The sequence below is a fragment of the Anomaloglossus baeobatrachus genome, unplaced genomic scaffold, assembly GCF_048569485.1.
Source record: "Anomaloglossus baeobatrachus isolate aAnoBae1 unplaced genomic scaffold, aAnoBae1.hap1 Scaffold_260, whole genome shotgun sequence".
NCBI lineage: Eukaryota > Metazoa > Chordata > Amphibia > Anura > Aromobatidae > Anomaloglossus > Anomaloglossus baeobatrachus.
In genome coordinates, this window is record NW_027442147.1 from 130,707 (window position 1) to 390,718 (window position 260,012).

The following is a 260,012-nucleotide window of genomic DNA, read 5'->3' on the forward strand; positions in this document are numbered from 1 at the left end:
TATTGCTGGCTTACCTGTGATATTATTAGCCTGTATCCCTCCATATTGCTGGCTTACCTGTGATATTATTAGCCTGTATTCCTCCATATTGCTGGCTTACCTGTGATATTATTAGCCTGTATTCCTCCATACCGCTGGCTGACCTGCGATATTATTAGCCTGTATCCCTCCATATTGCTGGCTGACCTGTGATATTATTAGCCTGTATCCCTCCATATTGCTGGCTGGCCTGCGATATTATTAGCCTGTATTCCTCCATATTGCTGGCTTACCTGTGATATTATTAGCCTGTATCCCTCCATATTGCTGGCTTACCTGCGATATTATTAGCCTGTATCCCTCCATACCGCTGGCTGACCTGCGATATTATTAGCCTGTATCCCTCCATATTGCTGGCTTACCTGCGATATTATTAGCCTGTATTCCTCCATATTGCTGGCTTACCTGCGATATTATTAGCCTGTATCCCTCCATATTGCTGGCTTACCTGTGATATTATTAGCCTGTATCCCTCCATATTGCTGGCTGACCTGTGATATTATTAGCCTGTATCCCTCCATATTGCTGGCTGACCTGCGATATTATTAGCCTGTATCCCTCCATATTGCTGGCTGACCTGCGATATTATTAGCCTGTATCCCTCCATATTGCTGGCTTACCTGCGATATTATTAGCCTGTATCCCTCCATATTGCTGGCTTACCTGCGATATTATTAGCCTGTATCCCTCCATATTGCTGGCTGACCTGCGATATTATTAGCCTGTATCCCTCCATATTGCTGGCTTACCTGCGATATTATTAGCCTGTATCCCTCCATATTGCTGGCTTACCTGCGATATTATTAGCCTGTATCCCTCCATATTGCTGGCTGACCTGCGATATTATTAGCCTGTATCCCTCCATATTGCTGGCTTACCTGCGATATTATTAGCCTGTATCCCTCCATATTGCTGGCTTACCTGCGATATTATTAGCCTGTATCCCTCCATATTGCTGGCTTACCTGCGATATTATTAGCCTGTATCCCTCCATATTGCTGGCTTACCTGTGATATTATTAGCCTGTATTCCTCCATATTGCTGGCTTACCTGCGATATTATTAGCCTGTATCCCTCCATATTGCTGGCTTACCTGTGATATTATTAGCCTGTATCCCTCCATATTGCTGGCTTACCTGTGATATTATTAGCCTGTATCCCTCCATATTGCTGGCTTACCTGTGATATTATTAGCCTGTATCCCTCCATATTGCTGGCTTACCTGTGATATTATTAGCCTGTATCCCTCCATATTGCTGGCTTACCTGTGATATTATTAGCCTGTATCCCTCCATATTGCTGGCTTACCTGTGATATTATTAGCCTGTATCCCTCCATATTGCTGGCTTACCTGCGATATTATTAGCCTGTATCCCTCCATATTGCTGGCTTACCTGCGATATTATTAGCCTGTATTCCTCCATATTGCAGGCTGACCTGTGATATTATTAGCCTGTATCCCTCCATATTGCTGGCTTACCTGTGATATTATTAGCCTGTATCCCTCCATATTGCTGGCTGACCTGCGATATTATTAGCCTGTATCCCTCCATATTGCTGGCTTACCTGTGATATTATTAGCCTGTATTCCTCCATATTGCTGGCTTACCTGTGATATTATTAGCCTGTATCCCTCCATATTGCTGGCTTACCTGTGATATTATTAGCCTGTATCCCTCCATATTGCTGGCTTACCTGTGATATTATTAGCCTGTATTCCTCCATATTGCTGGCTGACCTGTGATATTATTAGCCTGTATCCCTCCATATTGCTGGCTGACCTGCGATATTATTAGCCTGTATCCCTCCATATTGCTGGCTTACCTGCGATATTATTAGCCTGTATCCCTCCATATTGCTGGCTTACCTGTGATATTATTAGCCTGTATCCCTCCATATTGCTGGCTGACCTGCGATATTATTAGCCTGTATCCCTCCATATTGCTGGCTTACCTGCGATATTATTAGCCTGTATCCCTCCATATTGCTGGCTGACCTGTGATATTATTAGCCTGTATCCCTCCATATTGCTGGCTTACCTGCGATATTATTAGCCTGTATCCCTCCATATTGCTGGCTTACCTGTGATATTATTAGCCTGTATCCCTCCATATTGCTGGCTTACCTGCGATATTATTAGCCTGTATCCCTCCATATTGCTGGCTGACCTGCGATATTATTAGCCTGTATCCCTCCATATTGCTGGCTTACCTGCGATATTATTAGCCTGTATCCCTCCATACCGCTGGCTGACCTGTGATATTATTAGCCTGTATCCCTCCATATTGCAGGCTGACCTGTGATATTATTAGCCTGTATTCCTCCATATTGCTGGCTTACCTGTGATATTATTAGCCTTTATCCCTCCATATTGCTGGCTTACCTGTGATATTATTAGCCTGTATCCCTCCATATTGCTGGCTGACCTGTGATATTATTAGCCTGTATCCCTCCATATTGCTGGCTTACCTGTGATATTATTAGCCTGTATCCCTCCATATTGCTGGCTGACCTGCGATATTATTAGCCTGTATCCCTCCATATTGCTGGCTTACCTGCGATATTATTAGCCTGTATCCCTCCATACTGCTGGCTTACCTGTGATATTATTAGCCTGTATCCCTCCATATTGCTGGCTTACCTGTGATATTATTAGCCTGTATCCCTCCATATTGCTGGCTGACCTGTGATATTATTAGCCTGTATCCCTCCATATTGCTGGCTTACCTGTGATATTATTAGCCTGTATCCCTCCATATTGCTGGCTTACCTGTGATATTATTAGCCTGTATCCCTCCATATTGCTGGCTTACCTGTGATATTATTAGCCTGTATCCCTCCATATTGCTGGCTTACCTGTGATATTATTAGCCTGTATCCCTCCATATTGCTGGCTGACCTGCGATATTATTAGCCTGTATCCCTCCATATTGCTGGCTGACCTACGATATTATTAGCCTGTATCCCTCCATATTGCTGGCTGACCTGCGATATTATTAGTCTGTATCCCTCCATATTGCTGGCTTACCTGCGATATTATTAGCCTGTATTCCTCCATATTGCTGGCTTACCTGCGATATTATTAGCCTGTATCCCTCCATATTGCTGGCTTACCTGCGATATTATTAGCCTGTATCCCTCCATACCGCTGGCTGACCTGTGATATTATTAGCCTGTATCCCTCCATATTGCTGGCTTACCTGTGATATTATTAGCCTGTATCCCTCCATATTGCTGGCTGACCTGTGATATTATTAGCCTGTATCCCTCCATATTGCTGGCTTACCTGTGATATTATTAGCCTGTATCCCTCCATATTGCTGGCTTACCTGCGATATTATTAGCCTGTATTCCTCCATATTGCTGGCTTACCTGCGATATTATTAGCCTGTATCCCTCCATATTGCTGGCTGACCTGTGATTTTATTAGCCTGTATCCCTCCATATTGCTGGCTGACCTGCGATATTATTAGCCTGTATCCCTCCATATTGCTGGCTTACCTGCGATATTATTAGCCTGTATCCCTCCATATTGCTGGCTGACCTGTGATATTATTAGCCTGTATCCCTCCATATTGCTGGCTGACCTGCGATATTATTAGCCTGTATCCCTCCATATTGCTGGCTGACCTGTGATATTATTAGCCTGTATCCCTCCATATTGCTGGCTGACCTGCGATATTATTAGCCTGTATCCCTCCATATTGCTGGCTTACCTGCGATATTATTAGCCTGTATCCCTCCATATTGCTGGCTTACCTGTGATATTATTAGCCTGTATTCCTCCATATTGCTGGCTGACCTGTGATATTATTAGCCTGTATTCCTCCATATTGCTGGCTTACCTGTGATATTATTAGCCTGTATCCCTCCATATTGCTGGCTGACCTGTGATATTATTAGCCTGTATCCCTCCATATTGCTGGCTTACCTGTGATATTATTAGCCTGTATCCCTCCATATTGCTGGCTTACCTGTGATATTATTAGCCTGTGTTCCTCCATATTGCTGGCTTACCTGTGATATTATTAGCCTGTATCCCTCCATATTGCTGGCTTACCTGTGATATTATTAGCCTGTATCCCTCCATATTGCTGGCTTACCTGTGATATTATTAGCCTGTATCCCTCCATATTGCTGGCTTACCTGTGATATTATTAGCCTGTATCCCTCCATATTGCTGGCTGACCTGCGATATTATTAGCCTGTATCCCTCCATATTGCTGGCTGACCTGTGATATTATTAGCCTGTATCCCTCCATATTGCTGGCTTACCTGTGATATTATTAGCCTGTATCCCTCCATATTGCTGGCTTACCTGTGATATTATTAGCCTGTATCCCTCCATATTGCTGGCTTACCTGTGATATTATTAGCCTGTATCCCTCCATATTGCTGGCTGACCTGCGATATTATTAGCCTGTATCCCTCCATATTGCTGGCTGACCTGCGATATTATTAGCCTGTATCCCTCCATATTGCTGGCTGACCTGTGATATTATTAGCCTGTATCCCTCCATATTGCTGGCTGACCTGTGATATTATTAGCCTGTATCCCTCCATATTGCTGGCTTACCTGCGATATTATTAGCCTGTATCCCTCCATATTGCTGGCTTACCTGTGATATTATTAGCCTGTATCCCTCCATATTGCTGGCTTACCTGTGATATTATTAGCCTGTATCCCTCCATATTGCTGGCTTACCTGTGATATTATTAGCCTGTATCCCTCCATATTGCTGGCTTACCTGTGATATTATTAGCCTGTATCCCTCCATATTGCTGGCTGACCTGTGATATTATTAGCCTGTATCCCTCCATATTGCTGGCTGACCTGTGATATTATTAGCCTGTATCCCTCCATATTGCTGGCTGACCTGCGATATTATTAGCCTGTATCCCTCCATATTGCTGGCTTACCTGTGATATTATTAGCCTGTATCCCTCCATATTGCTGGCTTACCTGTGATATTATTAGCCTGTATCCCTCCATATTGCTGGCTGACCTGCGATATTATTAGCCTGTATCCCTCCATATTGCTGGCTTACCTGTGATATTATTAGCCTGTATCCCTCCATATTGCTGGCTTACCTGTGATATTATTAGCCTGTATCCCTCCATACTGCTGGCTGACCTGTGATATTATTAGCCTGTATCCCTCCATATTGCTGGCTGACCTGTGATATTATTAGCCTGTATCCCTCCATATTGCTGGCTTACCTGTGATATTATTAGCCTGTATCCCTCCATATTGCTGGCTTACCTGTGATATTATTAGCCTGTATCCCTCCATATTGCTGGCTTACCTGTGATATTATTAGCCTGTATCCCTCCATATTGCTGGCTTACCTGCGATATTATTAGCCTGTATCCCTCCATATTGCTGGCTTACCTGTGATATTATTAGCCTGTATCCCTCCATATTGCTGGCTGACCTGCGATATTATTAGCCTGTATCCCTCCATATTGCTGGCTTACCTGTGATATTATTAGCCTGTATCCCTCCATATTGCTGGCTTACCTGTGATATTATTAGCCTGTATCCCTCCATATTGCTGGCTGACCTGTGATATTATTAGCCTGTATCCCTCCATATTGCTGGCTTACCTGTGATATTATTAGCCTGTATTCCTCCATATTGCTGGCTTACCTGCGATATTATTAGCCTGTATCCCTCCATATTGCTGGCTTACCTGTGATATTATTAGCCTGTATCCCTCCATATTGCTGGCTTACCTGTGATATTATTAGCCTGTATCCATCCATATTGCTGGCTTACCTGCGATATTATTAGCCTGTATCCCTCCATATTGCTGGCTTACCTGCGATATTATTAGCCTGTATCCCTCCATATTGCTGGCTTACCTGCGATATTATTAGCCTGTATCCCTCCATATTGCTGGCTGACCTGTGATATTATTAGCCTGTGTCCCTCCATACCGCTGGCTGACCTGTGATATTATTAGCCTGTATCCCTCCATATTGCTGGCTTACCTGCGATATTATTAGCCTGTATCCCTCCATATTGCTGGCTTACCTGCGATATTATTAGCCTGTATTCCTCCATATTGCTGGCTGACCTGTGATATTATTAGCCTGTATCCCTCCATATTGCTGGCTGACCTGTGATATTATTAGCCTGTATCCCTCCATATTGCTGGCTTACCTGTGATATTATTAGCCTGTATCCCTCCATATTGCTGGCTTACCTGCGATATTATTAGCCTGTATCCCTCCATATTGCTGGCTTACCTGTGATATTATTAGCCTGTATTCCTCCATATTGCTGGCTTACCTGTGATATTATTAGCCTGTATCCCTCCATATTGCTGGCTTACCTGTGATATTATTAGCCTGTATCCCTCCATATTGCTGGCTGACCTGTGATATTATTAGCCTGTATCCCTCCATATTGCTGGCTTACCTGTGATATTATTAGCCTGTATCCCTCCATATTGCTGGCTGACCTGTGATATTATTAGCCTGTATCCCTCCATATTGCTGGCTGACCTGTGATATTATTAGCCTGTATCCCTCCATATTGCTGGCTGACCTGTGATATTATTAGCCTGTATTCCTCCATATTGCTGGCTGACCTGCGATATTATTAGCCTGTATCCCTCCATATTGCTGGCTTACCTGTGATATTATTAGCCTGTATCCCTCCATATTGCTGGCTTACCTGTGATATTATTAGCCTGTATCCCTCCATATTGCTGGCTGACCTGTGATATTATTAGCCTGTATCCCTCCATATTGCTGGCTGACCTGTGATATTATTAGCCTGTATCCCTCCATACCGCTGGCTGACCTGCGATATTATTAGCCTGTATCCCTCCATATTGCTGGCTTACCTGTGATATTATTAGCCTGTATCCCTCCATATTGCTGGCTGACCTGTGATATTATTAGCCTGTATCCCTCCATATTGCTGGCTGACCTGTGATATTATTAGCCTGTATCCCTCCATACCGCTGGCTTACCTGTGATATTATTAGCCTGTATCCCTCCATATTGCTGGCTTACCTGCGATATTATTAGCCTGTATCCCTCCATATTGCTGGCTTACCTGTGATATTATTAGCCTGTATCCCTCCATATTGCTGGCTTACCTGTGATATTATTAGCCTGTATCCCTCCATTTTGCTGGCTGACCTGTGATATTATTAGCCTGTATCCCTCCATATTGCTGGCTGACCTGTGATATTATTAGCCTGTATTCCTCCATATTGCTGGCTGACCTGCGATATTATTAGCCTGTATCCCTCCATATTGCTGGCTTACCTGTGATATTATTAGCCTGTATCCCTCCATATTGCTGGCTTACCTGTGATATTATTAGCCTGTATCCCTCCATACCGCTGGCTTACCTGTGATATTATTAGCCTGTATCCCTCCATATTGCTGGCTTACCTGTGATATTATTAGCCTGTATCCCTCCATATTGCTGGCTTACCTGTGATATTATTAGCCTGTATTCCTCCATATTGCTGGCTGACCTGCGATATTATTAGCCTGTATTCCTCCATATTGCTGGCTTACCTGCGATATTATTAGCCTGTATCCCTCCATATTGCTGGCTGACCTGTGATATTATTAGCCTGTATTCCTCCATATTGCTGGCTTACCTGCGATATTATTAGCCTGTATCCCTCCATATTGCTGGCTTACCTGTGATATTATTAGCCTGTATTCCTCCATATTGCTGGCTTACCTGCGATATTATTAGCCTGTATTCCTCCATACCGCTGGCTGACCTGCGATATTATTAGCCTGTATCCCTCCATATTGCTGGCTGACCTGTGATATTATTAGCCTGTATCCCTCCATATTGCTGGCTTACCTGTGATATTATTAGCCTGTATCCCTCCATATTGCTGGCTTACCTGTGATATTATTAGCCTGTATCCCTCCATATTGCTGGCTTACCTGCGATATTATTAGCCTGTATCCCTCCATATTGCTGGCTTACCTGTGATATTATTAGCCTGTATCCCTCCATATTGCTGGCTTACCTGCGATATTATTAGCCTGTATCCCTCCATATTGCTGGCTGACCTGTGATATTATTAGCCTGTATCCCTCCATATTGCTGGCTTACCTGCGATATTATTAGCCTGTATCCCTCCATATTGCTGGCTTACCTGCGATATTATTAGCCTGTATCCCTCCATATTGCTGGCTTACCTGTGATATTATTATCCTGTATCTCTCCATATTGCTGGCTTACCTGTGATATTATTAGCCTGTATCCCTCCATATTGCTGGCTTACCTGTGATATTATTAGCCTGTATCCCTCCATATTGCTGGCTGACCTGCGATATTATTAGCCTGTATCCCTCCATATTGCTGGCTTACCTGTGATATTATTAGCCTGTATCCCTCCATACCGCTGGCTGACCTGCGATATTATTAGCCTGTATTCCTCCATATTGCTGGCTTACCTGTGATATTATTAGCCTGTATCCCTCCATATTGCTGGCTGACCTGCGATATTATTAGCCTGTATTCCTCCATATTGCTGGCTTACCTGTGATATTATTAGCCTGTATTCCTCCATATTGCTGGCTGACCTGCGATATTATTAGCCTGTATTCCTCCATATTGCTGGCTTACCTGCGATATTATTAGCCTGTATCCCTCCATATTGCTGGCTGACCTGCGATATTATTAGCCTGTATCCCTCCATATTGCTGGCTTACCTGTGATATTATTAGCCTGTATCCCTCCATATTGCTGGCTTACCTGCGATATTATTAGCCTGTATCCCTCCATATTGCTGGCTTACCTGCGATATTATTAGCCTGTATCCCTCCATATTGCTGGCTTACCTGTGATATTATTAGCCTGTATCCCTCCATATTGCTGGCTGACCTGCGATATTATTAGCCTGTATCCCTCCATATTGCTGGCTGACCTGTGATATTATTAGCCTGTATCCCTCCATATTGCTGGCTGACCTGTGATATTATTAGCCTGTATCCCTCCATATTGCTGGCTTACCTGCGATATTATTAGCCTGTATCCCTCCATATTGCTGGCTTACCTGCGATATTATTAGCCTGTATCCCTCCATATTGCTGGCTGACCTACGATATTATTAGCCTGTATCCCTCCATATTGCTGGCTGACCTGCGATATTATTAGCCTGTATCCCTCCATATTGCTGGCTGACCTGTGATATTATTAGCCTGTATCCCTCCATATTGCTGGCTGACCTGCGATATTATTAGCCTGTATCCCTCCATATTGCTGGCTTACCTGTGATATTATTAGCCTGTATCCCTCCATATTGCTGGCTTACCTGCGATATTATTAGCCTGTATCCCTCCATATTGCTGGCTTACCTGCGATATTATTAGCCTGTATCCCTCCATATTGCTGGCTTACCTGCGATATTATTAGCCTGTATCCCTCCATATTGCTGGCTTACCTGCGATATTATTAGCCTGTATCCCTCCATATTGCTGGCTGACCTGCGATATTATTAGCCTGTATCCCTCCATATTGCTGGCTGACCTGTGATATTATTAGCCTGTATCCCTCCATATTGCTGGCTGACCTGTGATATTATTAGCCTGTATCCCTCCATATTGCTGGCTTACCTGTGATATTATTAGCCTGTATCCCTCCATATTGCTGGCTGACCTGTGATATTATTAGCCTGTATCCCTCCATATTGCTGGCTTACCTGCGATATTATTAGCCTGTATCCCTCCATATTGCTGGCTGACCTGCGATATTATTAGCCTGTATCCCTCCATATTGCTGGCTGACCTGTGATATTATTAGCCTGTATCCCTCCATATTGCTGGCTTACCTGTGATATTATTAGCCTGTATCCCTCCATATTGCTGGCTGACCTGTGATATTATTAGCCTGTATCCCTCCATATTGCTGGCTTACCTGCGATATTAGTAGCCTGTATCCCTCCATATTGCTGGCTTACCTGCGATATTATTAGCCTGTATCCCTCCATATTGCTGGCTTACCTGCGATATTATTAGCCTGTATCCCTCCATATTGCTGGCTTACCTGCGATATTATTAGCCTGTATCCCTCCATATTGCTGGCTTACCTGTGATATTATTAGCCTGTATCCCTCCATATTGCTGGCTGACCTGCGATATTATTAGCCTGTATCCCTCCATATTGCTGGCTGACCTGTGATATTATTAGCCTGTATCCCTCCATATTGCTGGCTTACCTGTGATATTATTAGCCTGTATCCCTCCATATTGCTGGCTGACCTGTGATATTATTAGCCTGTATCCCTCCATATTGCTGGCTGACCTGCGATATTATTAGCCTGTATCCCTCCATATTGCTGGCTTACCTGTGATATTATTAGCCTGTATCCCTCCATATTGCTGGCTTACCTGCGATATTATTAGCCTGTATCCCTCCATATTGCTGGCTGACCTGCGATATTATTAGCCTGTATCCCTCCATATTGCTGGCTGACCTGTGATATTATTAGCCTGTATCCCTCCATATTGCTGGCTTACCTGCGATATTATTAGCCTGTATCCCTCCATATTGCTGGCTTACCTGCGATATTATTAGCCTGTATCCCTCCATATTGCTGGCTTACCTGCGATATTATTAGCCTGTATCCCTCCATATTGCTGGCTTACCTGTGATATTATTAGCCTGTATCCCTCCATATTGCTGGCTGACCTGCGATATTATTAGCCTGTATCCCTCCATATTGCTGGCTGACCTGCGATATTATTAGCCTGTATCCCTCCATATTGCTGGCTTACCTGTGATATTATTAGCCTGTATCCCTCCATATTGCTGGCTGACCTGTGATATTATTAGCCTGTATCCCTCCATACCTCATCATGTTGCTTTGGAATCCCTAAAATATTTTTTACACAGATACAGCACCTATTCTTCGGGTTTATGCAATTTTTTGATTTCTTCCGTTCACTACTTGCTAACACACAACTATTTTTGCTTCAATAATTCATTTTACCTACAGAGAAAAGGCGTCGGTATGGGAGGTAGATTTCCCCCTCCCTAGCTAACATTGTGGTTGCAGTATTTGAAGAGAATTTTATTTTTCATTCCCAGAACATTCTTCAAGATAAAATCATTTTTTTGGGCGTTATATTGATGACTGTATCTTTATTTGGAAAGGCACTGTCTTAGAAGCAGAAGCATTTGTTAATCATCTGAATAATAATGTATCCAATCTACAGTTCACATTCACTAGTCATAATACCCAAATTAAATTTTTGGATATTAATTTTACAGCCAATAAAGGGAAAATAGAGGGAACAACATATAGAAAAAATACTGATGCTAATTCAATTTTAGAGACTACATCTTGTCATCCTGCCCATGTAGCAAGAAATATTCCAGTAGGAGAGATAATAAGGGCAAAACGAAACTGCTCTGATGCAACACATTTCATTAAAGAGACATATACAGTTAGGTCCAGAAATCTTTGGCCAGTGACACAATTTTGGCGAGTTGGGCTCTGCATGCCACCACATTGGATTTGAGATGAAACCTCTACAACAGAATTCAAGTGCAGATTGTAACGTTTAATTTGAAGGTTTGAACAAAAATATCTGATAGAAATTGTAGGAATTGTCACATTTCTTTACAAACACTGCACATTTTAGGAGGTCAAAAGTAATTGGACAAATAAACCAAACCCAAACAAAATATTTTTATTTTCAATATTTTGTTGCGAATCCTTTGGAGGCAATCACTGCCTTAAGTCTGGAACCCATGGACATCACCAAACGCTGGGTTTCCTCCTTCTTAATGCTTTGCCAGGCCTTTACAGCCGCAGCCTTCAGGTCTTGCTTGTTTGTGGGTCTTTCCGTCTTAAGTCTGGATTTGAGCAAGTGAAATGCATGCTCAATTGGGTTAAGATCTGGTGATTGACTTGGCCATTGCAGAATGTTTCACTTTTTTGCACTCATGAACTCCTGGGTAGCTTTGGCTGTATGCTTGGGGTCATTGTCCATCTGTAGTATGAAGCGGCGTCCGATCAACTTTGCGGCATTTGGCTGAATCTGGGCTGAAAGTATATCCCGGTACACTTCAGAATTCATCCGGCTACTCTTGTCTGCTGTTATGTCATCAATAAACACAAGTGACCCAGTGCCATTGAAAGCCATGCATGCCCATGCCATCACGTTGCCTCCACCATGTTTTACAGAGGATGTGGTGTGCCTTGGATCATGTGCCGGTCCCTTTCTTCTCCAAACTTTTTTCTTCCCATCATTCTGGTACAGGTTGATCTTGGTCTCATCTGTCCATAGAATACTTTTCCAGAACTGAGCTGGCTTCATGAGGTGTTTTTCAGCAAATGTAACTCTGGCCTGTCTATTTTTGGAATTGATGAATGGTTTGCATCTAGATGTGAACCCTTTGTATTTACTTTCATGGAGTCTTCTCTTTACTGTTGACTTAGAGACAGATACACCTACTTCACTGAGAGTGTTCTGGACTTCAGTTGATGTTGTGAACGGGTTCTTCTTCACCAAAGAAAGTATGCGGCGATCATCCACCACTGTTGTCATCCGTGGACGCCCAGGCCTTTTTGAGTTCCCAAGCTCACCAGTCAATTCCTTTTTTCTCAGAATGTACCCGACTGTTGATTTTGCTACTCCAAGCATGTCTGCTATCTCTCTGATGGATTTTTTCTTTTTTTTTAGCCTCAGGATGTTCTGCTTCACCTCAATTGAGAGTTCCTTAGACCGCATGTTGTCTGGTAACAGCAACAGCTTCCAAATGCAAAACCACACACCTGTAATCAACCCCAGACCTTTTAACTACTTCATTGATTACAGGTTAATGAGGGAGACACCTTCAGAGTTAATTGCAGCCCTAAAGCCCACTTTACACGTTGCAATTAGTTGTACAATCGCATTTGCGATGTGACACGCCCAGGTTGCATACGGGATCTTATGAGATTGCACGTTGGTCGTTCATTTGCTGTCACACGTGCGTTAGTAGTCTATGTTAAATTGGTCAATTTTGTGTGCGATCCTTTAGATCATGTGATCTGTGACGTATGCATTGGGCACCTTTTTTTATTTTTTATTTATTGACTTGCCAAGCGTGTGTAATGTGTAGGGATGCGTTTTTACTATGTCATCTGCCGTTCAGCTCTGCTACATGGCCGCTAACAGCAGACACAGACAGCCATGTAGCAGAGCTGAATGGCAGATGACAGCAGACACAGACAGAGCCGCACTGTCAGAATGAACTCGGGTGAACTTCACCCGACTTCACGGTCATGCTGTGTCTCTGTCTGTGTCGCGTCCTGATTAGCGGTCACCAGTGAAGGACTCACCGGTGACCGCTAAACTCCTGAGTAACTAAATTGAGCAGCCCTCTCTCATACTCACCAATCCCCGATCCCCGGCGCTGCACGGCGTTCATACTGCTCCGGCGGCTTTTACTGTTTTGAAAAAGCCGGCCGCCCATTAAACAATTTCGTATTCCCTGCTTTCCCCGCCCACCGGCGCCTATGATTGGTTACAGTGAGACACGCCCCCCATGCTGAGTGACAGGTGTCACACTGCACCCAATCACAGCAGCCGGTGGGCGTGTCTATACTGTGTAGTGAAATAAATAATTAAATAATTAAAAAAAACGGCGTGCGGTCCCCCCCAATTTTAAAACCAGCCAGATAAAGCCATACGGCTGAAGGCTGGTATTCTCAGGATGGGGAGCTCCACGTTATGGGGAGCCCCCCAGCCTAACAATATCAGCCAACAGCCGCCCAGAATTGCCGCATACATTATATGCGACAGTTCTGGGACTGTACCCGGCTCTTCCCGATTTGCCCTGGTGCGTTGGCAAATCGGGGTAATAAGGAGTTATTGGCAGCCCATAGCTGCCAATAAGTCCTAGATTAATCATGTCAGGCGTCTATGAGACACCCGCCATGATTAATCTGTAAATTACAGTAAATAAACACACACCCGAAAAAATCCTTTATTAGAAATAAAAAACACAAACATATACCCTGGTTCACCACTTTAATCAGCCCCAAAAAGCCCTCCATGTCCGGCGTAATCCAGGATGGTCCAGCGTCGCATCCAGCGCAGCTGCATGGAGGTGACCGGAGCTGCAGCAGACACAGCCGCTCCGGTCACCTCCACGCAGGTAATGAAGACAGCCGCGCGATCAGCTGAGCTGTCACTGAGGTTACCCGCTGTCACTGGATCCAGCGGTGGCCGCGGGTAACCTCAGTGACAGCTCAGCTGATCGCGCTACTCACCTCAGTTGCTGCGTGGAGGTGAGAGGAGCGGCGGTGAGTAGCGCGATCAGCTGAGCTGTCACTGAGGTTACCCGCGGCCACCGCTGCATCCACCGCTGGATCCAGTGACAGCGGGTAACCTCAGTGACAGCAGCTGATCGCGCGGCTGTCTTCATTACCTGCGTGGAGGTGACCGGAGCGGCTGTGTCTGCTGCAGCTCCGGTCACCTCCATGCAGCTGCGCTGGATGCGACGCTGGACCATCCTGGATTACGCCGGACATGGAGGGCTTTTTGGGGCTGATTAAAGTGGTGAACCAGGGTATATGTTTGTGTTTTTTATTTCTAATAAAGGATTTTTCGGGTGTGTTTATTTACTGTAATTTACAGATTAATCATGGAGGGTGTCTCATAGACGCCTGGCATGATTAATCTAGGACTTATTGGCAGCTATGGGCTGCCATTAACTCCTTATTACCCCGATTTGCCAACGCACCAGGGTAAATTGGGAAGAGCCGGGTACAGCCCCAGAACTGTCGCATCTAATGTATGCGGCAATTCTGGGCGGCTGTTGGCTGATATTGTTAGGCTGGGGGGCTCCCCATAACGTGGAGCTCCCCATCCTGAGAATAACAGCCTTCAGCCGTATGGCTTTATCTGGCTGGTTTTAAAATTGGGGGGGACCGCACGCCGGTTTTTTTAATTATTTAATTATTTATTTCACTACACAGTATAGACACGCCCACCGGCTGCTGTGATTGGGTGCAGTGTGACACCTGTCACTCAGAGTGGGGGCGTGTCTCACTGTAACCAATCATAGGCGCCTGTGGGCGGGGAAAGTAGGGAATACGAGATTGTTTAATGGGCGGCCGGCTTTTTCAAAACAGTAAAAGCCGCCGGAGCAGTGTGAACGCCGTGCAGCGCCGGGGATCGGGGATCGGTGAGTATATGAGAGAGGGGGATAGACTGACATGGACAGAGAGTGAGGGACAGAGATAGTGACGGACTGACAGAGATTAGTGAATGACAGACATTGTGAGGCGCTTCAGAACGCAGCTTTTCAGCTGCGCTCTGAAGCAGACCTTTTATAAGCTGCGGTGCAGAGCGCACACCTGCGCACATAGCCTCAGACACCAAAATCGTATGAGGGATGTCACACGTTACAATTGACTAGGTTCGTGCAACAAAACGCTCAATTCTAGAGAATGATACAATGTGTTTGCGATCAACGGTTTTGCGTTCAATCCTGATCGCACGTAGATGTCACACGCAGATACCTCACAAACGATGCCGGATGTGCGTCACTTACAACTTGACCCCAACGACGGATTGTGAGATATATTGAAGCGTGTGTAGCGGGCTTTAGAGTCCCTTGTCCAATTACTTTTGGTCCCTTGAAAAAGAGGAGGCTATGCATTACAGAGCTATGATTCCTAAACCCTTTCTCCGATTTGGATGTGAAAACTCTCATATTGCAGCTGGGAGTGTGCACTTTCAGCCCATATTATATATAGAATTGTATTTCTGAACATGTTTTTGTAAACAGCTAAAATAACAAAACTTGTGTCACTGTCCAAATATTTCTGGACCTAACTGTAACATCAAAAATAGACTCCGAAATAGAAAATATCCTGAGTGGAGTCTGAACAGGGCTATAGCAATTACTGACACAATAGATAGACCAACTCTTTTACTGGATGAATCCAAGTATACATCTACTACACATAATATTGTGTTCTCCACAATACAAATTCATAACCGGTATTATTAATAAATACATACCTTTATTACAGCAAGACAATAAACTGAATAAAATTTTACAAACTCATACAATTAAATGTGTGGCCAAAAAGGCAGTTACACTATCCAATTTACTAGCACCAAGCATGGTAAATGACATTTCTCCCAAAAGACCTACATGGCTCAATTGCATAGGTTTTTTTAATTGTGGACACGGTATATGTCTCTCTTGTAAATATGTGATCAATCTAAAACATTTCATTCCTGTGTAACACAAGAGAGTTTTTCTATGAAAAGTTACATTAATTGTAACACTGCAGGAGTCATTTACCTGATACAATGTATACAATGTAACATTCAATATGTAGGATGTACTATTTGTCCACTAAAACAGCGCATCAGAAGGCATTCATCTGATGCCTGTAATCTGCAAGCTGGTAATGTATCAGCAGTATCAAGACTTTTCATTAATGTACACAGGGGAGATATTTCTGCCTTTAAATTTCAAGGTATTGAAAGAGTTTTCAGATCAGCCAGAGGTGGAGATTATCATAGAACTATACTAAATCGTGAATCTTACTGGATTTTTAAACTAGCTACACGCCAACCCCTAGGTCTTAATGTTTGGCAGGATCTCATTTTGCAATATAACTGAATGTTATTTTTTGTATTGTATTATATATATGTTTCGTTTTTATCTGTACTAATTTTTGGTATTTTTTATTTTATATACATCCTTTTTCTTGTCTATGTGTGCACGCACCTATATGCACCTGTTCACTTTACTTGGGTGTTTCATACATGCATTTTTTCAGGTGCTTGCTATAGAGACTTTTCTACTAGCAATTACTGGAAATTGTTTCCAGGTTCCTTTCCATTCCAAGTGAAACTTTTCAGTGTATCTGTGTGCACATTAGACATGTAAGTGCAATCCTGGAATAAGGCTCTACTAGCTGAAACATGTCGGGTTTCTCTTAATGTGTCCCCCCTCACTGTTTTCATGATCGATGGATCTTTTTTAATAGAACCTCAATAAATATTTGTAACCTTCTTTGAAGTGCTGGAGATCATACTCTAGTTTCCTTTAGTGTACAGTAACACCGGCATCCCTGCATTGTCCTGCCTACTCTCCTCGGCAGCAACGTTGATATACTCACCATCACGGCTAGCCTGCTCACTCCCCTGCTCCTTCTGCATTTCTCATGCTCCAGGGCCTGCGCACATTGTGCAGTTCTCTTGGCAATGTCCTTTGGGTGGGAGCACATACTCAGAAAGTGCTCTCCAGCCTTGTGCTAAGAGGCACTGGGTATTTAAAGAAGTGGTTCACTGATATTTATTATTTGCTAGATCGATATTATGTTGAGAAGCAAATACCTTATGTTGACAATAGTGCCTGTGAGCGGCACTATTACAGTCCGCTTTTCACCATCGTTTGACCCCCGGGGGTCCGTGACCTTGGGGATCCGGTGAAGTCACGTCAACTTCCTGATCACATGACATCATCGAGGTCGGCCCCAGTTTCCGGGAGCCACTGGGCTGTGGGCGGCGTTTCACCGCTCATCACAACACAGTGTGTCTCCTGCTTGCAGCGCTCTGCTGTGGGGGAGGATGGAGCAGGGAGGTGATGGGCTGTCACGCTGGGCTGTGATGACTGGTGAAACACCACCCACAGCCAATCAATCACGGAGACTGCAACCAGCCTCGGTGATGTCAGGTTAACAGGAAGTTGACATGACATCACCGGATCTCTGAGGTCACGGAACCCAGGGGTCAGGCGATAGGGAAGAGCAGTCCACAATAGCGCCGCTCACAGGCACTATTGCCAACATAAGGTGTTTGAGAGAAACAATGTTTCTCAACATAATATCAATCTAGTAAATGATAAATATGGGTGAACCACCCCATTAAGGTACCTTCCCCTTTAGGAAGGTGCCAGAGCAATTGGGTTTCTGGTTAGTCTGATCTCGTCTGTACTCCAGTCTTTTGTCTGCCTGTTGTCTTAGTTCCTGACTCGTCCTGCCTCTCTGTGTACCCGAACTTGTCCTGCCTGTGTCCTTATTCAGAACCTGTTTTGCCAGTACATCTCCAGGGCCTGTACCTGTTATGGTTGGCTCCACTACCTGTTTGTCCAGCTTGTCTCCTGAATGTATGCCATCTGGTCAGCCTCTGTGATGGTGGGATATTGGGGGAGGTGTATCATGTTGTACAGATTCCTATTTTAAGCTTGGTTCACTGTCCATTATTTGTACTGCTTGTGTGTACATTGTATTGTCTGTAAGTAATCACCCCCTATAGTGCAAAGTTGTAGCTTCTTGAAGTACTTCTATCCCTAGGTGTTGGGGGGAGGTGGGCATGGAATCCACCTATTGTAAACTCTCTGCTTACCTAAGTGGGAAGAGGCAGTCTGTTTGAGAACTTGAAGAGAGAGGATTGATCCTCTGGGAGAAGCTAAGGGGTACTTTGCACGCTGCGACATCGCTACTGCGATATCGTCAGGGTCAAATCGAAAGTGACGTACATCCGGCGCCGGTAACGACGTCGCAACGTGTAAAGCCTAGATGCGTCGATAAACGATCGCAAAAGTGTTGAAAATCGGTGATCTGTGTAGCGTCGGTCATTTTCATAATGTCGCACCAATAGGAGATACGATGTTGTTCCTCGTTCCTGCAGCACCATACATCACTGTGTGTGAAGCCGCAGGACCGAGGAACATCTCCTTACATGCCTCCACCGGCTATGCGGAAGGAAGGAGGTGGGCGGGATGTTTACGTCCCACTCATCTCCGCCCCTCCGCTTCTATTGGCCGCCTGCCGTGTGACGTCGCTGTGACGCCGCATGACCCACCCTCTTAGGAAGGAGGCGGTTCACTGGCCAGAGTGACGTCGCAGGGCAGGTAAGTGCGTGTGAAGCTGCCGTAGCGATAATGTTTGCTACGGCAGCTATCACAAGATATCGCATGTGCGACAGTGGCGGGTACTATCGAGCTCGGCATCGCTAGCATCGGCTAGCGATGTCGCAGCGTGCAAAGTACCCCTTAGACTTCTCAGAGAGACCTGGACATTTATCGCTTACTGGACTATATTTGTATTACTGGACTAATTTTACCCTCTGTTTTGTGGATTATGTTATGGACCATTTGATTTGCATGGAATAAATACTTTTTGGATTGTTCACTCATCTCTCGCTCTGTTGATTGTGTGATATGGGAGAAGGACCCCGTCGCAACTGGTGGCAGCGGTGGGATCAACAGCTTAATGGAGATCAACCCACAGCGTGAGTACAGAAAGTGGACTGAATCCAGTCTAAAGGAGAGAGCCAGAGATCTGGGCCTGAGCTACCAGGGACTGAGTAAAGAAGCCTTAATTGATCTACTGGTGGGTGCAAGCCAGTCAACCTCCTCCCAGATGTCTGCTGGACAAACACTGGGGACGGGGATCCCTAACCCCAAAAAGCCAGTGGTTGGTGTGGTTTGAAGAAGAGATGGCGGTTCTGAGCCCAGGTGTATCTCAGGAGTATAAGGAAGAGGCTGCTCGCTGAGCACAGAGTAGACAAGAAGCAATGGAGTCCAACAGAGAGAGTAATGTGAGTTGGAGTGTAAACCCAGCGATCTGGGATGCTGTACGGATCACCCGGGCGGACTTCAAGCAATTTGATGAGGCTTCCAGAGATGTGGAAGGGTTCTTCAAGGACTTTGAGTAGCAGTGTGCGGTGATGGAGGTTCCCCACTCTGGCTGGATGCGTTTATTAGTTGCACTCCTGAACAGAAGCCTGGCAGAGGCTTATCGCACCATTGACTCACATCAGAACCAGGATTACAACATTGTAAAGCGGATTATCCTGGATTACCATGACATCATCCCAGACTCACATAGGGCACAGTTCCGAAACCCCCCAAGCACCACGGAGGGATCATTTAGGATCTATGCCCATAAGATGTCCCAGGCATGTCGGAGATGGCTGAAAGCGGAAGATGCCTTTACTGTGGAAGATGTTATACAGGTATTTCTTATAGAACAATTTCTGTACAAGTGTCCCTCAGAAATACGGGAATGGGTCAGAGAGCGCACGCCGTGCACCTTGGATGGAGCTGCAGCCCTGGCTGATGAGGTCCTTACTATCCGACTGCAATGGAGGCGGCTTATGGACAATAAGCCACATTCTGATGCTCCTGCCCCCCAGCCCTCTCCAGTTATATCTGCCCCTCCACGCAGCTGCAGGCCGATGACAACCACGGCTCACAATTCTGGGCCCAAACAATTCTGACCACACCCTGGGGAATCACAAAGTAGAGATGTTATAGGTGTGGACAACCTGGGCACCTGCCATCCAGTTGTCCCACAAGGATGATTCGGAGAGACCCCCACGCATCTTTATCTCGTCCGGTGCATTTTGTGCATTCCATCCCGCCTGAGGAAGAGGTACCACCACCTCTACCGGAGTGTACCGCTGATCCCTACCCCATAGATGCCCCTGTTGGAGTGTATGGCCTCCGACCTTTGTCACCAGGTTCTCCTACTGCCTTCTCCGGAATGCATATTGGAAGGAGTATGACGCAAAGGAGATGTTATCGATGTGGGCAGCCGGGGCATCTGCAAAACACTTGCCCTGTTGGTCTATTGAGGAATGACCTTGCAACAAATCGACCTGTTTATTCACTACAGCCGAACACAATGGGGGAAGAGTTCTCACTAGAGATGAGCCACCTCCTAGTGTTCGGGTTCGGTTCGGTTTGTCGAACACCTTCGAACTCCATTGAAAATAATGACAGGCAAATACAAACACATACAAAACACATAGAAAACACCTTCTAAGGTGTCCAAAAGGTGACAAACTCACAAGATACCACAAACACATGGAAAAGTACATATACTCAGGCTGAAAGAAAAGATATGGACGAGTAAAAGGAGGAGGAGACACAGATATAAGCATGTCATGCCCTTCTAAAATCATGTAAAACACAGCAAGGGGACTCCAAGCTGAGTCTCCCTTTTTTCCAAAAATTGGGCCACACTCACCACTTCAGTGGCATCACTTGGGCCCCAGTTGCAAACTTGACATGTTCATTTGCATCTAGCACAATCCAAATCCAAAAGCCTTTACTCTCCCCAGGATGACACAGAGGTAGAAAAGTCCTTGCGGATCCATGACTTGTTCATCTTGATGAACCTTAGTCTGTCCACATTGTCACTGGACAGACGCGTGCGCTTATCTGTCAGCACACACCCAGCAGCACTGAAGACACGTTCAGAGAGAAACCTGGCTGCGGGACACGACAAGATCTCCAAGGCGTAAGTGGCAAGCTCAGGCCATTTTTCCAGGTTGGAAGCCCAAAATGAGCAAGGCTCCAGTTGCAGAGTCATCTATATTCACTTGGAGATACTCCTGTATCATCCTCTCCAGCTGCTGACTATGTGTCAGACTTCTTGTCTCTTCTGGCCTTGCAAAGGATGGTCTAAAAAAAATTATGAAACGATTCCATAAAATTGCTGGTACCACCACATACGGCGTTGCTGGTACGGTTTGACTGATGATGACTCGACAGTCCCATGGTTGGGACTTGGGTGACAACTTAGAGGACTGGAGTTTTTTGCATGTTGAAGTTGAGGTGGAGGAGAGGCCACTTGATGGAGCACTTGAGATTCATTCAAGCATGTGCTTTTTTTGTGCATCATCTACCTTTGTTAGAGTTGGTCGGTTCCGTAAAAAAGAGATCACATCAGATTGTCCACGGAAAGTAGTAGACATCTTACTTTTGCTGGAAGCTGGCCTTTCTTCAGCAGATGTTACTGTAGCTTTACCACCTACCCCACGGACACAAACTTTTTTTTCCCTTTCCAACATGCCTGTTCCCCTTGCATCTGTCCTTTTGCCACTCATTTTATTTGTGACCAAATTGGACACTTAAAATGTCGTAGCAAAAATGGAGAGGTGGTGTAGATTGCAGAGGTGGTCTAGCTTTATTGACAGCTGAAGAACCAACACTGACTATCCCAGACAATGAAACTATGGCCCTCAAACTGGCAGCACTTTTTGCAATTAAAATTGCGTAGCAACAATGGACAGGTGCTTTTCAAATGCACAGGTGGTGTATCTTGCTTGACAGCAAAGAAACCCTAACGTAGTATCCCAGATAATGAAAGTATGCCCCTAAAACTGCCTACATTTTTTGCAATAAAAATTGCGTAGAAAAAATGGACAGGTGCTGTACAATGCAGAGGTGGTGTAGCAAAATTGTCAGCAGAGGAACCCTCACGTAATATTCCTGAAGTGCTTGAGTTGATGTAGCCAGACGCTGTGATATAAACCCCTGGACATCGCTGGCACAGACCTGCCTAGCAACGATGGCTATGAACGCCTGTAATGTAGCCCTGAAAAGGGCTGAAATTACAAGCAGTCCCTAATCCCTAAAGCGCTGTGTAGATTGCACTGTATGTCTATAGCGCACACAGCAGCAGCGGGAGCGGGAGCGGTGACTGTCACCCACCCTCAGCAGAGAGATAATGGCGACGATAGGGAAAATGGCCGGGTCTTATAGGGCAAAGACATGTGACATGCACAGCCTATGACACATGCCCTTGCTTGTCTGGCAAAAATCCACTTTGCTGTGTGTGTGTCTGTGATTGGCTGAGAGCCTGGCCCGCCCCACTGTACGCGCGGTTAGGGAAAAAAAAAATGGTAACTCGAACTGCCGAACTTGAAGCAAATCATTCAAGTTTGTCGAACGACTCGAACACCGACCAAAATCACTCGAATTTGAAACCGTTCGAATCGAACATCGCTCAACTGTAGTTCTCACCCCTTCAAGTTGACTAGCCTAATGATTCAGACACTCATGGTCGGCCACTAGGGGTTAATGGGGTGCAAGCCACAGCACCGAGCTCCTCTTATCATCAAAGTAAGCACTTACAGGAGGTTGTGCTGGATGGACAGTGTCATTGGATTTTGTGACTCTGGGGCATTTCTCACAATAACTAATCCCCGAGTGGTTCGGCAAGAGGCGATACATCATGGACCAGGGATTGTTATTGAATTGGCTGGAGGACAAAGGAAGAATCCACAGTCTGACTGCTCTAACTGTAAAGAACTCTTTTCTACTTAGCCGTCAGAATCGCTTTTCTTCGAGTGCCCCCTGGTCCTTAGTATTGTCTTTGGAAGAAATAAGTCATGTGCCAGTCCTTTACATTGACCACACATGTATTTATACATATAATGAGATCTCCTCTGAGACGTCTTTTTTCTAAGCTAAACATATCTAACTTTTTCAACCTGTTATCATATGGGCGGCCTCCATTCCTCATCATACGGGCGGCCTCCATTCCTTGTAGTAGTCTAGTTGCCCACATTTGAACTGACTCGAACTTCTGAATGTCCTTTTTAAAATGTGGAGCCCAAAACTGGATCCCATATTCTAGATATGGCCTTACAACTGATTTCTAAAGGGGTACCAATATGTTGGGATCATGGGATCTAATCTCTCTTTTTATACACCCTGAAATCTTGTTTGCTTTAGCAGCTGCTGCTTGACATTGAGTACTGTTGCTCAGCTTATTTGTAATGAGAATGCCCAAGTCCTTTTCCTGTTGGGCTATAGATTGTTTGTTCAAACGTAATAAGATTATCTGTGTTTGTAAATAATCAAAATCTAGATGTAGTTGCATAATTATCTGAGTGTCTATATTGCAATCGCACAGACGCCATAATATGATTCTAAGCTGTATAGTCAAAAAGAGTTAACCAAGGACAAGTGACCAGATGTACAAACAATGAACAAAGAAGTTATTCATGCTTATCCGTGATTTCACACAAAGAGAGAATGTATTATCCGTGGGATGAAATGTGGGTTTCTATGTCCCTACGCACCTCCCTGTACTATTTTGATGTGAGAGAAAAGACAGATTGATACTTTTGTACATCTCTGAAGGTTGAAATGTAATACTAAAATCTGAGCTATGGAATACATGAGTTCAGACGCAAGCCTGAGCTCAATCAGAGAACATGTTCTGTGTTTATTGATTATTGAGTCTCATAATATCTGCGCAGATACGTACCTAATTTGGCCCTGTGCCTCTGGTACCCTCAACGACTCCATTAGCAGTCTTACCCAAATTTCTCCCTTGACAGTTTGGCGCATCAACGTGGAGCCCCTCCAAGGACGCATTGCTGACCTGGAAATACCGATGATTTGGACGTCGCGGACTGAGACCTCTCTCTGCTCCAAGTAGGCTGATCACCTACAGTCCTCGGTAAGTGTTACATACTTTGTATTCACTACCGATGTGGTTGTTCTTGGAGAAGAGGGAGTGATGGGCTGTGTGTCCTTATCGGTGTTAAAGGTACCTGATTGTGACTCAGGGGTGGTGCCCACTGGGGCTCAGTAGCACGATCCCAGACTTGAGGTGTGGATCGAGAGTGTCACACGGGATCCAGAGGACGGTTGTTAGGGCAGGAAAGATGGTGGTAACCGGATACAGTGAGTTAGACTAACCCAACCCAGTCTGTATTTAAAGACGCGCGGGGGGGGTACACCAGTGATCTGCTGTTTTTGGAAGATCAGTGACCCAATTTTTGGGAAGATCTGTAACTACGTTTTTGGGATATTTCCTGAAGTCTTTGGAAGATCAGTGATCTTATTTTTGGGAAGATCTGTGACTAAGGTTTAGGGCTAATTTTTGACCATTCTCTGGAAGATCAGTGCTCTAATTTTTAGCGAGATCTGTGATCAATTTTTGAAAGATCAGTGGGCTAATGTTTGGGAGAGATATAGCTTAGGGTTTGCCAGCTAGTGTAAAGGTGTGGCCTTAAGTTCCGGCCGGACTATAACGCACACTGCATAGTCATAAATTAGTGTAATCTGAACACTACCAAGATAGCAAAAATGTTCAAATGGAGAAGACAGAAAGTTGAGAGATCTGTAGGTTCACAGACTGTGTTAGAGCTAGTTGCAGAGAGAGAAGGAAAGCAAGCTGTGCGTCATGCCCCGGAGATTTTTAAAATGTTAGAATTACCAAAAGGAGGTCGGTTACAACCGTCACTATGGGCAACAGCACTGAAAGCAAAAAAGGGCAAGTGAAAAGACAGAAGATTGTTGAATGATGCAGGATTGTTTGGCAGAGTATCACAGGCATTGCTATCGGAAGGATACATTGAGGTTGAAGATGAAGATGAGCAAGGGGATGTTGTGTTTTACTATACGTTACCCAAGTCTGAGGATCTGAGGGTCCTCCAGCAGATTGTTTTGTTGCTGCCCCACAACCTGATCCCCATTCTATTCCCCCTGTCCTGGAGCTGCTCATAGATGCTGCAGTCCCACCCACTGGCCAGAATTCCTTAACTCTTTCTGTACTGCTCACACCTCCCTTAGCTCCCTCTGTCCCAGCATCCACCTCACAGTTAGTAGAGTCACCCCCTCACAACCCCCACATTGACCCCGCCCACTCCTGTTTCTATTTATCCAGAAGTACCAATTGAGAAATCGCCCCCATGCGACCCAGCCAGCTGCACATGTTACCAGTGTGGCTACCAAAACACAGACTGGAGAGATGGTTGTAATAATTGTGCAGCTCACCGCCCACACCTGAGTCATGGCCATAAGCCTGTCTCAATCCTCCCTGTTTTAATTCCGGAAGGAGGTTACTATGTGCCTCCTCCACATCAGAGAACAAACGAGCAGACTCAGGAGCTGTTAGCCACACCCATACCCCTGGTCCCTCCCATACCTGCAATGCCATCTCTCCCCCCACCGGCCAGTCTGGCATCACGCTCCCCAGTTACCAATCCCCTCCCGTTGGATCCCCCTCCTTCCTCTAGGACACATGGTGAACCTAATTCCAAACGATCCCGGACCCCTCTGGAGTTGTTTAACCCACGATATGTTCAGTTGCTTGCTACGCCCGGAGGGGCTCAGGTTTTGTTCCGGATAGGGACGGGAGATTTGTTGACACAGGAGACAGGGGTGTATGTTAATCCGGCTAATTCAAATTTGCAACATGCTGGGGGTGTGGCCCGGAAAATGGTTTTGCAGGGTGGTCAGATAATCCAGGAAGAATCGGATGAATATGTCAGACAGCATGGTTGTGTTGAACCTGGTCATATTGGTGTAACTCGAGGAGGTGCCCTTCTGGCAGCCTATATTGTTCATGCTGTAGGCCCCCGGTTTGATCCCATGCATCCCCGGGATTCTGACAATGTTCTCAGCGACTGTGTAAACCGTTCAATTGTTTATGTCTCTGATCTGGATGTTACTTTGCTGACCTGAAGAAGTGTTTCACTGCCCTTGATATCTGCTGGTTTATTTGGTTTTTCTGTGGAGAGGGCTGCAGGGGTGATTGTTCGAAGCATCATGTCTACAATCAGAGGTTGTAATCTGCATCTGGAGGAGGTCAGGTTAGTGTTAGATGGAGAACTTGCTGTCTATCATGCAGTAGCAGCAGCCCAACGGGAGGACTCGGTTCCCTTGCCAACAGCACCTCATGTGTCAGTCAAGACTGACACAGAAAGCCGTTCGGAGTATTCAGCAGACTCCGAACCTGACGAGGAACAGCCCACACCCAAATGTGGCCCCTTCAACCCCACCCAGTCAGCGGCATTAATCCACTGCCTGCCAGATCCCGAAATTAACCCTATGCAATGTTATAGGGAAATGCTACAGGTCCATCAGTTGTATTCAGCTGCTCAGAAGCACCTTGTTAATCTCACCAAGGTAAAAGCAGGAGACAGTTTTTGGCCCTTAATGGAACCCCATCTCACAATGCCCCCAGGCACTGATGACACCACTTTCCAAAGTGGACAACAGTATTGTGCCACTTTGAAAAGATGGGCTCAAGATCAATTGGTGGAACAAGCCATTAATTTGAAGGACGTTGTGCAGGAGAAAGGGGAATCTGCCGAACAATATTATGCCGGGCTCCAGCGAGTCTTTTTAGATCTCGAGTTCACTACAGCCAATAAGTCACAAGCCACCCTCCTAACCACCTCCTATATTGAAGGTCTGCAAACAAATCTTAAGGACATGGTGATGTCCACTCGACCCGAGATCATAAATCTTCCTGCCAGAGATGCTATCCTGGTTGTTAAACGTTTTCAGGAAAGCCTGGTAAAACATCCAGCCCCGAAATCTAAAAAGAATACCCCAGCACTGGTGTATACTAACACACCAGCGCAGCCCTTACCACAGCCCATGCCCCAACAGGGCCCAAACCCTGTATATGTACCTCCAAACCAACAGTGGCAACAAGAATACTGCCCTATGCAGCAGCAGCCACAGTTCTTTCAGCCACAGCGTATTCAGCAGCAACCAAACCTTGTTGTGAATCCGTACCGGTCCAACAATAGATCCAATCAGTGTTTTGACAATAATCAACGTGGCCAACAAAGCCAATATCTGATCTGTTGGCTTTGTGGCCAGCCCGGTCACTTCCAGAGAAGGTGCCGGACCCTACAATCCCAGAGTGTGGCTGGGTACACTCAAAACCATAACCAAAACCTGCAGTGCATAAATCCACAATAAAGGTGTGGCCAACCAAATTCCACCATAATGGTCAGTTCAAACCAGGGGTTTTCTACATCTGTAGATGTCGCAGGGGGCCCTATTAAATTCATGATGGGCACTAGGGCGGCCAATTATATTGTTAAAATATCTGATATACCACCTGATCATACCCTGACGTCCTTACTCCGGTGGGCGTAGATGGATTACCCACTATGTATACTCTGACCATTCCTCTACTGGTAGGACCTTTCCCAGTAATTTACAACCAGTTTGTGTTGTCAAAAACCTGTCCAGTCAATTTACTAAAATTTGATTTGTTGAATAGATTAAAGGATGCCATAAATTATGATGGTGAAGGAGGTATTACTCTCACCCTGACTAAATTATATTTCCCAGAAGGGTGTGAGACTTGTCTCCTACAGGCACTCCCCACTGTGATGCTCTCTATATCCTGTGCTAATGCCACTAATGTAGACCATAATGGAGTTTTTAATAGTCCCTGATAAATTATGGTCAAAAGGGCCTAATGTGGGAGAACTTCCTGTAGATCCAGTAATGATCTACTTGAAGCCAGGTGTTCCTTTTCCCAGAGTATCACAGTATCCCTTTAAATCAGCCCTAGAAGATCTCCCAAGATACCACCCACAGTTCGGGCTGCACCCACGAGTCTTCCCCAACCTTCCCTAATGACACAGAGGGGAGCCCCGCACTGCTTGCCCCCTTGCTGCAGTGATTTCCAGTCCCAAGCCACCCATCCTAATAATGCCTTCCATTCCACCCGATCCATGTTAAAGCTTCTGTAATGAAAGTTCTGCCCATGGCCCCTCTTGTATCTGTCTCTCCCCACCAGCCGTTCTGACACCACGCACTCTGACTCTGGCTGCCCGCAGCGAGACGTGGGAGTGACAGGGAAAGGTGGGGGCTCAGTCAGCTCCTAAGAGGAAAAAAAGATATTGCCGAAGTAGAGAAAAAGAAAAAAAAATGGTTCCAGCAGAGTTACAAAGCTGTTTGTGTCTCATGTACTGATCAGTGCTTTTCTCGGCTGGTGGGGTGGGTCTTGTTTTACCCTTATGCCGGCATCACACGGTACGATATATTGGGCGATATGTCGTCGGGGTCACGTCGTTAGTGACGCACATCCGGCATCATTTGACATATCGTACAGTGTGACACCTCCGAACAACTGTGAACAAGCAAAAATACTCACCTTATTGTTGTTCGTTGACACGTCGTTCATTTTCAAAATGTCGGTCCACCTCCTGTGCTCCGGTTGTTCATCGTTCCCGAGGCAGCACACATCGCTACGTGTGACACCCCAGGAACGATGAACTGCAGCTTACCTGCGTCCCACCGGCAATGCGGAACAAACGAGGTGGGCGGGATGTTTCGTCCCGCTCATCTCCGCCCCTCCGCTTCTATTGGGCGGCCGCTGTGTGACGTCGCTGTGACGCCGAACATCATTACTCCTTCAGGAAGAGGATGTTCGCCGCCCACAGCGACGTTGTCTGTGAGGTAAGTACGTGTGACGGGCGGTTAACGACTGTGCGCCACGGGCACCTAATTGCCCGTGACGCACAAACGACAGGGGCGGGTACGATCGCACGTGCGATCGCACAGTAGTACGTCCCGTGTGACGCCGGCCTTAGAGTTCAAGATTTCACAAGAGAATATTAATAGTATCCTGCTAATATCTAAATAATTAAATTAATTTTGCAGGAAAATTAAATTTCTTAAAATATGCAAATTAGTTTATCTGGAGACCCCTCGAGCCACCGCGGTTCCGGATCCGAGGGGCTCGGCAGCTGGCACGGGGGCGGTACACCTTAGAAAAACCTGGCGTCATGAACAGGATACGAGCAGGACCCATTTACCTGGGTGATGTGCGCTTTGAAAGCCGAAAACCGCAAGTCAAGAGTCCTTTTCCCGCCAATTCCGCTATTGTCCCCATCTTTTCGCGCGAAAACGCTGTCTTCACCGAGAAAGCGCACAAAGCCTAAGCCCCGCCCTTTGTCTTGCGTGTGAGGCCAGAACCGGAAGTTCCCAGAAGGCCACAGCACATGAGAGAGTGCTGCAAAAAGACCGAGGGGGCGTGCCGGAATGTAAAGAGAGCGGAAGTGGAGCAGGGATGCCAGGACTCTGCGACAATGTTCCTGGAAGACACAGTGGCAAGATGGCGGAGCGAGACTGGTCCCCAGAACGTGCTGTCCCTGGGACCACGACATAGATAGAAGAGGAAACGGAGCGGCTGCGCAGGAGAATGCGGACGCAGTTCATGTTCATTCTGAATCACTGGAGGGAAGAGATGAGGAGCCTGGTGATGGCAGTGTGAGCCCATGAGATTGAAATCCCATGTGAAGAGAGGGCAAGCGGTTACCAAGTCCCTATTGATTGCCCAAATCCGGCCATAGCGGCTGAGGGACCCGGCCCATACCTGCTCGCGGTGAGCGCTCCACCATCAACTACCCCGTCCTCGGCGGATGCCGAGCTTCCCCCACCAACCCCGGCAGCGGAACCTTCGGTGCATCTACAAGAAGCTCCAGCTGCGGAGATCCCGACCACGACCCTCATTCCAGTCACGGCAGCTGTCACCCAGACACTGGCCAGACCAGACCCGGCCGCATCACCGGGCCCGTCCTCAGAGGCGGAGCACCCGGAAACTGCAACCCCGGCCGCGGAGCAGTCGGCTCTTCAGTTTGCACCTACGAGAGCGGAACCAATATGTCCACCTGTTCCGCTACTGCGCGGCATCACGACGGCCGTTGGGGCCGCCAGAGTTCAAGTAAAGCCAGATTCAGATAGGGAGCTGAGGCCGGACGCTGATGCCCCCTACTGAGAACGACAACAACACCAGCAACAGATGATGCCAGTGATGACCACGCAAGAGCGACAACAACAGGAGATGCTTGCCTGAACCTGGAAAGAAAAAGAGTATCTGAGGAAAGCCACATTCCGTGTCAGTGGGCCGCAGCACAAAGGGTACATCAGGCGGTTTAACCCTGAGAAAGGATGGGGTTTCCTCTGGGAAGCAGATCTCTCCAAGGAAGTGTTTGTCACATGGTGAGATATCGAGCAACATCTCCCAAGTGGCCACCCAAGCTACAACCTGGAGTCCGGAGAAGTGGTCAGTTACACCCAGTACTGGGGTGAACGGGGCTGGTATGCCCTAGATGTGAAGCGGCTGCTATAGTCGATGAGCGAGTGGTACCAGCCGCCGCCGTTGATTACCAGCCTCCCAGTGAGCGGTCCTGAGTTGAAAAATGTTATAGTACCAATAGTTTATGATGTCATAGAACTGTTAGGTATCGGTGCTTTCGTTTGTTATTTTTCATAGTTTGTTATTTTCCATATAGCAAATGTTACTAAATAAGTGCCTAATCAACCAGTTTTAATGAAAAGAGTAAAAGTTACCAGATTTGCAAGAAAATTGTTGAAATGTGTACAACTGGTACATGGACTTCGTTAAAGATTTTTATATATAAGTAAATATGGACCACGGTCACAGGACTGGCGTGACCAACACGAACTTAAGTTTTGTACCATAGTTGCACCTCCTGTGCCAACCAGAATCATCTAAAAGACAACACTCGGGACCTTAACCTGGTCACGGACCCGCGGATAGGTTTCCAGTGGGTCAGGTTGTTTGGGTGGCAGGTTATTGGGATCCGGGACGTTGGGACTGGACTGTCGCAGGAAGGGGCTGCAACGGAGTAGGTTACACCTCCGTTACCATAAAAACCGGTAGCGTCCCACCGTTGGGCGACAAACACTTAACAATTTTAGTGACGTTTAAGTAAAGTGCCTCCCTTGTGAGGGATGGAGATTGTTAATAAAAATGTGTTATCCTTTTATATTTTCTTCTGCAGTTAAAAAAACAAAAATAAACCTCTGGTGTCCTGTAGCTCGTGAACGAGCTACGTTTAACTAAGGGGGAATGTGACACCCTGGCCTATGAGGTCGTCACAGGGTATTGTGCAATCTGCCCTTCAGCACAGTATCCACTCCTCCTTGGTTACGGATCCTGGTCCTTTGGTGTTGCTAAGAGCTTAGCCAGTCAAAATCCTAGGAACACTTTATACTATACCCACCAGACACACCATTGGGGGGCCTGAAGGGAATAGGGCCGCCCAAGTGTTCCCGATTTCCTCTTACCATCAAAGCAAGCACTTACAGGAGGTTGTGCTGGATGGACAGAAAGTCATTGGATTTTGTGACTCCGGGGAATTTCTCACAATAGCTAATCCCCGAGTGGTTCGGTGAGAGGAGATACATCATGGTCCAGGGATTGTTATTGAATTTGCTGTGTTGAGATGAGACTACAATGGGTCTCTTAAGGTCTGACTGCCGTGTCCAAATTATGTAGAATGTCGTGTCTGCACGTGAGATAGATAATAATTGAATAGACCAATTATGACTCTCTCTCACGACTGGCAAGCAACTCCAACTGTTCTTTATTTTCAAACCAAAGCTTTTTATAGTATTGGTGTAAACAAAAGCATAGTCCAATCAAGTATCGCAGGCTGGACTCAGGATGTATAGGAATTTGCATAGTCTCTGCTGGATTGGTCAGTCCAAACTTTAGTAATTCCTTTGTTCCTTAACTTCTTTGGGAGTTGTCCAGGATGCAGCAGCCATCTTTAAGTTACATGTGCTGGTATACTGTATTAAGGATAATCACTAAATATGCTGTAGTATATATATATATAATATATATATATATATATATATATATATATATATATATATATATATATATATATATATATATATTATACATACATACATATATATACACACACACACCCACACGTGTTATTAAAAAACAAGAGCATTCATAAATATGTGTGTTAGATTACATTAAGTAAGCTACATACCTAAGTCTATGAAATGGCTGAATTAAGTATTTTTGGTTACTTAATTCTTATCCTCAACAGTCCCCCCTAAAGACTTATTTCTGCCATTTCTGAATTCTAAGGGTACTGTGTTCCCATAGGAAGAGAGGTAGAGATATCTGTGTGGAAGACCTGCCTGACTGAATGTTGAGGCATGGGCGGAAAGGGGAAAGGGGTTTTCTTAACCGGTTTGAGACCAAGGACTCCTAGGCGAGTCCTCACTCTTTGTAGTTGGACTTTCCCATGTCTCAAGGTTCTCTAAGTCCTCTCTTCTACCTATATTGGCAATGATGGTCTGAGACTGTACAGGTCTTTTGAAAAGGATAAATATGAGCAGGACGCTCAGTGCAGCTCTGGTTGGTCGACCCTTCTGCAATGCAAGGCGTTAATCCATTGAAGTTTCTGCGGTTGGATCGGCTCATCTAGTGTTGACTCATGGCTCTTCCTCACTTGTCCTTTAGGATCAATCAGTCCCTTGACTGAAAACCATATACTACTAGCTCTGATTTAAGATCTGGAATTGGAGAATACACCTGTTTATCACACTATTCAGTCAATCATATAAAAATTGTGCATGCCTGTGCTAAACCAAAAAATATCTCACATAAAGACCTGTTTATTACGAAAAGAAATCATAACATACATTTTGTTCACGATTTGCCAGTTTCCACTTTTCTATAAAATATACACTTTTGTTTACTTCTGTAAACCCATTTATTTTTTTTTTACATACCACCTTCATCATGTGCTTCTCAGCAATAACGTCATTTTCTGCACTGGAATGCCTCTGACCAAACCTGTAAAGAAATCTACACAACACGCACAAGTAGTGTGCATTACACATGATCCATCAAAAGTAATCTGACAGGTGCCCCGCCCCTATCAAAATGTGTCAAAGTTGTGCTGTAGTACGCCCCTTATCTATAAAAGTGTATCAAAATGTGTTTTCTTTTATTGATTCGTGATATATTTATTGGATTTTGATAAATCTTGGTGTTGTAATTCACAATCTATATTCGTGATATATTTATTGGCTTTTGATAAATCTTGGTGGTGTAATTCACACTCTATAATATTAGTTCATAGGACTGATATTATAGAGTGTGTATTACAGCTTACAATTAACACCAGCAGTTGAATAGACGGTGTAGAGAACTGCTTATAAAGCGCTTTTCTACATTTGGGCTTAAAAGTTTCAAATAGCATATTCTTTAAAAACTACAGTGCTGAGCATAGGATCGTGTGTCACTCTGATTAAGTCCCTTTATCTTGCGTGTGCCCACATCTAGCAAAAATGTGAATGACCATACATTAGTGTGTGAGTTTGATTAACTGCTTTTAGCCTGTGTGATGACCACAACTAACAAGAAATGATAAGCCTGAAATGCTGTCCATGGCTGTGTCCAGAGATTACATGTCACAATTAACAGGGTCAGAAACTGCCGTGTGTGCAAAGAGGAAAAACAGGATAGCATACACACTATTAGTTAATAGAATATTGCTATTATATCATATTAGAGTTGTATTTAACTCTACTAGTGTATTTCACAATGTATAATATGTCAGGATTTTTTGAAACAGTAATCTGTAATGCGTCATGACATGTGTTCTCTTTTATTGCCAGTGATATATTTATTGTTTTATATCAAAACTCTGCTAGCGTAATTGAGCCTGTATAATATTAGTTACTATAATAATATTATTCTGCTACTGATATATTTATTGTTTCAATATCAAAACGCTGCTAGTGTAATTGAGCTTGTATAATATTAGTTACTATAATAATATTATTCTGCTAGTGTAATATTAGCTAATATAATATTATCTACTATCATTCAAGTGTGTATTTGATTTTGATTGGGTATATTATGTACATGCTCAATCCCACTATTACCTGACCTGGGCTATTAATCATGTTTTATAAGTCACCGAGTATAAAGTTATACTGTTTGTATAAAAGACAGACACATTAAAAGTTTAAAAAGTTTATTGAGACCAAAAAGCAATTACATTTTAGATAAAAACCAAATACATTTTCAATGGCTCAGTCACAGAACAATCTGATACATTTACAGAATATCATGAGAGCATTAGAACACATCATTTATGCTTATAGGGTCAAATATCATCTTCTGTAAAGCTATATTGCTGACCATACAATACTGTGCCAGGCTGCTTAACTAGCTTAATTTTGCTTACATACAAATGACCATACAGCTGTGTTGAGAGATACCATACTACAGGCTCATCAATGGTTGCAAAGAGCTATGCAAAACTGCTTATGTAGACAAATTGAAAAGTCAGTGTGATTAGATAATTTAGCTTTTACAAAAGCAGATACTATACGGTCATTACTGTTTGAATCAGTAGTAAAGCATTGTAATATTTTATCGAATGATTTACCCCGTGCTAAATGGTACAAAATGTAAACGCAGTACTGCCCGCAAACACGTGAATATGTTGATTGTAATTTATTATTTTGATAACAATATAGTTCAGCGTTTCTGTTTAAGAAGCTTACAAACTCAGCAGGAAAAATTATGGAACAAGGCGGGTAGCCATAACTATCAAAGAATATTGCCTTCTTATCATCGCAGAGTACAATTAATATCCAATGACGGCCGCTTTGACTGGCGGTGTCTGTGTTCACGATGTAAGCAGCGGGTCTCTGATTCACTCTATATGACGGTAGCAAATCACACGGAAACACCCCAGCAAATATACGTTCTGTATAACGATCGGACTTCAGCAGATTTGTGAGTTGCAGGGTATTCATAATTAGATATAATCAAATAATACTTCTCTTCTGTTGTTGATTTCAAGTATAGTTGAGCTGAGAGCATATACGATCATATTTACAGTATGTGGTGTAGCTACCGCAAATCGCACTTCAGCGCGTAGGTTACCGGTTTTCACAAGCGAGAAATGACCACCGGGCTCTTGATCGGGGGATAAATCAAACGCAAATAATGTGAATCCATCCATAAATTCTTCACGGTCTATTGCCAAAGCAGAATCGGACCTTTGTTTCCCAGAAATCTGGGCTAACGACATAAACTCTCGAACGGCTAAATCAACATTGAAATTAGGTTGGTATGGCCGTGCTGGTATTTGTTGGCCATCGACATAAATTGCTGTCTGGCTTATGTTGAAATGAGCAAAGCACAAAGGATTTTTATTATATGAGCCACTAAATGCTTCATTATCTACAAATCCTAATATTACTGTTGAAGGAATTTGGCCTAAGAAGAGGTTCTCGTGGTTTGAAATACGTGTACCAGCCGGTATACTGTATACTTTCATGCAGGCCCTATCAATAGCGTATTTGGCGGTGGCAGCTAGTAGGGCCTGACTGTGGCCTATTCGTACAGCTGGAGAGACCTGCACTAGTTTTACATACAGAGCAGCGTGTGAGATTTGCACTTTATATTGCTCAGCATCAGCGGACATCAAACAAAAACTATCCTTATTTCTTGACAACTTGATCTTGAGGTCAAGACCGTTAAGTATGAGCTTTGGTTGATTAAATATATCTCCAAAAATTGGCCCCATGAGATCTACAGGTTTAGAGTTGGCTGATATAAAGGCTCTTTTGACAAAACCAGCATTTGCGCCATCCAAGGTCCGATCATTATGATGTCCTGCAGTGTCTTTATAGAACAATCCAGCAGTAAATTGCGATGATAATGTTTGTGAGCTGTAATTTAAAAGCGTTTCAATGTACGCTCTATAACTGTAGAGGTTATCCGACTGTGAGATAAGGCGATCGCCCAGAGTGATGTCAACCTGATTAAAGAGCGTAGCGAGGGGGTAATTTATAAAAGATACTCTGGCGTCAGCGCCGATAGCTGTATTATCTTGTTTGACGATGCGGCAATTTATGTACAGCAGCGTATTGTTTAGATCATAATAATATTCACCGCTGCCCGATATAAAAAATTCCAAGGGTGCATTGTCTGACAGAGCCGCAATAGGTTGAACTTCTACAAAAAGCGATTTCTCTATACGTGTCTGTGTTGGAGGGAGGTCAAAAATATCCAGTTCGGATTTTGCACACTCGATCGATGCTTCATGTATGAAAGCCATGATAAGCGATTAGAAGATGTCACCGAGAGAGCGTCTCACCCTTTTCTGGCGGTTTCGTCTCTTGGTAGTATTTTTAACCATGAGCATAGGGGGTTGTGAATAACGAGCCTGCCTTTTTCTTTTCTGCTGTTTTTTAGCAACATAAATAATTCCAGAGCCCTCCTGCGGGTCCGTGTTTATCCGATTCATTACGGCTGTTGAGAGGGATGTGACCGCATCTTTAGCTATGTTTCTGACAGCTGTCTTTACGTGCGGTTTTACTAATTCTATACCTTTCCTGAACAACGGTACGGCTCGCCTAAAAAGGCCTCTAAAAATACCTGCAAGACCCCCGCCATACATGTGCGCATCACCGCGAAAGCCCTCTAAACCATGGCCCGTTTGAGCCATATAATACCTTGCATAAATTGCTGGCTCGCCATACACCCTTTGAGACACCATTTTACTGTGTTAGCCCTTTCTCGGTCGAAAGTGTAATCGAATAATTACCTTGCCGTATTTGAATTTAACAGGCACACCCTGATCTGATAATATAGAGATCGTCACAGAATCAAAATGTTGCTTGCAAAGCGGTACATAATCGGGCCTTGTGTATTGGAGAGTGGTTAGTTCGCCACTCTTTCCCGTTACCTGCGCTGTTCGCAGAAGCTGAACATAACTATCCCCCACAAGTTGGTGTTGTATTATATCTGTGTACACATATAATGTATAAAACCCATCTTTTATATCTGCATACGTCTTTTTCCTTTCCAGATGTGCATTATCTACAGAGGCCTCAATATAGGGTGGTAGTCCTAAAATATGCGAGAGTTTCTGCCCTGGTGCAAAATGTATAGTCGGTGAATCCGACATGGTAACAGTTCTCTTCACATCGTCGTATCTTAGTTTAAAACCATCGGGTGCTACCTTCAATGCATCAATACGCTCATTAATGGCTCTTATGAGTTCAGCGATGTTTGAATAAAATCCCGGTTTCAAATAGAACTCCTTCAAAACTTCACCACGCTTCCCTATAAAGAAATTTCCATCATTCTGCTCAAACGTATACCATGTATGCGGGTATTGAATCTCGGTGAGCGCAACTTCAAAGGGTCCAGAAAGGTGTACAGGCTTTGCCAATTTGGTGGTATAAGATGATATTGTGTTCTCAGGATATATTCTAGAAGATGCATTGCTTGGTAATGTTATATAAAATGATTCCGCCTCCATGATTTAGATGTCTGTCAGCTGATCTTCTTTAATCCAACTGTTAAACTTTGAAGGAAAACCAAGCCACTTAACTAATACCAGTCTCTCACCGCTCTTACGCTTGCGTCTCAAAATTTTTTCGATTCTGTAGATGCGATTCTCATCCATTGCTATTTTTTGCAGCTCTTCTTTATAAAACGAACCCTGTACATCTTCACCGCTCAAATCAGCAATTTTATAGAGAGGTTTTTGAAATTTGACATTGATGGCTGTAATAACAAATATCTCATCGGTGTAGGTTTGTTCATAACCCTTAGCGAAAATGCCTTTATAGCGTGACACTCTTACATGATCGCCAATTTTTAAAGAAGGTTTAATAGGCTTAGCAGCGTTACTAGAAGCGTAAATATTTCTCCAGATTTGTAACGAGTTATGTTTGGTCACATCAATGGGTCTACAACGAATTGCAGTGTGATACGAATGATTATAGCTATACACCAAATCAGGTAAAATATCAATATATCTAAAGGTATTATTCTTCGTAAAATATCGCCAGATTTTCGACTTAAGTGTTCGATTAAATCTCTCCACCACGGCGGCCTTTACTGTATTGTTAGTAAAAAAAAGATGAGTGTTATGTATATTACACACGCGCTTCACGGCGTTATTCATAAACTCGCGCCCCTGATCCGTCTGTAATTTCCTTGGTATCCGCTGATCATTTTCAAATATTAATTCGAGTGATCTGGCAACACTTGTTCCTGTCTTGTTTGATAAGGCCACGCACCATGCATATTTCGATAGGATATCAATAACTGTTAGAATGTATCTTATATTATTATTTTCTCTTGAATAATCAGTCATACTGACAAGATCGGCTTGCCACTGGGAGTCGATGTTTGCCACGATTATTTTATTGGTCAAAATTTTTTTTCTGACTGGCTTGTGTAAAGAATATGTATCTTGATTAGCCAACCAATTAAGCACATCTTTCTTTGTAATATTGTGGTTACGAATTCCTCTATATAAACTTGCAACACCTCCAAAAGAACCAATATTTTTAGGATTGTAGTACTGTTTTTGTAATATCTTTTCACAATGCCCAGACATCATCCTTTAAGTGTGTTGTGTATCTATCAAAGTGTATCAAAATGTGTTCTCTATTATTGCTTAGTGATATATTTATTGGGTTGCATATATATATATATATATATATATATATATATATATATATATATATATATATATATATATATGTGTGTGTGTATATATCTCAAAATTCGTGTATCAATATGTGTTCTTTTTTTCTTTTCTTTTTCTTTTTTTTTTTTTTTTTTTTTTTTTTTTGCTTAGTAATATATTTATTTAATGCTGATACAGCAAACGTGCGTAACTGGTCAGTTCTTAAGGGCGTAAACGGTAGATGTGTTATCTCTGTACAGCTTTAAATACAGAGCAAGAGCACTTGTCAAAACTAAGTGTCCTGGCTACTATCAGCGACTGACCGACACTCTCTCTCTCGACGCATTCAAGAAAACTTCAAAGATTCTATAAGCTGTAAGTATTTAACTTTTAACATCTAATATGCTTTTGCTGGTATTAAATCTAAATAGTGTATTTAATAGTGACTATGTTTATTTATAACAATAATAGATATATTTGTTAAGTTATAGAATGTAGCTTATTTATTATACACGCTATTATCTGTATTTGTCCTCGATATAAATATGTATCAAATACTATAGAAAATTCACACAGACCTAATATTTTAGATGGACGCCCAAAATAGTGTGGATCAATTCGGTGATATTCTCCCAGATGCGCAACAATGGGGTAGGCATTATATTTAATAGTTATATATTTAATAGTTATTATATTTAATAATTTCCTATGTTTTGCACATTATTTTCATATTATTTCATTCCTGCTTAAGGTGAATTCATGGATTACCGTGATGACGATGCTTTTTTAGAAGCTATGAATACGGGTGTTTCTGTACCGCCTAATACCCCGGCAAATTCAGAATGTATGATGAATGAGGATAGAGAAGGTAACATCTCTTTTATTATAGAAAAGTCAGCATATAGTGATTAAGGTTTTGATTGTACATTATTTTTATATTATTTCATTCTTGTTTAAGATGACTTCATGCAGATTGAAATTGATCCGGCATTTGTAAAATTTATGAATACAGGAGAAACAAGCCAAATTAATTTTCTGCAATCTATAGCCAGTAAGTTGCATATACATTATATATATATTTAAACGTAATTTAAACATGTATTTAGACATGAAAGTAAATACTAGTTCTTATACAGATGTTGTGCAACCGGGCTACATTATTGGAGATGGTGATGTTTCTATACCGGCTATTACCCCGACATTGCCAGAATGTGTGCTAAATGAAGATAGAAAAGGTAATCTCTCTTCTATTATAGAAAAGCCAGCGTCTCTTTGAAAAATTGCTTTTGCGCATATGTATGGCTCTCTTTGAAAATTTGCTTTTGCTCATATGTATTTACACATGCAACTAAAAATGAACTCTTATACAGGTGAAGGTAAGATGCGTCAAGCGGCCTACATGACTGGAAGTCGGCAGCTTTCTAAAACACCTAAGAAACAGGGCAAGCCGCTACACCTGAAGACAGCGAATAGGAAAGGTGATGATGAGTATATGAAAAACAGCGTGCAGAAGAAATGCATTTGTACCACAGGTTAATGGTTATATTTTATTCACAGACCGTAAACTGAGTGGTAGGAAACTCATATTCTCCAAAGAGAATACACCCAAGTTGTCAACTACCCAGACACTTCCTAGCACATGTAAGTATATATTTAGATTTATTTATTTATTTATTTTTTCTATGCAGGCTTTATAAAGGCCCTGTCACACACACAGTTGTATCTGTGTGTGTGACAGGGCCTTAAAACAATGTTACACAATGATTCAGGTATATCTGACACAACTGTTACTCTTTTCTTTTAGCCACACAAAGTGTCCAGAAACAAACAACTTCTACTCTACAGCCTCTAGCTGAGCATGACGGAAACATCGCTGCAGCACAGTTCACACTACAGACAGCATATGGATCTGCGAGAACACGCCCCATATCCCTATTTTCTGTGGTACGCCAAGAAGGAAGTGCTGTGCCAGCCAAGCATCATGGAGAGAGATGGCCAAAACCGACAACACGTAAATACAAGCCACGTTCAATCAAGACAGCTACGATACCACTACCCACCATCACGCCGCAGACCATGACCATGATTGACTTGACACAGACTGGTTGTGGAGTGTCAGCAACACAGATCATTCCCACGATTGACCAGGCACAAGCTGCTCGTGAAGCACTCGATAGAGAAATTGACCAGTTAGCTGACGGTAAGAATGTGTGTCATGATTTTAATATCGTGAATCCTTTGAAGAGGAGGCGAGCACATTCAGTACCGAGTAAAAGTAAAAAGCAGAGAGTTGACTCTACACCAGCTTGCACAGTGAAACCTGTGTGGTCTGATGAACAGGAAAACATGCTTCACGCTATGTCTGGTCAGTACGTCCAAAGCAAAATCTACCAGAACAAACTAAAATATTTCTGTGAAACGTATGAAAGATTGATAAATGCATGCCCAACACCTGACATTATCGCAGAACTATATGCATTCAATAGAGAACATGCTATTGTATCATCACAATCTAATAAAAATAATTTGCTGTGACTAGGCATGGTTGGTTATGGGCTGCCGAAATTGCCCAAAATAGGACCACAGAGGTCTTATAGATTGCGAGTAATTAAAAGGGCTCTAGCGCTGATGGCTAGATCGAAACGCTCACTAGCAGATAGAAGACGACGGGTGGCAGCTCGCAGCTCTATAACTACACAAAATCCACAGATACTGATACATGCACAGAGTCCATCTCTACACACTCAAGATGTTCCTGGTGGCATTAGCCCCAATGTGTCTCCAAATGCTCAAAGCAGCACCCATCTTGAAACACAGGGTGAAAATGTAAATGATGATTCTGTTGTATTTGGTGGTGACGATAATGTGCGGACCGTTAATGCTGATGTTTTACAACATTTTTATCATCACCAAAGACAACTCTGCAATTTCAATGCCCTCATGTATACCGATCATTTCAAATTTGTAAATTTAGATCGTATACAATCATTTGAAGAGGCCCTGAATGTTGTCCATGATGGCATTCAATCATTACTGGACAGAATCAGACACATTGAGCCTGGTGACTTTATTCAGTTAAGACTTGAAGGAGGTGACACGTTAGATCCCATTTTTAATACAAAACAAAGTCGTGAGAATTTTAGCTCTGAAACGTTTTTAAACGCTGTTGCTCGCACACTGCAAAGTAATGCAGAATGCATAGCATCCAACACCCTGAAATTAGTCGTAACAATAATTAAAAACCGAAGGGGCGGCGTGAAACGCCGATTAAAATCCATAGCAAGCACCCAAATACTTAAACAAAAGAGACGCTGGCTGTACGACTTTAACAATTACAACACAAATCTGTGCTTTGCCGCTAGTGTGTGTGCACTGATTGCTGACAGTGATGTTGGTGATACAATTTTGCTGAATCGTGCTAAAGCCGTACAAGCAGCGCTAAATATCCCTGAGAATCACCTAGTAAGCTTTAGTGATATTGTGAGTTTTGAAAAACATCTGAACGTCAACATAAAAGTGCTGTACTATAGCCGGGGTGATTGGCGTTACTTTGACACAGGTAATTCATCTGGGGCCAAAACTGTTTTCATACTGCATCATGATAATCACTACTATGGTATAAAGAATATGAAGGGCTTTATTGGCGAATCTTACTTTTGTGAGAGGTGCAACTCAATGTATCACCACAAGTATAACCATTCTTGTCAGTATTTTTGTAAAGCTTGTCAAAGAGAGGGTTGTGTGGAGAGCCCTGGTGCAGAACAACCCCGGTGTCCTAGCTGTCTGCTGTATTGTCGCTCAAGCGAGTGCTTAGTCCAACACACACAACTAGCTGCAGTTAATCCAGCTTTTTGCAGACTTAAAACATTCTGTGATGAATGTCACCATTTTGTGCCCAGAAATAGTGAGACCGAGCATAAATGTAGAGGATTGCGCTGCAGTGTTTGCGGCATTCGTCTAAATAAATTTGATGCTCATCTTTGCTACATGCGGCCGTATGTACCAAAGGGCGAGACAGATCGATATATGTTTTATGACTTTGAATGCATGCAGGAGACAGGCACGCACATCCCAAATTACATTTATGCAACAACGCTGTATGGTCACCCTTCCTGGGAGTTTGAAGGTAAAACATGCACTCATGACTTTGTTCAGTTTCTAACCAGCGGTAAATTTTCAGGCTATACGTGTATAGCGCACAATGCCGGCAGATACGATGCATACTTTATTGTTAAGGAGTTGATATCTGAAAAACTACAAGTGAAGCTGATAGCCCAAGGTGGTCGTCTCTTGTGTGTGATGCTGCCTGATTTGGGAATAAGATTCATAGACTCGCTCAATTTCATTCCCATGAAGCTTAGTAAACTACCGCAGGCTATGGGGTTTTCAGGCTCAAAAGGACATTTTCCACACTTTTTTAACACCGAGGAAAATCAAAACTATGTAGGTCCCCTACCACCTGTAAAATATTACGGTGTGGAGTATATGACAGCTAGTGAGAAAACTGAATTTATAGAATGGTATGAGGGCCACACAAACACAACTTTTGACTTTAAGACGGAACTAAAATCTTATTGCAAGCAAGATGTTGAGATTCTGAGGCGCTCGTGTGAACTCTATAGGGAACGTGTTATGGACATGACGAGAAAAAATGTTAAAATATACTGTAAGCGAGAAAAGAAAAAAATTGAAGTGTCCAGATGCGTTGATCCGTTTCAGCTCATCACCTTGGCATCTGTATGCATGTCAATGTACAGGTTTAAATTTCTTCCTAAACATACCATCGCCATTTTACCCGGTGATAATTATCACAAAACAAAAAAGCGTTTCTCGTCCCCCGCTATACAGTGGCTCATGTTTGTAGCACACACAGAGAACATTACCATTCAGCATGCTTTGAGAGGTGGTGAAAAACAAGTCGGTAAATATTTTTTAGACGGGTATGCCTATGTTAACAATCAACACATAGCCTTTGAATTTCAGGGATGTTTTTACCACGGCTGCCCTGTGTGTTATAATGAAAATGATACCAACAAGGTCACAAACACATCCTACGGTCAATTATATTACGCCTTTCTAGCTAAAAAGCGTTACTTGCAGTGCTGTGGGTACACACTGAGATTGATGTGGGAACATGAGTGGAATGAAATGGTTGAAAAAGATTCTAACCTTCAAACATTTCTTCACCAAATGGATTTCCCTACACCCTTAGACCCCCGCGACGCGCTTTATGGGGGTCGGACTAATGCCATTAAACTCTATCACAGTCTGAAAGATGGGGAGACATTACATTACTATGATTTCACAAGTCTGTACCCTTTTGTAAACAAAACTAAAACCTACCCTGTAGGTCATCCGCACATAATCTACGAGAATTTTGGGTTCATTAAAAAATACTTTGGTATTGCCAAAGTCAAGGTCTACCCTCCAAGAGATTTATTTTTTCCTGTTTTGCCGGTAAAACTCAATAAAAAATTAATGTTTATTCTTTGCCACACATGCGCTGTAAATTCACAGACAGGGGTTTGTGGTCATACTGACGAGGAGCGATCGCTGACCGGTACATGGTGCACTATAGAACTTGAGATGGCCATAGAAAAAGGGTATAGGATAGCGCACATCTATGAAATCTGGCATTTTCCTGAAACCAGCGATGATTTGTTTGCCCCATACATTAAATTACATCTTAGGGATAAGCAGGAGGCTTCCGGCTATCCCAGCTGGTGCACTGATGACGCCAAGAAACAGCAATACATTGACTCCTTTCTAGAGAGAGAAGGTGTACAATTACGCCCTGAAAATATAGGGGTGAATCCGGCTAAGAGACAGATCTCTAAATTGTTCTTAAATTTTTTATGGGGCAAGTTTGCACAGAGATCTAATTTACCATGTACCAGCATTGTTAGCGACCCTGATGAGCTTTTTCAGCGTGTGTTTCTACCGTACTATGACATCTCAATGCTTCATTTTATTGATGATGAAACAGCCACCATCAATTGGAAATATGTAAAAGGACACCACACCGTCAACAAAAACACAAACATTTTTATCGCCTGTTTTACAACGGCGTATGCCCGACTAGAGCTGTATTCTCTGCTGGACAGGTTGCAGGAAAGATGTCTTTATCATGACACAGATTCAGTAATTTTTGTGCAGAAAGCTGGTGAGTGGAACCCGACTTTAGGTGATTACCTGGGGGAATTGACCAGTGAGATACCTGATGACACGTACATCACTGAATTTGTATCTGCGGGACCAAAAACCTACGGCTACAAACTCAACACTGGTAAAACTGTCTTAAAAGTGAAGGGTATAACACTAAATGTTGCTAACACGCAGTCTATTAATTTCAACAGTCTAAAAGATCTAGTTCTGGACTACCAGCGTAATTCTGACTCAGAAACACAGAGACGCATTATCATTGAACAACCGGGTATTGTGAGAAATAAAAAGTACTGGGACATTGAGACGAGGCCATTGCGCAAAACACAAAAGTGTGTTTATACAAAGCGGCGACTGTTAGACAATTTTACCACCCTACCCTTTGGCTATTAGTTGTGACTCAAGATGGACCCAAGACTGCAGCACCCATTCTCATGTATTCTAGCAGGGCCGTCTAATTCTGGAAAAAGTTATTTTGTAAAACAGTTATTACATAATATTGATACTCATTTTTCGCACAAACCAGATAATATTGTTTGGTTTTATTCGTGCTGGCAAAAATTATATGACGAAATTTCTCTCTCTTTTCCCAACATCAGATTTGTGGAGGGTCTGCCGCATACATTCGTAGATGATAATTTATTCCCGCCTGACAAGGTAAATTTGACTATTGTTGATGACCTCATGGAGAGTGCTAGTGATAACTGTGAGATAGAAAAAGCATTTACCAAGTATGTGCACCATAGAAACCTCAGCATTTTCTACCTGGTACAAAACATATTTTGTCAGGGCAAGAAAAGTCGCACGATAAATTTGAACACAAAGTACATGGTACTTTTTAATAACCCTCGAGATAAATTACAAATTGTAACTTTAGCTCGCCAAATGTACCCCGGAAAAACACGCTTCTTCTTAGAAGCTTTTGAGGACGCCACACGGGAGCCTTATGGGTATTTGCTGTTAGACTTGAGAGCCAATACCCCTGAGGATCTGCGCTTAAGGACAGGCTTGTTTCCACCAGCTTTGCCAGCTGTGTATATTCAAAAGAAAAATACTTCTAAAAAGTGAATTTTACAATAAATCAGACATTCTATGCTGTGTACGCAGTGTTGTAAAGATGTCTGAGAGAATCCGTCGTAACTGGGCTCTCTTAAAAACGCTAGTGAAGGCAACTCCTGCTGTCAGAAAATCTATTTTATGCAATGCAAAGCGTGATTTAATTATCGCCATTGGAGAGATTGCATTAAACATCTTAAAAGGCCGAATTCCTCTGAAAGAGCGTCAAAAAAATATACTAAAAAAGTGGCGTAAAGCTATAAGAACCCTGAGTGATAAATCACAGCCCATAAAGAAAAAGAAACGTCTACTAAACCAGACCGGCGGGTTTATAGGTCCTCTTTTAGGGTTTGCAATCCCGATAATAACAAGTCTACTCACGGGCAAATAATGCAGCATACGGAGAAAATGTATCTAGTCCCCAAACAAGATCTAATCAAACTAAGTCCCCCTGTTACAACCAACATACGGCAGAATGTCATTCGCCGCCTTGATGATGAAATTAGTGACATTTTACAGCGTCGTGACATACCTGACGACGTGAAAATTAAAAAATATAGCGAGGTACTACAGAGATACTTGGTTCATGCTAAACATGATGCGATGGAACTATCAACTTTAAAGATCATTAACACTCCTGTGTCTGATCATCGGCAAATGTCAAATCCAGACCCTGATGAAAACAAAACTGTTATTGAAATTGTAAGTCATGTAAACCAGCGATATAAAAAGAATGCTGAATTTTTACTAAACAGACTGCTGCAGAACAAAAATATTGCAACATGGAATGATAAAAGCGAGTTTATTTTCAAAGGCTCTGTAATACCGGGCACGAACATGTTGGATTTAGTGCGTAATACAACACAGAGTCATGCCTTGACTAACAGAAATTTACCCCAGGGCTGGAATACGTTTATGCAGGCATTGGCCGAGTTAAATATACCGTCGACCATTGTGGGTAACTCCACTACTAGAGCGGTTTTAGACGGATTGAAATTGCCTATCAATGAAGCTAGTGGTGTATCTAAACCTCAGACTCTATCCACACCCCGCCGACCAATTCAATCTCTACATTCTCCATTAGGTATCACACAAGCAAGTTTGATGCCTAAAAAAAGGACTCTCCCGATACTCCAATCAATGTGGCTCACAATGTAACAGCCAGAATGCTGAAATGTAATGTAATAAATTATTATGTAAGAGAATTAATATATATTTGTATTTTATTAAATAGTGTATTATGCCGTTGCTTGTAATACTTTTATATTGTTCTGTTTTAATACGGTATTAATTGTAATCCTCTGGCATTTTACTGAATGCAATTGACATTTTGATCAATAAAGAATTTAAACTTTTAATGTGTCTGTCTTTTATGCAAACAGTATAACTTTATACTCGGGGAGTTATAAAAAACTCATTACTAGCACAGGACGGGGGTAATAGTATATTTGGCCATATACATAATATGCCCAATCAAATGCTAATTGTATGCTGTAATACACATTCTATAATATTAGTCCTATGAACTAATATTATAGAGTGTGAATTACACCACCAAGATTTATCAAAATCCAATAAATATATCACGAATCAATAAAAGAAAACACATTTTGATACACTTTTATAGATAAGGGGCGTACTACAGCACAACTTTGACACATTTTGATAGGGGCGGGGCACCTGTCAGATTACTTTTGATGGATCATGTGTAATGCACACTACTCGCACAAACTTGCATAAAACCTGCTCATGGTAAACATCTATAATCAGTCTGCAGTCTCTGAAATGGGTAGAACAGATGCAGAGTGTGTTTCTGCAGACTCTTTACCGTTTTTTTCTCACATTGTGTTAAGCACATGTCTTTCAAGACTGGGTGAGTCTACCCACCTCGGTACTGAACCCTGGTGTGACCAAAGCACACACTGATAACGGTCTTTCACAAATGTTACCTGGGCCATCAATAAGAAAAGAGCTCTTGGCAGAGAAAGCTTACTGCCCTTTATCCACAGACCTTCCTCAGCCAGCTGGCTCCCTGCGTCTCACACTCCGTTCCTTGTTGAACCATTTGTTCCTGTAGGGATTTAAGAACACTCACTGTTGGGGTCCCTCAAGGTTCAGTCCTTGGCCCTCTTCTTTTCTCCCTCTACACTGCCCCAATTGGACAGACCATTAGTAGATTTGGCTTCCAGTACCATCTTTATGCTGATGACACACAGCTATACACCTCCTCCCCTGAGCTCACCCCCGCTGTACTACAGAACACAAGTGACTGCCTGACTGCAGTTTGCAACATCATGTCTGCTTTCTATCTGAAACTTAACCTTTACAAAACTAAAGTTCTTCTATTCCCTCCATCTTCGAACCTTCCTAAACCCAACATCTCCCTCTCTGTGTGTGGCACCACAATAACTCCTATGCAGCAGGCTCACTGTCTGGGTGTTATACTTGACACCGATTTCTCCTTCATTTCCTATATACAGTTAGGTCCAGAAATCTTTGGCCAGTGACACAATTTTGGCGAGTTGGGCTCTGCATGCCACCACATTGGATTTGAAATGAAACCTCTACAACAGAATTCAAGTGCAGATTGTAACGTTTAATTTGAAGGTTTGAACAAAAATATCTGATAGAAATTGTAGGAATTGTCACATTTCTTTACAAACACTCCACATTTTGGGAGGTCAAAAGTAATTGGACAAATAAACCAAACCCAACCAAAATATTTTTATTTTCAATATTTTGTTGCGAATCCTTTGGAGGCAATCACTGCCTTAAGTCTGGAACCCATGGACATCACCAAACGCTGGGTTTCCTCCTTCTTAATGCTTTGCCAGGCCTTTACAGCCGCAGCCTTCAGGTCTTGCTTGTTTGTGGGTCTTTCCGTCTTAAGTCTGGATTTGAGCAAGTGAAATGCATGCTGAATTGGGTTAAGATCTGGTGATTGACTTGGCCATTGCAGAAGGTTCCACTTTTTTGCACTCATGAACTCCTGGGTAGCTTTGGCTGTATGCTTGGGGTCATTGTCCATCTGTACTATGAAGTGCCGTCCGATCAACTTTGCGGCATTTGGCTGAATCTGGGCTGAAAGTATATCCCTGTACACTTCAGAATTCATCCGGCTACTCTTGTCTGCTGTTATGTCATCAATAAACACAAGTGACCCAGTGCCATTGAAAGCCATGCATGCCCATGCCATCACGTTGCCTCCACCATGTTTTACAGAGGATGTGATGTGCCTTGGATCATGTACCATTTCCTTTCTTCTCCAAACTTTTTTCTTCCCATCATTCTGGTACAGGTTGATCTTTGTCTCATCTGTCCATAGAATACTTTTCCAGAACTGAGCTGGCTTCATGAGGTGTTTTTCAGCAAATTTAACTCTGGCCTGTCTATTTTTGGAATTGATGAATGGTTTGCATCTAGATGTGAACCCTTTGTATTTACTTTCATGGAGTCTTCTCTTTACTGTTGACTTAGAGACAGATACACCTACTTCACTGAGTGTGTTCTGGACTTCAGTTGATGTTGTGAACGGGTTCTTCTTCACCAAAGAAAGTATGCGGCGATCATCCACCACTGTTGTCATCCGTGGACGCCCAGACCTTTTTGAGTTCCCAAGCTCACCAGTCAATTCCTTTTTTCTCAGAATGTACCCGACTGTTGATTTTGCTACTCCAAGCGTGTCTGCTATCTCTCTGATGGATTTTTTCTTTTTTTTTCAGCCTCAGGATGTTCTGCTTCACCTCAATTGAGAGTTCCTTAGACCGCATGTTGTCTGGTCACAGCAACAGCTTCCAAATGCAAAACCACACACCTGTAATCAACCCCAGACCTTTTAACTACTTCATTGATTACAGGTTAACGAGGGAGACGCCTTCAGAGTTAATTGCAGCCCTTAGAGTCCCTTGTCCAATTACTTTTGGTCCCTTGAAAAAGAGGAGGCTATGCATTACAGAGCTATGATTCCTAAACCCTTTCTCCGATTTGGATGTGAAAACTCTCATATTGCAGCTGGGAGTGTGCACTTTCAGCCCATATTATATATAGAATTGTATTTCTGAACATGTTTTTGTAAACAGCTAAAATAACAAAACTTGTGTCACTGTCCAAATATTTCTGGACCTAACTGTACAATCTCTTGCCCGCTCATGTCGCTTGCACCTCAAGAACATCTCTAGAATCTTCCCCTTTCTCACAATGGAAATGACAAAAACCCTCACTGTGGCCAAGATCCACTCCCGCCTCGACTAATGTAACTATTAATTGGTCTCCCCCTAACTAGACTCTCTCCTCTACAGTCCTTTCTTAATGCAGCAGCCATGGTAACCTATCTGGCTAACCGCTACTCGGATGCCTCCTCTCTGTTCCAGTCATTGCACTGGCTGCCTATATATCACAGGATCCAATTCAAACTGCTTGTTCTTACCCATAAAGCTCTCCACAGTGCAGCTCCAACTACATCACCACGATACTCTATGTTTATCACCCCACCCGTTCTCAACGCTCTGCAAATGACTTTCGACTAACATCTACACTAATCCGAACCTCCCACTCCCGGATCCAAGACTTCTCCTGAGCTGCACCAATCCTCTGGAACGCTCTACCTTAAGAAGCTAGTATGAATCACAACTTACTCAGCTTCAGACGCTCCCTAAAAACGCATCTTTTTAGGGTGGCCTATCACACTCCCTAGCCGAATTGAATTTGCATAACTCCACATCAAACTCCACTGCACCCAAATGCATCTCAAGGTTCTGGCCAACTGGTTAAGCATCCCTTATCTATCCCCCATTTGGGGATTGTCATTGTAAATAAGCACTTGCACCTAGTTTCCACCCCCCATCTCATTGTAAATTGTAAGCTCTCACGAGCATGGTTGTATTTTTTTTTTCTCTTACTCTAATCATTGTATTTTCTATAACTGTCATTTGTTTGTATAATACCTCCTGAATTGTAAAGCGCTGCGGAATATGTTGGCTCTATAGAAATAAAAGATTTATTATTATTATTATTATTATTATTAACACAAGGAGTGGCAGGTGTTACCAACGACGTGACAGGTGCCACCGAGGTATGGTCCGTATTGGTGAAAGACTCTCAACTCTAGGCCCATTCATTAATTCTTTGTCGGCTACACCTGTGCAAGCATCTCCTCTGGCTCCATCACTGTCAGCCCAGGTCTAGACTTTATCTTCAGTATACCTGGCTCATTTGACAACAGGAAAAATCTACAACCTGCATCATTTAACCATCTTACCCACTCCTGTTCTACCCATCTAGAGAGGGCAGTAATGCGTCACTGCCTCCTGTACCGATAGGAGGGGGGGGGAGTGGTTCAAATTTTGATTACCTTATGTTGTGTAAACCGTAGCATATCCAGTGTAGAATCGACCAACATCTTGTTCCATCTATGAAAACAAAAAAACAAAAATATGCATTAGATCATTCTTATAACTTTAACCCTGACCATGATACAGTTAGTGGTCCTCTATACTTTAGATAGTTGAAAATACTAAATAAATAAACATATAGGACAAGAGTTTCCTATTTCAGTTAACAGATATGCTTCAGAGTTTCTACTGCTGGAGAAATATAATAGATGACTTCTCCCCCCTTTTTTCTTTTTTGTGTACCAATCTGGCAAAGTTCATAGTTTTTATGCTGCTATTCTCTAAAAGGAAAATAAGACAGTAAGAAATAAATTAGCTACATACTAGAAACTAAAGCAAGACAAACACTGGAAATAACTTTATTTACAACAATATACATTGCTGGGGAATTTTGAAACCTTACGATAGACAACACGGTTCGTATACACTGTATCTATAAAAGAAAGGAAAACCTTTCATCGTAGGAATAACTGAGACATAGTTAGATGACAGCTATGACTGGGCGGCTAACCTGCAAGGATATGAATTGTTTAGGAGGGATCGTAAAAACAGGAAAGGGGGTGGAGTCTGTAATATATATAATATAGTAAACGTTGCCTACCGCAACCTGGGGGTTTCACTCGCTTGCAGCGGTGCTAGCTAGCTTACACAACATAGGTATCACCGTCTCTTATAAAACCCAGCAGTTTATTTATTAGACTCAACATAAACTGCTAAAACAAAATGTAACAAAGCCTCTCCCGGCTTAAAGGAAAATATAACATACACATACTGTGGGCTTCCAGTCCAATTAAATGTCCATAGTGGATTTTCCACACTCTGTCTCCAGCCAGCGAACACCACTAACTGTGGTTGCAACCTGCAGCCTCCAGCCCTTTCCAGCCAGGCTGCAGTATTTTCCCCAGTCCTCACCTGGACTGATTTCCAGGAGTCTCTCTTCAGTCTTCACACAGACTGAGACCTCCAGCACACATCCTCCATGTGCAGCTCACTCTCAGGCTTCTGTCTGTTTCTAAACCTAGTGAAAAACTTGTATATATGTACATACATAGATGAGAAACGGGTTTTAGCCGAGCTAAAAACCACTATTACAAGGGTATTAATTCAGAATCTCTTTTATTACAGTATTCCAATGCGTTTCAGAGACATAAGCCGTCTCCTTCTTCAGGGAAAAAGAGAATTTTTTTTCTCTTTTTCCCTGAAGAAGGAGACGGCTTATGTCTCTGAAACGCGTTGAAATACTGTAATAAAAGAGATTCTGAATTAATACCCTGGTAACAGTGGTTTTTAGCGCGGCTAAAACCCGTTTCTCATATATGTATGTACATATATACAAGTTTTTCACTACATCTATTACGGGGCTGCTGCTTTGAACCACGCTGACACTCGCATGCTCTATAAGGGGTTGTGACTGGCACAACCTCATCAGGTGAGTGTATTCATCTTTACTTTTTACACGGTTATTACCGGGTAAGACCCTATTGCGCCTTTGTCTCCCCTTCTCCAGCTGTTTCTAAACCTAACAGTCTCTTAAACCCAACTGGATACACCCACAGGTGGAGGTATGTGATTCTCCAGCCCTGTCCATCACACTGGTCACAGTTTAAAGGGAACCTAACCCTTAATTACAACCCAAGTTCTGTGGAACTACACATCCCACAGTCACGCCTTCACTTCAATATCGCAGGGGATCCTTCTCCACTGTGACACACAGCGACCATCCACAACATTGGTGGTCGCTACCTCACATATCCCCCCCTCTGTTCAAACTCGTAGGGTTGAACATTTGATAACCCACAGGGGCCGTGAGACAGGGCATTAGTGTTACCTTGCCCTACAAGTCGAGAGGGCCCTCTCTGATAAATTTGAGCTTTAGCTCCTGACATAAAGTCGGTCATTGTCACCAGACTCCTCTCAGTCAACCCCCTTCTCAAATACGCCCCCTGGGTTGTACACCCGCTTTGGGCGCGTTGTGCGCGCTCCAAACATTCTTTGACTATTGGCATAACTGCCGCAATTCTGTCCTGCATAAGTGTTATATGTTCAACTACACTGCGGTAAGGAGTCACCTCTTGCTCCCAAGTCTCCTTGGCAATATCCAACAGGCCTCTGGGACACCGCCCATAGACCAATTCAAAAGGTGAAAAGCCCGTGGAGCATTGGGGTACTTCTCGTATGGCGAACAAGAGATATGGCAGGAGAGCATCCCAATCCCTCCGTCCTTATCCACCACCCTTTTCAACATCCCCATTAGGGTTTAATTAAAGCGCTCGACCAGACCGTCAGTCTGCGGGTGATACACTGAGGTACGCAGGTGGGAGATTTTTAGTAATTTACTTAAGTAATTTAATTTCTTTGAGTATATGAGACATAAAGGGGGTCCCCTGATCCGTAAGTATCTCTTTCGGAATGCCTGTGCGAGAAAACATGTTAAAAAACTCCTTTGAAATTGCTTTTGCATTGGCATTCCGTAAGGGTACAGCCTCCCGATAACGGGTGGCGTAATCCAGTACCACCAAAATGTATTGATGACTACTGGCAGATTTAACTAATGGACCGACTATATCCATTGCTATCCTCTCAAAGGGCACCTCTATTATTGGTAAGGGTACCAGGGGGCTTCTAAAATGTGTCATAGGCGCAGTCAACTGGCATGTAGGACAGGATTGACAGTACCGAGTTACATCTCCCACCAGACCCGGCCAAAAGAAACGTTGCAGAATACGGTCTTTTGTCTTTTCTCCAGCCAGGTGGCCTTCCAAGGGATGCTTATGTGCCAGGTCTAAAACCACTTGACAAAAGCATTTGGGTACCACTAGCTGTTCCACCACCACTCCTTGCATCTTGTCAATGTGGTATAGCATGCCCTGTTGCACTGCCACATGTGGAAACTCATTTTGAGCCCCTGGGTACACTCGGTTTCCCTCAGAGACCTTCACATTTTCCCATGCCCTTGTTAAAGTAGGATCTTGGTGTTGAGCGGTCCCGAAATTATCACGCGCCACTTCAAGACCTGGCATCTCTATAACATCCTCTAGCGTATCCGCCTCGCCTGCAAACACAGCCAGAGGAGAGTCTACAGATTCTGGAGCTAGCCCTGTGGTGGGTCCCCTATCATCTTGCTCCAGTGGCTCAGGGGCAAGACCCAGGGTATCGTTCACCAGTTTTTCTTCAACCGGGGTGTTCACGCCATTTTTAATGTTGCAAATGTCCCAGAATAAGGGAAAGTCACTCCCCAGGATTTCACTATGCAACATAGTCTTTACGATCACCGCCTGATGTCTTTTGGCCCCCTAGGGCGTGGCAAGAGTTACCCAGGCTGTGGGGTAGTTTTTAGTATCGCCATGTATGCAAGTAAAGCCCACAGTTGAATCTGTTATTGCTCCAGGGTCCACCAAGCTAGCATGTACCAAGGTTACTTGACTGCCAGAGTCTAAGATGCCATTCACACTATAGCCATTGACCTCAATGCAACACACATGTTGTTCATTTCCCGTGAGGATCTCAGCCGCACAGACTGACTGTACATATAATGACAGATGCCTTGTAGTGTTACAGTCCATTGGCTCTATGGCTAATGGGCAGTTAGCAGCTACGTGGCCGAGCCCACGACGTCGCCAACACTGAATAGGCCCTTGCTTCTCAGTTGGGGACCTCAGTCTGGGCCTGTTGACTTGCTGAGAAATCATACCACTAACATAGTCCTTTGTGGACCTGCTACCCCTAGTTGCAACATTCTCTTCTTTTGAAAAAGGAGTAGTTTTAGCAGGATTTTCAGGCGATTTCCTAGAACCCTAGCAAGGCGAAAGCATCCCCTGGAGTAGGCTTTCAGAAGCGCTGTAACGCTCGACCATATTCACCAACTGGTCAGCGCTAGTTGGGTCACCCTGTCCGACCCACCTCTGGATCTTAGCCGGTAAGGATCGCAGGTACTTGTCTAGGACAACACGTTCCACCATCTGTGCGGGTGTCAAAGTTTCTGGTTGCAGCCATTTTTTCACCAGATGGATGAGGTCATGCATTTGTGAACAAGCTGGCTGATGTGCCAGAAAAGTCCATAGATGTACCCGCTGTGCCCGTACATATGTGTTTACTCCAGCCTTGACAGGATTTCGCCTTTTAGTTTAATATAGTCTATAGTATCAGCTCCACTTAGATCATAATATGCCTTTTGCGGATCTCCGATCAGGAATGGAGCGACCACTTCAGCCCATTTGTCCACCGGTAGGCGCTCACGTTCTGCAATACGTTCAAACACTGCCAGATATGCTTCCACATCATCATCAGCAGTCATGTTAAGTAAAGTCTTTTGTACGGCTTTCTGTGCACTGGCAGAGCTTTGTGCACGGTTCTCCGCGTCTCGCGGCTGCCGAACCAAGGCCTCCTTTATTGCATTTAACTGCTCTTGTTGCATTTGGTGCTTCTGCTCCAGCACCTTCTGGAGGTAAGTATTGGTCTGTTGTTGGTTAATGTTGGCCTGCACCAACTGTTTCAGCAGCTCCTCCATATTGCTGGTCTCTTGGCTCTTCAGCAGCACAGGAGCTTTCAGCCAGGACATTAACAAGAGACAATGTCCATAGAACGGTTTATCTGCAGTCACAGTCCAATATCCACTAATGCCCGCATTCGAGCCACCATTTGTGAGACAGGGGATATAGCTCAGCTGGGATCTTTGCTTTGGTCCAGGCGAGTGGCTATGGATTCACAGATGACAGCGGCAGACTGGCAGGTTCCACACAGATATGGCCACTGCCGTGTTTATTGTGTGCACTTATCCTTCAGTGTTACACATGCAAAAACAGGAAAATAAACGTCTAAGGCCGTCTGGCCACTAACACAACGCTGACTACAAAATAAACCTATGTAACAAACAAAACAGTATTCTCTTACTGTATCGGTTCCTCAGCACAGCAAGCGGAGGTATGGAGGCTCATGGCTGCTGGTGCTGAGACTCCATACCTCCGCGCTTGCTGTGCTGAGGAACCGATACAGTAAAGGCCCTGTCACACACAGAGATAAATCTGCGGCAGATCTGTGGTTGCAGTGAAATTGTGGACAATCAGTGCCAGGTTTGTGGCTGTGTACAAATGGAACAATATGTCCATGATTTCACTGCAACCACAGATCTGCCAAAGATTTATCTCTGTGTGTGACAGGGCCTTAAGAGAATACTGTTTTGTTTGTTACATAGGTTTATTTTGTAGTTAGCATTCTGTTAGTTAGTGGCCAGACGGCCTTAGACGTTTATTTTCCTGTTTTTGCATGTGTAACACTGAGGGATAAGTGTACACAATAAACACGGCAGTGGCCGTATCTGTGGGGAACCTGCCAGTCTGCCGCTGTCATCTGTGAATCCATAGCCACTTGCTTGGACCAAAGCAAAGATCCCAGATGAGCTATATCCCCTGTCTCACAATATTTATATATATATATATATATATATATATATATATATATATATATATATATATATACACACACATATATATAGTCCAGGGGGTGGAGTCTGTCTGTATATAAAGTCCAGTTTAAGGCCCATACTAAGAGAAGATATACAAGAGGGAGATGAAGAGCTGGAGTCTCTATGGGTGGAGATACAAGAGGGAAAACTAATAAAATCCTCATGAGGGTTTGTTATAAGCTACCAAATATTAACAGAAACTACTGTAAAATGTATTATTGAAACAAATAGACAAAGCAGCAAATCACAATGAGGTGATTATTATGGGAGACTTCAACTACCCCGATATAGACTGGGAAAATGAAACCTGCATATCTCAGAAAGGAAACCGGCTTCTGTCAGTAACCAAAGATAATTATCTGTACAAGTAAAATGAGAAAGCTTGGGTTCGGGGAAAATGTGTGTAGATGGGTAGGTAGTTGGCTTAGTGATAGAAAACAAAGAGTGGTTATTAATGGCACATACTCAGATTGGGCCAGGGTTACTAGTGGGGTGCCACAGGGATCTGTATTGGGCCCTCTACTTTTTAATATATTTATTAAGGATCAGGTGGATGGCTTACAAAGTAAAATATCAGTATTTGCAGATGATACAAAACTATGTAAGGTAGTTAACACAAAGGAGGACAGTTTGCAACTACAGATGGATTTGAGTAAATTGGAGAATTGGGCTGAAAAATGGCAGCTGAGGTGTAACACAGATAAGTGTAAGGTTCTGCACATGAGAAGGAGAAACAGATGCTATAATTACCTACTAAATGGGAAACTGCTGGGGAAATCAGACATGGAAAAAGACTTAGGGGAGACCTAATAAATATGTACAAGTATATCAGAGGGCAATACAGAGATCTCTCCCATGATCTGTTTGTACCAAAAACTGTGACAAGAACAAGGGGGTATTCTCTTCTATTGGAGGAAAGAAAATTTCTACATCAGCATAGAAGAGGGTTCTTCACGGTAAGAGCAGTGAGGCTCTGAAACTCTTTTCCTGAGGAAGTGGTGATGGCCAAATCGCTGAATGAATTTAAGAGGAATGGATGCTTATCTTGAAAACAACACTATCGAAGGTTATGAATAACATAATATTACAGGTAGATAGTTGACCCAGCTTAGGAGTCAGGAAAGAATATTTTTCCCTATGAAGTCAATTTAATCATTCGGGTATGAGCAGGAAACTAAAAATGTGAAATCCTGAACCTAAAGGGTTAATCGAACTCTTCTCTAGTTGGGAGGGGTGACATTCCATTCTCATTCCCTCTATTGTTAAACTCCAGACAGCCTTTTTAACTTCCCGCTCTGCTCTTTGGATGCATTGCTTAATGCTTTTACAAATGGATATAATACCTGCTGACATCATTGGAGTAAAGGGTACTTTACATGCTACGACATCGCTAGCGATCTCGTTAGCGCTGTTAAATTCTAGATCGCAAGTGCGATCTTTCGAGGTTGCACATAGGTCATTTTACGCATGTTCGATCTCGAAAGATCGCACTTGCGATCTAGAATTTCACATTGCTAGTGAGATCGCTAGCGATGTTGTAGCATGTAAAGTACCCTTAAGTCTTTTAAGATTTTTAGATTAGCTAACACGGTACAAAAGTATATATTTACCTACCTCTATTCTATTTTAAGATATTAAAATTATTTATTATTATAAAATTATTTTATTTTAGAATACCAATTGTTTTATGTGGGCAGTTACCTCTTTCTATTTACCAATTCTTTAAATATTTTCACTTATTTATCTCTGGCTTGCATTTATTGGATAGCTGAGTAAGCAAATATACTATTTTATACTTATTCAAATGTGTTAGTCATGTATACCAGAGAACACCTCTGCCCCCCTAAAAAAAAAATAAAAAAATAAAAAAAAATAAAGGGGAGGGGTTGAGAACTTTGGACAAAGAACCATTGAGAGGGGCCTGGCTAAGCTGGGTGTATACGGGGAGTGTCTACATTATTATGCATTTATGCGCTCTGCTATAGGCTACTATCCTATAAACGCCTACATTTATGCATGATTCCTATGCAGGACAAGGGATTCAAAATATCAAATTATGTACTTGTAAACTGTCAATATTCTCACTTGGCTAAAAGAATCCGAAAAATCTTCCAATTATCAAAAAAATGCTTTAAGATAAAAAACCTAGCACAATTACATGTACATTTTGTGACGACATGGACTCTCATGGGTTAAAGTTTCTTAAAATTCAGCCAGACAGGATGATAGATTGTTTATAGATGGGGGATAAGTCCCTCATTGTTTCTACAAGACTCTTGTTGACTCATGTAATTGTGTTGGCCACTGAAAGCCAGACGTATTGTTTTCTCCAGACTCTTCCAGTAATCATTGTATTGTAGTTGTGTATTGCTAATGTGATTACCTTAGTAGCCATTGTCTAGTCGGTGACTCCCAGACTACATGTATACCCTCAGTCTTTCTGTAGACATCATTTGGATGAACATTGTCCATGCAGCTTGAGATTCATCCAATGGGAGAGGCGATCTTGTCCAACCAATCGATGAGGACACAGTGTTTTCAAGTGGAAGGCTGTGGCTATAAAAGGGATTTCTTTAAGCCACCAGGTTGTTGATGGATGCTGATGGATCCAGTCTAAGCTCTTCGGAGCTGACTAGAGGATCAGGATATCTTATGGCTTCAATCTAGGGACTCCGGTTCTGGTTGGAGACCATATCCACAGCCTAGGGATTTCGACTCCGGCTGCCAGGATTGTATCATCATACCAGGACTACCTAAGGAGGACACTCAGGTTGGGACAGTTCAGTCACCTGTTACAGACTTTGCAGACCTCAGCCAGCTTCCTAAATCTGGCATTATTCTTTTCTCGGTGGGTGCCCGCCAAAAGCGGGGTGCTGCTGGATTTGAGTAAATAGCCCTGGAACCTCTGAGGCATGGACATTCTAATCCCTGGTGAGCCAGCGGAAGGGTGAGACTCTGTTGCCTGTTACATTTGTGTGTTTTGCTGGTTATGTGTTATGTGCCGTTAATTGTTTGAGGATCCAATAAAGTCTAATTATTGTGGTTCCCTCACCCTGTGTTGTCTGAGTAGTGTAACACCCATGGTTAAGGAGGCCGGCGTTCAGTTGGGATGAGCCCTGAGCCACGCTGTCTTTCTAAAGGCGGCGGGTTTTAGTGGACGAGAGCACCCACTGAGTCCCGTGTCTCCACAATTGGTGGCAGCAGTGGGATACTACTCAGCCTGGTTTACCCAGGGAGCTGCAGCGGACTGGTGTTCGTGGACACCATCCAGGGCTCAACAACCAGGGAGGCACATAAGCATACCCAGCAGGCCATAGGGGAGGCATTCAGGTTTCGGACGCTGCCATGTCCAACCCCACCAGCTCAGCCATGGGAAAAGGACAAGAGAGGAGTTACGACCGCTGCAGTAAATGGATGCTACAGGATCTGTGCCAGAGGCGAAAGATTATCTACTGGAACGCTGGGACTCGGTCAGACTTGATCCAGAAATTAGTCCGTTGGGATGCCCAGAATGATGCAGAGGACGATGAGGATCCCGCCGATATTGACCCAGAGGATTTAAACTATGTGCCACATCGTGGATCTAGTGACAATCCGGAATCAACTTTGTCCAAAATGGCCCAAGCCACAGCGTTGTTGGATGCATTGGGGCCTAGATCCTCAAGAGAAGAGAGGGCTTATGTTCTGGAATATGTTTATGGGATTCCAGCTGCAGTACTGCTAACACCAGCCGGTCGAGAAGGATGGTCCCACTACCCAGCAGAAGCTGCGCCAAAACAAAGGACTACAAACAGGGCCTGTGACTCGCCCAATCTATGGCGCTGTTATACATGTGGGCTCCATGGACATATAGATAAAGATTGTCTCCAAAACAGAGGCCGCATGCTTGGAGCTCATCTACCAGCTCAGCCGGTCAAGAGCCAGGGACTACGAGACACTGGTTCCTCCATTACCCTGGTAAGCCCAGTTATTGTTTCCCCAGAAGACCCTGTACCAGATTCCCAATTATCCATCTCCCTGGCTGAGGGCCAGCGCCCAGACATTCCTCTGGCATGTGTGCAGTTGGACCTAAGGACCGACCAGGGAGAGGTAGAGGTGGAGCTTATGGACAGCCTCCCCACACCTGGTATTTTGGGGACCAACCAGGAAGTGATCGATGTGGGGATTGTGAACAGCCTCCCCATACCTGTCATTGTGGAGACTGACCAGAGCAAGGCTGATGTGGAGCTTATGGACACTGTCCCCACACCAGTTATTTCGGGAAAGGACCAGGGAGAGGTTGATGTGAGACTTGTGAACAGCCTCCCCACACCTGTCATTGTGGAGACTAATCAGAGCAAGGCTGATGTGGAGCTTATGGACACCGTCCCCACACCAGTTACTTTGGGGTCTGACCAGGAAGAGGTCCATATGGAGTTTATGGACCGCCTCCCCACACCTGTTTTTTCGGGGACTAGCCAGGAGGAAGTTGAAGTGGGGTTCATAGATGGCCCCACCAAGCCTGTTGTTTCGGATACCACTCAAAGGGAAGTGAAAGTGGGGCTTGTGAATTACCTGCTCACACCAGTCATTTTGGAGAATGACCTAGGACAAGGACTTTCCAGTCAGTTTGAAGCAGCCATCACCCACCTCCAAGCCAAGCAGGACCCTGATGTGGATCTTTCTAACATCTTTTCCAGGGATGGTTTGCATTCCCAGTCTCCATCATCCACTTCTGAGCCAACAACCGTGAGTAAGCCTAACCACACTGTGGCTTTTGACTGGGGGAAGATTGATAATAAGAAATGTATGCAAGCCCAACTCATGGACCCCACCTTAGTGCTTGCCGGCAATATGGCTGCTCAACCTGGGGAAGGTAATCAGGGGGAGGTGTATAGATTCGAGCCTCTGTTGCTGACCTCACCATTAAATAGGACAATGCCATACTTCCTGTTCCTGCGCTGAGATGTGAGGAGGGAGAAGGAGCAGCTCCATACAGCCCCTGCAATATACAGCGACCTACAGAAACAAATAGCACCCTAGACCAACATAGAGAGGCTGCACTGAATTACCAGCTGTCAGTGCATGGATCGTTATCTCCTCAGAAGTGGAGGAACACCATTCAAGCCCAGAGCAGAGGGAGGAGGGGGTGAGTGCAGATAACATAGCACCCACAGTGAGGGGGAAGGAGGGGGAGGAGGGAGAGGAACCACAAGGGCAGCTGCAGCAATGTGCAGGAGGCCAAGATAACAGAAGAATTCAGAGTATGCAGAGTGGTACAGAGACATTGGGCTTGGGGGAAAGATATGAGATGGATTACAAAAGGCTGGCAAAAGAAGTGGCAGATCATCTGACAGCAGACATCAGAGAGGCAATAGCAGCCTCAGTGAAGGAGGCTTTGGCTGCGCTGCAGGAGGATGTGGAGCACCATGATATGAGACTGACAGAGGTAGAGCAAAGAGTATCTGATGCTGAAGAGAATCTGACAAGATTGGAGGGCAGATTTAAGGAGCTAAACACTAATGCTCAGCTTATGAAGGATAAAATAGAAGATCTTGAAAACAGATCTAGGAGAAATAATTTAAGGCTGGTGGGTCTGCCTGAGACAACAAAATATTTGGACTCAATCTGTGAAAAAGAATTACCCCAGGCTTTAGGCTTACCACATAGCTGCCGTGTAGAAAGAGCGCACAGAGTGGGACCCATAAGGGAGCAAAGAGATGGTCACAGTAACAATGATAATACCTCCAGGCAAGGTGAAATGTCCAGAGCAAGACAGGTTATTATAAAATACCTGGAATACAAAGATAAAGAAGAAATTCTACGGGCCTTCAGGAATAGGAAACAGGCACTATGCATTCAGGCACACAAGATTCTATTATTTGGCGACTATTCGGCAGAAGTCACATGAAAAACAAAAGCATTTAGCCAGATCTGCACTGCCCTCTATCACAAAAACATTAAATTTCAGCTTTTATACCCAGCAATACTAAGAGTAAGATGAGCAGATGGGGTCACAAAGACTTTTCGGGATCCTTCAGAGGCGGAGCGAGAGATACTACAGGACGGGAGAACACAGCGACAGGAGAGGAATGGAAAAGAAGGGACTTTCACTGATCCGAAACATGCAGATCCTGCAAACATAACATCTGCAGTTAGACCCGACAACGAGCCAGAGTGGAGTCAATCGAGATCCAGACCAGCCAGTCCGAAGGAAAAGCGACAGATGGCGACTTCAGCTGGGAAAAGAGGAGGAAGAGGAGGAACAAGCAGGCAAGACAAGGACTTAATTTGGGACTGCTGAATGGAGCCGTATGGTGACAAATGTGCCTTAACTCTCTAAAGTCTCGCCTACCTCCTTCTCTCTTTCTTCTCTATCTCTTTTTCTTTCGCTCCCTTTTTCTCTCTCTCTTTTTCATGCTTATCACTTTTTCCCTTTTATCATTTACTAATGCTTTTTTTTTTTTTTCCTTCTCTCTCTCTTTTTCTTCTCTTAATGATGGTTTTAGGAGCTTGATAAATTTATAAAGGCTGTTGAGGGGCAAGGAGTTAATAGCCAACAGAGGGGGAGAGGTGACTTAGTGGGGTGGCTTCATGGAGAGCTTGACTTGAAGCAGGGGTTTGAAAGGAGTCTCAATCATCTCAGAAAAAATGGAAGACGTTAATTGTATTTGTAAAGTTGGGGATGGGAGGGGTTATATACAGTTGGGGGGGTGGAGGGGAGGGGAAGAGAGTTGGGGAATCCATGCGACACGGCCTGAAAAAGGAACTGTTGATTTTGGGGATTATGGTTAAGCTCATTACGTGGAATGTTAAGGGACTCAGATCGCCGCACAAACGAAATATGATACTACGTCATCTCAAGAAGCTTAAGGTTGATATTGCTTTATTACAGGAGACGCACTTGCAAAAGGATGAGTTCTTCCGTATGAACAAGATGTGGGTGGGAAGGGTATATGGGTCGGCCTCAAAAGGTAGGAAAGCAGGGGTTCTTATTTTGATCAATAAAAACTTTGCACACGAGGTGGAAACAAGATTCAGATGAAGAAGGAAGATACATACATATAAAGATTTCAGGTACTCAAGGCACTTTTAGTATCCACAATATATATGCACCCAATACGGAACAAAGGTTTTTTTTGAAAATATAGCTAGTAAGATTTTGCTGGATGGGGATATATGTAAATTGGTGGGGGGAGACTTCAATACAGTGGTTTCTCAGGAAGAAGACAGGAGGAGTCAGGGGAAGCAGGGGAGGAACACGGAGGGGTCGCTGAGAGCATTGTTAAATACAACTACACTACAGGATTGCTGGAGATTATATCACCCGCAAGAGAGAGAATTTACACACTATTCCCACCCACACGACTCTTGGTCAAGGATTGACCTTTGGCTGACAAGTGAGAATTTATTGCAGAGGGTAGAAGAGATAGTTATAGAGACTATGGTAATATCGGATCATAGCCCAGTGGTAGTCAGTATAGCTGACAAAGTTCAGAGAGGACAGGATTATATATGGCGCTTCCCCTCATTCTTGACTTTGGACGAGAACTTCCATAGAATACTGAGAGAATGGTGGGTGGATTATACATTGACGAATCAGGAGCACAGTGGGGAAACACTATTGTATTGGGAGACGGCTAAGGCAGTTTTGAGAGGAAAAGTGATAGGATATACGACAAAGGTGAAACGACAGGCACAAGTAAAGTTTCAGGAGGCTAGCCGGGCAGTCAGGGAAGCATATACTGACTTCTTAGAAAAACCATCAAGGGTGACAAAAGCAAAGTGGGTGGAGGCGAAGGGCAATTTTGAGAACTGGGTAGAAAGGAAAGAAGGTATGTACAGGACACAACAAGAGGCAGAGTTGAATCGTTTCGGGAACAAGGCAGGGAAGTTATTGGCAAATCTGGCAAGGGGACGACGACCGATGACACATATTATGACACTGAGAAACGCTGTGGGGAGTAAAACGACAGATCCCAAAGAAATAAACGACATTCTTGGAGACTTCTATGCAGGTTTATATAAAGAGGTGGGGTTAGATGATAGGAGAGAAGGAAATGAGTGGTTAAAAGGAACAAAAATGCCTACGCTCACGGAGGAAAATTTACAGGCTCTGAATAAAGAGGTGACGGAGGAGGAGGTGCTACAGGTTATAGGAGAGTTAAAAACGACAAAGGCCCCGGGACCAGATGGCTTTAGCGGCAGTTTTTTCAAAATTATGAAGGATCAAATCTCACCTATACTGACAGAGTTATTCAATAAGATAATGGACGGGGAAAGAATATCGGGTACACTTAATACAGCCTATATAAAGCTCATTCCTAAAGGAGGAAAGAATTTAGAAGACCCATCTAGTTATAGCCCATCTCGCTGATTAATCAAGACCTAAAAATTTTAGCGAAGTTGATAGCAAATAGGTTAGCGGCAGTATTGCCAGAGATTATAGATCTCCCCCAGGCTGGCTTTGTTAAAGGACGTTCAGTGGTGACAAACATTAGGAAAGTAATGCTAGCAATTGATATAGTAAAGCAGACGAGAGAAGGGGGGGAGGGGAATCCAGCCTTGGTCACCTTGGACGCGGAGAAAGCCTTTGACAATGTGAGGTGGTCATGGCTGGAACAGGTGTTAGATCACCTGGGCTTACACGGAGCTTTTAGGAATTTTGTGAGTGTCCTTTATGCAAATCCTCAGGCAAGAGTGAGCACCCCGGGATTTCTGTCAAAAACATTTCCTTTGATGAAGGGAACCAGGCAAGGATGCCCAATGTCACCACTATTGTTTAACTTGGCTATTGAACCACTGGCTAGACGTTTGAATGAGGGGGGGTGGTTTGAAGGGATCAAGGTATGGAGGAAGTCATTGCACTCAGCCTTATTTGCTGACGATATAATCCTGTTCATGAGCAAACCTAAAACGCAATTGAGTAGAGTCATAGAACACATTGAGGAGTTTGGGAGGTTAGCAGGGTTTAGACTTAACAAAAACAAATGTGAAATTCTCTTCTTGGACGGAAAGAGAGTGGAGGGGGAGAGGGCTGCATTATGTGACATTCCAGTAGCTAGAAATACAATTAAATACTTGGGAGTACAGGTTGGGAGGGATACAAAAACCATATATTCATTAAATTATTCCCCTTTGATCGAGAAAATTGAACGTGAACTGCAAGGTTGGGCAAATTTGCCGTTGACTCTTCTGGGAAGAAATCATCTAATAAAAATGATGAGCTTTTCCAAGCTTCTCTGTCCAATGCAGACAATCCCATTGCTTCTTAAACACTCAGATGTGAACAGATAGACTAAAGCGTTCTCACGTTTTTTGTGGAAGGGATATAGGCCGAGGATTAGTGCCAAAAAGCTAATGTTATCAACAGAAAATGGAGGGATCAGACTACCTAACATCAGGGGGTACAATTTGGCCTGTATCTTAAGACATGTAGTCGATTGGATTAGACGAACAAGTAGGTATTCTGACTGGGATATAGAGGCAGAATTTTGTAAACCTTGGGACCTGAGTTAAATCCTACATACCTCCATTCCAAATTTGCAGCCCAACATTAAACACTCACTGATTTGTAGAGACACAGTGATGACTTGGAAGGCGGTTAGGAAAAAGTTCGGGTTAGCCTGGAACATCTCCAAATTCCTTAATATATGGGCTTGTCCTGACTTTCCACAGGGAAGGGAAAATTATCTCTTTAAAGAATGGAGGGAAAAAGGGATTGGAACTCTAAAAAACCTGATGCATGATACAGAACGGAGATGGATGACGAGTGAGGAGTTGAGAGCAAAGTATGACTTGCCCCATTCCAGACTCTCCAGTATGAGCAGGTGAAACAAGGGATAATGAAGAAACTATACAACATAACTAACGAATATGGGGCAAATCAGATGGATGCGATCATATTAGGGGACATCCATGCCACAAATATATCAAGTCTTTATGAAATATGAGATAAGTGTTAGTCCCTAACATATCAGGAAGAATGTTGGAAGGGTGGGCAAAGCAGTTGGGAGATCAAGAAGTGGCGGAGAAGATTTAGAATGGTTGGATGGTGATGAGAAAGAAGATTGTGAATGAGAACTTAAGAGATACCCAATTCAGGATCATACATAGAGCGATCTATGGATTTAATATACTGAATGCAAGACATCCAGATAAGATGATGAGTTGTCCAAATTGTGGTACGGAAAAAACAGATCTATATCATGGGATATGGCAGTGCGAAAGGATTGAAAGATTTTGGAAACAAGTCCAAGGGGTAGTGAGGAAAATCTGGAATAGAAATGTAGAGTTAGATCCAATGGTCTGGTTATTTCACTATCAGCATCGGGAGGAGGGAGAGAAAGGGGGAGACAAGTTACCGAATCTTTTCCATGATATAGCAATGATAAGTAAAAGGGCTATTCTTCAGAAGTGGCTGGTGAAGGAAATACCAACAAAAGAAGAACTTGTTAATCAATTGAAAAAAACGCTCATGTTGGAGAAGGTGATGGTGGAGAGGTGTAAAGAAAGGATGACAGCAAAATTTTTCAGTAAATGGAGAAAGTTCATAAGCGTTATATGTTCTAGAGAAGAAACAATACAAATAATGTCCACATTTGTGTCTACGGAATGGTACATGAAGGAAGACCTGTCAGGGTCCCTGTGCTGAACAAATTCTGGGTTGTGTCGCATGGAGAGGGGAGGGGGGTGGGTGGGAGGGATAGTGTTTATAAGTAATGTTTGTAACAAGTTATCAAGGAATGCTGAAGGGGGGTAGCAAAGAATGAATAACGGAAATATACATTGACGAAGAAGGGGAAGGAACAAATTTGACGACCGTGACAAATATTTGATCGATAGTCTCTACAATTTATGTTATTTGATATTTTGATTTGTTGACCCTTATTTTCTTCATTCTGTACCCTTTTTTACCATTACAAGAAAAGAAATAAAAATTTGGTTTAAAAAAAAAAAAAAAAAAAGGACAATGCCGTCAAGAGGAGAAGGATGATCGGAAGCCTATCATGTCTGGCTAATATTAAGAAGGGGGAGGAATGTGACGACATGGACTCTCATGGGTTAAAGTTTCTTAAAATTCAGCCAGACAGGATGATAGATTGTTTATAGACGGGGGATAAGTCCCTCATTGTTTCTACAAGACTCTTATTGACTCATGTAATTGTGTTGGCCACTGAAAGCCGTCTGGCTGTATTGTTTCTCCAGATTTTTCCAGTAATCATTGTATTGTAGTTGTGTATTGCTAATGTGATTACCTTAGTAGCCACTGTCTAGTCGGTGACTCCCAGACTACATGTATACCCTCAGTCTTTCTGTAGACATCATTTGGATGAACATTGTCCATGCAGCTTGAGATTCATCCAATGGGAAAGGCGATCTTGTCCAACCAATCGATGAGGACGCAGTGTTTCCAAGTGGAAGGCTGTGGCTATAAAAGGGATTTCTTTAAGCCACCAGGTTGTTGATGGATGCTGATGGATCCAGTCTAAGCTCTTCGGAGCTGACTAGAGGATCAGGATATCTTATGGCTTCAATCTAGGGACTCTGGTTCTCGTTGGAGACCATATCCACAGCCTAGGGATTTCGACTCCGGCTGCCAGGATTCTATCATTATACCAGGACTACCTAAGGAGGACACTCAGGTTGGGACAGTTCAGTCACCTGTTACAGACTTTGCAGACCTCAGCCAGCTTCCTAAATCTGGCATTATTCTTTTCTCGGTGGGTGCCCGCCAAAAGCGGGGTGCTGCTGGATTGGAGTAAATAGCCCTGAAACCTCTGAGGCATGGACATTCTAAATCCCTGGTGAGCCAGCGGAAGGGTGAGACTCTGTTGCCTGTTACATTTGTGTGTTTTGCTGGTTATGTGTTATGTGCCGTTAATTGTTTGGGGATCCAATAAAGTCTAATTATTGTGGTTCCCTCACCCTGTGTTGTCTGAGTAGTGTTACACCCACGGTTAAGGAGGCCGGCGTTCAGTTGGGATGAGCCCTGAGCCACGCTGTCTTTCTAAGGGCGGCGGGTTTTAGTGGACGAGAGCACCCACTGAGTCCCGTGTCTCCACACATTTAACACTTGGTCAATTTATTTTTCCTCTCTGCAACTCATGAGGAGCTGCCTACCCCCACCTTTCAGACGTGGGGGCTGTATCTGCAGAGGAATGTGCATTCCAGATTGCGAAGGGGGCCTGTGCTGCCAGTCTCTTCCCCATCTTTTCTTTGTTAGAATGATCCTGTTAGGAACATTTTTGAAACTGAACTAAGGAGTGATAACTCCACAATCTCATCATAGATTCTTTACACTACCTATGTCCATCATACTGGGCTGCAATTTATACAACCTCTTGCAATTCTCAGCTCCTGTAGGAAAAAAAAATCACTTCTTGAACAGAGTATACATAGTGTCCTAATTGGATTGGACAACTCCAATTTGAATCCTTTCCCACCTCGTTGTGTATCTTTCTAATATCCAATCACAACAGTGGCGCGTGTCTGAATACACAGGGGAATACGCTGATTCTAAAGGGGGCTTTACACAGTAGCGATATCGCTAGCAATTTCTAGCGATAGCGACCATGTAAGTACCCGCCCCCATCGCGCATGCGATTGTTTGTGATCGCTGCCGTAGCGAACATTATCGCTACGCAGCGTCACACATACTTACCTGGTGACTGCCGAACAATCCCTCCTTCAAGGGGGAGGGACGTTCGGCATCACAGTGACGTCACCGCAACGTCACTAAGCGGCCGGCCAATCAAAGCAGAGGGGCGGAGATGAGCAGGACGTAACATCCCGCCCACCTCCTTCCTTCCTTCCTCATTGTGGCCGGCGGCAGGTAAGGAGACGTTCCTCGCTCCTGCGGTGTCACACACAGCAATGTGTGCTGCCGCATGAGCGATGAACCACAACGCTAAACAACCCTTACCGATTTTTGACTTAGGCGACCTCAAAAATGGTGAAAATCGTTCACCATGGAGAGGTCGTCCCAAAGGTCGCTGGTAAGTATTACACGCTGCGATATCGTTAATGACGCCGGATGTGCGTCACTAACAACTTGACCCCAGCGACCAAACATTAACGATATCGTAGCGTGTAAAGCCCCCTTTACACTATCATTCACCTGAACCCTTCCCCCTCCTCGCTTGTATGAGCAGTAGATGTGTTACATAAACACAGGGGGATTATGCTAGTTCCCTTCTCTGCTCTGTTCATATTCCAAACAAATCACTGTCATTCTTACAGATCGCTGCAGCTGCGGGCAGCTGTTGCTCACTAGCCCAGTGGCCCCCCTCCTTGCTCTCTGTGTAAAGACTGCAGCTGTCTCGCTGCATCCTGGGCCCCCCTCTCTCTGCCTAACTCAAACAGCCGTGGGTAATTGACCCCCCTGATTCTACTAACAGCGGCAGGTATTTAAGCCTGTGAGGACTGGGTAAGAGCTGGGAAATTACAAGCCCCCTCGTTATCCCTGTGAAAAGGTTGGAGCTCTCAGCCCCCCTCCCTCTGCCTTACTCAAGCAGCCATATGATACGAACAATTGGCAATCAGATCCTAGTTAATGACCTACACCACCCAGAGGTGTGAGTCCTTGCTTTTTTAACACTAGAAGTCCCAGAGAGGGGTCATTTAACATTTCTACTTTTGGAACCCATGGAGCTCGAAATTTCTGGGACTTCTAGTGTTAACGGCCACCGGTGAAAAAATTGGCACACTGTAGGTCTGCACTGTATTTCTTTCCCAGATCAAAGGCCAAACCTTTCTCCGAAAACCTCCCGACCCACAGGCAAAACAACACATACAATGTATATTAAGCTCACCTGTAGTTTTTGAGAGTGATCAATTCTCATTGTCGAGGGACCCTCGGGTACTTGGAAACAGCCTCCTGGATCCGAAAGGGAAATTTAGCCAATAATTCTTTCGGTGGCTCCACGTTTGGAGCGCCAACTGTTGAGATGAGACTACAAAGTCTCTTAAGGTCTGACTGCCATGTCCAAATTATGTAGAATATCGTGTGTGCACGTGAGATAGATAATAAGTGAAAAGACCAATTATGACTCTCTCTCACAACTGGCAAGCAACTCCAGCTGTTCTTTATTTTCAAACCAAAGCTTTTTATAGTATGGGTGAAAACAAAAGCATAGTCCAATTAAGCATCGCAGGCTGGACTTCAGGATGTATAGGAATTCGCATAGTCTCTGCTGGATTGGTCAGTCCAAACTTATGGAACAGAGGAATTCCTAAACTAATTTGGGAGTTGTCCAGGATGCAGCAGCCATCATTGAGTTACATGTGCTGGTATACTGTATTGAGGATAACCACTAAATATGCAGTATATATATATTATATATATATATATATATATATATATATATATAATTGCCTTATTCTGTCTTGCTCCAAAATTGTGTCCTTACAGTGACAACCGTCGGATTGGCCGCTCGGCTCGGCCTGGCCCCGCATGGATTAACCGTTTGGCCAGGCCCGCCCCCCGCACGCAATGCCCGCTAGGCCACGCCCCCCACACGCGATGCTCGCTAGGCCACGTCCCCCGCACAACTGTCGGATTGGCCGCTGGGCTTGGCCCGCCCCCACACGGATTGGCCGCTCGGCTCGGCCTGGCCCCGCATGGATTAACCGTTTGGCCAGGCCCGCCCCCCGCACGCAATACCCGCTATGCCACGCCCCCCGCACGCGATGCTCGCTAGGCCACGTCCCCCGCACAACTGTCGGATTGGCCGCTGGGCTTGGCCCGCCCCCACACGGATTGGCCGCTCGGCTCGGCCTTGCCCCGCCCCCCGCATGGATTAACTGTTTGGCCAGGCCCGCCCCCGCACGCGATGCCCGCTAGGCCACGCCCCCACACGTGATTCCAGCTAGGCCACGTCCCCCGCACGCAATGCCCGCTAGGCCACGCCCCCACACGATGCCCACAATGCCTGCTAGGCCACGCCCCGCACGCGATGCCCGCTAGGCCACGCCCCCCGCACGTGATGCCCGCTAGGCCACTCCCCGCACGCGATGCCCGCTAGGCCACGCCCCCCGCACGTGATGCCTGCTAGGCCACGCCCCCACACGCGATGCCCGCTAGGCCACGCCCCCACAGACGATGCACATTCAGCCACGCCCCCACACACGATGCCCACTCGGCCACGCCCCCCGCACACGTTGGGCACCTCCTGTACACCACCCCCCAGGACTACTCCTCCCATTATACTCCTCCCATTATACTCCTATTATACTCCTCTCTGAGGGGTTCGCAGCATGAGGGATGTAGCACGATGGGGAGTGCAGCATGGGGGATGGAGCACGATGGGGGGTGCAGCATGGGGGGGTGGACCATGATGGGGGGTGCCCAGAATGGGGGGATGAAACACGATGGGGGGTGTCCAGAATGGGGGAATGAAACACGATGGGAGGTGCACAGCATGGGGGATGGAACACGATGGGGGTGCAGCATGGGGGATAGAGCACGATAGGGGGTGCGCAGCATGGGGGATGGAGCACGATGGGGGGTGTGTAGCATGGGGGATGGAGCACGATGGGGGGGTGCAGCGTGGGGGATGGAGCACGATGGGGGGTGCAGCGTGGGTGATTGAGCACGATGGGGGGTGCCCAGAATGGGGGGATGAAACACGATGGGGGGTGCCCAGAATGGGGGGATGAAACACGATGGGGGGTGCGCAGCATGGGGGATGGAGCACGATGGGGGGTGCGCAGCATGGGGGATGGAGCACGATGGGGGGTGCAGCATGGGGGATAGAGCACAATAGGGGGTGCGCAGCATGGGGGATGGAGCACGATGGGGGGTGCGCAGCATGGGGGATGGAGCACGATAGGGGGAGTGCAGCATGGGGGATGGAGCACGATGGGGGGGTGCAGCATGGGGGATGGAGCACGATGGGGGGGTGCAGCGTGGGTGATTAAGCACGATGGGGAGTGCACACCTCCCCCCAAAACACACACACCGCCACACACACACCGCACAACACACCACACACACTGGGAACCACAAACACCGCCCTACACAGACACCCACACACACAGACGCCGCACACACACAACACCCAACACACTAACACCGCGGCACACGCAAATATACGCACATACCGCACAACACACACATTGCACAAAACATACCTCCCCCAAAACACACACACGCACCCCACACCCACAACGCTACAGACACAAAGCGCTCCACAAACAACGCAACACACACAACGCAACACCACTCTCACCCCCCGCCACACCCAGACAACACCCAGAACATGTACAGCGCCCTACACAAACACTTGGCAACTACAGACAACAACATCTATATATATATATAACAAAAATTATACATTAACTACACAATACGTAAATTCTAGAATACCCGATGCGTAGAATCGGGCCACCTTCTAGTATAATATATATATATATATATATATACACACACACACACGTGTTAGTAAAAAACAAAAGCATTCATAAATATGTGTTAGATTACATTAACTAAGCTACATACCCAAGTCTATGAAATGGCTGAATTAAGTATTTTTGGTTACTCAATTCTTATCCTCAACAGCTGGAGGACAAAGGAGGAATATCCCAAAGGCGACTGGAGATCTGGACTCTGGCTTTGGGGTCAAGCAATGTGTGGTTGGGGTGATGAGCGGCTGCCTGCAGATATTCTCCTAGGAAATGATGTGGGAGATCTACAGTGCCGATGTTTGGGTGCAGGAAACAAAGTTTGAGTTACATAGTTACGTAGGTTGAAAAAAGACCTAGGTCCATCTAGTTCAACCTTCCTCCACCAGTTCTACATTTGGACACTAAGTCATTTATAACCAACAATGTTTTGTGTACTGAGGAAATCATCCAGCCCTTTTTTAAAAGCTGTTATAGTATCTGCCATTACTACCTCTTGTGGTAGTGTATTCCACAGTCTGACTGCTCTAACTGTAAAGAACCCTTTCCTATTTAGCTGTTGGAATCGCTTTTCTTCCACTCGCAGTGAGTGCCCCCTGGTCCTTAGTACTGTCTGTGGAAGGAATAAGTCCTGCGCTGTCCTTTATATGGACCACACATGTATTTATACATATAAATGAGATCTCCTCTGAGACGTCTTTTTTCTAAGCTAAACATATCTAACTTTTTGAACCTCTTATCATATGGGAGGCCTCCATTCCTTGTAGTAGTCTAGTTGCCCGCATTTGAACTGACTAACTTCTAAATGTTCTTTTTAAAATGTGGAGCCAAAAACTGGATCCCGTATTCCAGATGTGGCCTTACAACTGATTTATAGAGGGGTAACAATACGTTGGGATCACGGGATCTAATCTTTCTTTTTATACACCCTAAAATCTTGTTTGCTTTAGAAGCTGCTGCTTGACATTGAGTGCTGCTGCTCAGCTTATTTGTAATGAGAATACCCAAATCCTTTTCCTGTTCTGTAGTTCCGAGTTTACTTTCATTTAATGTAAATGTGACGCCCTGGCCTATCAGGTCGCCACAGGTATTGTGCAATCTGCCCTTCTGCACATTATCCACTCCTCCATGGTTACGGATCCTGGTCCTTTGGTGTTGCTAAGAGCTTAGCCAGTCAAAATCCTAGGAACACTTTACACCATACCCACCAGACAAACCACTTTGAGGTTTGTAGGGGAAAGTTAAAAAGTGAAAGGAGTTGTGCGGTGACTCTCAAGGAGAGAGGTCACGGGAGTTGTGTTGGAGGTAGGGAGCAGGGCTCCTCAGTACTAGGTGGCAGATGTTGGTCTGGGGCTGGTAGGAGCTGGAACCCCAGTTGCTGGGGATCGTGTCAAGTGGCACTAACTGCCGAGGAGGGCAGCTGGCGGCTTTGAGCCATCTCTGGGCAGGGGCCAGGGCACAATGGCGTACGTGGACCATAGGCCGGGATGTAGCTTCACGCGTCCCGGTAATTTACCCGACGTGGGTGAAGACTTCAAGATTCATCCCCAACCCATTCCAAAATCGGGGTACTAGCGCACCGATGGGATAAGACTTTCCCAAACTACAGTCCAAAGAAATCCTACGCGTGAACCCTGAGAGCAAGCTCACTCCGTTAGCCATACGGGTGAGCGGGACCCGAATAGTTCAAGACTTGAGGGTCCAATAGAGAGAAGGTGCCACGGAGAAGGCCACAGGCTAACAAGCAATACCAAGGGCACGGATCCATGCGTAATCCCTCCCTGCTACAGTGGTGCTCAGACTTCTGGTTTACAAGCTGTCGGTGTCAGTATTCTTGGACTGAGTACACTGAAAAACTCCTTTCCTCTCCCCAACAGCACTCTGTCACAGAACCCCAATGGGTCCCGGGGCACAAACCCCCTATCCATGGAGGGGTTAAATATCTTGCTACTACACAATCACTACCGGGCTCCCCAACAGCATTGGTGGTCTCCCACATTACCACGCACCGTGGGTGGAGTCACAAACTTATAACTCCCCTGTATATACACCCCCTTCTTAACTTCGAGTGTCCACGTGAACCCCCGGGTCCAGAGACCCCTCGATCCTCCACGGCTCCGGATCCGAGCAGCTCTGCCTCTGGCACGGGGGCGGTACATATACGCAGTTATAGGATTACTCCATCCTAGGTGCATTACTTTACATTTATCAACATTAAATCTCATTTGCCAAGTATCTGCCCATTCTGACATCTTATCCAGATCTTTTTGTAATATTGTACTATCAAGGTCAGTTTGTAACCCCTTCAGACCCAGAGCGGTTTCCGTTTTTGTTTTTTGCTCCCCTTATTCCGAGAGCCGTAACTTTCTTATTTTTTTGTCACTCTTGCCCTATGAGGGCTTGTTTTTTTGCGGGACGAGTGTACGTTTAAATGAAACCATAAATTTTTCCATATAGTGTACTGGAAAACAGCAAAAAAATTCAAGTGTGGAAAAACTGAAAAAAAAGTGTGATCGCACAATAGTTTTTGGGATGTTTTATTCACAGTGTTCACTATATGGTAAAACTGATGTGTTGTTGTAATGCCTGAGGTCGGTGCGGGTTTGTAGACACCAAACATGTATAGGTTTACTTGTATCTAAGGGGTTAAAAAAAATTCACAAGCTTGTCCAATAAAAGTGGCGTACGTTTTGCGCCATTTTCCGAAACCCGTAGCGGTTTCATTTTTTGGGATCTATGGCTCAGTGATGCCTTATTTTTTGCGTTTCGAGCTGACATTTTTAATGGTACCATTTTTGCGCAGATGCTACGTTTTGATCGCCTGTTATTGCATTTTGCATAAAACTTGCGGTGACCAAAAAACGTAATTTTGGTGTTTTGTAAATGGCATAGCGGCAAAAAAATTCCCATCAGATTCATTTTATATTTTGATAGATCAGGCATTTCTGAACGCGGCGATACCAAATATGTGTATATTTTTTATTTTTCTAACCCTTTAATTTTCAATGCTGTGAAAGGGGGGTGATTTGAACTTTTAGTTTTGTTTTTTTTTTATTTTACTAGTCCCCCTAGGGGGCTATATGGATCAACAATGCGATCGCTCTGCCCTATCTGCTGATCACAGCTACACAGCTGTAAACAGCAGATATGCTCACTTCCTGATTCACTCGGCTCTGGGCCTAGTGAAACTGAAAGTGACTCATGATAGCTACAGGTGTCATCACATGACCCTGTGCTACCACGGCAACCACCGAAGGTCACGTGATCATGCCCGTGACTTCCGGTGGGGGAGGTGGTAAGTGAAAATAATGGCCGCGTGCATATCCATCTCGCTGCCAGACTTTGGCAGCAAGATGTAAGAGGTTAAATGTTGCGGGTGGAATTCAATTCCACTCATAACATGCAGGCACACATGTCAGCTGTTGAAAACAGCAGGGGGCGGGGATTAACCTCACACGATCCATGACGGATATATCAGTCATGGGTCGTGAAGGAGTTAATATCCTACATAGTTCGGTGTCATCAGCAAAGACTGACATTTTACTATCAATCCCATCCACAAGGTCATTCATAAAGAGAATAAAAAGAATCGGTCCCAGCACAGATCCCTGCGGCAACCCCACTGCTGACTATAGCCGATTTAGAGAATGTACCATTTATGACTGCTCTTTGTTTTCTATCTTTTAGCCAATTCCTTACCCAGTTGCATATTGTGTCCCCTAGCCCTTGCTTCTGCAGCTTTAGTATAAGGCTATTATGTGGTACAGTATCAAATGCCTTTACAAAGTCCAAATAAATCCCCTCAGCTGCATTACTAATATCCAGGATTGCACTTACACCTCATAGAACCCAACAGGTTGGTTAGACACGACTTATCTTTCATGAATCCATGCTGTTTGTCAGTTATTATATTATTTTCTGCAATATATTTTTGCATGTCATCCCTTAAAATGCCCTCAAAAACTTTGCATACTACTGATGTCAGGCTTACTGGACGGTAGTTGCCAGGATCCAACCTTTTACCTTTCTTAAATATCGGTACCACATCAGCAATCCTCCAATCCCAAGGCCCTAACCCTGTTACAAGCGAGTCTAAAAAGATGAGATACAGCGGTCTGTTGATTACGGAGCTCAGTTCCCTCAATAATCGTGGATGAATGCCATCTGGCCCGGAGAATTTGTCAATGTTTCATTTACTCAGACGTAGGCGTACTTCTGCTTGTGTTAAATTAATTATATCGGGTGGTGAACTTTGATTTTTCTCTTGTTGAATGATCCCTGGTACAGTCAGTTCCTTGGTGAACAGATGAGAAATGCCTATTTAATATCTCAGTCTTTTGTTTATCCTCTATAACTAACTTGTCATTATATTTTAAGGGGCCAATACTATGCTTTGTTTTCTTTTTGGCATTAATGTATTCATAAAAGATTTTGGGATTTATTTTAATGTCCTTGGCAATTTTAGTTTCAGTAGCTAATTTTTGCTTGCTTGATTTCTTTTTTTACATTTCCTATTGATATTTTTATACTTATGAAATGCTATTTCTGTTTTTTCCATTATTCCCCTCCTCATGTACATTTACCCATACTGACTCTACATTGTTGCAGTTCCCCCCCAATGTCATCATTCAACACGGGTTGTAGGTTAGATTTGATAAATATACACACCCCACCACCTTTTTTGTGAAGGACACAAAGGGAAGCTTGTCCTTCCAACCCTACCGCTGTACAAGGGACTACCTACAGCTTCTCCATCCAATACAAGCGTGGAAGCCAACACCAGAATGCTGATGGACTGTCCCGGCAAGAAGAACCATAGACTATCCACAACTGAGCAACATGGACTTAAGTGTGATGGCCATAGGTCTGTGTAGACCTCATGTCATACTGACTTATTCAGGAGGGAGAGGTTGTGATGGTGGAATGTTGGGGGAGGTGTATCATGTTGTACAGATTCCTATTTTAAGCTTGATTCACTGTCCATTATTTGTACTGTTTGTGTGTACATTGTATTGTCTGTATGTAATCAACACCTATAGTACAAGGTTATAGCATCTTGAAGTGCTTTTATCCCTAGGTGTTTGGGAGAGGTGGGCATGGAATCCACCTACTGTAAACTCTCTGCTTACCGGGGGGGGGGGGGGGGGGGGGCAGGCAGTCTGTTAGAGAACTTGAAGAGAGAAGAATTGATCCTCTGGGAGAAGCTAAGACTTCTCAGAGAGCCCTAGACATTTATCGCTTACCGGACTAATTTTACCCTTTTTTGTGGATTATGTTATGAACCATTTGATTTGCATGGAATAAATGCTCTTTGGATTATTCACTCATCTCTCGCTGTTGATTGTGTGATATGGGAGAAGGACCCAGTCACAGCCTCCACTAACCACTCTGTCCTGCCTGCCCTCTGTACCTGCGTCGCTGTACTTTTGGTCAACTGCTGAAGTACCAGAAACTGACGTGGAGTGGTACCTGGTGTCTACCAGCAGCAAAGTCCATCCTCACCATCAGAAGCTTTGGTAAAAACCCAGTAGGCACTTAGTCATGCCCTCCAGAGTAAACCCGGTCTATTGTGCAGTGGGTCTGCACCCGCTAGCATAACAGTTACACTATGCAGTAAATAGTTGAGAAATACTTCAATTCGGGATACCCCTTTAGCATGTAGACATGTTTATTTTTAATCTGTTTACTAAATAAATTATATATCAGACAAAAGCCCCAGCAGGCTGTCTCTACAGATCATTGCTAAAAGGAAAACATGTACAGTTTTTATTAAACAATTGTTAAGTCATTAGACATCAGCTAGGATAGCTCTCACTAAAGACACAACATAGAATCCGGAGCGGAGGAGGAAATATTCATAGATTTGTAGTGGAAAGTTTTGTAACTGAAAATCTGAGTGGGTTTGTGTGCGTAAAGCTCATGATTTCTGGAAGTGGGAGCAGCATTCAGAGAAATGGACCATTCCAAGACATTTCTGCAACATCTGCAGCCTCTGTGTGACTTTATGATGCAGAGGAACTCGGAGGATTGTGACCTAGTTACAGATAAAATGCCGGCTTTGCTCATTACTGTTGCCTCAATTCTGATTCAAACATACAAAAATTATGACGCAAAAGATATTGGAGAACAATGACTATAAATTGCTTCAGTTGAAGACTATTTGTACTATAATGATTGAAATTATATTAAATAGCTTCTACCGCAAAAAGAGAATTTTGTTTACTTACCGTAAATTCTTTTTCTTATAGTTCTGTCTTGGGAGACCCAGACCTTGGGTGTTTAGCTTCTGCCTCCGGAGGACACACAAAGTACTACACCTAAAAGTGTAGCTCCTCCCTCTGAGCCTATACACCCCCTGGTGAGCCAGTCACAGCCAGTTTAGTGCAAAAGCTGAAGGAGAATGGCCACCCACAAGTAGAACAGAGCAAGAGCCGGAACAACCGGAGACTCTGTCCACGACAACAGCCGGTGAAAACACGCGGAACAAGGAAATTGCCAACAGGCAACAGGGAGGGTGCTGGGTCTCCCAAGACGGAACTATAAGAAAAAGAATTTACGGTAAGTAAACAAAATTCTCTTTTTCTTTATCGTTCCTTTGGGAGACCCAGACCTTGGGACGTTCCAAAGCAGTCCCTGGGTGGGAAATAAACAGAAAAACTAAGAAGTAGGCAGAACCTAACTTCACAAATGGGCGACCGCCGCCTGAAGGATGCGTCTGCCCAAGCTCGCATCTGCCGAAGCATGAGCATGCACTTGGTAGTGCTTCGAGAAGGTATGCAGGCTAGCCCAAGTGGCAGCCTGACAGACTTGTTGAGCCGTAGCCTGGTGCCTAAAAGCCCAAGAGGCACCGACAGCTCTGGTCGAATGTGCTTTGATCCCCGGCGGGGGAGGCGCCTGCATACTCTGGTAGGCGTCCAAAATGGTTGACCTAATCCAACGGGCTAAGGTCGGCTTAGAAGCAGGGAGGCCCTTGCGCCGACCTGTGATTAGCACAAAAAGAGAGGTGCACCGCCTAAGCGCAGCGGTGCGAGACACACAGATCCGGAGAGCACGCACCAGATCTAGAGTATGTAGAGCTTTTTCAAAGCGATGAACAGGGGCCGGACAGAAGGAAGGTAAGGTAATGTCCTGGTTAAGGTGGAAGGGAGAGACCTCCTTAGGAAGAAAGTCCGGAGTCGGACGGAGAACCACCTTGTCTTGATGAAAGACTAAAAAAGGTGACTCCGAGGAGAGCGCAGCCAAATCAGAGACTCTCCTGAGAGAAGTTATGGCAACCAGAAAGGCCACTTTCTGTGAAAGACGATACAAAGAAACCTCCCTAAGAGGCTCAAAGGGGGGTTTCTGCAAGACCGTGAGAACCAAGTTAAGGTCCCAGGGGTAAAAGGGCCGCCGGTAAGGCGGAATGATGTGAGACGCGCCCTGCATGAAGGTGCGGACCTGAGCCAGCCGAGCGAGAAGCCGCTGGAACAGAACTGACAGAGCCGAAACTTGTCCCTTGAGCGAGTTGAGGGACAGTCCTAGCTGCAGACCGGACTGTAGAAAAGACAGAAGGGTCGGCAAGGAGAATGGCCAAGGAGGATGGCCGGTAGAGCAACACCAGGACAGGAAGATTTTCCAAGTCCTGTGATAGATCTTAGCGGAGGAAGACTAACGGGCCCGAGTCATAGTGGAGATGACTTCAGGGGGAATACCAGAAGCCGTCAAAATCCAGGACTCAAGAGCCACGCCGTCAATTTGAGGGCCGCAGAATTCGGGCGGAAAAACGGACCTTGCGAGAGTAGGTCTGGACGGTCCGGGAGATGCCACGGCATCTCTACGGACAGTTGGAGCAGGTCCGGATACCAAGCTCGACTGGGCCAGTCCGATGCAATGAGGATGACTCGACGACCCTCCATTCTGATCTTGCGCAGGACTCTGGGCAAGAGAGCTAGAGGGGGAAACACGTAGGACAGACGAAACTGGGACCAGTTCTGAACCAGAGCGTCCGCGGCGAAGGCCTGAGGATCGTGGGAGTCAGCAACATAAACAGGAACTTTGTTGTTGTGACGGGATGCCATTAGGTCCACGTCCGGAGTGCCCCATTTGCGGCAGATCGACTGAAATACTGCCCGGTGCAGGGACCACTCGCCACCGTCCACGCTTTGACGGCTGAGATAATCTGCCTCCCAGTTGTCCACGCCTGGGATGTGGACTGCGGAAATGGTGGACCTGGAGTCCTCCGCCCATTGAAGAATGCGTTGTACCTCCATCATTGCCAGGCGGCTGCGTGTCCCTCCTTGATGGTTGATGTAGGCAACCGCTGTCGCGTTGTCTGACTGGACTCGAATGTGCCTGCCCGCAAGCAGGTGGTGAAATGCTAGGAGAGCTAGAAGCACGGCTCTGGTTTCCAGCACATTGATTGAAAGAGCTGACTCGGACGGAGTCCAAGTGCCCTGTGCTCTGTGGTGGAGACATACCGCTCCCCAGCCGGATAGACTGGCATCCGTGGTCAGAATCACCCAGGACGGGGCCAGGAAGGAGCGCCCTTGGGACAGGGAGAGGGGCCGAAGCCACCACTGAAGAGAGCTCTTGGTCCGTGGCGACAGAGCCACTAACTTGTGTAAGGAGGAAGGCCGCTTGTCCCAACAGCGGAGAATGTCCAGCTGCAGGGGGCGCAGATGGAACTGGGCAAAGGGAACAGCCTCCATGGACTCCACCATTTGACCCAGCACCTGCATCAGACGCCTGAGGGTATAACGGCGGGGCCTCAGGAGAGAGCGCACCGCCAACTGGAGTGACAGCTGTTTGTATAAGGGCAACTTCACAAGTGCCGGCAGAGTCTCGAACTGCATCCCTAGGTACGTGAGACTCTGGGTCGGAGTCAGAGTGGATTTGGGAAGATTGACAAGCCACCCGAATTGGGCTAGAGTGGCGAGAGTGAGCGAGACACTCCGCTGACAGTCTGCTCTGGATGGAGCCTTGACTAGAAGGTCGTCCAGGTAAGGGAGCACTGCCAACCCCTGGAGGTGCAGAAGCACAATCACTGCTGCCTTGGTGAATACCCAAGGGGCCGTGGCTAACCCGAAGGGGAGAGCCACGAATTGGAAATGATCTTCTCCTATTGCAAAGCGTAGCCAACGCTGGTGTGAAACTGCAATTGGCACATGTAGATAGGCATCTCTGATGTCGATGGACGCCAGGAAATCCCCTTGGGTCATTGAGGCAATGACTGATCGCAGAGACTCCATGCGAAAGTGCCGCACCCGAACATGCTTGTTGAAAAGCTTGAGATCCAGGATGGGCCGGAAGGTACCGTCCTTTTTGGGAACTAGGAAGAGGTTTGAGTAAAAACCTCTGAACCGTTCCCGGGCGGGAACTGGTACAATTACTCCGTTGGCCTGCAAGGCTGCCACGGTCTGTGAGAAGGCGGCGGCCTTGGAGCAGGGGGGAGTAGAGAGAAAAATCTGTTTGGCGGGCTGGAAGAGAATTCTATCCTGTAGCCGTGAGAGATGATATCTCTCACCCACTGATCGGAGACTTGTTGAAATCAAGCGTCGCCAAAGTGGGAGAGCCTGCCACCGACTAAGGACGTTGCTGGAGCGGGCAGAGAGTCACGAGGAGGCTGCCTTAGTGGCAGGACCTCCTGCGGTCTTCTGTGGATGTGCTCTTGAGCGCCAGTTGGATTTCTGGTCCTTAGCTGAGCGGACGAGGCGGAGGGCTTAGAAGACGACCAGTTGGAAGAACGAAAGGAGCGTAACCTCGACTGAATCCTACCCTGGGTAGGTTTCCTGGTCTTGGTTTGTGGCATGGAAGTACTCTTCCCGCCAGTAGCTTCTTTAATAATTTCATCCAGCTGTTCACCGAACAGCCGGGAACCAGCAAAAGGGAGCCCAGCAAGGTACTTCTTTGAAGAAGCATCTGCCTTCCACTCTCGAAGCCACAAGATCCTGCGGATAACGAGGGAATTAGCCGAAGCCACCGCAGTGCGGTGAGAAGCCTCTAGCATGGCAGACATGGCATAAGAAGAAAAAAGCTGAAGCTTGGGAAGTTAAAGGGGTGGTTCACCCATTTTTTTTTATTTTCTGTCGAAGTTCTACTTACATTTCTAGGTATTTTCTCCATTGGCTTGTATTTCCATTTCTGGCACTGAGCGGCGCTATGCTACACGCTCAGTGCCTGTCACATGACCCCCTGGAGCTGTGTCCGCCGGCATCCTCTGACGTCCCGGCATTTCCGGGCTCTCAAACAAGACGGGTACGTCACAGGATGCCGGCGGCACTCAGATTGAGTGACAGGGCTGTGGGCGGTGACTACCGCACGTCACAGCTCAGCATCGAGGGGAGGATCCGGAGGACGTCAGTGTGGAGCGGAGGCGTCCGGCAGATGGTGAGGCACAGGGCGCCAGTGTGCAGTTCCGGTGGGGGGGTCTTCAGCTGAATCCCCCCCTGCACGTACGTATGTGATCACACTGTCCACCCGCCCGCTCTGCTGCGATGTCAGGAGAGCGGCCGGTGTCGGACAGTGTGATCGTGTGCTCCTCCCAGCAGCAAGACACTGACAGGCATGTCACCGCTGTGCTCTGCCATCTGTCCTGCTGCATGGGACCAACTGTCTGCACTCTGTCACCTGCACCACAAGTCACAGAGTGGAGACAGTTGGTGACAGAGCACTTCTGCCCCCCCCTCTTCTTATCCCACTCTCTTCTCCCCCCCCTCTCTCTTCTCCCCCCGTCCCTCTCTCTTCTCCCCCCTCTCTCTCTCTTCTCCCCCTCTCTCTCTCTTCTCCCCCTCTCTCTCTCTTCTCCCCCTCTCTCTCTCTCTTCTCCCCCCTCTCTCTCTCTCTTCTCCCCCCCTCTCTCTCTCTTCTCCCCCCCTCTCTCTCTCTTCTCCCCCCTCTCTCTCTTCTCCCCCCCCCCTCGCTCTCTTCTCCCCCTCGCTCTCTTCTCCCCCTCGCTCTCTTCTCCCCCTTCGCTCTCTTCTCCCCCCCTCGCTCTCTTCTCCCCCCTCGCTCTCTTTCCCCCCCCCCTCGCTCTCTTTCCCCCCTCTCTTTTCCCCCCCTCCCTCTCTCTTCTCCCCCCCTCTCTCTCTCTTCTCCCCCCCCTCTCTCTCTCTTCTCCCCCCTCTCTCTCTCTTCTCCCCCCTCTCTCTCTCTTCTCCCCCCTCTCTCTCTCTTCTCCCCCCTCTCTCTCTCTTCTCCCCCCCTCTCTCTCTCTTCTCCCCCCTCTCTCTCTCTTCTCCCCCCTCTCTCTCTCTTCTCCCCCCTCTCTCTCTCTTCTCCCCCCTCTCTCTCTCTTCTCCCCCCTCTCTCTCTCTTCTCCCCCCTCTCTCTCTCTCTTCTCCCCCCTCTCTCTCTCTTCTCCCCCCTCCCTCTCTCTTCTCCTCCCTCTCTCTCTTCTCCCCCTTCGCTCTCTTCTCCCCCCCTCGCTCTTTCCCCCCCGCTCGCTCTTTCCCCCCCGCTCGCTCTTTCCCCCCGCTCGCTCTCTTTCCCCCCCGCTCGCGCTCTTTCCCCCCCGCTCGCTCTTTTCCCCCCCCGCTCGCTCTCTTTCCCCCCCCGCTCGCTCTCTTTTCCCCCCCGCTCGCTCTCTTTCCCCCCCCCGCTCGCTCTCCTCTCCCCCTCTCTCTCTTCTCCCCCTCTCTCTCTTCTCTCCCCCCTCTCTCTCTCTTCTCCCCCCCGCTCGCTCTCTTCCCCCCCCCGCTCGCTCTCTTTTCCTCGCTCTCTCCTGGCATGGTCAGTACAGAAATCTCTCCATCGTGGAGGGGTGAGAGGGAGTAATAAACATGGAGTCCCTACTGTGTCTGTGTATTTATTTCTAATAAAGTATTTTTCTCTGTGTGATGTCTTTTTTTTTTTTTTTTTAAACCCTTTGTTGGAGATTCTTAATGGCCAGGTTAAACTTGGCCTGACATTAAGAATCTCGGGCTTTATACCAGCTGGTAAAACATAGCTGGTATTAACCCCTTATTACCCAGCGTGCCACCTGCCACCAGGGCCACTGGAAGAGTTGGATACAGCGCCTGAAGATGGCGATTCTATGAAAGCGCCATTTTCTGGGGCAGCTGTGGACTGCAATTCGCAGTGGGGGGCCCAGAAAGTTTGGGCACCCTGCACTGTGGATTCCAATCCCCAGCTGCCTAGTTGTACCTGGCTGGACTCAAAAATTTGGTGAAGCCCACATAATTTTTTTTTTTTTTAATTATTTCATGAAATTCATGAAAAAAAGGGCTTCTCTATATTTTTGGTTCCCAGCCGGGTACAACTAGGCAGCTGGGGGTTGGGGGCAGCCCGTAGCTGCCTGCTGTACCTGGCTAGCATACAAAAATATGGCGAAGCCCACGTCATTTTCTTAAAAACGTTTTCAGGGAAAAACCTTTATAAAAAAAAAAATGCTTCCCTGCATTTCTATTGCCAGTGAAAGTAACACCAAGCAGCGGGGGCTAGCAGCCAGTAGCTGCTTTGGTTACCCTTAGCAATAGAAAATGCAGCGGGAGCCCACAAACAATGTGATTTTTTTGTTTTTTTATTTTTAATGAATTTTTTTTTAAAAAAATCGTCATGGGCTTCGCCCATCGAGCACCAGAGCATTTTACTGCTCAATTCATCCCAAGTAATCAGATGACTCCAGTGTCGGCCGATTACTTGTTCTGTGTCCCCCTGCATCCATCGCAGCGTGAGGTCAGCGGAGTGGAGACAGTGACATGCTCTGCTCTGACACATAGTGTGCTGCATGTCACTATCTTTCTCCACTCTGGCACTTGTTGTGCAGGTGACCGGATGCTACATGTCACTTAACTGTCTCCACTATGGGACTTGTTGTGCAGGTGAGAGTGTATACAGTTGGTACTATGCAGCAGAAATCACAGAGTGGGGCAGTTAGTGACATGTATCAGCCGGTCACCTGCACAACAAGTCCCAGAGTGGAGACAGTGACATGCAGCACACTATGTGTCAGAGCAGAGCATGTCACCAACTTGCTCTGCTCTGTCACCTGCGGTGCTGCATGTCACGTTTTTGCCGCGATTTGGTGCCTTTTTTGCTGCGTTTTTGCTCACTGCGTTTTTAATCAGTGCACAATGCCATTAAAGATTGTTGATGAAAAAAATAAAAAAGGTCTGATGTCATTTCCTTATTCAAAATGTTCATTGTATGCAGGAGAGCAGACAGCAGCTGCAGAACTACAAGGCTCAGCATCCTCCATCCAGGACTGTATGCAGTTATTCACCCAAAAAGAAAAAAAAAATTACGTGGGCTTCGCCATATTTTTGTATGCTAGCCGGGTACAGCAGGCAGGTACGGGCTGCCCCCAACCCCCAGCTGCCTATTTGTACCCGGCTGGGAACCAAAAATATAGAGAAGCCCTTTTTTTTTTAATTATTTCATGAATTTCATGAAATAATTTAAAAAAAAAATGACGTAAGCTTCGCCTAATTTTAGTGTCCAGCCGGGTATAACTAGGCAGCTGGGGATTGGAATCCACAGTGAAGGGTGCCCAAGCTTTCTGGGCACCCCCACTGCGAATTGCAGTCCGCAGCTACCCCGGAAAATGGCGCTTTCATAGAAGCGCCATCTTCTGGCGCTGTATCCAACTCTTCCAGCTGCCCTGATGCCGGGTGGCTAGCTAGGTAATAATGGAGTTAGGGCTAGCTGTATATTATCAGCTAGCCCTAAGCCCGAAATTCATGGTGTCACGCCAATATTAGACATGGCCACCATGAATTTCTAGTAATGATAAAAAAAAAACACAACACACAGAAAAATATTTTTATTAGAAATAAAACACAACACAATTAGTGACTCCATGTTTATTGAAATAAAGAACCCCCCTCCGCAGTAATCCTGGGTTAGGATCCCGCGCTGTCCAATCAGGATCCAATATCATCTGATCGGTTTGCTGGAAGGCAAAGCGATCAGATGATGTGTCAGGTTAAACTACGTGAATCACATGACACATCAGCTGATTGTATAAAAGCCGACTATACAATCAGCTGAAGCATCAGTGCAAAAAAAAAAAAAAAAATAAATAAAATACTCACGTCTGTGCTGATTACCGGCAGCTCCTGGAGCGGAGTCTGATCCTGGCCCATCACTGCAGGAGCGGCCGGTAATCAGCTGATGAAGTCCCCTGACGGCAGGATCAGCTGATAGCCGGCCGGGCGCGAAAAAGCCGGCGACACCACGAGAATCGATCAGCTGATGCGTCAGGTGACTGCATCAGGTGATCCACGGCCAGGTCCTGCAAGCTTCGTGCGTGCCCCGGGGAGACTGCACACAGCCGAAGCGGCGGGACCGAGACAGGGGCTGGAAGCAGGCATGGCACCGGGACCCTGCAGACAGGTGAGTATGACATACACACACACATACACACTGTATATACACACACACACACTGTATATATGCGCACACATACACTGTATATACACACACTGTATATACACACACACACTGTATATACGCGCACACATACACATACACTGTATATACACACACACACTTTCTTCCCCTGGCTGTGTAGAGCTGCTGCTGTCTCTGTATGATTGATCTCAGTGCATCCACTGGGAAGAGGCAGGGAGGAGGGTTTGGGTGGGAGCAGAGTGGGTGTATTAGACACAATGGGTGTGTTAGATAAGCCAGACACCGCCCTAGAGCCACAAATAATTCTGGGACTTGTAGGAACTGAATACAGGAAGTCAGAGGAGAGATTAACCCCATCAGAGCTGGAGCCAGCAATGAAGATGTGCTGCTAGTGCACAATAAAAGCTAATTTTGCTGAAAAAACATAATAGATGTGTTGAGGGGCACATATTAGCAAGATTTATCAGAAAAAAAAAAAAAACAGTTTTGGTAACTGGACAACTTCTTTAAGGCAACCATCTCGGGCAAAGATTCCCTGGTGAGGGAATGCATCTCCTCTAGAGAAGCAGAGATGGCTTTGAGGGTCCACACTGCTGCAAAGGTTGGGGAATACACGGCCCCCGCCGCTTCATACACGGATTTGGCCAGAAGGTCAATCTGACGGTCAGTGGCATCCCTAAGGGAAGTGCCATCAGCCACCGACACAACGGTCCGGGCTGAGAGCCTAGACACCGGAGGGTCTACCTTTGGGGAGTGAGCCCACTCCTTGACCACCTCAGGTGGAAAGGGAAAACGGTCATCAGAACCACGCTTTGGGAAGCGTTTGTCAGGACAGGCCCTGGGTTTGGTCACAGCGGTCTGAAAACTGGAGTGGTTAAAGAACACACTCTTTACTCTCTTAGGCGAGGTAAACTGGTGCTTTTCTGCCAGAGAGGGTTGCTCCTCTGATACTGGCGGATTGAGATCCAGTACAGAATTAATGGAAGCAATCAAGTCACTAAGTTCTGAGTCACCCTCGGAAAGATCAATGGGGCACATGGAGTTAGCCTCCGAGCCCTCTGTAAAAGCATCCTCCTCATCCTGCGAGTCAGCTCTTGAATCAGAGCCGCGAAATGAGGAGGGAGAGGAAACCCTGCGGCGCCTCTTAGGAGGACGGGGTCTGTGCCCTGATGATGAATCCTCTGTGAGCTCCAGTGGACGGAGGTCAGAGGATAGGGATCCTAAAGGACCCTTAGCAAGAGCATTAGAGCCTCCCTGTGAAGGGGGCTGATGCATATTCAAAGTCCTGGACAGAAGTCCCATGGACTCAGCAAATGACTGGGAGATAGACCTAGAGAAGGACTCTACCCAGGCCGGGGGTTCAGCCACAGGTGCAGAAGCAGCCTGAGAGACCACTGGGGGTGAGACTCCAGGCTGTGGCACCTCCAAGTTAGAGCAGACATCACAATGTGGATAGGTGCTCGATTCAGGCAGCAGGAGCTTACATGCAGCGCATGCAGTATAAAGCTTTGGAGCCTTGCTCCTCGTGTGAGACATGCTGCTGGAGTGGGGGAAAACAGCTTCTACAAAGAGAATGAACCCCAGGGAGTATATTCAGAGGTCCACAACCAGAGACCGGCCGTGGCTTACCAGACCGCTGGAAGCGGTGTTGTGTGCCCTCCAGATCCCGAATCCCGGACCCCAATGCACAGCACCTCAGCAGGGAAGCAGAATGGCCCAGCACAGAGTGAACCCTGTCCAAGAAAATGGCCGCCGGAGCGAAGAGAGGGGGCGGGACGGGGGCGTCCCTGTAGGAAAGCGGGATCTGGAGGTCCATAGAGACCTGCGGGGGGGGGGTGTGAGGCACGCACAAGCAGTGGGGAGTGTCCCTCCCCTGTGCAGGACGGCCGCCGGGAGGAGCCGTGCCTGTCCCTCTGCATGAGTGACATGCGAGGGCAGGAAACAGAAACTAGGCCTCCGGCGAAGCCGGGGCCTAAATTTGAGCAGCGAGGCCGACGCGCAGGCACCATGAAATGCCAAAACAAATACAGCAAACACACTCTCCCCACACAATAAAGGACAGGGACCCCCAACATATGAACGTCTCAGGTACTTAGCTGCTGAGACGCAGAACCAGGTCCCTGTGGATGAGTGCTCCGGTCCAGCAGAGTCCTCAAGGGGCTGTGGACGGAGACCGGTCTCCTGCCAGGCATGGAGACCGCGCTGGCTCCCACTTCAATCCAGAGCCCAGGAGGGATGGTGAAGGAGCACGGCATGTATGGCTCCAGCCTTGGAAATCAACCTTACAACACCACCGACACAGTGGGGTGAGAAGGGATATGCCGGGAGTCCAGACGTGGACCCGCACTTCTTCAATCTTTTTCCAAAAAAAAATCATATGAGAATGCATGTGTGGATGTATGCCTCCTGAACACAAAGCGATAAACTGGCTGTGACTGGCTCACCAGGGGGTGTATAGGCTCAGAGGGAGGAGCGACACTTTTAGGTGTAGTACTTTGTGTGTCCTCCGGAGGCAGAAGCTAAACACCCAAGGTCTGGGTCTCCCAAAGGAGCGATAAAGAAAATAATTTTAAATTCACTATGAATAAGGGCGTTACACCGCCAGAAACGCATCAGTTTTAACTTATGGTGGATATCACCATTTTTAAAGTAAATGACATAAATTTGGATTTTATACTTATCGGATGGCTGTGCTGCACTCCTCCTCCCTTTTTCATGCTATTAGTTGCTGCTCTGCACCAGCGTTGGATCAGCAACCTCCGGCTCCAAAAATCTCCCGGCTTCCATATCAAGTCCAAGGCATTGTGAGTTCCTAAACCCCCTCCTGTTCCCTATATATGCACTAGTTTGGTCCACAAATCTGACCAGTATAACGCCTGTCACAATTTTTTAACTTAAACCATTGGTCCATGTGGAAAATCTGCCTTGTGTACTGTACTGGCACACTGGCTGCAGTGGTTCCATGTGCTCTTCGTGGGGCATAGGAACAGCACAAATACATATAATGCGCTCATCTGAACGAGCCCTTGGGAATGTGATCATAGATAGTGATGGGCTATCCCCCCATCACTATCTATGGGGACTGTAAAATAAAGAATATAGTTAGTAATAAACATTGTCATTATACTTACAGGTCCCGCAACGCGTCCTGCAGAATCCGACTCCCCGCCGCTTCTGATCATTGCTGTGCCCCCGGGTTACAGAACCTTACGTGAGGTCATTGCCATGTGACCAGTCTGGTATGTTTATTGTATAGACATTGGCTTACAGACTGGTCACATGGCTATGACATCATCGAAGGTCCTGTTAATTGTATTTTGACTGCCACTGTGCTAGTGTCACATCAGCATCACCCGGTACAGCCGCACAATCTCCTGACAGGAGCGGTCGGCTGCATGTCTTTCCATACAGCTGATGCGCTCGTGTCCGGAAAGTGTCAGTCCTTGCGGAGTGATGCCCATGCGAGATTGCACCAGTCATACGTAAGTGGAACTCCAGCCTCAGTGTCGGCCTGCTTCTCACACTGTATAGATGCTGTCTGTGCACAGTGATGAAGCAGAGCTGACAATTCTCTCCCTGTGGATTACGTCAGACTAAGAATTGTTTTTATAATAAAGATGGAGTCTAAATATTTTTTGTATTATTTCTAATAATAAAAATTTCTCTTTTTTTTATTACTGTTTACTAGAAATTCAAGGTGACCATGTCTAATTTGGTGTGACACCATTGGCTTTACCTTGGCTGGCAATCAAAATACAGGGAAGCACTTTTTTTTTTTAATTTTGAAAAAAAATGCGTGGGCTCCCGCCGCATTTTGATCACCAGTCAGAGAAAGCCAGGCAGCTGGGATTGTCGGCAGCCCACAGCAGGCCCTGGAAATGGCGCCTTGTTTCTCAGCAACATTTCCAGGCGCTTTACCCAGCGGCCCTGGTGCCGGATGGCACGCTGGGTAAAGGGGTTAATACCAGCTTTGTATTCTCAGAAGGTACTAAGCCCGAATTTCGTTGTATCACGCCAAATTAGACATAGCCACCATGAATTTCTAGTAAACAGTAAAAGAAAAAAAAAAACAAACAAAGAAAAAATGTTTTTGTTAGAAATAAAACAAAATAAATCATTTAGAGACTACATCTTTATTATAAAAAAAATCCGTAGTCTGACGTAGTTCACAGGGACAGCAATGTTTGCTTCATCATTGTGTACAGACAGCATGAGAGCCATGTCAGCTCTGCATGCATCGCTCTCTACAGGGCAAGAAGCAGGCTGACAGCGAGGGTATTGAAACAAAAGCACAGCGAGCAGACAGTCCAGCACTACTGACTCCAACAAGAGTTAAATTAGCAACAGAAAAATCACTAGCTAAAAAGAACAGGTAGGACACAAAAATAGGAGGTGCCGAATCATAGGAACCATTAAGGAAAAATCACAAATTAGTAGAATGTGAAAAGGCACTCAACAAGATGAAATTCAAGGTCCTTTATTTCATAACAACTAGGATAGGTAGGGAGAGGTCCTCACCCTCCGCATCCTCTCCCTACCTATCCTCGTTTTTATGAAATAAAGGACATTGTATTTCATCTTGGCGAGTGCCTTTTCTCATTCTACTAATTTGTGACTGTGAGGGTATGATTGCACTTGTGTCTCGCATTGCATCACCCTGCACCTGACGCTCTCAGGACAAGAGCGCCTCAGCAGCGTGGAAACACATGAGGCTGACCAGCTCCTGTCGGGAGATTGTGCGCCGTGATGCGATGCGACACTCGCACAGAGACTGTCAGAGTTCAGGTAACAGGACCTTCAGAAGACATCATACTCATGTGACCAGTATGTAAGCTAATGTCTGTACAACATTCACACCTGACTGGTCACATGGTTATGACGTCATGGAAGGTCCTTTTAGTCAGTGCTGGCTACCGGGCGGCACAGCAATGATCGGTCGCGGAAGCAGAAGCGGCCGGGAGACTGTCTGCATGACGCATTGCGGGATCTGTAAGTATGATCATAATGTTTTTTTAATAAGGTGCTTTTTTTTTTTATTTTAACAGCCCCTGGATCCAAACCATACCGAATCTGTAACATGAGCTTCCCAGGACAGCTCGTGATCGGGATCGTGTACACAATCACCATCTGTTCGGTACGATCCCCGAACTTTACAGATCGGGATCGCCCATCACTAATGATAGAGCCTGTCAGGATCATTGTCCCCAAAGAATCCATGTCACAGTTGACACCAGGTAAATGTAATATTGGTACTTGGCAGCTTCAGTGTATGCAATAAAAAAGTTTAAATGTCTACAAATAATATTACTGACTTGTAAAAAAGATATTTTTGCTTTAATTGCTTTATAAAACATTTTTTATATGTTTCATATTAAACATCAAAACAGCTTCCCCTGTGTGTGACTTCTCTGATGAGTATGAAGCTGGTCTTTGCTTCTAAAGCATTTTCCACATTCGGAGCATGAATACGGCTTCTCTACTGTGTAACTTCTTGGATATTTAACCTGAAATGATTTGTTTACAGAAAAATTTTCCACACTCTGATCGTGAACTTTCTTATGTCTGAGAAGACTTGATTCATATATAAAAGATATCCCACATTCGCTACATGTAAATGGCTTCTCTTCAGTGTGATCTCTTTGATGATCACTTAGCAGGGCTTCAGTATTAAACTGTTTCCCACATTCTGAACATGAATATGGCTTATCTCCTATGTGAACTTTCTGATGTTGAAGAAGGCTTGATTTTTGTGTAAAATATTTCCAACATACTGAACATGAATATTGCTTCTCTCCTGTGTGCATTTTCACATGAGAAAGAAGATTTGCTTTACTCATAAATTTTTTTCCACATTTTGAACATGAATATGTCTTTTCTTCTGTATGCCCTTTCACATGATAAAGAAGATTTGCTTTACTCATTAAAACCTTTCCACATTCGGAACATGAGTATGTATTTCCTGTGTGAATTCTCTCATGTGCAGTGAGACTTCTTTTAAGTTTAAAAACTTTATGACATTCCGAACATGAATACGGCTTCTCTCCAGGGTGACTTCTCTCATGTGTAACAATATTTGAGTTTTCTTTTAAACTGTTTCCCACATAGTGAAGCTGAATTCAGCTTCTCTCCATTGTGAATTTTCTCATGTGTAAGAAGGCTTGATTTTTGTGTAAAACATTTTCCACATACTGAACACGAATACGGCTTTTCTCCCATGTGAACTTGCTGATGTTTAACAAGGGTTGATTTTTGTGTAAAACATTTCCCACATACTGAACATGAATATGGCTTCTCTCCTGTGTGAATTCTCTGATGTATAATAAGATGAAATTTTGTAGTAAAACATTTACGACATTCTGAACATGAAAACGGCTTCTCTCTTGGGTGACGTATTTTATGCTTAATAAGATTTGCTCTACTTTCAAAACATTTCCCACATTCTGAACATGAAACGGCTTTTCTCCTGTGTGAACTCTCAAATGTTCAACAAGGCTTGATTGATATGCAAAACGTTTCTGACATTTTGAACATGAATACGGCTTCTCTCCTGTGTGACTTATTTTATGCTGAATAAGATTTGATTTCGCTTTAAAACATTTCCCACATTCTGAACATGAATATGGCTTTTCTCCTGTGTGAACTTTCTCATGATTAATACTTCTTGATTATGTGTAAAACGTTTCTGACATACTGAACATGAATATGGCTTCTCTACTGTATGAATTCTCTGATGCCTAACAAGTTGTGATTTTATAATAAAACATTTCCCACATTCTGAACATGAATATGGCTTCACTTTGTGAATTTTCTCATGTTTCGAATGATATGATTTATCTATAAAACCTTTTCCACATTCTGAACATGAATACAGCCTTTCTCCTGTATGAATTCTTTGATGTCTAGTAAGATGATATTTCTTTGAAAAATGTTTCCCACATTCTGAGCATGAGTACGGCTTCTCCCCTGTGTGAATTCTTAGATGTGTAACAAGATGTGATTTTACTTTAAAACATTTCCCACATTCTGAACAGGAGTGTGATTTCTTCTCTCTTGTGTGATTTCTCTTGCATTTAACAGAATCTTCTTGATGTACATTAATGGTAATGAGGTCTTTTCCTGAGGACTGACACATGTTCTCTTCATCTTTTACATTACATTCTAGTGATAACATCACATTTCCTCCAGAATGATCACTTGCATTTTCTGTTGGAGATAAAAAGATTATTTTTTCATTTTTTAAATCACAGCTCAGACAAATTAACAAATATTTCTATTAGACTAGAATAACACGTCATTTTTGATGCAGGTTTTTGAGCCAAAGCTCCGGAGCCGATAATTTCACCGGCTATGTAACCTGCATTGCAGGGTGGGCCATTTATATGAATAGACCTAAATAAAATTGGAATTTTTGGTGAGATCAACTTCCTATTTGTGGTTTATTAGGATATGGGAGGGGGGAAACTTTTCAAGATGGGTGATGACCAGGGTGGCCATTTTGTATCCAACTTTATCTTTTTCAATGGGAAGAGGGTCATGTAACACATCAAAGTTATTGAGAATTTCACAAGAAAAACAATAGTGTGCTTAATTTTAAAGTAATTTTATTTGATCATTAGTTATTTACAATTTTATAACCACTTATAAAATGTGTTCAAAGTGCTGCCCATTGGGTTGGATTGTCAGTGCAATCCTCTTCTCCCAGTCTTGACACACTGATAGTAACACTGCAGAAGAAATGCAGCACAGGCTTCCAGTATCCGTTGTTTTAAATGCTGCACATCTTGTATCTTTACAGCACAGACAATTGCCTTCAGATGACCCAAAAGATAAAAATCTAAGGGGATCAGATTGGGAGACCTGTGTGGCCATTTAACTGGCCCACGACGACCAATCCACTTTCCAGGAAACTGCTCATGTAGCAATGCTCAGACCCGGCACCCATAATGTGGTGGTGCACGATCTTGCTGGAAAAACTCAGTGAACGTGCCATCTTCAGTGCATAAAGAGGGCAACACATCATGTAGCAATTTCAAGTAATCCTCGTTGAGATGCTGCAGCAGCTGGATTTTTTAATGGTGCCATTTATGAATAGGTAATATCTGCCGAAGGGATGTTGGACTGATTATTATTATTATTATTTATTTATAGAGCACCATTAATTCCATGGTGCTGTACATGAGAAGGGGGTTACATACAAAATACGTATACAAGTTACAGTAGACAGACTAGTACAGAGGGAAGAGGGCCCTACCCTTGCGGGCTTACATTCTATAGGATTATGGGGAGGAGACAATAGGTGGGGTGTAGGTCAGGCGGCAGCTCCGCACGGTGGTCGGGCGGCAGCTCCGCACGGTGGTCGGGCGGCAGCTCCGCACGGTGGTCGGGCGGCAGCTCCGCACGGTGGTCGGGCGGCAGCTCCGCACGGTGGTCGGGCGGCAGCTCCGCACGGTGGTCGGGCGGCAGCTCCGCACGGTGGTCGGGCGGCAGCTCCGCACGGTGGTCGGGCGGCAGCTCCGCACGGTGGTCGGGCGGCAGCGAGTTCATTGTAGATTGTAGGCATTTCGGAACAGGTGCGTTTTCAGGTTCCGTTTGAAGTTTGCAAGGGTAGGGGATAGTCTGACGTGTTGAGGCAGCGAGTTCCAGGAGACTGGGGATGCTCGGGAGAAGTCTTGGAGTCGGTTGTGTGAGGAGCGAATGAGAGAGGAGGAGAGGAGGAGATCTTGGGAGGACCGGAGGTGACGTGTTGGAGTGTAGTGGGAGAGTAGTTCGGAGATGTACGGAGGGGAAAGATTATGCACAGCTTTGTAGGTCAGTGTTAGAAGTTTGAATTGGATACGGTGGAAGATTGGAAGCCAGTGGAGGGACATGCAGAGAGGAGAAGCGGGGTGGTATTGAGGAGAGAGGTGGATAAGTCGGGCAGCAGAGTTAAGGATGGACTGGAGAGGGGCAAGCGTGTTGGCAGGGAGGCCACAGAGGAGGATGTTACAGTAGTCTCCAGCGACATGTGCCGAGTGGTACGCTGTGGGCTCTTGCTGAATGAAGCTAGGACAGGCACTGATGTTGCTTCATTAGTGAGTTTTCTTGCGTGCACATTTTGGCAAATCCAACACTGAACCTGATTCACGAAATTTGGAAAGAAGTTTGCTAACTGTAGCATGGTAGATGGGTGGTCTCGTAGGGTGTCTTGCATTGAAATCTGCTCCAATGACCCGGGTAATGCATTCACCAGACATCAACACAATTTCTATCTGCTCCTCACGTGTTAACCTCTGTGAAATGTCAATGGCTGTAAACAAAGAGAAACTTGTAAATAACTAAAAGGAATACAGTTACATTAATACCAAGCACACCATCGTTTTTCTTGTGAAATTCTCAATACGTTTGATGTGTTACATGACCCTTTTTCCATTGGAAAAAATAAAGTTGATCCAAAATGTCCAACTTCAAAATGGCCGCCATGGTCACCACCCATCTTGAAAAGTTACCACCCTCCCATATACTAATGAGCCACAAAGAGGAAGTTGATATCACCAACCATTCCAATTTTATTTAGGTGTATCCATATAAATGGCCCACCCTGTACATCACATATTGGTGAGGGATCAGGAAATCTGACACTGAATTGCCACTTCCTAATTGCACAAAATAAATTTTATAAAACTAAAGTGTTTGCAGCAAATAATCCGTCTCGATTCCTCCTCTCCTCCCTGGTTAATCCCTTTGTTTTTAAGGATAGGAAACATTCATGTTGGTCTGGAAAGACACGAGCAATTTTTGATGCAGTTACACGAGTACAAGCTCTTGAGCAAATTCACTAGTCTCCTCTCACCATGTAACTTATATGTAATGTCACATTAAAATAAGGGGTCAATAAATCTTTACCATTGTGTTATCAATTTTAGGGGCTCATTCTCAATTGGCCACCAATAATACCAACATGATTGCCGCTTGGAGCTCGTTATAAGTACAAGCGGAACTCCAGCTCTACAAGAAAGGGCCGGTGCCTGCACAGCTCCTAGCTGTTTAACTCTCTAAATGCCATGATTTATAGTGATCGCAGCACTTAGGAGGCTGGGATAAGGAGCAGACTCTCTCTCCCACCCAATCAGGACCGCAGTGACGGGATTACGAGAGCGAGATCGTTAACATGGCAACCTGAGATTAAATGACAAAATCCGAGTCTGCCAGCTACGGTGGCTGTTAGACCACACCAAGAGCAGGGTCTAAAAGGTGATAATACTTCACAAGGGTTTTAACACTTGATATAATTGTGCCAGTGGCGTTCTCCGCCTGCAGGATGTAATGTTATGGCATAATTGCTGTATAACGTTTTACATATGTTTAAAGCGAAGAGGTTCTCCAGTGATGGTTCATGATTATGAAGGCAGTCTCTGGTCTTTTATGGTTGAAGGCACTGGTAGTCCTTCACATGCTCCATATGTGTTTTAGGATGAGCATAATTCGTTCTGTTTCAATTGGTTCTTGCACTATATTTAGTGTTACTGGTTGGGGCAGGGGGTAAGGAGGTAACCGTCGCTGTTGGTTACCCTTTCCCCCCAGTGCCCAGGTGGTTGGTGTCAGGAAAAGGGGGGAGGAAGTGGAAGTTACACCCCTCCTTTCCACCAGAAAGAGCATGTGACTCGCTCTCTAGCGTCCCTCTTATAGTCAGGCCAATTATGGAATTCCCCGACAATAATCAAGGAGGTCGCTATTCTACTATGCCGATGATTGAAGAGTTCCCGGTGAGAGTAAGGTATATATTCCCCCAACTCCTGCGGCAGAATATATCTAATCCGCCCCTGATCTCACGGGTCGTCCCACAATGATCCTTGGCATAAACTCGCTGCCACCAATCGATTACGCTAACTATTACGCCGAGCACACAGACGTGGAATTCAGGATCGAGATAACAGAACATCCCAAGATCAAATTATACATTTTTAATCGCCTTAAGGGCACACTAGAAACTACAATATATACAATATGGAATTTACAGAATATATATAATGTCAGAATATATTTACAAATAAGACATGGTCACAAACAGAGTCAGTTCAAGAAGTTACCTTATGCGTGTGGCCACAGGGGGTGCCGTTTGGCCAGGGTTTCATGGACTTCCTCACATGTGTATAGCACGCATGACCCCCGAGTAAAGACAAGCCAAGAATGTCCACATTGTCTTTATCAAACTGGCCTCAATCCATGTCCCCTCCCACCTGGTGACCTCGCAGGGGTGTACTGCCCCACCCCTGTAATGAGTCTAAAATAATATCCCAAAGTGAATATGATCCGCAACTCCGGACTGGGAGGTCCGGTCGGGACGGTTCTGGTGTCATCAGTAGAGTTGAGCGCGGTTCGTGGTTCGTGGTTCTCCAGTTCGCGGCTCGAGTGATTTTGGGGCATGTTCTAGATCGAACTAGAACTCGAGCTTTTTGCAAAAGCTCGGTAGTTCTAGAAACGTTCGAGAACGGTTCTAGCAGCCAAAAAACAGCTAAATCATAGCTTGGTTTCTGCTGTAATAGTGTAAGTCACTCTGTGAATCAAACTATTATCACATTTCAGTGTATAGTGTGCGTGAACAGCGCCTTCAGATCACTGCTGTTTCTATAATGGCGATCGCCATTTTTTTTTTTTTTTTTTCTTGTCTTCCTTCCCTAAGTGCGCGCGTCTTGTGGGGCGGGCCAGCATGTCAGCCAATCCCAGACACACACACAGCTAAGTGGACTTTGAGCCAGAGAAGCAACGGCATGTGTGATAGGATCTGCATGTCACATGTCCCTGCATTATAAAACCGGACATTTTCTTCACGGACGCCATTATCTGCCTTCTGCGTCTTTGGTGTCAGACATCACTGTCGCAGCTCCGTCTTCCTGAGTCCTATAGCCGATACAGCTGTATGCGCTGCATACACAGCGTTAGACAGCTTAGGGAGAGCACTTTATAGCAGTCCTTTTAAGGGCTCCAACCGGCAGGGTCAGAGAGCCATAGGTGACAGGTCCTGCAAACAGCAACAGCGTCTGTGTAGCCCAGGTCAGGGATTTCCTACCTGCATTTCACCATTAGGAGGGAATAGAAAGGCAGGCTTCCATTCCTCTACCCAGAGCACCACAATCCTGCCACTGTACCCTCTTGTCCTCTGCACACTCCAACTGATAACTAAGCCATTATACTAGCAAACACTCAGTGTACCTAGTGGCATCCTATACGTGGCTATTGGACTTTGCTATAGTCCCACTAGTGCAAAGACATTTGCAGAGCGCGTCTGCCTGCATTGCACACTACAACTCATTCTAACCAAGCCATTATACTAGCAAACACTCAGTGTACCTAGTGGCATCCTATACGTGGCTATTGGACTTTGCTATAGTCCCACTAGTGCAAAGACATTTGCAGAGCGCGTCTGCCTGCGTTGCACACTACAACTCATTCTAACCAAGCCATTATACTAGCAAACACTCAGTGTACCTAGTGGCATCCTATACGTGTCTATTGGACTTTGCTATAGTCCCACTAGTGCAAAGACATTTGCAGAGCGCGTCTGCCTGCGTTGCACACTACAACTCATTCTAACCAAGCCATTATACTAGCAAACACTCAGTGTACCTAGTGGCATCCTATACGTGTCTATTGGACTTTGCTATAGTCCCACTAGTGCAAAGACATTTGCAGAGCGCGTCTGCCTGCGTTGCACACTACAACTCATTCTAACCAAGCCATTATACTAGCAAACACTCAGTGTACCTAGTGGCATCCTATACGTGGCTATTGGACTTTGCTATAGTCCCACTAGTGCAAAGACATTTGCAGAGCGCGTCTGCCTGCGTTGCACACTACAACTCATTCTAACCAAGCCATTATACTAGCAAACACTCAGTGTACCTAGTGGCATCCTATACGTGGCTATTGGACTTTGCTATAGTCCCACTAGTGCAAAGACATTTGCAGAGCGCGTCTGCCTGCGTTGCACACTACAACTCATTCTAACCAAGCCATTATACTAGCAAACACTCAGTGTACCTAGTGGCATCCTATACGTGGCTATTGGACTTTGCTATAGTCCCACTAGTGCAAAGACATTTGCAGAGCGCGTCTGCCTGCGTTGCACACTACAACTCATTCTAACCAAGCCATTATACTAGCAAACACTCAGTGTACCTAGTGGCATCCTATACGTGGCTATTGGACTTTGCTATAGTCCCACTAGTGCAAAGACATTTGCAGAGCGCGTCTGCCTGCGTTGCACACTACAACTCATTCTAACCAAGCCATTATACTAGCAAACACTCAGTGTACCTAGTGGCATCCTATACGTGGCTATTGGACTTTGCTATAGTCCCACTAGTGCAAAGACATTTGCAGAGCGCGTCTGCCTGCGTTGCACACTACAACTCATTCTAACCAAGCCATTATACTAGCAAACACTCAGTGTACCTAGTGGCATCCTATACGTGGCTATTGGACTTTGCTATAGTCCCACTAGTGCAAAGACATTTGCAGAGCGCGTCTGCCTGCGTTGCACACTACAACTCATTCTAACCAAGCCATTATACTAGCAAACACTCAGTGTACCTAGTGGCATCCTATACGTGGCTATTGGACTTTGCTATAGTCCCACTAGTGCAAAGACATTTGCAGAGCGCGTCTGCCTGCGTTGCACACTACAACTCATTCTAACCAAGCCATTATACTAGCAAACACTCAGTGTACCTAGTGGCATCCTATACGTGGCTATTGGACTTTGCTATAGTCCCACTAGTGCAAAGACATTTGCAGAGCGCGTCTGCCTGCGTTGCACACTACAACTCATTCTAACCAAGCCATTATACTAGCAAACACTCAGTGTACCTAGTGGCATCCTATACGTGGCTATTGGACTTTGCTATAGTCCCACTAGTGCAAAGACATTTGCAGAGCGCGTCTGCCTGCGTTGCACACTACAACTCATTCTAACCAAGCCATTATACTAGCAAACACTCAGTGTACCTAGTGGCATCCTATACGTGTCTATTGGACTTTGCTATAGTCCCACTAGTGCAAAGACATTTGCAGAGCGCGTCTGCCTGCGTTGCACACTACAACTCATTCTAACCAAGCCATTATACTAGCAAACACTCAGTGTACCTAGTGGCATCCTATACGTGGCTATTGGACTTTGCTATAGTCCCACTAGTGCAAAGACATTTGCAGAGCGCGTCTGCCTGCGTTGCACACTACAACTCATTCTAACCAAGCCATTATACTAGCAAACACTCAGTGTACCTAGTGGCATCCTATACGTGGCTATTGGACTTTGCTATAGTCCCACTAGTGCAAAGACATTTGCAGAGCGCGTCTGCCTGCGTTGCACACTACAACTCATTCTAACCAAGCCATTATACTAGCAAACACTCAGTGTACCTAGTGGCATCCTATACGTGGCTATTGGACTTTGCTATAGTCCCACTAGTGCAAAGACATTTGCAGAGCGCGTCTGCCTGCGTTGCACACTACAACTCATTCTAACCAAGCCATTATACTAGCAAACACTCAGTGTACCTAGTGGCATCCTATACGTGGCTATTGGACTTTGCTATAGTCCCACTAGTGCAAAGACATTTGCAGAGCGCGTCTGCCTGCGTTGCACACTACAACTCATTCTAACCAAGCCATTATACTAGCAAACACTCAGTGTACCTAGTGGCATCCTATACGTGGCTATTGGACTTTGCTATAGTCCCACTAGTGCAAAGACATTTGCAGAGCGCGTCTGCCTGCGTTGCACACTACAACTCATTCTAACCAAGCCATTATACTAGCAAACACTCAGTGTACCTAGTGGCATCCTATACGTGGCTATTGGACTTTGCTATAGTCCCACTAGTGCAAAGACATTTGCAGCACGTCTGCCTGCGTTGCACACTCCAACTAATTATAACTAAGTTGCATTGTCAGGGATATTTATTCTTTATTATTCTGCTGTTAATAAAGCTAGACCACCACTGCAATCTTCACCACCTCTCAATTTTTACTACCACATTTTCAGTCCACAATCTTGTCGCAATCAACATGAGTGGCAAAATGACAGATGCTGGTGGAAAGGGGAAGAGGCGTGGTGTAAAAGGCAAAAAAGGTTTTGTCCGTGGGGAAGGTGGCAAAGCTCCATTATCATCTGCTGAAGATAGACCATCTACCAGCAAAAGTAAGATGTCTACTACTTACCGTGGACAATCCGATGTGCTCCCTTTGTTACGGACACGAACAACAGGAACAAAGGTAGATGATGGGCAAAAAAGGAAAATGCTTGAATGGATCTCAAGTGGTCCAACAAGTGCCCTCTCTGCCACTTCAAGTACCGCATCCAAAAAACACCAGTCCTCTGAGTTGTCATCCCAATCAAACTTGCTTTCTCCCAGCTCTGAAGTCTCCATCAGCCCTGCACAGTATGGTGGAACTGAGATGGCTGAGTCTGCAGAGCTGTTCAGTCACACTATAGCCTGGGAATCAGAGGTCTGCTCCCAAGCTACAGTGAGTACAGAACAGGAAATGGTCTGCAGTGATGCCCAGAACCTTTGTGACTCAGATTCAGGCCGTGAGGACCAAGTTTCTGAGCATAATGTTGACCCTTTGTCACAAACTGTAACACCTGTGGTTATAGACAATGAGGAACATACTGATGAAGATGAGACGCAGATACCCGATTGGGATGACAACTTAAATATTCGTTCAGGGCAAGAAGAGGCTCGGTCTGAGGGGGAGGGGAGTGCAAACACAACAATTGATGATGACGTTCTAGATCCCACCTACTGTCAACCCCCAGTCAGGCACTCGAGGAGGTCAACAGAGGCGGTGGAGGAGGATGCAACCGACGACGAAGTTACCTTGCGCCTTCCTGGACAGAGTCGGAGCACTGGTAGCACGTCTACAACTGCATCCTCAGCCACCACTCTGCCTATGAGCATTATTCGGGGTGGATCAACAGGTCGCATGGCCTCTAAGCCTTGCCTAGCCTGGTCCTTTTTTCACATCGAAAAAGATCGCCCAACTCATGTGATATGTAACATTTGTCATGATTCTGTTAGTAGAGGTCAAAACCTCAGCAGTTTGACAACTTCTTCCATGAATCGTCACATGACTAAATATCATAAGTCCCGGTGGGAAGCTCACCGTGCTGCAATGCGGCCTAGTGGAGCGAACCATCCACCGCCCGCCCCTTCCACTGCATCCGCGCGCTCTTCATCTTCTAGGACTGTGGGGACAGCTGCCACACCTGTTTTTCCACGCAAAACTTCCACCACTGTAACCGCAACAGGCAGTTTGCTTGTAAGGTCGTCAGTTGGTTTGGAAGGGGAAACAAGTGAGTGTGTACAGCTCTCTCAGACATCGATAGCACCAACGTTGGATGAAGGCAACATCATGTCTCCGCCTGCACTTTCCTCACAAACCAGCATTTTTCAAGGGACACCCTACTCAACACCGTCTACACACAGCAGCCAGATCTCTGTCCCTCAGATGTGGTCAAATAAAAGGCCACTTCCTCCGACCCATGACAAAGCTAAGAGGTTGACTCTATCCCTCTGTAAGCTGTTGGCTACCGAAATGCTGCCTTTCCGCCTAGTGGACACACAGGATTTTAGAGACCTTATGTCTGTCGCTGTGCCCCAGTACCAGATGCCTAGTCGCCACTACTTCTCTAAGAAAGGTGTGCCCGCGCTACACCAGCATGTCGCACACAACATCACCGCTTCCTTGAGAAACTCTGTGTGTGAACGGGTGCATTTCACCACCGATACTTGGACCAGTAAGCATGGACAGGGACGTTACATGTCGCTGACTGGGCACTGGGTAACTATGGTGATAGATGGTGAAGGGTCTGCTGCACAAGTCTTGCCGTCCCCACGACTTGTGTGTCAATCCTCTGTCTGTCCAAGTTCCGCCACTGCTTCTGCATCCTCCACCTCATCTGGGTCCTCCACCTCCGCCCCAAGCCTGCCTGGTCAGGCCACCAGCGTTCTCACTGCGCAGAAGGAATCACGCACCCCTCATTACTATGCTGGCAGCAGAGCGCAACGGCATCAGGCGGTCTTTAGCTTGACATGTCTTGGTAATAAGAGTCACACAGCTGAGGAGTTGTGGTCAGCTTTGCGGTCCGAGTTTAATAAATGGTTGTCTCCACTCAAACTGCAGCCTGGTAAGGCCGTGTGCGACAATGCTGCAAACCTGGGTGCGGCACTTCGCCTGGGCAAGGTGACACACGTACCTTGTATGGCTCACGTGTTGAACCTTGTCGTGCAGCAATTTTTAACACACTATCCCGGCCTAGATGGCCTTCTGAACAGGGCACGAAAACTGTCAGCTCACTTCCGCCGTTCAAGCGCCGCAGCAGAGCGACTTGCATCGCTCCAGAAGTCTTTCGGCCTGCCGGTTCATCGCCTGAAATGCGATGTGGCGACACGCTGGAATTCAACTCTCCACATGTTACAGCGACTGTGGCAGCACCGCAGAGCCCTGGTGCAATACGTCATGACGTATAGCCTGGGCCAACGAGATGCAGAGGTGGGGCAGATCACCCTGATGGAGTGGTCTCAGATCAAGGACCTATGCACCCTTCTGCACAGTTTCGACATGGCGACGAATATGTTTAGCTCTGACAATGCCATTATCAGCATGACGATTCCAGTCATTTACATGCTGGAGCACACGCTAAACACTATTCGGAGTCAGGGGGTGGGACAACATGAAGGGGAGGAACTACAGGAGGATTCATATGCGCAAGGGACAACAACATCACGAAGGTCCAGACGTTCATCATCACCAACGCAGCAGGCATGGGACCATGGGGGACAGGGATCGACAAGGGCGCATAGTAGCAGGCGAAATGTTGAGCAAGGTGCAGGAGAACATGAAGAAATGGAGGACGAACTGTCCATGGACATGGAAGACTCAGCGGATGAGGGAGACCTTGGTCAAATTTCAGTTGAAAGAGGTTGGGGTCAGATGTCAGAGGAAGAAAGAACGGGTAGCACCTCTATGCCACAAACACAGCATGGACTTGGTCCGCATGGCTGCGCAAGACACATGAGTGCCTTTTTGTTGCACTACCTCCAACATGACAGTCGTATTGTCAAAATTAGAAGTGATGATGACTACTGGATTGCCACACTATTAGATCCCCGGTACAAGTCCAAATTTTGTGACATAATTCCAGCCATAGAAAGGGACGCACGTATGCAGGAGTATCAGCAGAAGCTGTTACTAGATCTTAGCTCGGCTTTTCCACCAAACAACCGTGCAGGTGCAGGGAGTGAATCTCCCAGTTGTAACTTGACAAACATGGGACGGTCTCGTCATCTTCAACAGTCTACCCGTACCAGTAGGACCTTTTCTGGTGCCGGTAACAGCAATTTTATGGAATCTTTTCATAATTTTTTTAGACCCTCTTTTGCAAGGCCACCAGAGACAACAAGTCTGACACATAGTCAACGGCTGGAGAGGATGATACAGGAGTATCTCCAAATGAACATCGATGCCATGACTGTGCAACTGGAGCCTTGCTCCTTTTGGGCTTCAAACATAGAAAAATGGCCAGAGCTCTCCAGTTACGCCTTGGAGATTTTGTCGTGTCCAGCTGCCAGCGTTGTCTCTGAACGTGTATTCAGTGCTGCTGGGTGTGTGCTGACAGATAAGCGCACGCGTCTGTCCAGTGACAATGTGGACAGACTGACGTTCATCAAAATGAACAAGTCATGGATCCAGAAGGAATTTACTACCCCTGTGTCATCCTGGGGAGAGTAAATGCTTGTGGATTTGGAATGTGCTTGATGCAAATCAAAACATCCTGTTTGCAACTAGGGCCCAAGTGCTGCCACTGATGTGGTGGGTGTCTGTGTGGCCCAATTTTTGGAAAAAAGGGAGACTCCGCTTGGAGTAACCCTTGCTTGCTGTGTTTTTAAAAGAAGCCAAGATGAACAGAGCTGGGATCAGGAAAGACTTTGCTACCTACCCCGGTGTCATCCTGGGGACGGCTAAGAATAGCGTATTTTTGAATGTGCTTGATGCAAATCAAAACATCCTGTTTGCAACTAGGGCCCAAGTGCTGCCACTGATGGGGTGGGTGTCTGTGTGGCCCAATTTTTGGAAAAAAGGGAGACTCCGCTTGGAGTAACCCTTGCTTGCTGTGTTTTTAAAAGAAGCCAAGATGAACAGAGCTGGGATCAGGAAAGACTTTGCTACCTACCCCGGTGTCATCCTGGGGACGGATAAGAATAGCGTATTTTTGAATGTGCTTGATGCAAATCAAAACATCCTGTTTGCAACTAGGGCCCAAGTGCTGCCACTGATGGGGTGGGTGTCTGTGTGGCCCAATTTTTGGAAAAAAGGGAGACTCCGCTTGGAGTAACCCTTGCTTGCTGTGTTTTTAAAAGAAGCCAAGATGAACAGAGCTGGGATCAGGAAAGACTTTGCTACCTACCCCGGTGTCATCCTGGGGACGGATAAGAATGGCGTATTTTTGAATGTGCTTGATGCAAATCTAGCTGTGAAGTGTACAACTGGGGCACAACTGCTGCCACTGAATGGGTGGGTGTGTGTGGGGCCCAATTTTTGGAAAAAAGGGGAGACTCCGCTTGGAGTAACCCTTGCTTACATTGTTTTTAAAAGAAGCCAAGATGAACAAGTCATGGGTCAGCAAAGACTTTGCTACCTACCCCAGTGTCATCCTGGGGACGGCTAAGAATAGCGTATTTTTGAATGTGCTTGATGCAAATCAAAACATCCTGTTTGCAACTAGGGCCCAAGTGCTGCCACTGATGGGGTGGGTGTCTGTGTGGCCCAATTTTTGGAAAAAAGGGAGACTCCGCTTGGAGTAACCCTTGCTTGCTGTGTTTTTAAAAGAAGCCAAGATGAACAGAGCTGGGATCAGGAAAGACTTTGCTACCTACCCCGGTGTCATCCTGGGGACGGTTAAGAATAGCGTATTTTTGAATGTGCTTGATGCAAATCTAGCTGTGAAGTGTACAACTGGGGCACAACTGCTGCCACTGAAGGGGTGGGTGTGTGTGGGGCCCAATTTTTGGAAAAAAGGGAGACTCCGCTTGGAGTAACCCTTGCTTGCTGTGTTTTTAAAAGAAGCCAAGATGAACAGAGCTGGGATCAGGAAAGACTTTGCTACCTACCCCGGTGTCATCCTGGGGACGGATAAGAATGGCGTATTTTTGAATGTGCTTGATGCAAATCTAGCTGTGAAGTGTACAACTGGGGCACAACTGCTGCCACTGAAGGGGTGGGTGTGTGGGGCCCAATTTTTGGAAAAAAGGGAGACTCCGCTTGGAGTCACCTTGCGGTGTTTTACATGACTTTAGAAGGGCGTGCCATGCCTATATCTGTGTGTCCTCCTCTTTTTCCTTGTCCAGCTGTTTTGTTTTCGCATGAGTACATGTCCTTGTCACTTTCCCATGTGTTTGTGTTGTGTTGTGAGTTGTTTGTCACCTTTTGGACACCTTTGAGGGTGTTTTCTAGGTGTTTTACTGTGTTTGTGATTGCCTGCCATTGTTTCCTATGGGCTCGAGTTCGGTTCGTCGAACGTTCGACGAGCCGAACTCGAGCCAGACCCCCCGTTCGGCGAACCGCCTCGAGCCGAACCGGGACCGGTTCGCTCATCTCTAGTCATCAGATCCATTTGTGTCCCCTCTGCATACTGAGCCCAAGCAAGACTCCTCTACCGGACTCCTACTCGGAGTTCCCTGTATCTCGCCGCCCCAGGGAGTGACAAAGGATTTGAGGGTATGCAGAGATGCAGCTTGGAGTCCCAATTTTAACGATGTAGTGGGTGTATGGCTCAGACGCACGGTAATATCATAACTGTGTATGACGTTACGGAGTTAGGAATATGAACTCCTGCTGGGAAAGAGGGTCCTGGATCCCTTTGAAGCTTCAAGGTTTTCCTGTTTCCCACCCACTCCCTTGATGAATGGACATATCCCCCCAGGGGGTCTTCCTCTGGCTTGGCAGTATAATTGGATTTGACACCTTCCCAAATGCTGAGTGATCTGAGGGGAATCTCTGTGTGTGCAGGGAGGGGGTGTATGTGTAGGGCCATCATATCTCAGGATTTCCCTCACAGTTGGCTTCCACGATAACTATGCACATGGATAGGAGGGTTTATACCCATGTTTTGACTATATCTTTCTTCTACTATCTCTTTCTCTACTCTTCCCCTCCCTCGCGTGGTGGTCGGCTGATATATGTGTCCAGTTGCTTGATGTTAAAATTCCAAATGAATGGCTTAACGTTTTGCTCCTTTAAAGGGAACCTGTCAGGTGCAATAGCCCCCGGACCACGAGCAGTTCTGGATGCATATTTATAATCCCTGCCTAAAAGTCCCTGTAAACACTAGCATAGATAAAGAGATCTTTAGAAAAACTATTTCTAAAGATGTTTTATCTTATGCTAATGAGCGAGGGCAGTAGCCCCAAGGGCGTTGCTTCCCTTGCTAGTCACCCCAATTAGCATGTTAGTACGCTCCTGTGGGTGTGCTAACATGCTAATGAATGTTCAGCGTCAAAGGATGATCTCACCTCTCTGCTGCCATCGCGTCCGACGGGGAATTTTGGCTCGGTGCACATGACCCCGGAGTTTGGGTCATGCACACTATGAAGCCGGGTGTATGCATTCTGGCTTCAAACTGAAGTAGTGCGCATGACCCAAACTCTGGGGTCATGCACACTGAGCCGAAATCCAGCATCGGACGCGATGGCAGCGGAGAGGTGAGTGACATCATCCTTTGACGCTGCACATTCATTAGCATGTTAGCACCCCTACAGCGGTGTACTAACATGCTAATTGGGGTGACTAGCCAGGGAAGCAACGCCCCTGGGGCTACTGCCCTCGTTCATTAGCATATGATAAAACATTTTTAGAAATACTTTTCTATAGATCTCTTTATCTATGCTAGGGCAGTGGGAATTCATGCTCCAGGCTTTGAGTATAGGCCTTCGGGAGGTGATGTGTCGAATTTCTGCCCTTTATTTCTTGACATCGGCTCAAGTGAGAGTGAATGGTACCCTGTTGCAGAAATTTGGGGGTTTGGGAATTCCCCTTCCCACCCCTCCACCCCTGGTACTGGTTGATGGTTCATTGGAGTTTGAGGTGTCGAGAATGATAGATTCCTGGGTTGTTCATTGTTCATTACAGTACCTGGTTCTACAGATCCTGAGGCAAGAACTTGGGTGCTAGCTTCAGATATCCATAAGGAGCACCTGGTTAGGGCATTTCATAGCAGTCATATCCAGAGAGACCTCGTAGAGGGAGGGGTACTGTCACACGGGATTTAGCTCAGAAATCACAGTGTGAGGGCGGCATCTGACCATGTTCACACAGCAGAATCTGACACTACACTCCAGATCTCTTGTTGGGTTTAAGGAGATATTGTGGTAGAAAAGCATAAAAATCCATGACTGACACAAGTTGATCTACAGCCTGATGAGAGACAACTAAATCTAGACTCTCTGGATTTCGATGACTGGGATTGAACCCTTCTTCCCACTCTCCCCTTCCATGTTTTTTGCCCTTCAATAAAGCTACTGGCCTAGGATTTTCCCCTTGCTATTCCTTCTTTCCCACATACCGTCCGTTATTGTGGTCTGTTGTGTTTTGTTGTTGGACATATTATTAGCAGCAGTGTTTGTGTAGTATAGCTGTGTATTGTAAACTTTCCTGTACGCTATGCTATATGCTTCTGTGTCATGTATGAGAAATGTTGAAATTTATCTTAAATCCCACACGGGTGTCCCAGCATTGTCCTGCCCCCCTCCCCCAGTGAGTACATGAGCCCTCTCACTCATCTCGCCCTTCTGCGGTGGTCGCTCTGTTCCCGTGTCATGCTGCTGTCTCCCGGAGGCTGTGTATTCATCGCAGGCTTCCTACTTCTGCCTTAGGGATTTGCGTGCAGCCATGCCCCTTTCTTAAAGGGTCAGCATACCCTTAACCCGGAAGTGCCTGTTGGGTCAGCTGAGAGGCTGTAGCTATTTAAAGGTACTTCCTTCTGAGTCTAATACATTGCTAGCAGGGCTGTGGAGTCGGAGCTCATTTTGATGGAGTCGGAGTCGGTATAAAATGCACCGACTCCGACTCCTAAAATATATAATAAATTGGGGACAGTAGTGCAATGCAGAATGTGCTAAATATTTTACTAAATAATAACATTTAGTATAATGCTGATATTTAAGTGAAAAATGTATTGTACAATGTGAACATCAGACATTTAATTTTTATGATACAATAATCAAGATATTTAGATAGAACATAAAGTATATTTATTGGAATACAACTTTAGGACACAAAAAACTAATTAATTGCAAATATGTAATACACTATATTATATATATATATATATACATACACACACACAAGATATATATGTAATCTACTGTATATTACATAGTGTATTACATATTTACAATTTATTACAGTTTTTTGTGTTCTAAAGTTGTATCCAATAAATATATTTTATGTTCTATAAAAATATCTTGATTATTGTATCATAAACATTATTTTTTTTTTTTTTTTAAACATCTTTTTATTGAATTTTAACCGAATTTCTTTTACAATCTGCTCTTATACAAAGAGCATTTCATTGATGACATTATAATCAAAACAGTCCCGCCCACCCCTCCCCCCGCTTTGCGTGCGACCAGAAGCAACTTAAAATGGTAACTTATGTAATTGGTATGTGTCCATTGAGCAGTTCAAGAAGGTACCAAGAGGTCTGTCCAAACTGAGATTTAAGTCTATCCTTAAGCACTGTAGCCAAGTTAGGTATAAATAAAGACCATGTTTCAAAGAAACGCTTAGTCAGCTTTTCCTTATTCGACAGTGCATCCAGCCAGTCCATTTTGAATATGAACATTAGTTTTGTTTGGATAAACGCTAGAGAGGGTGCTTCAGGATTTACCCAGAGATGTAGGATACTTTTCCTAGTGGCCGAGGCCCAAATAGTTAACATTGCCCTGGTACCTCTCGGAAGACTTTGTTGAGCCTCCTCCAACATGTTAAAAATGGCCCCCTGTGGTGTCAGAGCAAACTGAATATTGTATGTGTTTTGTAAGACTGAGTGAACGCTTCTCCATACTCCCTGTATCTGAACACAGTCCCATAAGTGGTGAAACAGGTCAGTGTCTCTTATGCCACATTTAGAACAAGAGTATAAGGCATTTGTGTCCATTTTTGATTGAATTTTTGGAGTAATATATGCTCTATGTAGAATCATCAAGGCCATATCTGTGTAGCTACTGGACGACAGAAATTTACGTTGCAACAGCGTGGCTTGTAAAACATCCTTTACCTCGAACTCTGGCATGTCTACCTTCCATTTTGCTGGACCTGTTGTTTTCCCCTCCCATGTCCAAACTGTACGCAACATTGAATAAACCTGACTAGTCGAGGACGCCTGGCTTCTTGCCCTCCTAAGAAAGTTATCCACACTTCCTCCAAGATCTCCCTTTGGCTTGTCAACAAGATATTTTTGTGCCAAGCTCCGCGCCTGAAGAAAAAGAAAAGGCTGACCCACAAAAGCTGGAAATCGGTGTGCCGCCTTCTCGTAAGAAAGCAACGACCAATCAGGCTCCATTAGATCTGCAGCATAAGCATAACCCTGCATTGACAATGTTTCATAAATCCTCGGAGGGCGACCCTGGAGGAATCTCGGATTTCCAACAAAGGGTTGAAATGGGGAACTTGAAGTGTTAATTTTACCAAGTTTCCTCACCTTCCTCCACGTTTGTATAGCATGCCATAGTGTTGGATGATCCCTAACCTCACTCGGTACTTCCTCGTTCCCTAAATGCAGCAATGCTGGTAACGAGACTTGTGAACATAGCTGTTGTTCCAATTGTACATTGGCAAAGTGAGATACTCCTCGCACCCAGTCCACCACATATCTAACATTTGCTGCTAGAGTATATCTGCCCAGATCTGGAAGATTTATGCCCCCTGCCCCTTTTGGTAATTGAAGCTTGATTAAGCTGATCCTAGTGCGCCCCTTGTGCCCCCAAATGAATTTTCCAAAGGATGAATTTAGTAGCTTAATATCTGATTTGCGTAGAAGCAACGGGAGAGTCTGAAATAAGAACATTATTTTGGGGAATGCTACCATTTTAATTAAGTGACATCGGCCCGAAAAGGATATTTTCAGATGTTTCCAAGATCGGAGTAGATGTATTAATGAATTTATAAGAGGCTTACAATTAATTTGATATAGTAACAAGGGGTTTGCTGGGAGCTGAATCCCCAAATATTTAATGGACCTGGTACACCACTGGAAGGGAAATAAGTTATCAATTTTACCCGATTTGTACATTGCCAATGCCTCAGTTTTTTTGTAATTTACCCTGAAGCCTGAGGCCTTTCCAAAATTATTCAATGTGTTCATTATCTCTGGAATCGCTTGAGAGGGATTGGCAATAAACAATAAAATATCATCGGCAAAAGCCAAAAGTTTAATTGTTGTCCCACCGACTCTCATGCCCTGAAATATTGCTAAATTATGTAGGGTCCTCAACATTGGGTCCAGAGCCAAATTAAACAATAAAGGTGACAAGGGACACCCCTGCCTCGTTCCCCTCTGTACCTCAAATGGCTCAGAGAATGTATTATTTATAGATAGTCTGGATTTGGGTTCTGTGTATATCATCTTGACTGCTTCGCAAAACCAGGATCCCACCTGGCGACATGCCAAAAGATTATGTAAATAGGCCCAAGAGACCCTGTCAAAGGCCTTGTCCGCATCAAAGCTAACTATTATATGTTTGGTACATCTATGCTTCCTGCTATAAGAGATAGCCCCAATAGCCGTCCTGATGTTATAGGTGATGGATTTCCCGTGCACGAATCCAGTTTGGAAGGGCAGAATAAGATCTGGAATCACTTGTTGTAATCTACCAGCTAGTATTTTAGTAAAGATTTTAAAATCAGAGTTGAGTAATGAGATGGGTCTGTATCCCTCCACCTGTAGTGGGTCTGTATCCCTCCACCTGTAGTGGGTCTGTATCCCTCCACCTGTAGTGGGTCTGTATCCCTCCACCTGTAGTGGGTCTGTATCCCTCCACCTGTAGTGGGTCTGTATCCCTCCACCTGTAGTGGGTCTGTATCCCTCCACCTGTAGTGGGTCTTTTCCTGGCTTAGGTAATACTATAATGTTTGCCTCATTGAACCTGTCGGGAATTATTCTATCTGTGACTATCTTAGTATACACTGCACATAGATGAGGACCGATAGAGGCTCCCAAGATCTTATAATATTCGTTACTAAATCCGTCGGGCCCTGGGCTTTTGGCTAGTTTAAGAGTGCCAATAGTTTTTACTATTTCTGAAATATTTATAGGGGCGTTTAGTACTACTCTTTGTTCCTCTGTCAAGATGGGCGCTACGGTACCATGGATAAAATCCGCTTCCCCGTCAACCTCCCTCGGTTCCGCCTCATACAGCGAGCCAAAGAATGCCCTGAACTCCTCCACTATTTCCTCATCTTTTGTTACCATGGCACCATCTTTCTTTTTAATTTTGTGGATTCTAGTGGTGGTTCTAAAGGGTTTGGTTAAAGAAGCTAGTAATTTCCCAGGTTTGTTGCCCCATTTAAAGTATTTATGTTTCTGGTAGTCCAGGTTACTAAGTGCCATCTCATGGGCCAAGGTGTCCGCCGCCTCCTTGGCCTCTAAGAAATGTTGTTTTGTCGCATCCGTGTTGTTATTTATAAAATCTTTATATGCCTGCGTGAGAAGTTTTGTGCTGATATAGTTTGTTCCAGGAGCTTTTTTCTCTTATGGCTGACATATGATATTATCTGACCTCTTACTACTGCCTTGGAGGCAGCCCAATACAATCCAGCGTCCCCACTATGCTCGTGATTATCCTTCTCATAAAAGCTCCAGTAGTTTTGTAAAGAAGCTTTGAAATCCTCAGATTGATATAAATATGAAGGAAACCTCCACCTTCTTTCCCGTAGTATTGTGGTAGATAATAAATTAAAAGTAACCGGTGCATGATCCGAAATACAGATGTCTAGGATGTTGGAGGAAAGTAAATGTGGCGTCAGTGCTGGGCTTAGTAGCCAATAGTCAATCCATGTATGTAAGTCATGGACATGTGAATAAAATGTATAATCTTTATCTATTGGGTGCTGCATGCGCCATGTGTCTATTAGTCCCAATTGATTGACGAGATATTGCAAACCACTATGGAGCGCCAATAGAGGAGATGGCTGGGGACTTGACCTGTCTAAAATTCCATCATGAGCCTCATTGAAATCTCCGCCTACAATTAAATTAGTCATATCCCAACCTGTGATACTTTCGATCAATCTGGCTCTGAACTGTGGATCAGCAATATTTGGTGCATATATGTTTGCTAAGTTGTAGATAGTGCCCTCTATCTTCACTTTCACCAATAATAATCTCCCCATAGGGTCCTCTGAAACATCCAGAACTTCATGACTAATATGCTTATTGATCAATATAGCTACCCCTCTTTGTTTTCTCGTAAATGACGCTTCTGCGCATACGGCATATTTTCTGCTGTGAAGAAATGGGTGATTGCCCTTCATCCAGTGTGTTTCCTGTAAGAAGACAATATGGCAATTTAAATGATGTAGATAATTTAAAAAACTTTTTTCCTCTTAATAGGAGAGTTTAACCCGTTAACATTCCAGGAGCACCAATACAGCGATTAAATCGTGGACACATTTGTGCTCTCGGTGTTAGTCATTTATCCTATTCCAGAAGGAGGAATTAATTGTAAAATTATAAACAACCTATTTGGGTTCCCTCGTCCATCCCAGCGAGTAAACGCGACAACCCATATGAGAGCTAAACTAAAGGTACGCACGCAGAGCCCCCTAACCCCTTCCCATCTAAACAAAAACCTTAATCTAATGGCAATGTCACCTGCCTCTCTGGCAGTCCTGACACTGAAAAAAAAAGGAAAAACAGAATGAACATCAGAACTGTAGCACAGTGACGTCTCCGATTTAAGTGTCTATGTTGACTGCTGGCGAAGCTCCATTTTCCTGAAGAAGGTAATTTAGAGCCAACTTGGGATCTTCAAAAGTCCAATTCTTTCCCCCTGTAGTGAAGCGTAGAACAGCAGGATACAGTAGACTGAAGCGAATCTTTTTTTCCGCCAATAGTTTGCATGCTGGATTGAAGGCTTTGCGTCTTGTTGTCAAGGCTGCTGAGTAATCTTGGAACAAAAGCAGTTTAGAGTTATTGTAAGTAAGTGAGCGATTTTTTCTAAATGCTGTCAGCAATCTGATCTTGTCTTGGAAGTCCAGGACCTTAAAAATTACTTGTCTGGGTCTGACCTCTCCATCATTTCGAGGTGGGCCCACTCTGTGGGCCCTTTCAATAGCAATTGGCCCCGACTTTAGATCCAATTTCAAAGCTCCTGGTAGCCATTCTGAAGTGAGTTTCAGTAGATCAGCTTGCCGAACCGATTCAGGGACGCCCACCAACCTTAAATTATTGCGTCTGGACCTGTTCTCAAGATCATCTACCTTGTCCAGCAATACAGCAATGTCCTTATTCCTGCTCTCCAGCATCTCTGAAATTTCCTTTACAGAGTCCTCCATGTCAGAGACCCTCTGCTCCACATCTGTTAGCCTTGAACCCTGGGCATTAACTTGGGTGACTATAATGTCTAATGAAGACTGGAAGGCTGCCAGCCGCCCATCATTCACCGGCATCAAGAGATCCGTGATGGCCTTAGCAGTGTCCTGGGGTGGGTCTGTAGTTGCCTCAGGGGAAGCCCCTGGTGATGGGGGTGCATTTTGGTTTCGTCTTTGCGGTCTAATTCCTTTACTTGGTTGTGTGGCATTGCTCTTACCCACAAATTTATCCATAGTAAGAACTGTAAATATGGAGCTTCTTTAGAGACTGTGGTGACGTCACAATAACATAAGCTTAATTACATCTGTGTGGTAAACTTGGCTGTTTCACAATTATTTCCACGCTGTGTATGAGAGTGTATAGATGTTACTTGAAAAAGACCAGTCAGAAGGGCAGGAGGCAGGCCAGATGACTGATCCCACTTCTTTTTGTTTTTCACCCTCTTCTATACTGTCAGTGCTGGTGAAGTAGGGGTTAATCAAGTTGAGCTGTGATGCACTTCAGGCTTATCTGCCTCTGTTTACTGTTGCAGATTACAGGCCTTGTGCAGCAGCCATGTAAGATGAGACCTGCAGGGATGTATCTGCCCCCTCCACAGCCCCCTGTTTATCTCCTGACCTGCTCTCACAGCCGAATGTCTCCAGGGGCTCTCAGCTCCCTCCTCACTCACAGTATCTCAGGCGGTGGGCCTGTCCACGGAGCTCTGTGTGACAGGTAAACACAGCGTGCAGTCCTGTTTGCTGAGCTTGCTGCTGCTCAGTGTTTCACTATTTCTTCTGTGGCAGGGAGGGGAGTGTGTGAGAGTTCACTGAAAACTATGGCTGCCGCAGGAAGCACTTCAGTCCCCTTCCCTGTCTCCTTCTGGATGTTAGTGCCCTATATTTAACCCCTCTCTTACCAGGTCCCGGGTGCTTTCCGTTTGCAGTGGCACAGCTGCAGGGGGAGCAGGGAGGATGGGCAGCATTCCTCTGTGCAGCACAGCCCACAGCCTGCAGCCTGGTGCTTTGTGTCAGAGCACTCCTTTCTTTGTGGTGCAGCATACACCTTTCACCTCCGGAGTATCAGGAGAGCCGGGCCTGATGTGCGCCCCTTGTCCTGGCCTTATCCCTGCAGCTTTGAGATGTTAGGATGGGCCTGGATAACGTTTTTGGCCTAGGCTGCTGCAGGAGCTCATGATAATAGCAGCTACCTCGTAGCTCCGCCTCCCGGAAGTCATCAAACATTATTAACCCTTTCACGACCGCGGGCAGTAAAATTACGTCCTATTTTAACGTGACTTAACGACCAGGGACGTAATTTTACGGCCTAAACTTCATTTGATTGCCGTGGCCATAGCAACGGCTTTCAAATGATGTCCCCTGCTGTTTCTTACAGCAGGGGACCTTTGCTTGACCCCAGGGGGGGTGGCATCGCAACCCCCCATCGACGATCGTTGTGATTGGCTGTTCAAATCTGAACCGCCAACCACAACATTCGCACTGATTTCGGCAAAAATAATGCCCGAATTAGTGCGATACTGTGAGATCCTGCTATGATCTATTGTAGCAGCTACAGCAGATCATAGGTGGATCTCAAACATGCCGCCCCCAGCCCCTGCAGCACTGATTGGAGCGATTGTGCTATGACGCGCAATCGCTCCAATCAGTGTGCAGTGGGGCGGTCTGATCTGCGGGTGGCCGCCCTCCCCAGGCCTGTCCTGGTCTGGGGACCCTCCCCCAACATGTCTGCAGCGTGGAGTGGCTGGTACTTTTGGTACCACGCCACCGCTGCTGCTGCCGCCGCTTCTGATGTCACCGCCGCTCCTGCTCCAATGGTAAGTATTCCGCTCCCTGCGCGCTCTCGCGATGGCCCCTGCGCGCTCCCGTTATGGCCCCTGCCCATGCCCCCCCGATCTGCCCCCCCACGCCCCGATCTGCCCCCCGACATCCCGATCTGCTCCCCCTGCGATCTGCCCGCCTCCTCTGTCATCTCTATTCTGCTTCCTTCCTTCCTTCTTTCATTACTTCTCCGGTATCCCCCTCTGCTCTCCCCCTTGCCCCTCTGCTCTCCCCCTCCCCTTGACGTCCACTTACCTGCCTTCACCGGGTCGTCCGATTTCTTCACTGGCCCGATCACATCTGCTTCCATCTCTGGGTCCTTCCTGGGTCTTCTGCTGATCTATCCAACGTCCTGCCTGCGGCTCCTGTACAGCTGTCTATCTCGCCTGCCTTCTGTTCCTCCTGCTACTACTGTGGGTACTGTGAGTATAACTTTTTTTTTTTTCCCTGTATCCTGTCCATTTTTACACCTCATCTGTCCGTGCGTCCCGCTGAGCACTGATCACGGATGCAGATAACGGATCTGCATCCGTGGTCAATTTTTGGCGTGACTTTTTTTTTTTTTTGTATCGCATCTGTCCGTGCGTCCCGCCGAGCGCTGATCAGGGATGCACATAACGGATCTGCATCCCTGCTCAATTTATGGTGTGACTTTTTTCCGTATCCGCAACGCTTTTTGTATCGCATCTGTCCGTGCGTCCCGCCGAGCGCTGATCACGGGTGCACATAATGGATCGACATCCCTGCTCAATTTTTGGCGTTACTTTCTTTTTTTCCGTATCACCGACGCTTTTTGTATCTCATCCGAATGTGCGTCCTGCAGCGGTCGATCAGTGCACCGCGTCTGTGCGTTTGAAAAGTCAAATGGCGTTCCTTCTCTTCTGAGCCCAACCATACGCCCAAACAATTTATTTCCATCACATATGAGGTATCTGCGTACTCAGGAGAAATTGCACAAGAAGTTTTATGGTGCAGTTTTTCCTGATACCGTTGTAAAAAAAAAAAAAAAAAAAAAAGCTACCTGGTTGATGCAAAAATTTTGTGGTCAAAAAAAAAAAAAAAAAATTTCACGGTTCAACGTTATCAACTTCTATGGAGCCCCTGGGGGTGCAAGGGGCTCACCAAACATCTAGATAATTTCCTTGAGGGGATGGGGTCACTTGTGAGGGAGCTCCACTGTTTAGGCACCATAGGGGGTCTCCAAACATGACATGGCGTCCGCTAATGATTCCAACCAATTTTGCTGTCAAATGGTGCCCTTCTCTTCTGAGCCCTGCCATGCGCCCAAACAATTACTTTCCACCACATATGAGGTATCGTCGTACTCAGGAGAAATTGCACAATACGTTTTATGGTACATTTTTTCCTGATACCCTTGTGAAAAAAAAGCTACGTGGTTCAAGTAACAGTTTTGTGGTGAAAAAAAAATTGTATTCATGGCTCAACATTATCAACTTGTGTGGAGCCCCTTGGGGCTCGCTAAACATCTAGATAAATTCCTTGAGGGGTCTAGTTTCCAAAATGGGGTCACTTGTGGGGTAGCTCCATTGTTTAGGCACCTTAGGGGGGTCTCCAAATGCAACATTACGTCAGCTAATGATTCCAACCAATTTTGCTGTCAAATGGTGCTCTTTCTCTTTGAGCCCCGCCATGCGCCCCAACATTTGATTTCCACTACATATGAGGTATCTGCGTACTCAGGAGAAAATGCACAAAACATTTTATGGTGCATTTTTTCCTGATACCCTTGTGAAAAAAAAGCTACCTAGTTGAAGCAACAGTTTTGTGGTAAAAAAAAAAAAATTCTTTTCACGGCTCAACGTTATAAACTTCTGTGAAGCCCCCAGGGGTTCAAAGTGCTCACCAAACATCTAGAAAAATTATTTGAGGGCTCTAGTTTCCAAAATGGGGTCACTTGTGGGGTAGCTCCATTGTTTAGGCACCTCAGGGGGTCTTCAAACCCGACATGGCGTCCGCTAATGAGTGCAGCTAATTTTGCAGTCAAAAATTCAAATGGCGCTCCTTGCCTTCCGAGCCCTGCCGTGTGCCCAAACATTTGATTTCCACCACATATGAGGTATCTGCGTACTCAGGAGAAAATGCACAATACATTTTATGGTGCATTTTTTCCTGATACCCTTGTGAAAAAAAAAGCTACCTAGTTGAAGCAACAGTTTCGTGGTAAAAAAAAAAATTTTTTCTTTTGATGGCTCAACGTTATAAACTTCTGTGAAGCCCCCAGACGTTCAAAGTGCTCACCAAACATCTAGAAAAATTATTTGAGAGCTCTAGTTTCCAAAATGGGGTCACTTGTGGGGTAGCTCAATTGTTTAGGCACCTCAGGGGGTCTTCAAACCCGACATGGCGTCTGCTAATGAGTGCAGCTAATTTTGTGTTCAAAAATTCAAATGGCGCTCCTTCCCTTTCGAACTCTGCCGTACGCCCAAACAATTGATTTTTACCACATATGGGGTATCAGCGTACTCAAGAGAAAATGCACAATAAATTGTAGGGTGCACTTTCTCTTTTCTCCCTTGTGAAAATTTAAAATTTTATGGCAAAATAACATTTTTGTGTTAAAAAGTAAAATTTTCATTTTTTCCTTCCACATTGCTTTGGTTGCTGTGAAGCACCTAAAGAGTTAATAAACTTCTTGGATGTGGTTTAGAGCAGAGTGAGGGGTGCAGATTTTAGAATGGGGTCACTTTTGGGTATTTTCTGTCACCTCGGCCTCTCAAAGTCACCTCAAATGTGATGTGGTCCCTAAAAAAAATTTGTTTGTAAATTTTGTTGGAAAAATGAGAAATTGCTGATGAACTTTGACCCCTTCTAACGGAAAAAAATTTTGTTTCGAAAACTGCGTTGATGTAAAGTAGACAAGTGGGAAATGTTATTTAGTAACTATTTTGTGCGACATATTTCTCAGATTTATAGGCATAAATTTTCAAAATTTGAAAATTGCGAAATTTTCAAAATTTTTGCAAAATTTCCTAAATTTTCACAAATAAACGGAAAAAATATCGGCCTAAATTTACAAGTGACATGAAGTACAATATGTCACGAAAAAACAATCTCAGAATCGCCAGGATCCGTTGAAGCGTTCCAGAGTTATAACCTGTCAAAGTGACACTGGTCAGAATTGCAAAAAATGGCCCGGTCATTAGGGTGTTTTAGTGGCCGGGGGTGAAGGGGTTAAATGTCTGATGTTCACATACACATGTTCATGTATTACAATAAATTTTTCACCTAACTATAAGCAATATATGTAGGAGTCGGTGCAAGAGAAATTGAGGAGTCTGAGTCGAAGGTTTGGCTTACCGACTCCACAGCCCTGATTGCTAGTTCTTAGGTCCCCTAGCACTGTACTGCTGCTGTACTACTGTCCTAGATTCCGCTGCTGCTATTTGTTTTTCAGTATACTGCTGCTGACATCCCTAACCTGCCTCTGCTGCTTCACCGGCCACCAACCACGATACCAGCTGCTGTGAAGTGTTCTCACCAGCTGCTGCCCTATCTATCTATCCTGGTCAACACCTGCTGCCATCTATCTCCAGTAACTATTGCTCCCGTACCCCTGGGACCAGCCATTGCAGCACCAGTCTTCCCAAGTAGCACCCGGTCTCACACCTGCAGTGTAACACCCTCACCATCAGAGGCTCTGGTGAAAACCAGGTGCGGTTCTGTAGTCATACCCCTCTGGGTTTTCTGTTTGCTGTAGCCCAGTGCATTTGCTAAATCCCTGCTTGTCCGACTAGCATAACAGTTTGCCCAGGTCATGAACACCACTGCCCCTATGTTCTCAGCTCAGCGAGAATTTGCTCATGTATGGGAGGAACAACACCAACTCATAACCATTCTGCAGGTTATTGACATTCAACTGAGCTCCCTGCAGCTGGCACATCATGCAACCACCAACGCTGTGCTTACCAACCTTCAAGAAGAGCTCTCTCTTCAGGAAGGTACACATTGTCGGGAGTATCTTGCCTCTGTGAACGAACGGTTGACAGCCTTGCAGAATGCTACCAGCTAAGCTTCTACGCTTTCAGTCTTGGCACCTTCAGTGTCGGCTTCTCTCCCTGCCGGCAGTCTGCCCCCTTGTCTCAACAGACCTCCACAGTGCCGAGGGGATCTGAAGCTTTATAGAAGGTTTCTCAATCAGTGCCAGTTTCACTTGCATCTCCTGCCGCAGCAGTATCCCACAGATGGCGTCAAAGTGGCCTTCCTGGCTTCTCACCTAGAGGGCGAAGCTCTGGACTGGATGAATCCATTCCTAGAGAGGCTTGATCCACTTGTCACCAACCTGCCTCTCTTCCTGGAGGCCTTCCAGAAGGGTTTTGATGAACCTGGCTGTATCGCATCTGCTACTGAAGCACTGTTTGACCTGCAACTAAGGGATCTCACCGTAGGCCAATACGCCATAAAATTCCGCACCTTATCGTTTGAGCTGCAGTGGACCAATAAGCCATTGGTCGGAGCATTCTGGCGAGGCCTATCCATTAAAATCAAGGACGCGCTGGCTGACAGTACTTTACCCTTCTCTCTGGACAACCTGATTAGTTTAGCTGTTCAGATTGAACTGTGCTTTCAGGAACGCGCTTGAGAGGAGGCCATTGCACCCAGTATCCTCTGTCCTGAGGTCCACGGTTCCTCGTACAAGCAGTCGCATAGCTAATGGAGAATGATCAAGTGCATCCAGCCCGCTGCCGCCAGGAGATCCGTTGCACCACTAAGGGGTGCTACTACTGCGGAACGTAAGCTCCGCACATCTTATATGCTTCTTCCCAAGAAGCTGGGAAACTTTCCAGCCTGAGGTCGGTATGAGAGGCTACCCTATGTGATTGCAAGTCCTCTTCACCTCTATATATGACTGTGTCTGTAACTAGTAGCGACTCCAGCTTCTATGAACTGGCCCTTCTGGATTCTGGAGCTGACGGGAATTTCATACAACAGACTATAGTGGATCGGTACTGGATTCCTGTTAGTCAGCTGCAAACTCCAATTACTGTGCGATCGGTGGACAAAAGGCCTCTGCCCGAGGCCATCCAGTTCGTCATCAAAATAGTTGTCCTACATGTGGGAATGCTGCATACGGAGACAGCCTTTCATGACGCATCCGCTGTTGCTGGGCATACCGTGGCTTTGGAAGCATGAACCAGTTCTGGACTGGAGATCTGCTCAGGTGGTGTCACACCTGCAATGAAAGCTGTTTTGTTGTTGTGCAGCCCCCTTGACCGCCTGTGAGACTTTCTAATCTTCTGGGTCTAACCGCAACACCAGAAAACTTCATCCATTACACATTCATGTTAAGAACCTACAACTCTGCCCTTCACCTCGCCAAACAGACCTAGTTAACCACCCTGATATCCTCACTATCCAGCAATCAGAAAAAGCTCTTCGACACCTTTCACTCCCTCCTCAGTCCCAAAACACAGACCCCTATCACAGATCTTCACGCTGATGATATGTCCTCCTATTTAACAGAGAAAATAGAAAACATCCGCTGAGAGATCAGCTCCCAGCCACCAAGCGTCGTGATTCCCATCCCTCCCCACATCCCATCCAGCTCACTTTCCACATTTGACCCAGTTGCAGAGGAATCTCTTCTCATGCTACCACTTGCCCTACTGATCTCTTCCCCTCACACCTGCTCCAGCCCCTCTCTCCTCTTATCACTACTCACCAAACTAAAATCTTCACTCTCTCTCACTTCTGGCATCTTCTCCTCCTCCCTCAAACACTATCATTACTCTTGACCCATCTTGCACAAAGAACTACAGACCAGTCTCCAATCTCCCCTTCATCTCCAAACTCTTGGAGCGCCTGGTCTATTCTCGCCTCACCCGCTACCTCTCCTCTCACTCTCTTCTAGATCCTTTACAGTCTGGCTTCTGCCCCTTACACTCAACAGAAACTGCCCTTGTCAATGTAACCAATGAGCTATTGACAGCAAAACGTAATAATGACCACTCTCTGCTTATCCTTCTTGACCTCTCTGCCGCCTTCGACACCGTTGACCACCATCTCCTTCTTTCTATGCTCCATTCAATCGGCCTAAAGGACACTGTGCTGTCCTGGTTTTCTTCCTATCTTTCTGGCCGCTCATTCAGTGTATCATTTGCTGGCTCCACACCTTCTCCTCTTCCTCTCACTGTTGGGGTCCCTCAAGGTTCAGTCCTCGGCCCTCTTCTTTTCTCCCTCTACAGCTTTGTGGTGATAGATAGAGATGAGGGTGAAGATGTAGTGTGTGCTGGGTGGAGATGTAGGACCAACTATCTCTGCCAGCAGCACCCTGCTTGTGGTGGGCCCCCACTGACATGATAATGTATTAGCTGCGAGCTGCAGTCCCATGTAACTCCACAGGTAATACAGTGATACTTTTGTGAGTACAGATAGTAGTGATTGCTCCTCTGGTTCACACTGCTGCTGGTTCTGCATGTGCTGCTGTTTTGGGCTGGAGGGAGGAGTACGGCAGAATCAGTGAGATGACAGCAGACTGTATTTATCTATTGCTGATAATAACAGACTGCTACAAACCACACATCTTCAGCATTTTTGCCCTAGGTCAACTTTAAGTCACAAGTTGATCACCTATCACGTGAACATCCTCACCTGCACCTCAAACATCATAGATATGAAACTTTATGATGCTGCAATTGGCAATTTTCCAGTGGGGATATTTCAGGGAACCCCCTGCTGCACCTCACTGTGCTTCCTGCAAAAAATATCAACCCCACATTGCCCCTCTCCACAATGTATGATATGCAGGCCTATCACTGTAAGTGTCTGTGGGGACACAGTATACAGGGGATATCATATTGTGTATGGGTAGCTCAAAGTTCATCACTCAGTATTATACTGCGCTTCCCTTAAGGCCGCTTTACACGCAACGACGTCGCTAACGAGATGTCGTTGGGGTCACGGAATTCGTGAAGCACATTCGGCCTCGTTAGTGACGTCGTTGCGTGTGAAACGCATGAACGACTGTTAACGATCAACGATAAGGTAAGTAATTTTGATCGTTAACACGTTGTTCTAATCCCAATTATCGTTGCTGTTGCAGGACGCAGGTTGTTCGGCGTTCCTGCGGCAGCACACATCGCCATGTGTGACAATGCAGGAACGAGGAACATCACCGTACCTGCAGCCGCCCGCAATGAGGAAGGAAGTAGGTGTGCGGGATGTTCGGCCCGCTCATCCCCGCCCCTCCGCTTCTATTGGGCGGCCACTTACTGACGTCGAACGAATCGCCCCCCTAGAAAGGAGGCGGTTCGCCGGCCATAGCGACGTCGCTAGGCAGGTAAGTATGTGTGACCTTTCCTAGCGATGTTGTGCACCACGGGCAGCGATTTGCCCATGACGCACAACCGACGGGGGCGGGTGCTTTCACTAGCGACATCGCTAGCGATGACGCTGTGTGTAAAGTGCCCTTTACACTGAGCGCCAGGAGATGGAAGCTGAAAAGTGTAAGCAATCTCTACTCTACTTCTGGCACTTAGTCTCTGCAGAGAGACCAATGAGGAGAACAGACTGTCAGTCAATACATGTCTAACACGGAGAAATCTGGTCTAGGCTATTTTGAGGGCATTTTCTTTTCTCCTGTGTGATGCTGCCTGCTTATGATTGGTCAGTGTTATATAGGTGAAGAAGTGCATGTCCCCAGAGGAAAATCTCTGGTATTGCCCCATTGGTGTAATATAAATTATAACTGTCATGAAACAGCACTCCACTGCCCCCAATTGTCATGGAGATTAGGAAAGATCGCACCATCATGGCCAACAATGGTCAGGACGATCACACAATTGACTGAAGATTAATGGATGAAGCGATGGCGGGTTTCGCTACTAGGCCAGTTATTGGATCATTTCTGAATTAGTATATAGTATATACACACTTGATTCCAACACCCGTGTCGATATATATATATATATATATATATATATATATATATTAGTTATTTCATATATATATATATATATATATATATATATATATATATATATATATATATATATATATATATATATATATATATATATATATATATATATATATATATATATACACACACAGTTAGGTCCAGAAATATTTGGACAGTGACACAATTTTGGCGAGTTGGGCTCTGCATGCCACCACATTGGATTTGAAATGAAATCTCTACAACAGAATTCAAGTGCAGATTGTAACGTTTAATTTGAAGGTTTGAACAAAAATATCTGATAGAAATTGTAGGAATTGTCACATTTCTTTACAAACACTCCACATTTTAGGAGGTCAAAAGTAATTGGACAAATAAACCAAACCCAAACAAAATATTTTTATTTTCAATATTTTGTTGCGAATCCTTTGGAGGCAATCACTGCCTTAAGTCTGGAACCCATGGACATCACCAAACGCCGGGTTTCCTCCTTCTTAATGCTTTGCCAGGCCTTTACAGCTGCAGCCTTCAGGTCTTGCTTGTTTGTGGGTCTTTCCGTCTTAAGTCTGGATTTGAGCAAGTGAAATGCATGCTCAATTGGGTTAAGATCTGGTGATTGACTTGGCCATTGCAGAATGTTCCACTTTTTTGCACTCATTAACTCCTGGGTAGCTTTGGCTGTATGCTTGGGGTCATTGTCCATCTGTACTATGAAGCGCCGTCCGATCAACTTTGCGGCATTTGGCTGAATCTGGGCTGAAAGTATATCCCGGTACACTTCAGAATTCATCCGGCTACTCTTGTCTGCTGTTATGTCATCAATAAACACAAGTGACCCAGTGCCATTGAAAGCCATGCATGCCCATGCCATCACGTTGCCTCCACCATGTTTTACAGAGGATGTGGTGTGCCTTGGATCATGTGCCGTTCCCTTTCTTCTCCAAACTTTTTTCTTCCCATCATTCTGGTACAGGTTGATTTTTGTCTCATCTGTCCATAGAATACTTTTCCAGAACTGAGCTGGCTTCATGAGGTGTTTTTCAGCAAATGTAACTCTGGCCTGTCTATTTTTGGAATTGATGAATGGTTTGCATCTAGATGTGAACCCTTTGTATTTACTTTCATGGAGTCTTCTCTTTACTGGTGACTTAGAGACAGATACACCTACTTCACTGAGAGTGTTCTGGACTTCAGTTGATGTTGTGAACGGGTTCTTCTTCACCAAAGAAAGTATGCGGCGATCATCCACCACTGTTGTCATCCGTGGACGCCCAGGCCTTTTTGAGTTCCCAAGCTCACCAGTCAATTCCTTTTTTCTCAGAATGTACCCGACTGTTGATTTTGCTACTCCAAGCATGTCTGCTATCTCTCTGATGGATTTTTTCTTTTTTTTTTCAGCCTCAGGATGTTCTGCTTCACCTCAATTGAGAGCTCCTTAGACCGCATGTTGTCTGGTCACAGCAACAGCTTCCACATGCAAAACCACACACCTGTAATCAACCCCAGACCTTTTAACTACTTCATTGATTACAGGTTAACGAGGGAGACGCCTTCAGAGTTAATTGCAGCCCTTAGAGTCCCTTGTCCAATTACTTTTGGTCCCTTGAAAAAGAGGAGGCTATGCATTACAGATCTATGATTCCTAAACCCTTTCTCCGATTTGGATGTGAAAACTCTCATATTGCAGCTGGGAGTGTGCACTTTCAGCCCATATTATATATATAATTGTATTTCTGAACATGTTTTTGTAAACAGCTAAAATAACAAAACTTGTGTCACTGTCCAAATATTTCTGGACCTAACTGTATATACACACACACATATATATATATATATATATATATATATACATATACATACACACACACACACATATACATACATATATATACACACACATTTATTATAATATATATATATATATTATATATACACACACACACACACACACACACTTCGGTCCGCTCCCTGTCCAGCTCCGCAATAACCCAAGAAAAACTAGCTACCACCATCAATCGTTTATACAGACAGGTTGGACACCCATTACTGGTATTGTCTGGCTTCACAAGGCTTCAGGGATGCGGTTTATAGAGCAAAAGGAACAAAACTATTAAATGTTATATATTTAATCCAACAATTAGGCAGTGATTCAAAAAATTTACAAGAGAAGTTACAAAGGGGACAAGACATAAAAATAAAAAGGAAAAACTAAAGAAAGTTACTAGGCGTGTGGTCATAGGAATGGCAGAGATCTTGTGAGGAGGAGCACTGCATTTGGAAAATGGTACAGTACTTACAGCACGGTGAATCTCCCAGAACTGACCCCTGACTCCGGGCCATGATCCACTTTAACCAGGTACCAGCTGCTCCCACCTACCTCCCCAGCAGAGCTCCACTGGAGGCAGGTAACTGAGATGAGGCTCAGGTACCAAAAATGTGACGTTCTCAATGACATCTGCTAATGCCGACCGCAGAAAACAAAGGTTTCCACTAACCTGGTGATACAGACAGCCGGCGCTCCTCCACCACAACATCCGAGTACAGATCCCGGTGTCCTTCTACATAATCCCACTGCTCCAGGGAGAAATATACAGCGACGTCCTGACACCGGAGAGGAACCTGACAACCAACAAGACCGACATTACCCAGAATCCTCCAGTGTACACTGTATAATCTCCCAGCAGTCTCCTCTCATCCCCCAGAATCCTCCAGTGTACACTGTATAATCTCCTAGCAGTCTCCTCTCCTGATCCCCCAGAATCCTCCAGTGTACACTGTATAATCTCCCAGCAGTCTCCTCTCATCCCCCAGAATCCTCCAGTGTACACTGTATAATCTCCCAGCAGTCTCCTCTCATCCCCCAGAATCCTCCAGTGTACACTGTATAATCTCCCAGCAGTCACCTCTCATCCCCCAGAATCCTCCAGTGTACACTGTATAATCTCCCAGCAGTCTCCTCTCATCCCCCAGAATCCTCTGGTGTACACTGTATAATCTCCCAGCAGTCTCCTCATCCCCCAGAATCCTCCAGTGTACACTGTATAATCTCCCAGCAGTCACCTCTCATCCCCCAGAATCCTCCAGTGTACACTGTATAATCTCCCAGCAGTCTCCTCTCATCCCCCAGAATCCTCTGGTGTACACTGTATAATCTCCCAGCAGTCTCCTCATCCCCCAGAATCCTCCAGTGTACACTGTATAATCTCCCAGCAGTCACCTCTCATCCCCCAGAATCCTCCAGTGTACACTGTATAATCTCCCAGCAGTCTCCTCTCATCCCCCAGAATCCTCTGGTGTATACTGTATAATCTCCCAGCAGTCTCCTCATCCCCCAGAATCCTCCAGTGTACACTGTATAATCTCCCAGCAGTCTCCTCTCATCCCCCAGAATCCTCCAGTGTACACTGTATAATCTCCCAGCAGTCACCTCTCATCCCCCAGAATCCTCCAGTGTACACTGTATAATCTCCCAGCAGTCTCCTCTCATCCCCCAGAATCCTCTGGTGTACACTGTATAATCTCCCAGCAGTCACCTCTCCGGTCAGCAGCTCGGTGATCTTGTTGGTGAGGTGGAGGATCTTCTCAGGTGTCGGGGAGTGCGGGGCTTCTGTGTTGTGGCTCTGGATCTCGCTCCGTCCTCCACACAGATGCGGGGTCCCACACTCCCCAGACGTCGTCTTCACCACCATTTGCTCCTGTATACAGTGAGAGACGGTGATCACCACATAGATTCTAATAATCCTCCATCTTTTCAGTCATTCCTGTTATAGTAATAGAGATAAGTGTGATCTCTCGGGAGATTCTCACCTTTCCCTTTAACAAGTCGATCATCTCTAGGGTGAGGAGCCATATCCGTGCAGCCATGTTGCTTTTGTCCTCGTCTACCCTTGTGGGGTCATTTTTCCTCCTGACGTCCTGGTCCTGATCCTTCTGCCCCTCCATGTATTCCCACTCTTCCATGGAGAAATAGACAGCGACATCCTGACACCTGATAGGAACCTGACAGACATATACCGACATTACCCAGAATCCTCCAGTGTATACTGTAGAATTTCCCAGCATTCCCTGCACTCACCTCTCCGGTCAGCAGCTCAGTCATCTCTCTGGTGAGGTCTAGGATCTTCTTCTCAGGCATCGGGGGGTGCGGGGCGTCTGTGATGGGGCGCTCATTACTGCTCCGTCCTCCGGATACGTGGAGATGAATGATGGGGGCCGCACAGTCACCTGTCGTCTTCTCCACTATTGTGTAATCCTGTGTAAGGAGAGATGCTGGTGAGTATTAGGCCTCAATCACACCTGCCTGTCTCCAGTGTGTGGAGCCCATTGTCACACCTGCCTGTCTCCAGTGCGTGGAGGCCATTGTCACACCTGCCTGTCTCCAGTGTGTGGAGGCCATTGTCACACCTGCCTGTCTCCAGTGTGTGGAGGCCATTGTCACACCTGCCTGTCTCCAGTGTGTGGAGGCCATTGTCACACCTGCCTGTCTCCAGTGCGTGGAGGCCATTGTCACACCTGCCTGTCTCCAGTGTGTGGAGGCCATTGTCACACCTGCCTGTCTCCAGTGTGTGGAGGCCATTGTCACTCCTGCCTGTCTCCAGTGTGTGGAGGCCTCTGTCACACCTGCCTGTCTCCAGTGTGTGGAGGCCATTGTCACACCTGCCTGTCCCCAGTGTGTGGAGGCCACTGTCACACCTGCCTGTCTCCAGTGTGTGGAGGCCATCGTCACACCTGCCTGTCTCCAGTGTGTGGAGGCCACTGTCACACCTGCCTGTCTCCAGTGTGTGGAGGCCATCGTCACATCTGCTTGTCTCCAGTGTGTGGAGGCCACTGTCACACCTGCCTGTCTCCAGTGTGTGGAGGCCACTGTCACACCTGCCTGTCTCCAGTGTGTGGAGGCCATTGTCACACCTGCCTGTCTCCAGTGTGTGGAAGCCATTGTCACACCTGCCTGTCTCCTCTGTGTGGAGGCCATTGTCACACCTACCGGTGACCTGGTCACATATATACAGTCATATGAAAAAGTTTGGGCACCCCTATTAATGTTAACCTTTTTTCTTTATAACAATTTGGGTTTTTGCTATTTCAGTTTCATATATCTAATAACTGATGGACTGAGTAATATTTCTGAATTGAAATGAGGTTTATTGTACTAACAAAAAATGTGCAATCTGCATTTAAACTAAATTTGACCGGTGCATAAGTATAGGCACCTCAACATAAAAGTGACAATATTTTGTGGATCCTCCTTTTGCACAAATCACAGCCTCTAGTGGCTTCCTGTAGCTTGTAATGAGTTCCTGGATCATGGATGAAGGTATTTTTGACCATTCCTGTTTACAAAACAATTCCAGTTCAGTTAAGTTTGATGGTCGCTGAGCATGGACAGCCGCTTCACATCATCCCACAGATTTTCAATGATATTCAGGTCTGGAGACTGAGATGGCAATTCCAGAACATTGTAATTGTTCCTCTGCATGAATGCCTGAGTAGATTTGGAGCGGTGTTTTGGATCATTGTCTTGCTGAAATATCCATCCCCTGCGTAACTTCAACTTCGTCATTGATTCTTGCACATTATTGTCAAGAATCTGCTGATACTGAGTTGAATCCATGCGACCCTCAACTTTAACAAGATTCCCGGTGCCGGCATTGGCCACACAGCCCCAAAGCATGATGGAACCTACACTAAATTTTACTGTGGGTAGCAAGTGCTTTTCTTGGAATGCCGTGTTTTTTGCCTCCATGCATAACGCCTTTTTGTATGACCAAACAACTCAATCTTTGTTTCATCAGTCCACAGGACCTTCGTCCAAAATGTAACTGGCTTGTCCAAATTTGCTTTTGCATACCTCAGGCGACTGTTTGTGGCGTGCTTGCAGAAACGGCTTCTTTCGCATCACTCTCCCATACAGCTTCTCCTTGTGCAAAGTGCGCTGTATTACTTACAGCAAGATGGAATTGCAGCTGTATATTGCTCAGGCCAAAAGACTACTACTACTCCAGCAGGATACAGCTAAACCCCCACTAGGTGGAGGCAACACAGGTGCAGGTGGATCCATTCACACGCACTTCCAAATATGGAGGAGGTGATGGCTGGATGGTAAAACTGCACACTGGTGGCTTGCATAGAGCACTGTTCACACTAGCAGACGCACAGTCACAAACCCGCAGCCTATTAGGTGACGCCCATACTATTAGATCAGGCGGGCTGCCAAGCCGTACCCCCACTGCGCGCTACGTAGGGACAGAAACTCTGATAGCAAGGCCTAACAAAAAGGGGCCTGGCTGTATCCTGTACAAAAAAGTTTTTGAGGTTTTTTGTTAGCGTTATGGCCATAAGACGTAAGCCTACAACCCTCCACCAGTTGCAGTTTTACCATCCAGCCATCACCTCCTCCATATTTGGAAGTGCGTGTGAATGGCTCCACCTGCACCTGTGTTGCCTCCACCTAGTGGGGGTTTAGCTGTATCCTGCTGGAGTAGTAGTAGTCTTTTGGCCTGAGCAATATACAGCTGCAATTCCATCTTGCTGTAAGTAATGATATTTTCTTTTTGCTTTTTTATATCATATGTAGTGTAGGGACCTACAAGCATGAGGTTCCCGTGACGAGGGTTGTAGGCTTACGTCTTATGGCCATAACGCTAACAAAAAACCTCAAAAACTTTTTTGTACAGGATACAGCCAGGCCCCTTTTTGTTAGGCCTTGCTATCAGAGTTTCTGTCCCTACGTAGCGCGCAGTGGGGGTACGGCTTGGCAGCCCGCCTGATCTAATAGTATGGGCGTCACCTAATAGGCTGCGGGTTTGTGACTGTGCGTCTGCTAGTGTGAACAGTGCTCTATGCAAGCCACCAGTGTGCAGTTTTACCATCCAGCCATCACCTCCTCCATATTTGGAAGTGCGTGTGAATGGCTCCACCTGCACCTGTGTTGCCTCCACCTAGTGGGGGTTTAGCTGTATCCTGCTGGAGTAGTAGTAGTCTTTTGGCCTGAGCAATATACAGCTGCAATTCCATCTTGCTGTAAGTAATGATATTTTCTTTTTGCTTTTTTATATCATATGTAGTGTAGGGACCTACAAGCATGAGGTTCCCGTGACGAGGGTTGTAGGCTTACGTCTTATGGCCATAACGTGATAACGCTAACAAAAAACCTCAAAAACTTTTTTGTACAGGATACAGCCAGGCCCCTTTTTGTTAGGCCTTGCTATCAGAGTTTCTGTCCCTACGTAGCGCGCAGTGGGGGTACGGCTTGGCAGCCCGCCTGATCTAATAGTATGGGCGTCACCTAATAGGCTGCGGGTTTGTGACTGTGCGTCTGCTAGTGTGAACAGTGCTCTATGCAAGCCACCAGTGTGCAGTTTTACCATCCAGCCATCACCTCCTCCATATTTGGAAGTGCGTGTGAATGGCTCCACCTGCACCTGTGTTGCCTCCACCTAGTGGGGGTTTAGCTGTATCCTGCTGGAGTAGTAGTAGTCTTTTGGCCTGAGCAATATACAGCTGCAATTCCATCTTGCTGTAAGTAATGATATTTTCTTTTTGCTTTTTTATATCATATGTAGTGTAGGGACCTACAAGCATGAGGTTCCCGTGACGAGGGTTGTAGGCTTACGTCTTATGGCCATAACGCTAACAAAAAACCTCAAAAACTTTTTTGTACAGGATACAGCCAGGCCCCTTTTTGTTAGGCCTTGCTATCAGAGTTTCTGTCCCTACGTAGCGCGCAGTGGGGGTACGGCTTGGCAGCCCGCCTGATCTAATAGTATGGGCGTCACCTAATAGGCTGCGGGTTTGTGACTGTGCGTCTGCTAGTGTGAACAGTGCTCTATGCAAGCCACCAGTGTGCAGTATTACCATCCAGCCATCACCTCCTCCATATTTGGAAGTGCGTGTGAATGGCTCCACCTGCACCTGTGTTGCCTCCACCTAGTGGGGGTTTAGCTGTATCCTGCTGGAGTAGTAGTAGTAGTCTTTTGGCCTGAGCAATATACAGCTGCAATTCCATCTTGCTGTAAGTAATGATATTTTCTTTTTGCTTTTTTATATCATATGTAGTGTAGGGACCTACAAGCATGAGGTTCCCGTGACGAGGGTTGTAGGCTTACGTCTTATGGCCATAACGCTAACAAAAAACCTCAAAAACTTTTTTGTACAGGATACAGCCAGGCCCCTTTTTGTTAGGCCTTGCTATCAGAGTTTCTGTCCCTACGTAGCGCGCAGTGGGGGTACGGCTTGGCAGCCCGCCTGATCTAATAGTATGGGCGTCACCTAATAGGCTGCGGGTTTGTGACTGTGCGTCTGCTAGTGTGAACAGTGCTCTATGCAAGCCACCAGTGTGCAGTTTTACCATCCAGCCATCACCTCCTCCATATTTGGAAGTGCGTGTGAATGGCTCCACCTGCACCTGTGTTGCCTCCACCTAGTGGGGGTTTAGCTGTATCCTGCTGGAGTAGTAGTAGTCTTTTGGCCTGAGCAATATACAGCTGCAATTCCATCTTGCTGTAAGTAATGATATTTTCTTTTTGCTTTTTTATATCATATGTAGTGTAGGGACCTACAAGCATGAGGTTCCCGTGACGAGGGTTGTAGGCTTACGTCTTATGGCCATAACGCTAACAAAAAACCTCAAAAACTTTTTTGTACAGGATACAGCCAGGCCCCTTTTTGTTAGGCCTTGCTATCAGAGTTTCTGTCCCTACGTAGCGCGCAGTGGGGGTACGGCTTGGCAGCCCGCCTGATCTAATAGTATGGGCGTCACCTAATAGGCTGCGGGTTTGTGACTGTGCGTCTGCTAGTGTGAACAGTGCTCTATGCAAGCCACCAGTGTGCAGTTTTACCATCCAGCCATCACCTCCTCCATATTTGGAAGTGCGTGTGAATGGCTCCACCTGCACCTGTGTTGCCTCCACCTAGTGGGGGTTTAGCTGTATCCTGCTGGAGTAGTAGTAGTCTTTTGGCCTGAGCAATATACAGCTGCAATTCCATCTTGCTGTAAGTAATGATATTTTCTTTTTGCTTTTTTATATCATATGTAGTGTAGGGACCTACAAGCATGAGGTTCCCGTGACGAGGGTTGTAGGCTTACGTCTTATGGCCATAACGCTAACAAAAAACCTCAAAAACTTTTTTGTACAGGATACAGCCAGGCCCCTTTTTGTTAGGCCTTGCTATCAGAGTTTCTGTCCCTACGTAGCGCGCAGTGGGGGTACGGCTTGGCAGCCCGCCTGATCTAATAGTATGGGCGTCACCTAATAGGCTGCGGGTTTGTGACTGTGCGTCTGCTAGTGTGAACAGTGCTCTATGCAAGCCACCAGTGTGCAGTTTTACCATCCAGCCATCACCTCCTCCATATTTGGAAGTGCGTGTGAATGGCTCCACCTGCACCTGTGTTGCCTCCACCTAGTGGGGGTTTAGCTGTATCCTGCTGGAGTAGTAGTAGTCTTTTGGCCTGAGCAATATACAGCTGCAATTCCATCTTGCTGTAAGTAATGATATTTTCTTTTTGCTTCTTTATATCATATGTAGTGTAGGGACCTACAAGCATGAGGTTCCCGTGACGAGGGTTGTAGGCTTACGTCTTATGGCCATAACGCTAACAAAAAACCTCAAAAACTTTTTTGTACAGGATACAGCCAGGCCCCTTTTTGTTAGGCCTTGCTATCAGAGTTTCTGTCCCTACGTAGCGCGCAGTGGGGGTACGGCTTGGCAGCCCGCCTGATCTAATAGTATGGGCGTCACCTAATAGGCTGCGGGTTTGTGACTGTGCGTCTGCTAGTGTGAACAGTGCTCTATGCAAGCCACCAGTGTGCAGTTTTACCATCCAGCCATCACCTCCTCCATATTTGGAAGTGCGTGTGAATGGCTCCACCTGCACCTGTGTTGCCTCCACCTAGTGGGGGTTTAGCTGTATCCTGCTGGAGTAGTAGTAGTCTTTTGGCCTGAGCAATATACAGCTGCAATTCCATCTTGCTGTAAGTAATGATATTTTCTTTTTGCTTTTTTATATCATATGTAGTGTAGGGACCTACAAGCATGAGGTTCCCGTGACGAGGGTTGTAGGCTTACGTCTTATGGCCATAACGCTAACAAAAAACCTCAAAAACTTTTTTGTACAGGATACAGCCAGGCCCCTTTTTGTTAGGCCTTGCTATCAGAGTTTCTGTCCCTACGTAGCGCGCAGTGGGGGTACGGCTTGGCAGCCCGCCTGATCTAATAGTATGGGCGTCACCTAATAGGCTGCGGGTTTGTGACTGTGCGTCTGCTAGTGTGAACAGTGCTCTATGCAAGCCACCAGTGTGCAGTATTACCATCCAGCCATCACCTCCTCCATATTTGGATGTGCGTGTGAATGGCTCCACCTGCACCTGTGTTGCCTCCACCTAGTGGGGGTTTAGCTGTATCCTGCTGGAGTAGTAGTAGTCTTTTGGCCTGAGCAATATACAGCTGCAATTCCATCTTGCTGTAAGTAATGATATTTTTTTTTGCTTTTTTATATCATATGTAGTGTAGGGACCTACAAGCATGAGGTTCCCGTGACGAGGGTTGTAGGCTTACGTCTTATGGCCATAACGCTAACAAAAAACCTCAAAAACTTTTTTGTACAGGATACAGCCAGGCCCCTTTTTGTTAGGCCTTGCTATCAGAGTTTCTGTCCCTACGTAGCGCGCAGTGGGGGTACGGCTTGGCAGCCCGCCTGATCTAATAGTATGGGCGTCACCTAATAGGCTGCGGGTTTGTGACTGTGCGTCTGCTAGTGTGAACAGTGCTCTATGCAAGCCACCAGTGTGCAGTTTTACCATCCAGCCATCACCTCCTCCATATTTGGAAGTGCGTGTGAATGGCTCCACCTGCACCTGTGTTGCCTCCACCTAGTGGGGGTTTAGCTGTATCCTGCTGGAGTAGTAGTAGTCTTTTGGCCTGAGCAATATACAGCTGCAATTCCATCTTGCTGTAAGTAATGATATTTTCTTTTTGCTTTTTTATATCATATGTAGTGTAGGGACCTACAAGCATGAGGTTCCCGTGACGAGGGTTGTAGGCTTACGTCTTATGGCCATAACGCTAACAAAAAACCTCAAAAACTTTTTTGTACAGGATACAGCCAGGCCCCTTTTTGTTAGGCCTTGCTATCAGAGTTTCTGTCCCTACGTAGCGCGCAGTGGGGGTACGGCTTGGCAGCCCGCCTGATCTAATAGTATGGGCGTCACCTAATAGGCTGCGGGTTTGTGACTGTGCGTCTGCTAGTGTGAACAGTGCTCTATGCAAGCCACCAGTGTGCAGTTTTACCATCCAGCCATCACCTCCTCTATATTTGGAAGTGCGTGTGAATGGCTCCACCTGCACCTGTGTTGCCTCCACCTAGTGGGGGTTTAGCTGTATCCTGCTGGAGTAGTAGTAGTCTTTTGGCCTGAGCAATATACAGCTGCAATTCCATCTTGCTGTAAGTAATGATATTTTCTTTTTGCTTTTTTATATCATATGTAGTGTAGGGACCTACAAGCATGAGGTTCCCGTGACGAGGGTTGTAGGCTTACGTCTTATGGCCATAACGCTAACAAAAAACCTCAAAAACTTTTTTGTACAGGATACAGCCAGGCCCCTTTTTGTTAGGCCTTGCTATCAGAGTTTCTGTCCCTACGTAGCGCGCAGTGGGGATACGGCTTGGCAGCCCGCCTGATCTAATAGTATGGGCGTCACCTAATAGGCTGCGGGTTTGTGACTGTGCGTCTGCTAGTGTGAACAGTGCTCTATGCAAGCCACCAGTGTGCAGTTTTACCATCCAGCCATCACCTCCTCCATATTTGGAAGTGCGTGTGAATGGCTCCACCTGCACCTGTGTTGCCTCCACCTAGTGGGGGTTTAGCTGTATCCTGCTGGAGTAGTAGTAGTCTTTTGGCCTGAGCAATATACAGCTGCAATTCCATCTTGCTGTAAGTAATGATATTTTCTTTTTGCTTTTTTATATCATATGTAGTGTAGGGACCTACAAGCATGAGGTTCCCGTGACGAGGGTTGTAGGCTTACGTCTTATGGCCATAACGCTAACAAAAAACCTCAAAAACTTTTTTGTACAGGATACAGCCAGGCCCCTTTTTGTTAGGCCTTGCTATCAGAGTTTCTGTCCCTACGTAGCGCGCAGTGGGGGTACGGCTTGGCAGCCCGCCTGATCTAATAGTATGGGCGTCACCTAATAGGCTGCGGGTTTGTGACTGTGCGTCTGCTAGTGTGAACAGTGCTCTATGCAAGCCACCAGTGTGCAGTTTTACCATCCAGCCATCACCTCCTCCATATTTGGAAGTGCGTGTGAATGGCTCCACCTGCACCTGTGTTGCCTCCACCTAGTGGGGGTTTAGCTGTATCCTGCTGGAGTAGTAGTAGTCTTTTGGCCTGAGCAATATACAGCTGCAATTCCATCTTGCTGTAAGTAATGATATTTTCTTTTTGCTTTTTTATATCATATGTAGTGTAGGGACCTACAAGCATGAGGTTCCCGTGACGAGGGTTGTAGGCTTACGTCTTATGGCCATAACGTGATAACGCTAACAAAAAACCTCAAAAACTTTTTTGTACAGGATACAGCCAGGCCCCTTTTTGTTAGGCCTTGCTATCAGAGTTTCTGTCCCTACGTAGCGCGCAGTGGGGGTACGGCTTGGCAGCCCGCCTGATCTAATAGTATGGGCGTCACCTAATAGGCTGCGGGTTTGTGACTGTGCGTCTGCTAGTGTGAACAGTGCTCTATGCAAGCCACCAGTGTGCAGTTTTACCATCCAGCCATCACCTCCTCCATATTTGGAAGTGCGTGTGAATGGCTCCACCTGCACCTGTGTTGCCTCCACCTAGTGGGGGTTTAGCTGTATCCTGCTGGAGTAGTAGTAGTCTTTTGGCCTGAGCAATATACAGCTGCAATTCCATCTTGCTGTAAGTAATGATATTTTCTTTTTGCTTTTTTATATCATATGTAGTGTAGGGACCTACAAGCATGAGGTTCCCGTGACGAGGGTTGTAGGCTTACGTCTTATGGCCATAACGCTAACAAAAAACCTCAAAAACTTTTTTGTACAGGATACAGCCAGGCCCCTTTTTGTTAGGCCTTGCTATCAGAGTTTCTGTCCCTACGTAGCGCGCAGTGGGGGTACGGCTTGGCAGCCCGCCTGATCTAATAGTATGGGCGTCACCTAATAGGCTGCGGGTTTGTGACTGTGCGTCTGCTAGTGTGAACAGTGCTCTATGCAAGCCACCAGTGTGCAGTTTTACCATCCAGCCATCACCTCCTCCATATTTGGAAGTGCGTGTGAATGGCTCCACCTGCACCTGTGTTGCCTCCACCTAGTGGGGGTTTAGCTGTATCCTGCTGGAGTAGTAGTAGTCTTTTGGCCTGAGCAATATACAGCTGCAATTCCATCTTGCTGTAAGTAATGATATTTTCTTTTTGCTTTTTTATATCATATGTAGTGTAGGGACCTACAAGCATGAGGTTCCCGTGACGAGGGTTGTAGGCTTACGTCTTATGGCCATAACGCTAACAAAAAACCTCAAAAACTTTTTTGTACAGGATACAGCCAGGCCCCTTTTTGTTAGGCCTTGCTATCAGAGTTTCTGTCCCTACGTAGCGCGCAGTGGGGGTACGGCTTGGCAGCCCGCCTGATCTAATAGTATGGGCGTCACCTAATAGGCTGCGGGTTTGTGACTGTGCGTCTGCTAGTGTGAACAGTGCTCTATGCAAGCCACCAGTGTGCAGTTTTACCATCCAGCCATCACCTCCTCCATATTTGGAAGTGCGTGTGAATGGCTCCACCTGCACCTGTGTTGCCTCCACCTAGTGGGGGTTTAGCTGTATCCTGCTGGAGTAGTAGTAGTCTTTTGGCCTGAGCAATATACAGCTGCAATTCCATCTTGCTGTAAGTAATGATATTTTCTTTTTGCTTCTTTATATCATATGTAGTGTAGGGACCTACAAGCATGAGGTTCCCGTGACGAGGGTTGTAGGCTTACGTCTTATGGCCATAACGCTAACAAAAAACCTCAAAAACTTTTTTGTACAGGATACAGCCAGGCCCCTTTTTGTTAGGCCTTGCTATCAGAGTTTCTGTCCCTACGTAGCGCGCAGTGGGGGTACGGCTTGGCAGCCCGCCTGATCTAATAGTATGGGCGTCACCTAATAGGCTGCGGGTTTGTGACTGTGCGTCTGCTAGTGTGAACAGTGCTCTATGCAAGCCACCAGTGTGCAGTTTTACCATCCAGCCATCACCTCCTCCATATTTGGAAGTGCGTGTGAATGGCTCCACCTGCACCTGTGTTGCCTCCACCTAGTGGGGGTTTAGCTGTATCCTGCTGGAGTAGTAGTAGTCTTTTGGCCTGAGCAATATACAGCTGCAATTCCATCTTGCTGTAAGTAATGATATTTTCTTTTTGCTTTTTTATATCATATGTAGTGTAGGGACCTACAAGCATGAGGTTCCCGTGACGAGGGTTGTAGGCTTACGTCTTATGGCCATAACGCTAACAAAAAACCTCAAAAACTTTTTTGTACAGGATACAGCCAGGCCCCTTTTTGTTAGGCCTTGCTATCAGAGTTTCTGTCCCTACGTAGCGCGCAGTGGGGGTACGGCTTGGCAGCCCGCCTGATCTAATAGTATGGGCGTCACCTAATAGGCTGCGGGTTTGTGACTGTGCGTCTGCTAGTGTGAACAGTGCTCTATGCAAGCCACCAGTGTGCAGTATTACCATCCAGCCATCACCTCCTCCATATTTGGATGTGCGTGTGAATGGCTCCACCTGCACCTGTGTTGCCTCCACCTAGTGGGGGTTTAGCTGTATCCTGCTGGAGTAGTAGTAGTCTTTTGGCCTGAGCAATATACAGCTGCAATTCCATCTTGCTGTAAGTAATGATATTTTTTTTTGCTTTTTTATATCATATGTAGTGTAGGGACCTACAAGCATGAGGTTCCCGTGACGAGGGTTGTAGGCTTACGTCTTATGGCCATAACGCTAACAAAAAACCTCAAAAACTTTTTTGTACAGGATACAGCCAGGCCCCTTTTTGTTAGGCCTTGCTATCAGAGTTTCTGTCCCTACGTAGCGCGCAGTGGGGGTACGGCTTGGCAGCCCGCCTGATCTAATAGTATGGGCGTCACCTAATAGGCTGCGGGTTTGTGACTGTGCGTCTGCTAGTGTGAACAGTGCTCTATGCAAGCCACCAGTGTGCAGTTTTACCATCCAGCCATCACCTCCTCCATATTTGGAAGTGCGTGTGAATGGCTCCACCTGCACCTGTGTTGCCTCCACCTAGTGGGGGTTTAGCTGTATCCTGCTGGAGTAGTAGTAGTCTTTTGGCCTGAGCAATATACAGCTGCAATTCCATCTTGCTGTAAGTAATGATATTTTCTTTTTGCTTTTTTATATCATATGTAGTGTAGGGACCTACAAGCATGAGGTTCCCGTGACGAGGGTTGTAGGCTTACGTCTTATGGCCATAACGCTAACAAAAAACCTCAAAAACTTTTTTGTACAGGATACAGCCAGGCCCCTTTTTGTTAGGCCTTGCTATCAGAGTTTCTGTCCCTACGTAGCGCGCAGTGGGGGTACGGCTTGGCAGCCCGCCTGATCTAATAGTATGGGCGTCACCTAATAGGCTGCGGGTTTGTGACTGTGCGTCTGCTAGTGTGAACAGTGCTCTATGCAAGCCACCAGTGTGCAGTTTTACCATCCAGCCATCACCTCCTCCATATTTGGAAGTGCGTGTGAATGGCTCCACCTGCACCTGTGTTGCCTCCACCTAGTGGGGGTTTAGCTGTATCCTGCTGGAGTAGTAGTAGTCTTTTGGCCTGAGCAATATACAGCTGCAATTCCATCTTGCTGTAAGTAATGATATTTTCTTTTTGCTTTTTTATATCATATGTAGTGTAGGGACCTACAAGCATGAGGTTCCCGTGACGAGGGTTGTAGGCTTACGTCTTATGGCCATAACGCTAACAAAAAACCTCAAAAACTTTTTTGTACAGGATACAGCCAGGCCCCTTTTTGTTAGGCCTTGCTATCAGAGTTTCTGTCCCTACGTAGCGCGCAGTGGGGGTACGGCTTGGCAGCCCGCCTGATCTAATAGTATGGGCGTCACCTAATAGGCTGCGGGTTTGTGACTGTGCGTCTGCTAGTGTGAACAGTGCTCTATGCAAGCCACCAGTGTGCAGTTTTACCATCCAGCCATCACCTCCTCCATATTTGGAAGTGCGTGTGAATGGCTCCACCTGCACCTGTGTTGCCTCCACCTAGTGGGGGTTTAGCTGTATCCTGCTGGAGTAGTAGTAGTCTTTTGGCCTGAGCAATATACAGCTGCAATTCCATCTTGCTGTAAGTAATGATATTTTCTTTTTGCTTCTTTATATCATATGTAGTGTAGGGACCTACAAGCATGAGGTTCCCGTGACGAGGGTTGTAGGCTTACGTCTTATGGCCATAACGCTAACAAAAAACCTCAAAAACTTTTTTGTACAGGATACAGCCAGGCCCCTTTTTGTTAGGCCTTGCTATCAGAGTTTCTGTCCCTACGTAGCGCGCAGTGGGGGTACGGCTTGGCAGCCCGCCTGATCTAATAGTATGGGCGTCACCTAATAGGCTGCGGGGTTTGTGACTGTGCGTCTGCTAGTGTGAACAGTGCTCTATGCAAGCCACCAGTGTGCAGTTTTACCATCCAGCCATCACCTCCTCCATATTTGGAAGTGCGTGTGAATGGCTCCACCTGCACCTGTGTTGCCTCCACCTAGTGGGGGTTTAGCTGTATCCTGCTGGAGTAGTAGTAGTCTTTTGGCCTGAGCAATATACAGCTGCAATTCCATCTTGCTGTAAGTAATGATATTTTCTTTTTGCTTTTTTATATCATATGTAGTGTAGGGACCTACAAGCATGAGGTTCCCGTGACGAGGGTTGTAGGCTTACGTCTTATGGCCATAACGCTAACAAAAAACCTCAAAAACTTTTTTGTACAGGATACAGCCAGGCCCCTTTTTGTTAGGCCTTGCTATCAGAGTTTCTGTCCCTACGTAGCGCGCAGTGGGGGTACGGCTTGGCAGCCCGCCTGATCTAATAGTATGGGCGTCACCTAATAGGCTGCGGGTTTGTGACTGTGCGTCTGCTAGTGTGAACAGTGCTCTATGCAAGCCACCAGTGTGCAGTATTACCATCCAGCCATCACCTCCTCCATATTTGGATGTGCGTGTGAATGGCTCCACCTGCACCTGTGTTGCCTCCACCTAGTGGGGGTTTAGCTGTATCCTGCTGGAGTAGTAGTAGTCTTTTGGCCTGAGCAATATACAGCTGCAATTCCATCTTGCTGTAAGTAATGATATTTTTTTTTTGCTTTTTTATATCATATGTAGTGTAGGGACCTACAAGCATGAGGTTCCCGTGACGAGGGTTGTAGGCTTACGTCTTATGGCCATAACGCTAACAAAAAACCTCAAAAACTTTTTTGTACAGGATACAGCCAGGCCCCTTTTTGTTAGGCCTTGCTATCAGAGTTTCTGTCCCTACGTAGCGCGCAGTGGGGGTACGGCTTGGCAGCCCGCCTGATCTAATAGTATGGGCGTCACCTAATAGGCTGCGGGTTTGTGACTGTGCGTCTGCTAGTGTGAACAGTGCTCTATGCAAGCCACCAGTGTGCAGTTTTACCATCCAGCCATCACCTCCTCCATATTTGGAAGTGCGTGTGAATGGCTCCACCTGCACCTGTGTTGCCTCCACCTAGTGGGGGTTTAGCTGTATCCTGCTGGAGTAGTAGTAGTCTTTTGGCCTGAGCAATATACAGCTGCAATTCCATCTTGCTGTAAGTAATGATATTTTCTTTTTGCTTTTTTATATCATATGTAGTGTAGGGACCTACAAGCATGAGGTTCCCGTGACGAGGGTTGTAGGCTTACGTCTTATGGCCATAACGCTAACAAAAAACCTCAAAAACTTTTTTGTACAGGATACAGCCAGGCCCCTTTTTGTTAGGCCTTGCTATCAGAGTTTCTGTCCCTACGTAGCGCGCAGTGGGGGTACGGCTTGGCAGCCCGCCTGATCTAATAGTATGGGCGTCACCTAATAGGCTGCGGGTTTGTGACTGTGCGTCTGCTAGTGTGAACAGTGCTCTATGCAAGCCACCAGTGTGCAGTTTTACCATCCAGCCATCACCTCCTCCATATTTGGAAGTGCGTGTGAATGGCTCCACCTGCACCTGTGTTGCCTCCACCTAGTGGGGGTTTAGCTGTATCCTGCTGGAGTAGTAGTAGTCTTTTGGCCTGAGCAATATACAGCTGCAATTCCATCTTGCTGTAAAGTAATGATATTTTCTTTTTGCTTTTTTATATCATATGTAGTGTAGGGACCTACAAGCATGAGGTTCCCGTGACGAGGGTTGTAGGCTTACGTCTTATGGCCATAACACTAACAAAAAACCTCAAAAACTTTTTTGTACAGGATACAGCCAGGCCCCTTTTTGTTAGGCCTTGCTATCAGAGTTTCTGTCCCTACGTAGCGCGCAGTGGGGGTACGGCTTGGCAGCCCGCCTGATCTAATAGTATGGGCGTCACCTAATAGGCTGCGGGTTTGTGACTGTGCGTCTGCTAGTGTGAACAGTGCTCTATGCAAGCCACCAGTGTGCAGTATTACCATCCAGCCATCACCTCCTCCATATTTGGATGTGCGTGTGAATGGCTCCACCTGCACCTGTGTTGCCTCCACCTAGTGGGGGTTTAGCTGTATCCTGCTGGAGTAGTAGTAGTCTTTTGGCCTGAGCAATATACAGCTGCAATTCCATCTTGCTGTAAGTAATGATATTTTTTTTTGCTTTTTTATATCATATGTAGTGTAGGGACCTACAAGCATGAGGTTCCCGTGACGAGGGTTGTAGGCTTACGTCTTATGGCCATAACGCTAACAAAAAACCTCAAAAACTTTTTTGTACAGGATACAGCCAGGCCCCTTTTTGTTAGGCCTTGCTATCAGAGTTTCTGTCCCTACGTAGCGCGCAGTGGGGGTACGGCTTGGCAGCCCGCCTGATCTAATAGTATGGGCGTCACCTAATAGGCTGCGGGTTTGTGACTGTGCGTCTGCTAGTGTGAACAGTGCTCTATGCAAGCCACCAGTGTGCAGTTTTACCATCCAGCCATCACCTCCTCCATATTTGGAAGTGCGTGTGAATGGCTCCACCTGCACCTGTGTTGCCTCCACCTAGTGGGGGTTTAGCTGTATCCTGCTGGAGTAGTAGTAGTCTTTTGGCCTGAGCAATATACAGCTGCAATTCCATCTTGCTGTAAGTAATGATATTTTCTTTTTGCTTCTTTATATCATATGTAGTGTAGGGACCTACAAGCATGAGGTTCCCGTGACGAGGGTTGTAGGCTTACGTCTTATGGCCATAACGCTAACAAAAAACCTCAAAAACTTTTTTGTACAGGATACAGCCAGGCCCTTTTTTGTTAGGCCTTGCTATCAGAGTTTCTGTCCCTACGTAGCGCGCAGTGGGGGTACGGCTTGGCAGCCCGCCTGATCTAATAGTATGGGCGTCACCTAATAGGCTGCGGGTTTGTGACTGTGCGTCTGCTAGTGTGAACAGTGCTCTATGCAAGCCACCAGTGTGCAGTTTTACCATCCAGCCATCACCTCCTCCATATTTGGAAGTGCGTGTGAATGGCTCCACCTGCACCTGTGTTGCCTCCACCTAGTGGGGGTTTAGCTGTATCCTGCTGGAGTAGTAGTAGTCTTTTGGCCTGAGCAATATACAGCTGCAATTCCATCTTGCTGTAAGTAATGATATTTTCTTTTTGCTTTTTTATATCATATGTAGTGTAGGGACCTACAAGCATGAGGTTCCCGTGACGAGGGTTGTAGGCTTACGTCTTATGGCCATAACGCTAACAAAAAACCTCAAAAACTTTTTTGTACAGGATACAGCCAGGCCCCTTTTTGTTAGGCCTTGCTATCAGAGTTTCTGTCCCTACGTAGCGCGCAGTGGGGGTACGGCTTGGCAGCCCGCCTGATCTAATAGTATGGGCGTCACCTAATAGGCTGCGGGTTTGTGACTGTGCGTCTGCTAGTGTGAACAGTGCTCTATGCAAGCCACCAGTGTGCAGTTTTACCATCCAGCCATCACCTCCTCCATATTTGGAAGTGCGTGTGAATGGCTCCACCTGCACCTGTGTTGCCTCCACCTAGTGGGGGTTTAGCTGTATCCTGCTGGAGTAGTAGTAGTCTTTTGGCCTGAGCAATATACAGCTGCAATTCCATCTTGCTGTAAGTAATGATATTTTCTTTTTGCTTTTTTATATCATATGTAGTGTAGGGACCTACAAGCATGAGGTTCCCGTGACGAGGGTTGTAGGCTTACGTCTTATGGCCATAACACTAACAAAAAACCTCAAAAACTTTTTTGTACAGGATACAGCCAGGCCCCTTTTTGTTAGGCCTTGCTATCAGAGTTTCTGTCCCTACGTAGCGCGCAGTGGGGGTACGGCTTGGCAGCCCGCCTGATCTAATAGTATGGGCGTCACCTAATAGGCTGCGGGTTTGTGACTGTGCGTCTGCTAGTGTGAACAGTGCTCTATGCAAGCCACCAGTGTGCAGTATTACCATCCAGCCATCACCTCCTCCATATTTGGATGTGCGTGTGAATGGCTCCACCTGCACCTGTGTTGCCTCCACCTAGTGGGGGTTTAGCTGTATCCTGCTGGAGTAGTAGTAGTCTTTTGGCCTGAGCAATATACAGCTGCAATTCCATCTTGCTGTAAGTAATGATATTTTTTTTTGCTTTTTTATATCATATGTAGTGTAGGGACCTACAAGCATGAGGTTCCCGTGACGAGGGTTGTAGGCTTACGTCTTATGGCCATAACGCTAACAAAAAACCTCAAAAACTTTTTTGTACAGGATACAGCCAGGCCCCTTTTTGTTAGGCCTTGCTATCAGAGTTTCTGTCCCTACGTAGCGCGCAGTGGGGGTACGGCTTGGCAGCCCGCCTGATCTAATAGTATGGGCGTCACCTAATAGGCTGCGGGTTTGTGACTGTGCGTCTGCTAGTGTGAACAGTGCTCTATGCAAGCCACCAGTGTGCAGTTTTACCATCCAGCCATCACCTCCTCCATATTTGGAAGTGCGTGTGAATGGCTCCACCTGCACCTGTGTTGCCTCCACCTAGTGGGGGTTTAGCTGTATCCTGCTGGAGTAGTAGTAGTCTTTTGGCCTGAGCAATATACAGCTGCAATTCCATCTTGCTGTAAGTAATGATATTTTCTTTTTGCTTTTTTATATCATATGTAGTGTAGGGACCTACAAGCATGAGGTTCCCGTGACGAGGGTTGTAGGCTTACGTCTTATGGCCATAACGCTAACAAAAAACCTCAAAAACTTTTTTGTACAGGATACAGCCAGGCCCCTTTTTGTTAGGCCTTGCTATCAGAGTTTCTGTCCCTACGTAGCGCGCAGTGGGGGTACGGCTTGGCAGCCCGCCTGATCTAATAGTATGGGCGTCACCTAATAGGCTGCGGGTTTGTGACTGTGCGTCTGCTAGTGTGAACAGTGCTCTATGCAAGCCACCAGTGTGCAGTTTTACCATCCAGCCATCACCTCCTCCATATTTGGAAGTGCGTGTGAATGGCTCCACCTGCACCTGTGTTGCCTCCACCTAGTGGGGGTTTAGCTGTATCCTGCTGGAGTAGTAGTAGTCTTTTGGCCTGAGCAATATACAGCTGCAATTCCATCTTGCTGTAAGTAATGATATTTTCTTTTTGCTTTTTTATATCATATGTAGTGTAGGGACCTACAAGCATGAGGTTCCCGTGACGAGGGTTGTAGGCTTACGTCTTATGGCCATAACACTAACAAAAAACCTCAAAAACTTTTTTGTACAGGATACAGCCAGGCCCCTTTTTGTTAGGCCTTGCTATCAGAGTTTCTGTCCCTACGTAGCGCGCAGTGGGGGTACGGCTTGGCAGCCCGCCTGATCTAATAGTATGGGCGTCACCTAATAGGCTGCGGGTTTGTGACTGTGCGTCTGCTAGTGTGAACAGTGCTCTATGCAAGCCACCAGTGTGCAGTTTTACCATCCAGCCATCACCTCCTCCATATTTGGAAGTGCGTGTGAATGGCTCCACCTGCACCTGTGTTGCCTCCACCTAGTGGGGGTTTAGCTGTATCCTGCTGGAGTAGTAGTAGTCTTTTGGCCTGAGCAATATACAGCTGCAATTCCATCTTGCTGTAAGTAATGATATTTTCTTTTTGCTTTTTTATATCATATGTAGTGTAGGGACCTACAAGCATGAGGTTCCCGTGACGAGGGTTGTAGGCTTACGTCTTATGGCCATAACGCTAACAAAAAACCTCAAAAACTTTTTTGTACAGGATACAGCCAGGCCCCTTTTTGTTAGGCCTTGCTATCAGAGTTTCTGTCCCTACGTAGCGCGCAGTGGGGGTACGGCTTGGCAGCCCGCCTGATCTAATAGTATGGGCGTCACCTAATAGGCTGCGGGTTTGTGACTGTGCGTCTGCTAGTGTGAACAGTGCTCTATGCAAGCCACCAGTGTGCAGTATTACCATCCAGCCATCACCTCCTCCATATTTGGATGTGCGTGTGAATGGCTCCACCTGCACCTGTGTTGCCTCCACCTAGTGGGGGTTTAGCTGTATCCTGCTGGAGTAGTAGTAGTCTTTTGGCCTGAGCAATATACAGCTGCAATTCCATCTTGCTGTAAGTAATGATATTTTCTTTTTGCTTTTTTATATCATATGTAGTGTAGGGACCTACAAGCATGAGGTTCCCGTGACGAGGGTTGTAGGCTTACGTCTTATGGCCATAACGCTAACAAAAAACCTCAAAAACTTTTTTGTACAGGATACAGCCAGGCCCCTTTTTGTTAGGCCTTGCTATCAGAGTTTCTGTCCCTACGTAGCGCGCAGTGGGGGTACGGCTTGGCAGCCCGCCTGATCTAATAGTATGGGCGTCACCTAATAGGCTGCGGGTTTGTGACTGTGCGTCTGCTAGTGTGAACAGTGCTCTATGCAAGCCACCAGTGTGCAGTTTTACCATCCAGCCATCACCTCCTCCATATTTGGAAGTGCGTGTGAATGGCTCCACCTGCACCTGTGTTGCCTCCACCTAGTGGGGGTTTAGCTGTATCCTGCTGGAGTAGTAGTAGTCTTTTGGCCTGAGCAATATACAGCTGCAATTCCATCTTGCTGTAAGTAATGATATTTTCTTTTTGCTTTTTTATATCATATGTAGTGTAGGGACCTACAAGCATGAGGTTCCCGTGACGAGGGTTGTAGGCTTACGTCTTATGGCCATAACGCTAACAAAAAACCTCAAAAACTTTTTTGTACAGGATACAGCCAGGCCCCTTTTTGTTAGGCCTTGCTATCAGAGTTTCTGTCCCTACGTAGCGCGCAGTGGGGGTACGGCTTGGCAGCCCGCCTGATCTAATAGTATGGGCGTCACCTAATAGGCTGCGGGTTTGTGACTGTGCGTCTGCTAGTGTGAACAGTGCTCTATGCAAGCCACCAGTGTGCAGTTTTACCATCCAGCCATCACCTCCTCCATATTTGGAAGTGCGTGTGAATGGCTCCACCTGCACCTGTGTTGCCTCCACCTAGTGGGGGTTTAGCTGTATCCTGCTGGAGTAGTAGTAGTCTTTTGGCCTGAGCAATATACAGCTGCAATTCCATCTTGCTGTAAGTAATGATATTTTCTTTTTGCTTTTTTATATCATATGTAGTGTAGGGACCTACAAGCATGAGGTTCCCGTGACGAGGGTTGTAGGCTTACGTCTTATGGCCATAACACTAACAAAAAACCTCAAAAACTTTTTTGTACAGGATACAGCCAGGCCCCTTTTTGTTAGGCCTTGCTATCAGAGTTTCTGTCCCTACGTAGCGCGCAGTGGGGGTACGGCTTGGCAGCCCGCCTGATCTAATAGTATGGGCGTCACCTAATAGGCTGCGGGTTTGTGACTGTGCGTCTGCTAGTGTGAACAGTGCTCTATGCAAGCCACCAGTGTGCAGTTTTACCATCCAGCCATCACCTCCTCCATATTTGGAAGTGCGTGTGAATGGCTCCACCTGCACCTGTGTTGCCTCCACCTAGTGGGGGTTTAGCTGTATCCTGCTGGAGTAGTAGTAGTCTTTTGGCCTGAGCAATATACAGCTGCAATTCCATCTTGCTGTAAGTAATGATATTTTCTTTTTGCTTTTTTATATCATATGTAGTGTAGGGACCTACAAGCATGAGGTTCCCGTGACGAGGGTTGTAGGCTTACGTCTTATGGCCATAACGCTAACAAAAAACCTCAAAAACTTTTTTGTACAGGATACAGCCAGGCCCCTTTTTGTTAGGCCTTGCTATCAGAGTTTCTGTCCCTACGTAGCGCGCAGTGGGGATACGGCTTGGCAGCCCGCCTGATCTAATAGTATGGGCGTCACCTAATAGGCTGCGGGTTTGTGACTGTGCGTCTGCTAGTGTGAACAGTGCTCTATGCAAGCCACCAGTGTGCAGTTTTACCATCCAGCCATCACCTCCTCCATATTTGGAAGTGCGTGTGAATGGCTCCACCTGCACCTGTGTTGCCTCCACCTAGTGGGGGTTTAGCTGTATCCTGCTGGAGTAGTAGTAGTCTTTTGGCCTGAGCAATATACAGCTGCAATTCCATCTTGCTGTAAGTAATGATATTTTCTTTTTGCTTTTTTATATCATATGTAGTGTAGGGACCTACAAGCATGAGGTTCCCGTGACGAGGGTTGTAGGCTTACGTCTTATGGCCAGAACGCTAACAAAAAACCTCAAAAACTTTTTTGTACAGGATACAGCCAGGCCCCTTTTTGTTAGGCCTTGCTATCAGAGTTTCTGTCCCTACGTAGCGCGCAGTGGGGGTACGGCTTGGCAGCCCGCCTGATCTAATAGTATGGGCGTCACCTAATAGGCTGCGGGTTTGTGACTGTGCGTCTGCTAGTGTGAACAGTGCTCTATGCAAGCCACCAGTGTGCAGTTTTACCATCCAGCCATCACCTCCTCCATATTTGGAAGTGCGTGTGAATGGCTCCACCTGCACCTGTGTTGCCTCCACCTAGTGGGGGTTTAGCTGTATCCTGCTGGAGTAGTAGTAGTCTTTTGGCCTGAGCAATATACAGCTGCAATTCCATCTTGCTGTAAGTAATGATATTTTCTTTTTGCTTTTTTATATCATATGTAGTGTAGGGACCTACAAGCATGAGGTTCCCGTGACGAGGGTTGTAGGCTTACGTCTTATGGCCATAACGCTAACAAAAAACCTCAAAAACTTTTTTGTACAGGATACAGCCAGGCCCCTTTTTGTTAGGCCTTGCTATCAGAGTTTCTGTCCCTACGTAGCGCGCAGTGGGGGTACGGCTTGGCAGCCCGCCTGATCTAATAGTATGGGCGTCACCTAATAGGCTGCGGGTTTGTGACTGTGCGTCTGCTAGTGTGAACAGTGCTCTATGCAAGCCACCAGTGTGCAGTTTTACCATCCAGCCATCACCTCCTCCATATTTGGAAGTGCGTGTGAATGGCTCCACCTGCACCTGTGTTGCCTCCACCTAGTGGGGGTTTAGCTGTATCCTGCTGGAGTAGTAGTAGTCTTTTGGCCTGAGCAATATACAGCTGCAATTCCATCTTGCTGTAAGTAATGATATTTTCTTTTTGCTTTTTTATATCATATGTAGTGTAGGGACCTACAAGCATGAGGTTCCCGTGACGAGGGTTGTAGGCTTACGTCTTATGGCCATAACACTAACAAAAAACCTCAAAAACTTTTTTGTACAGGATACAGCCAGGCCCCTTTTTGTTAGGCCTTGCTATCAGAGTTTCTGTCCCTACGTAGCGCGCAGTGGGGGTACGGCTTGGCAGCCCGCCTGATCTAATAGTATGGGCGTCACCTAATAGGCTGCGGGTTTGTGACTGTGCGTCTGCTAGTGTGAACAGTGCTCTATGCAAGCCACCAGTGTGCAGTTTTACCATCCAGCCATCACCTCCTCCATATTTGGAAGTGCGTGTGAATGGCTCCACCTGCACCTGTGTTGCCTCCACCTAGTGGGGGTTTAGCTGTATCCTGCTGGAGTAGTAGTAGTCTTTTGGCCTGAGCAATATACAGCTGCAATTCCATCTTGCTGTAAGTAATGATATTTTCTTTTTGCTTTTTTATATCATATGTAGTGTAGGGACCTACAAGCATGAGGTTCCCGTGACGAGGGTTGTAGGCTTACGTCTTATGGCCATAACGCTAACAAAAAACCTCAAAAACTTTTTTGTACAGGATACAGCCAGGCCCCTTTTTGTTAGGCCTTGCTATCAGAGTTTCTGTCCCTACGTAGCGCGCAGTGGGGGTACGGCTTGGCAGCCCGCCTGATCTAATAGTATGGGCGTCACCTAATAGGCTGCGGGTTTGTGACTGTGCGTCTGCTAGTGTGAACAGTGCTCTATGCAAGCCACCAGTGTGCAGTTTTACCATCCAGCCATCACCTCCTCCATATTTGGAAGTGCGTGTGAATGGCTCCACCTGCACCTGTGTTGCCTCCACCTAGTGGGGGTTTAGCTGTATCCTGCTGGAGTAGTAGTAGTCTTTTGGCCTGAGCAATATACAGCTGCAATTCCATCTTGCTGTAAGTAATGATATTTTCTTTTTGCTTTTTTATATCATATGTAGTGTAGGGACCTACAAGCATGAGGTTCCCGTGACGAGGGTTGTAGGCTTACGTCTTATGGCCATAACGCTAACAAAAAACCTCAAAAACTTTTTTGTACAGGATACAGCCAGGCCCCTTTTTGTTAGGCCTTGCTATCAGAGTTTCTATCCCTACGTAGCGCGCAGTGGGGGTACGGCTTGGCAGCCCGCCTGATCTAATAGTATGGGCGTCACCTAATAGGCTGCGGGTTTGTGACTGTGCGTCTGCTAGTGTGAACAGTGCTCTATGCAAGCCACCAGTGTGCAGTTTTACCATCCAGCCATCACCTCCTCCATATTTGGAAGTGCGTGTGAATGGCTCCACCTGCACCTGTGTTGCCTCCACCTAGTGGGGGTTTAGCTGTATCCTGCTGGAGTAGTAGTAGTCTTTTGGCCTGAGCAATATACAGCTGCAATTCCATCTTGCTGTAAGTAATGATATTTTCTTTTTGCTTTTTTATATCATATGTAGTGTAGGGACCTACAAGCATGAGGTTCCCGTGACGAGGGTTGTAGGCTTACGTCTTATGGCCATAACACTAACAAAAAACCTCAAAAACTTTTTTGTACAGGATACAGCCAGGCCCCTTTTTGTTAGGCCTTGCTATCAGAGTTTCTGTCCCTACGTAGCGCGCAGTGGGGGTACGGCTTGGCAGCCCGCCTGATCTAATAGTATGGGCGTCACCTAATAGGCTGCGGGTTTGTGACTGTGCGTCTGCTAGTGTGAACAGTGCTCTATGCAAGCCACCAGTGTGCAGTTTTACCATCCAGCCATCACCTCCTCCATATTTGGAAGTGCGTGTGAATGGCTCCACCTGCACCTGTGTTGCCTCCACCTAGTGGGGGTTTAGCTGTATCCTGCTGGAGTAGTAGTAGTCTTTTGGCCTGAGCAATATACAGCTGCAATTCCATCTTGCTGTAAGTAATGATATTTTCTTTTTGCTTTTTTATATCATATGTAGTGTAGGGACCTACAAGCATGAGGTTCCCGTGACGAGGGTTGTAGGCTTACGTCTTATGGCCATAACGCTAACAAAAAACCTCAAAAACTTTTTTGTACAGGATACAGCCAGGCCCCTTTTTGTTAGGCCTTGCTATCAGAGTTTCTGTCCCTACGTAGCGCGCAGTGGGGATACGGCTTGGCAGCCCGCCTGATCTAATAGTATGGGCGTCACCTAATAGGCTGCGGGTTTGTGACTGTGCGTCTGCTAGTGTGAACAGTGCTCTATGCAAGCCACCAGTGTGCAGTTTTACCATCCAGCCATCACCTCCTCCATATTTGGAAGTGCGTGTGAATGGCTCCACCTGCACCTGTGTTGCCTCCACCTAGTGGGGGTTTAGCTGTATCCTGCTGGAGTAGTAGTAGTCTTTTGGCCTGAGCAATATACAGCTGCAATTCCATCTGGCTGTAAGTAATGATATTTTCTTTTTGCTTTTTTATATCATATGTAGTGTAGGGACCTACAAGCATGAGGTTCCCGTGACGAGGGTTGTAGGCTTACGTCTTATGGCCATAACGCTAACAAAAAACCTCAAAAACTTTTTTGTACAGGATACAGCCAGGCCCCTTTTTGTTAGGCCTTGCTATCAGAGTTTCTGTCCCTACGTAGCGCGCAGTGGGGGTACGGCTTGGCAGCCCGCCTGATCTAATAGTATGGGCGTCACCTAATAGGCTGCGGGTTTGTGACTGTGCGTCTGCTAGTGTGAACAGTGCTCTATGCAAGCCACCAGTGTGCAGTTTTACCATCCAGCCATCACCTCCTCCATATTTGGAAGTGCGTGTGAATGGCTCCACCTGCACCTGTGTTGCCTCCACCTAGTGGGGGTTTAGCTGTATCCTGCTGGAGTAGTAGTAGTCTTTTGGCCTGAGCAATATACAGCTGCAATTCCATCTTGCTGTAAGTAATGATATTTTCTTTTTGCTTTTTTATATCATATGTAGTGTAGGGACCTACAAGCATGAGGTTCCCGTGACGAGGGTTGTAGGCTTACGTCTTATGGCCAGAACGCTAACAAAAAACCTCAAAAACTTTTTTGTACAGGATACAGCCAGGCCCCTTTTTGTTAGGCCTTGCTATCAGAGTTTCTGTCCCTACGTAGCGCGCAGTGGGGGTACGGCTTGGCAGCCCGCCTGATCTAATAGTATGGGCGTCACCTAATAGGCTGCGGGTTTGTGACTGTGCGTCTGCTAGTGTGAACAGTGCTCTATGCAAGCCACCAGTGTGCAGTTTTACCATCCACCCATCACCTCCTCCATATTTGGAAGTGCGTGTGAATGGCTCCACCTGCACCTGTGTTGCCTCCACCTAGTGGGGGTTTAGCTGTATCCTGCTGGAGTAGTAGTAGTCTTTTGGCCTGAGCAATATACAGCTGCAATTCCATCTTGCTGTAAGTAATGATATTTTCTTTTTGCTTTTTTATATCATATGTAGTGTAGGGACCTACAAGCATGAGGTTCCCGTGACGAGGGTTGTAGGCTTACGTCTTATGGCCATAACACTAACAAAAAACCTCAAAAACTTTTTTGTACAGGATACAGCCAGGCCCCTTTTTGTTAGGCCTTGCTATCAGAGTTTCTGTCCCTACGTAGCGCGCAGTGGGGGTACGGCTTGGCAGCCCGCCTGATCTAATAGTATGGGCGTCACCTAATAGGCTGCGGGTTTGTGACTGTGCGTCTGCTAGTGTGAACAGTGCTCTATGCAAGCCACCAGTGTGCAGTTTTACCATCCAGCCATCACCTCCTCCATATTTGGAAGTGCGTGTGAATGGCTCCACCTGCACCTGTGTTGCCTCCACCTAGTGGGGGTTTAGCTGTATCCTGCTGGAGTAGTAGTAGTCTTTTGGCCTGAGCAATATACAGCTGCAATTCCATCTTGCTGTAAGTAATGATATTTTCTTTTTGCTTTTTTATATCATATGTAGTGTAGGGACCTACAAGCATGAGGTTCCCGTGACGAGGGTTGTAGGCTTACGTCTTATGGCCATAACGCTAACAAAAAACCTCAAAAACTTTTTTGTACAGGATACAGCCAGGCCCCTTTTTGTTAGGCCTTGCTATCAGAGTTTCTGTCCCTACGTAGCGCGCAGTGGGGGTACGGCTTGGCAGCCCGCCTGATCTAATAGTATGGGCGTCACCTAATAGGCTGCGGGTTTGTGACTGTGCGTCTGCTAGTGTGAACAGTGCTCTATGCAAGCCACCAGTGTGCAGTTTTACCATCCAGCCATCACCTCCTCCATATTTGGAAGTGCGTGTGAATGGCTCCACCTGCACCTGTGTTGCCTCCACCTAGTGGGGGTTTAGCTGTATCCTGCTGGAGTAGTAGTAGTCTTTTGGCCTGAGCAATATACAGCTGCAATTCCATCTTGCTGTAAGTAATGATATTTTCTTTTTGCTTTTTTATATCATATGTAGTGTAGGGACCTACAAGCATGAGGTTCCCGTGACGAGGGTTGTAGGCTTACGTCTTATGGCCAGAACGCTAACAAAAAACCTCAAAAACTTTTTTGTACAGGATACAGCCAGGCCCCTTTTTGTTAGGCCTTGCTATCAGAGTTTCTGTCCCTACGTAGCGCGCAGTGGGGGTACGGCTTGGCAGCCCGCCTGATCTAATAGTATGGGCGTCACCTAATAGGCTGCGGGTTTGTGACTGTGCGTCTGCTAGTGTGAACAGTGCTCTATGCAAGCCACCAGTGTGCAGTTTTACCATCCAGCCATCACCTCCTCCATATTTGGAAGTGCGTGTGAATGGCTCCACCTGCACCTGTGTTGCCTCCACCTAGTGGGGGTTTAGCTGTATCCTGCTGGAGTAGTAGTAGTCTTTTGGCCTGAGCAATATACAGCTGCAATTCCATCTTGCTGTAAGTAATGATATTTTCTTTTTGCTTTTTTATATCATATGTAGTGTAGGGACCTACAAGCATGAGGTTCCCGTGACGAGGGTTGTAGGCTTACGTCTTATGGCCAGAACGCTAACAAAAAACCTCAAAAACTTTTTTGTACAGGATACAGCCAGGCCCCTTTTTGTTAGGCCTTGCTATCAGAGTTTCTGTCCCTACGTAGCGCGCAGTGGGGGTACGGCTTGGCAGCCCGCCTGATCTAATAGTATGGGCGTCACCTAATAGGCTGCGGGTTTGTGACTGTGCGTCTGCTAGTGTGAACAGTGCTCTATGCAAGCCACCAGTGTGCAGTTTTACCATCCAGCCATCACCTCCTCCATATTTGGAAGTGCGTGTGAATGGCTCCACCTGCACCTGTGTTGCCTCCACCTAGTGGGGGTTTAGCTGTATCCTGCTGGAGTAGTAGTAGTCTTTTGGCCTGAGCAATATACAGCTGCAATTCCATCTTGCTGTAAGTAATGATATTTTCTTTTTGCTTTTTTATATCATATGTAGTGTAGGGACCTACAAGCATGAGGTTCCCGTGACGAGGGTTGTAGGCTTACGTCTTATGGCCAGAACGCTAACAAAAAACCTCAAAAACTTTTTTGTACAGGATACAGCCAGGCCCCTTTTTGTTAGGCCTTGCTATCAGAGTTTCTGTCCCTACGTAGCGCGCAGTGGGGGTACGGCTTGGCAGCCCGCCTGATCTAATAGTATGGGCGTCACCTAATAGGCTGCGGGTTTGTGACTGTGCGTCTGCTAGTGTGAACAGTGCTCTATGCAAGCCACCAGTGTGCAGTATTACCATCCAGCCATCACCTCCTCCATATTTGGATGTGCGTGTGAATGGCTCCACCTGCACCTGTGTTGCCTCCACCTAGTGGGGGTTTAGCTGTATCCTGCTGGAGTAGTAGTAGTCTTTTGGCCTGAGCAATATACAGCTGCAATTCCATCTTGCTGTAAGTAATGATATTTTCTTTTTGCTTTTTTATATCATATGTAGTGTAGGGACCTACAAGCATGAGGTTCCCGTGACGAGGGTTGTAGGCTTACGTCTTATGGCCATAACGCTAACAAAAAACCTCAAAAACTTTTTTGTACAGGATACAGCCAGGCCCCTTTTTGTTAGGCCTTGCTATCAGAGTTTCTGTCCCTACGTAGCGCGCAGTGGGGGTACGGCTTGGCAGCCCGCCTGATCTAATAGTATGGGCGTCACCTAATAGGCTGCGGGTTTGTGACTGTGCGTCTGCTAGTGTGAACAGTGCTCTATGCAAGCCACCAGTGTGCAGTTTTACCATCCAGCCATCACCTCCTCCATATTTGGAAGTGCGTGTGAATGGCTCCACCTGCACCTGTGTTGCCTCCACCTAGTGGGGGTTTAGCTGTATCCTGCTGGAGTAGTAGTAGTCTTTTGGCCTGAGCAATATACAGCTGCAATTCCATCTGGCTGTAAGTAATGATATTTTCTTTTTGCTTTTTTATATCATATGTAGTGTAGGGACCTACAAGCATGAGGTTCCCGTGACGAGGGTTGTAGGCTTACGTCTTATGGCCATAACGCTAACAAAAAACCTCAAAAACTTTTTTGTACAGGATACAGCCAGGCCCCTTTTTGTTAGGCCTTGCTATCAGAGTTTCTGTCCCTACGTAGCGCGCAGTGGGGGTACGGCTTGGCAGCCCGCCTGATCTAATAGTATGGGCGTCACCTAATAGGCTGCGGGTTTGTGACTGTGCGTCTGCTAGTGTGAACAGTGCTCTATGCAAGCCACCAGTGTGCAGTTTTACCATCCAGCCATCACCTCCTCCATATTTGGAAGTGCGTGTGAATGGCTCCACCTGCACCTGTGTTGCCTCCACCTAGTGGGGGTTTAGCTGTATCCTGCTGGAGTAGTAGTAGTCTTTTGGCCTGAGCAATATACAGCTGCAATTCCATCTTGCTGTAAGTAATGATATTTTCTTTTTGCTTTTTTATATCATATGTAGTGTAGGGACCTACAAGCATGAGGTTCCCGTGACGAGGGTTGTAGGCTTACGTCTTATGGCCAGAACGCTAACAAAAAACCTCAAAAACTTTTTTGTACAGGATACAGCCAGGCCCCTTTTTGTTAGGCCTTGCTATCAGAGTTTCTGTCCCTACGTAGCGCGCAGTGGGGGTACGGCTTGGCAGCCCGCCTGATCTAATAGTATGGGCGTCACCTAATAGGCTGCGGGTTTGTGACTGTGCGTCTGCTAGTGTGAACAGTGCTCTATGCAAGCCACCAGTGTGCAGTTTTACCATCCACCCATCACCTCCTCCATATTTGGAAGTGCGTGTGAATGGCTCCACCTGCACCTGTGTTGCCTCCACCTAGTGGGGGTTTAGCTGTATCCTGCTGGAGTAGTAGTAGTCTTTTGGCCTGAGCAATATACAGCTGCAATTCCATCTTGCTGTAAGTAATGATATTTTCTTTTTGCTTTTTTATATCATATGTAGTGTAGGGACCTACAAGCATGAGGTTCCCGTGACGAGGGTTGTAGGCTTACGTCTTATGGCCATAACACTAACAAAAAACCTCAAAAACTTTTTTGTACAGGATACAGCCAGGCCCCTTTTTGTTAGGCCTTGCTATCAGAGTTTCTGTCCCTACGTAGCGCGCAGTGGGGGTACGGCTTGGCAGCCCGCCTGATCTAATAGTATGGGCGTCACCTAATAGGCTGCGGGTTTGTGACTGTGCGTCTGCTAGTGTGAACAGTGCTCTATGCAAGCCACCAGTGTGCAGTTTTACCATCCAGCCATCACCTCCTCCATATTTGGAAGTGCGTGTGAATGGCTCCACCTGCACCTGTGTTGCCTCCACCTAGTGGGGGTTTAGCTGTATCCTGCTGGAGTAGTAGTAGTCTTTTGGCCTGAGCAATATACAGCTGCAATTCCATCTTGCTGTAAGTAATGATATTTTCTTTTTGCTTTTTTATATCATATGTAGTGTAGGGACCTACAAGCATGAGGTTCCCGTGACGAGGGTTGTAGGCTTACGTCTTATGGCCATAACGCTAACAAAAAACCTCAAAAACTTTTTTGTACAGGATACAGCCAGGCCCCTTTTTGTTAGGCCTTGCTATCAGAGTTTCTGTCCCTACGTAGCGCGCAGTGGGGGTACGGCTTGGCAGCCCGCCTGATCTAATAGTATGGGCGTCACCTAATAGGCTGCGGGTTTGTGACTGTGCGTCTGCTAGTGTGAACAGTGCTCTATGCAAGCCACCAGTGTGCAGTTTTACCATCCAGCCATCACCTCCTCCATATTTGGAAGTGCGTGTGAATGGCTCCACCTGCACCTGTGTTGCCTCCACCTAGTGGGGGTTTAGCTGTATCCTGCTGGAGTAGTAGTAGTCTTTTGGCCTGAGCAATATACAGCTGCAATTCCATCTTGCTGTAAGTAATGATATTTTCTTTTTGCTTTTTTATATCATATGTAGTGTAGGGACCTACAAGCATGAGGTTCCCGTGACGAGGGTTGTAGGCTTACGTCTTATGGCCATAACGCTAACAAAAAACCTCAAAAACTTTTTTGTACAGGATACAGCCAGGCCCCTTTTTGTTAGGCCTTGCTATCAGAGTTTCTGTCCCTACGTAGCGCGCAGTGGGGGTACGGCTTGGCAGCCCGCCTGATCTAATAGTATGGGCGTCACCTAATAGGCTGCGGGTTTGTGACTGTGCGTCTGCTAGTGTGAACAGTGCTCTATGCAAGCCACCAGTGTGCAGTTTTACCATCCAGCCATCACCTCCTCCATATTTGGAAGTGCGTGTGAATGGCTCCACCTGCACCTGTGTTGCCTCCACCTAGTGGGGGTTTAGCTGTATCCTGCTGGAGTAGTAGTAGTCTTTTGGCCTGAGCAATATACAGCTGCAATTCCATCTTGCTGTAAGTAATGATATTTTCTTTTTGCTTTTTTATATCATATGTAGTGTAGGGACCTACAAGCATGAGGTTCCCGTGACGAGGGTTGTAGGCTTACGTCTTATGGCCAGAACGCTAACAAAAAACCTCAAAAACTTTTTTGTACAGGATACAGCCAGGCCCCTTTTTGTTAGGCCTTGCTATCAGAGTTTCTGTCCCTACGTAGCGCGCAGTGGGGGTACGGCTTGGCAGCCCGCCTGATCTAATAGTATGGGCGTCACCTAATAGGCTGCGGGTTTGTGACTGTGCGTCTGCTAGTGTGAACAGTGCTCTATGCAAGCCACCAGTGTGCAGTTTTACCATCCAGCCATCACCTCCTCCATATTTGGAAGTGCGTGTGAATGGCTCCACCTGCACCTGTGTTGCCTCCACCTAGTGGGGGTTTAGCTGTATCCTGCTGGAGTAGTAGTAGTCTTTTGGCCTGAGCAATATACAGCTGCAATTCCATCTTGCTGTAAGTAATGATATTTTCTTTTTGCTTTTTTATATCATATGTAGTGTAGGGACCTACAAGCATGAGGTTCCCGTGACGAGGGTTGTAGGCTTACGTCTTATGGCCATAACGCTAACAAAAAACCTCAAAAACTTTTTTGTACAGGATACAGCCAGGCCCCTTTTTGTTAGGCCTTGCTATCAGAGTTTCTGTCCCTACGTAGCGCGCAGTGGGGGTACGGCTTGGCAGCCCGCCTGATCTAATAGTATGGGCGTCACCTAATAGGCTGCGGGTTTGTGACTGTGCGTCTGCTAGTGTGAACAGTGCTCTATGCAAGCCACCAGTGTGCAGTTTTACCATCCAGCCATCACCTCCTCCATATTTGGAAGTGCGTGTGAATGGCTCCACCTGCACCTGTGTTGCCTCCACCTAGTGGGGGTTTAGCTGTATCCTGCTGGAGTAGTAGTAGTCTTTTGGCCTGAGCAATATACAGCTGCAATTCCATCTTGCTGTAAGTAATGATATTTTCTTTTTGCTTTTTTATATCATATGTAGTGTAGGGACCTACAAGCATGAGGTTCCCGTGACGAGGGTTGTAGGCTTACGTCTTATGGCCATAACGCTAACAAAAAACCTCAAAAACTTTTTTGTACAGGATACAGCCAGGCCCCTTTTTGTTAGGCCTTGCTATCAGAGTTTCTGTCCCTACGTAGCGCGCAGTGGGGGTACGGCTTGGCAGCCCGCCTGATCTAATAGTATGGGCGTCACCTAATAGGCTGCGGGTTTGTGACTGTGCGTCTGCTAGTGTGAACAGTGCTCTATGCAAGCCACCAGTGTGCAGTTTTACCATCCAGCCATCACCTCCTCCATATTTGGAAGTGCGTGTGAATGGCTCCACCTGCACCTGTGTTGCCTCCACCTAGTGGGGGTTTAGCTGTATCCTGCTGGAGTAGTAGTAGTCTTTTGGCCTGAGCAATATACAGCTGCAATTCCATCTTGCTGTAAGTAATGATATTTTCTTTTTGCTTTTTTATATCATATGTAGTGTAGGGACCTACAAGCATGAGGTTCCCGTGACGAGGGTTGTAGGCTTACGTCTTATGGCCAGAACGCTAACAAAAAACCTCAAAAACTTTTTTGTACAGGATACAGCCAGGCCCCTTTTTGTTAGGCCTTGCTATCAGAGTTTCTGTCCCTACGTAGCGCGCAGTGGGGGTACGGCTTGGCAGCCCGCCTGATCTAATAGTATGGGCGTCACCTAATAGGCTGCGGGTTTGTGACTGTGCGTCTGCTAGTGTGAACAGTGCTCTATGCAAGCCACCAGTGTGCAGTTTTACCATCCAGCCATCACCTCCTCCATATTTGGAAGTGCGTGTGAATGGCTCCACCTGCACCTGTGTTGCCTCCACCTAGTGGGGGTTTAGCTGTATCCTGCTGGAGTAGTAGTAGTCTTTTGGCCTGAGCAATATACAGCTGCAATTCCATCTTGCTGTAAGTAATGATATTTTCTTTTTGCTTTTTTATATCATATGTAGTGTAGGGACCTACAAGCATGAGGTTCCCGTGACGAGGGTTGTAGGCTTACGTCTTATGGCCATAACGCTAACAAAAAACCTCAAAAACTTTTTTGTACAGGATACAGCCAGGCCCCTTTTTGTTAGGCCTTGCTATCAGAGTTTCTGTCCCTACGTAGCGCGCAGTGGGGGTACGGCTTGGCAGCCCGCCTGATCTAATAGTATGGGCGTCACCTAATAGGCTGCGGGTTTGTGACTGTGCGTCTGCTAGTGTGAACAGTGCTCTATGCAAGCCACCAGTGTGCAGTTTTACCATCCAGCCATCACCTCCTCCATATTTGGAAGTGCGTGTGAATGGCTCCACCTGCACCTGTGTTGCCTCCACCTAGTGGGGGTTTAGCTGTATCCTGCTGGAGTAGTAGTAGTCTTTTGGCCTGAGCAATATACAGCTGCAATTCCATCTTGCTGTAAGTAATGATATTTTCTTTTTGCTTTTTTATATCATATGTAGTGTAGGGACCTACAAGCATGAGGTTCCCGTGACGAGGGTTGTAGGCTTACGTCTTATGGCCATAACGCTAACAAAAAACCTCAAAAACTTTTTTGTACAGGATACAGCCAGGCCCCTTTTTGTTAGGCCTTGCTATCAGAGTTTCTGTCCCTACGTAGCGCGCAGTGGGGGTACGGCTTGGCAGCCCGCCTGATCTAATAGTATGGGCGTCACCTAATAGGCTGCGGGTTTGTGACTGTGCGTCTGCTAGTGTGAACAGTGCTCTATGCAAGCCACCAGTGTGCAGTATTACCATCCAGCCATCACCTCCTCCATATTTGGATGTGCGTGTGAATGGCTCCACCTGCACCTGTGTTGCCTCCACCTAGTGGGGGTTTAGCTGTATCCTGCTGGAGTAGTAGTAGTCTTTTGGCCTGAGCAATATACAGCTGCAATTCCATCTTGCTGTAAGTAATGATATTTTCTTTTTGCTTTTTTATATCATATGTAGTGTAGGGACCTACAAGCATGAGGTTCCCGTGACGAGGGTTGTAGGCTTACGTCTTATGGCCATAACGCTAACAAAAAACCTCAAAAACTTTTTTGTACAGGATACAGCCAGGCCCCTTTTTGTTAGGCCTTGCTATCAGAGTTTCTGTCCCTACGTAGCGCGCAGTGGGGGGTACGGCTTGGCAGCCCGCCTGATCTAATAGTATGGGCGTCACCTAATAGGCTGCGGGTTTGTGACTGTGCGTCTGCTAGTGTGAACAGTGCTCTATGCAAGCCACCAGTGTGCAGTTTTACCATCCAGCCATCACCTCCTCCATATTTGGAAGTGCGTGTGAATGGCTCCACCTGCACCTGTGTTGCCTCCACCTAGTGGGGGTTTAGCTGTATCCTGCTGGAGTAGTAGTAGTCTTTTGGCCTGAGCAATATACAGCTGCAATTCCATCTTGCTGTAAGTAATGATATTTTCTTTTTGCTTTTTTATATCATATGTAGTGTAGGGACCTACAAGCATGAGGTTCCCGTGACGAGGGTTGTAGGCTTACGTCTTATGGCCATAACGCTAACAAAAAACCTCAAAAACTTTTTTGTACAGGATACAGCCAGGCCCCTTTTTGTTAGGCCTTGCTATCAGAGTTTCTGTCCCTACGTAGCGCGCAGTGGGGGTACGGCTTGGCAGCCCGCCTGATCTAATAGTATGGGCGTCACCTAATAGGCTGCGGGTTTGTGACTGTGCGTCTGCTAGTGTGAACAGTGCTCTATGCAAGCCACCAGTGTGCAGTTTTACCATCCAGCCATCACCTCCTCCATATTTGGAAGTGCGTGTGAATGGCTCCACCTGCACCTGTGTTGCCTCCACCTAGTGGGGGTTTAGCTGTATCCTGCTGGAGTAGTAGTAGTCTTTTGGCCTGAGCAATATACAGCTGCAATTCCATCTTGCTGTAAGTAATGATATTTTCTTTTTGCTTTTTTATATCATATGTAGTGTAGGGACCTACAAGCATGAGGTTCCCGTGACGAGGGTTGTAGGCTTACGTCTTATGGCCATAACGCTAACAAAAAACCTCAAAAACTTTTTTGTACAGGATACAGCCAGGCCCCTTTTTGTTAGGCCTTGCTATCAGAGTTTCTGTCCCTACGTAGCGCGCAGTGGGGGTACGGCTTGGCAGCCCGCCTGATCTAATAGTATGGGCGTCACCTAATAGGCTGCGGGTTTGTGACTGTGCGTCTGCTAGTGTGAACAGTGCTCTATGCAAGCCACCAGTGTGCAGTTTTACCATCCAGCCATCACCTCCTCCATATTTGGAAGTGCGTGTGAATGGCTCCACCTGCACCTGTGTTGCCTCCACCTAGTGGGGGTTTAGCTGTATCCTGCTGGAGTAGTAGTAGTCTTTTGGCCTGAGCAATATACAGCTGCAATTCCATCTTGCTGTAAGTAATGATATTTTCTTTTTGCTTTTTTATATCATATGTAGTGTAGGGACCTACAAGCATGAGGTTCCCGTGACGAGGGTTGTAGGCTTACGTCTTATGGCCATAACGCTAACAAAAAACCTCAAAAACTTTTTTGTACAGGATACAGCCAGGCCCCTTTTTGTTAGGCCTTGCTATCAGAGTTTCTGTCCCTACGTAGCGCGCAGTGGGGGTACGGCTTGGCAGCCCGCCTGATCTAATAGTATGGGCGTCACCTAATAGGCTGCGGGTTTGTGACTGTGCGTCTGCTAGTGTGAACAGTGCTCTATGCAAGCCACCAGTGTGCAGTTTTACCATCCAGCCATCACCTCCTCCATATTTGGAAGTGCGTGTGAATGGCTCCACCTGCACCTGTGTTGCCTCCACCTAGTGGGGGTTTAGCTGTATCCTGCTGGAGTAGTAGTAGTCTTTTGGCCTGAGCAATATACAGCTGCAATTCCATCTTGCTGTAAGTAATGATATTTTCTTTTTGCTTTTTTATATCATATGTAGTGTAGGGACCTACAAGCATGAGGTTCCCGTGACGAGGGTTGTAGGCTTACGTCTTATGGCCATAACGCTAACAAAAAACCTCAAAAACTTTTTTGTACAGGATACAGCCAGGCCCCTTTTTGTTAGGCCTTGCTATCAGAGTTTCTGTCCCTACGTAGCGCGCAGTGGGGGTACGGCTTGGCAGCCCGCCTGATCTAATAGTATGGGCGTCACCTAATAGGCTGCGGGTTTGTGACTGTGCGTCTGCTAGTGTGAACAGTGCTCTATGCAAGCCACCAGTGTGCAGTTTTACCATCCAGCCATCACCTCCTCCATATTTGGAAGTGCGTGTGAATGGCTCCACCTGCACCTGTGTTGCCTCCACCTAGTGGGGGTTTAGCTGTATCCTGCTGGAGTAGTAGTAGTCTTTTGGCCTGAGCAATATACAGCTGCAATTCCATCTTGCTGTAAGTAATGATATTTTCTTTTTGCTTTTTTATATCATATGTAGTGTAGGGACCTACAAGCATGAGGTTCCCGTGACGAGGGTTGTAGGCTTACGTCTTATGGCCATAACGCTAACAAAAAACCTCAAAAACTTTTTTGTACAGGATACAGCCAGGCCCCTTTTTGTTAGGCCTTGCTATCAGAGTTTCTGTCCCTACGTAGCGCGCAGTGGGGGTACGGCTTGGCAGCCCGCCTGATCTAATAGTATGGGCGTCACCTAATAGGCTGCGGGTTTGTGACTGTGCGTCTGCTAGTGTGAACAGTGCTCTATGCAAGCCACCAGTGTGCAGTTTTACCATCCAGCCATCACCTCCTCCATATTTGGAAGTGCGTGTGAATGGCTCCACCTGCACCTGTGTTGCCTCCACCTAGTGGGGGTTTAGCTGTATCCTGCTGGAGTAGTAGTAGTCTTTTGGCCTGAGCAATATACAGCTGCAATTCCATCTTGCTGTAAGTAATGATATTTTCTTTTTGCTTTTTTATATCATATGTAGTGTAGGGACCTACAAGCATGAGGTTCCCGTGACGAGGGTTGTAGGCTTACGTCTTATGGCCATAACGCTAACAAAAAACCTCAAAAACTTTTTTGTACAGGATACAGCCAGGCCCCTTTTTGTTAGGCCTTGCTATCAGAGTTTCTGTCCCTACGTAGCGCGCAGTGGGGATACGGCTTGGCAGCCCGCCTGATCTAATAGTATGGGCGTCACCTAATAGGCTGCGGGTTTGTGACTGTGCGTCTGCTAGTGTGAACAGTGCTCTATGCAAGCCACCAGTGTGCAGTTTTACCATCCAGCCATCACCTCCTCCATATTTGGAAGTGCGTGTGAATGGCTCCACCTGCACCTGTGTTGCCTCCACCTAGTGGGGGTTTAGCTGTATCCTGCTGGAGTAGTAGTAGTCTTTTGGCCTGAGCAATATACAGCTGCAATTCCATCTTGCTGTAAGTAATGATATTTTCTTTTTGCTTTTTTATATCATATGTAGTGTAGGGACCTACAAGCATGAGGTTCCCGTGACGAGGGTTGTAGGCTTACGTCTTATGGCCATAACGCTAACAAAAAACCTCAAAAACTTTTTTGTACAGGATACAGCCAGGCCCCTTTTTGTTAGGCCTTGCTATCAGAGTTTCTGTCCCTACGTAGCGCGCAGTGGGGGTACGGCTTGGCAGCCCGCCTGATCTAATAGTATGGGCGTCACCTAATAGGCTGCGGGTTTGTGACTGTGCGTCTGCTAGTGTGAACAGTGCTCTATGCAAGCCACCAGTGTGCAGTTTTACCATCCAGCCATCACCTCCTCCATATTTGGAAGTGCGTGTGAATGGCTCCACCTGCACCTGTGTTGCCTCCACCTAGTGGGGGTTTAGCTGTATCCTGCTGGAGTAGTAGTAGTCTTTTGGCCTGAGCAATATACAGCTGCAATTCCATCTTGCTGTAAGTAATGATATTTTCTTTTTGCTTTTTTATATCATATGTAGTGTAGGGACCTACAAGCATGAGGTTCCCGTGACGAGGGTTGTAGGCTTACGTCTTATGGCCATAACGCTAACAAAAAACCTCAAAAACTTTTTTGTACAGGATACAGCCAGGCCCCTTTTTGTTAGGCCTTGCTATCAGAGTTTCTGTCCCTACGTAGCGCGCAGTGGGGGTACGGCTTGGCAGCCCGCCTGATCTAATAGTATGGGCGTCACCTAATAGGCTGCGGGTTTGTGACTGTGCGTCTGCTAGTGTGAACAGTGCTCTATGCAAGCCACCAGTGTGCAGTTTTACCATCCAGCCATCACCTCCTCCATATTTGGAAGTGCGTGTGAATGGCTCCACCTGCACCTGTGTTGCCTCCACCTAGTGGGGGTTTAGCTGTATCCTGCTGGAGTAGTAGTAGTCTTTTGGCCTGAGCAATATACAGCTGCAATTCCATCTTGCTGTAAGTAATGATATTTTCTTTTTGCTTTTTTATATCATATGTAGTGTAGGGACCTACAAGCATGAGGTTCCCGTGACGAGGGTTGTAGGCTTACGTCTTATGGCCATAACGCTAACAAAAAACCTCAAAAACTTTTTTGTACAGGATACAGCCAGGCCCCTTTTTGTTAGGCCTTGCTATCAGAGTTTCTGTCCCTACGTAGCGCGCAGTGGGGGTACGGCTTGGCAGCCCGCCTGATCTAATAGTATGGGCGTCACCTAATAGGCTGCGGGTTTGTGACTGTGCGTCTGCTAGTGTGAACAGTGCTCTATGCAAGCCACCAGTGTGCAGTTTTACCATCCAGCCATCACCTCCTCCATATTTGGAAGTGCGTGTGAATGGCTCCACCTGCACCTGTGTTGCCTCCACCTAGTGGGGGTTTAGCTGTATCCTGCTGGAGTAGTAGTAGTCTTTTGGCCTGAGCAATATACAGCTGCAATTCCATCTTGCTGTAAGTAATGATATTTTCTTTTTGCTTTTTTATATCATATGTAGTGTAGGGACCTACAAGCATGAGGTTCCCGTGACGAGGGTTGTAGGCTTACGTCTTATGGCCAGAACGCTAACAAAAAACCTCAAAAACTTTTTTGTACAGGATACAGCCAGGCCCCTTTTTGTTAGGCCTTGCTATCAGAGTTTCTGTCCCTACGTAGCGCGCAGTGGGGGTACGGCTTGGCAGCCCGCCTGATCTAATAGTATGGGCGTCACCTAATAGGCTGCGGGTTTGTGACTGTGCGTCTGCTAGTGTGAACAGTGCTCTATGCAAGCCACCAGTGTGCAGTTTTACCATCCAGCCATCACCTCCTCCATATTTGGAAGTGCGTGTGAATGGCTCCACCTGCACCTGTGTTGCCTCCACCTAGTGGGGGTTTAGCTGTATCCTGCTGGAGTAGTAGTAGTCTTTTGGCCTGAGCAATATACAGCTGCAATTCCATCTTGCTGTAAGTAATGATATTTTCTTTTTGCTTTTTTATATCATATGTAGTGTAGGGACCTACAAGCATGAGGTTCCCGTGACGAGGGTTGTAGGCTTACGTCTTATGGCCATAACGCTAACAAAAAACCTCAAAAACTTTTTTGTACAGGATACAGCCAGGCCCCTTTTTGTTAGGCCTTGCTATCAGAGTTTCTGTCCCTACGTAGCGCGCAGTGGGGGTACGGCTTGGCAGCCCGCCTGATCTAATAGTATGGGCGTCACCTAATAGGCTGCGGGTTTGTGACTGTGCGTCTGCTAGTGTGAACAGTGCTCTATGCAAGCCACCAGTGTGCAGTTTTACCATCCAGCCATCACCTCCTCCATATTTGGAAGTGCGTGTGAATGGCTCCACCTGCACCTGTGTTGCCTCCACCTAGTGGGGGTTTAGCTGTATCCTGCTGGAGTAGTAGTAGTCTTTTGGCCTGAGCAATATACAGCTGCAATTCCATCTTGCTGTAAGTAATGATATTTTCTTTTTGCTTTTTTATATCATATGTAGTGTAGGGACCTACAAGCATGAGGTTCCCGTGACGAGGGTTGTAGGCTTACGTCTTATGGCCATAACGCTAACAAAAAACCTCAAAAACTTTTTTGTACAGGATACAGCCAGGCCCCTTTTTGTTAGGCCTTGCTATCAGAGTTTCTGTCCCTACGTAGCGCGCAGTGGGGGTACGGCTTGGCAGCCCGCCTGATCTAATAGTATGGGCGTCACCTAATAGGCTGCGGGTTTGTGACTGTGCGTCTGCTAGTGTGAACAGTGCTCTATGCAAGCCACCAGTGTGCAGTATTACCATCCAGCCATCACCTCCTCCATATTTGGATGTGCGTGTGAATGGCTCCACCTGCACCTGTGTTGCCTCCACCTAGTGGGGGTTTAGCTGTATCCTGCTGGAGTAGTAGTAGTCTTTTGGCCTGAGCAATATACAGCTGCAATTCCATCTTGCTGTAAGTAATGATATTTTCTTTTTGCTTTTTTATATCATATGTAGTGTAGGGACCTACAAGCATGAGGTTCCCGTGACGAGGGTTGTAGGCTTACGTCTTATGGCCATAACGCTAACAAAAAACCTCAAAAACTTTTTTGTACAGGATACAGCCAGGCCCCTTTTTGTTAGGCCTTGCTATCAGAGTTTCTGTCCCTACGTAGCGCGCAGTGGGGGTACGGCTTGGCAGCCCGCCTGATCTAATAGTATGGGCGTCACCTAATAGGCTGCGGGTTTGTGACTGTGCGTCTGCTAGTGTGAACAGTGCTCTATGCAAGCCACCAGTGTGCAGTTTTACCATCCAGCCATCACCTCCTCTATATTTGGAAGTGCGTGTGAATGGCTCCACCTGCACCTGTGTTGCCTCCACCTAGTGGGGGTTTAGCTGTATCCTGCTGGAGTAGTAGTAGTCTTTTGGCCTGAGCAATATACAGCTGCAATTCCATCTTGCTGTAAGTAATGATATTTTCTTTTTGCTTTTTTATATCATATGTAGTGTAGGGACCTACAAGCATGAGGTTCCCGTGACGAGGGTTGTAGGCTTACGTCTTATGGCCATAACGCTAACAAAAAACCTCAAAAACTTTTTTGTACAGGATACAGCCAGGCCCCTTTTTGTTAGGCCTTGCTATCAGAGTTTCTGTCCCTACGTAGCGCGCAGTGGGGGTACGGCTTGGCAGCCCGCCTGATCTAATAGTATGGGCGTCACCTAATAGGCTGCGGGTTTGTGACTGTGCGTCTGCTAGTGTGAACAGTGCTCTATGCAAGCCACCAGTGTGCAGTTTTACCATCCAGCCATCACCTCCTCCATATTTGGAAGTGCGTGTGAATGGCTCCACCTGCACCTGTGTTGCCTCCACCTAGTGGGGGTTTAGCTGTATCCTGCTGGAGTAGTAGTAGTCTTTTGGCCTGAGCAATATACAGCTGCAATTCCATCTTGCTGTAAGTAATGATATTTTCTTTTTGCTTTTTTATATCATATGTAGTGTAGGGACCTACAAGCATGAGGTTCCCGTGACGAGGGTTGTAGGCTTACGTCTTATGGCCATAACACTAACAAAAAACCTCAAAAACTTTTTTGTACAGGATACAGCCAGGCCCCTTTTTGTTAGGCCTTGCTATCAGAGTTTCTGTCCCTACGTAGCGCGCAGTGGGGGTACGGCTTGGCAGCCCGCCTGATCTAATAGTATGGGCGTCACCTAATAGGCTGCGGGTTTGTGACTGTGCGTCTGCTAGTGTGAACAGTGCTCTATGCAAGCCACCAGTGTGCAGTTTTACCATCCAGCCATCACCTCCTCCATATTTGGAAGTGCGTGTGAATGGCTCCACCTGCACCTGTGTTGCCTCCACCTAGTGGGGGTTTAGCTGTATCCTGCTGGAGTAGTAGTAGTCTTTTGGCCTGAGCAATATACAGCTGCAATTCCATCTTGCTGTAAGTAATGATATTTTCTTTTTGCTTTTTTATATCATATGTAGTGTAGGGACCTACAAGCATGAGGTTCCCGTGACGAGGGTTGTAGGCTTACGTCTTATGGCCAGAACGCTAACAAAAAACCTCAAAAACTTTTTTGTACAGGATACAGCCAGGCCCCTTTTTGTTAGGCCTTGCTATCAGAGTTTCTGTCCCTACGTAGCGCGCAGTGGGGGTACGGCTTGGCAGCCCGCCTGATCTAATAGTATGGGCGTCACCTAATAGGCTGCGGGTTTGTGACTGTGCGTCTGCTAGTGTGAACAGTGCTCTATGCAAGCCACCAGTGTGCAGTTTTACCATCCAGCCATCACCTCCTCCATATTTGGAAGTGCGTGTGAATGGCTCCACCTGCACCTGTGTTGCCTCCACCTAGTGGGGGTTTAGCTGTATCCTGCTGGAGTAGTAGTAGTCTTTTGGCCTGAGCAATATACAGCTGCAATTCCATCTTGCTGTAAGTAATGATATTTTCTTTTTGCTTTTTTATATCATATGTAGTGTAGGGACCTACAAGCATGAGGTTCCCGTGACGAGGGTTGTAGGCTTACGTCTTATGGCCATAACACTAACAAAAAACCTCAAAAACTTTTTTGTACAGGATACAGCCAGGCCCCTTTTTGTTAGGCCTTGCTATCAGAGTTTCTGTCCCTACGTAGCGCGCAGTGGGGGTACGGCTTGGCAGCCCGCCTGATCTAATAGTATGGGCGTCACCTAATAGGCTGCGGGTTTGTGACTGTGCGTCTGCTAGTGTGAACAGTGCTCTATGCAAGCCACCAGTGTGCAGTTTTACCATCCAGCCATCACCTCCTCCATATTTGGAAGTGCGTGTGAATGGCTCCACCTGCACCTGTGTTGCCTCCACCTAGTGGGGGTTTAGCTGTATCCTGCTGGAGTAGTAGTAGTCTTTTGGCCTGAGCAATATACAGCTGCAATTCCATCTTGCTGTAAGTAATGATATTTTCTTTTTGCTTTTTTATATCATATGTAGTGTAGGGACCTACAAGCATGAGGTTCCCGTGACGAGGGTTGTAGGCTTACGTCTTATGGCCATAACGCTAACAAAAAACCTCAAAAACTTTTTTGTACAGGATACAGCCAGGCCCCTTTTTGTTAGGCCTTGCTATCAGAGTTTCTGTCCCTACGTAGCGCGCAGTGGGGGTACGGCTTGGCAGCCCGCCTGATCTAATAGTATGGGCGTCACCTAATAGGCTGCGGGTTTGTGACTGTGCGTCTGCTAGTGTGAACAGTGCTCTATGCAAGCCACCAGTGTGCAGTTTTACCATCCAGCCATCACCTCCTCCATATTTGGAAGTGCGTGTGAATGGCTCCACCTGCACCTGTGTTGCCTCCACCTAGTGGGGGTTTAGCTGTATCCTGCTGGAGTAGTAGTAGTCTTTTGGCCTGAGCAATATACAGCTGCAATTCCATCTTGCTGTAAGTAATGATATTTTCTTTTTGCTTTTTTATATCATATGTAGTGTAGGGACCTACAAGCATGAGGTTCCCGTGACGAGGGTTGTAGGCTTACGTCTTATGGCCATAACGCTAACAAAAAACCTCAAAAACTTTTTTGTACAGGATACAGCCAGGCCCCTTTTTGTTAGGCCTTGCTATCAGAGTTTCTGTCCCTACGTAGCGCGCAGTGGGGGTACGGCTTGGCAGCCCGCCTGATCTAATAGTATGGGCGTCACCTAATAGGCTGCGGGTTTGTGACTGTGCGTCTGCTAGTGTGAACAGTGCTCTATGCAAGCCACCAGTGTGCAGTTTTACCATCCAGCCATCACCTCCTCCATATTTGGAAGTGCGTGTGAATGGCTCCACCTGCACCTGTGTTGCCTCCACCTAGTGGGGGTTTAGCTGTATCCTGCTGGAGTAGTAGTAGTCTTTTGGCCTGAGCAATATACAGCTGCAATTCCATCTTGCTGTAAGTAATGATATTTTCTTTTTGCTTTTTTATATCATATGTAGTGTAGGGACCTACAAGCATGAGGTTCCCGTGACGAGGGTTGTAGGCTTACGTCTTATGGCCATAACGCTAACAAAAAACCTCAAAAACTTTTTTGTACAGGATACAGCCAGGCCCCTTTTTGTTAGGCCTTGCTATCAGAGTTTCTGTCCCTACGTAGCGCGCAGTGGGGATACGGCTTGGCAGCCCGCCTGATCTAATAGTATGGGCGTCACCTAATAGGCTGCGGGTTTGTGACTGTGCGTCTGCTAGTGTGAACAGTGCTCTATGCAAGCCACCAGTGTGCAGTTTTACCATCCAGCCATCACCTCCTCCATATTTGGAAGTGCGTGTGAATGGCTCCACCTGCACCTGTGTTGCCTCCACCTAGTGGGGGTTTAGCTGTATCCTGCTGGAGTAGTAGTAGTCTTTTGGCCTGAGCAATATACAGCTGCAATTCCATCTTGCTGTAAGTAATGATATTTTCTTTTTGCTTTTTTATATCATATGTAGTGTAGGGACCTACAAGCATGAGGTTCCCGTGACGAGGGTTGTAGGCTTACGTCTTATGGCCATAACGCTAACAAAAAACCTCAAAAACTTTTTTGTACAGGATACAGCCAGGCCCCTTTTTGTTAGGCCTTGCTATCAGAGTTTCTGTCCCTACGTAGCGCGCAGTGGGGGTACGGCTTGGCAGCCCGCCTGATCTAATAGTATGGGCGTCACCTAATAGGCTGCGGGTTTGTGACTGTGCGTCTGCTAGTGTGAACAGTGCTCTATGCAAGCCACCAGTGTGCAGTTTTACCATCCAGCCATCACCTCCTCCATATTTGGAAGTGCGTGTGAATGGCTCCACCTGCACCTGTGTTGCCTCCACCTAGTGGGGGTTTAGCTGTATCCTGCTGGAGTAGTAGTAGTCTTTTGGCCTGAGCAATATACAGCTGCAATTCCATCTTGCTGTAAGTAATGATATTTTCTTTTTGCTTTTTTATATCATATGTAGTGTAGGGACCTACAAGCATGAGGTTCCCGTGACGAGGGTTGTAGGCTTACGTCTTATGGCCATAACGCTAACAAAAAACCTCAAAAACTTTTTTGTACAGGATACAGCCAGGCCCCTTTTTGTTAGGCCTTGCTATCAGAGTTTCTGTCCCTACGTAGCGCGCAGTGGGGGTACGGCTTGGCAGCCCGCCTGATCTAATAGTATGGGCGTCACCTAATAGGCTGCGGGTTTGTGACTGTGCGTCTGCTAGTGTGAACAGTGCTCTATGCAAGCCACCAGTGTGCAGTTTTACCATCCAGCCATCACCTCCTCCATATTTGGAAGTGCGTGTGAATGGCTCCACCTGCACCTGTGTTGCCTCCACCTAGTGGGGGTTTAGCTGTATCCTGCTGGAGTAGTAGTAGTCTTTTGGCCTGAGCAATATACAGCTGCAATTCCATCTTGCTGTAAGTAATGATATTTTCTTTTTGCTTTTTTATATCATATGTAGTGTAGGGACCTACAAGCATGAGGTTCCCGTGACGAGGGTTGTAGGCTTACGTCTTATGGCCATAACGCTAACAAAAAACCTCAAAAACTTTTTTGTACAGGATACAGCCAGGCCCCTTTTTGTTAGGCCTTGCTATCAGAGTTTCTGTCCCTACGTAGCGCGCAGTGGGGGTACGGCTTGGCAGCCCGCCTGATCTAATAGTATGGGCGTCACCTAATAGGCTGCGGGTTTGTGACTGTGCGTCTGCTAGTGTGAACAGTGCTCTATGCAAGCCACCAGTGTGCAGTTTTACCATCCAGCCATCACCTCCTCCATATTTGGAAGTGCGTGTGAATGGCTCCACCTGCACCTGTGTTGCCTCCACCTAGTGGGGGTTTAGCTGTATCCTGCTGGAGTAGTAGTAGTCTTTTGGCCTGAGCAATATACAGCTGCAATTCCATCTTGCTGTAAGTAATGATATTTTCTTTTTGCTTTTTTATATCATATGTAGTGTAGGGACCTACAAGCATGAGGTTCCCGTGACGAGGGTTGTAGGCTTACGTCTTATGGCCAGAACGCTAACAAAAAACCTCAAAAACTTTTTTGTACAGGATACAGCCAGGCCCCTTTTTGTTAGGCCTTGCTATCAGAGTTTCTGTCCCTACGTAGCGCGCAGTGGGGGTACGGCTTGGCAGCCCGCCTGATCTAATAGTATGGGCGTCACCTAATAGGCTGCGGGTTTGTGACTGTGCGTCTGCTAGTGTGAACAGTGCTCTATGCAAGCCACCAGTGTGCAGTTTTACCATCCAGCCATCACCTCCTCCATATTTGGAAGTGCGTGTGAATGGCTCCACCTGCACCTGTGTTGCCTCCACCTAGTGGGGGTTTAGCTGTATCCTGCTGGAGTAGTAGTAGTCTTTTGGCCTGAGCAATATACAGCTGCAATTCCATCTTGCTGTAAGTAATGATATTTTCTTTTTGCTTTTTTATATCATATGTAGTGTAGGGACCTACAAGCATGAGGTTCCCGTGACGAGGGTTGTAGGCTTACGTCTTATGGCCATAACGCTAACAAAAAACCTCAAAAACTTTTTTGTACAGGATACAGCCAGGCCCCTTTTTGTTAGGCCTTGCTATCAGAGTTTCTGTCCCTACGTAGCGCGCAGTGGGGGTACGGCTTGGCAGCCCGCCTGATCTAATAGTATGGGCGTCACCTAATAGGCTGCGGGTTTGTGACTGTGCGTCTGCTAGTGTGAACAGTGCTCTATGCAAGCCACCAGTGTGCAGTTTTACCATCCAGCCATCACCTCCTCCATATTTGGAAGTGCGTGTGAATGGCTCCACCTGCACCTGTGTTGCCTCCACCTAGTGGGGGTTTAGCTGTATCCTGCTGGAGTAGTAGTAGTCTTTTGGCCTGAGCAATATACAGCTGCAATTCCATCTTGCTGTAAGTAATGATATTTTCTTTTTGCTTTTTTATATCATATGTAGTGTAGGGACCTACAAGCATGAGGTTCCCGTGACGAGGGTTGTAGGCTTACGTCTTATGGCCATAACGCTAACAAAAAACCTCAAAAACTTTTTTGTACAGGATACAGCCAGGCCCCTTTTTGTTAGGCCTTGCTATCAGAGTTTCTGTCCCTACGTAGCGCGCAGTGGGGGTACGGCTTGGCAGCCCGCCTGATCTAATAGTATGGGCGTCACCTAATAGGCTGCGGGTTTGTGACTGTGCGTCTGCTAGTGTGAACAGTGCTCTATGCAAGCCACCAGTGTGCAGTATTACCATCCAGCCATCACCTCCTCCATATTTGGATGTGCGTGTGAATGGCTCCACCTGCACCTGTGTTGCCTCCACCTAGTGGGGGTTTAGCTGTATCCTGCTGGAGTAGTAGTAGTCTTTTGGCCTGAGCAATATACAGCTGCAATTCCATCTTGCTGTAAGTAATGATATTTTCTTTTTGCTTTTTTATATCATATGTAGTGTAGGGACCTACAAGCATGAGGTTCCCGTGACGAGGGTTGTAGGCTTACGTCTTATGGCCATAACGCTAACAAAAAACCTCAAAAACTTTTTTGTACAGGATACAGCCAGGCCCCTTTTTGTTAGGCCTTGCTATCAGAGTTTCTGTCCCTACGTAGCGCGCAGTGGGGGTACGGCTTGGCAGCCCGCCTGATCTAATAGTATGGGCGTCACCTAATAGGCTGCGGGTTTGTGACTGTGCGTCTGCTAGTGTGAACAGTGCTCTATGCAAGCCACCAGTGTGCAGTTTTACCATCCAGCCATCACCTCCTCTATATTTGGAAGTGCGTGTGAATGGCTCCACCTGCACCTGTGTTGCCTCCACCTAGTGGGGGTTTAGCTGTATCCTGCTGGAGTAGTAGTAGTCTTTTGGCCTGAGCAATATACAGCTGCAATTCCATCTTGCTGTAAGTAATGATATTTTCTTTTTGCTTTTTTATATCATATGTAGTGTAGGGACCTACAAGCATGAGGTTCCCGTGACGAGGGTTGTAGGCTTACGTCTTATGGCCATAACGCTAACAAAAAACCTCAAAAACTTTTTTGTACAGGATACAGCCAGGCCCCTTTTTGTTAGGCCTTGCTATCAGAGTTTCTGTCCCTACGTAGCGCGCAGTGGGGGTACGGCTTGGCAGCCCGCCTGATCTAATAGTATGGGCGTCACCTAATAGGCTGCGGGTTTGTGACTGTGCGTCTGCTAGTGTGAACAGTGCTCTATGCAAGCCACCAGTGTGCAGTTTTACCATCCAGCCATCACCTCCTCCATATTTGGAAGTGCGTGTGAATGGCTCCACCTGCACCTGTGTTGCCTCCACCTAGTGGGGGTTTAGCTGTATCCTGCTGGAGTAGTAGTAGTCTTTTGGCCTGAGCAATATACAGCTGCAATTCCATCTTGCTGTAAGTAATGATATTTTCTTTTTGCTTTTTTATATCATATGTAGTGTAGGGACCTACAAGCATGAGGTTCCCGTGACGAGGGTTGTAGGCTTACGTCTTATGGCCATAACACTAACAAAAAACCTCAAAAACTTTTTTGTACAGGATACAGCCAGGCCCCTTTTTGTTAGGCCTTGCTATCAGAGTTTCTGTCCCTACGTAGCGCGCAGTGGGGGTACGGCTTGGCAGCCCGCCTGATCTAATAGTATGGGCGTCACCTAATAGGCTGCGGGTTTGTGACTGTGCGTCTGCTAGTGTGAACAGTGCTCTATGCAAGCCACCAGTGTGCAGTTTTACCATCCAGCCATCACCTCCTCCATATTTGGAAGTGCGTGTGAATGGCTCCACCTGCACCTGTGTTGCCTCCACCTAGTGGGGGTTTAGCTGTATCCTGCTGGAGTAGTAGTAGTCTTTTGGCCTGAGCAATATACAGCTGCAATTCCATCTTGCTGTAAGTAATGATATTTTCTTTTTGCTTTTTTATATCATATGTAGTGTAGGGACCTACAAGCATGAGGTTCCCGTGACGAGGGTTGTAGGCTTACGTCTTATGGCCATAACGCTAACAAAAAACCTCAAAAACTTTTTTGTACAGGATACAGCCAGGCCCCTTTTTGTTAGGCCTTGCTATCAGAGTTTCTGTCCCTACGTAGCGCGCAGTGGGGGTACGGCTTGGCAGCCCGCCTGATCTAATAGTATGGGCGTCACCTAATAGGCTGCGGGTTTGTGACTGTGCGTCTGCTAGTGTGAACAGTGCTCTATGCAAGCCACCAGTGTGCAGTTTTACCATCCAGCCATCACCTCCTCCATATTTGGAAGTGCGTGTGAATGGCTCCACCTGCACCTGTGTTGCCTCCACCTAGTGGGGGTTTAGCTGTATCCTGCTGGAGTAGTAGTAGTCTTTTGGCCTGAGCAATATACAGCTGCAATTCCATCTTGCTGTAAGTAATGATATTTTCTTTTTGCTTTTTTATATCATATGTAGTGTAGGGACCTACAAGCATGAGGTTCCCGTGACGAGGGTTGTAGGCTTACGTCTTATGGCCATAACGCTAACAAAAAACCTCAAAAACTTTTTTGTACAGGATACAGCCAGGCCCCTTTTTGTTAGGCCTTGCTATCAGAGTTTCTGTCCCTACGTAGCGCGCAGTGGGGGTACGGCTTGGCAGCCCGCCTGATCTAATAGTATGGGCGTCACCTAATAGGCTGCGGGTTTGTGACTGTGCGTCTGCTAGTGTGAACAGTGCTCTATGCAAGCCACCAGTGTGCAGTTTTACCATCCAGCCATCACCTCCTCCATATTTGGAAGTGCGTGTGAATGGCTCCACCTGCACCTGTGTTGCCTCCACCTAGTGGGGGTTTAGCTGTATCCTGCTGGAGTAGTAGTAGTCTTTTGGCCTGAGCAATATACAGCTGCAATTCCATCTTGCTGTAAGTAATGATATTTTCTTTTTGCTTTTTTATATCATATGTAGTGTAGGGACCTACAAGCATGAGGTTCCCGTGACGAGGGTTGTAGGCTTACGTCTTATGGCCAGAACGCTAACAAAAAACCTCAAAAACTTTTTTGTACAGGATACAGCCAGGCCCCTTTTTGTTAGGCCTTGCTATCAGAGTTTCTGTCCCTACGTAGCGCGCAGTGGGGGTACGGCTTGGCAGCCCGCCTGATCTAATAGTATGGGCGTCACCTAATAGGCTGCGGGTTTGTGACTGTGCGTCTGCTAGTGTGAACAGTGCTCTATGCAAGCCACCAGTGTGCAGTTTTACCATCCACCCATCACCTCCTCCATATTTGGAAGTGCGTGTGAATGGCTCCACCTGCACCTGTGTTGCCTCCACCTAGTGGGGGTTTAGCTGTATCCTGCTGGAGTAGTAGTAGTCTTTTGGCCTGAGCAATATACAGCTGCAATTCCATCTTGCTGTAAGTAATGATATTTTCTTTTTGCTTTTTTATATCATATGTAGTGTAGGGACCTACAAGCATGAGGTTCCCGTGACGAGGGTTGTAGGCTTACGTCTTATGGCCATAACACTAACAAAAAACCTCAAAAACTTTTTTGTACAGGATACAGCCAGGCCCCTTTTTGTTAGGCCTTGCTATCAGAGTTTCTGTCCCTACGTAGCGCGCAGTGGGGGTACGGCTTGGCAGCCCGCCTGATCTAATAGTATGGGCGTCACCTAATAGGCTGCGGGTTTGTGACTGTGCGTCTGCTAGTGTGAACAGTGCTCTATGCAAGCCACCAGTGTGCAGTTTTACCATCCAGCCATCACCTCCTCCATATTTGGAAGTGCGTGTGAATGGCTCCACCTGCACCTGTGTTGCCTCCACCTAGTGGGGGTTTAGCTGTATCCTGCTGGAGTAGTAGTAGTCTTTTGGCCTGAGCAATATACAGCTGCAATTCCATCTTGCTGTAAGTAATGATATTTTCTTTTTGCTTTTTTATATCATATGTAGTGTAGGGACCTACAAGCATGAGGTTCCCGTGACGAGGGTTGTAGGCTTACGTCTTATGGCCATAACGCTAACAAAAAACCTCAAAAACTTTTTTGTACAGGATACAGCCAGGCCCCTTTTTGTTAGGCCTTGCTATCAGAGTTTCTGTCCCTACGTAGCGCGCAGTGGGGGTACGGCTTGGCAGCCCGCCTGATCTAATAGTATGGGCGTCACCTAATAGGCTGCGGGTTTGTGACTGTGCGTCTGCTAGTGTGAACAGTGCTCTATGCAAGCCACCAGTGTGCAGTTTTACCATCCAGCCATCACCTCCTCCATATTTGGAAGTGCGTGTGAATGGCTCCACCTGCACCTGTGTTGCCTCCACCTAGTGGGGGTTTAGCTGTATCCTGCTGGAGTAGTAGTAGTCTTTTGGCCTGAGCAATATACAGCTGCAATTCCATCTTGCTGTAAGTAATGATATTTTCTTTTTGCTTTTTTATATCATATGTAGTGTAGGGACCTACAAGCATGAGGTTCCCGTGACGAGGGTTGTAGGCTTACGTCTTATGGCCATAACGCTAACAAAAAACCTCAAAAACTTTTTTGTACAGGATACAGCCAGGCCCCTTTTTGTTAGGCCTTGCTATCAGAGTTTCTGTCCCTACGTAGCGCGCAGTGGGGGTACGGCTTGGCAGCCCGCCTGATCTAATAGTATGGGCGTCACCTAATAGGCTGCGGGTTTGTGACTGTGCGTCTGCTAGTGTGAACAGTGCTCTATGCAAGCCACCAGTGTGCAGTATTACCATCCAGCCATCACCTCCTCCATATTTGGATGTGCGTGTGAATGGCTCCACCTGCACCTGTGTTGCCTCCACCTAGTGGGGGTTTAGCTGTATCCTGCTGGAGTAGTAGTAGTCTTTTGGCCTGAGCAATATACAGCTGCAATTCCATCTTGCTGTAAGTAATGATATTTTCTTTTTGCTTTTTTATATCATATGTAGTGTAGGGACCTACAAGCATGAGGTTCCCGTGACGAGGGTTGTAGGCTTACGTCTTATGGCCAGAACGCTAACAAAAAACCTCAAAAACTTTTTTGTACAGGATACAGCCAGGCCCCTTTTTGTTAGGCCTTGCTATCAGAGTTTCTGTCCCTACGTAGCGCGCAGTGGGGGTACGGCTTGGCAGCCCGCCTGATCTAATAGTATGGGCGTCACCTAATAGGCTGCGGGTTTGTGACTGTGCGTCTGCTAGTGTGAACAGTGCTCTATGCAAGCCACCAGTGTGCAGTTTTACCATCCAGCCATCACCTCCTCCATATTTGGAAGTGCGTGTGAATGGCTCCACCTGCACCTGTGTTGCCTCCACCTAGTGGGGGTTTAGCTGTATCCTGCTGGAGTAGTAGTAGTCTTTTGGCCTGAGCAATATACAGCTGCAATTCCATCTTGCTGTAAGTAATGATATTTTCTTTTTGCTTTTTTATATCATATGTAGTGTAGGGACCTACAAGCATGAGGTTCCCGTGACGAGGGTTGTAGGCTTACGTCTTATGGCCATAACGCTAACAAAAAACCTCAAAAACTTTTTTGTACAGGATACAGCCAGGCCCCTTTTTGTTAGGCCTTGCTATCAGAGTTTCTGTCCCTACGTAGCGCGCAGTGGGGGTACGGCTTGGCAGCCCGCCTGATCTAATAGTATGGGCGTCACCTAATAGGCTGCGGGTTTGTGACTGTGCGTCTGCTAGTGTGAACAGTGCTCTATGCAAGCCACCAGTGTGCAGTTTTACCATCCAGCCATCACCTCCTCCATATTTGGAAGTGCGTGTGAATGGCTCCACCTGCACCTGTGTTGCCTCCACCTAGTGGGGGTTTAGCTGTATCCTGCTGGAGTAGTAGTAGTCTTTTGGCCTGAGCAATATACAGCTGCAATTCCATCTTGCTGTAAGTAATGATATTTTCTTTTTGCTTTTTTATATCATATGTAGTGTAGGGACCTACAAGCATGAGGTTCCCGTGACGAGGGTTGTAGGCTTACGTCTTATGGCCATAACGCTAACAAAAAACCTCAAAAACTTTTTTGTACAGGATACAGCCAGGCCCCTTTTTGTTAGGCCTTGCTATCAGAGTTTCTGTCCCTACGTAGCGCGCAGTGGGGGTACGGCTTGGCAGCCCGCCTGATCTAATAGTATGGGCGTCACCTAATAGGCTGCGGGTTTGTGACTGTGCGTCTGCTAGTGTGAACAGTGCTCTATGCAAGCCACCAGTGTGCAGTTTTACCATCCAGCCATCACCTCCTCCATATTTGGAAGTGCGTGTGAATGGCTCCACCTGCACCTGTGTTGCCTCCACCTAGTGGGGGTTTAGCTGTATCCTGCTGGAGTAGTAGTAGTCTTTTGGCCTGAGCAATATACAGCTGCAATTCCATCTTGCTGTAAGTAATGATATTTTCTTTTTGCTTTTTTATATCATATGTAGTGTAGGGACCTACAAGCATGAGGTTCCCGTGACGAGGGTTGTAGGCTTACGTCTTATGGCCATAACACTAACAAAAAACCTCAAAAACTTTTTTGTACAGGATACAGCCAGGCCCCTTTTTGTTAGGCCTTGCTATCAGAGTTTCTGTCCCTACGTAGCGCGCAGTGGGGGTACGGCTTGGCAGCCCGCCTGATCTAATAGTATGGGCGTCACCTAATAGGCTGCGGGTTTGTGACTGTGCGTCTGCTAGTGTGAACAGTGCTCTATGCAAGCCACCAGTGTGCAGTTTTACCATCCAGCCATCACCTCCTCCATATTTGGAAGTGCGTGTGAATGGCTCCACCTGCACCTGTGTTGCCTCCACCTAGTGGGGGTTTAGCTGTATCCTGCTGGAGTAGTAGTAGTCTTTTGGCCTGAGCAATATACAGCTGCAATTCCATCTTGCTGTAAGTAATGATATTTTCTTTTTGCTTTTTTATATCATATGTAGTGTAGGGACCTACAAGCATGAGGTTCCCGTGACGAGGGTTGTAGGCTTACGTCTTATGGCCATAACGCTAACAAAAAACCTCAAAAACTTTTTTGTACAGGATACAGCCAGGCCCCTTTTTGTTAGGCCTTGCTATCAGAGTTTCTGTCCCTACGTAGCGCGCAGTGGGGGTACGGCTTGGCAGCCCGCCTGATCTAATAGTATGGGCGTCACCTAATAGGCTGCGGGTTTGTGACTGTGCGTCTGCTAGTGTGAACAGTGCTCTATGCAAGCCACCAGTGTGCAGTTTTACCATCCAGCCATCACCTCCTCCATATTTGGAAGTGCGTGTGAATGGCTCCACCTGCACCTGTGTTGCCTCCACCTAGTGGGGGTTTAGCTGTATCCTGCTGGAGTAGTAGTAGTCTTTTGGCCTGAGCAATATACAGCTGCAATTCCATCTTGCTGTAAGTAATGATATTTTCTTTTTGCTTTTTTATATCATATGTAGTGTAGGGACCTACAAGCATGAGGTTCCCGTGACGAGGGTTGTAGGCTTACGTCTTATGGCCATAACGCTAACAAAAAACCTCAAAAACTTTTTTGTACAGGATACAGCCAGGCCCCTTTTTGTTAGGCCTTGCTATCAGAGTTTCTGTCCCTACGTAGCGCGCAGTGGGGGTACGGCTTGGCAGCCCGCCTGATCTAATAGTATGGGCGTCACCTAATAGGCTGCGGGTTTGTGACTGTGCGTCTGCTAGTGTGAACAGTGCTCTATGCAAGCCACCAGTGTGCAGTTTTACCATCCAGCCATCACCTCCTCCATATTTGGAAGTGCGTGTGAATGGCTCCACCTGCACCTGTGTTGCCTCCACCTAGTGGGGGTTTAGCTGTATCCTGCTGGAGTAGTAGTAGTCTTTTGGCCTGAGCAATATACAGCTGCAATTCCATCTTGCTGTAAGTAATGATATTTTCTTTTTGCTTTTTTATATCATATGTAGTGTAGGGACCTACAAGCATGAGGTTCCCGTGACGAGGGTTGTAGGCTTACGTCTTATGGCCATAACGCTAACAAAAAACCTCAAAAACTTTTTTGTACAGGATACAGCCAGGCCCCTTTTTGTTAGGCCTTGCTATCAGAGTTTCTGTCCCTACGTAGCGCGCAGTGGGGGTACGGCTTGGCAGCCCGCCTGATCTAATAGTATGGGCGTCACCTAATAGGCTGCGGGTTTGTGACTGTGCGTCTGCTAGTGTGAACAGTGCTCTATGCAAGCCACCAGTGTGCAGTTTTACCATCCAGCCATCACCTCCTCCATATTTGGAAGTGCGTGTGAATGGCTCCACCTGCACCTGTGTTGCCTCCACCTAGTGGGGGTTTAGCTGTATCCTGCTGGAGTAGTAGTAGTCTTTTGGCCTGAGCAATATACAGCTGCAATTCCATCTTGCTGTAAGTAATGATATTTTCTTTTTGCTTTTTTATATCATATGTAGTGTAGGGACCTACAAGCATGAGGTTCCCGTGACGAGGGTTGTAGGCTTACGTCTTATGGCCATAACGCTAACAAAAAACCTCAAAAACTTTTTTGTACAGGATACAGCCAGGCCCCTTTTTGTTAGGCCTTGCTATCAGAGTTTCTGTCCCTACGTAGCGCGCAGTGGGGATACGGCTTGGCAGCCCGCCTGATCTAATAGTATGGGCGTCACCTAATAGGCTGCGGGTTTGTGACTGTGCGTCTGCTAGTGTGAACAGTGCTCTATGCAAGCCACCAGTGTGCAGTTTTACCATCCAGCCATCACCTCCTCCATATTTGGAAGTGCGTGTGAATGGCTCCACCTGCACCTGTGTTGCCTCCACCTAGTGGGGGTTTAGCTGTATCCTGCTGGAGTAGTAGTAGTCTTTTGGCCTGAGCAATATACAGCTGCAATTCCATCTTGCTGTAAGTAATGATATTTTCTTTTTGCTTTTTTATATCATATGTAGTGTAGGGACCTACAAGCATGAGGTTCCCGTGACGAGGGTTGTAGGCTTACGTCTTATGGCCATAACGCTAACAAAAAACCTCAAAAACTTTTTTGTACAGGATACAGCCAGGCCCCTTTTTGTTAGGCCTTGCTATCAGAGTTTCTGTCCCTACGTAGCGCGCAGTGGGGGTACGGCTTGGCAGCCCGCCTGATCTAATAGTATGGGCGTCACCTAATAGGCTGCGGGTTTGTGACTGTGCGTCTGCTAGTGTGAACAGTGCTCTATGCAAGCCACCAGTGTGCAGTTTTACCATCCAGCCATCACCTCCTCCATATTTGGAAGTGCGTGTGAATGGCTCCACCTGCACCTGTGTTGCCTCCACCTAGTGGGGGTTTAGCTGTATCCTGCTGGAGTAGTAGTAGTCTTTTGGCCTGAGCAATATACAGCTGCAATTCCATCTTGCTGTAAGTAATGATATTTTCTTTTTGCTTTTTTATATCATATGTAGTGTAGGGACCTACAAGCATGAGGTTCCCGTGACGAGGGTTGTAGGCTTACGTCTTATGGCCAGAACGCTAACAAAAAACCTCAAAAACTTTTTTGTACAGGATACAGCCAGGCCCCTTTTTGTTAGGCCTTGCTATCAGAGTTTCTGTCCCTACGTAGCGCGCAGTGGGGGTACGGCTTGGCAGCCCGCCTGATCTAATAGTATGGGCGTCACCTAATAGGCTGCGGGTTTGTGACTGTGCGTCTGCTAGTGTGAACAGTGCTCTATGCAAGCCACCAGTGTGCAGTTTTACCATCCAGCCATCACCTCCTCCATATTTGGAAGTGCGTGTGAATGGCTCCACCTGCACCTGTGTTGCCTCCACCTAGTGGGGGTTTAGCTGTATCCTGCTGGAGTAGTAGTAGTCTTTTGGCCTGAGCAATATACAGCTGCAATTCCATCTTGCTGTAAGTAATGATATTTTCTTTTTGCTTTTTTATATCATATGTAGTGTAGGGACCTACAAGCATGAGGTTCCCGTGACGAGGGTTGTAGGCTTACGTCTTATGGCCATAACACTAACAAAAAACCTCAAAAACTTTTTTGTACAGGATACAGCCAGGCCCCTTTTTGTTAGGCCTTGCTATCAGAGTTTCTGTCCCTACGTAGCGCGCAGTGGGGGTACGGCTTGGCAGCCCGCCTGATCTAATAGTATGGGCGTCACCTAATAGGCTGCGGGTTTGTGACTGTGCGTCTGCTAGTGTGAACAGTGCTCTATGCAAGCCACCAGTGTGCAGTTTTACCATCCAGCCATCACCTCCTCCATATTTGGAAGTGCGTGTGAATGGCTCCACCTGCACCTGTGTTGCCTCCACCTAGTGGGGGTTTAGCTGTATCCTGCTGGAGTAGTAGTAGTCTTTTGGCCTGAGCAATATACAGCTGCAATTCCATCTTGCTGTAAGTAATGATATTTTCTTTTTGCTTTTTTATATCATATGTAGTGTAGGGACCTACAAGCATGAGGTTCCCGTGACGAGGGTTGTAGGCTTACGTCTTATGGCCATAACGCTAACAAAAAACCTCAAAAACTTTTTTGTACAGGATACAGCCAGGCCCCTTTTTGTTAGGCCTTGCTATCAGAGTTTCTGTCCCTACGTAGCGCGCAGTGGGGGTACGGCTTGGCAGCCCGCCTGATCTAATAGTATGGGCGTCACCTAATAGGCTGCGGGTTTGTGACTGTGCGTCTGCTAGTGTGAACAGTGCTCTATGCAAGCCACCAGTGTGCAGTTTTACCATCCAGCCATCACCTCCTCCATATTTGGAAGTGCGTGTGAATGGCTCCACCTGCACCTGTGTTGCCTCCACCTAGTGGGGGTTTAGCTGTATCCTGCTGGAGTAGTAGTAGTCTTTTGGCCTGAGCAATATACAGCTGCAATTCCATCTTGCTGTAAGTAATGATATTTTCTTTTTGCTTTTTTATATCATATGTAGTGTAGGGACCTACAAGCATGAGGTTCCCGTGACGAGGGTTGTAGGCTTACGTCTTATGGCCAGAACGCTAACAAAAAACCTCAAAAACTTTTTTGTACAGGATACAGCCAGGCCCCTTTTTGTTAGGCCTTGCTATCAGAGTTTCTGTCCCTACGTAGCGCGCAGTGGGGGTACGGCTTGGCAGCCCGCCTGATCTAATAGTATGGGCGTCACCTAATAGGCTGCGGGTTTGTGACTGTGCGTCTGCTAGTGTGAACAGTGCTCTATGCAAGCCACCAGTGTGCAGTTTTACCATCCAGCCATCACCTCCTCCATATTTGGAAGTGCGTGTGAATGGCTCCACCTGCACCTGTGTTGCCTCCACCTAGTGGGGGTTTAGCTGTATCCTGCTGGAGTAGTAGTAGTCTTTTGGCCTGAGCAATATACAGCTGCAATTCCATCTTGCTGTAAGTAATGATATTTTCTTTTTGCTTTTTTATATCATATGTAGTGTAGGGACCTACAAGCATGAGGTTCCCGTGACGAGGGTTGTAGGCTTACGTCTTATGGCCATAACGCTAACAAAAAACCTCAAAAACTTTTTTGTACAGGATACAGCCAGGCCCCTTTTTGTTAGGCCTTGCTATCAGAGTTTCTGTCCCTACGTAGCGCGCAGTGGGGGTACGGCTTGGCAGCCCGCCTGATCTAATAGTATGGGCGTCACCTAATAGGCTGCGGGTTTGTGACTGTGCGTCTGCTAGTGTGAACAGTGCTCTATGCAAGCCACCAGTGTGCAGTTTTACCATCCAGCCATCACCTCCTCCATATTTGGAAGTGCGTGTGAATGGCTCCACCTGCACCTGTGTTGCCTCCACCTAGTGGGGGTTTAGCTGTATCCTGCTGGAGTAGTAGTAGTCTTTTGGCCTGAGCAATATACAGCTGCAATTCCATCTTGCTGTAAGTAATGATATTTTCTTTTTGCTTTTTTATATCATATGTAGTGTAGGGACCTACAAGCATGAGGTTCCCGTGACGAGGGTTGTAGGCTTACGTCTTATGGCCATAACGCTAACAAAAAACCTCAAAAACTTTTTTGTACAGGATACAGCCAGGCCCCTTTTTGTTAGGCCTTGCTATCAGAGTTTCTGTCCCTACGTAGCGCGCAGTGGGGGTACGGCTTGGCAGCCCGCCTGATCTAATAGTATGGGCGTCACCTAATAGGCTGCGGGTTTGTGACTGTGCGTCTGCTAGTGTGAACAGTGCTCTATGCAAGCCACCAGTGTGCAGTATTACCATCCAGCCATCACCTCCTCCATATTTGGATGTGCGTGTGAATGGCTCCACCTGCACCTGTGTTGCCTCCACCTAGTGGGGGTTTAGCTGTATCCTGCTGGAGTAGTAGTAGTCTTTTGGCCTGAGCAATATACAGCTGCAATTCCATCTTGCTGTAAGTAATGATATTTTCTTTTTGCTTTTTTATATCATATGTAGTGTAGGGACCTACAAGCATGAGGTTCCCGTGACGAGGGTTGTAGGCTTACGTCTTATGGCCATAACGCTAACAAAAAACCTCAAAAACTTTTTTGTACAGGATACAGCCAGGCCCCTTTTTGTTAGGCCTTGCTATCAGAGTTTCTGTCCCTACGTAGCGCGCAGTGGGGGTACGGCTTGGCAGCCCGCCTGATCTAATAGTATGGGCGTCACCTAATAGGCTGCGGGTTTGTGACTGTGCGTCTGCTAGTGTGAACAGTGCTCTATGCAAGCCACCAGTGTGCAGTTTTACCATCCAGCCATCACCTCCTCCATATTTGGAAGTGCGTGTGAATGGCTCCACCTGCACCTGTGTTGCCTCCACCTAGTGGGGGTTTAGCTGTATCCTGCTGGAGTAGTAGTAGTCTTTTGGCCTGAGCAATATACAGCTGCAATTCCATCTTGCTGTAAGTAATGATATTTTCTTTTTGCTTTTTTATATCATATGTAGTGTAGGGACCTACAAGCATGAGGTTCCCGTGACGAGGGTTGTAGGCTTACGTCTTATGGCCATAACGCTAACAAAAAACCTCAAAAACTTTTTTGTACAGGATACAGCCAGGCCCCTTTTTGTTAGGCCTTGCTATCAGAGTTTCTGTCCCTACGTAGCGCGCAGTGGGGATACGGCTTGGCAGCCCGCCTGATCTAATAGTATGGGCGTCACCTAATAGGCTGCGGGTTTGTGACTGTGCGTCTGCTAGTGTGAACAGTGCTCTATGCAAGCCACCAGTGTGCAGTTTTACCATCCAGCCATCACCTCCTCCATATTTGGAAGTGCGTGTGAATGGCTCCACCTGCACCTGTGTTGCCTCCACCTAGTGGGGGTTTAGCTGTATCCTGCTGGAGTAGTAGTAGTCTTTTGGCCTGAGCAATATACAGCTGCAATTCCATCTTGCTGTAAGTAATGATATTTTCTTTTTGCTTTTTTATATCATATGTAGTGTAGGGACCTACAAGCATGAGGTTCCCGTGACGAGGGTTGTAGGCTTACGTCTTATGGCCATAACGCTAACAAAAAACCTCAAAAACTTTTTTGTACAGGATACAGCCAGGCCCCTTTTTGTTAGGCCTTGCTATCAGAGTTTCTGTCCCTACGTAGCGCGCAGTGGGGGTACGGCTTGGCAGCCCGCCTGATCTAATAGTATGGGCGTCACCTAATAGGCTGCGGGTTTGTGACTGTGCGTCTGCTAGTGTGAACAGTGCTCTATGCAAGCCACCAGTGTGCAGTTTTACCATCCAGCCATCACCTCCTCCATATTTGGAAGTGCGTGTGAATGGCTCCACCTGCACCTGTGTTGCCTCCACCTAGTGGGGGTTTAGCTGTATCCTGCTGGAGTAGTAGTAGTCTTTTGGCCTGAGCAATATACAGCTGCAATTCCATCTTGCTGTAAGTAATGATATTTTCTTTTTGCTTTTTTATATCATATGTAGTGTAGGGACCTACAAGCATGAGGTTCCCGTGACGAGGGTTGTAGGCTTACGTCTTATGGCCAGAACGCTAACAAAAAACCTCAAAAACTTTTTTGTACAGGATACAGCCAGGCCCCTTTTTGTTAGGCCTTGCTATCAGAGTTTCTGTCCCTACGTAGCGCGCAGTGGGGGTACGGCTTGGCAGCCCGCCTGATCTAATAGTATGGGCGTCACCTAATAGGCTGCGGGTTTGTGACTGTGCGTCTGCTAGTGTGAACAGTGCTCTATGCAAGCCACCAGTGTGCAGTTTTACCATCCAGCCATCACCTCCTCCATATTTGGAAGTGCGTGTGAATGGCTCCACCTGCACCTGTGTTGCCTCCACCTAGTGGGGGTTTAGCTGTATCCTGCTGGAGTAGTAGTAGTCTTTTGGCCTGAGCAATATACAGCTGCAATTCCATCTTGCTGTAAGTAATGATATTTTCTTTTTGCTTTTTTATATCATATGTAGTGTAGGGACCTACAAGCATGAGGTTCCCGTGACGAGGGTTGTAGGCTTACGTCTTATGGCCATAACGCTAACAAAAAACCTCAAAAACTTTTTTGTACAGGATACAGCCAGGCCCCTTTTTGTTAGGCCTTGCTATCAGAGTTTCTGTCCCTACGTAGCGCGCAGTGGGGGTACGGCTTGGCAGCCCGCCTGATCTAATAGTATGGGCGTCACCTAATAGGCTGCGGGTTTGTGACTGTGCGTCTGCTAGTGTGAACAGTGCTCTATGCAAGCCACCAGTGTGCAGTTTTACCATCCAGCCATCACCTCCTCCATATTTGGAAGTGCGTGTGAATGGCTCCACCTGCACCTGTGTTGCCTCCACCTAGTGGGGGTTTAGCTGTATCCTGCTGGAGTAGTAGTAGTCTTTTGGCCTGAGCAATATACAGCTGCAATTCCATCTTGCTGTAAGTAATGATATTTTCTTTTTGCTTTTTTATATCATATGTAGTGTAGGGACCTACAAGCATGAGGTTCCCGTGACGAGGGTTGTAGGCTTACGTCTTATGGCCATAACGCTAACAAAAAACCTCAAAAACTTTTTTGTACAGGATACAGCCAGGCCCCTTTTTGTTAGGCCTTGCTATCAGAGTTTCTGTCCCTACGTAGCGCGCAGTGGGGGTACGGCTTGGCAGCCCGCCTGATCTAATAGTATGGGCGTCACCTAATAGGCTGCGGGTTTGTGACTGTGCGTCTGCTAGTGTGAACAGTGCTCTATGCAAGCCACCAGTGTGCAGTTTTACCATCCAGCCATCACCTCCTCCATATTTGGAAGTGCGTGTGAATGGCTCCACCTGCACCTGTGTTGCCTCCACCTAGTGGGGGTTTAGCTGTATCCTGCTGGAGTAGTAGTAGTCTTTTGGCCTGAGCAATATACAGCTGCAATTCCATCTTGCTGTAAGTAATGATATTTTCTTTTTGCTTTTTTATATCATATGTAGTGTAGGGACCTACAAGCATGAGGTTCCCGTGACGAGGGTTGTAGGCTTACGTCTTATGGCCATAACGCTAACAAAAAACCTCAAAAACTTTTTTGTACAGGATACAGCCAGGCCCCTTTTTGTTAGGCCTTGCTATCAGAGTTTCTGTCCCTACGTAGCGCGCAGTGGGGGTACGGCTTGGCAGCCCGCCTGATCTAATAGTATGGGCGTCACCTAATAGGCTGCGGGTTTGTGACTGTGCGTCTGCTAGTGTGAACAGTGCTCTATGCAAGCCACCAGTGTGCAGTTTTACCATCCAGCCATCACCTCCTCCATATTTGGAAGTGCGTGTGAATGGCTCCACCTGCACCTGTGTTGCCTCCACCTAGTGGGGGTTTAGCTGTATCCTGCTGGAGTAGTAGTAGTCTTTTGGCCTGAGCAATATACAGCTGCAATTCCATCTTGCTGTAAGTAATGATATTTTCTTTTTGCTTTTTTATATCATATGTAGTGTAGGGACCTACAAGCATGAGGTTCCCGTGACGAGGGTTGTAGGCTTACGTCTTATGGCCAGAACGCTAACAAAAAACCTCAAAAACTTTTTTGTACAGGATACAGCCAGGCCCCTTTTTGTTAGGCCTTGCTATCAGAGTTTCTGTCCCTACGTAGCGCGCAGTGGGGGTACGGCTTGGCAGCCCGCCTGATCTAATAGTATGGGCGTCACCTAATAGGCTGCGGGTTTGTGACTGTGCGTCTGCTAGTGTGAACAGTGCTCTATGCAAGCCACCAGTGTGCAGTTTTACCATCCAGCCATCACCTCCTCCATATTTGGAAGTGCGTGTGAATGGCTCCACCTGCACCTGTGTTGCCTCCACCTAGTGGGGGTTTAGCTGTATCCTGCTGGAGTAGTAGTAGTCTTTTGGCCTGAGCAATATACAGCTGCAATTCCATCTTGCTGTAAGTAATGATATTTTCTTTTTGCTTTTTTATATCATATGTAGTGTAGGGACCTACAAGCATGAGGTTCCCGTGACGAGGGTTGTAGGCTTACGTCTTATGGCCATAACGCTAACAAAAAACCTCAAAAACTTTTTTGTACAGGATACAGCCAGGCCCCTTTTTGTTAGGCCTTGCTATCAGAGTTTCTGTCCCTACGTAGCGCGCAGTGGGGGTACGGCTTGGCAGCCCGCCTGATCTAATAGTATGGGCGTCACCTAATAGGCTGCGGGTTTGTGACTGTGCGTCTGCTAGTGTGAACAGTGCTCTATGCAAGCCACCAGTGTGCAGTTTTACCATCCAGCCATCACCTCCTCCATATTTGGAAGTGCGTGTGAATGGCTCCACCTGCACCTGTGTTGCCTCCACCTAGTGGGGGTTTAGCTGTATCCTGCTGGAGTAGTAGTAGTCTTTTGGCCTGAGCAATATACAGCTGCAATTCCATCTTGCTGTAAGTAATGATATTTTCTTTTTGCTTTTTTATATCATATGTAGTGTAGGGACCTACAAGCATGAGGTTCCCGTGACGAGGGTTGTAGGCTTACGTCTTATGGCCATAACGCTAACAAAAAACCTCAAAAACTTTTTTGTACAGGATACAGCCAGGCCCCTTTTTGTTAGGCCTTGCTATCAGAGTTTCTGTCCCTACGTAGCGCGCAGTGGGGGTACGGCTTGGCAGCCCGCCTGATCTAATAGTATGGGCGTCACCTAATAGGCTGCGGGTTTGTGACTGTGCGTCTGCTAGTGTGAACAGTGCTCTATGCAAGCCACCAGTGTGCAGTTTTACCATCCAGCCATCACCTCCTCCATATTTGGAAGTGCGTGTGAATGGCTCCACCTGCACCTGTGTTGCCTCCACCTAGTGGGGGTTTAGCTGTATCCTGCTGGAGTAGTAGTAGTCTTTTGGCCTGAGCAATATACAGCTGCAATTCCATCTTGCTGTAAGTAATGATATTTTCTTTTTGCTTTTTTATATCATATGTAGTGTAGGGACCTACAAGCATGAGGTTCCCGTGACGAGGGTTGTAGGCTTACGTCTTATGGCCATAACGCTAACAAAAAACCTCAAAAACTTTTTTGTACAGGATACAGCCAGGCCCCTTTTTGTTAGGCCTTGCTATCAGAGTTTCTGTCCCTACGTAGCGCGCAGTGGGGGTACGGCTTGGCAGCCCGCCTGATCTAATAGTATGGGCGTCACCTAATAGGCTGCGGGTTTGTGACTGTGCGTCTGCTAGTGTGAACAGTGCTCTATGCAAGCCACCAGTGTGCAGTTTTACCATCCAGCCATCACCTCCTCCATATTTGGAAGTGCGTGTGAATGGCTCCACCTGCACCTGTGTTGCCTCCACCTAGTGGGGGTTTAGCTGTATCCTGCTGGAGTAGTAGTAGTCTTTTGGCCTGAGCAATATACAGCTGCAATTCCATCTTGCTGTAAGTAATGATATTTTCTTTTTGCTTTTTTATATCATATGTAGTGTAGGGACCTACAAGCATGAGGTTCCCGTGACGAGGGTTGTAGGCTTACGTCTTATGGCCATAACGCTAACAAAAAACCTCAAAAACTTTTTTGTACAGGATACAGCCAGGCCCCTTTTTGTTAGGCCTTGCTATCAGAGTTTCTGTCCCTACGTAGCGCGCAGTGGGGGTACGGCTTGGCAGCCCGCCTGATCTAATAGTATGGGCGTCACCTAATAGGCTGCGGGTTTGTGACTGTGCGTCTGCTAGTGTGAACAGTGCTCTATGCAAGCCACCAGTGTGCAGTTTTACCATCCAGCCATCACCTCCTCCATATTTGGAAGTGCGTGTGAATGGCTCCACCTGCACCTGTGTTGCCTCCACCTAGTGGGGGTTTAGCTGTATCCTGCTGGAGTAGTAGTAGTCTTTTGGCCTGAGCAATATACAGCTGCAATTCCATCTTGCTGTAAGTAATGATATTTTCTTTTTGCTTTTTTATATCATATGTAGTGTAGGGACCTACAAGCATGAGGTTCCCGTGACGAGGGTTGTAGGCTTACGTCTTATGGCCATAACGCTAACAAAAAACCTCAAAAACTTTTTTGTACAGGATACAGCCAGGCCCCTTTTTGTTAGGCCTTGCTATCAGAGTTTCTGTCCCTACGTAGCGCGCAGTGGGGGTACGGCTTGGCAGCCCGCCTGATCTAATAGTATGGGCGTCACCTAATAGGCTGCGGGTTTGTGACTGTGCGTCTGCTAGTGTGAACAGTGCTCTATGCAAGCCACCAGTGTGCAGTTTTACCATCCAGCCATCACCTCCTCCATATTTGGAAGTGCGTGTGAATGGCTCCACCTGCACCTGTGTTGCCTCCACCTAGTGGGGGTTTAGCTGTATCCTGCTGGAGTAGTAGTAGTCTTTTGGCCTGAGCAATATACAGCTGCAATTCCATCTTGCTGTAAGTAATGATATTTTCTTTTTGCTTTTTTATATCATATGTAGTGTAGGGACCTACAAGCATGAGGTTCCCGTGACGAGGGTTGTAGGCTTACGTCTTATGGCCAGAACGCTAACAAAAAACCTCAAAAACTTTTTTGTACAGGATACAGCCAGGCCCCTTTTTGTTAGGCCTTGCTATCAGAGTTTCTGTCCCTACGTAGCGCGCAGTGGGGGTACGGCTTGGCAGCCCGCCTGATCTAATAGTATGGGCGTCACCTAATAGGCTGCGGGTTTGTGACTGTGCGTCTGCTAGTGTGAACAGTGCTCTATGCAAGCCACCAGTGTGCAGTTTTACCATCCAGCCATCACCTCCTCCATATTTGGAAGTGCGTGTGAATGGCTCCACCTGCACCTGTGTTGCCTCCACCTAGTGGGGGTTTAGCTGTATCCTGCTGGAGTAGTAGTAGTCTTTTGGCCTGAGCAATATACAGCTGCAATTCCATCTTGCTGTAAGTAATGATATTTTCTTTTTGCTTTTTTATATCATATGTAGTGTAGGGACCTACAAGCATGAGGTTCCCGTGACGAGGGTTGTAGGCTTACGTCTTATGGCCATAACGCTAACAAAAAACCTCAAAAACTTTTTTGTACAGGATACAGCCAGGCCCCTTTTTGTTAGGCCTTGCTATCAGAGTTTCTGTCCCTACGTAGCGCGCAGTGGGGGTACGGCTTGGCAGCCCGCCTGATCTAATAGTATGGGCGTCACCTAATAGGCTGCGGGTTTGTGACTGTGCGTCTGCTAGTGTGAACAGTGCTCTATGCAAGCCACCAGTGTGCAGTTTTACCATCCAGCCATCACCTCCTCCATATTTGGAAGTGCGTGTGAATGGCTCCACCTGCACCTGTGTTGCCTCCACCTAGTGGGGGTTTAGCTGTATCCTGCTGGAGTAGTAGTAGTCTTTTGGCCTGAGCAATATACAGCTGCAATTCCATCTTGCTGTAAGTAATGATATTTTCTTTTTGCTTTTTTATATCATATGTAGTGTAGGGACCTACAAGCATGAGGTTCCCGTGACGAGGGTTGTAGGCTTACGTCTTATGGCCATAACGCTAACAAAAAACCTCAAAAACTTTTTTGTACAGGATACAGCCAGGCCCCTTTTTGTTAGGCCTTGCTATCAGAGTTTCTGTCCCTACGTAGCGCGCAGTGGGGGTACGGCTTGGCAGCCCGCCTGATCTAATAGTATGGGCGTCACCTAATAGGCTGCGGGTTTGTGACTGTGCGTCTGCTAGTGTGAACAGTGCTCTATGCAAGCCACCAGTGTGCAGTTTTACCATCCAGCCATCACCTCCTCCATATTTGGAAGTGCGTGTGAATGGCTCCACCTGCACCTGTGTTGCCTCCACCTAGTGGGGGTTTAGCTGTATCCTGCTGGAGTAGTAGTAGTCTTTTGGCCTGAGCAATATACAGCTGCAATTCCATCTTGCTGTAAGTAATGATATTTTCTTTTTGCTTTTTTATATCATATGTAGTGTAGGGACCTACAAGCATGAGGTTCCCGTGACGAGGGTTGTAGGCTTACGTCTTATGGCCATAACGCTAACAAAAAACCTCAAAAACTTTTTTGTACAGGATACAGCCAGGCCCCTTTTTGTTAGGCCTTGCTATCAGAGTTTCTGTCCCTACGTAGCGCGCAGTGGGGGTACGGCTTGGCAGCCCGCCTGATCTAATAGTATGGGCGTCACCTAATAGGCTGCGGGTTTGTGACTGTGCGTCTGCTAGTGTGAACAGTGCTCTATGCAAGCCACCAGTGTGCAGTTTTACCATCCAGCCATCACCTCCTCCATATTTGGAAGTGCGTGTGAATGGCTCCACCTGCACCTGTGTTGCCTCCACCTAGTGGGGGTTTAGCTGTATCCTGCTGGAGTAGTAGTAGTCTTTTGGCCTGAGCAATATACAGCTGCAATTCCATCTTGCTGTAAGTAATGATATTTTCTTTTTGCTTTTTTATATCATATGTAGTGTAGGGACCTACAAGCATGAGGTTCCCGTGACGAGGGTTGTAGGCTTACGTCTTATGGCCATAACGCTAACAAAAAACCTCAAAAACTTTTTTGTACAGGATACAGCCAGGCCCCTTTTTGTTAGGCCTTGCTATCAGAGTTTCTGTCCCTACGTAGCGCGCAGTGGGGGTACGGCTTGGCAGCCCGCCTGATCTAATAGTATGGGCGTCACCTAATAGGCTGCGGGTTTGTGACTGTGCGTCTGCTAGTGTGAACAGTGCTCTATGCAAGCCACCAGTGTGCAGTTTTACCATCCAGCCATCACCTCCTCCATATTTGGAAGTGCGTGTGAATGGCTCCACCTGCACCTGTGTTGCCTCCACCTAGTGGGGGTTTAGCTGTATCCTGCTGGAGTAGTAGTAGTCTTTTGGCCTGAGCAATATACAGCTGCAATTCCATCTTGCTGTAAGTAATGATATTTTCTTTTTGCTTTTTTATATCATATGTAGTGTAGGGACCTACAAGCATGAGGTTCCCGTGACGAGGGTTGTAGGCTTACGTCTTATGGCCAGAACGCTAACAAAAAACCTCAAAAACTTTTTTGTACAGGATACAGCCAGGCCCCTTTTTGTTAGGCCTTGCTATCAGAGTTTCTGTCCCTACGTAGCGCGCAGTGGGGGTACGGCTTGGCAGCCCGCCTGATCTAATAGTATGGGCGTCACCTAATAGGCTGCGGGTTTGTGACTGTGCGTCTGCTAGTGTGAACAGTGCTCTATGCAAGCCACCAGTGTGCAGTTTTACCATCCAGCCATCACCTCCTCCATATTTGGAAGTGCGTGTGAATGGCTCCACCTGCACCTGTGTTGCCTCCACCTAGTGGGGGTTTAGCTGTATCCTGCTGGAGTAGTAGTAGTCTTTTGGCCTGAGCAATATACAGCTGCAATTCCATCTTGCTGTAAGTAATGATATTTTCTTTTTGCTTTTTTATATCATATGTAGTGTAGGGACCTACAAGCATGAGGTTCCCGTGACGAGGGTTGTAGGCTTACGTCTTATGGCCATAACGCTAACAAAAAACCTCAAAAACTTTTTTGTACAGGATACAGCCAGGCCCCTTTTTGTTAGGCCTTGCTATCAGAGTTTCTGTCCCTACGTAGCGCGCAGTGGGGGTACGGCTTGGCAGCCCGCCTGATCTAATAGTATGGGCGTCACCTAATAGGCTGCGGGTTTGTGACTGTGCGTCTGCTAGTGTGAACAGTGCTCTATGCAAGCCACCAGTGTGCAGTTTTACCATCCAGCCATCACCTCCTCCATATTTGGAAGTGCGTGTGAATGGCTCCACCTGCACCTGTGTTGCCTCCACCTAGTGGGGGTTTAGCTGTATCCTGCTGGAGTAGTAGTAGTCTTTTGGCCTGAGCAATATACAGCTGCAATTCCATCTTGCTGTAAGTAATGATATTTTCTTTTTGCTTTTTTATATCATATGTAGTGTAGGGACCTACAAGCATGAGGTTCCCGTGACGAGGGTTGTAGGCTTACGTCTTATGGCCATAACGCTAACAAAAAACCTCAAAAACTTTTTTGTACAGGATACAGCCAGGCCCCTTTTTGTTAGGCCTTGCTATCAGAGTTTCTGTCCCTACGTAGCGCGCAGTGGGGGTACGGCTTGGCAGCCCGCCTGATCTAATAGTATGGGCGTCACCTAATAGGCTGCGGGTTTGTGACTGTGCGTCTGCTAGTGTGAACAGTGCTCTATGCAAGCCACCAGTGTGCAGTTTTACCATCCAGCCATCACCTCCTCCATATTTGGAAGTGCGTGTGAATGGCTCCACCTGCACCTGTGTTGCCTCCACCTAGTGGGGGTTTAGCTGTATCCTGCTGGAGTAGTAGTAGTCTTTTGGCCTGAGCAATATACAGCTGCAATTCCATCTTGCTGTAAGTAATGATATTTTCTTTTTGCTTTTTTATATCATATGTAGTGTAGGGACCTACAAGCATGAGGTTCCCGTGACGAGGGTTGTAGGCTTACGTCTTATGGCCAGAACGCTAACAAAAAACCTCAAAAACTTTTTTGTACAGGATACAGCCAGGCCCCTTTTTGTTAGGCCTTGCTATCAGAGTTTCTGTCCCTACGTAGCGCGCAGTGGGGGTACGGCTTGGCAGCCCGCCTGATCTAATAGTATGGGCGTCACCTAATAGGCTGCGGGTTTGTGACTGTGCGTCTGCTAGTGTGAACAGTGCTCTATGCAAGCCACCAGTGTGCAGTTTTACCATCCAGCCATCACCTCCTCCATATTTGGAAGTGCGTGTGAATGGCTCCACCTGCACCTGTGTTGCCTCCACCTAGTGGGGGTTTAGCTGTATCCTGCTGGAGTAGTAGTAGTCTTTTGGCCTGAGCAATATACAGCTGCAATTCCATCTTGCTGTAAGTAATGATATTTTCTTTTTGCTTTTTTATATCATATGTAGTGTAGGGACCTACAAGCATGAGGTTCCCGTGACGAGGGTTGTAGGCTTACGTCTTATGGCCAGAACGCTAACAAAAAACCTCAAAAACTTTTTTGTACAGGATACAGCCAGGCCCCTTTTTGTTAGGCCTTGCTATCAGAGTTTCTGTCCCTACGTAGCGCGCAGTGGGGGTACGGCTTGGCAGCCCGCCTGATCTAATAGTATGGGCGTCACCTAATAGGCTGCGGGTTTGTGACTGTGCGTCTGCTAGTGTGAACAGTGCTCTATGCAAGCCACCAGTGTGCAGTTTTACCATCCAGCCATCACCTCCTCCATATTTGGAAGTGCGTGTGAATGGCTCCACCTGCACCTGTGTTGCCTCCACCTAGTGGGGGTTTAGCTGTATCCTGCTGGAGTAGTAGTAGTCTTTTGGCCTGAGCAATATACAGCTGCAATTCCATCTTGCTGTAAGTAATGATATTTTCTTTTTGCTTTTTTATATCATATGTAGTGTAGGGACCTACAAGCATGAGGTTCCCGTGACGAGGGTTGTAGGCTTACGTCTTATGGCCATAACGCTAACAAAAAACCTCAAAAACTTTTTTGTACAGGATACAGCCAGGCCCCTTTTTGTTAGGCCTTGCTATCAGAGTTTCTGTCCCTACGTAGCGCGCAGTGGGGGTACGGCTTGGCAGCCCGCCTGATCTAATAGTATGGGCGTCACCTAATAGGCTGCGGGTTTGTGACTGTGCGTCTGCTAGTGTGAACAGTGCTCTATGCAAGCCACCAGTGTGCAGTTTTACCATCCAGCCATCACCTCCTCCATATTTGGAAGTGCGTGTGAATGGCTCCACCTGCACCTGTGTTGCCTCCACCTAGTGGGGGTTTAGCTGTATCCTGCTGGAGTAGTAGTAGTCTTTTGGCCTGAGCAATATACAGCTGCAATTCCATCTTGCTGTAAGTAATGATATTTTCTTTTTGCTTTTTTATATCATATGTAGTGTAGGGACCTACAAGCATGAGGTTCCCGTGACGAGGGTTGTAGGCTTACGTCTTATGGCCATAACGCTAACAAAAAACCTCAAAAACTTTTTTGTACAGGATACAGCCAGGCCCCTTTTTGTTAGGCCTTGCTATCAGAGTTTCTGTCCCTACGTAGCGCGCAGTGGGGGTACGGCTTGGCAGCCCGCCTGATCTAATAGTATGGGCGTCACCTAATAGGCTGCGGGTTTGTGACTGTGCGTCTGCTAGTGTGAACAGTGCTCTATGCAAGCCACCAGTGTGCAGTTTTACCATCCAGCCATCACCTCCTCCATATTTGGAAGTGCGTGTGAATGGCTCCACCTGCACCTGTGTTGCCTCCACCTAGTGGGGGTTTAGCTGTATCCTGCTGGAGTAGTAGTAGTCTTTTGGCCTGAGCAATATACAGCTGTAATTCCATCTTGCTGTAAGTAATGATATTTTCTTTTTGCTTTTTTATATCATATGTAGTGTAGGGACCTACAAGCATGAGGTTCCCGTGACGAGGGTTGTAGGCTTACGTCTTATGGCCATAACGCTAACAAAAAACCTCAAAAACTTTTTTGTACAGGATACAGCCAGGCCCCTTTTTGTTAGGCCTTGCTATCAGAGTTTCTGTCCCTACGTAGCGCGCAGTGGGGGTACGGCTTGGCAGCCCGCCTGATCTAATAGTATGGGCGTCACCTAATAGGCTGCGGGTTTGTGACTGTGCGTCTGCTAGTGTGAACAGTGCTCTATGCAAGCCACCAGTGTGCAGTTTTACCATCCAGCCATCACCTCCTCCATATTTGGAAGTGCGTGTGAATGGCTCCACCTGCACCTGTGTTGCCTCCACCTAGTGGGGGTTTAGCTGTATCCTGCTGGAGTAGTAGTAGTCTTTTGGCCTGAGCAATATACAGCTGCAATTCCATCTTGCTGTAAGTAATGATATTTTCTTTTTGCTTTTTTATATCATATGTAGTGTAGGGACCTACAAGCATGAGGTTCCCGTGACGAGGGTTGTAGGCTTACGTCTTATGGCCATAACGCTAACAAAAAACCTCAAAAACTTTTGTACAGGATACAGCCAGGCCCCTTTTTGTTAGGCCTTGCTATCAGAGTTTCTGTCCCTACGTAGCGCGCAGTGGGGGTACGGCTTGGCAGCCCGCCTGATCTAATAGTATGGGCGTCACCTAATAGGCTGCGGGTTTGTGACTGTGCGTCTGCTAGTGTGAACAGTGCTCTATGCAAGCCACCAGTGTGCAGTTTTACCATCCAGCCATCACCTCCTCCATATTTGGAAGTGCGTGTGAATGGCTCCACCTGCACCTGTGTTGCCTCCACCTAGTGGGGGTTTAGCTGTATCCTGCTGGATTAGTAGTAGTCTTTTGGCCTGAGCAATATACAGCTGCAATTCCATCTTGCTGTAAGTAATGATATTTTCTTTTTGCTTTTTTATATCATATGTAGTGTAGGGACCTACAAGCATGAGGTTCCCGTGACGAGGGTTGTAGGCTTACGTCTTATGGCCATAACGCTAACAAAAAACCTCAAAAACTTTTTTGTACAGGATACAGCCAGGCCCCTTTTTGTTAGGCCTTGCTATCAGAGTTTCTGTCCCTACGTAGCGCGCAGTGGGGGTACGGCTTGGCAGCCCGCCTGATCTAATAGTATGGGCGTCACCTAATAGGCTGCGGGTTTGTGACTGTGCGTCTGCTAGTGTGAACAGTGCTCTATGCAAGCCACCAGTGTGCAGTTTTACCATCCAGCCATCACCTCCTCCATATTTGGAAGTGCGTGTGAATGGCTCCACCTGCACCTGTGTTGCCTCCACCTAGTGGGGGTTTAGCTGTATCCTGCTGGAGTAGTAGTAGTCTTTTGGCCTGAGCAATATACAGCTGCAATTCCATCTTGCTGTAAGTAATGATATTTTCTTTTTGCTTTTTTATATCATATGTAGTGTAGGGACCTACAAGCATGAGGTTCCCGTGACGAGGGTTGTAGGCTTACGTCTTATGGCCATAACGCTAACAAAAAACCTCAAAAACTTTTTTGTACAGGATACAGCCAGGCCCCTTTTTGTTAGGCCTTGCTATCAGAGTTTCTGTCCCTACGTAGCGCGCAGTGGGGGTACGGCTTGGCAGCCCGCCTGATCTAATAGTATGGGCGTCACCTAATAGGCTGCGGGTTTGTGACTGTGCGTCTGCTAGTGTGAACAGTGCTCTATGCAAGCCACCAGTGTGCAGTTTTACCATCCAGCCATCACCTCCTCCATATTTGGAAGTGCGTGTGAATGGCTCCACCTGCACCTGTGTTGCCTCCACCTAGTGGGGGTTTAGCTGTATCCTGCTGGAGTAGTAGTAGTCTTTTGGCCTGAGCAATATACAGCTGCAATTCCATCTTGCTGTAAGTAATGATATTTTCTTTTTGCTTCTTTATATCATATGTAGTGTAGGGACCTACAAGCATGAGGTTCCCGTGACGAGGGTTGTAGGCTTACGTCTTATGGCCATAACGCTAACAAAAAACCTCAAAAACTTTTTTGTACAGGATACAGCCAGGCCCCTTTTTGTTAGGCCTTGCTATCAGAGTTTCTGTCCCTACGTAGCGCGCAGTGGGGGTACGGCTTGGCAGCCCGCCTGATCTAATAGTATGGGCGTCACCTAATAGGCTGCGGGTTTGTGACTGTGCGTCTGCTAGTGTGAACAGTGCTCTATGCAAGCCACCAGTGTGCAGTTTTACCATCCAGCCATCACCTCCTCCATATTTGGAAGTGCGTGTGAATGGCTCTACCTGCACCTGTGTTGCCTCCACCTAGTGGGGGTTTAGCTGTATCCTGCTGGAGTAGTAGTAGTCTTTTGGCCTGAGCAATATACAGCTGCAATTCCATCTTGCTGTAAGTAATGATATTTTCTTTTTGCTTTTTTATATCATATGTAGTGTAGGGACCTACAAGCATGAGGTTCCCGTGACGAGGGTTGTAGGCTTACGTCTTATGGCCAGAACGCTAACAAAAAACCTCAAAAACTTTTTTGTACAGGATACAGCCAGGCCCCTTTTTGTTAGGCCTTGCTATCAGAGTTTCTGTCCCTACGTAGCGCGCAGTGGGGGTACGGCTTGGCAGCCCGCCTGATCTAATAGTATGGGCGTCACCTAATAGGCTGCGGGTTTGTGACTGTGCGTCTGCTAGTGTGAACAGTGCTCTATGCAAGCCACCAGTGTGCAGTTTTACCATCCAGCCATCACCTCCTCCATATTTGGAAGTGCGTGTGAATGGCTCCACCTGCACCTGTGTTGCCTCCACCTAGTGGGGGTTTAGCTGTATCCTGCTGGAGTAGTAGTAGTCTTTTGGCCTGAGCAATATACAGCTGCAATTCCATCTTGCTGTAAGTAATGATATTTTCTTTTTGCTTTTTTATATCATATGTAGTGTAGGGACCTACAAGCATGAGGTTCCCGTGACGAGGGTTGTAGGCTTACGTCTTATGGCCATAACGCTAACAAAAAACCTCAAAAACTTTTTTGTACAGGATACAGCCAGGCCCCTTTTTGTTAGGCCTTGCTATCAGAGTTTCTGTCCCTACGTAGCGCGCAGTGGGGGTACGGCTTGGCAGCCCGCCTGATCTAATAGTATGGGCGTCACCTAATAGGCTGCGGGTTTGTGACTGTGCGTCTGCTAGTGTGAACAGTGCTCTATGCAAGCCACCAGTGTGCAGTTTTACCATCCAGCCATCACCTCCTCCATATTTGGAAGTGCGTGTGAATGGCTCCACCTGCACCTGTGTTGCCTCCACCTAGTGGGGGTTTAGCTGTATCCTGCTGGAGTAGTAGTAGTCTTTTGGCCTGAGCAATATACAGCTGCAATTCCATCTTGCTGTAAGTAATGATATTTTCTTTTTGCTTTTTTATATCATATGTAGTGTAGGGACCTACAAGCATGAGGTTCCCGTGACGAGGGTTGTAGGCTTACGTCTTATGGCCATAACGCTAACAAAAAACCTCAAAAACTTTTTTGTACAGGATACAGCCAGGCCCCTTTTTGTTAGGCCTTGCTATCAGAGTTTCTGTCCCTACGTAGCGCGCAGTGGGGGTACGGCTTGGCAGCCCGCCTGATCTAATAGTATGGGCGTCACCTAATAGGCTGCGGGTTTGTGACTGTGCGTCTGCTAGTGTGAACAGTGCTCTATGCAAGCCACCAGTGTGCAGTTTTACCATCCAGCCATCACCTCCTCCATATTTGGAAGTGCGTGTGAATGGCTCCACCTGCACCTGTGTTGCCTCCACCTAGTGGGGGTTTAGCTGTATCCTGCTGGAGTAGTAGTAGTCTTTTGGCCTGAGCAATATACAGCTGCAATTCCATCTTGCTGTAAGTAATGATATTTTCTTTTTGCTTTTTTATATCATATGTAGTGTAGGGACCTACAAGCATGAGGTTCCCGTGACGAGGGTTGTAGGCTTACGTCTTATGGCCATAACGCTAACAAAAAACCTCAAAAACTTTTTTGTACAGGATACAGCCAGGCCCCTTTTTGTTAGGCCTTGCTATCAGAGTTTCTGTCCCTACGTAGCGCGCAGTGGGGGTACGGCTTGGCAGCCCGCCTGATCTAATAGTATGGGCGTCACCTAATAGGCTGCGGGTTTGTGACTGTGCGTCTGCTAGTGTGAACAGTGCTCTATGCAAGCCACCAGTGTGCAGTATTACCATCCAGCCATCACCTCCTCCATATTTGGAAGTGCGTGTGAATGGCTCCACCTGCACCTGTGTTGCCTCCACCTAGTGGGGGTTTAGCTGTATCCTGCTGGAGTAGTAGTAGTCTTTTGGCCTGAGCAATATACAGCTGCAATTCCATCTTGCTGTAAGTAATGATATTTTCTTTTTGCTTTTTTATATCATATGTAGTGTAGGGACCTACAAGCATGAGGTTCCCGTGACGAGGGTTGTAGGCTTACGTCTTATGGCCATAACGCTAACAAAAAACCTCAAAAACTTTTTTGTACAGGATACAGCCAGGCCCCTTTTTGTTAGGCCTTGCTATCAGAGTTTCTGTCCCTACGTAGCGCGCAGTGGGGGTACGGCTTGGCAGCCCGCCTGATCTAATAGTATGGGCGTCACCTAATAGGCTGCGGGTTTGTGACTGTGCGTCTGCTAGTGTGAACAGTGCTCTATGCAAGCCACCAGTGTGCAGTTTTACCATCCAGCCATCACCTCCTCCATATTTGGAAGTGCGTGTGAATGGCTCCACCTGCACCTGTGTTGCCTCCACCTAGTGGGGGTTTAGCTGTATCCTGCTGGAGTAGTAGTAGTCTTTTGGCCTGAGCAATATACAGCTGCAATTCCATCTTGCTGTAAGTAATGATATTTTCTTTTTGCTTTTTTATATCATATGTAGTGTAGGGACCTACAAGCATGAGGTTCCCGTGACGAGGGTTGTAGGCTTACGTCTTATGGCCATAACGCTAACAAAAAACCTCAAAAACTTTTTTGTACAGGATACAGCCAGGCCCCTTTTTGTTAGGCCTTGCTATCAGAGTTTCTGTCCCTACGTAGCGCGCAGTGGGGGTACGGCTTGGCAGCCCGCCTGATCTAATAGTATGGGCGTCACCTAATAGGCTGCGGGTTTGTGACTGTGCGTCTGCTAGTGTGAACAGTGCTCTATGCAAGCCACCAGTGTGCAGTTTTACCATCCAGCCATCACCTCCTCCATATTTGGAAGTGCGTGTGAATGGCTCCACCTGCACCTGTGTTGCCTCCACCTAGTGGGGGTTTAGCTGTATCCTGCTGGAGTAGTAGTAGTCTTTTGGCCTGAGCAATATACAGCTGCAATTCCATCTTGCTGTAAGTAATGATATTTTCTTTTTGCTTTTTTATATCATATGTAGTGTAGGGACCTACAAGCATGAGGTTCCCGTGACGAGGGTTGTAGGCTTACGTCTTATGGCCATAACGCTAACAAAAAACCTCAAAAACTTTTTTGTACAGGATACAGCCAGGCCCCTTTTTGTTAGGCCTTGCTATCAGAGTTTCTGTCCCTACGTAGCGCGCAGTGGGGGTACGGCTTGGCAGCCCGCCTGATCTAATAGTATGGGCGTCACCTAATAGGCTGCGGGTTTGTGACTGTGCGTCTGCTAGTGTGAACAGTGCTCTATGCAAGCCACCAGTGTGCAGTATTACCATCCAGCCATCACCTCCTCCATATTTGGAAGTGCGTGTGAATGGCTCCACCTGCACCTGTGTTGCCTCCACCTAGTGGGGGTTTAGCTGTATCCTGCTGGAGTAGTAGTAGTCTTTTGGCCTGAGCAATATACAGCTGCAATTCCATCTTGCTGTAAGTAATGATATTTTCTTTTTGCTTTTTTATATCATATGTAGTGTAGGGACCTACAAGCATGAGGTTCCCGTGACGAGGGTTGTAGGCTTACGTCTTATGGCCATAACGCTAACAAAAAACCTCAAAAACTTTTTTGTACAGGATACAGCCAGGCCCCTTTTTGTTAGGCCTTGCTATCAGAGTTTCTGTCCCTACGTAGCGCGCAGTGGGGGTACGGCTTGGCAGCCCGCCTGATCTAATAGTATGGGCGTCACCTAATAGGCTGCGGGTTTGTGACTGTGCGTCTGCTAGTGTGAACAGTGCTCTATGCAAGCCACCAGTGTGCAGTTTTACCATCCAGCCATCACCTCCTCCATATTTGGAAGTGCGTGTGAATGGCTCCACCTGCACCTGTGTTGCCTCCACCTAGTGGGGGTTTAGCTGTATCCTGCTGGAGTAGTAGTAGTCTTTTGGCCTGAGCAATATACAGCTGCAATTCCATCTTGCTGTAAGTAATGATATTTTCTTTTTGCTTTTTTATATCATATGTAGTGTAGGGACCTACAAGCATGAGGTTCCCGTGACGAGGGTTGTAGGCTTACGTCTTATGGCCATAACGCTAACAAAAAACCTCAAAAACTTTTTTGTACAGGATACAGTCAGGCCCCTTTTTGTTAGGCCTTGCTATCAGAGTTTCTGTCCCTACGTAGCGCGCAGTGGGGGTACGGCTTGGCAGCCCGCCTGATCTAATAGTATGGGCGTCACCTAATAGGCTGCGGGTTTGTGACTGTGCGTCTGCTAGTGTGAACAGTGCTCTATGCAAGCCACCAGTGTGCAGTTTTACCATCCAGCCATCACCTCCTCCATATTTGGAAGTGCGTGTGAATGGCTCCACCTGCACCTGTGTTGCCTCCACCTAGTGGGGGTTTAGCTGTATCCTGCTGGAGTAGTAGTAGTCTTTTGGCCTGAGCAATATACAGCTGCAATTCCATCTTGCTGTAAGTAATGATATTTTCTTTTTGCTTTTTTATATCATATGTAGTGTAGGGACCTACAAGCATGAGGTTCCCGTGACGAGGGTTGTAGGCTTACGTCTTATGGCCATAACGCTAACAAAAAACCTCAAAAACTTTTTTGTACAGGATACAGCCAGGCCCCTTTTTGTTAGGCCTTGCTATCAGAGTTTCTGTCCCTACGTAGCGCGCAGTGGGGGTACGGCTTGGCAGCCCGCCTGATCTAATAGTATGGGCGTCACCTAATAGGCTGCGGGTTTGTGACTGTGCGTCTGCTAGTGTGAACAGTGCTCTATGCAAGCCACCAGTGTGCAGTTTTACCATCCAGCCATCACCTCCTCCATATTTGGAAGTGCGTGTGAATGGCTCCACCTGCACCTGTGTTGCCTCCACCTAGTGGGGGTTTAGCTGTATCCTGCTGGAGTAGTAGTAGTCTTTTGGCCTGAGCAATATACAGCTGCAATTCCATCTTGCTGTAAGTAATGATATTTTCTTTTTGCTTTTTTATATCATATGTAGTGTAGGGACCTACAAGCATGAGGTTCCCGTGACGAGGGTTGTAGGCTTACGTCTTATGGCCATAACGCTAACAAAAAACCTCAAAAACTTTTTTGTACAGGATACAGCCAGGCCCCTTTTTGTTAGGCCTTGCTATCAGAGTTTCTGTCCCTACGTAGCGCGCAGTGGGGGTACGGCTTGGCAGCCCGCCTGATCTAATAGTATGGGCGTCACCTAATAGGCTGCGGGTTTGTGACTGTGCGTCTGCTAGTGTGAACAGTGCTCTATGCAAGCCACCAGTGTGCAGTTTTACCATCCAGCCATCACCTCCTCCATATTTGGAAGTGCGTGTGAATGGCTCCACCTGCACCTGTGTTGCCTCCACCTAGTGGGGGTTTAGCTGTATCCTGCTGGAGTAGTAGTAGTCTTTTGGCCTGAGCAATATACAGCTGCAATTCCATCTTGCTGTAAGTAATGATATTTTCTTTTGCTTTTTTATAAAGTGCGCTGTATTGTTGACAGATGCACAGTGACACCATCTGCAGCAAGATGATGCTGCAGGTCTTTGGAGGTGGTCTGTGGATTGTCCTTGACTGTTCTCACCATTCTTCTTCTCTGCCTTTCTGATATTTTTCTTGGCCTGCCACTTCTAGGCTTAACAAGAACTGTACCTGTGTTCTTCATTTCCTTACTATGTTCCTCACAGTGGAAACTGACAGGTTAAATCTCAGATAACTTTTTGTACCTTCCCCTGAACAACTATGCTGAATAATCTTTGTTTTCAGATCATTTGAGAGTTGTTTTGAGGAGCCCATGATGCCACTCTTCACAGGAGATTCAAATAGGAGAACTACTTGCAAGTGGCCACCTTAAATACCTTTTCTCATGATTCGATACACCGGCCTATGAAGCTCAAAGCTCAATGAGGATACAAAACCAATTTAGTGCTTCATTAAGTCAGTAAAAAGCAGTTAGGAGTGTTCAAATCAAGAAATTGGTAAGGGTGCCCATACTTATGCACCGGTCAAATTTTGTTTAAATGCAGATTGCACATTTTCTGTTAGAACAATAAACCTCATTTCAATCCAGAAATATTACTCAGTCCATCAGTTTTTAGATATATGAAACTGAAATAGCAAAAACCCAAATTGTTATAAAGAAAAAAGGTTACATTAATAGGGGTGCACAAACTTTAACATATGACTGTACTAAGTAAAGTCAATAGAGATCTTCACACCTCCATGTTACACAATGTCATGTATAGGGAGAGAGGCCATACCAGCCCTATAGGACAACACACAGGAAGGACTGCCTTATTGCTAGGGAAAGGGGGAAGTGATGGCCTCTGACAACAATCTGCAGCTCACCCTCACCGACCCTATACAGGTCCGCACCTGTTGCCGAGCTGGATACCTGGGGCCCTGTCTTCTCCTGGCAAATGGGCCCTAAGTAGGGGCGGGGCTACCTGATGGCAGGATAAGACGCAGGAAGACGGCGCTCATGCATTCCCGCAACAGAACACTCACCAGAAATCAAACTCAAACTTCTGTTCCCATAGTGAAGCGACGGTCCATAAGAAGCGGCGACCTCGGAGGGTGAGGGAGCGGACCTAGCCCTTTTCTTTGGCTCTACAGTGGTGCCGCCGAGTAGTGTGGCGCCCTGGACAAGCCAGGACGTCACAGGTACTACAACAACACACCCCACACCCTGGTTAGGCACAGCAGTCACACACACAAATCCTTGTTGCCTCCCTCCAGGGGCTGATGTCCACACCAGGTGGGGTGGAGCCAGGTGGTTGGCCCCACCCATCGAGGAGTTCACAGTCCTGGAGGCGGGAAAAGAGAACAGTTTGAGTAGTCGTTGTTGGAGAGTGAGGAAGTGGTCGTGGAGCAGACTGGCCGTGTCCGGGTACGTGGCCCGGGCACTGAAACAGCAAGGTTGGCAGACTGTGGTGACCGTCTGCAGGCGAGGCCGATTGACGCACAACCGTAAGGACCGGTGACTGGCGGTGGCCCGCCGGTACCGGAACGGGGAGCGAAGAGAAGCCAGCATCACTCGGCAGGGCCTACGGACCCCGACCAGGCTTGAAGTCGCCGGTAAACCGGTCAAATCCGTCAGCGACGGGAACCTCCGGAGTTTCCCAGCAGCAAAGACCAGACTGAAGGCAACCGCTCAACCGTGAAGGGAAATACAGCTACCGCCACAGCTAGAGTTCCCAGGGCCAGAGCCTGCGGGCAAAAAGGGGCTCCTCTGGCGAATACACCGCTGGGGAGTGGGCTACCGGTGGGAAGCCATCGGAGCCGACAACACAACACAGGTGCAGGGAAAGACAGTCACCGCCAACCTACCGGGAGTGACCATCGCAGCCGGCTGCGGGACCCATCCATCCAGCCATTTGTTTTACCAGAGACTCCGTCTACATCATTGGCTGAGTGAGTACCATCGTGCCGCCTGGCACCGCGCTGCCCTCCCGCGACCCTGCACCTCACCAAACCCTGCCATCCACCTTCCAGTCACCATTATCGGGCCCTGGGACCACCAAATCCCCCTACCCACGGAGGGGAGAGAAAAACATCTCGGCTGCTCCCCGTCATCGCTCCCGGGATCCCCGTCCAGAGCAGCGGTGGTGTCCCAACCTCACCACAACCGTGGGTGGCGTCACGTACAACATCCCCAAACCAAACCATCCCCTTTTCACTCACGGGCGAGGAGCGCCGCTCGAGTCCCTAGATCCAGCCCACCGCTCGAGCCACCAAGCAGCAGTAACAGCAGCGCCGGACCCGAGCGAGGTGAGCGCAGCGTCCCCTCCCCGCCCGCGACAGTAGCAGCACGCCTTCAAAGATGTCACTGACGGGAACACAGGGGCAGCAGCATCCCATACGGGAGTCTTTACAAGGAGCAGTTGCACTCCTAGGTAGGTCAGATGACTAACTGCAGACTCAAAGGGCCCCTGAGCTGTTGGCAGCAGAGAGATCCCAGTTAGCCCCTCACAGACCTACAAGCACTCCCCTGCCAGGACACATCAAGGCCCTAGTCTGTCCCCTCCACGCAGAGAGACTGCGGCCCCGGGGAGCGGGACTGCTTCCCCCAGAGAGCACAATGCCCAGCCAACCAAGCAAGGAACAGCAGGGCCCCAGCTCAGGTGCTCTGACCTGGAGCCGCATGAGAGAAGGGAACAAACACCCAGAGCCTGACCAGACACAGAGGTGCAGAGGGGACGAGGTGTGGGAATGGAAGGCACATATTAGAGCAATCCCGACCAGACAAGAAATACGTAGACACTACTTGGGAAACTGAAAATATTCCATAAACAAGACATGTCTAGTCTGCAGGCAGAAGTCAAAGAAGTGGGTCATCAAATGGCGGATATGGAGGACACACAGAAACAGATGTTTTCCCATATGGAACCTCATATGTCAGAGCATACCATACAAATAAAGGATATTATGAGCCATTTAAAAGACATTGAAAATCGACACTGCCGCAACAATGACCATCAGAGGCCTTAATAAGTCAGTGGAACCAGCACAGCTGGAGTCCTGGGCACCAAAGTATTTTAATGACCTTCTTTGGCGTGATCCTGAACATCGGGTCTAATTGGATCGTATGCACAGGGCTCTGGACCCCAAACAGTCTGACCCTTCCTGCCCAAGAGATGTTACATGTAGGGTCTACTTCTACAAAGGAAAATAAGCCATACCGAGGCACTGCAGAGATAAGGGAGCAGGTTCATATCAAGGGACTCCTCAGGCTGTGCTTCCAGATCTGGCACGCAGAACCCTACAACTACACAAGGCACAAAAACCACTTTTAGCAGCCCTTAAAGATAAAGACATTCCATACAGATGGGGATACCCTTTTCAACTTGCAGCAAAAAAGAATGGGAAGTCAACAACCTTCCAATCATTGGGAGATCTCCCAAAATTCCTAGGGCCTTTTGAGTTGCGCTTGACCAACCTACCTGATTGGTCACCTCCGGAAGGCCCTATGCCTCTACGCTCTAAAGAGCAATGGTTTCAGGTTCAGGTCCAACAGGACAGGAGGTCCCCCCCATCTGGACATCGCTGACCAGCTGCTAGACAAAAGTGACTGCCTGGAGGAGACGGAGCATCTTCTGCGGGTGTGATGGACCGAGTCATCACAGAGACCACTGGACATTAGACATTTGTTATGTGTTTGTGACGCCCTGACAAAATCAGGTTGTCACAGGAGACTGCATCCATCTTCCAGATGCAGGACTCTCTCCTCCTTGTCCTACCAACACAACCCCGCACACAGGTACATATACCAGCCACAAAGCCTAGTCACCCCCCTGGACAATAGGGACACACCAGTGGGGGGGGGGGGGCAGGCAGACAGTGACGCCCACCTAGGAGTCCTGAGGTGTTCGGGGAGGGAACAAGTCAGTTAGAGTCTGGACAGTGTTAAACAGAGAGGGAAAGTGAGAGGAGTGAAGTGGTAGTCGAGGGTTGTAGCTCCCGGACTACCTGAGCTGACTAGGTGGCAGACGGCAGAGCAGGGCCACAGAAGTCAGAGATCCGGTCGCAAGAGACCTTAATTGGACCGGGGGAGGGTTTTAGCCCGCCGTTACCGACAGCGGGAATCCGGTCCGGAGGCCGTGCACAGTCGGGGTTCCTGGACCCTAGGGCGAGGACCGCTTAAAGCACCTTTCCAATCTACCAGCAGGGGACAAGATTCCAGATCTTGTCCCACTTGTAGCCTAGATAGAGCGAGATGGAAGCCAAACGTGGGAGATAGGGCGTCTGCAAGTGCCTGCAAAAATCTCAAGGGTCAGATCTCACGGGCAACAGCTCCCACAGCAAAGACACAGAGAGTGGACTTTTCCCGTTCCATGCAGACTAGTCAACACACGAGACACCAAACTAGAGTGCAGGAGGAAGGGCCCCTGTTTTGCTCACCGATGTGCAGGAACCGAGCACACCCCTCCAGAGGCTACCGGTATCCGGCACCTGGTCTACTATCTGGACTTTGTGTGATTTATTCCAAACAGTGAGTACACCGGTATCATGCGGTCCGGCCTGCAAACTGCGCCCCAGCATTCCACTCCCCCTACGCCTGGGCCCCAGGACTATGCCTCCTCTACCCGTGGAGGGGATACCATCCTGATGGCCTGCTCCATCAGCCCTGGGCACTCCATACCAAGGCAGCGGCGGTGTCACCAACTATCACCGCAACCCACGGGTGGCATCACTGCCAAACTCTCCCCTGTAAATAACCCCTTTATTCAGTTGTGGGCAACGGGCTGCTGCACGAGCCCCGGATCCGGCTGCCACTCGAGCCACAGCCACGATCCCGGATCCGAGTGTCTCAAGTAGCCCCCCTGCTTGTGGTCTGCGCCCCCGCCCGCGACTTATCTGATATTCTCATTACCTATATGTGTGATTAACATACATCACTCTTCAGGTTTGGACTATATTTGACAAAGGGGCTGCACTCGATGTCGGATGGTTTGATGTTTTGCTTTATCTTTGCAGGAGGAGCTCCTGACTCAGCCTAAAATAGCTTCTTAATCCCTTCACCCCAGCGCGATTTTCTGTTTTTTTGCTCCCCTTCTTCTGAGAGCTGTAACTTTTTTCGTTTTTTCATCAATCTTGCCATATGACGGCTTGTTTTTTTGTGAGACAAGTACTTTTAAACAAAACCATAAGTTTTACCGTATAGAGTACTAGAAAACATAAAAAAAAATTCCAAGGGTGGGGAAAATGTCAAAATAGTGCAATTGCATGATTGTTTTTGGATATTTTATTCACTATACGGTAAAACGGATGTGTCTGGTGATGCCTCAGGTCGGCACTAGTTTGTAGATACCAAACATCTATAGGGTTACTTTTATCTAAGGGGTTAAAAAAAGTTTGAAAAAAGCAAAAAAAAAGGCGCACTTTTTGTACAATTTTCCATGCCCCGTAGCGTTCTCTTTAGAGATGAGCGAACCTCTAGAGGCTCGAGTTCGGTTCTCGAACCCCATTGAAAACAATGGGAGGCAAGAACAAACAGATAAAAACACATAGAAAACACCTTCAAAGGTGTCCAAAAGATGACAAACAACTCCCAAGACAACACAAACACATGGGAAAGTGACAAGGACATATACGCATGCGAAAACAAAACAGCTGGATGAAGAAAAAGAGGAGACACAGATATAGGCATGGCACGCCCTTCTAAAATCATGTAAAACACAGCAAGCGGACTCCAAGCAGAGTCTCCCTTTTTTCCAAAAATTGGGCCCCACAGACACCACTTCAGTGGCATCACTTGTGTCCCAATTATAAACTTGACAGGTACATTTGCATCAAGCACATTCCAAATCCACAAGCCTTTACTCTCCCCAGGATGACACAGGGGTAGTAAAGTCTTTCGGATCCATGACTTGTTCATCTTGATGAACGTTAGTCTGTCCACATTGTCACTGGACAGGCGCGTGCGCTTATCTGTCAGCACACACCCAGCAGCACTGAAGACACGTTCAGAGACAACGCTGGCAGCTGGACACGACAAAATCTCCAAGGCGTAACTGGAGAGCTCTGGCCATTTTTCAAGATTTGAAGCCCAAAATGAGCAAGGCTCCAGTTGCAAAGTCATGGCATCGATGTTCATTTGGAGATACTCCTGTATCATCCTCTCCAGCCGTTGACTATGTGTCAGACTTGTTGTCTCTTGTGGCCTTGCATTGGATGGTCTAAAAAAATTATGAAACTATTCAATAAAATTGCTATTCCCAGCACCAGATACGATGCTGCTGGTACGGTAAGACTGTTGTTGATGAGACAGTCCCATGTTTGTCAAGTTACAACTGGGAGATTCACTCCGTGCACCACTGGTCTTTGGTGGAAAAGCCGAGCTAAGATTCCGTAACAGCTTCTGCTGATACTCCTGCATACGTGCGTCCCTTTCTATGGCTAGAATTGTTTCACAAAATTTGGACTTGTACCGGGGATCTAAGTGTGGCAAGCCAGTAGTCATCATTACTTCTAATTCGGACAATCCGAGGGTCATGTTGTAGGTAGTGCAGCAAGAAGGCGCTCATGTGTCTTGCGCATCCATGCGGACCAAGTCCTTGCTGTGTTTGTGGCGGCGAGGTGATAACCGTGCTTTCTTCCTCTGACATCTACCCCAACCTCGTTCAACCGAAATTTGACCAAGGTCTTCCTCATCTGCTGAGTCTTCCATGCCCATCGATCATTCGTCCTCCATTTCTTCCTGGTCTCCTGCACCTTCTTCAACATTTTGGCTGCTGCCATGTGCCCTTGTTAATCCCTCTCCCCCACCGTCCCATGCCTGATGATGAACGTCTGGACCTTGTAAATGTTGGTATCCCTTGCGCATATGAATCCTCCTGTACTTCCTCCCCTTCTTCTTGTCCCACCCCCTGACTCCGAATAGTGTTTAGCGTGTGCGCCAGCATGTAAATGACTGGAATTGTCATGCTGATAATGGCATTGTCAGCGCTAAACATTCATCGCCATGTCGAAACTGAGCAGAAGGGTGCATAGGTCCTTGATCTGAGACCACTCCAGCAGCGTGATCTGCCCCACCTCTGCAACTCGTTGACCCAGGCTATACGTCATAACGTATTGCACCAGGGCTCGGCGGTGCTGCCACAGTCACTGTAACATGTGGAGAGTCGAATTCCAGCATGTCGACATCGCATTTCAGGCGATGAACCGGCAGGCCAAATGAGTTCTGGAGCGATGCAAGTCGGTCAGCTGCGGCGCTTGAATGGCAGAAGTGAGCAGAGAGTGACCTTGCCCTGTGTAGAAGCCCATTTAGGCCGGGATAGTGGGTTAAAAATTGCTGGACAACAAGGTTCAACACGTGAGCCATAGAAGGCACGTGTGCCACCTTGCCCAGGCATAGGGCCGCACCCAGGTTTGCAGCATTGTCGCACACGGCCTTCTCTGGCCTCAGGTTGAGTAGAGACAACCATTTACGAAACTCGCTCGCAAGAGATGACCACAACTCCTCCGCTGTGTGACTCTTATTTCCAATACAAGTAAAATATATCTTTGTACCGTGTTAGCCAGTAGAGATAAAAAAATTGTTTAAAAGAACTAAAGTCCTCAGTGGTTGATATCTTTTAATGGCTAACTGAAAAGATGGTAATAATTGCAAGCTTTCGAGACTACTCAGGTCTCTTCATCAGGCATGGTATAACACAAAATCTGAAGAGTCACATATTTATACACAACAGGACATAGAATGGGGCAGTAAAAAAAAACAAAAACCCAACCAAGTTATATAAAACAGAACTATCTCTATGGCAGGGGGCAAACTGTTGTGGCCAAAAATACTGCTGCAGTTCAGTGTGAAAGTTTTATTGTCCTCTGATAAGGGTCTGGTCCGGGCTGTGACACGCTCGGATGGTCAGAGGACCACATCTTTTAACTGATGTAAAAAGACATGAATCCATGAGACACATTCATTCTTGCTCTGAATGTGTCAAAGGTCATCATAAGTTAGTACACCCATAGTCTCCTATCTCTCTGGGACTTGAAGTTTCCTTTCAATACCAGCAATTTCATGTCCATGATGCTGTGGTCTGAGTAACAAAAATGTTTGGCCACAGGTAGATCCATCCTTTTTTCTCTAATTGTGTGGCGGTGAGAATTCATCCTTGTTCTGAGCCGTTGTCCGGTCTCCCCTACATACAGACCCCCAGCTGGACATTTGGTACATATAATTAAGTACACCCCATTGGTTGTGGTGCAGCTGAAGGTACCTGGGATCTTGTAGTCCTGATGTGATCTGGGAATCTTTATCTTGTCCGTTGTCAATATTAATGGACAGGTCTTACATTTTTTCTGGTTGCAGGGAAATGTTCCTGTTGGTGTTGGAGAGGACAGGGAGCTTCTGACAATGATGCTTCTTAGATTTGGGGGCTGTCTAAAACACAGAAGTGGGGGGTCTGGAAAAAATAGATTTTAACCGGGCATCTTTTTGCAGTAATGGTTGTAGTTTCCGTGCAGCTCCTCTAAACACCTCCAGATGTGGATTGTAGGTGATTACAAGAGGGACCCGGTTGTTTTCTTCTTTTAGTTTTATAATGTAGGAGATGGTTTCTTGATATTCTGGTGGCTCTTATAATCTGGTTTTCAATTGTTCTTGGGTGGTAGCCTTGATTCAGAAAGGTCTTTCTGAGGCCCTCAAGGTGATTGTCTCTATCTGTACTGTTGGAACATATCCGATTGTACCTGATAGCCTGGCTCTGAAACATCCAAAATTACTTTGTCCAGCTCACCTGCTTCTTGCCGGAGACCGCTTATCCAGAGAGACGGATTAAGAACTGTGTCGTTCGAAACGCGTCCTCTGCTGGGGCAGTTGATTATCAAAAACTTATAAAACAGTTTATGTTAATAAAATATGAATTTTTAATGAAGATTTTTCCATGGATTTGTTGCTGGAATTTTTTCTATTACATGAACTGATAGCCTGGCTGTATACAATAGAGTTTTTTATGTGTTTTGGATGAAAACTGTCCCATTTCAGGTATGTTGGACGGTCAATTGGCTTCTTGTACAGGGATGTCTCTATTTCATTGTTCCGTAGTTTAATGATGGTGTCCAAGAAGTTGATTTCAGTGCAGGAGTAGTTGAGTGTTAGGTTGATGGTGGGATGAAACTGATTAAATTGTTCATGGAAGGTCTTCAGCTGCTCCTCAGACTCTGTCCAGATAATTAAAATATCGTCAATGTAACGGTAGTAGGCTAGAGGCCTTATAGGAGGTGTCCGGCAGAAAAATTTCAGAAGCCGCCATCTTTGGCGCGAAAAGTCCCCGCTCGAGCGTCTTCTCGAGTAGCAGAGGCGCGAAGGCCAAAACCCCGCCCCGATAGAGGAGTGGCTGAAGAGAAGCTAAGGGGGACACGGTGGCGGCTGGCTGCATGTGAGCGCAGCTATAAAAGCAGGGACGCCAGGACTCTGCAGACACCTTGTTCCTGGGAAAAGCCGCCAGCAACATGTGGATGCCGTCCCGCGACACCGTAGCCCCCGCGCCTGGAACCGCGGCGTGGGTGGAGATCCGGACCGCGCAGCTCTACCAACGGCTGCAGGTCAAGATGCAGCTCCTCATGGAGGAGTGGGAGACCGACATGGCGGACGTTATAGCAGCCGTGCGGAGACGCGAGGAGGAAGCGGAGGAAGGGAGGGTGAGTGTCCCACGCCCCGATGCCCTTGAAGGGCCAGTCATCGCGGCTGCGGGACCCGGTCCAAGCCCTCTCCCCCCGCTGCCTCCCTCGCCACCCGTCCCGGAGGCCGTGACCCCGCCATTAGGCCTGCTACCACCGCAACCGGTAGCAATACCCAGCGTCCCCGCCCAGGCGGGCCGACCTGTAGCCGGAGCCGGAGTCGACCGGAGGTGTTGCCATGGAAGGTCCCAAAGACTGAACCGGAGGCATCCCCTGAAAAGTCCCCTGAGCCGGAGCTGATGACCCGCTCCGAGCCGAAGGCCCAGCAGCGGAAAGCCCCTGTGCCCATCCCCCACACCTCGGCTGAGGTGGCGCCGGGTTGTAGCTGCAAGGCAGCGCCCAAGGCCAAGACACCGCGGGACCTGCCGCCCAGATTCCTGACAGTGGGCAATGTCCAGGATGTCCCGCGGGGCCCGACCCGTGCGCCGGAGCTCGCAGCAGCGCCATATTGGGATAGGGAGCCGGTACCACTGGGCCTGGAGATCGGTGAACGGGAGAGAAAGAAGGCCGAGCTGGTGGCCCGAGCGATAAGGGAGAAGGAGAATCTCCGCCAGGCCACGTTCCGTGTCCGGGGCCCGCTGTACGTGGGGCAGGTGAGGCGGTTTGATGTCCGTCGGGGCTATGGGTTTATATTTGAACCAGGCCTGGAGGCCGAAGTGTTTATAGCCCGGCGGGATGTGAATGCCCACCTGCCTGAAGAGCATCCCGGCCGCAACCTGATGCCGGGCGACATCGTGCAGTACACCCGGCACTGTGGGGAGAGGGGGTGGTTCGCGCTGGACGCTAAGCTAAGGGGCAGCCAGGAGTCCCGAGTGAGCGCCGCGCCCCCTCCCTCGGATGAAGCTGAAGCCGATTATCCGGAGTAAGGGCAGCGGATGCCCGCTGCAGCAGTCCCCGTTGGGACCACAACTGAGTTTAAGTTTTGCAAGTTGAAAGATGATGATAAGATGATTACCGAAGTTTTACCTGATTGTCTACAGTGATTTGCAACCGGCCGTTGCCGGCACCGTTGTCCCTGTGGGGAACGTTTCAAAAGTTGCATAAGGGACTCCTTATGGACAAGCCCGTGAACTTGCAGGGCAACCACAAACGTTAAGTGGCATGTAAATAAGTTGTTTACCGTTACCGTTTCCGCATTGCCACCTCCGGAGAGGCAGGTTGCAGGGAGGGCCCGCAGTAGAGCCGGCTGGGGCCCAGCCACCACAGGAACCGGTGGCTACCCTCTGGAGGGGAAGGACAGATCCCGCTCGGGTAACGTGCGCTGGACTGTGGGTCAAGGGGTGCTGCCTGGGTTTTAGGGGCAGCATCAGGGCCAGGTTACTTGGGTGGGAGAGAGCGGAAACCGTAACCGTGAACAGTTTGCAACGTTTAAGTAAAGTGCCTCCCGTTATGGGAAGAAGTAATAAAAATGTAAATATGTTACCGTTTTACAATGTTATACCTTTTTCAGAAAATAAAACCGGTGTTGGACGGGCAGCCCGCGGACGGTCTGCATTTTGTTAAGGGGGAATGTGACGCCCTGGGCAAGCCAGGGGTCACAGGTCATCACACCACCACACCCTACACCCCAGTTAGGCACATCTAAGCTACCAAAATGCTTGTTGCCTTCCTCCAGAGGCTGATGTTCACACCAGGGGGTGGGCCAGGCGGTCGGCTCCGCCCACCGAGGAGTTCACAGCTCTGGAGGCGGGAAGAACCAGGCAGTTAGCTCAGGGAAGAGCTTGAGTGTGGAAGGAGTAAACAAGCAGATGAGTTTAGGAGGTGAAAGTGAAAGGAAGGAAGTGAAGTGGTAACAGAGGAAAGTAAGAGGAGCTGAAGTAAGGTGAAAGGTGACAGAAGTAAAGCCTGAAGTTGGTCCGGCTGTGTGCCAGGACAGTGTCAGCAAGGTCAGCCGACGGCGGTGACTGTCTGGAGTGGTGACTGCTTGGAGGTTGCTGGAAGGACCGCGGACGGGTGGTGACCCGGTGGTCTGGAGCAGTATACGAAGGACAGTCAGCACCAGGGCAGTGGCCTCTTGGACCCCGGCAAGGCTAGGAGTCGCCATAATTTGCCAAATCCGTCAGTGAAGGGGACGACCGTCTCCAAACAACCAAGTCCCGATTGAAGGCAACAGCCCAACCATCAAAGCAGAGACACCGCCACCGCCAGGGCACCAGTTTCTGAGGGCCAGCGCCTGCGGGCAAAGAGTAGAGCTCCTTCGGTCCAGCTTGAAGCCGGGGAGCGGGTTACCGGTGGGAACCCATCGCAACCATCATCGACTTAGGTGCAGGACAGAGGGACCGTCACCGTCACCTACTGGGGAAAGCAAGTGCAGCCGTCCGTGGGAACCGTCTTTCCAGCCGTGTGGTTTACCGAGAACTGTGTCACCGTCTCAGGCTGAGTGAGTACCACAGTGCCGCAAGGCACAGCGCTGCCCCCGCGTCCCTGCGCCCACCAGGCCCTGCATCTCCCACCACATCACTGGGCCCCGGGATCACCAACCCCTACCCACGGAGGGGCAACACAACAACTTGCTGCTCCACGCCATCACTCCCGGGATCCCCATACAGAGCAGCGGTGGTGCCAACAAATCACCACAACCGTGGGTGGCGTCACAGACAATAGACTAAATCCCAAAACCCAATCCCCTTTCACTCATGGGCGAGGAGCGCCGCTCGAGACCCCCGGGATCCGGCCCACAGCTCGAGCCACCACTGAGCAGCAGCAGCCGGATCCGAGCAGAGGGGTGAGCGCAGTGCTGACACCCTCCTCCCCGCCCGCGACACCAGCATCTGTCCTTTTGCCACTCATTTTGTTAGCAACAAGATTGGATACTTGCAATGTGGTAGCAAAAATGGAGAGGTGGTGTAAATTGCAGAGGGGGTCTAGCTTTATTGACAGCTGAAGAACCAACACTGACTATCCCAGACAATTTTAGTATGGCCCTAACAGTGGCAGCACAGTTTGCAATTAGAATAGCGTGGCAAAACTGGGCAGATGGGTAGAGTGCCCGGGTTCTGTGTGTAGCAGGACAGGAAAGGAAGCCTCACTTTCTATCCCTGCTAATGAAAAAATGCAGCAAGCAATTTCCTGAGCTGATGTAGCCAGACGCTGTTATCTAAAGCCGTACACAGCGTTTGCACGGACCTGCCTAGCAGCTATGGCTATGAACGCTTGTAAATCAGCCCTGAAAAGGGCTGAAATAACCAGCAGTCCCTAATCCCTAAAGCGCTGTGTAGATTGCATTATGTCTATAGCGCACATAGCAGGATCGGCGGCAGCAGCGTGAGCGGTGACTGTCACCCACACACAGAAGGCAGATAATGGCGGCGAAGGGGAAAATGGCCGAATCATATAAGGCAAGGACATGTGACATGCACAGCCTATGACACATGCCCTTGCTTGCCTGGCAAAAATCCACTTAGCTGTGTGTGTGTCTGTGATTGGCTGACATCCTGGCCCGCCCCAATGCACGCGCGGTTAGGCAAAAAAAAAAAAAATGGCGATCGGCATTATCTTAGCACTCAGCAACACAGATCTAAACCGCGTCCTCCCCCCACACTATACGCTGAAATTTGATAATAGCGTGAATCATAGATGGACTCACACTATTACAGTGAAAAGCCAGCTAGTAACTAGCTAGGATTTTTGGTGCTTGAACCGTTCTCGAACGTAACTCGAACTGTCGAGCTTTTAGTAAAAAGCTCGAGTTCGATCTCGAGCACCCCCCAAAATCACTCGAACATGAAATTGGCGAACCTCGAACATCGCTCAATTCTAGTTCTCATATTTCGGGATCTATGGCTCTGTGACTGCTTATTTTTTGCGTCTCCAGCTGATGTTTTTAATGGTACCATGTTTGTGCAGATGCTACGTTTTGATCGCCTTTATCACATTTTGTGCAAAATCTGTGGCGATCGAAAAAAGTAATTTTGGTGTTTGGACTTTTTTTGCCGCTAGTTGTTTACCGATCAGATTAAATGATTTTATATTTTGATAGATCGGGCGTTTCTGAATGTGACAATACCAAATGGGGGTATGTTTTTTTTATATTTTTAACCCTTTAATTTTCAATGGGACGAATAGGGGGTGATTTGAACTTCACAGCCTAACAATAGCAGCAAACAGCTACCCCAGAAGTGGAGCATCCATTAGATGTGCCAATTCTGGTGCTGTACTCCGCTCATCCTGCTGCGGTAACTAATGGGGTAACATATAGGGTTGATGTCAGCTGTGAATTCAACTAACCTCAGTGGCAAAGAAGGGACAATTTGTGGGGGGACCAGGCCAACAATGCCCTAGATACGGAATCTGCACCATATTTGTTTTTCTGTATGCTTGTGGTGTTGAGGAGAGCCATAAGATGAAATACTTGATTAACCTCTGGACATAGAGCACTGGAGAAGTGTGTACAATAAGCCAGTCAGTCTTCAGAGAAACCCAAGATGGCCCCCGATGACATCACAGACCCTACCATCATTGGATCCACCAGATGACGTCCCTCCCATCACCATGGATTCATCCACTCAAGTCAGACCCGCCCATCAATAGCAACACAGATCTCCCCATTGGCTAGCCCATGAACTGTCCCACTAATTGGGCATATTTGAACTTGTGTACGCCCCTCGCCTATATCAACAGGACGCATGATTTCCCCTGTGCTCTTGGCTGCCATTTTTACCGTGATCAAGAAGAGATTTCCCATTTGACTGTGTCTGGTGTGAATTCTTTACGCATGCACTTGGTCTACACCAATTAAGCCAGACAGTAGGCAACAAGTGATCTCTGGTTAAGAGTTCACCCTAACATTAAGATTAATCTATTTTTTATATATATCACTATATAAATTAGTATTTTTCGTGGTGTTTCTTTTGGGTTTGGAGTGAAATAGTCCAGGAACACGGACATAGTCCAGTAACAGGAAAAATGGACCCAAGGTAAAAACTGTGGAACAGAAGCGCAAAATAGGGTCTTACCCGGTAAGGTAACAGATATAAAATTAGAAAATCGCACTCCACTATTAGGGATGTGCCAGTCAGAACTCATGAATTCACATTGTAAATGCCGGCAGCCGCAGCCCCGGGTAGAAGGACAATAACGTATTAGAGGGAGATCGGGTGTATGCCGCGCTATCACCACAGCAAAACAATGGGAATTTCATCTCTTTATTTTGGTCAACACATTTCTGAGATGACCGTCTCCTTCATCAGGACAACTGTTCTTTGATGTTCTGATGAAGGAGACCGTGATCTCTGAAACGCGTTCACCTGAATAACTTGAAAATCAATAAAAATCTATTGTTTTAAAAAAAAAAAAAAAAAAAAAAAAAAAAAAAAAAAAGAATAAAGAGAATAACATTGTTTTCCTGTGTTTGCGTGGAATACACCGATTTCCCTCTAACAGGATAAATGGCAGGGGTGATGAGAGTCACAATCCTATGGATGTCTCTTTTCCAGGGTATTTAGAATGTCTCCAAGTCTCTCTGGGGACCTGGCTGCAGCATCAGCGTCTAACAAAGAATGAATCTTACTGTCTCCTTGTCCTCCTCAGGCCCAATCCCCATATCCAGGGGTGGGCAGACAGGTTGGATGGTTACACCCCCCATCCCCAAGACTTAGGGAAGGAGGCACTACAGGGGGTGATTTTCAATATTTTGAGAGCACAGGACTCATGAATAGACAATCAGGAAATGTCAGCAGAATAGTGATGTGTTGGTCGTGAACGATCCGACACAAAGATCCGGCTCCCTGCTGTTACCGACAGGAGCCGGATCACTAATGAGAGCCACTAAAATCTCGAAACGGCTCTTTTCGCCGCTGAAACCCTGCCCACCCGTGGCTAAACTCCGCCTACTCAACAATCTAATTGGTCACTTGTAAGTGGGCGGATTTTAGTCGCGGGTGGGTGGGGTTTTGGCAGCGTTACTATAATCTTAAATATGTGTTCACCTGGGGTGAACCCATATTTAATAAGGAGCCGAGAACGATCTGAAAGAGCCGGCTCTTTTTGGTGAGCGGAGCCATGGGAACCGGATCACCAAAAAGAACCGGACTGCCCATCACTAAAGCAAAAGATCATCAAGAGGCAGGGACACATCCAGACTGCAGATGCTGACTGACCAATGTGAATAATGCTCTACACAGAATAATACAGAGGAACAACACTCCTAAAATCATACAAAACCCACCATATCACACCATCACACCTTACCTCTCCACTCAGCAGATAATATAGAATATACAGGAGTTTACCTCTCCACTCAGCAGATAATATAGAATATACAGGAGTTTACCTCTCCACTCAGCAGATAATATAGAATATACAGGAGTTTACCCCTCCACTCAGCAGATAATATAGAATATACAGGAGTTTACCCCTCCACTCAGCAGATAATATAGAATATACAGGAGTTTACCCCTCCACTCAGCAGATAATATAGAATATACAGGAGTTTACCCTCCACTCAGCAGATAATATAGAATATACAGGAGTTTACCCTCCACTCAGCAGATAATATAGAATATACAGGAGTTTACCTCTCCACTCAGCAGATAATATAGAATATACAGGAGTTTACCCTCCACTCAGCAGATAATATAGAATATACAGGAGTTTACCCTCCACTCAGCAGATAATATAGAATATACAGGAGTTTACCCCTCCACTCAGCAGATAATATAGAATATACAGGAGTTTACCCCTCCACTCAGCAGATAATATAGAATATACAGGAGTTTACCCTCCACTCAGCAGATAATATAGAATATACAGGAGTTTACCCTCCACTCAGCAGATAATATAGAATATACAGGAGTTTACCTCTCCACTCAGCAGATAATATAGAATATACAGGAGTTTACCCTCCACTCAGCAGATAATATAGAATATACAGGAGTTTACCCTCCACTCAGCAGATAATATAGAATATACAGGAGTTTACCCTCCACTCAGCAGATAATATAGAATATACAGGAGTTTACCCTCCACTCAGCAGATAATATAGAATATACAGGAGTTTACCCCTCCACTCAGCAGATAATATAGAATATACAGGAGTTTACCCCTCCACTCAGATAATATAGAATATACAGGAGTTTACCCTCCACTCAGCAGATAATATAGAATATACAGGAGTTTACCTCTCCACTCAGCAGATAATATAGAATATACAGGAGTTTACCCTCCACTCAGCAGATAATATAGAATATACAGGAGTTTACCCTCCACTCAGCAGATAATATAGAATATAGAGGAGTTTACCTCTCCACTCAGCAGATAATATAGAATATACAGGAGTTTACCCCTCCCCTCAGCAGATAATATAGAATATACAGGAGTTTACCTCTCCACTCAGGCCGTATGGCACATTTTATAAAAATATTTTAGTGTAGGACTGCTTCAAATGAGATTTGCCGTGACGTGGCGAAGCAGCTCAAGAAATTGCAATTTTTTGCCAAAAATCTCAAAATTTTTAAAATAAGTACAGTTTGGAATGTTTAGTGCTGTAGTGCACATTTGGTGCTGCTTTTTTGTTTTTTCTTCAGCAGATAATATAGAATATACAGGAGTTTACCTCTCCACTCAGCAGATAATATAGAATATACAGGAGTTTACCTCTCCACTCAGCAGATAATATAGAATATACAGGAGTTTACCCTCCACTCAGCAGATAATATAGAATATACAGGAGTTTACCCTCCACTCAGCAGATAATATAGAATATACAGGAGTTTACCTCTCCACTCATCAGATAATATAGAATATACAGGAGTTTACCCCTCCACTCAGCAGATAATATAGAATATACAGGAGTTTACCCTCCACTCAGCAGATAATATAGAATATACAGGAGTTTACCCTCCACTCAGCAGATAATATAGAATATACAGGACTTTACCCCTCCACTCAGCAGATAATATAGAATATACAGGAGTTTACCTCTCCCCTCAGCAGGGAGATGATGTGTAGGGCGAGGTCGGTTATTCTTCTTGTCGTCTCCTTCTTGTCCTCGTCCATGCTTGTTGGTCGCTCTCTGGATGATCTCGGCTCCGGTTGTGCCGGGTCTTTATGATGGAGCTGGAGATGACAGGGGGAATCATCATTCGTACAGGTGACATTGGGAGATTCGGCTTGTCAGATCCTTTATGATGGTCACTTATTAGTGTGGAGGGAGGACATAAGATCAGATTTCTGCAGCTTCGCTCTGATCAGGACGACTCTTATCGTCAGTAACACAAGACAAACATCGTCTTCTGGTCACGGTGACATATAAGAACACGCAGACGCGGCGCCATCACTGCTCATTGCTCGTGTAATTTTTTTTGGCTCGGGGTAAAATATAAAAGGTAAAGTGTGGAGACACGGGGCTCAGTGGGTGCTCTCGTCCATTAAAACCCGCCGCCTTTAGAAAGACAGCGTGGCTCAGGGCTCATCCCAACTGAACGCCGGCCTCCTCAACCGTGGGCGTAACACTACTCAGACAACACAGGGTGAGGGAACCACAATAATTAGACTTTATTGGATCCCCAAACAATTAACGGCACATAACACATAACCAGCAAAACACACAAATGTAACAGGCAACAGAGTCTCACCCTTCCGCTGGCTCACCAGGGATTTAGAATGTCCGTGCCTCAGAGGTTCCAGGGCTATTTACTCCAATCCAGCAGCACCCCGCTTTTGGCGGGCACCCACCGAGAAAGGAATAATGCCAGATTTAGGAAGCTGGCTGAGGTCTGCAAAGTCTGTAACAGGTGACTGAACTGTCCCAACCTGAGTGTCCTCCTTAGGTAGTCCTGTATGATGATACAATCCTGGCAGCCGGAGTCGAAATCCCCAGGCTGTGAATATGGTCTCCAACCGGAACCGGAGTCCCTAGATTGAAGGCATAAGATATCCTGATCCTCTAGTCAGCTCCAAAGAGCTTAGACTGGATCCATCAGCATCCATCAACAACAACAACCTGGTGGCTTAAAGAAATCCCTTTTATAGCCACAGCCTTCCACTTGGATACACTGCGTCCTCATCGATTGGTTGGACAAGATCGCCTCTCCCATTGGATGAATCTCAAGCTGCATGGACAATGTTCATTTAAATGATGTGCATAGAAAGACTGAAGATATCTACATGAAGTCTGCAAGTCACAGACTAGATAATGGCTACTAAGGTAATCACATTAGCAATACACAACTACAATACAATGGTTACTGGAAAAGTCTGGAGAACAATACGTCTGGCTTTCAGTGGCCAACACAATTACATTGAGTCAACAAGAGTCTTGTAAAAACAATGAGGGACTTCTCCCCCGTCTATAGACAATCTATCATGCTGTCTGGCTGAATTTTAAGAAACTTTAACCCATGAGAGTCCATGTCGTCACAGTAAGTGTCATGATGTATGTAGTTTTCTCCATCCCATATTTTTTGTATAAGATGCCATGTGATGTATTTTACCTTCTCACTGTATTTGCTGTAATACTATGTCAGGATGTGATGTCACTTTCCTTTGGTTGTACTTACTGAACACTTTGAAATGTCTTGGGATGTAAGTGACCATACCTTCCCCCCAGCCTGTATCATATTGCAATCAGGCTTCAGCAGTAGCTATTGTCATTGATTTGGTGGGGGTTGCATATATATATTGTTCTTCTCAGCATGGGACGTCTCCAATCTACAACTTGGTAAACAGAACAGAGCCAGCAGTCTAAAGTCCATTCATGCATCAAATGGCCAGGGGGAGGTGTGCCCACCTAAGGGGCTGATCCCAGGAGAGAAGAACATGTTAGTTCAGTTAGTTGGATCTCTGCTGGAGAAGGACTAGGATCTATAGCTGAGGCTGGATCCTGGGGTCTGTGTGTGTGGACTGTTACAGACTGGAGATCCGCGGCCATGTGGGATTGTGTTTTGTTGTTCACCTGTTGGACTCAAGGAACCCATATAAGGACCATTGCCCTAATTTCCCTGGCATCGGAATACCAGGCGGTGCCCCTGGATCGTTTGTTTTTTTGTGTGGACTCTAAAGAACCATTTTAATATTGCATGTTTTATGCTCCCTGCCTCATTAAATCTTCTTGGATTGTTCCTTGGCCTGGTGTCCCTCACTGCTCTGTCGCATACCCCGTCACAAACTGGTGGCAGCGGCGGGATCAGAGCAGAAAGAATGGAGGACAACGGCCCATTAACATCTGGATTCAGAACCTCAGGATACAGGAACTGGACTGTGGTGAGCCTACAAACAATGGCCCGTGAATTAGGAGTCGGTTACAAAGGACTCTCTAAGGAGCAACTAATTGAGGCATTGGAAAACGCTTGCCTGCAAGATGGCACCGAGGAACAATTTGCACAGCAAAGGGAGGAAAGACGGGAGCTGGAGGTAAATACCCAAAAAAGTCAATGGGTTGTGTGGTATGAGGAGGAGATGGCACTGCTTGGAGATGAGGCCACTATAGAAGATAAGAGGGAGGCTATTCGCAGAGCTCAAGAGAGGGCATTGCTGGAGAGGAGATTTGCTGTGGAAGCAGCTAGAGGCTCCAGACAAACTGTAACCACAGCACCCACTATGAGGGAATTCTCCAGAGTGTCCCGCAAGTACTTTAAGCCATTTAATGAAGCTGCAGGCGACATTGAGGGCTTCTACCAGGACTTTGAGCATCAGTGCCGATTAATGGAAGTCCCAGAAAGAGAGCGAGTCAGACACCTGGTGGGACTCTTGGAGGGTGGAGCTGCCGACGCCTATAGAGCTATGGACCCTCAGTGGAATTGTGAGTATGGGGAGATAAAACAGACCATTCTAGAACATTATGCCGTGACCCCAGATACTTATAGGACTAAGTTCCGTACATTAGCCTGTGATGGAGAAGTGTCTTTCAAGATGTTTGCCCACAGACTGAAACAAGTATGGCATCGCTGGCTGGAGGGAGAGGGGGCCTTAACTTGGGAGACGTTCATCCAGGTCATCCTAAAAGAACAGTTTTATGCCAAGTGCCCTACTGAGATTCGGGAATGGGTGCGTGAGAGGAGACCAGAGACAATGGAACAAGCTGCTGCTCTAGCTGATGAGGTGCTCATTATCAAGCCTCAATGGAAGAAGCTGCTAGCTGAGGGAGCAAAAATGACCAGCTCCCCAACACCAGAGGTTCCTTGTCCTTCAGTGTCCAATGTTCCTCGACCTAGATCACCACCTCATGTGGATACCCGTGTGTATGTGCCTCCAGTTGTTTCTACCACATTTTTTGGAATACGACGAGGAGAGAAAGTAGAGGAGCGGAGATGTTATAGCTGTGGGCATCCCGGACATCTGCGGGCCACATGCCCATCTATCCAGTGGAGTCATCCTCCAAATCGACAACCACCTCCAGCACCTGCACCTCCCTATCAGTCACCAAGGTCTCCTACCTACTTCTCCAAAAGGCAAACTGGACGGAGTGAGGCGCAGCGCAGATGTTATCAATGTGGGCAGCCTGGTCATCTGCAAGCTCACTGTCCAGGTGTTCAGAGGCAGAACAGCTGCAGACCATCTTTGCCTGTCCATTATCTATAGACATCTTCAGCAGGAGAAGAGCTGGATTCAGGCCCTGATTATTTGCCAAGTGACTCGGATATGTTGACTTCCCTACCAGGAGTCTATGGAGTGCGAGCCACAGCCACGCGTTCTTATGATCTTCAGCATAAACATCTACAGGAGGTTGTGCTGGATGGCCAAAGAGTTGTTGGCTTTCGTGACACTGGGGCTTTTCTCACAGTCGCAGATCCCCGAGTAATTCAACCAGAAGCAATTCAACAGGGACCAGGAATTGCCATTGAATTGGCTGGAGGTACTCAGATATATTCCAAGAGCAAGTGTAACCCTGGATTATGGCTTTGGGGCAAAACAATGCATAATCGGTGTGATGAGCGGCCTTCCTGCAGACATACTCCTAGGCAATGATGTGGGAGATATACAATGCCGATTTGTGGGTGCAGGAAGCAGAGTTTAAGTGAAGGAGGATATAAACTGGACCCGAACATTCAACCCTACATCTTCATCATACACTAAAGAACCTGGAGCCAACACCCAAAATGCAGATGGACTGTCCAGGCAAGAGGAGCCTTGAGTCCTGTCAGCCATGCCTGCGTGTACTTAACCAGCGACCTGTAGAAGTCCCTAGTACGTACACAAGTTGGGAGGGGTAGGAATTGTCATGATGTATGTAGTTTTCTCCATCCCATATTTTTGTATAAGATGCCATGTGATGTATTTTACCTTCTCACTGTACTTGCTGTAATACTATGTCAGGATGTGATGTCACTTTCCTTTGGTTGTACTTACTGAACACTTTGAAATGTCTTGGGATGTAAGTGACCATACCTTCCCCCCAGCCTGTATCATATTGCAATCAGGCTTCAGCAGTAGCTATTGTCATTGATTTGTTGGGGGTTGCATATATATATTGTTCTTCTCAGCATGGGACTTCTCCAATCTACAACTTGGTAAACAGAACAGAGCCAGCAGTCTAAAGTCCATTCATGCATCAAATGGCCAGGGGAAGGTGTGACCACCTAAGGGGCTGATCCCAGGAGAGAGGAACATGTTAGTTCAGTTAGTTGGATCTCGGCTGGAGAAGGACTAGAATCTATAGCTGAGGCTGGATCCTGGGGTGTGTGTGTGTGTGTGGACTGTTACAGACTGGAGATCCGCAGCCACGTTGATTGTGTTTTGTTGTTCACCTGTTGGTCTCAAGGAACTCATAAGGACCATTGCCCTAATTTCCCTGGCATCGGAATACCAGGCGGTGCCCCTGGATCTTTTGTTTTTTTGTGTGGACTCTAAAGAACCATTTTAATATTGCATGTTTTATGCTCCCTGCCTCATTAAATCTTCTTGGATTGTTCCTTGGCCTGGCGTCCCTTACTGCTCTGTCGCATACCCCGTCACAGTAAGTTATTAGGATTTGTGCATCTCATCATTTAAAGGGGATTTCTAGTGACAAGTTACCCGGCCTCCAGAGGAGTGATGATAAGTTATTGGTCAGTGGGATCGGCATGGATGGGTAGAGCGGGGATTGTTTCCCTGGTTGTGGTGAAGGTGCAGGGCACACACGACCGGCGTCCATCATTCACCATCTCCGCGCTGCACTCGGCTTTTTCCAGCTACCTCGTACAGACTGAACAGAGCGGTGGCGGCCGCCCTGCTGCTTCTATACCGGGGATAATAGTTCCCCATTCTGATCGGTGCAGGTCCGAGCGGTCGGATGCTCATTGCTGTCACTTTTCACCCTTCTGTAGATACCTGTATAACGGTGGTGTCCATACTGTCTTCTATATGGTGCTTCTAAACAATGGGTTCCTGTTGTATTGGACACACAATGAATGGGGCTATGGTCAAATGTCTAGGATGATCCATTTTCTACACGCACTGACCTTCCAACGAACAGTCTAAAGCCCCCGTCACATTTAACGGCTTACCAGCGAACCCGAAAACGATGTGACCGGATAAGGATCGCTGGTGAGATGTCACACAGTCAGATCTTACCAACGACGCAGTAACGATCAGCGACCTGTATAACGATCTCAGTGGGCATTGGGTTTGTGTTAGAAGGTCGTTGGTAGGCGTCAAACAGAGCGATGCGTCCTGCCCAGCAGGACATCGCCTTTGAAGAAAATGGTCTCAACCATTCAGTAACGACTAGCGATGTCACAGCAGGGGCCTGATTACTGGTAGGTGTCTCACACAACAAGATCGCTGCTGCGTCACGGAAACTGACGCAGCAACGATCTCATTAGCGATCTCGTTGTGTGTGACAGGGCCTAAGTGTCCCCTGAGATTAATACAATGTGACGCTCACATAGATAAGAGGTGCACACACACATCCCCCATGGCAGTATGCCCACACTACGTTACTCAATGGTATTAAATGTGGTAAAGAGGACAGAGGACAGGATACTCAGGAGGAATCTAAGAAAAGGGAAGAAACAGAGCATAAAGCCTGGGAAATAAGGAGATCCAGAGCTGGTAATACAGAAGGAGGAGGATAGCGTCATCAGCGTCACAGAAACCTGGTGGAGAGACCGGCACGATGGGAACATACAGATGGAAGAAGTCAACTTATTCACAAAGGACAGAACAAAAGACGAGGAGGAGGAGGAGCGGCATTGTACATTCCACAGAAATTAAAGCTTCAAAGAATGAGAATCTATTAGAAGATATTTGGGTGAGAATTCATAGAATAAATAACAGGAAGCACATAATAGCTGTTTATTACAGACCACCGGGTCGCACAGAGGAGATTATTTCACACCAAATGGCCACATTTTAAAAAAAAACATGAAATCGTGATCATGGGAGACTTCACCTCCCCGGACATTTAGTGGAAAACCCTCACAGGTAAGAGGAAAGGCTCCAGCCAATTTTTATCCTGCCTTGCAGACAACTTCACCTCTCAGCTAGTAGAAGAATATACGAGGGGAGCGGCCATCTTGGACCTCGTCCTAACAAACAACGAGGATATTGTTAAGGGACTAAGGATAGCAGGGACACTGGGACTCAGCGATGGTTGGTTCTTTCCTTGAATTAGGGGTTGCAAGAGGGTAAACACCTGAGAAGACACAGACTTCAAGGCTTGACGTTAGCAGAGCGACTTCAAGGGCCTAAAGGCAGATTGGTAGAATTCCATTTCACTGGGGGCCGCTCTGGTGGGGGGCCTGATGCGATGCTCCTGGGTGTCTCCTCTAGTCGGGGGGCCTGATGCAATGCCACTGGGGGTCTCCTCTGGTCGGGGGGCCTGATGCGATGCCGCTGGGGCTCCACGGGAAGGGGAGGGCCCTAGTGCGATGCTACAATGTACAATGCTGGGGAATTTGGGGGGGTGGGGGTGGTTGTAAGATGATGGAGGAGGATGCTTGTAGTGGTGTAAAATGCAGGGGGATTGCCTGTGGTGGAACATAGGCGGGTTTAGGGGGGGGGGGGGGTTTTACAACGCTTGGGGGGTACGACACTTTGTATACAATGCTTGAGGTTTTTTCGGGGGTACGACGCTTGGGATGGTATGATGCTTGTGGTACAATGCTTGGTGGTTTTGGGGGTATTACACCTAAGGGGGATGCCTGCGGAAGATTTGAGTAATGTATGACGCCGGGAGGATGTCTGCGGTGGGATATGGGCGATGTACAATGCAGTGAGGATGTCTGCGGTGGGATTTGGGCAGTGTATGACGCTGGGGGGATGCATGCGGTGGCATTTGGGTGGTGTACGACGCTGGGGGGATGGTTGCGGTGGAATTTTGGCGGTGTTCGACGCTGGGGTGGATGCCTGCGGTGGGATTTGGGCTGTGTACGACATTGGGGGGGATGTCTGCGGTGTAATTTTGGCGGTGTATGATGTTGGTGGGATGCCTGCGGCGGGATTTGGGTGGTGTACGACGCTGGGGATTTGCCTATGGTGGGATATAGGGGAGGGTGTACGATGCTATGGGGGTGCCTCTGGTGGATGGGGGTGGGGGTAATCAAGGAGGGTGCAATGCTGTGGGGGATGCCTGTGGTGGCAGTTTTACGGGGTGTACGATGCTGGGTGGATTGGCTGGGATATACGATGCTGGGGAGAATTCCAGTGGTGGCACGTGGGAACGGGTGGGTGAGGAGGGAGATGGTTGCAGTGGGATTTGGAGGGATATACGATGCTGGAAGGATTTGGGAGGGGGGAGGGATGTCTGATGGGATTTGGAGAGGAATCAGAGCACCAAAAATCACAACTCAGTGGAGCTCTGAGCCGGGTTCTGGATCTTGAAGATTTCCTCTGAGCGCTTGTGACTGGAGGGCAACTATAATACAGGGGACGGGGAACGTGCATGTAAAGCACCGCTCCGGCGCAGGCAATAACACCCTCCGGCGCAGGCAATAACACCCCCCGGCGCAGGCAATAACACCCTCCGGCGCAGGCAATAACACCCTCCGGCGCAGGCAATAACACCCTCCGGCGCAGGCAATAACACCCTCCGGCGCAGGCAATAACACCCTCCGGCGCAGGCAATAACACCCTCCGGCGCAGGCAATAACACCCTCCGGCGCAGGCAATAACACCCTCCGGCGCAGGCAATAACACCCTCCGGCGCAGACAATAACCCCCTCCAGCGCAGACAATAACCCCCTCCAGCGCGTGTCTCGCGGTCCGTTTCTCGGGTCCATGTTCCGTTTTGGATGTCCGTTTCTCCGGTACGTGTGACATCAGTGTGATGGCGTATGCTTGCTGTGCGTGCATGTTGAATGTCCGTATATGTGTGAGATACGCCCGTGTCATGTCCGTGTGTCTTGAGCCGTTTCACCTTTTTTTTTAAAAAAAAAAACAAAAACACACGGACCGTACGGAAAACACACGTCCATGTCACATACGTGAAGACACGGACCCAATGACTTTAGCGGATCCGTGTCTGCGTGATGCCGGAGATACGTGGACATGTCAGCCGTGTTTAAAAACGCACACACGTACAATCCACAAGGACACACGTTCTGTGTGGTTTTACGTGTGTGCGCCTGTTACCATAGGGTAACATTGGTGTACGTGTCTCCGTGTCGCTGGTACGTGCAAAAAAAGATTAAACACGCACCGGAGGCCATAATGAGAAAACAGCTTTCCCCATCACAAGCAGTGGCTCAGGTCAGGTTTGGAGAATTTTTCATGTGTTTGGAGGCGAATATTCTAATATCTGTGCATTAGAGCGGAATGATGGAGGGGAGACTGCAAGCCCCCAATGCAAGCCCCCCTAACATCCAGCGTCACCCAGAGCATGCACCCCCGACATGCAGCGTCACCCAGTGCAAGCACCCCCAACATGCAGCGTCACCCAGTGCAAGCCCCCCCACATCAGCGTCACCAAGTGCAAGCCCCCCCAACATGCAGCGTCACCCAGTGCAAATCCCCCCGACATACAGCGTCGCCCAATGCAAGCCCCCCCAACATACAGCGTCGCCCAGTGCAAATCCCCCCAACATACAGCGTCGCCCAATGCAAGCCCCCCCGACATCCAGCGTCACCCAGTGCAAGCCCCCCCAACAAGCAGCGTCGCCCAATGCAAGCCCCCCCGACATCCAGCGTCACCCAGTGCAAGCCCCCCCAACAAGCAGCGTCACCCAGTGCAAGCCCCCCCAACAAGCAGCGTCACCCAGTGCAAGCCCCCCCAACAAGCAGCGTCACCCAGTGCAAGCCCCCCCAACAAGCAGCGTCACCCAGTGCAAGCCCCCCCAACAAGCAGCGTCACCCAGTGCAAGCCCCCCCAACAAGCAGCGTCACCCAGTGCAAGCCCCCCCAACAAGCAGCGTCACCCAGTGCAAGCCCCCCCAACAAGCAGCGTCACCCAGTGCAAGCCCCCCCAACAAGCAGCGTCACCCAGTGCAAGCCCCCCCAACAAGCAGCGTCACCCAGTGCAAGCCCCCCCAACAAGCAGCGTCACCCAGTGCAAGCCCCCCCAACAAGCAGCGTCACCCAGTGCAAGCCCCCCCAACAAGCAGCGTCACCCAGTGCAAGCCCCCCCAACAAGCAGCGTCACCCAGTGCAAGCCCCCCCAACAAGCAGCGTCACCCAGTGCAAGCCCCCCCAACAAGCAGCGTCACCCAGTGCAAGCCCCCCCAACAAGCAGCGTCACCCAGTGCAAGCCCCCCCAACAAGCAGCATCACCCAGTGCAAGCCCCCCTACATCCAGCGTCACCCAGCGCAAGCCCCCCTACATCCAGCGTCACCCAGTGCAAGCCCCCCCTTCTGTGGCTCCCCCCCCTGCAGCCCTCTCCTGTGGTCTCACCCCCTCTTGCAGCTCCCCCTTCTGTGGCATCACCCCCTCCTGCAGTCCCCCTTCTGTGGTATCACCCCCCTGCAGCCCCACCTTCTGTGGATTCGCCCCTCCATATGGGGGTCTCACCCCCACCCCCGCTTCTATTATAATCCCCTCTGTTCTCACCTGGACTCAGAAATACAATGTTTATTCCGCCTGGAGTTGTCAGGCTGCGGGAGCGTCTAGGGTGGGGCTGATTTCCTGAGGAAATTACGTCACCGGAAAAGGCGGGGCCTCGTCAGTGCAGCGCTGTGGGCGGGAAAAAGCACGTCACCGGAAAAGGCGGGGCCTCGTCAGTGCAGCGCTGTGGGCGGGAAGCAGCACGTCACCGGAAAAGGCGGGGCCTCGTAAGTGCAGTTCTGTGGGCGGGAAGCAGCAGGGTTGCGTCTACGTCTACAATGGAGGGGATTTGTTGTGGTCCTCATTATCGCCCCTCCACTGTAGACGGCTCTGCCCTGAGGAGACCAGAATGGAGGGATATAGTGACCACCTCATTATATCTACTCCACTGTAGACGGCTCTGCCCTGAGGAGACCAGAATGGAGGGATATAGTGACCACCTCATTATATCTACTCCACTGTAGAGGGCTCTGCACTGAGGAGACTAGAATGGAGGGATATAGTGACCACCTCATTATATCTACTCCACTGTAGACAGCTCTGCACTGAGGAGACTAGAATGGAGGGGATATAGTGACCACCTCATTATATCTACTCCACTGTAGAGGGCTCTGCACTGAGGAGACTAGAATGGAGGGGATATAGTGACCACCTCATTATATCTACTCCACTGTAGAGGGCTCTGCACTGAGGAGATCAGAATGGAGGAATATAGTGACCACCTCATTATATCTACTCCACTGTAGAGGGCTCTGCACTGAGGAGACTAGAATGGAGGGGATATAGTGACCACCTCATTATATCTACTCCACTGTAGAGGGCTCTGCCCTGAGGAGACTAGAATGGAGGGGATATAGTGACCACCTCATTATATCTACTCCACTGTAGAGGGCTCTGCACTGAGGAGACTAGAATGGAGGGGATATAGTGACCACCTCATTATATCTACTCCACTGTAGAGGGCTCTGCCCTGAGGAGACTAGAATGGAGGGGATATAGTGACCACCTCATTATATCTACTCCACTGTAGAGGGCTCTGCACTGAGGAGACCAGAATGGAGGGATATAGTGACCACCTCATTATATCTACTCCACTGTAGAGGGCTCTGCACTGAGGAGACCAGAATGGAGGGATATAGTGACCACCTCATTATATCTACTCCACTGTAGACGTTTCTGCCCTGAGGAGACCAGAATGGAGGGATATAGTGACCACCTCATTATATCTACTCCACTGTAGACGTTTCTGCCCTGAGGAGACCAGAATGGAGGGATATAGTGACCACCTCATTATATCTACTCCACTGTAGACGGCTCTGCACTGAGGAGACCAGAATGGAGGGGATATAGTGACCACCTCATTATATCTACTCCACTGTAGATGGCTCTGCCCTGAGGAGACTAGAATGGAGGGGATATAGTGACCACCTCATTATATCTACTCCACTGTAGACGGCTCTGCACTGAGGAGACCAGAATGAAGGGGATATAGTGACCACCTCATTATATCTACTCCACTGTAGACGGCTCTGCACTGAGGAGACCAGAATGGAGGGATATAGTGACCACCTCATTATATCTACTCCACTGTAGACGGCTCTGCCCTGAGGAGACTAGAATGGAGGGATATAGTGACCACCTCATTATATCTACTCCACTGTAGAGGGCTCTGTACTGAGGAGACCAGAATGGAGGGATATAGTGACTACCTCATTATATCTACTCCACTGTAGAGGGCTCTGCACTGAGGAGACCAGAATGGAGGGATATAGTGACCACCTCATTATATCTACTCCACTGTAGAGGGCTCTGTACTGAGGAGACCAGAATGGAGGGATATAGTGACCACCTCATTATATCTACTCCACTGTAGAGGGCTCTGCACTGAGGAGACTAGAATGGAGGGATATAGTGACCACCTCATTATATCTACTCCACTGTAGAGGGCTCTGCACTGAGGAGACCAGAATGGAGGGGATATAGTGACCACCTCATTATATCTACTCCACTGTAGACGGCTCTGCCCTGAGGAGACCAGAATGGAGGGGATATAGTGACCACCTCATTATATCTACTCCACTGTAGACGGCTCTGCCCTGAGGAGACCAGAATGGAGGGGATATAGTGACCACCTCATTATATCTACTCCACTGTAGACGGCTCTGCACTGAGGAGACCAGAATGGAGGGGATATAGTGACCACCTCATTATATCTACTCCACTGTAGACGGCTCTGCCCTGAGGAGACTAGAATGGAGGGATATAGTGACCACCTCATTATATCTACTCCACTGTAGAGGGCTCTGTACTGAGGAGACCAGAATGGAGGGATATAGTGACTACCTCATTATATCTACTCCACTGTAGAGGGCTCTGCACTGAGGAGACCAGAATGGAGGGATATAGTGACCACCTCATTATATCTACTCCACTGTAGAGGGCTCTGTACTGAGGAGACCAGAATGGAGGGATATAGTGACCACCTCATTATATCTACTCCACTGTAGAGGGCTCTGCACTGAGGAGACTAGAATGGAGGGATATAGTGACCACCTCATTATATCTACTCCACTGTAGACGGCTCTGCACTGAGGAGACTAGAATGGAGGGATATAGTGACCACCTCATTATATCTACTCCACTGTAGACGGCTCTGCACTGAGGAGACTAGAATGGAGGGGATATAGTGACCACCTCATTATATCTACTCCACTGTAGACGGCTCTGCACTGAGGAGACCAGAATGGAGGGATATAGTGACCACCTCATTATATCTACTCCACTGTAGACGGCTCTGCCCTGAGGAGACTAGAATGGAGGGATATAGTGACCACCTCATTATATCTACTCCACTGTAGACGGCTCTGCACTGAGGAGACCAGAATGGAGGGATATAGTGACCACCTCATTATATCTACTCCACTGTAGACGGCTCTGCCCTGAGGAGACTAGAATGGAGGGATATAGTGACCACCTCATTATATCTACTCCACTGTAGACGGCTCTGCACTGAGGAGACCAGAATGGAGGGATATAGTGACCACCTCATTATATCTACTCCACTGTAGAGGGCTCTGCCCTGAGGAGACTAGAATGGAGGGGATATAGTGACCACCTCATTATATCTACTCCACTGTAGAGGGCTCTGTACTGAGGAGACTAGAATGGAGGGGATATAGTGACCACCTCATTATATCTACTCCACTGTAGACGGCTCTGCACTGAGGAGACCAGAATGGAGGGGATATAGTGACCACCTCATTATATCTACTCCACTGTAGACGGCTCTGCCCTGAGGAGACCAGAATGGAGGGGATATAGTGACCACCTCATTATATCTACTCCACTGTAGAGGGCTCTGCACTGAGGAGACTAGAATGGAGAGGATATAGTGACCACCTCATTATATCTACTCCACTGTAGACGGCTCTGCCCTGAGGAGACCAGAATGGAGGGGATATAGTGACCACCTCATTATATTTACTCCACTGTAGACGGCTCTGCAGTGAGGAGACTAGAATGGAGGGGATATAGTAACCACCTCATTATATCTACTCCACTGTAGAGGGCTCTGCACTGAGGAGACCAGAATGGAGGGATATAGTGACCACCTCATTATATCTACTCCACTGTAGACGGCTCTGCCCTGAGGAGACCAGAATGGAGGGGATATAGTGACCACCTCATTATATCTACTCCACTGTAGACGGCTCTGCACTGAGGAGACTAGAATGGAGGGATATAGTGACCACCTCATTATATCTACTCCACTGTAGACGGCTCTGCCCTGAGGAGACTAGAATGGAGGGATATAGTGACCACCTCATTATATCTACTCCACTGTAGAGGGCTCTGCACTGAGGAGACCAGAATGGAGGGATATAGTGACCACCTCATTATATCTACTCCACTGTAGACGGCTCTGCCCTGAGGAGACCAGAATGGAGGGGATATAGTGACCACCTCATTATATCTACTCCACTGTAGAGGGCTCTGCCCTGAGGAGACTAGAATGGAGGGGATATAGTAACCACCTCATTATATCTACTCCACTGTAGAGGGCTCTGCACTGAGGAGACTAGAATGGAGAGGATATAGTGACCACCTCATTATATCTACTCCACTGTAGACGGCTCTGCCCTGAGGAGACCAGAATGGAGGGGATATAGTGACCACCTCATTATATCTACTCCACTGTAGACGGCTCTGCACTGAGGAGACTAGAATGGAGGGGATATAGTAACCACCTCATTATATCTACTCCACTGTAGAGGGCTCTGCACTGAGGAGACCAGAATGGAGGGATATAGTGACCACCTCATTATATCTACTCCACTGTAGACGGCTCTGCCCTGAGGAGACCAGAATGGAGGGGATATAGTGACCACCTCATTATATCTACTCCACTGTAGACGGCTCTGCACTGAGGAGACTAGAATGGAGGGATATAGTGACCACCTCATTATATCTACTCCACTGTAGACGGCTCTGCCCTGAGGAGACTAGAATGGAGGGATATAGTGACCACCTCATTATATCTACTCCACTGTAGAGGGCTCTGCACTGAGGAGACCAGAATGGAGGGATATAGTGACCACCTCATTATATCTACTCCACTGTAGAGGGCTCTGCACTGAGGAGACCAGAATGGAGGGGATATAGTGACCACCTCATTATATCTACTCCACTGTAGAGGGCTCTGCACTGAGGAGACCAGAATGGAGGGGATATAGTGACCACCTCATTATATCTACTCCACTGTAGAGGGCTCTGCACTGAGGAGACCAGAATGGAGGGATATAGTGACCACCTCATTATATCTACTCCACTGTAGAGGGCTCTGCACTGAGGAGACCAGAATGGAGGAGATATAGTGACCACCTCATTATATCTACTCCACTGTAGAGGGCTCTGCACTGAGGAGACCAGAATGGAGGGATATAGTGACCACCTCATTATATCTATTCCACTGTAGAGGGCTCTGCCCTGAGGAGACCAGAATGGAGGGATATAGTGACCACCTCATTATATCTACTCCACTGTAGAGGGCTCTGCACTGAGGAGACTAGAATGGAGGGATATAGTGACCACCTCATTATATCTACTCCACTGTAGACGGCTCTGCACTGAGGAGACTAGAATGGAGGAGATATAGTGACCACCTCATTATATCTACTCCACTGTAGACGGCTCTGCCCTGAGGAGACTAGAATGGAGAGGATATAGTGACCACCTCATTATATCTACTCCACTGTAGAGGGCTCTGCACTGAGGAGACTAGAATGGAGGGGATATAGTGACCACCTCATTATATCTACTCCACTGTAGACGGCTCTGCACTGAGGAGACCAGAATGGAGGGATATAGTGACCACCTCATTATATCTACTCCACTGTAGACGGCTCTGCACTGAGGAGAGCAGAATGGAGGGATATAGTGACCACCTCATTATATCTACTCCACTGTAGACGGCTCTGCACTGAGGAGACTAGAATGGAGGGATATAGTGACCACCTCATTATATCTACTCCACTGTAGACGGCTCTGCCCTGAGGAGACTAGAATGGAGGGATATAGTGACCACCTCATTATATCTACTCCACTGTAGACGGCTCTGCACTGAGGAGACTAGAATGGAGGGATATAGTGACCACCTCATTATATCTACTCCACTGTAGAGGGCTCTGCCCTGAGGAGACCAGAATGGAGGGGATATAGTGACCACCTCATTATATCTACTCCACTGTAGAGGGCTCTGCACTGAGGAGACCAGAATGGAGGGATATAGTGACCACCTCATTATATCTACTCCACTGTAGACGGCTCTGCACTGAGGAGACTAGAATGGAGGGATATAGTGACCACCTCATTATATCTACTCCACTGTAGACGGCTCTGCCCTGAGGAGACTAGAATGGAGGGATATAGTGACCACCTCATTATATCTACTCCACTGTAGACGGCTCTGCACTGAGGAGACTAGAATGGAGGGATATAGTGACCACCTCATTATATCTACTCCACTGTAGAGGGCTCTGCCCTGAGGAGACCAGAATGGAGGGGATATAGTGACCACCTCATTATATCTACTCCACTGTAGAGGGCTCTGCACTGAGGAGACTAGAATGGAGGGATATAGTGACCACCTCATTATATCTACTCCACTGTAGACGGCTCTGCCCTGAGGAGACTAGAATGGAGGGGATATAGTGACCACCTCATTATATCTACTCCACTGTAGACGGCTCTGCCCTGAGGAGACTAGAATTGAGGGGATATAGTGACCACCTCATTATATCTACTCCACTGTAGACGGCTCTGCACTGAGGAGACCAGAATGGAGGGGATATAGTGACCACCTCATTATATCTACTCCACTGTAGAGGGCTCTGCACTGAGGAGACCAGAATGGAGGGGATATAGTGACCACCTCATTATATCTACTCCACTGTAGAGGGCTCTGCACTGAGGAGACCAGAATGGAGGGATATAGTGACCACCTCATTATATCTACTCCACTGTAGAGGGCTCTGCACTGAGGAGACCAGAATGGAGGAGATATAGTGACCACCTCATTATATCTACTCCACTGTAGAGGGCTCTGCACTGAGGAGACCAGAATGGAGGGATATAGTGACCACCTCATTATATCTATTCCACTGTAGAGGGCTCTGCCCTGAGGAGACCAGAATGGAGGGATATAGTGACCACCTCATTATATCTACTCCACTGTAGAGGGCTCTGCACTGAGGAGACTAGAATGGAGGGATATAGTGACCACCTCATTATATCTACTCCACTGTAGACGGCTCTGCACTGAGGAGACTAGAATGGAGGAGATATAGTGACCACCTCATTATATCTACTCCACTGTAGACGGCTCTGCCCTGAGGAGACTAGAATGGAGAGGATATAGTGACCACCTCATTATATCTACTCCACTGTAGAGGGCTCTGCACTGAGGAGACTAGAATGGAGGGGATATAGTGACCACCTCATTATATCTACTCCACTGTAGACGGCTCTGCACTGAGGAGACCAGAATGGAGGGATATAGTGACCACCTCATTATATCTACTCCACTGTAGACGGCTCTGCACTGAGGAGAGCAGAATGGAGGGATATAGTGACCACCTCATTATATCTACTCCACTGTAGACGGCTCTGCACTGAGGAGACTAGAATGGAGGGATATAGTGACCACCTCATTATATCTACTCCACTGTAGACGGCTCTGCCCTGAGGAGACTAGAATGGAGGGATATAGTGACCACCTCATTATATCTACTCCACTGTAGACGGCTCTGCACTGAGGAGACTAGAATGGAGGGATATAGTGACCACCTCATTATATCTACTCCACTGTAGAGGGCTCTGCCCTGAGGAGACCAGAATGGAGGGGATATAGTGACCACCTCATTATATCTACTCCACTGTAGAGGGCTCTGCACTGAGGAGACCAGAATGGAGGGATATAGTGACCACCTCATTATATCTACTCCACTGTAGACGGCTCTGCACTGAGGAGACTAGAATGGAGGGATATAGTGACCACCTCATTATATCTACTCCACTGTAGACGGCTCTGCCCTGAGGAGACTAGAATGGAGGGATATAGTGACCACCTCATTATATCTACTCCACTGTAGACGGCTCTGCACTGAGGAGACTAGAATGGAGGGATATAGTGACCACCTCATTATATCTACTCCACTGTAGAGGGCTCTGCCCTGAGGAGACCAGAATGGAGGGGATATAGTGACCACCTCATTATATCTACTCCACTGTAGAGGGCTCTGCACTGAGGAGACTAGAATGGAGGGATATAGTGACCACCTCATTATATCTACTCCACTGTAGACGGCTCTGCCCTGAGGAGACTAGAATGGAGGGGATATAGTGACCACCTCATTATATCTACTCCACTGTAGACGGCTCTGCCCTGAGGAGACTAGAATTGAGGGGATATAGTGACCACCTCATTATATCTACTCCACTGTAGACGGCTCTGCACTGAGGAGACTAGAATGGAGGGGATATAGTGACCACCTCATTATATCTACTCCACTGTAGACGGCTCTGCCCTGAGGAGACTAGAATGGAGGGGATATAGTGACCACCTCATTATATCTACTCCACTGTAGAGGGCTCTGCACTGAGGAGACCAGCATGGAGGGGATATAGTGACCACCTCATTATATCTACTCCACTGTAGAGGGCTCTGCACTGAGGAGACCAGAATGGAAGGGATATAGTGACCACCTCATTATATCTACTCCACTGTAGAGGGCTCTGCACTGAGGAGACTAGAATGGAGGGATATAGTGACCACCTCAGTATATGTACTCCACTGTAGAGGGCTCTGCACTGAGGAGACTAGAATGGAGGGATATAGTGACCACCTCATTATATCTACTCCACTGTAGAGGGCTCTGCACTGAGGAGACTAGAATGGAGGGGATATAGTGACCACCTCATTATATCTACTCCACTGTAGAGGGCTCTGCACTGAGGAGACTAGAATGGAGGGGATATAGTGACCACCTCATTATATCTACTCCACTGTAGAGGGCTCTGCACTGAGGAGACTAGAATGGAGGGGATATAGTGACCACCTCATTATATCTACTCCACTGTAGACGGCTCTACCCTGAGGAGACTAGAATGGAGGGGATATAGTGACCACCACATTATATCTACTCCACTGTATAGAGGGCTCTGCACTGAGGAGACCAGAATGGAGGGATATAGTGACCACCTCATTATATCTACTCCACTGTAGAGGGCTCTGCACTGAGGAGACTAGAATGGAGGGGATATAGTGACCACCTCATTATATCTACTCCACTGTAGACGGCTCTGCCCTGAGGAGACTAGAATGGAGGGATATAGTGACCACCTCATTATATCTACTCCACTGTAGAGGGCTCTGCACTGAGGAGACCAGAATGGAGGGGATATAGTGACCACCTCATTATATCTACTCCACTGTAGAGGGCTCTGCACTGAGGAGACCAGAATGGAGGGGATATAGTGACCACCTCATTATATCTACTCCACTGTATAGAGGGCTCTGCACTGAGGAGACTAGAATGGAGGGGATATAGTGACCACCTCATTATATCTACTCCACTGTATAGAGGGCTCTGCACTGAGGAGACTAGAATGGAGGGATATAGTGACCACCTCATTATATCTACTCCACTGTAGAGGGCTCTGCACTGAGGAGATCAGAATGGAGGGGATATAGTGACCACCTCATTATATCTACTCCACTGTAGACGGCTCTGCACTGAGGAGACCAGAATAGAGGGATATAGTGACCACCTCATTATATCTACTCCACTGTATAGAGGGCTCTGCACTGAGGAGACTAGAATGGAGGGATATAGTGACCACCTCATTATATCTACTCCACTGTAGACGGCTCTGCCCTGAGGAGACTAGAATGGAGGGATATAGTGACCACCTCATTATATCTACTCCACTGTAGAGGGCTCTGCCCTGAGGAGACCAGAATGGAGGGATATAGTGACCACCTCATTATATCTACTCCACTGTAGACGGCTCTGCCCTGAGGAGACCAGAATGGAGGGGATATAGTGACCACCTCATTATATCTACTCCACTGTAGACGGCTCTGCCCTGAGGAGACTAGAATGGAGGGATATAGTGACCACCTCATTATATCTACTCCACTGTAGAGGGCTCTGCCCTGAGGAGACCAGAATGGAGGGATATAGTGACCACCTCATTATATCTACTCCACTGTAGAGGTCTCTGCACTGAGGAGACTAGAATGGAGGGATATAGTGACCACCTCATTATATCTACTCCACTGTAGAGGGCTCTGCACTGAGGAGACTAGAATGGAGGGGATATAGTGACCACCTCATTATATCTACTCCACTGTAGAGGGCTCTGCCCTGAGGAGACCAGAATGGAGGGATATAGTGACCACCTCATTATATCTACTCCACTGTAGAGGTCTCTGCACTGAGGAGACTAGAATGGAGGGATATAGTGACCACCTCATTATATCTACTCCACTGTAGAGGGCTCTGCACTGAGGAGACTAGAATGGAGGGATATAGTGACCACCTCATTATATCTACTACACTGTAGAGGGCTCTGCCCTGAGGAGACCAGAATGGAGGGATATAGTGACCACCTCATTATATCTACTCCACTGTAGAGGTCTCTGCACTGAGGAGACTAGAATGGAGGGGATATAGTGATCACCTCATTATATCTACTCCACTGTAGAGGGCTCTGCACTGAGGAGACTAGAATGGAGGGGATATAGTGACCACCTCATTATATCTACTCCACTGTAGAGGGCTCTGCCCTGAGGAGACCAGAATGGAGGGATATAGTGACCACCTCATTATATCTACTCCACTGTAGAGGTCTCTGCACTGAGGAGACTAGAATGGAGGGCTATAGTGACCACCTCATTATATCTACTCCACTGTAGAGGGCTCTGCACTGAGGAGACTAGAATGGAGGGATATAGTGACCACCTCATTATATCTACTCCACTGTATAGAGGGCTCTGCACTGAGGAGACTAGAATGGAGGGATATAGTGACCACCTCATTATATCTACTCCACTGTAGACGGCTCTGCCCTGAGGAGACTAGAATGGAGGGATATAGTGACCACCTCATTATATCTACTCCACTGTAGACGGCTCTGCCCTGAGGAGACTAGAATGGAGGGATATAGTGACCACCTCATTATATCTACTCCACTGTAGAGGGCTCTGCACTGAGGAGACTAGAATGGAGGGGATATAGTGACCACCTCATTATATCTACTCCACTGTAGACGGCTCTGCCCTGAGGAGACCAGAATGGAGGGATATAGTGACCACCTCATTATCGCCCCTGCACTGTAGACGGCTCTGCACTGAGGAGACTAGAATGGAGGGATATAGTGACCACCTTATTATATCTACTCCACTGTAGACGGCTCTGCACTGAGGAGACCAGAATGGAGGGATATAGTGACCACCTCATTATATCTACTCCACTGTAGACGGCTCTGCCCTGAGGAGACTAGAATGGAGGGATATAGTGACCACCTCATTATATCTACTCCACTGTAGAGGGCTCTGCACTGAGGAGACTAGAATGGAGGGGATATAGTGACCACCTCATTATATCTACTCCACTGTAGACGGCTCTGCCCTGAGGAGACCAGAATGGAGGGATATAGTGACCACCTCATTATATCTACTCCACTGTAGAGGGCTCTGCACTGAGGAGACTAGAATGGAGGGGATATAGTGACCACCTCATTATATCTACTCCACTGTAGACGGCTCTGCCCTGAGGAGACCAGAATGGAGGGATATAGTGACCACCTCATTATATCTACTCCACTGTAGACGGCTCTGCACTGAGGAGACTAGAATGGAGGGGATATAGTGACCACCTCATTATATCTACTCCACTGTAGACGGCTCTGCCCTGAGGAGACCAGAATGGAGGGATATAGTGACCACCTCATTATATCTACTCCACTGTAGACGGCTCTGCACTGAGGAGACTAGAATGGAGGGGATATAGTGACCACCTCATTATATCTACTCCACTGTAGAGGACTCTGCCCTGAGGAGACCAGAATGGAGGGGATATAGTGACCACCTCATTATATCTACTCCACTGTAGACGGCTCTGCACTGAGGAGACTAGAATGGAGGGATATAGTGACCACCTCATTATATCTACTCCACTGTAGACGGCTCTGCACTGAGGAGACTAGAATGGAGGGGATATAGTGACCACCTCATTATAGCTACTCCACTGTAGACAGCTCTGCACTGAGGAGACCAGAATGGAGGGATATAGTGACCACCTCATTATATCTACTCCACTGTAGACGGCTCTGCCCTGAGGAGACCAGAATGGAGGGATATAGTGACCACCTCATTATATCTACTCCACTGTAGAGGGCTCTGCACTGAGGAGACTAGAATGGAGGGATATAGTGACCACCGCATTATATCTACTCCACTGTAGACGGCTCTGCACTGAGGAGACTAGAATGGAGGGATATAGTGACCAACTCATTATATCTACTCCACTGTAGACGGCTCTGCACTGAGGAGACTAAAATGGAGGGATATAGTGACCACCTCATTATATCTACTCCACTGTAGAGGGCTCTGCACTGAGGAGGCTAGAATGGAGGGATATAGTGACCACCTCATTATATCTACTCCACTGTAGAGGGCTCTGCCCTGAGGAGACCAGAATGGAGGGGATATAGTGACCACCTCATTATATCTACTCCACTGTAGAGGGCTCTGCCCTGAGGAGACCAGAATGGAGGGGATATAGTGACCACCTCATTATATCTACTCCACTGTAGAGGGCTCTGCCCTGAGGAGACCAGAATGGAGGGGATATAGTGACCACCTCATTATATCTACTCCACTGTAGAGGGCTCTGCACTGAGGAGACCAGAATGGAGGGATATAGTGACCACCTCATTATATCTACTCCACTGTAGACGGCTCTGCCCTGAGGAGACCAGAATGGAGGGATATAGTGACCACCTCATTATATCTACTCCACTGTAGAGGGCTCTGCACTGAGGAGACCAGAATGGAGGGGATATAGTGACCACCTCATTATATCTACTCCACTGTAGACGGCTCTGTACTGAGGAGACTAGAATGGAGGGATATAGTGACCACCTCATTATATCTACTCCACTGTAGACGGCTCTGCACTGAGGAGACTAGAATGGAGGGATATAGTGACCACCTCATTATATCTACTCCACTGTAGAGGGCTCTGCACTGAGGAGACCAGAATGGAGGGGATATAGTGACCACCTCATTATATCTACTCCACTGTAGAGGGCTCTGCACTGAGGAGACTAGAATGGAGGGATATAGTGACCACCTCATTATATCTACTCCACTGTAGACGGCTCTGTACTGAGGAGACTAGAATGGAGGGATATAGTGACCACCTCATTATATCTACTCCACTGTAGACGGCTCTGCACTGAGGAGACTAGAATGGGGGAGATATAGTGACCACCTCATTATATCTACTCCACTGTAGACGGCTCTGCACTGAGGAGACCAGAATGGAGGGATATAGTGACCACCTCATTATATCTACTCCACTGTAGAGGGCTCTGCCCTGAGGAGACCAGAATGGAGGGATATAGTGACCACCTCATTATATCTACTCCACTGTAGACGGCTCTGCACTGAGGAGACCAGAATGGAGGGATATAGTGACCACCTCATTATATCTACTCCACTGTAGAGGGCTCTGCCCTGAGGAGACCAGAATGGAGGGATATAGTGACCACCTCATTATATCTACTCCACTGTAGAGGGCTCTGCACTGAGGAGATCAGAATGGAGGGATATAGTGACCACCTCATTATATCTACTCCACTGTAGACGGCTCTGCCCTGAGGAGACCAGAATGGAGGGGATATAGTGACCACCTCATTATATCTACTCCACTGTAGACGGCTCTGCACTGAGGAGACTAGAATGGAGGGGATATAGTGACCACCTCATTATATCTACTCCACTGTAGACGGCTCTGCACTGAGGAGACCAGAATGGAGGGGATATAGTGACCACCTCATTATATCTACTCCACTGTAGAGGGCTCTGCCCTGAGGAGATCAGAATGGAGGGACATAGTGACCACCTCATTATATCTACTCCACTGGAGACGGCTCTGCCCTGAGGAGATCAGAATGGAGAGGATATAGTGTCCACCTCATTATATCTACTCCACTGGAGACGGCTCTGCACTGAGGAGACCAGAATGGAGGGGATATAGTGACCACCTCATTATATCTACTCCACTGTAGAGGACTCTGCCCTGAGGAGACCAGAATGGAGGGGATATAGTGTCCACCTCATTATATCTACTCCACTGTAGAGGGCTCTGCACTGAGGAGACTAGAATGGAGGGGATATAGTGACCACCTCATTATATCTACTCCACTGTAGACGACTCTGCCCTGAGGAGACTAGAATGGAGGGATATAGTGACCACCTCATTATATCTACTCCACTGTAGAGGGCTCTGCACTGAGGAGACTAGAATGGAGGGGATATAGTGACCACCTCATTATATCTACTCCACTGTAGAGGGCTCTGCACTGAGGAGACCAGAATGGAGGGATATAGTGACCACCTCATTATATCTACTCCACTGTAGACAGCTCTGCACTGAGGAGACCAGAATGGAAAGGATATAGTGACCACCTCATTATATCTACTCCACTGTAGACGGCTCTGCACTGAGGAGACCAGAATGGAGGGGATATAGTGACCACCTCATTATATCTACTCCACTGTAGACGGCTCTGCACTGAGGAGACCAGAATGGAGGGATATAGTGACCACCTCATTATATCTACTCCACTGTAGAGGGCTCTGCACTGAGGAGACTAGAATGGAGGGGATATAGTGACCACTTCATTATATCTACTCCACTGTAGAGGGCTCTGCACTGAGGAGACCAGAATGGAGGGATATAGTGACCACCTCATTATATCTACTCCACTGTAGACAGCTCTGCACTGAGGAGACCAGAATGGAGGGGATATAGTGACCACCTCATTATATCTACTCCACTGTAGAGGGCTCTGCACTGAGGAGACCAGAATGGAGGGATATAGTGACCACCTCATTATATCTACTCCACTGTAGAGGGCTCTGCACTGAGGAGACTAGAATGGAGGGATATAGTGACCACCTCATTATATCTACTCCACTGTAGACGGCTCTGCTTTGAGGAGACTAGAATGGAGGGGATATAGTGACCACCTCATTATAGCTACTCCACTGTAGACGGCTCTGCACTGAGGAGACCAGAATGGAGGGGATATAGTGACCACCTCATTATATCTACTCCACTGTAGACGGCTCTGCACTGAGGAGACCAGAATGGAGGGATATAGTGACCACCTCATTATATCTACTCCACTGTAGAGGGCTCTGCACTGAGGAGACCAGAATGGAGGGGATATAGTGACCACCTCATTATATCTACTCCACTGGAGACGGCTCTGCCCTGAGGAGATCAGAATGGAGAGGATATAGTGTCCACCTCATTATATCTACTCCACTGGAGACGGCTCTGCACTGAGGAGACCAGAATGGAGGGGATATAGTGACCACCTCATTATATCTACTCCACTGTAGAGGACTCTGCCCTGAGGAGACCAGAATGGAGGGGATATAGTGTCCACCTCATTATATCTACTCCACTGTAGAGGGCTCTGCACTGAGGAGACTAGAATGGAGGGGATATAGTGACCACCTCATTATATCTACTCCACTGTAGACGACTCTGCCCTGAGGAGACTAGAATGGAGGGATATAGTGACCACCTCATTATATCTACTCCACTGTAGAGGGCTCTGCACTGAGGAGACTAGAATGGAGGGGATATAGTGACCACCTCATTATATCTACTCCACTGTAGAGGGCTCTGCACTGAGGAGACCAGAATGGAGGGATATAGTGACCACCTCATTATATCTACTCCACTGTAGACAGCTCTGCACTGAGGAGACCAGAATGGAAAGGATATAGTGACCACCTCATTATATCTACTCCACTGTAGACGGCTCTGCACTGAGGAGACCAGAATGGAGGGGATATAGTGACCACCTCATTATATCTACTCCACTGTAGACGGCTCTGCACTGAGGAGACCAGAATGGAGGGATATAGTGACCACCTCATTATATCTACTCCACTGTAGAGGGCTCTGCACTGAGGAGACTAGAATGGAGGGGATATAGTGACCACTTCATTATATCTACTCCACTGTAGAGGGCTCTGCACTGAGGAGACCAGAATGGAGGGATATAGTGACCACCTCATTATATCTACTCCACTGTAGACAGCTCTGCACTGAGGAGACCAGAATGGAGGGGATATAGTGACCACCTCATTATATCTACTCCACTGTAGAGGGCTCTGCACTGAGGAGACCAGAATGGAGGGATATAGTGACCACCTCATTATATCTACTCCACTGTAGAGGGCTCTGCACTGAGGAGACTAGAATGGAGGGATATAGTGACCACCTCATTATATCTACTCCACTGTAGACGGCTCTGCTTTGAGGAGACTAGAATGGAGGGGATATAGTGACCACCTCATTATAGCTACTCCACTGTAGACGGCTCTGCACTGAGGAGACCAGAATGGAGGGGATATAGTGACCACCTCATTATATCTACTCCACTGTAGACGGCTCTGCACTGAGGAGACCAGAATGGAGGGATATAGTGACCACCTCATTATATCTACTCCACTGTAGAGGGCTCTGCACTGAGGAGACCAGAATGGAGGGGATATAGTGACCACCTCATTATATCTACTCCACTGTAGAGGGCTCTGCCCTGAGGAGACCAGAATGGAGGGATATAGTGACCACCTCATTATATCTACTCCACTGTAGACGGCTCTGCACTGAGGAGACCAGAATGGAGGGATATAGTGACCACCTCATTATATCTACTCCACTGTAGAGGGCTCTGCCCTGAGGAGACCAGAATGGAGGGATATAGTGACCACCTCATTATATCTACTCCACTGTAGAGGGCTCTGCACTGAGGAGATCAGAATGGAGGGATATAGTGACCACCTCATTATATCTACTCCACTGTAGACGGCTCTGCCCTGAGGAGACCAGAATGGAGGGGATATAGTGACCACCTCATTATATCTACTCCACTGTAGACGGCTCTGCACTGAGGAGACTAGAATGGAGGGGATATAGTGACCACCTCATTATATCTACTCCACTGTAGACGGCTCTGCACTGAGGAGACCAGAATGGAGGGGATATAGTGACCACCTCATTATATCTACTCCACTGTAGAGGGCTCTGCCCTGAGGAGATCAGAATGGAGGGACATAGTGACCACCTCATTATATCTACTCCACTGGAGACGGCTCTGCCCTGAGGAGATCAGAATGGAGAGGATATAGTGTCCACCTCATTATATCTACTCCACTGGAGACGGCTCTGCACTGAGGAGACCAGAATGGAGGGGATATAGTGACCACCTCATTATATCTACTCCACTGTAGAGGACTCTGCCCTGAGGAGACCAGAATGGAGGGGATATAGTGTCCACCTCATTATATCTACTCCACTGTAGAGGGCTCTGCACTGAGGAGACTAGAATGGAGGGGATATAGTGACCACCTCATTATATCTACTCCACTGTAGACGACTCTGCCCTGAGGAGACTAGAATGGAGGGATATAGTGACCACCTCATTATATCTACTCCACTGTAGAGGGCTCTGCACTGAGGAGACTAGAATGGAGGGGATATAGTGACCACCTCATTATATCTACTCCACTGTAGAGGGCTCTGCACTGAGGAGACCAGAATGGAGGGATATAGTGACCACCTCATTATATCTACTCCACTGTAGACAGCTCTGCACTGAGGAGACCAGAATGGAAAGGATATAGTGACCACCTCATTATATCTACTCCACTGTAGACGGCTCTGCACTGAGGAGACCAGAATGGAGGGGATATAGTGACCACCTCATTATATCTACTCCACTGTAGACGGCTCTGCACTGAGGAGACCAGAATGGAGGGATATAGTGACCACCTCATTATATGTACTCCACTGTAGAGGGCTCTGCACTGAGGAGACTAGAATGGAGGGGATATAGTGACCACTTCATTATATCTACTCCACTGTAGAGGGCTCTGCACTGAGGAGACCAGAATGGAGGGATATAGTGACCACCTCATTATATCTACTCCACTGTAGACAGCTCTGCACTGAGGAGACCAGAATGGAGGGGATATAGTGACCACCTCATTATATCTACTCCACTGTAGAGGGCTCTGCACTGAGGAGACCAGAATGGAGGGATATAGTGACCACCTCATTATATCTACTCCACTGTAGAGGGCTCTGCACTGAGGAGACTAGAATGGAGGGATATAGTGACCACCTCATTATATCTACTCCACTGTAGACGGCTCTGCCCTGAGGAGACTAGAATGGAGGGGATATAGTGACCACCTCATTATAGCTACTCCACTGTAGACGGCTCTGCACTGAGGAGACCAGAATGGAGGGGATATAGTGACCACCTCATTATATCTACTCCACTGTAGACGGCGCTGCACTGAGGAGACCAGAATGGAGGGATATAGTGACCACCTCATTATATCTACTCCACTGTAGAGGGCTCTGCACTGAGGAGACCAGAATGGAGGGGATATAGTGACCACCTCATTATATCTACTCCACTGTAGACGGCTCTGCACTGAGGAGACTAGAATGAAGGGGATATAGTGACCACCTCATTATAGCTACTCCACTGTAGAGGGCTCTGCACTGAGGAGACCAGAATGGAGGGATATAGTGACCACCTCATTATATCTACTCCACTGTAGACGGCTCTGCACTGAGGAGACTAGAATGAAGGGGATATAGTGACCACCTCATTATATCTACTCCACTGTAGACGGCTCTGCACTGAGGAGACCAGAATGGAGGGGATACAGTGACCACCTCATTATAGCTACTCCACTGTAGAGGGCTCTGCACTGAGGAGACTAGAATGGAGGGATATAGTGACCACCTCATTATATCTACTCCACTGTAGAGGGCTCTGCACTGAGGAGACTAGAATGGAGGGATATAGTGACCACCTCATTATATCTACTCCACTGTAGAGGGCTCTGCACTGAGGAGACTAGAATGGAGGGATATAGTGACCACCTCATTATATCTACTCCACTGTAGACGGCTCTGCACTGAGGAGACTAGAATGGAGGGGATATAGTGACCACCTCATTATATCTACTCCACTGTAGACGGCTCTGCCCTGCGGAGACCAGAATGGAGGGATATAGTGACCACCTCATTATATCTACTCCACTGTAGACGGCTCTGCCCTGAGGAGACCAGAATGGAGGGATATAGTGACCACCTCATTATATCTACTCCACTGTAGAGGGCTCTGCACTGAGGAGACTAGAATGGAGGGGATATAGTGACCACCTCATTATATCTACTCCACTGTAGAGGGCTCTGCACTGAGGAGACTAGAATGGAGGGGATATAGTGACCACCCCATTATATCTACTCCACTGTAGAGGGCTCTGCACTGAGGAGACCAGAATGGAGGGATATAGTGACCACCTCATTATATCTTCTCCACTGTAGAGGGCTCTGCACTGAGGAGACCAGAATGGAGGAGATATAGTGACCACCTCATTATATCTACTCCACTGTAGAGGGCTCTGCACTGAGGAGACCAGAATGGAGGGATATAGTGACCACCTCATTATATCTACTCCACTGTAGAGGGCTCTGCACTGAGGAGACCAGAATGGAGGAGATATAGTGACCACCTCATTATATCTACTCCACTGTAGAGGGCTCTGCCCTGAGGAGACCAGAATGGAGGGATATAGTGACCACCTCATTATATCTACTCCACTGTAGAGGGCTCTGCACTGAGGAGACTAGAATGGAGGGGATATAGTGACCACCTCATTATATCTACTCCACTGTAGACGGCTCTGCCCTGAGGAGACCAGAATGGAGGGGATATAGTGACCACCTCATTATATCTACTCCACTGTAGACGGCTCTGCACTGAGGAGACTAGAATGGAGGGGATATAGTGACCACCTCATTATATCTACTCCACTGTAGACGGCTCTGCCCTGAGGAGACTAGAATGGAGTGGATATAGTGACCACCTCATTATATCTACTCCACTGTAGAGGGCTCTGCACTGAGGAGACTAGAATGGAGGGGATATAGTGACCACCTCATTATATCTACTCCACTGTAGACGGCTCTGCCCTGAGGAGACTAGAATGGAGGGGATATAGTGACCACCTCATTATATCTACTCCACTGTAGAGGGCTCTGCACTGAGGAGACTAGAATGGAGGGGATATAGTGACCACCTCATTATATCTACTCCACTGTAGACGGCTCTGCCCTGAGGAGACTAGAATGGAGGGGATATAGTGACCACCTCATTATATCTACTCCACTGTAGAGGGCTCTGCCCTGAGGAGACCAGAATGGAGGGATATAGTGACCACCTCATTATATCTACTCCACTGTAGATGGCTCTGCCCTGAGGAGATCAGAATGGAGGGATATAGTGACCACCTCATTATATCTACTCCACTGTAGACGGCTCTGCCCTGAGGAGACCAGAATGGAGGGGATATAGTGACCACCTCATTATATCTACTCCACTGTAGACGGCTCTGCACTGAGGAGACTAGAATGGAGGGGATATAGTGACCACCTCATTATATCTACTCCACTGTAGAGGGCTCTGCCCTGAGGAGATCAGAATGGAGGGATATAGTGACCACCTCATTATATCTACTCCACTGTAGAGGACTCTGCCCTGAGGAGACCAGAATGGAGGGGATATAGTGTCCACCTCATTATATCTACTCCACTGTAGAGGGCTCTGCACTGAGGAGACCAGAATGGAGGGATATAGTGACCACCTCATTATATCTACTCCACTGTAGACGGCTCTGCACTGAGGAGACCAGAATGGAGGGATATAGTGACCACCTCATTATATCTACTCCACTGTAGAGGGCTCTGCACTGAGGAGACTAGAATGGAGGGGATATAGTGACCACCTCATTATATCTACTCCACTGTAGACGGCTCTGCACTGAGGAGACTAGAATGGAGGGGATATAGTGACCACCTCATTATATCTACTCCACTGTAGACGGCTCTGCACTGAGGAGACTAGAATGGAGGGATATAGTGACCACCTCCTTATATCTACTCCACTGTAGAGGGCTCTGCCCTGAGGAGACCAGAATGGAGGGATATAGTGACCACCTCATTATATCTACTCCACTGTAGACGGCTCTGCCCTGAGGAGACCAGAATGGAGGGATATAGTGACCACCTCATTATATCTACTCCACTGTAGAGGGCTCTGCACTGAGGAGACTAGAATGGAGGGGATATAGTGACCACCTCATTATATCTACTCCACTGTAGACGGCTCTGTACTGAGGAGACCAGAATGGAGGGATATAGTGACCACCTCATTATATCTACTCCACTGTAGAGGGCTCTGCCCTGAGGAGACCAGAATGGAGGGATATAGTGACCACCTCATTATATCTACTCCACTGTAGATGGCTCTGCCCTGAGGAGATCAGAATGGAGGGATATAGTGACCACCTCATTATATCTACTCCACTGTAGACGGCTCTGCCCTGAGGAGACCAGAATGGAGGGGATATAGTGACCACCTCATTATATCTACTCCACTGTAGACGGCTCTGCACTGAGGAGACTAGAATGGAGGGGATATAGTGACCACCTCATTATATCTACTCCACTGTAGACGGCTCTGCACTGAGGAGACTAGAATGGAGGGGATATAGTGACCACCTCATTATATCTACTCCACTGTAGAGGGCTCTGCCCTGAGGAGATCAGAATGGAGGGATATAGTGACCACCTCATTATATCTACTCCACTGTAGAGGACTCTGCCCTGAGGAGACCAGAATGGAGGGGATATAGTGTCCACCTCATTATATCTACTCCACTGTAGAGGGCTCTGCACTGAGGAGACTAGAATGGAGGGGATATAGTGACCACCTCATTATATCTACTCCACTGTAGACGGCTCTGCCCTGAGGAGACTAGAATGGAGGGATATAGTGACCACCTCATTATATCTACTCCACTGTAGACGGCTCTGCACTGAGGAGACTAGAATGGAGGGGATATAGTGACCACCTCATTATATCTACTCCACTGTAGAGGGCTCTGCCCTGAGGAGATCAGAATGGAGGGATATAGTGACCACCTCATTATATCTACTCCACTGTAGAGGACTCTGCCCTGAGGAGACCAGAATGGAGGGGATATAGTGTCCACCTCATTATATCTACTCCACTGTAGAGGGCTCTGCACTGAGGAGACTAGAATGGAGGGGATATAGTGACCACCTCATTATATCTACTCCACTGTAGACGGCTCTGCCCTGAGGAGACTAGAATGGAGGGATATAGTGACCACCTCATTATATCTACTCCACTGTAGACGGCTCTGCACTGAGGAGACTAGAATGGAGGGATATAGTGACCACCTCATTATATCTACTCCACTGTAGAGGGCTCTGCACTGAGGAGACTAGAATGGAGGGGATATAGTGACCACCTCATTATATCTACTCCACTGTAGACGGCTCTGCACTGAGGAGACTAGAATGGAGGGGATATAGTGACCACCTCATTATATCTACTCCACTGTAGACGGCTCTGCACTGAGGAGACTAGAATGGAGGGATATAGTGACCACCTCATTATATCTACTCCACTGTAGAGGGCTCTGCCCTGAGGAGACCAGAATGGAGGGGATATAGTGACCACCTCATTATATCTACTCCACTGTAGAGGGCTCTGCCCTGAGGAGACTAGAATGGAGGGGATATAGTGACCACCTCATTATATCTACTCCACTGTAGACGGCTCTGCACTGAGGAGACTAGAATGGAGGGATATAGTGACCACCTCATTATATCTACTCCACTGTAGAGGGCTCTGCACTGAGGAGACTAGAATGGAGGGGATATAGTGACCACCTCATTATATCTACTCCACTGTAGACGGCTCTGCACTGAGGAGACTAGAATGGAGGGATATAGTGACCACCTCATTATATCTACTCCACTGTAGACGGCTCTGCACTGAGGAGACTAGAATGGAGGGGATATAGTGACCACCTCATTATATCTACTCCACTGTAGAGGGCTCTGCCCTGAGACAGAATGGAGGGATATAGTGACCACCTCATTATATCTACTCCACTGTAGACGGCTCTGCCCTGAGGAGACCAGAATGGAGGGGATATAGTGACCACCTCATTATATCTACTCCACTGTAGACGGGCTCTGCACTGAGGAGACTAGAATGGAGGGGATATAGTGACCACCTCATTATATCTACTCCACTGTAGACGGCTCTGCACTGAGGAGACCTAGAATGGAGGGATATAGTGACCACCTCATTATATCTACTCCACTGTAGAGGGCTCTGCCCTGAGGAGACCAGAATGGAGGGATATAGTGACCACCTCATTATATCTACTCCACTGTAGATGGCTCTGCCCTGATCAGAATGGAGGGATATAGTGACCACCTCATTATATCTACTCCACTGTAGACGGCTCTGCCCTGAGGAGACCAGAATGGAGGGGATATAGTGACCACCTCATTATATCTACTCCACTGTAGACGGCTCTGCACTGAGGAGACTAGAATGGAGGGGATATAGTGACCACCTCATTATATCTACTCCACTGTAGAGGGCTCTGCACTGAGGAGACTAGAATGGAGGGGATATAGTGACCACCTCATTATATCTACTCCACTGTAGACGGCTCTGCACTGAGGAGACCAGAATGGAGGGATATAGTGACCACCTCATTATATCTACTCCACTGTAGAGGGCTCTGCCCTGAGGAGACCAGAATGGAGGGATATAGTGACCCACCTCATTATATCTACTCCACTGTAGACGGCTCTGCCCTGAGGAGACTCTGAATGGAGGGGATATAGTGACCACCTCATTATATCTACTCCACTGTAGACGGCTCTGCCCTGAGGAGACCAGAATGGAGGGATATAGTGACCACCTCATTATATCTACTCCACTGTTAGACGGCTCTGCCACTGAGGAGACTAGAATGGAGGGATATAGTGACCACCTCATTATATCTACTCCACTGTAGACGGCTCTCTGCACTGAGGAGACTAGAATGAGGGATATAGTGACCACCTCATTATATCTACTCCACTGTAGAGGGCTCTGCCCTGAGGAGATCAGAATGGA

General features: G+C 46.9%; 3 protein-coding genes across 3 annotated transcripts; 1 reads left to right on the forward strand and 2 right to left on the reverse strand.

Annotated features, from left to right (window-relative positions):
* Positions 1 to 35,167: 35,167 nt before the first annotated feature.
* LOC142263626 (uncharacterized protein F54H12.2-like) lies at positions 35,168 to 36,475 on the reverse strand. Its single transcript, XM_075332237.1, has one exon. It carries the CDS (start codon positions 36,473 to 36,475, stop codon positions 35,168 to 35,170), a length of 1,308 nt encoding a protein of 435 aa, XP_075188352.1.
* Positions 36,476 to 39,063: 2,588 nt separating this feature from the next.
* Positions 39,064 to 41,838, forward strand: LOC142263628 (uncharacterized). The gene is made up of 8 exons (XM_075332238.1): positions 39,064 to 39,220; positions 39,436 to 39,496; positions 39,597 to 39,713; positions 39,804 to 39,896; positions 39,982 to 40,080; positions 40,216 to 40,323; positions 40,403 to 40,486; positions 40,650 to 41,838. Exons 2-8 carry the CDS (start codon positions 39,436 to 39,438, stop codon positions 41,378 to 41,380), a joined length of 1,293 nt encoding a protein of 430 aa, XP_075188353.1. The 5' UTR covers positions 39,064 to 39,220; the 3' UTR covers positions 41,381 to 41,838.
* Positions 41,839 to 92,937: 51,099 nt separating this feature from the next.
* Positions 92,938 to 236,203, reverse strand: LOC142263625 (uncharacterized). Its single transcript, XM_075332236.1, is given in 10 exon segments — positions 92,938 to 93,711; positions 93,713 to 94,077; positions 94,080 to 94,292; positions 94,295 to 94,828; positions 128,483 to 128,606; positions 129,521 to 129,682; positions 129,795 to 129,986; positions 130,063 to 130,239; positions 226,133 to 226,270; positions 236,115 to 236,203. Coding segments are annotated over 9 exon segments (2,553 nt in total). The 5' UTR covers positions 226,211 to 226,270; positions 236,115 to 236,203; the 3' UTR covers positions 92,938 to 93,003.
* Positions 236,204 to 260,012: the final 23,809 nt, after the last annotated feature.

Excerpts from the sequence above, each read along its gene's own strand:
- LOC142263626 (XM_075332237.1), bottom strand. The coding sequence starts at position 36,475 with ATGGCTTTCATACATGAAGCATCGATCGAGTGTGCAAAATCCGAACTG.
- LOC142263628 (XM_075332238.1), top strand. The coding sequence starts at position 39,436 with ATGGACGCCCAAAATAGTGTGGATCAATTCGGTGATATTCTCCCAGAT. Across the intron at positions 39,897-39,981 it reads TTTTCTGCAATCTATAGCCA|ATGTTGTGCAACCGGGCTAC; the intron begins GTAAGTTGCATA and ends GTTCTTATACAG. Across the intron at positions 40,487-40,649 it reads CCAGACACTTCCTAGCACAT|CCACACAAAGTGTCCAGAAA; the intron begins GTAAGTATATAT and ends CTTTTCTTTTAG.